The 288,358-nt window shown below is 45.3% G+C and overlaps 7 protein-coding genes, 3 long non-coding RNA genes, 1 other non-coding gene and 1 pseudogene across 16 annotated transcripts in view; 4 read left to right on the plus strand and 8 right to left on the minus strand.

The window, feature by feature from the left end:
* The first annotated feature begins 1,738 nt into the window (after positions 1-1,738).
* Positions 1,739-5,534, plus strand: LOC129382446 (uncharacterized). The gene is made up of 3 exons (XR_011894928.1): positions 1,739-1,872; positions 3,881-4,093; positions 5,318-5,534. It is a non-coding gene; the product is annotated as an uncharacterized lncRNA (long non-coding RNA).
* A 10,588-nt stretch (positions 5,535-16,122) lies between these two features.
* Positions 16,123-20,332, plus strand: LOC126522384 (uncharacterized). The gene is made up of 3 exons (XM_050171122.3): positions 16,123-16,423; positions 16,827-17,093; positions 17,203-20,332. Exons 1-3 carry the CDS (start codon positions 16,192-16,194, stop codon positions 18,234-18,236), a joined length of 1,533 nt encoding a protein of 510 aa, XP_050027079.1. The 5' UTR covers positions 16,123-16,191; the 3' UTR covers positions 18,237-20,332.
* Positions 20,333-20,433: 101 nt separating this feature from the next.
* On the minus strand, positions 20,434-23,431 carry LOC129386178 (uncharacterized). Its single transcript, XM_055073660.2, has 2 exons — positions 22,999-23,431; positions 20,434-22,503 (listed from the first exon to the last, which is right to left on the minus strand). Exons 1-2 carry the CDS (start codon positions 23,332-23,334, stop codon positions 21,040-21,042), a joined length of 1,800 nt encoding a protein of 599 aa, XP_054929635.2. The 5' UTR covers positions 23,335-23,431; the 3' UTR covers positions 20,434-21,039.
* A 254-nt stretch (positions 23,432-23,685) lies between these two features.
* On the plus strand, positions 23,686-67,609 carry LOC126522389 (uncharacterized). Its single transcript, XM_050171126.3, has 9 exons — positions 23,686-23,849; positions 28,612-28,704; positions 34,401-34,533; positions 40,982-41,024; positions 46,089-46,197; positions 48,113-48,149; positions 55,214-55,380; positions 64,659-64,779; positions 67,322-67,609. The coding sequence occupies exons 2-9, from the start codon at positions 28,628-28,630 to the stop codon at positions 67,406-67,408; spliced, it is 774 nt and encodes a 257-aa protein (XP_050027083.1). The 5' UTR covers positions 23,686-23,849; positions 28,612-28,627; the 3' UTR covers positions 67,409-67,609.
* A 24,513-nt stretch (positions 67,610-92,122) lies between these two features.
* On the minus strand, positions 92,123-93,907 carry LOC140219070 (uncharacterized metal-dependent hydrolase YcfH-like). Its single transcript, XM_072288940.1, has 3 exons — positions 93,813-93,907; positions 92,967-93,093; positions 92,123-92,257 (listed from the first exon to the last, which is right to left on the minus strand). Exons 1-3 carry the CDS (start codon positions 93,905-93,907, stop codon positions 92,123-92,125), a joined length of 357 nt encoding a protein of 118 aa, XP_072145041.1.
* An 11,889-nt stretch (positions 93,908-105,796) lies between these two features.
* On the plus strand, positions 105,797-122,182 carry LOC126522390 (uncharacterized). 5 transcript variants are annotated; one of them, XR_011895200.1, is made up of 6 exons: positions 105,802-106,340; positions 106,433-106,612; positions 106,933-107,059; positions 108,261-108,491; positions 109,851-110,189; positions 114,550-122,182. XR_011895200.1 is itself a non-coding variant. In XM_072288767.1 (5 exons), exons 1-5 carry the CDS (start codon positions 106,093-106,095, stop codon positions 109,860-109,862), a joined length of 798 nt encoding a protein of 265 aa, XP_072144868.1. In that variant the 5' UTR covers positions 105,802-106,092; the 3' UTR covers positions 109,863-112,918. The 5 variants fall into 5 exon arrangements, 2 of the variants coding, with proteins under 2 accessions (XP_054922364.1, XP_072144868.1); XR_011895201.1 differs by having other exon boundaries at positions 120,324-122,182; XR_011895202.1 differs by having other exon boundaries at positions 121,607-122,182.
* LOC126522391 (DCC-interacting protein 13-alpha-like) lies at positions 121,749-193,514 on the minus strand. 2 transcript variants are annotated; one of them, XM_050171130.1, is made up of 21 exons: positions 193,098-193,514; positions 190,800-190,898; positions 188,761-188,820; positions 187,868-187,942; positions 186,582-186,669; positions 184,034-184,075; positions 179,923-180,035; positions 173,625-173,803; positions 171,829-171,987; positions 168,592-168,676; positions 168,375-168,472; positions 159,243-159,372; positions 158,180-158,256; positions 155,655-155,789; positions 152,230-152,357; positions 144,085-144,193; positions 142,299-142,385; positions 138,584-138,671; positions 136,989-137,039; positions 131,395-131,448; positions 121,749-127,424 (listed from the first exon to the last, which is right to left on the minus strand). In XM_050171130.1, the coding sequence occupies exons 1-21, from the start codon at positions 193,149-193,151 to the stop codon at positions 127,278-127,280; spliced, it is 2,058 nt and encodes a 685-aa protein (XP_050027087.1). In that variant the 5' UTR covers positions 193,152-193,514; the 3' UTR covers positions 121,749-127,277. The 2 variants fall into 2 exon arrangements, with proteins under 2 accessions (XP_050027087.1, XP_050027086.1); XM_050171129.1 differs by having other exon boundaries at positions 121,749-127,427.
* Positions 193,515-205,494: 11,980 nt separating this feature from the next.
* LOC126522177 (uncharacterized) lies at positions 205,495-207,598 on the minus strand. Its single transcript, XR_011894929.1, has 2 exons — positions 207,400-207,598; positions 205,495-205,954 (listed from the first exon to the last, which is right to left on the minus strand). It is a non-coding gene; the product is annotated as an uncharacterized lncRNA (long non-coding RNA).
* A 1,576-nt stretch (positions 207,599-209,174) lies between these two features.
* On the minus strand, positions 209,175-219,644 carry LOC126522178 (uncharacterized). Its single transcript, XR_007597348.2, has 6 exons — positions 219,524-219,644; positions 219,277-219,449; positions 218,009-218,247; positions 213,206-213,306; positions 211,526-211,546; positions 209,175-209,228 (listed from the first exon to the last, which is right to left on the minus strand). It is a non-coding gene; the product is annotated as an uncharacterized lncRNA (long non-coding RNA).
* Positions 213,985-214,162, minus strand: LOC126523102 (U2 spliceosomal RNA; annotated as a pseudogene).
* Positions 219,645-235,761: 16,117 nt separating the features above from the next.
* Positions 235,762-235,834, minus strand: TRNAT-CGU (transfer RNA threonine (anticodon CGU)). The gene has a single exon. It is a non-coding gene; the product is annotated as a tRNA-Thr (tRNA).
* A 50,423-nt stretch (positions 235,835-286,257) lies between these two features.
* The window catches only part of LOC129382371 (uncharacterized), a 19,112-nt gene continuing 17,011 nt past the window's right edge, over positions 286,258-288,358 (minus strand). Inside the window, exon 5 of the mRNA XM_055066256.2 lies at positions 286,258-286,956. Within this exon, the coding sequence (XP_054922231.1) occupies positions 286,858-286,956 (99 nt within the window). The 3' untranslated portion in view covers positions 286,258-286,857. The remainder of the gene's footprint in view (positions 286,957-288,358) is intronic.

The raw sequence follows: 288,358 nt of genomic DNA on the forward strand, positions 1-288,358 counted from the left end.
CTTATACACAGATATATAAAACATGAAACACAGTTGACAGTGCTGTGCTGTGAATACACATGAGCGCCATCACTTCTTTTTTCATATTTCTCGGGGTTTTTTTTATTCCAAAAAGAAGCACCATGTGGAAGGTACAAACCTCAGATGTGTTAACAGGAATGCTTGAGCATGTGGCCGCAGATAAATCCGCACCTTCTACCATAGTGGTGCTATCGGAGAAATTACATGCCACATGAATAATTGCTCAGGGTGCGAGCAATTATTTTCATGGGGCACAGATGTATATGTGGCCATGCGCTCGAACATTGCTTTTAACAGAATTGAAGTTTGTGCTTTGCTACAAAGAACTGGGTTGCTTGCGCCTGCCCTGAACACCCTCTGCAGTATAACAAAATGCATTTCACCTTATAGCAATAATCGATTTTTTAAATATTTCATCTTGGTCAACTAATTAGGCGGAATATGATAAAGATTCCGAGGAGCATCACATGATGGCGAACAAAAAGGCTTTGGTATCACCGAGTCATGGCTTAGTGTTTTGTTTTTTTCTACCTTCTTCGCTCTAGCCCCGTGAAACTCCTGGGATGTGTGATGTGCAATCAGGCACACAAGCTCAATGGCTCAATTCCTGATTGCTACAGGTGCGTTTTGATAATAGCAAACTTTAAAAATACTTGCCTTCTGTGGTGCACCTTTAAGTGGCTCTGGTTGTCGAAATTAATGTGGAGCCCCCACTACAGTGCTTCATAGCCTTAAACGCCATAGGTTTGACCACTGGAGTTTTGAACATGTGCTGCAAACTGGTCGCGAGTTATGAAATTGGCTAGGTGGTACAAGTTGAAGTTCTCTACACTGAGTTATGCTATCATAGGGCTGTGCTACAACCAGTCTTCCTTGCTTTGCTTGAGTGTTCACGCTTCATTCCTTACTTTATTTATGTGTTCAGCTACAGGAAAGGCACCTGTTTTTGTGTGCACCTCTGTTTGTGTGCACCTGTGCATGTTTGTAGCCAGCAGTCTAGTAGCAGGCAGCATTAATACCTACCACAACCATTCATACCCGTCATGGCACTAGTGCTAGCAGCCTATTTATTGTTTTAGTACTTTGAATAATTAGTTACGTTAGTGTTCAGGAGCTGCAGGTGTGAGTTGATGTACATTCATCGAGTAGTGAAACATTGCAGCAGTCTGCTGTTGCAGTTTGACATCATGTGATCTGTGGTACATACATGGAAGCAGCAGCATCATGAAGCTGTGTCTGCAACATTCTCTGTGCTGCGTATGCATTCGGCACAGCACTGTGCTTTCTTCATGATGGAAGGCATGGTACAAAGTTTCCAGTGCATGATATTCTCCAGGATTCCCACCACAGTGGACCTTACATGAGCAGATACACCATGGCACTTTGCATTCACCGGCAGTGCCTTGCATTTTGTGCTAACCGAAACCAATAAACGTGGCATGGAGGGTGCTGTTGACCAGTGTTTCCATAGCATCAGCTGGGCAGTGCATCACGCTTATAAGCATGGACCGCACAAGGTGAAGTTGTTAATTGTGATATGTGTCATGCCTGCATATTTTCTCAAGAAAAGATTTTTAACTGCTCCTCACGTGAGGTGCATTGTGTTCTTATAGGTGTCAGACAGCACGATCAAATTTTGTGCCTAATTGTTAGGCGCTGTGGTGTGGAGAAATGTTGTTCTTTCTCTGCTGATGGAAGTCTGGAATTACAGGACTCGTGGCGTGAGGCCCTCAGATTTAAGGCCAAGTATGAACGAAGTAAGCTAAGGATGAATCTGAGGGAGTGCCAGAAAAAAAGCCGAGACAGGAGATGCAACCTACACTGCCTCATAGAATGTCAAGGCCCACTGCAGTATGTACAGATATCTTGTTTGTTTATTACTTGTCCTAAAATGTACAATTGTTTAGGAAAGGTTATTGGGAACCGTAGCTGTCATGACTAATAATGGGTCCTACAATAGAGTGCCCTGAAACTGCATACAGCTGCATGTCACTTTTCAATGCAAATCGGCTTTGGGAGTCAGTACTGTTCTAAATGCCCAGTGGATGTTAAATAAATTGACTCTCAAAGCAGGCTTTTCATTAACTAGTGTATCAATAATGTAATATATATATATATATATATATATATATATATATATATATATATATATATATATATATATATATATATATATATATATATAAAGGGTAACGTTATAAAAGGGTAAGGTGCCTAAGAAAGGCTGGACAACGTTTTGATAGGAGGACCTATCTTTGTCAAAGGTGGCCTCGTCATCCTCGGCATGTTAGTTTTAAAGGGTTAGTAGAGTAACGTCACGTGCGGTTGTTGTCGCTGGCGGCTGGATGTAAAGGGAGAGACTCCAAGAGAATGAGCGCTGTCGCCTGACCTCTCTAAGCATGGTTCCTAAGGCGAGGGGACAAGAGGGGGAGAATGGGAAGGTGGGGAGAAAAAGAGAGAGAGACCATGAGGGAAAAAAACAGAACAAGAAAAGAAAATTAAGGGCGTGGGAGAGTGCTGGGGGAGCAAGAGATTAGGGAGCATTCAGGGGTGTCGTCGGCAGCATGCTTTTGTGGCTTTAGAGGAGCCGGTCATCTGGTCAGTGCGTGAGTAACAAAAAAGATCCAAAAAGACATCAGTTGAAAAAATTACTTGAGTTGCGTAGCAGCAATGCGTCGGGTAATTTTGAAGTAGTTAAGATGGTGACAAGGCAACAAGGAGCCATCTTTACTTCAAGTGAAGTGTTTGTTTGCAAGTGATCTCTATACGTCACATAATTTGGGGGGTGGTAGTGTCACGTATCACTGATGTCTGGGTGAGTGCAGTAGTCAAAGCTGTATTATGATCGCCTTTTTGAGAGCCTTAAACAATGTGATAATAGGGGAAAGAAGATGAGAAGAATGAAAGGGACTGCACGTACGAACAGAAGCAACACCCAATACCCCCATAGGGAGTGTGAGCCACAATTTATGTGGACAATAAAAGCAGGAGATGAAGCTTATTATCTTGTGGAATGTGGAGAAGTGCAGAGAGAAAAGGGGAAGAATTGTGTATTCACCACGCATCTAGCTTTCAGCAGGACACTCTCATCGTATGGCTTATCAACCACCAGACTGGGTTGAACAGTGTAGGTGTGTCAGCAGTTTGTGACCACTACCATCAATTTTTGGGATGTACGTGAGATTACTTGCAAAGAAACCCTATTCCAAGAAGTTGTACTCTTTTTGGTATGCATTTTGTAATTGTCACCTCAAAGAGGAAATAATTTTGAAGTCAAGGAATTTGATGTGACATGTAGTGAGGGGGCCAAAAGTTATCTGATAAAGGAAAATAAGTAGGGTAGTCTGAGTGTGTATTGATGACGCCAAACTTTCTGGCTGTATTTTGCTGAGACGTTTATGCTACTTGAATTTATAAGCCAAATTTGTTGCTGTAGACTTATGTGCTCAATGCAATGAACGAAACTTTTTGTAAGAATGATATGACGCAAATGACATGAAAGTGTTCACAAGTGATTAAGTGCAATAAAAAAAATGCCCACTACTCCTTTCAGGATATTTGTGACACATGGGTGTGACAGTGGTCAAAATGGGGGCCTGAGTAACAATATGGTCTACTGCTGTTGTACAAAGGATGGTATTTTCGGCTGTATTTGCTATACTCAGTGAAGTAAACTTCATGAAGTCTAGTATTTTTCAGTACTCTCAGCACTACCTTAACCTGAACCATTCTTAGTAAACAAATGACTTCTCAATAAAGTATCACATGTTCTCAATACTTAGAAACATTGTTGTCTAGTTATGTCTCTCTGCACTACAGTACTGCTTTTGCAAAGGTAATTAGTTAACTTGTTTTCTAGCTTGCAAACATGGCAGATGGGGAAGATGAGGAATGCATTGCCGCCCACATAACTGGGATGTGTAAAGAACTGCGCAAACCAAGCCCAAGTCATGAATACTTGTGTGACTCCATGAGGCGAACATTTGCTGAGCGGAGAGGATGGATTGCTTTTCGAATTCCAAGTGTCAAAGATGTGCTGGAAAAATATCCTGCACTGTCCACAAGCGCTATTGTAAGTATTCATGATGGTTTCTTGCCCAGAAAAAACAGCTATTTGTTCTTGTATTGCATGACTCGCGCCTTTAAATGTAGCTGTACAAGAAATCAAGTATGGTTACAGTACCACCATTGTGAGCATCATGAAGAAATTGAACATTATTGCAAAAGAGCATGGTTGACACATGGTATTATTTCAGTTTTTTTGTATAGTCCCAAAGGTGTGCTGCTGAGAGGGCATTTCTTACTTTTAAAGAAATTATATATACAAAATGCATGAAATGCTTGGAACCCTAGAAAAAAAAATACTAGCAAGCCTCCAATTACCTAAATAATTTATTCATTGTTGTTTCCACTAACCATTTTTAGTTTAATTTCCCAGGAGATGTGTCATGATGTCATAATGCAGAAGATGGTTATGATGTTTTTTCATTCGATGCCTTCAGCTCATGGTTATATTGTGCTCAGTTTTACACAGACGATATAGCTCATTTGATCATTTGCCATGCTGCTACTCTGTGATCCATTGTAGCTGTAAAGAAGATGACTGAGCAAACTGGAGCAAGTGGCAAAACATTACACTGTTGTTACGTGACCACCTTCTGTGTTGTTGCATCATGACACATACATCTCTGGGGAAGTAAAATGGAAATTGGTTTATGTAAACCACTGTTATAGTAAAGTATACAGGGTGCCCCTAGGCCTGTTAGTATTTCTTCTAAGGTTTTGATGTCGACTTTTATGCAGTGAAAAAAAATGAGGTTAGAAAATGCCCATGTTAGTACTCCTTTAAAAACTTTCAAATAACCAAAGAAAATTTGTTATTATTCAGGTGCATTACATGCACTCACTAATGGAACGAAAAGCATGTTTTGATTTGTGAAATGATAATCTGTTACAGCTATTCTGTTAAATGTCTGTTCTTTCAGAAATTTGCTAGATCTTCCCATGGTTATTTGGATTCATTGAAATTCCTTGCAACATTAAGAAGTCATGCATGTAATATATTGGGAAGTGTTCTCAATGGCTTGGCAAAGGCACCTTCAAAATAAAAATCTGTGCGTAAGCGACAAGTTATTACGAAGAAAGATTGTAAGGCAGAGAAAAAATAAGGTTGGAAAGTTTATGCATACAAAACAGTGTGCATGATATCTGCAGTGCTACAGCCCTCTTGAATTGTTTTATGCGACACCCACAGGAATGCTTAGTTCTGCTCTTTGCCTTTATTTTGTTTTTTTAGGTTCACTTAGAGTTTCAGGTGGCGCGCAACGTGCAGTTGCTGGAGGCTCTCGAGAAAGTTTTCCAGAACTCCGCATCAAAAATAGTCGCTGCTGTCCGGAAGAAGCGACACTTAGACTCGCTCAACAAAGATATAGTGGGCCATGTGGACAGCGCCTCTGAGCCCTCACAGTCTGATGGTAATTCTTCATACGTTTTCTTCGGACACAGGTCACACCTGTAATTCAGGCAAATTAAGGAATAAGGGTGACAAGCATAAGCGTTCTGCAGGTTCACATGAGACTAAACAAAGGGGGACTGGCCAATTCTACTTTAGCAGAATCTGCTATCTAGTAGCAATGGTGATCTGACTAGTACGTGGGAATGAGGCTCGGAAAACACAGCCGCAGTGTAAAGTAAGTGTATGAAATGTATGTTTTAATTTATGGGTGCTGTCATCTGTTCTGGGGCTGCTCCACCCTTGCCAAGTATTGACAAATGGGCAAGTTGACATCCAATTCATTGTAGCATTGATTTCTAAAAAGAAAGTTTCACTGCGAAAAGTTTTGTTTCTCTACAAAGGATCGAGCCATGTTCTGCTGCCTGACTGGCTTCGCCAAACGCAGTAGCCTGTGGGCAGTTGGTTTGCAAAGTAATCAAAAACTTGTCTGAAGATCATAAACTAAGCATGTAATGCATAGAAATGGTGGTAATGAGGAGATGAGTTCACAAAAAGTGTTTTTGTGAATGTACATCCACTTTAGAAATGTGGCTTGCACAATGTTACAACACTGGGAGGCCTAACAAAAAAAATTTCCTATGCTTTCTTACAGTTTGTACCTACTTTGCACAACATTTTTACTCGTGAAATAAACTGCACAAGCTCAAAGCACAAACAAAAGATGCCAATCTTTATGCCATATGCCAAATGCTAAAATAGGATTTTTGCCGCAATATTTTGAAGTGTGTTACTTGCTAATTGCAGATGAAATTTTATTTAGTCCTTCATACCATTAGTTTTAATTTTTGCAGCAATATAAGAAAATTAGCGATATTTCAACAACTCGACAGTTTTCAGTGTTGAAAATGAAAGAACTGCCATAAAATTAGACTAAGAGAGCCTGCAATTCTTCTAGGCCATGAAAAAATAAAAGTGGGTCTTGCTTACATGTAAGTGGCTATCTTTTGGTGAATTTCTTGTGGCTTATGTGAAAATGGTGGTAATCCATTTGTTAACTACTTCAGACGTCATGCTCACGGCAGCAGTATGCGTGCTGCCAAGCCTTGTAAAGGAGCGGATGGAGGCCTTTATTTGCCCAGACATAAGTATTCTTCTGAAACAAAATTTTATTGGGAACAGCACTAATCCGTTGATCTGGAGCACAAGCAAGAATTTTGAGCCAGCTACCATTATGCATAATCGCATTGTCGGTGCTCCAGCCATGTGGTTAAAGTACCTACAAAACCTCTTAGTTCTTATATATTATTGCAATTAGCATTCTTAGGATATTTCATGCACCTTCCGCTGTCTTTGCAGTCCATACGGTCCTGCTCGCACATTTTTCTGGCTGTGGCCGTGCCATCCGTTGTTATATGAGAATTTTGGGCATGTTCACCCCAAGTGTTATCTAGGTCAAGTCAAGCATAGGCTTAAAGTTAAGGTGCATTTATGAATACCGAGGTTAGTAACCTATAATGGAGACTACCTGCTTTCACATAATGATAGTAATAAGAAAATACTGCAAGGTAAGAAGAAAAAGTTTCTATGTCTGAAAATGTCAAGCAAATGAACCCTGCATACAGTCCTAGGCACACAGGAAGATCCAGAGACAAAAGGAAGGACACATTGCACCACACCCTGTACTGAGTTGTGACCTATATATGATGCTATATATTTATTGTTATATGGCCATTTGTACAAGTCGTTCTTTGTTGAAGAAACATGTTTTCATTGTTTCATCGGTTTCTTTTGCATGCTTCATTGGTTGTGCTGTTTTATAAAGATCATGAAAGATGGTGGACACATTCCTTTTCAGGACCCTGGGGCCATGTACATGTTTCCAACAGTCACATACCCAGCAGGTGGAAGCATTTTTGATGCCACCGAGTTTGTCGTGCGACTCGAGGACGTGGCCATTCCTGAAACTTACTGGCGGCAGTGGCCACACTAATTGCCCTCTATTGGGCTTTTGACATTGTCTTTGACCTAAAGGCAAAGAAGTCGCTAGACTTGATTTGCCAGGTCATTAGTGTGGACAGTGGAGTGAGCCCTACACCCCTTGTTCAACTGGCTGCAGCACTATTTCAATGAGGAGGCTGAAAATTTTATGCTATCAGCCTCCTCACTGAAATAGTGCTGCAGTTAGCCTCAGGTCAGATGGGAAAATTCAGCGTAACTTAGAGTAAGTGTACTTTGCTGTTAGTGTCACATGCAGGCTGTCAGATGGAAAAGTTTAGTTACACATGCTGTGGAGTGCACTCGCTAGCAAGTGTGTTTGATGAACTCGCTGCCCTGCCCTGACGTGTGTAGCCTCAATACTAGCACTTAAGAGTAAATAAAAAAATAATGAGCGCAGAGTTAGCACAAATTCTAAGACCGTCTTTTTTTAAATTTAAAATGTTATGATGGTTTTTGTGTCATCAGTAAAATTAAAACTAGCTTGAAATGTTCATTCAAACAATGAAAGAAAAATTTTCAACGTTCAAAGTCCATCTTTTGGATGGTATGGGCTTTGAATATCTTCCTTGCTTGTATTACCTCAATATACATGTTAACAAGATTATAGCATTTCTATATTTTGTCGTAAAGGTTCTTGTAACTCAGAATTTTTTGCATGAGAAGAGTAATTATTTGTAAAGCACTACATGCTGAGAATCATATCAAGCCTTATGGCTTCATATACAGTGAAATCTCGTTACTATGAGCACCACATTAACAAGATTTTCAGAGATCCCCTGCCGACCGCCTATAGTTGCAATCTAAAAATATTTCAGTACTACAAACTTCAGAACACCGAAGTTTTCAGGACAACAATTATTATTCAATTTCTGTGTCAGGTTAACAATGCTTCAGTACTGTGAAGTCACATGAAGAAATCCAGGGACTCTTAGATTTCAGTTTATCCTTCACAGGAGCTGTCGTGTTAGGCTAGCAAATGAAACTGTGCATAAAGTAGCACAGTGTGGGCTCCAAAATACCTGAGACAGCATGGGAAGAAAAAAAAACATGCAGAGGCAATTTCTCTTTCTTTTCTTTTTTTCTTTTGTTCTTTCTGGAGGTGACTACATATTAGGTTTTGTGACCGCATGCGGCAATAAAAGTGACAAAAAAGAAAAGAAAAAGAAAAAAGAACATTGTGCTTTGGAGGCAACTGGGAGCTTGTCTATGGTTTTGTCGGCGGCGTCTCTTTCATGTGCGCCGCGGTGCTTTGGTGGTACATGGTGGCCGAGTCAATGGAAAATAGCAACAGCATAGGCAGAGGGCCAACTCTAAAGTTTTTGTGGATGGCCCACACAGTCAAAACTTACGCACTTATGGCTTGATGCACGGAATTGTTAATTCTGGGGCTTTTGCTATGATGACCTTTCATATTAACGAACAATTTATCATAGTCCCCTGAAGTTTATTATATCAAGATTTCACTGTAGCATCATTTTCAGTACTCCTGAATGGCACTTTGGTTTGCCACCAATTGACACCCAACGAAGTAAATTAAAAAGTGCCCTAAGTTTGCCCATCTGACCAGGATATTAAGAGACACTAAACTGCCAGTAAGTGTGTTCAATTATTTTGAACAAATTTTTTCTCGTTTCTCAGGAAGGTCATCGTCTTCTTTTTAAGACAGTTGCTTCTAGTGACTGACATTGCTTGCATTTATAGTTCTTTCTTTTTTGCTTGCATTTCTTTTTTTTTCTTTGTGAAGTTTATTGAATTGTATAATTTCTGCTTTGAAGTATGCTTTATTGTTTGCATTCAAATTTTTCTTACGTATAATATTTGCTTGTGGTGATCAGTGTTTGCACCTACTTCTGTCACTGTATAAAATTTTTGAAATCCACTTTTATATGTTTCATGGTCACCATTCCGCCTTATTTTTTCTGCTTTCGTTTTGTATTTTTCGTAACACATATTCAGTTGTACAACTATTGCACTCCCTTCTTTGAAGCTACATTAGTATTTTCATTATTGTCCCCCCTTGTGCAATACCCTTAGTTGAGAGCCTTTACGGGTGCGGTGAATAACACAATGAACACAAATCAATTTATGCTGATGAAGTGATCCGATAACTATTTTCGTTATTCTTGCAATATTAAGTTATTTGTTAGAAGAGAAAATGGGGGCCAAAGTTCCATTTCTTGAATATTGCGCCGAAACCTCAAGGCCAGTGCAACTACACAAATTTCAAAGTACTTTTCATATGTGGGCAACGTCAGCTCAGCGAAAGTTCTCAAAGCTTACCATGATCAATCAGTGGGTACTTAAAACACTATTTTAAACACAATTTAGCTTACTTTTATTAATAAGCACTTGACTAGGCCCTAACAGGTGCCATTAAAATCCTTGACATCATGGCAAGCTGATGCGGTAACTTCAAAGCGGCAGCCTCACTCATTTTGTTTGAACTGCTGTATATTTTCAGTCAATTTTTTTTATCTTCTGTATTTATACGTCATTACTGTATATCAGGACTTGACATTTGTATGCTAGTATTCCTTTCTTTGTTTTGTTTTGTTAATTGTCACTCAAGATGATGGTGGCAATATTTAATTAAATATAAACATGGGTATGGTATGGTATGGTGAAACTTTAAAGAAGTCCTGCAGATCGTGAGTCTTCACGAAGCGGGCCGCTCCCACGTGGGAACCGGAAGGCCGAGCCTTTCGGCTGCATCGTGGGCCTGCTGGACAGCCCAGAGTTGGTCAGCCAGAAGAGGGCTGCGGAGAACCGCCTCCCATCTGGCCGAGCTGTTAGCGATGATAGAGCGTGACCGGGCACACCGCCAGAGCATATGGTCTAATGTGGCTATATCTCCACAATCGTGGCAGGTAGCGTTGGTGTAAGTATTCGGATATATTTTATGTAAGAGTGACGGATTCGGATAGGTATTCGTTTGTAGTAGACGGAGCGTTAATGCTTGAGTTCTATTGAGGCGCGGATGAGGAACAAAGTAGGTTCTACGGCTGAGATAATAGTGTCTAGTAATCTCGTTGTAAGTGGAGGGCGTGTCCCTGTTCTCTGGGGAGTCGGCTTCCGATTGGTCGAGGCTAGCGCGGTGGGCAAGTTCACGCGCAGCCCCGTGAGCCGACTCGTTGAGGTTGGGAGGAGCACCTTTTATGTGACCCTGATGGGTTACTTGAGTTTTATCATTGTTCTTGCTTGAAAAGCTACGGCAGCCTGGAATCATTGAAAAAGTGATTTCGGTGCATGACTGAAAAGTATGATTTATTCCAAACATTGTTTCGGATTGAATGTTAATCATTCCTGTTTGAACGGTTAGCCTCTAAAGAGCAGTAAGGTGGGATAACCATTACCTTTATGGTGAGCAACATTTAATCTTGGGGGAACAACTGTTGGTCTAGTGGAAGTACTTGGAAGGAAGAACATTTCTCCCGAGAAGGGCAAACAGATAGTCTCTGTGGGCTAACTTAGCCAGCCCAACCATTGGCCCTCCCTGGCTTAAAAGTTGCTCGTGAAGTTAGTCCCTGTGGACTAACCTAAACAGACTAATCGTTGAACCTCTAGGGTCTAACTGGGAGGGACTAAAAGTTGTTCCTGCAGTCACTCTCTGTGGACTAACCTAAGGGGACTAACCGTTTATCCTCTAGGGACTAACTAGAATAGACTAAAAGTTGCTCCTGACGTTACTCCCTGTGGACTAACCGTTGGGCCTCTAGGGACTAACTGGGAGGGTCTAAAAGTTACTCCTGCTGTTACTTCCTGTGGACTAACCTTAACATACTAACTGTTGGTCCACTAGGGACTAACTGGGAGGGACTAAATGTTGCTCCTGCAGTTACTCCTGTAGACTAACATACTAACTGTTGATCCTCTAGGGACTAACTGGGAGGGACTAAAAGTTGCCCTCACTTTTAGTCTGCAGTAATTGCTCCCCTAGTTAGGCCGCTGCATTTGCTTCCGCAGTTAGTCCAAAATTGGCTCAAGATCTGTGGAAGGTCATTTAGTCCCCCAGAAGACCAACGGCCATACCCGTTTTAGTCCTTTTTGGCTTAAGAGTGAGTATTGTGGAATCTAGATAGCAATCTCAATAGCCATGTTATTTTGCCTTAGGAGAACATTTGCGTATTTTCAGTAAACCCCCGAGAAGAACAGTACTGTCATCAATTCGCACGAACCATGCAACGCCAGTAGCCCTGCACGACACCTTGTTCACCAGTCCACATATCTGGATATCTCGGCAACTGATTCCAGCCAGAGGCAATGCATACTGCATCTTTTCAATACCGCATATACGCTCTGCTTGTAGCAAAACATGAATGCATGCACCTATCGCAGGTATGGTAGGGGCCCGTGACCAATTGGGTCAATTCACTTGCTGTTGTGCAAATGGAAACAGATGACGTGACGACTGGACGTGGTTGCTGAGGGCTATACCATAGTTGAATTTCTTTCTCTATGGCTATACTGCAAACCTGCCAGCTACCTGTTACCGCAAATTTGCCTTCCTGTTGGCACAGTTTCTTTTTTACAGAAATATGACCACTCTAGCTTACCGAGAAATCAAGTTATCGCTAATTTCGTGTCCTGTAAGCTTTCATGGCCGACTGAACATAAAAGCGCAACACCCCAAAGGTTGTGGTGTTGGCAGCATAGCGCCATATTTGATTGGTAGTCATTACAGTTTGGTCTTTCAATTAGTGAAATTTTAGAGCGCAGCTGTTAATGACCCATTCCTGCAGCAAGAGTCGGCGGCGTGACAGAGTGAACAAACACAACAGTGAAACATGCGAACCACGAACGGCGGAGGCCAATGAGAGCAGCCCTTGCAGTGACGTGCGCGCGCATTAGTGTGTACTAGATTGGGAGAGTGTGTCCAATGAGGACTTAGCGCTGTGGCATTTTTTTATTGAAAATCCAGATGGCGCCACCGTCGCCTTCTGAACGCTACGCCCTGTGCGCACCGGAGGTGCCGGCTGGCAGCGCCAGAGGGTGCTGAACAGAGCGCGGGCGTTCTGTGCGCTCTCTGGCCACCCCGGCTGACGTGGTATAGCGGACTTGGCGCGTGAGAAGCATGGTCGCGGTCGAACGCAGCGTTGCAGTTGTGTTCGAGGATGACCATGCCTGGATTAGCCAGAGCCATGCCATCAGATGGATCGTGTTTGTAGTTTGCTTTCTTTTTTAGACCTTATGTGCGTGTTTCACTGTGTCATGAGATAACGAAATGCCGACCTAATGTTCTGAAGAAATGGGGTTCATGTACAGCAATGGGATGAGGTACAGGAATAAATGAACTCTGTGGCATAATTAGGGGTTAAATAAAAATGGGTAAGCCTTTGTTTTCTTCTTTCTCAAGGCGATATATTGAATGCTAACAAAATTTCCCTGATGCCCTAATAACTGCAGCAATTTGACATTTAGGGAGAATGTAGGCCACATTATTTGTTACATGCAGCACATTTTTTTTGTAGGTTAACTGTGTTTTGAAAGTATTTCGGAATAGCCGTTTTCTTCCCTATTTTTATGCGTTATAAGCCTGAGATGTTGGTTTTCCAGGTCCCCTGGGTGAATAAAGCAAAACACATTGTTTGTGTTTGCTTGAATTAGGAAGCATGTTATTGGTTGTCCATGTCCTTGAGCTCGCGCAGGTTTCCATTGTCACATGCCACCAATGTCAATGACGGTTCAACTGAGAGCGGGAGCATTCTCTTTGATGACGGGCCTGCATCTGTTGCATATGAGGCCGTTCTCTTTCGCGTGGGCTGCTCGTAGAGATACTTCGGAAATTACGGCAAAAGATTGTGGGTACTGCATCAGACCGAAGCGCAGGCTTTACATGCTGTGTAGATACTTCCTGGCCTTCAATGATATGCACATAATGCCTCAGTATGTACTTTGCATCAAAGTGCAGCTCACAAATGGAGTCAGTGGCTTCCAAAGCTAGGGCCGATCGGTGCGGTGAAAATTGAGCTCCTGCACGGGTTGCTTTTCTTCATCTTTAGGGACTGCGAAGAGCGAGAGCTTGGCCTTACCTTTCAATCTACACTGTAAAAGTTTACACCCTTTGAGTCGTATCTTGCCACACAACTATGATCGTCATCTGTCTTGTCCGCATTTCCTTTAACGCGGCGAGCCCAGTACTTTCCAGTAACGAACGGCATGCGCGTTATCAGCATGACATAGCATTTCCGACAGGAAAGTAGCGGGCGCGGCGTTTTTAAGAAAGGAAACGCAAGCAAGGCAGGTGACAATTATTGTTGTGTGGCAGAGGTACGCGTACCCCAAAGGGTACGTGTGTCTTCGCCGTGTATGGGGCTCTTGCACTGCCCAGGGGGCACTGCAGAAATGGTGCTAAAAAGCGCCCTCTGTCATGAACTAGGTAGTACCAAGCTCGGTCGTCTGCTTCGGAAAGCACGTTTACAGTATGGACCCACCACTTTCGTTTTTGTTGTACCATGGCTTGCAGCGAATATCGGGTGCCAAAGATTTTTTCAGGGGTTGCACGCTGCGTAAAGGCAATAAATTATCCAACGCCGAATACGTGTACGCCGTTCAAGAAATAAGCGGCGAAGTTTTAGCGCGGTGTCAATCGCAAGTGAAGCGAGTCGCATACGAAGTTGAACTTCAGGTAAAGTTTGCACGCTGCTAGATTCAGGCGCACAAACGCGAGGAAATTCTTGCTATAAATGAATTCACAACAATGATAAGCAGACATCATGCGTACGGAACTGCTCGAGCGCACGATGGTACACGCCGCGACGGCTGCGGTCTTTCGACATGCCGCGAAATGGCGGGCCTCCTGCAATCTTTGTTGATTGCATGCCGCTAGACAAGTAGTTATGCCTGCACTGTAGTAGCGGCCATCTGTCCCTTTAGTAACTGCTAACTGATGCAATGCATGAGCTCGCAGTAACGTACGTGCGAATCGCGCTGCAGTGCGAGCTCGTGTGCTGCTTGCTTGATGTAGCTTTTAATGACAGAGCTCCAACATCGATGTGCTGCAATCAATACTACCTTGCTGCGCTGCCTCAACATGCTCAACGGTCTCGAATCGTGAATCACCAGCCATGCCTTCTGCTTTGCAGTCTGCCGTCGGGATTGTCGGTGCAAAAGACCGAATTTTAGAACGAAAATAATCAAGCAAGCTTCAAGACAGGCAAAGCAGTCAGCATGGCGCGAAGTTTCGCTTAGCCAGCATGACAAACTGCAGCTATCCAGCGCGCCCGACGCTCCGCTTCGTGAGGCCTTGAAGGCAAACGGTAGAATCTGATGTTGGGATTCAGGCCTTCTTGTTCATGGCAGCCCACGACGCAGAAGTAACGATGGTGACGCTTTTTCGAGGCTGAGCTAGGTCTCTGCGGATCGGCGTCGCCGATTCCTTCTGCTTCCAGCATTACGTACATCTCACGGAGAGTCCGTTTTCGTTAAACTGTAGTCTGCGGCGAACTCGCAGCGTGGTCGCCGTGGCCTGCGAGTGACGAGCTTTTTCGCACTCGCAACAGGGCAGAAAAAAGCGCGAATCGACGCAAAACTCGGGCTAGAAACGTGCTTCGCTACAGCCAGGGCTCAATACTACCCAAGCTACCCAGATAACGTTCCGCGCGCCGCCCCTATACCTCAAACGCGCGTTATCAGCATAGAACAGTTTACACCCTTTGGAGTGCCCCTTCTGATAACGCGCGTGCCGTTCGTTACTGGAAAGTTCCGGGCTCGCAGCGTTAAAGAAAGGAAACGCAGCAAGGCAGATGACGATTATCGTTGTGTGGCAGAAGGGGCACGCCAAAGGGTGTAAACTGTTCTTAGAGTGTAAGAGCGTGTACACTCTTAAAACGGTTGCACCCTTTGGGGTGTATATTTGTCCCACAACAATAATCGTCATCTGCTTTGCTTGCGTTTCCTTTCTTGAAACTCGGCGCTCGCTACTTTCCTGTCGAGAATGCTGCGTCACACTAATAACGCGCATGCCGTTCGTGACTGGGAAGTACCGGGCTCACAGCGTTAAAGAAAGGAAACGCGGGCAAGACAGATGACGATTATTGTTGTGGGACAAGATACGCCCCAAAGGGTGTAAATTTTTCTAAGAGTGTAGACTTTAAAAACAGTTGCACCCTTTGGGGTGTATATTTGCCACACAAGGATAATCGTCTTGCCCGCATTTCCTTTCTTTAACGCTGCGAGCCCGGTACTTCCAAGTCACGAACGGCATGCGCGTTATCAGCATGACAGAGCAATCTCGACAGGAAAGTAACGCGCGCAACGTTTTCAAGAAAGGAAATGCGGGCAAGACAGATGACGATTATCGATGTGTGGCAAACATACACTCCAAAGGGTGTACACATTTTTTAGAGTGTACAGATACCGTTTTGCAACCCACTCTCCAAAAAGTCCAGGCGGACCCGCCCAGCCTGAGCCGGACCGCTCGTTTCGTACTATCGTCTGCTCGCGTCAGCTCTCGCTGGTGCTTGTTTGGTTTGGTCCGTTTGGTCTCGTTCGCAGTTGTTTCCGGTTATTTTGTGATCTAATCGTATGCATGGTACGAATTGTGTAGTACTTTCTGGAATCCAAGCGGGCGGCACTGGAACTTATATACATGGGTTGCACCAACGTCACATCCGCAAGCCAGGAAACCGGAAACCGCCATGTTTGAGAACACTTGCTGCGGAGATCGTGCTGGGTCGTGTACTCTGCAGTAGTAGAAGACCGACAACTCCAGATTCACGATGACAATTTGTGCCATTTTTGGCTGCAGAACGAGAAGCGATTCTTCTGCTATCAAGGACAAGGCACAGCCACACATCGGACTGTTTAGTTTGCCCGCGGTTATTAAGAACCAGTGTGAACGAACGAGGCTCTTGTCTGAGCAGCGCCGGAGCGTTTGGCTGGCAAGGATAAATAGAAAGGACTTGAAGAATGACAAGTATGTCCGTGTTTGCGGTCTTCACTTCGTCAAAGGTAAAGGAATTTTCAGATTACGCCTTTTATAACACTAACTCGCCTGGCCGCTTCTCTTTCCTGCTGCCGAAATTGTTTGTTTACCCGCGGCGTTCACACGAGCTTTTTCTGAAAGCGCTAGTCAAAGCTCTGTAGATTGCCAACTGTGCGCTTTAAATTGCAATTTATACACGGTACATGTGTAGTTAATGCATTTGCATGTGTGTCCTTTTAAAGGGAAGCCTGCCAATTTGATGGACGATGGAAACTGCTGCCGAAATTGTTTGTTTACCCGCGGCGTTCACACGAGCTTTTTCTGAAAGCGCTAGTCAAAGCTCTGTAGATTGCCAACTGTGCGCTTTAAATTGCAATTAATACACGGTACATGTGCAGTTAATGCATTTGCATGTGTGTTCTTTTAAAGGGAAGCCTGCCTGTTTGATGGACGATGGAAATCCGGACTGGGCACCGAGTCTGCGGCTGGGCCACGGCCGTTATGACCGCACTACTGTGGTTTCATCCGCGCGTTACATGCGGTGTAAACGGCGACAGCAGAACAAGCCACGTGCTGCTGCAGTGTGCAAGCAGCCCGTGAGGCCTGTAACGCCACCTGAGCACGCCATAGGCTCGGAACTAGAGCCTGATGAGCTCACTCCAATGGGCCCCATTCTGGAGTCTACTACAACGACAGGTTCGTGTGCATATGATTCCCAAGCATGTTAGTCTAAAGGTTTCTCAATTTTATTATGTCCTGAGTTTCACACTGACAGGCAATTCTGTTGATCTGTTTCTTTTTCCAGAGGCAGAAGTCCAAACTGAGCTCACGTGCAGAGACCTCCAATTGCTAGAAGAAGATTACCGCAAACTATCCGTTGAGCTGGCCACGTTGAAACAGCAAAAAGAGGAAATGGAAATGTCGGAGGCGTCCCTGCGTGAAGACCCCAACAAAGTGTCATTCTACACAGGCCTTCCAAATTTTGTAGTTTTAATGGCTGTGTTCAACCTGCTAGAGAAGTTTGTTAAACACACACCACAAAACTCATTGGTAAAGTTTCAAGAATTTTTAGTGTTCTTAATGAAGCTTAAGTTGAACCTGCCATACCAAGACCTTGCTTACCGCTTTAATATATCGGAATCGACAGTATGTCGGATATTTGACAAATGGCTACACGTTGCATTTTGCAGACTGAAGCCTCTGATGTCATGGCCCTCAAGGCAAGCAATAAGGAGGACAATGCCTCAAGCCTTTTTTGAATCATTCGGAGAAAAGGTAGCGGTCATAGTCGACTGCTTTGAGATCAAGCTTGAACGGCCGTCATCCCTGCAACCAAGATGTCAGACTTGGTCCCAGTACAAATCTAGCAATACAGCCAAGTACCTTATCGGAATATGTCCTCAGGGAGTGATCACCTTTATTTCCGATGGTTGGGGAGGCAGGACCCCTGACAAACATATTACTGAACACTGCGGCATTCTTGACCATTTATCTCATGGTGATGTGGTACTGGCTGACAGAGGCTTTGATATTGCCGACAGTGTAGGCTTGTACTGTGCAAAGCTCCACATACCTGCATTCACCAAAGGCAAAAGACAATTGTCAGCAGTGGATGTCGAGGCAACGAGAAATATTGCAAATGTCAGAATTCACGTTGAGAGGGTGATCGGCTTGGTTCGTAACAAGTATGTCATAATGAAATCCGTTCTGTCACTAGAGTATGCGACTCTCAAACAGGGACACCAGTTCACACCTCTAGATAAAATCGTCAACGTTTGCTGTGCACTGACAAATTTCTGTCAATCTGTTGTTCCTGCAAATCCAGAGCCATGTAGCTAAGCTTGCCGAGTATGCGTGGTATTTGGAAAAGGCTATTCTTGCACGATAATGTGAGAGAGAATAGTCTAGAGGAATTTGAACTCCCACAAGTAATGCCGGAAGAAGTAAAGAACGCCTTGGGAGCTATGCAAAGAGGGAAACCAGCTGGGGAGTATCAGGTAACAGCAGATTTGTTGAAGGATGGTGCGCACATTGTTCTAGAAAAACTGGCCACCCTGTATACACAATGCCTCATGACCTCGAGCGTACCGGAATCTTGGAAGAACACTAACATAATCCTAATCCATAAGAAAGGGGACACCAAAGACTTGAAAAATTATAGACCGATCAGCTTACTGTCCGTTACCAGGCAGGATTCCATAAAGGCTACTCAATAGACCATATTCACAATATCAATCAGGTGATAGAGAAATGTGCGGAAGATAACCAACCCTTATATATAGCTTTCATTGATTACGAGAAAGCGTTTGATTCAGTCGAAACCTCAGCAGTCATGCAGACATCATGGACTCGGGGCATAGACGAGCCGTATGTAAATATACTGAGATATATAGCGGCTCCACAGCCACCGTAGTCCTCCATAAAGAAAGCAACAAAATCCCAATAAAAAAAGGTATCAGGCAAGGAGATACGATCTCTCCAATGCTATTCACAGCGTGTTTACAGGAGGGATTGAGAGACCTGGATTGGGAAGAATTGGGGATAAGAGTTAATGGAGAATACCTCAGTAACTTTCGATTCGCTGATGATATTGCCTTGCTTAGTAACTCAGGGGACCAATTGCAATGTATGCTCACTGACCTGGAGAGGCAAAGCAGAAGAGTGGGTCAAAAAATTAATCTGCAGAAAACTAAAGGAATGTCTAACAGTCTCGGAAGAGAACTGCAATTTACAATAGGTAGCAAGGCACTGGAAGTGGTAAGGGAATACACCTACTTAGGGCAGGTAGTGACTGCTGATCCGGATCATGAGAATGAAATAATCAGAAGAATAAGAATGGGCTGGGGTGCGTTAGGCAGGCATTTGCAGATCATGAACAGCAGGTTGCCATTATCCCTCAAGAGAAAAGTATATAATTGCTGTGTCTTACCAGTACTCACGTACGGGGCAGAAACCTGGAGGCTTACGAAAAGGGTTCTACTTAAATTGAGGACGACGCAACGAGCTATGGAAAGAAGAATGATAGGAGTAACGTTAAGGGATAAGAAAAGAGCAGATTCCAAGGGATGGGAAGCGTAGCAGGGGGCGGCAGAAAGTTAGGTGGTTGAATGAGATTAAGAAGTTTGCAGGGATAAGATGGCCACAATTAGCACATGACCGGGGTAATTGGAGAAGTATGGGGGAGGCCTTTGCCCTGCAGTGGGCGTAACCAGGCTGACGATCATGATTGTTGCATACACTGTGCAATTTACCTGTAACAAATTTTTACCTGTAATTTTTTTACTGTACTCGGCATAGAGGCTGCCAGTTCTCTCTTAGCAGAACAAAACATCCCAAACATCGCACTGCTTGATTTTAGAGCAGACTATCAAAAATTTTTTTCTGGTTCGTACTATCAATGACTGAAATTATCAAAAGCGATTGTTCAGTGTTCCGACCTAGAAGTTTTGAAAACGCCCTTGCGTAATATTTTTGTCTGTTTTGAATTTGTATGTTTGTGACCCATATAATATGCAATTTTGTTCGAATCTATCTTGCAATTGTTTGTTTGCACCTGTCTGGGAGCACTATACTGTTTCTAGTTGCTTTGCTTGAAACATTATTTGTATTCCTGCTGATGCAATGATACGTTGATGTTTTGGATCTTACTTCTGGTTAAAGTATGGCTTGCTTTGTGAATGGTATCTAGGAAACCAATTTTGTTCAGATGTTTTGTTAAGTTGTACTTTTTTTAACCTAAATTCTGTGACCTGAATTATCAAATGTCTGATTTTACACTATTTGTTTGTTTATGGGGTTTTACGTCCCAAAATGACTCGGGGTATGAGAGACGCCGTAGTGGAGGGCTCAGGAAACTTCGTCCACCTGGGGTTTTTTAACGTGCACTGACAGCGTACAGTACACGAGCCTCTAACATTCCGCCTTGTATTTCTATTTTATATTGCTCTGTAATCGCAACTCCTGTCTTGGCAGTGCTGACAGTATGAATAAATAACATTCATTCAGCACTAAGGAACAAGGACACAAAAGAAACATACCACAGGACGGGTGCTAACTACCCAATCTCTTTATTGTTGGCAGTGTGATATACTGATTGAAGCTTTCTCTTCATACCGCACTGACAAAGCAGTCTTGCCTAGTGAGCTCTGAAATCTGCATCACATCAAAGACAAATGCAATTGAAACCACCGTTGCAACTTGAAGGGGAAAGTCCATGTACATTGAGAGTTGCAGTTGTCTTTCAACCCTTCTGTCGTTCGCCTAGCTTGTACTCTGGCATAGAATAGTTTGATTGGTCCCCACATGTGTGACGGATGAGTATGACCTTCTGTTTCGGTGTGTGTTCCAAGAGACATTGCACAGCAGATCACAAGACACCATCTCGGAATGCATAGCGCCACTCGAGTAGAGCATTGTAGCAGTGGCTGGTTATGTGGCCAAACTTCTTAAGGAGTTTCTTCCTTTTCCACATGTTATCTTTCCCATACCATTTGTATGTAGCTGATGAGAGCTTGTCGCCATGCTAAATCCATAAATCCTTCATTAGCTACCAGTCTGATTTGAAGTATCTTCTGCAATTGCTGACACAGAACTCATGGTAACATATTTGTGAAAGCTTGGGGCTTTTGTTCCAGGGACTCTGCTAAGATTTCTTCAGTTGAGCACAGTCTGCACAATACCAGTGCTTCTGCTTTGGTGCCCGCTTCATTCCAATGCACGAGTAGTGGAACCATTTGTATGGGCAGTGTTCCCCATCACATGCCACCATTCTTCCTGTTTCTGGGCCTCGACAGTAACAGTACACAGATCTTTTAGCACTAGTGCCAGCCTTTGGTGTATCTTTTCGGGTGAAGTATTGTGAAAACATTTCAGGTAGCACAACATGTGTGAAAAATCGTGTTGCCAATTCCAGAATTCCTTGAAAGAATGCACAATCTTCCACTATTCTTTCAATATGTACAGAAGTTGGCGTCCAAACGACAAAGTCGCAGTATTTCACCGCACACATTGCCAGCTGTGTTTGGACTTGGTAGAAATACTCGTGCGTCCTCTTTAAGCGAGGTCCTTCTGGACTAGCTTCCAGGCAGAAATCTTTGTTGCTCAATGCTGCTTCTAGTCCTTGTACTGCAAGTGAATAAGGGCATTTTACTTCAACAATGCCTTCACCGCAGCATAGACAGCTGACAATAGCATCTGGGGATGCTGCAAGGTGGGGATATTTGGCACTTAAACAAACGCCGGCCCTCCTTAGTGTCACATTGTTGTGGCATTGCACTGCATTTGCTTGGTACTTGGAGAGGGCAGCACTTTCATGCTTGAGTCCCCAGTCTGTGGCTTCAGATGAAAACTTGTTTTTCTCTGGGTAGCAGATTCTTCTCAACAAGCTTATTGACGGGTAGTCCACGTTTGTCCTACACACACTCTTCATAACTGAAGCTGTTACTCGTCCAGCTCTAAATGCAAACCACTTTGCACATTTTGACTGCTCTCTTGTTACGGCTTCGACATGCTGCACCATATCTTCTGTTATCACCATTTCTTTCAAAAACTCTTCGGCTCGGCTCACCAGAGCAGGCAAATCCTCAGAAGCGGCCTCTTCACACATTAGGGTTCGAAGAAGTAAAGGCTCTTTTGCTCGTGGTGGATGAAAAAGAGAGCTATATTTTTCATGCAGAGTAAACAACGCTGGCGTCACTCCTGCATCTGCTATTGCTGAAAAGCACTGCTCAAGCTCTGCATCTGTCGCAGCTGGGATTGGCAGTAGCCTATGTGATGAAGGGGTTACATGTGCAGTAATAGTACTGTTTATAATGTTGTCCATCTTTTTCTTCTTTGCTTTTGACGAAGAAAAGTCTATTTCCCTTAGCCTTCGGAATTCAACATTCCGGCTATGAGCTGGCAGCCATGTATTTTTCTTTTCAGTACAAGTAACGGAGTCCCTCAGCCTCACAGCTGTCTCTATGGCAAAAAGTGTAGCAGCAACATGCGAGCATGCTTCGCCTACACCTGCCATGCACGTGCAATGCGCTGTCCCGACAGTTCCATCTGCTTTGGCAAGAATCCACACTTTAAGGGGTACCTCCCGTAGGCGCTGAGAGTGGTTGACCTGAAATGTCAAACAACATGATTTCAGCAAATACAGTTTTTGAAATGTGAAATGTCAAATAAACTGATTTCCACCAATACTGTTTTCGAATAAAATGACCTCAGAAAATATTCTTTTTCATACGACCACTTTGCTGAGCACCAGCAACAGTTTGTTGTGTGGTTGTACGCCACTTTATCCACAAAATGTGGCAGGAGCACCATGGTTTCACTTGCGCTTTACAAGGTTCAGAAAAGCTCGCTCTATAGCAAGCAGTTGAGAAAGTAATTTTTCTAACAGTTGTGACAGTTGTGATGCTTTGCTTGGTCATATGTTAACAACTTGTGCACCATTTTCTAACCACTTGTTCTCAAGTTGCCGCTGTACGCGTGCTAGGCAACAAAATGGTTACGCTCAACAACAAAAAAGAAACAAATCAGACAGTCTACAGGAACACAAAGCGTAAATTTGGAGAAATAAAAAAATGCGGAGCTTAACGATCGATAATTTACTAACCTCGCTCAAAACGATGACGCGCTCTGATGCCAGCTGCTTTGCTGCGATGCTCTTGACCCATCCGCTCGTAAAATAATTGTGGCCTTCTAAGGATTTGTACGCCTTCATCTGTTGCAAAGTAACGTGACTTGTTGAAAGCACCAAGTAATTGACGATGTCGGCGTGCGTGACGGTGGGCAGCAAGTCGACGTTCGGCGTAGCGTCCTTGCCGATGCACAGTTCATAAGGGTCGATGCCGTCACACATTTCGATCTTCGCTCTGTAACGTGCCCGAGTCGGTCCTACGAGCTCTTCAGAGTATGATGGACAAAGCGCGTGCAAATTTTCTTTCGTCATGTCGCAAAGATAAACCGAACGACATCAAGCTCAGGCGCGGCGGTAGGCGGTATAAGCGTGCGTCCTGACGCGGTCGTTCTCAAAGATGGCGCACGCGCGATTTGCAAGCCGGAACTGACGTCACGTGCAACCCATGTATAAGATTTTCGACGATTGCCGACTATTCTACATCTCTCTTCCAAATTATTTGTCTCAATATAGCACGAAATTAAAACACGCATAGAGTTGTGCTTAGAGTTGTGCATTAGGGAGTATCGTAATCGTCAGTAATCGTCGGTCTCACATTTAGCGCCCTCACATAGGTCCAAAAGACTGCAAAAAGCGTGCCTGCTTCCGGTACCGGTCTACCTGATGATTTCCGCCGTTGCGTTCGCGCGCAGTTCGTAACGAATGGTAACGCGCTGGCAGAGTAGTCGCAGCTGAATCACCGAATTCTCAAGAGCTCTTCTTACACCGCGACTGCCTCGTACTCCAGCCAAGAACGACGGCAACTTGGGCGTGACTCTCGTGCATAGGTAGGCTAGAGTCAGCTTGGTTTGGTTTAGTTTTCCCCTACTGATAACGCATAATGACAATGTTTAAGAGTCGGGTGGAATATAGTTGAGCAGCAATTTTCTTTTTCCTTACGAATTATGCAAATTCAAAATTGTGTCAACTAATGGCCTAAGTAGGCCAGAGTCAGCTGTGCAGTTTTCTCTATTGTGTGCCTGCCATTCTGTAAACGAACGTTTTGTTTTCACAGCGAAGCCGTTACGTGCGTGTTTTCCCAGTGTCAGGTCAGCATACTCACTCACAAGTACAGACGCATACTCGCCCCATACTCATTTCACAGATGCGAAATAGAGCGTTCGTGAGTTACGAAGGGTGTGAGTGAACGCGAGTATGCGCTGGAGTGAGTGCCGGTTAACGTGAGTAGCAACGAAAGTCAAGGTGCGGTCATTGTATAACAAGGACCCTGGTATAACCACAATATATAATTGGTGAAGAGTCGGATGGAATAAGTTGCCCAGCAATTTTCTTTTTCTTTACGAATTATGCATGTTCACAATTATTCGGTAATTGTGTGAATTAATGGCCTAGGTAGGCCAGAGTCAGCTGTACAGTTTTCTCTATTGATGTATGCCCGCCATTGTGTGAACTAACGTTTTGTTTTCACAGGGAGGCCTTTAGTTTGGCTAAAAAACGTCACGTGCGTGTTTCCCTGTTTCGTAGGTCGGCATACTCACGAGTACGCTGACTTAATTCACAGGTGCGAAATAAAGCGTTAGTGAGTTACAAAGGGTGTTAGTATGCGCGGGAGTGAGTGCCGGTTTTGAAATGAGTAGCAACGAAAGTCAGCAGGGTGCATTGTAGGGGTGAGGTGAGGGCGAAGATTGCTAAACGCTCGTTTACTGCACGTTAAGAGGCATCATACGGAGCGTATACAAAATTTCCACGTTGCCCCGATTGGCTCCATGTTGGCAGGTGTTTATGTTTGGAGGAAATGGGGGCCATGTTTTGGGTGACGTGCAACAGAAGCATGAAGTGAGTTTAACTAGTTTTCGAAAATAATTTAAGTGCTCCTTCTCTTCCCCTTTATGCAAATCGCATACTTTGTTTGCCCGATGTCCTGTGAGAACTAAATGCAACACTGAAATTCAGTTTGTATTAGGATGAGAAGCATGTTGTGAGTGATGTGCTATTGTTTTAACTGTGTAGATTATTTATGCAAGTGTTCCAGAGCGTTGTAGGCTTCTGTACTCCAGTCACACTGGACACTTTTGGTAGCAATTGAGCCCAACCAGAATTGAATTTCTCAATCGCAATTGGCTTCTTTGCACAAGTTACAGAAGGGAGCCAATCGCAGTTCAAAAAATTGTATCACAATTGAAAGCACCTTGTGTTACCCAGGTATTATAAACCGCAAACAGAGCTTTGCCCAATGCCAAAGGATTGAATTTGCATCAGTTTACATTTAGAGTGGAGGGGCATATTGTGGGTTACATTTGGCCAAAGCTTCATGAGTGTCAGCTATAAGGTTTTAAAAAGTTTCTTACACAAGTGCTCACAACTGTTATTCAGCTATTTAGTAATATTTCCCAGTGTCCTGAAACAACTACATGTGACACCGCTTCACATTTGTTGGAAATGTGGGGTATGTTATAGGCAATGCATGGCGAAAGTTTAATTTCTGGGTTAAATTATGGATTAGCAGATAACTGAGTTTTATAAGTAGCATCCCCAAGTGGCTTTGCGCACCCAAATACACAAACTCCTGTACGCCTTTTGCATTCTTTTCTCTGTCTGGTTGATAGCACATCTTAACTTTGGGTCCCCTATTTCTAAAACTCTCTAATTGTGGAATAGTCCTTTTCTGCCTATTTTTATGTTATACCATGCGCAAAGTGTGTTTTCTGATGGTTCTTCGAAAACTGAGAGGGGCACTTGCTTCATTTTTGTTTGAAATAAGGGGTTCATCATGTCTAGTGTGGGCACAGTTTAAATTCTGTTGGTTAACTACAGCATTATTCTGCATTATTGTGAAAACAAAATGTGACCCCCATGTTTAACCTTGCGCAACGTTGGGTTCATGTCGTGAGTCATATGCAGGCGATGTTTTAAGGCGTGGCTCAACTACAGGCACTTCATATTGTCACGTAGTAGTGACTGTGAAGAAGGCAGCAAAACTGTGATTGACAAAACTAGCGTATTATTGGGCGAACCTATGCCCTCAAAAACAGGCTATGCTCAAAGAACGCTAGCGGCAAACACAGTCGGTGATAACTCAGTATCCGATTTGCTGGTCAAGCGCATCTGCTTTTGTACACAAGTCATCGAAGGCTCCAGAGTAATCGGGGGTGCCCGCGTGTCTTCCAGAAAGTTCTACACAATTTGTATCGCACATGCAATCAATTACAGAAGCTTCGATGACAACAGAACCATCGATAACATTCGAGAAACTTCAGATACATGCGGGCGCGTCCCGCATAGAGCAATAACATTCATTAGACAGTGAAAAGTGCTCACCCATAAACGATAACTGCACATGCCAATATTAATTATGCAACTGCTTGGAAGAACCACCTTTGCTGGAATTTAGCCTGTGATCAAATTTTTGTTCCCTTAATCGACCTTGCTGTGTGGTTTTCATCTCCTCCTGTGTGGTCTATCTCCCTGGTTGTAACGAGCCAGCATTTGAGGCAGTGACTGCTGTTAGAGCTCTGCAGAAGTTACATTGGTTTTTATTGTCAACTGTAATAGAAGATGGTCTATTTGTTCATTGCTGATCATGCTATATTTATCAGATGTTTTAGAACTGTTCACCCATTTCTCTCGAGACATAACTCATTTATCTGATACGAGTGCCAGGCCACAGAGATTTACACCTAAATGAAATTGCTGATTGCTTATAGTGGCGTTGCACGGTAGTTCTCCAATCCCAGTTTTACTATCATCAGCATGTGTCATTGTAGCATAGTCCAGAATATTTATTGCCAATAGCTTTGACAAATCTTTATTGTCTTCTTCTGATTTTGTCGATCTAAATTTTTCCTGAAACAATAGATGGTGCCCATACATAATCTTGCTTATGTGGCTTTAAGTTCCCAAAAAATTGTAATTTTACAGCGAAACTGTTGAAAGGATTTCCACGATCGTTTTCATGTGGCGGTGAAGGCTGGTGATGTGCTGGGTATGAAATGTCAATCAGAAATAGAGCCAGCAGCACAGCCTCCATCAGGCCCTCCTCAATTTCTGTTTGTCGCGATTCACCAGCTCTATATTGGAGGTTAGCTATCAGGGGCCCAAATTGAAAAAAACATATTGTGGGCTACACACAACTTCTGTGTATCTGTAGCCAGTGCATGTGTGCACTCATGATCAAAAGTATGTGAACCAGAGCTCTTGCAAGAAAAAAAAGGAATTCTTGGCAACTCGCTCACAACCTGAAACTTGCAAAGGCACTTCAATGTTTGGAATGCCAAGTCTGAACCGCAGTCTTCAGTTAGAGGTTACATGCCAGTGTATCGAATAAATTCATCGTTAGTTTTTTGTAGAATGCCTGATCCGCATACTTTTGATCGAGGGGTTGCCTCATCGCATCTCTGATGTCTGCAGAATGAGATATGTTTGCCTCATGACTCATTGTTCACTAGAAGAAAGTTGCTGTTTTGTCTTAGTCTTCACAACTCATTGACTGCATGGACCACAATGACCAGATGTCTGGGCCAACAACCTGACAACCCTGTTAAAGCAGTCAAATGAGCACGACGCCTTGCCTAAATATAGCCCAAGAAAAGTAGAATATTATTTCTGAACAGTGTGTTTAATAATACAGGTCATTTCAGCTAAAAAGTACTTTGTGTGCATTATTTCTGTACACATTCTAGGGTGCACTAGAATTCACTGTATTAATGAGGAAAAACTGCAAAGGCCTTGCCAGGATTGCTTACAATGCTTCCTTGCTCTTGAAAAGTGATTTTTCTAAGTTGCTCTTCTCTTATTCCCACAAGCACTGGTAATCTAAATGAATGTACCTGGAGAGAATCTGAGACGACGACTTTCGGCAATACTATCTCCTTCGCACGATGTAGTGCTCAATCAGCCATTCAGCTCATCTGATTTCACTCAACCAGCCAATCAGCATGCGCCTGATAGCCGAGGCGATAGTATTGCTGAAAATGATCGTCCCAGAATATATTCTCTGTTTTTTGCATTTTGGGTGTGTGGTAAAGTGTCTCAATCTGTTTGTGGGAAGGCAAACTGCATCAACAGGGCTGGCTGCAGCATCTGTCTCCCAATGGGCACATCACCACTACCTTTTTCCTGCACCACTCCAGACGACTCGCTGACAAGCACCTTTCTGGGTTGCTATGGGGCCTACGCTGCCATTATGTACTTAAGCTGTCATTAGTTGCCTTATTTCAGCCCGGTACCTCTGCTCGAGACAGAAGTGAAAAAGGTAATGATGTGTGCTCCCTGGCAGTCAGTGCGGCCACCTCTGTGGTGGCTTTTAGACATGAAATAGATGTTCTTATATCTGTCGTTCCTGTAGAAAGCTCTTGCATGGAGCGCACATTCTTTAAAGTTGACAAAACTTGTTGAACTTGCAATCCTCCATTTATTCCTCAGCTGTACGCTGTTGTGCTACAGCTGTAACATGCTTTTCATGATTCTGAAAGTGCAAGAAGTGAGATGAAACTAAGTTTTTAATCGACAGAATTTATGGCACCTGAAAGGGATATACGATACGTTGAGCATTATGGTCTTAATAAGCAGAACTGGTCTTCCTTGTTGCAGCTTCACAACTCTGAAGATGCCCCGAACCAAGAAACCAAAGCCCCGTCAGTCATCTCTGCTCCCTGGATGTGCCCTTGGCGCTGAACAAATCAGGTGGGCTGGGACAATAGGCTGGCAAATTCACTTGTGAGTCGGCTCACTCTGGCTTACACCAACTGGTGAGAGAGTCCGAGTGAGTTTGGCTGATTCTGCTTTCAGCGAGTTTGAGTATGTGCGAGTCTTGCCAGGTCCAACTCTCAGCAAGTTTGAGTCGGAATGAGTCTGGCTAACTCAGATTCTCATGAGCATATATATATATATATATTGTGAGCGAGGCTGAGTGAGTTCTGTTTATTTTGTTGACCTGTGGTTTGGGGTCTAACCTGCCAAATATGAACATGCAGGATTGAATGCCAGCTGCGTGCAGAGCTATGTTTTGGTGAGACGCAGACTGAAATATCACTAATAGTGGCACTGGTAAGAAAGAGCGATATTGGCTCTGCCAGAAGGTTAGCCACTCTAAGAAAGGTGTGCAGCTCACTGGTTTCAAAACAAACAACCCTGCTTTCACTGACACTTAGAAAGGACACTAAAGAAAAAAATGAGTTGAGCTGTATTATTAGTTAACTGTAGGGTGGGAAAATATTCAGTTTTGTGAAAGTTTTGAAAACGAATTCAGTATTACCACCTCCAGCTGTTCATATTTGTATTCAAAAAGGCACTGTTCGATACTTTCAAAGAATCAAAACGAATGAAATATTTCAGAACCTGACTCTCAGACAGCAATAAGAAACTTTGCCAACGACCGAATCTCCCCGAAGGCACTACGCATGCAGGAGGCCAAAATTACAAAAGAAAGATATACATCACCTGGACACCCGCTCACACCCTCGCGGAGGACGGCAATAACGAGGCGGCATACGACGCGGCTCGAGGGCTTACGGACAGAGCCGCAGTCGCAAGTGACGCCCCGACACCCTCCGGACGTGACGGTGCGGTAAATGAGTGGGAGTGGGAGGACAGAATGACAACATATAATGACATTACGAAACATTATAGGTTACAGAGGCGCATATTCCCGCGACCTCACGCAAAATTGACAAAAAAGCAGTCTGTCACATGGTGGCAGTTACAAACTAGGACGTATCCGAATCCTGCGCTCTCGCACATCATATATCCGGATGTATATCTTACGGACAAATGCAAAACATGTGAATCCAGAGCCACTCTGGAGCATATATTATGGGAATGCCGAGGGATAAATAACAATAAAGAAAACGCTGCCTCTAGCAGCAGCCTTCGCACGCGCTGGGAAGCCGCGCTGCTCAGCCCCGCCCTTGAGGATCAACTATGGGCCGTCCAGCGGGCCGAGGATGCTGCCAGGACCCACGAACTCCTGGCCGTCACCTAGGCGGGGTCTTTGGCCCTCCCCACCAACTCGCAGGGCACACAATAAAGTTTCCCTCCTCCTCCTGTTTTTAAAATGTGGCTACTGTTCTCCATCTGCCAAACTATCGCGAACTATTAGAAGGGAGACATTTTTTTAAAGTAGTGCAGAAACCAAATGAGCTGTACTAGCTTGGTTTACGGTTTCACGGCGAAAGCTTACGTGACGACCTACAGGTTTTGCTTGTGTGCCATTTAGTGTTCTTGGCAGTGCAGTCACGTTGCAGTTTTCTTTTATGCTACAATCAGTGGTTTTCCTTCCAACGGGCCCTTTTACATGTGTCTTTGGCCACAAGTCCTTCAGCTGCATTTTTTTCTCCACATCTGATCTTTTTTTTTCAGCAACCACTTTTTCAGTCACAGAGCAGCCATTCACGCATGAATACAGTTGAACCTCGATATAACAAAGTTGTACTTGCAGTGAAAAACTTTGTTAAATCGGGGATTTAGTTAATTCGAGGTTTGAAAGTTCCGTCATTCAAAACAACTTCACAAATTCCCGAGCATTCCTGGTGGATAGTATCTTGTTAGTAAGCACTTGTAAACAAATTGACGATTTGCCAAATAGTGAGCGCCATGTGGTGCACAACAGGCAGGCAAAGCTGCAACGCTGTTAATCGCTCCCGGAGAACCTTCCCTTGTCTTACTCCTATGGCGTGCGTTCATTGACCCAGCCGTTGTCCACACGTGGGTTTAAAAAGGCACGCTGCACCTTGTCCGCAGTCACATCCTAAAGAAGGAACCGAGCCTGTTTCAGAACATCGGTGTTTATCCAAAAAACTTGGTTTAAATATTTACTTTTATCATATCTTATGTGAAGTAGTAACCATACCACACACAAATATGAGCCCCCCGAAAGTACAGATACTAAAGAATGTCAGCCTGTTTGCCGAAAAACAGCCACTGCGAATGGCTCACACGGCCGTTTCGTGCCCCCTCCTCGACAGTTGCGCCACTAGCAGCATGCGCTGTCCCTATTGAAACTTTGGCCGGAGTTTTGCAACCAGAAAAAGCATTGAAAGACTCTAATATGACATTGCTGTTTGGACCAGCAGTACCATTGCCCCTTTGCAAGAAAGAGATGACTTGCCTTAATCGTGCATCACTTCCTGGGAGCAGTAGTGGTACATTTTTTTTTTGTCTGCTTTCCATAGCCAAAGCATCTGCTTTCACAAACATTTCGTGTTGCTTTCACTCGTATTTCAAAAGAAAGATTTTGAATTTGTTGCAGTTGGTTTTAAAGAGGCATGCTTGCCCCCCACTTTTTTCACCCCCTGTTGTAGTCTTCTCCACAGGATTGTACAAATTTTGAAGCCAGCAGGTATGTACAAATGCCATAAAATGCTACGCCAATGCATAGGGACTTGCACTGCAGGCACACTGCAACCTTTGCACTTTTGCAACAGGCTGCCCTTGTGATTGAGTAATAGTAGCACAAAGTTTTGTGCTACTATTTGTTTGCTACTATTTGCTATGTTTTGTGCACACTGTTGTTTATAAAGTAATTGCAAAGCAATGCTTTTTTCATTTTGTAGGATCTTCTGTGCATTTAATGATGTCTTGAGTTTAGCCTGCAATGTTATGGTGCGTTCTGTCAGTAGTGAGGGTAATATTTTAATTTACACCCATGAATATTTTTAGCTATATTTATCAGCTACGTACGTCTCCTCAAAACAAGGTTACTATTAAGAATCCGCTGGCTACAGCATGCCTAGTCGAGAGTAGCCGACCAAAGTTGCCGTTCGATGCAGAGTCGACAAAATGGATTGCAGTGGCTGTACGACATTTGGAATGCTTAGGAACCACTTCGACATTGAAAGTGAGGACACGAATTGCATGGGCAACACTCGCATAGCGGTAACTTGGTTCGTAGTAGCCATGTTCTTGAAAACATGGATTGCAGCATGCAGATCTAGAAATCGAAGGAGACACTGTATGGCATCCGAAATTTTAGTCGCCATTCTATGTTAGTTCTGGGGAGTTGGCTCTGGTGCCATTGGGGAATTTCAAATAAATGAGCGGGTCTAAAAATTTTGACCTCAACTTTCCTCTATGCAGTTTTTTTTACAGCGAAGCTGTTTTATTGCTACTCCCCAACAGCACAATCATGTGCTCGGACAGAAAGTGCAAGCAAAACAATCAGCAATGGCTCATACCCCCCTAAGCAAGCAACAAATGCATGCCGAAACCGGAGAACATGCCGAAAACTGATCATCATAATTAGCCGATTAACCTACCACCTCCCCTATCATAATCTGACTCAGACTGAGATGCACCAGATGGACACCCTCCTCCGTACGGCACTAAAGGCAGCGCTGGCACTACCTCAACATGAGTCTACACAGCTCCTACTACGACTGGGGGTGCACAACACCATCCGCGAACTAGTTGAAGGTCACCTTAACAGCCAATTGCAACGTCTGCAACGAACAATGCAAGGGTGCCACATTATATCCCAGCTAGGATACCAAACACCAAGAAAACCACAACAGGAAAACCGCACACTTCCGCTTAGCATTCGCAGCAAAATTCATGTGGCCCCAATTCCACGGAATATGCACCTTGACCGTCATAAAGGTCGAAGAAAGGCAAGAGCAGAAGCCCTGGCTCGACTCTTTGGTGATGACACATCAAACACACCAGTCCTATACACCGACGTGGCCCGCTACCCACAGAAACGTGCCCTATGTCTAGTCGTACTAGACGGTGCAAACATTCTGAGGGCTTCGGCCACGCTCAACACTGTGGACAGTGGCACGGCGGAAGAGGCTGCTATCGCCCTAGCCATCGTACATGCTTCAACCATGCTGACGCCGGATGGACCTATCACAGTGGTCATTGATTCTCAGACCGCCTGCAGGACTTTGGCACAAGGGAAGGTGACACCCTACACACACCGCATCCTTACATCATTACACCCCACAGCGTTACACAGGGTGCGTATCACCTGGACACCTGGACACTCCTCTCTCCATGGTAATCAACGCGCTAATGTGGTAGCCCGAGAGCTCGCTAACCGGGCGCCATTGGAAGAGCTGTCCAACCCAGACGATGCACCGACAGAACCACTGAACCACATTGAAACTCAACAATATTACAGAGATACCAGGAGACACTTCCCTCCACCACATAATTCCCTTAATCCAGAAGATGCTGTCGCGTGGTGACAGCTTCAAACTAATTCATTTCCCTGCCTCTTTTATCTTCACCTCTTCCACCCTACACAATATCCCTCATACTGTCCCTATTATGGAGCAAAGCCCACAGTATATCATTGCACCTGGGAGTGTCCACACCCTCCGGGCTACTCCCCTATTCCTTCACCTTCCTCCTGGAAGACTGCGCTGACCAGCTCAGACCCGCAAGAGCAGCGACGGCTGATCCAGTGGGCACGCGGAGTGGTGCGAGCCAATGGGGCCCTGAACTAAGGACTCCACCCTGCAAGGAAGTTGCCCAATCTCATGACAAATGTTTTCTCTCTCTCTCTCTCAATGGCTCATACACCCGTAAGCAAGGAAAAGATGCAATGGCTCATAGCCCTGTAATGATACAATGTATGTACATCTCCCCTAACACACCCAGATCGGACATTGAGTATTTTATGCGATTCTTGGTACTGGCAAGTGACCACACCACCCCGGTCATCGTTGTCGGTGATTTTAATGTGGACATTGCCAAGCCACAAAACAGGGTTTGTCCAGTTCTTCGCCGACGAGTCAGCCACCAACCACACGTGGAACATGTGTTGATCTTACATTGGCAATGAATGTTCCCGTAGTTAAAACTGAAAATTTGGTCATATATCCTAGTGACCACAAAGCAGTGGTGGCAATTGTTACAGAATAAAACGTTTGCCAAAGTTTACTGTTTGTCTCGTTCCCATATCGTAGGTGGTGGGTGGTCCCCTTACAGCTTCGCTGTCCAACCAGCTTCACAGGGTGGAATGAGTCTTGAATCTTTTTTTTTGTCTGCTTTATGTGGAGACTGCTGATTCTCACATTCAACTTTCGACGTCCCTAAATTTAAACAAATGCAAACATCCCAGTCGCATGCTTTGATTCTCAAATATGTGTGGCCATTTGGTCCACATGTATTGCACATGTGCAGCAATTGAAAAATGTTGTTTTGGTTTTAGTGCAGTATTGCTTATAGTGTGCATATTCGCACCTCTGGTGACTTAACGCTATAAGCAATCTATGCTGTACCCATCACTCCACTGTTCCGTGCTGCAGGGGGTGTATGGAGCAAAGCAATAGGTGTTCCATTAATGTATCTCTGCAGAACTACTAGAAAGCTGTCGCTCGACTTTTACGGTCATCCTCCAATAAATTTCGTCAGTCTTTCTTTTTTTTATGTGCATGCAGGTACTTGGAGTGTATGGTCAGCGAGCTGGAATGCACTGTGGAGAGCTGTCTTGAAGCCACGCAAGGCATCGCAGACCGCATCTGTCGCAATGTGGACATGTGGTACGATGGCATCATCCGCACAGTGCCGGAGGTGAGGAGTGTCACCTTTTCCATTTGTCCAAAGTAGCAGTCAAGGAACACGAGCAGCATTCAAGCACAGGGACTCGTCTGTTCGGCATGACCCAGACAATAGCGTTAGATTAAGATATTCAAGTGCTGGGGCCATCTGGTTCTTGTGTGTGTCTGCAGTCGCATACGCAAGCAGAAAGACATGTACCCTTTTCACGGGAGTCCCGAAGGTGCTGCGATATTTGATCACATGGTGACGCGTCCATTGCTTGCCTCGGCTACCTCCGTTATCACTGTGTTTACAATGGATGTACATGCCAGTGTGGCTTGGCTAACCTCTGTTTCGGTAGATATTGTAGGCAGAGGCTGGGTGGATGATACGTGAAGCCTTGGTTACAGCTTCAATGGTCATGTAAATGCTTTTGGAGCTCAATATGCTTTGTCTAAACAGCGCGAGCAGCATATACGGTGCCTGTAATAAAAGCGGGGCTAAAAATGTATTCCAAGCTATCCTAGCTTTCTGGTTACGAACTGAATCAGTATCAGTGTGTTTAGCTCTTCACTCTTTATTTGCAAACACTTTGAAGCAGCAGCTTGTCATGCTTCTGATTCAGTAAAGTTCCTCAGTGCGGTCACTATCCGATTGTTTATTTTCCGCTTATACGCTTGCGAGCGTGTTAAGATGCGACTGATTTGTTCTTGCTGGGCACGAGGCTTGTAATGTAGATGTTTGTATGGTGCAATAGCTTGTAGCGAATACGCATGATTGCTAGTCATTCGCTTACTGTGTGGACGATTATGAAATATTCAGCTTCGAACATCGGTGAGCTGTTAGTGTAGCTGCCGTCACCCATGCTTTGGCGCATTGACTCAAGTGTGTGCCCGTTCACTTATTCTTCATTTGTTAATGATAGAGTGGGCGTAAGTTTGCGTTTGAGCTGGGGTGGATGTTTGCAGACAAGGTGCGAGAAACTTGCTATATGCCAAGAAGCGGCACTACTTCCTTTGTCACCATATAATTTATTTATTTATTTACGCATACTGCAGTCTCGGGAGGCTATTGCAGGAGTGGGCAGTGAGGGAGTGAAGAAAAAAAAAGTGAGAAAACAAAATACAGGCACGTATCAAGTAAATGCAATGGTTTTTAAAAATTCTTGCATAGGTAAAGAGCGGATGCTTCCAGGTAGTGAATTCCAGAGTTGAATGGCCAATGGACAGAAGCGGTGTTTGAACATCTCCATTCGGCAAAAGAAAGGGGTGAGGTTGAGATTATGAGAGCTCCTAGTGATAGAAGGTGGACTAAAGTTCAAATAATTATTTAGTGTAACAAGGCGCTCAGAATGAACCAGCGTGTGTAAAAATTGCATGCATTCTAAGCGGCGGTGAGATGAAAGAACTGTAAGACCTGTAGCTGCATAATGGGAAGAAGGGAAGAAATCTCGGCTATACTAGTTGCGAAAAATGAAGCGCACTGATTTCCTTTGGACTGATTCTAATTTTTTAATATCGGATTTCTTATGAGGATTCCATATGATGCAGCCAAAATCAAGGATGGAGCAGATAAGTGTTTTATACGTCAGCAGCTTGGTATCCTTTGGAGCCTTACGCAATGAACGATGGTGGTAACAGAGACGTCTAAAAGCTTTGTTACATATGATATCAATGTGTTTTGACCATGACATGTCGTGAGAGAAATTATGACCAAGGTATTTAAATTCGGTTACTCTTTTTAAATCTTGACCGTGGAAAGTGAAGTGATGGAGATGGGCATCTGGAGAAGGACATGGAAACAGTTTTAGAGAAATTAATGTTCATTTGCCATTCCTTGCACCACCTACAAAATTTTGCAAAGGAGTCATTAAGTAAATCATGATCCATTGGTGTGTTAATATGATGATAGAGGACGCAATCATCAGCGTAAAGACGAATATTAACGGACACGAAATGCAGCAAGTCATTAATATATAATAAGAAAAGAAGGCCTAAAATGGAACCTTGTGGGACGCCAGATGAAACACTGACAGGAAAGGAAACAGAGCCATTAAAGTGCACATACTGAGAATGCTGGGTTAGGGAGCTATGTATCCAACCTACCAGAGAAGGTTTATTTAGAATGGAGTTAAGCTTGTAGAAGCTTAACTTGCTAGAAGCTTAACCCTTTAAGGGTAGATTTTTTTCGCCATATGCGACCGCCCAGGGTAGATTTTTTTTATTGCAGATTCCAATTCTTCTTAGGGACTTACTTCGAAGAAAATTTACCGCAATTTTTCTAGGGTCTTCAAGGAGAGTACGGTAGTGCAATTAAGACGGGACAAAAGAAGACGCATAGGGACACACACAGCGCTAGGGTGACTGTAAAGTGAGAAAAAAATATTTTGTATTGGTATATATATACATAGTCTTCATTCATGAATAACAACAATAAAAAAGAAATAAACTTATAAGAATTAAAAATTTTATGCATTTTTATGCACATAGTTCAAGGCTTTGAATGTGCGCACACGAGAATATTTCGCAAGACTCAAATTTTCCTGGTCTTGCACAAATATATAATATGTACATCCATAGCGTAATCTAACTGCATAGGTGTGGGCACTCAAGAAAACTGTGTGGTTATGTGCCCGTCAAAAAAGCATAATGTGCGACAGACTTCTGCTAATCTTCATCTTATCGCCAACCAGAGGCATTTAGTTTTCGCGAGTGTCAAAAAAAAAAAGCTACAGGAACACATGCATGGCGGTATCCATCTTATGCGCACCGCTGTGAGCACTAAACGAGCGAGAAAGAGGCGGTTACCCTTTGAGCGATTAGTAACGAGATAGCCATCAGTTTTGCAAGCGCAAGTAGCCGAAACCACCTGTGGAACAAAATCCGAATCGCCACCCACCCGCGCACCCGCCAATGCGCGAGCGGTAGTATATAGACGCGCAGGAGCAAACTAGCACTAAAACAAACCATGCAATGACAACTGAGAGAAGGAGGCGCGTGACAAAAATTTCCTGTATTCCCACATAGTGGCAGCACATGACAGAAAAGAAAAAGTTGGGAAATTGGCGCGCTTTTTGAACGTACAGACGGCGCCGTAAATATACGGCTTCGACCATTTTCGGACTTGTTCGCGGTGCCGTATATTTACGTCATTGACCCTAAAAAGGGTTAACTTAACGTAGAAGCTTGTAGAATGAGGGGTACTCACTCGTGCAGGCATTCCGGGGTTGATGTACTTTCTTTGGGGGTTAGCACTACAATGCCAGCGCATGATTTAATTTTTTTTTTGTCCTTGTGGGAAGCCATGCATCACAAAGAATCGGCAACACAGGCAGTCCTTATGCAGCAGCAGTCCGTGAACTTACTCAGATTCACTCCATTCCTTACTATGCCAATCACAATTTTTGCAGCCAACTACTGCACATGTCTTAACTGCACTGCTCCACATTTTGGAGCATGAAAGGAGCACAGTGCATTAACGAAAACCCAGTTGCATTTTCCCACAGCTGATTGCACAGAAGCAGGGCAGAAGAGGTAATGGTTTCGTATTCGTGTGCTTTCGCTGAGGCAACGTGTGGCACAGCACTGAAAGCGCCATCTCGTTTGTCTAGAGCAAACTGATTCATGAAAAAAGGTCACTAGCTTTGCATCCCCCAAGTGCAAGACTCGCATGCTTGAAGCGCAATCAATATATAGCCACACCTATATCCTCGATCTGTAAAAACAGCCATGAAGGGCCATATAATAGAAATGTGTTTTAACAAAAATACTTAATTTGCACTCCAAAAGTCTCGGTCGACGCGAAGCAAGAAAAATATACATGTACGGGAGTTGCGATTGAAGTCAAGTCGAAGCAATCTAATCGTTAGTTGCAAGTTAATAATTTGGTATGGCGCATTCGCTGCGACCATGTATTGTGAAATGGTATGTATCATGATCGATTGTTTATCGACCTCACTACGTTGAGGAGGAGGGTGTCTGTCCACTGTGAAATACTGCTACAAAATTGAAGGTCGTGATGATGTCACTTGGCTTGTCTCAGCTTAATTTTCAGACGTTTCCATTCATCGCATGAGTAACGAGACTTCTTAGGGGTAGTAATCTTCATTCCATGCCGGTTGCCGCCAGTGTAGTTGTCTAATAAAATTACTAGAGGAAACTCTGGCGCTACGATCATAGATACCATGGGAATGATTTTTAGTACATGGCTTTGTCTATACTTCATGCTTGTGACTTAAGACAGTCTTGCAGCTTTATTTACTATGCCATACCTGCATCTTTTGCCCCAAATTTTGTTATCTTGTCTAAATGTAGATGACATGCATACATGCATAGTCACAAAAGAATGTCATGTTCTTTAAAGTTTTGTATTCAAAATGATGTATTTTCAAAGTCATAAAGCTCCTCAAAGCCAGAAAGACAACGTTTAGGCAAATCCATGTCCTAACAGTCATTCCCGTGCTGGCTGAACCGCCACGTTTGTAGCTGCTGTAGGCATTAGTGACACAGTTTCCTCTAGTAATTTTTGTAGAAATCTCATGGCCCTCAGGATCCAAGCACACGAGGTCGGCATGTGTGTAGTGCTGCCACGCCTATTTCTTGCATACGCAAGTCACTTGCATCTCCTAAAGTCACATTCACGTAACATACAGGAGCAGGAATTTTCGCAGCAGATAGCTAATCATGACGTGGCGCATGTCACCTCAAATTGCTGCCTTTGCCGAGTCTGGCTTTCTCCACTCGCAGACCGGATGAAAGATCTTCGGCGATATTTCCATCCGTCCATCTGATGGTTGTCTTTCATCTATCTAGCCTGGTCAATGTAAACTTTATCAACAGAGGCTAGATAGGTCTGGCTCACTGGGCTAGCTATCTGGTGTGGAATTGCATTTGTGATTACATAGGTGAGTTTTTACTTCATTGTAACATTAGTAATAAACACTTGCTGTAATGGGATTGCAGAGCCTATATGAACCCACACGATCAGCGAGGTGCAGAGAGTAATGCTGTCCTCTCTGGTGTTCCGGCAAGGCACACAAGTGTTGGAGTCTAGAGTAAGCATGCAAACTCCATGAGCGTGCTACAGCCGTGTGATTCTGACCTCGCCCGGTGGTACCTGCTTAAAGCCATCGTGGTTGTGTGGTCCCTGTGTCATGCCAGACTTTGCCTCCATGTGTGAATCTAGCTTAATCTATAAAACGCTCTCTTCTTCCAAGTTCTCCAGGTTTGATGATTGGCACACTTTTGGAGTATGGGATAGGCCAGTGTTCATGTGAAAGAAGACTCAGTAAGCTTGAAATGCTGCAAAAGTATGATGCGCAGGTGGTCACGTGATATTGGAACTTCTGCATCAGTTTTTGCATACAATGGGGTGGACTTCACTCAAGGGTAGTTTATTGCTTGTTGATAAATAACTGCATTATGCAGTTGTGCAGAAACGCAACCTGTAATTTTTGAGAGACATTCTGTGTGAAAGACATTCTTCATACATGGAACTTGGAGTGAAATCTGCTCGTAGTTTACATTGGCATTACAGGAACATATACAGCTTAGGTGTTAGATTCAAGAAGGAAGCATGGTATTCATTCTATTCACTGATGATAAACCTTTTCCCACTGAAGAAGTGCAGAGAGCTTTGAAAGAATGCCCCATCAATGTAAACTGATTTAGCGTTTGTCTTTAAAGTAGTATTCGTATTTGAAAGTCAATTTTTACTGTTATTTGTGCTCAGTGTCTTGATATTTTCACAGCTCTAAACGCAACGCTTGTGTGTACATGTCTATTTTCTTGTGGTTATGTTTGTGCTGTTACCCATATGTTTATAAATGCAAAATTTGTTCAATTCAGTTACAAATGAAGTGCAGTGCTTGAAGATGTCCGCTAAATGACTAGGTCACGTACATCACATTGACATGGGAATTTTGTTCGGTCTTCGTGGAAAACCTGTGAAACTGGGAAATGTGGAAATGCTGATCTGTTAGATCTCCTGAAAGCATGTGATAAAGGGTGTTGTTCTTCCGCATCTGGTTCTCTGTGTCGAGAAACTTTCTGAACGGATCTCGGTCAGAGTTGTAGCTGCCAGAGTCGAGCTCGGTCCCCAGTCATGGTGCCGAGCCCATTTCTCAGTCCCTGGCCTGCATATCTTATGCAGGCCACCAGTAGTGACCGTAGTAGGGCATAGCTCTTGTGGTGGGGCAGTATGGCTGAACTGTTCTTCCAGGTGCAAGGAAGGAAGGAAGGGTGGGTGTTTGAGCAAGATAAAATGTGTGAAGAGAGTCCTGTGACGCATCCCCAGCAAGTACGAAGTGCGTTGAAGCATCCGCCACATGTTTGACATGTCGGTTGGCTGGGTATGCTCTGTGTGGTGCTGGATGACAGTTTTGGGTAGTGTAAGTGTTGATGCCTATTTCGTTGGTTTTTGTATTGCGCATCGAAGCAGTGGGGAGATAGTTACTGGTTGCTGCTGGCATTTTTCACTGCAGGAAATCCTCAATCGGCCCTACAGGGAAGTGTGGGACAGTGTCCGTAAGTAGGAGACCAGACATGGTCTTTTGTTGTTTAGTGCACATATTGTTGGGCACCCTCTGCACGTATTTCCAAATAAAATACAGTAGAATCTCGTTGCAACGAACTTCACGGGACCGCCGAATTTCATTCGTTAAATTGAATTATCGTAGTACTGAAAAACCAATATTTTCATGTCAGTAATGTAACACAATGAAAATTGCATACCTTTGCAGTAGATGCGCGTGTTCATACGTAAATAATAAACGACAACGCTGGGCACAGTTTAACTACAATTTATTGCTTGAAGAAGTCTGTAAACTTCTTCTGGCGAGTAGACAGCAAGCGCAGCAGGACGAATGCCTCCACATCCTCAACCTTCCGCTGAACGTCATCAGTCCCATCTTTACAGCGCCCGACAAGTGATTGTGTCTTTTGTAGAAAAACTAGAACATCCAAGCTGGAAACAGTCTCTTTCTCTTCGTGTGTTGATCAAGTGTCTGCATCGTCTTCGTCACTACTGCAATCTTATTGCTCACGCACTTTATTCATGATATCTTCGTTGGTGAGCTCCGCGGTGTCGACTGGGAGCTTCTCGGTAAGCTCATTCCACAGTTCTGGGTTGAGCTCCTCTGTGTCCTCAGTCTTGTGGTGTTGGTGAAGCCTTTAAAAGGCCTGCCTTTCGCCAGCAGTTGCTGATTGTGCTTGTCTTCACGTTCCACCACGACCCTGTAAGCATTTCTGCAGCCTGACAGATGCTTACCTGTGTGGGCAGCTTCAGACGAATATTGATCAGGATGCACTGCACAAGACTCTTCCGAAATTCGGCCTTCACACACCTGATGATGCCCTGGTCCAAAGGTTGGAGCAAAGAAGCACAATTCGGGGGCATAAATTCAAGTTGCACATTGCTCAATCCCACATTCATGATATGTGCTGAACAATTGTCAACGATGATAATTTTTCTGTCTTTCTTCTTCATTGTGTCGTCGAGCTGCAGCAGCCACTGAGTGAACAATCCTCGTTTCATCCACACTTTTTTGTTGGCTTGGTAGTCGCAAGGCAACAAGATGTTTTTCAAGCAGCGTGGCTTAGCAGACTTGCCAACAACAGCGGCTTGAGTTTTTCCATGCCTGTGGATTTGCAGCAGAACAGAACCAATATGTGGAGACGTGATTTCTTTCCGCCCTTGCACCTGTCACCTTTGAAGTTCATTGTTTTATCAGGCAACAACTGATAAAAGAACACCGTTTCATCGCCGCTGAAAACGTCGTCTGGTGAGAAAGACTCGATCTCTTGAAAGCACTCGTTCCGCCAGGCAACCACACTCTCGGCATCTGCTGCCTTTTCTTCGCCACAAGCAACCTGCCACGCAATGCCATTCCTTTGCCGGAAGCAGTAAAGCCGTCCGGCACTTGCATCGAAACTGGAGATGTCCAAGGCGGCCGCGAACTGTAGCGCCTTCTCTTGAATAATTGTTTTCTCTGGCATCCTTAAACCACGTGAGGACAGCGTCGTTGACGTTCTGGTAGTTGCCAAGCTGCAAGTGTTTTCTTGAGGGTGCCAGCTGTGACTCTCGATGCAATTTCATGATCTTTTCCCGATCCTTGAGCATCGTTGCCATTGTTGACGGGGGAATATCGCGCTCTGTGCACAGGTTGACTTGCTTTCTTCCAGATTTCAGCTGTGTCAAAATGTCCACTTTTGCTTTGAGCGAAAATTGGCGTCTTTTTTTTTTTTTTTTACGCGGGGGCCAGGAGAACTCAGTGTCCCGAAAGCAAACGCACAACACAATCACAGCACCGATAACTTCGCAGCTCCTGCCGATCGCTGTCAACGTGGTGACGCTAGGCCTACGACGTAGTAGGAGAGTCCCAACATGACCATATGCGACGCTCACATTGGTGCTGATGCTGCTATGGATGATGATGATAGATGTAAGCCTCAGGGATTCGGTACCGAAACTTCAACGGAAGCATTTTGGTGATTACGGGATTAAATTATGTACGTTATTCTGAAATATTCGGCAATCTGAAGTTCGTAGCACTGAAAGTTTTTTACATTGAAAATATAGGCATTTTGGCAGAGATTCTTTAAAAATTCGTATGTCTGAAAAGTTCGTTAAAGGGACACTAAAGGTTACTATTAAGTCAACGTGGACTGTTGAAATACCATCACAGAAACGTCGAAACGCTTGTTTCGTGCCAAGGAAAGACTTATTTTAAGAGAAAATGCGTTCTGAAGCGTCCGCGTACCGCTAGCGCAGTTCAAATCGCCCGCCCTCCGATCGAGGAGTACTGACATCATGCGCCAACGGTGAGTAGAACGGCGTACGCAGACGGCGCTACGGCTTTTCTGCGCAAAACGCAAACGCGCGGCCAGAAACAGAGCCAAGACAGAGCCGACAGCAGAGCGAAAGCGGGAGTATGGTGGCTAGCGGAAGGAGAAACGAATTACGTCCCACATTACGTCCCACGGCACACGGAGGGTCCGCTTTCGTTAAACTATAGGCTGCGGCGAGCTCGCAGCGTGGTCGGCGTGATCTGTGAGAAGTGACGAGACTTTTCGCACTCGCAACAGGGCATAAAAAAGTGCGAATCGACGCAAAACTCTGCCTAGAAACATGCTTCGCCACAGCCAGGGCTCAATACGACCCAAGCTGGCGCGACCCAGATGTCGTTTCCCGCACCGCCACCAGGCGCCGCTACTATACCTCAAACTCCAGCGCAAGACGCCCATAAGCTGGTACTTCATTCTATGGCGCAAACTTCGACGCTCGTCGCAATGGACCCTGACACCGACAGATTGGCTCGCGATGGTGGGCTCAACTTCAGCGATTTGAGCACCGACGAGCGCGACCTGCTGCTGAGGGCTCGCACTGCCGGCGTCGTTGCGTACTACGACGGCGACCTCGACACCGGCTCTCCGGAGCGGGAAAGCAACGAGGGCTTCCCACGACATCACATGGACGTGGCATTCTTGCTGCTTGTTCCAAATGAAAGTGTCGCGAGCCAGCAGAACCCTCACAGCACGACGCGATAACGAAAGTACTGAAACTCCAAAGCGTGCGCGGCGCAGAGTCGAGCGCGCAGAGTCGAGCGAAAACGAAACCTTTCGAACACCCATATTACTGAAGGGTAACGTCAAAATGTTACTTTTTCTTAGAGTCGAATAGACCTAGACAAGTAGCATTTTTTTCCGTCTTATAATCGAATGAAATGATATTTTTAATACGAGTAGTTGAGTATTAGTAACACAAATTATGAGGAGTCCTTTCGTCATCGGGCTAGTACCGGAATGTCGCTGGGGGGTCTCAAATCGTGTCATGCATTTACCTCAATTTCTCGGTTACTAAAGCTCTGTTCGCGATTAAATTGACGCCTTAGATGTTCTAGAACATTGCTCTACCACTTTAACTTGAGTTTCTGGTAACCTTTAGTGTCCCTTTAATGTGCTGTTCATAGTAACGAGATTTTGCAGTAGCAGTTTGGTTGGGGGTACGTGTTGTAGTGCTAGCCAGTGAACTTGTTCATCCGTACTACAGTAAAACCTCGTTAATTTAATGTTGTTAAGTTGGAAAATTGGGTAATTCAGTACTCGTCCTTCGTAATCGTGCACATGTCACTCAATAGAGCAAAAGCGGTGCTAAGTGGCCAAATGAAACAAAGCGGAGGAGTCTGTATTGCCAGTGTCATGAGCAGAAACCGTATAAGAATGGCAGAAACGCTGAACCCTTCATGTCTATTTGTGCGTTTATGCGTATACCACTGCACATGACGCCACCTTGGCCATACGTGCCTTCAGAACTGCGTAGTCTCCATCCCAGATCGCATTGATAACGATCGCGGTTTTGTCTGCAGCTGCTGCAGCAAACAGTAGTTTCATTTTGACTCTGTGCACGCATTGGTCGCATGCCTTCAGACATGGTTGCTAGAGGGGGCAGTCTGACAGGCAGGAGAGAGGAGCTGCACAAAATCGCAATGAAACATGGCGTCCATTGTAGCAGGCGCTGATTGCGCTGGGAGTGCATTCAGCTGACTCGCTGGTGCGGCCATATAGGCGCACCTATAGCTCGGTTAGGCAACCTTTTCGCCTTTTTCTTTGCAAGTTTCATACATTGAGCACACAAGGGCTTTTACCTGCTCACCAAGCTGTGCATGTGAAAAGTGCGAGCAGCGGCGCCATGACAGCTGCGGATAGAGTATTAAAGCTGAGTAGTGGACAAGAATAGTTATTCCTCTTTTAGTTTAAACTTGTACTGTAATCGCATTACCTGCAACTAAAAAAATTTTGTAACTTAAATCTCTCATTTGGCAATGCTCTGCCGCCACTTGGGCGCACTGCAGAATTTGTACAGATGACAATTGTTTTGCACTCAGGCCAACCGATAAGTGCTTGTGCCTGTCACTTTGTGTTTCAAGTTTTGTCCTAAAATACCGCACTATAAGTCGGGAAGTGCTATGGAATAACAACTAGCCTGAAGCAATACCTTGCTAGGCTAAAGAGGTTAAGCTTATCATACAAAAAAAAAGCAAGCTTGTTGGCCCTGTCAGCCCTGAATAGCTTCCAAGAGAAATAGAATTATCCTTTTATTGTGCGATTAAGTGATAGCTGCTTGGTGTACTATTTTCGATTTACTTCCTCACTGTGTTTTTTCTGTGTGTGTTAATTGATCTGCGTTCTCTCGTAGCGCCCAGTTCATTTCATTGCAGTATGATGTATAAAGCAAAACCTTTTGCAAAATGAATAGTGTCGGTGCATCCACTGTCGCTCACCTTTGCGTACCTGAACCGCATTCCCCCTCAGCTATGTATTACTGAGGTTTTACTGTAAGTACTTCAAAGCTCACTCTTATCAAAATGTGTGCAAAGTTTTGGCTGGATTTCGGGCAGAGTCAAACCAGGTTCCTACGGCTTTCAAAGAGTGTGAGAACTCCCTTGTACAGCTTCGCTCTTTTTGATGCACGAGTTGGCCATATTTCCATGCATCTGTGAAGTATTCTTCCTTGTTATTGCGAGATCTTATTCCAGCACATCTTCACACTTTTCTTTACTTATCTTCACTACCGGACTTTTTTCTAAATAGCTGTAGCAGCAGTGCCAGACTTCACCACAGCGCTGTCTGCTGCAAGTGCTTCTTCAGCCTCAACTGAGACATCGTCAGATGCAAGGCCATTGACTGCCACGCGACTGCGGTAAGTGAAAGTGCTTTTCATGCTGCTTCAGTGATCGGTAGCTTCAGGGGACACTTCTAAACAGAATGTTTATTAAAAGCCAGATTGGTCGATTACACTCGTGCATTACTATGCACAGTCAGCTTCCACTAATTCAATCCTGACACGACCAATGATACTAGTTGAATTATTCAGTGGGTAGCATTAAACAAAATGGAGCAAAAATGCCAAAACACGCCAATTAATTCATTTGGCAGTATTTGTATGCTTTGCCACATAACTTTCCTGTACTGTGAAAGGCAAAGTGGGGAAAGGGGCCACTGTTATAGGACATAGCACGTATTCTTTAACTTACACATGTGCAGCCTCCGGTCACAGTACGAGCACTGTGATGCCTAACAAGTTTACCAGCAGGCCTTCAGAGTTGCAAAAGGACCCCAGCTCTTTTGCTGGCTTGAAACATCCCCTTGACTTTTTTTTTCGTCTTACCACATTCCTTTTTGCTAGCTTTCACAAAACACAGATAGGTTTTCTCCACTTTTTCGGGCATGGCGCGTGTGTGCACATGTAATTAGGAATGCGTACTGGGCCCAGTTGCACCTTTATACGAGGCACGCATGGCGGGTGAGACGAAGGGTTCAAATTGCCATGGCAACATCAGAAACAGCTTTGAAGGGCTGCCTTGCCTTATTAGGCATCCGATAAGTCACTAGCCTAGATAACGCCTCAAGTCCCACTGAAAAATTATGTCAGTAATATTACAGCAAAGTGTAACTCAGTCAGCGTTTCTCTAATGATTTATTTCCTGCATGTTCATTTTCAGTGTTGTAATGCTAACGTCTTTTATGTCTTGTATCTTGTACAGTGCACTCTTAGGCAAAGGTATACCCTTTGAGGTGTATATCTGCCACACAACAATAATCATCTGCCATGTTGAGTTTCCTTTCTTGAATATGCTGCTACTTTCCTGCTGGGAATGCTATGTAATGCTGATAACGCACATACCATACGTTACTGGGAAGTACTGGGAAGTACCGGGGCTCACAGTGTTAAAGAAAGGAAATGCGGACAAGACAGATGACTATTATTGTTGTGTGGCAAAAGGGTGTAATTTTGCTTAAGAGTGTAGATCCTTCTTCACTTCACTTCTCATGTTGTCTTCTTGGCTCCAACTCCGAAGTGTCGGTCGTGTGTATCGTTTTCCCTTTGTTTTCCTCACCAGTTGTCACAACTGCAACAGTGCACCTTTGGCATGGTCTATCAAAAGTGCTTACATTGAATGTTGCATGTCGTGACTTTTGATGTCTTGCGCGGTTGTTTAAATATGCACAGCTGCATAGGCTAAAAAAGGAGCTTTGTGTCCTCGAACAGAGGTTGTTACTATCGTCAAACATTTGGCTCATGCACCAGATGCAAGGTTTGTTAAGTGCGATTCACAGCTACAATCACTCCAGAAAGTGTTTAACATTCAGTATTATCTAGCTCGCAAGCAGTGATAGCAAACTTTATCAGGTTTCAAATAGTTTGTTGCTTTCTATCAAACTTCAAATAAAATTGTCTGAGAGTAGTTTTCTGCCTCATCTGCATTTCTAACGCAATGGTTGTCATATCAAATAATGTTATCATTGTAAACATTTTTAACTCTCATGTATCTGTTTTCTCTTGCCATTTGTTCAACGATGCCCCCCTTACACAATGCTCCCCTTGGGGCCTGTAAGGTACTTTGAAATAAATAAATAAATATCATGTTTTCCAGTATCATGCATTCTTTTTTTCCATGGTCCCTTTAGAAACGAATCAATGGGGTTCTTATGTGTGCTGTCATTTCAGTGCCTGTGCATTGCATATTTGCATTGTGACACTGTTTATGTTATCTAGACTTATGAACAGAGCTTCTGACAGCTGTATGTTTGAATTTCGTTTCATTTCTTTGCAGGCAAAAGACACTTGTGGCCAGTGCAAAGGCAAAAAGGGTGAGTGCAGTATGCCTCAATCATTTCTAAGGTGTGCACTTGCATAAAAAGATGAACGATCAGCCCAACTCATCCACTGCTACCTTATTTTTCATGCAGCCCTGAAAACAGTTTCAGCTCATCCACTGCTCTGTACTTGTAAACTCCAGATGGCACAAAAAGCCTGTTGAATAGTGAAGTTGCGAGCATAAACTCTTTGTTGTGTTGCTAGCTGTCTATTTCAAAATGGCATTCTTCGTGGGATGAGTGGCGCATTTTTCATGGATGAGTGAGTCATGTTAAAAAGAAAACAAAATGCAGGGATTCGGAAAGCTCAGCATCTTCGAGTAAGAGCTATTTTGTGATACAGTGGGTAGTGGTGAAACTGATAAATAAGAAAAGCCAAAACATGCAGTGATACCCACCTATGTGCAATGAAGCCCACCTTTGTTATACTATTAAAACTTCTCAATGTGTTTTACCTTCCTGACCAACTTTGCATACTTTCGGTTTGGTCTTGTGTAGCTCTTTCACTCCTGAGGACGAGTCAGACTTGTTGCAATTTGTACCGCTCCTCCTGAGGTCATGCTGGGCCCATCCGCACTAAAACCTGGAAGCATAACTGTTTCAAGGATTTCGTTTGGAAAGGTGCAGGGAGAGAAATAATTTTATACAAAACAGAAACGTCATTGCAGGGAGCTGGGCCTCCTGCGCTCCTTCTCGGTAGGAGCGGTACAAATTCCAGTGACAAGATTGGCTCATCTTGGTAGTGAAAGGGTTAATATGATCAACAAAATTGTTTGCATTAAAATTCTGCTGCAAGTTTAGTTTTTTCTTATTTTGCCATTGTTAAAGGGTTATGCTGATAGGACACCGGCTGCAATGGCTCGGTAACCATGGCATACTGCTGCAGAGCACACGATCGCAGGTTTCATTCCAAGCTGCCATGGCTGGAGTAATTTCACTTTAGTGACATTTCACATGCCTAACACCAGATACATCAGCATCTATGGGCATCAATCAGCATTGCTGGCATCATTACAAGATGGCGTGCTTGCTACTGTGCCACGAATGGTGTCACCCATAGAAGTCGATGTGTCCAGTACTGGTCGGTCATGTGAACGCTCACGAAAGTGAAACTATACCTGAAAGTGATCGTCTAAAAATACCGCCACTGCATTTCTAAATGTGCACAACCCAACAACCCAAAGGCATTCACTTTGTTCAACTTGTGGTGTGTCAAATCAAAAGGGACACAAACGATATAGTCAACGTCCAATTATTCGGACTCCCGAGGGGCTGTGAAAACATCGGAAAAGGGGGGCAGTCCGAAAAAGTAAATGCATGCCTTTTGCAGCCCCAAAGAGTTCAAATCACCACAGGCACTTGCGAAATAGCTCTGAAGGCCTTCCAGTTTACGTATTAGGCCTATCAGTGCTCGTACTGCGACAGGCGATGGGTGCCCGCGTGTGAAATTAAGGAATGCACATTGTGTTTAGTGACGATTGCCCCTTCCCACTCTTGGTGTGCTTCACCGCAATACATCATGTATGCTTCTCCGCGTAACACCGCTGTGTTTTGGCGAAGCAGACTCTTGGGGCCCGGCATTATGCAACACATGATGCTTTCTGCGCTTTGGCTAGGATTACGAGGCGGAGTCGGCGCCATTGCTGACAACGGAGAATTCTTTCAATGAAAAATATGCTTGGTAGCGAACGTTAAAGCAGCTAGGTGTAGCATTGCCACTGTGGTGGCAACGACTGCCAGCGGATTGGTGTGCGAAAGCGCCAGTTCAAGGTTGTAAAATAATGAACATGGCAATGGTGATGGCTTTGATTAATGCCGTTTCAGACCTATGGTCGCAACAAAAAGTACAGAGATTAGGACGGAAAAGAGTTTTTGTGTCCGTAATTTGAGATGTTCTTGTACATTGGCTCTATGGAGTGTGGTAGTGTCACAAAGACGTCCGAAAAATCGGTCGTTGACTGTAGATGCTAAATCTGTCAAGTCTGAACGTATTCTTTCCAAAGCCTATTTTCATCAATTTTGCAGTAAGCAGTTTGTTGGAAGATAAAATGAACGCCACACTTCTGTTTATTGAACTTTCGGCAGAAGTCTAGCTCCGCATCGTCAACGTAGCATTTTGGATTTCAGTGCGTTTCCTTGTACAATGTAGACCGCTTATAACGTAAGTCGTGGGACTTGTAAAAATCCGTGCTATAAGCAGTACTGCGTTATAACCAAAGTATGCTGTTTTCGGCTTTTGCCTATGCCAAATGGACCACCCACCTTTCACACACAATTTATTACCTATTTCACTCACACACACACATGCAACACAATCTCAACACAGCACAGAAACCAAGTTCTCCTGACGAGTGCGGCATCAGCAGAAGAACGCTATTTTCTTCTGGAGATTTTTTTTAACAGTGCTTCGAACAATTTCATCCTCTACAAGACCTGAGCAAGCACTGAAGTGCTTTCTCACTCAAACTGTTCTTCGCGCAGTAAATCTTCACTTTGCTGAGGTATTCCAAAGCATCTTTGCACGGGACATCTGGGTCTGGCGTCAGGTCGACATCGTCGTCCCACTCGTCTTCGGTTGCAAGCTCCGCGCACCGCTGCGACAATCACATCATCCGTGCTCACTTCCTCGCAGACGAGAAGCTCCGACTCACCGGCATCGACATATTCTTGGAAGGTGCCTGTGGCGGAAACAAACTTGCTTTCAACGAGGCCGGACCACATGTCGTCGGTGTTGACCGTCTATCGGCAACATTGTTGCTCGGCTCATCAGCGTCAAGAGCCTCTACATTGCAATGAAGCCTGCTTTGTGCAAGCTTTGCTTATTGTAGTGGCTTTTACCTGCCGCCACGAAGCGGCAGCCATATCAGTCGCGCCCCTTAAGTTCACTTTAAGAGGCTGCTGCTGCTGCACGCTCAGCAAAACTTTCGCAGATGCGTTTTTTGTAAAGTGCTTTTACGGTTGTGATGACACCCTGGTCGAGCAGCTGACATCTTGCAGTCGTGTTGGCAGGCAGAAACTTTAACTTGACTGCAGTCAATTTTGCCTTGACGTTGTGTGCTGTGCAATTGTCGAGAATGAGCACGACCTGTCTCTTCTCTGCCACCATGTCTTCATCGAACTTGCAAAGCCAGTTTGTGAACATCTCTTACGTCACCCACGCCTTTTTGTTAGATTTGTATGCCACTGGCAGGCACTCGCTTTTTGAAGCAACGCGGCCTCGCCGATTTTCCAATGACAAACAGGCGGCACTTGTCGCTTCTTTCTATGTTAGCGCAGAACAACACAGTTATACGCTTTATTGAGGCCTTGCGGCCAGAGCAGGCTTCACCTCTCAGCGCAAGAGTGCGGTTGGGCAGAAGGTTATAAAATTCGCCAGCTTCGTTGGTATTGCATATGTCTCTGTCCGTATACTTGGACAGCATGGTTTCCAAATTTAAGCGAAGCCAGACTTCGATGGACTCGTCATTGACATCACCGCTTTCACTGCACACCACTTTGCAGCTGATGCCATGGCGATCCTTGAATCGCTGGATCCATCCATTAAGTCGGTTGAAGTCGTCGTGGCCTAAAAGAGCACCAAGGGACTTGGCTTTTTGTCGGAGCATGGGGCCACTCACTGGTATGCTCTGAACCCTAACTTCATGGAACCATCTGAAGAGCCCTGCGTCCACGTCTTCGTACTTCAACGTACGCATTCTCTTCCGTGACAGGGAAGATGAATCTTGCTGCAATTGCTGCCACAATTTGTTCTTGTTCTTGTATATGGTCGACACGGTTGTGTCGGAAATGCTGTATTTGGCCGCCATTGACGCCTTCTTCAGCCCACTTTCTATGTCCCTTATAACGCATTCCTTCGTCTCCAGCGATAAGGCATGCCTTTCTCACACCGCTTGAAGACGCCGCCGACCCCATGGTGACAAAAGCCCGACAAAAGTGCACGGAGGACAACTACGACACGACGAGATCATGACGTGCACACACCAAATGCAACAAAGAGACTGAAAAAAAAAAAAGTGTGCTATCGCTTCCACCTCGCGCAGCACGCACCCTGATTGGACGCTGCTGTAGTGATGAAAACACTCGCCCTTCTCCTTTTCGGTTCGCTTTTCGCTGCTGGTCTCCAAGCACGTGCCCATGCTCCCCCTTCTCACTTGCGCGCCCGGCAACCGTGTGGCCGTGCTCAACGCCTCCGAGAAAAGGCCGTGCTTTGTGCTCCGATTTCATGGTTGCGCACTTAAAGGAACCGCGCTATAACCGGTATTCTGCCTCGCGCGCCTACGCAATAAATGGCCCGCCTATACATTGAGTTCTATGGGAGATATATCGGTGGTAAAAAAACCACGCTAAAACCGGTCCCGCGCTTAAAGCGGTTACGTTATAAGTGGTCTGCACTGTATTAGGGCCATTGTGTCTTAGTAAAAGTTCTGGAAACTTGCCAAGTTCAGTCTTTGGCTCCTTAGAACATAACGTAGTCACTATTTATCGCTAAAAAAATTCTGCACATCCAACACACATGTTAGAATCTGTGAAGTGAAGCTTTCATGAAGTAGTTAAGGAAATACTGCAAGTTTGCCCATTTCGCCCCTTCGTCATTGGCTTAAAGGAAACGGGCTGCTCTCGCACACCTGTGCTATGCAATGGGAGAAATCTTATATTCACTTGTATTTCTTTATTTATTTTACATGTGCCAGCTGCTTGGCCAATCACCCATTTTGGTTATGTGCCATGGTCATACCTGCCAACCCTCCCGATTCGCCCGTGAGGCTCCAGATTTTTTACTGAACTTTCTGATTATACGATCACTGTCTTATATCTCCCGAAAAGTGGTCTCTGTTTGCGCAATAATGGTTTTTGCCGAACCGGCACCATGGAATCTACAGCCATGTCGTAATAGTCAGCATCGCCAACAACAGCCGCACTAGCACCATCGGTATCATAGACGAAGCAGCCGACTACGGTGCCTAGTAAGCAGACCAAAGCCAGAGCCAATGTAGCTCTTGCATTTCACGCATGCCTTCCTCCATGCTGCATCTTGTTGCTGCTGCTTGGTTCTTTATTCTATGCTGCTTGTGTATATGATTAGTGTTGGCTAGGCCATGTGTGTGCGGTGCTCCATGTAAAGTTACAGCCCTCGTGTGCTTGATGCCATAGCGCTATCAAAGCCCGAGAAAAGGTATTTGCAGAAGTCTTTGCGATATTATACTTCTGAATTTCCGTGCTTTTTGACATCAAGAAAAGGAGAACATTTTGCATGTTGTATAACGTGTGGATGCGAAGTCAGCGTGTGTCACGGTGGCAAAGGCGACTTGAAACTGCATGTTTCCATGGCGAAGCATTAAAGCTATGTTCGCACCGCTGAGCAGCAAGACAACATAGTGAACTTTCTCCAGGACAACTGCGACAACAGTGTCATACAAGTGGAGTGCCTGTTTACGGGATTCTTCGTCGAACACGACCTACCCCTTTGTGTCAGCGACCACATTTGGCCTCTTCTAGGGAAAATATTTCCAAAATGCAGCAAGGCGAAGCGTTATGGATGTGGGCGCAACTCTGAAACGCAACGCAACTCTGAAGAATGCAGAGGTAGCTAACCTGAAATTTATTTCACAGGCATCGCTCTCGAGTCTTCGTTTCTTTAGTCAGTTTCCCTGAGCTGCTGCCCCGAGATTCCAATGAATCTGTTGAAGACGCTTTAGATGCTCTCAAAGCTGAGTTTGCCACACTACAGGCGTACAGCCTTCAAGAGGACATTCTGAATGGAGAAAGGTGGGACATGCAGTGGCCTGTGGTTGTAAAAAATGAAAAACAGTGATGGAAAACATGTTTCACCGAGTTGCCAAGGTGATGCTCGATTTACTCGTGATACTGCATAGCAAGCCAGAGTGTGAGAGGATTTTTAGCACAGCGCGAGAAACTCTGGACAATTCCGCTCGTCAATGTGCAACACAACCCTCCAACACCGGCTGCTAGTGAAGAGCTGTCAGTCTCGACCATGTTTTGAGCAAAGCTACTCAGACAAATTTTTGAAGTGAGCAATGTCTGCTACTGCAAGGTCCCTGCAAATGGACACATCGAACACTGCCTGAAAGTTTGAACAAAACCTCCCTCCCCCCCCCCCCCCCCCCCCCTTGGCGCGAATAAGTCTCCCGATTTTCGATCTTGCCAGATTGGCAGGTATGCATGGTATGGAAATTACAATCTCCAATGCTCAGCGATCATCTCGGAGCTAGTTGATGGCACAATATGTACTACCCGCCTATTGGCCCATCCCCTGTTGTCGGTGTATGCTATTGTAGGGAAATCATCATAATCGACACGTGGTGACCACTTGAAAGACCTAGTTGCTGTTGACACTAGAGTACTATACATGAGTTCGTGGCCTAATGGTTAGGGCATCGGGCTGCTGCACTGAGGGGCCAAGGCTCTACTTGGCAAGGAATCTACTTGGCAAGAACCCAACCAACAGACAGACAGACAGACCGTACAACCCGGGTGAAAGTATGGGATGGTCGGTCTAAAAATTAACTAGAACCCAGTAGGCACCGTCAAAATTCATAGCATCATGACGAGCTTGTGCAGGAACTTCAAGGCAGCATCCTCACCGGCCTTTCAATTTCACATTTCACCTGGCTTATTAACCTTCCTAGTGTAGAAGTGTAATTTACGAATTGAGGTCAACTTCTCTCTTTTCAAAGAACCAGCAGTCTGTCTAGTTGGTTGTGATTCACCAAAAGAATTTTTCAGTGGAAAAGAGGCAGTAGCGCTTTCTGTTTGCTTCCCTGTTGTCTGTGCATTTTCCTGTGCTGAAAATATTTCTTGAAAATTTCGAAGGTTACTGGAGCCCTCCACTAGAGACAGCCCCCAGTGTTGCTTTTTTTCACCTGGGAACCTCTTGAATTGGTCAGTTTTAGTGCCGGTTGTGCAATTCTCTCTTCCAGTCCATTGTTTTGTGTCACGCTGCAATTACAAGATGATAGCTTACCAACCTGCCCAACTTTTTCTATATACTGTATACTGTTGTGCTCCAGCCACTACAACCTCAGTGTTCACTTTTGCAGGCAGGAAGCCAGCGTTGTTCTACAGGCCCGAAAAGAAAGGTGACGGACGAAGCTCCCGGTTCCACAAAGCCAGCTAAGAAGACGCGGAAAGTGAGCGTGCACACGCCAGTCTACCACACCCGCAAGGGCGCAGGACTGCCTGTTGTCACGCCGAAATTTGACATTCGGTAAGTTACAAATCAAAGGACATTAACACTTTCCATTCTGCGAGAAAATATGCAGTTCTTGGGTAGTCTAGTAAGCAATTTTTTTACTGCTGCAGCAAACGCTTGATATTAGAATGTATGGTATCAATTTGTATGAAGGATGTGCTTTCTAATGGTATTATTTTCAAGCAAATATTTATTAACAATTCTTGGGAAAAAAATGAATAAAAAATTCGAAACGAAAACAAGAAACTGCAGAGACGTTGGTGTTGGTTTGCACCAAGAGAACATAAAAAATTTCAAAATACAGTACAGTCAAACCCGGCCATATCGAACTCGCAAAAAAACGCCTATCAGTTCGATATAGAGCATAATTCGATATAAGCCTGCTAAATAATTGGATGTCATAAAAGCACATGTCATTTATAAAATCACTTTATTAACGAAACTAGCTTAGTTTGGCATAAATTAGTCCTGCATTTTCTTCTGCTTGGGCAATTTCGCTGCCTGCGACGCACGCACTTCCCCACGTTGTCTAAGGAGTCGGAGCAGCTGAGGCCGCAACCTTCCGCATTCGCGCAGAAGCGCCGGACTAATGCGAGTGCACCAATCACTTCGGAGGATGTGGGCAAAGGACCGTAGTTGCTTTCCTCAATGTGCCTACTTTCATTTGTGCTCGGTACGATGTCGGCGATGTAGTCATCGTTTCCGGGCTCTACCGTGGTCGCGACACCATCATCTGCACTCACAAACTCGTCCACCGTTGATTCGAATGTCCCGAAAATTTTGACAGCTCGCTCCAAACTTCGGCAACACCGGCAACGGCTTTGTCGCATTCATCAGAATTTACAGTCCTCACCGAGCACGCGGAAACCGGCACGTATGAAGAACCCCTCGTACACGGCCGTGCGTACGCGTCGGGCGCCATGGGCACCGGGTTGCGAGTCTGGCCACTTTAGCCCTAATCGTGCCGAGAGTGCTCCTCGGAATCTTGCACGCTGCGGGGACATCCAACTTCTCATCGCGTTCGACGCGATTTATGATTTCGAGCTTCACGACGAAAGGCGAATTCTGCCGCTTCATCACGGCAACACTGCGGGAGAAAGCCCACAAGGCACAAACACGATAAACCAGAGAAGCAGCCAGAGAACTCGCACTTCCACCATCTTGCACGAAGAGAGCACAAGAGCCTCTGATTGGCTGTCTGAGCAAGCGCTGTAGGCGGGCCAGGATCATTTTTTGCTGGGGAGTGTCGCTAGATAGTGATCTAAAGAAAGGAAGGACGCTTGATTCTGCAACCCGTGAGGGAGCACGGCGAAGCGTCGTCAGGGGAGAGGGGGTGGCAGGTGAAAGATGATAGAGAAAGAGGGAGGATGTGGCCTAATCACCTCCGTGGGCCTAATATACTCCACTATGCGCGACAGGGGGAGTGTCGACGGCTCGCCTGAACAGCCCGAGGCAGCGCGGTCACGGTAGGGAGAACGGTTGGATGGAGCCGCGCCGCCGGGTTTCCCCGCTACCGCGAGGGAAAGCCAACTTCTGGGGGCACTTTTCCGCCGCTTGACGTTCGATATATCGGGAGTCACTGCAATATTTGTTCGATGTAAGCGTAATTTTTGCTATATGTACTCGTTGTAACTATACCGTGACTAGAAATTGTTCGATATATAGAATAATTCGATGTAAACGGGTTCGATATAGTCGGGTTCGACTGTAAAACCTTGTTAAACCGTACCTACTTGAACAGTAGTTTCATTTTAAGGTAGTAAAGTCAAATTCCCAACTCAGCGGCCATTGAACATAATGTGTTTTGTATCCGCATAAACTGTACTAGTTTATTGCGTATGTATCGGTTGACATGTAGCGTTTCCACTTTTCGTCGCACAAACACGGCGGTACGTCGTCTCCATCGGACGGCCCGGTTGAACAAGCCTCAGAGATTGGAACAACGGCCTCCAAGTGCCCTTTGTGTTTGTGCATGAAGCCACATCAACATCATTTCGGCGCCGTGCCAGAGAGCGTTGTGGCATCGTGCAAGCAAGGACTCGCGTCATTGCCAATGCTTGGATAAAAAAGACACCGGGTGCTCAGCATAGAAGAAAAATTAGACATTGTTCGTGCTGTCGAACGGGACATGAAGTCAGCGCTGGCACGCGACATGGGTCTATTGACTACGGTGTGTGGCATATGGAATGCGAAGAAGTTGCTCGGCAGCGCTGCTGCGACTGCAGAGAGACGTCAGCTACGAGGTTCGACTTTTCGCCATTGATTCAGGCCTGGCAGTGGCAGAAGCTGCGCGTTACGCCAGCCTCATGAATGCAATCGTCACGACGAGAACAGCACCCCGCAATGGAAAAGGTGCCCCGCGACTTCTGCAGCGCTACTGCACGCATGCACGGAGAATACGTAACGCCAATGAGGAATCTGCCATGCGAGTGTTTGCCAAGAAGAGGGGCAGGCTAAAAAGCCGGCTCGCAGCTTCAGTACGTTTGAGGGAGCTGTCGTCACTGCTAAGCCGCCGCAGCATCAAACGAAAACACTTTTGTTGCGCGAAGTGAATAAATACTGCATGTTTTTTCCCCTTTCATCGCACTCTCTCTGAGTTCCGTTTTTGACAGGTAAGTGGGCAATTTCATTTCCTAAGCAGTACTGCCGTTTAGTACATACTTCTTCTGAGCTCCGGCCAACTATGGTTTAACGAGGTTTCACTGTATATATATATATATTTTGAACAAAAACACTAATACAACATTCCTGCAAATAACGCTGTAGAAGTTCTTTATATACAAAGGAAAATGTTAACCTTTGTGGCTATCGTGCTTGTGCGGCAGCTCTTACAGACCGCCGCGCAGCACTGCAGAGTGCAATATTAGTGCAATGCTGAAGTTAGTGCAATGCCGTGCAAAAGTTTACTCTTTGCACCGCCGCCGGCAAGTAGTCTTGCGCAAACAACATTGACACCCTGCAGGTAAGAACTGTGACCTCACACTGGAAAGCTTTAGGTCCGAGCGTGGCAGTGACGAAATGGTTCAGTGTAGAAAACGAAACCTACCAGCGGGTACCTGTTAACGTTCCGGGGCTATTTGACGCACTTTCGCCTTCCGTGCTGAAGTCTGATGAATCAAAATCATCATCCAAGTGCCACCATCAAAACATTCCGACGCTGACCCTTCAGAATCCGTGGAAATTCTCCATTTCCATAGGGCAGCTGCGCACGACGTTGATGCCATGTCGGAAGCTACGAGCACTCGTCCTGCCCGAATAAAAGGCGCTTTAAAAATCCCTCTGCGGTGAAGAAAACACGAAACCTAAAATGGAAAATAGTTCATCTTTCATGTGCTGGATGGTGCTAGCTGTCCGAAAGCACTCCAAGCACAGAAAAATGTAAAGTTAAAACCATTGATAGCATGCTATTGATGGATATAGGCATGGACAGGAAAGTATTAAGCAACAGTCATTGTTAAAGGAGCATCTACGTGTAATTTGGAAGCTGTATAAACTACCCCATATTCTCATCTGTGAAAAGGTGAAAAATCAAGTGTGGGGGTTGCAAAATGCTTACAAGATCTTGTAAATTGCTACTGAAGTTAGTCTCAAAATGCTAGCTAGGCCTGGTGTCATTGACGTCATCGTGCTGTCAAGAGAGTAAAATTTGCTGTCGTAGTGAAGGAGTAAGGCTAGGTATGATTTAGGTATGATGTTACGATGTTCATAAAGTGACAATGAACAAGCGCTGTACATGTTTACTCTGCTTCCTTCATTCATGTGTGGCGGCCACATTGATCACGTGAATAAAGTGAGCCAGTGTCAGGATGCATGCACCTCTTGGGTACCAAAACTGGTTCAGGGAAACACGTATTACATAACTTACTTGAACACTCTGACATTTACCACATTCTTTCAACGGTCTAGAGGTTTTGATTCTTGATTTCATGGAAAATTAATGACAAGTTGGAAATGTGATGTCGGCCATTGTTTAAAAAACGAGTGCATAGTGGATAAGAAAACTGCAATGAAATATTGAACCATGCAAAAATTCCAGTTTCATGTAGAGCGCTTACGGAGCAGCCCCCTACAATATTTTATGTTTACAGAACAAGTGGATGCGTCACAAAAGTCTAGCAAATCTCTAAACATTTTTGATACCAAAACTATGAAAACGTTGCCATCTCATCGTAGAGTGTGCAGAACCCGCAGTGTTGAAAATTGCCACGGTACCTGGCTGCAAGTTCCACAATTTCTGTGATAGGGTGACATCCACTACCATCTGAAAAATACAGAACCTTGTTTATGTGTTCCCATTACGTATGTTTGCTCGGTGCCAACGTTCGCAATCGAGAACACAAAAAATTACCCAATAGAGTTACGCTAATCTTTTACCGGTTCATACGTTCCTGAAATACATGATTCTTCGACACCAATATTCCGTATGTCGCCAAACTGTGATCATATGATGCATATTCCAGCCGCTAGATTACATGTAAACAAGAAAATAAGCATCAGCGCACGCAATCGAGAACAGTTTATAGCTGCCCGCTGCAGTAGCTTCACCTCAACACTCGCCCGCCCTTCTCGCATAAAAACGCCGGTCCGTACTCAGTTTCTCATTTCGATACCAGGCAATATTTTCCGGGGTCGTTGCTCGCGCCATTCACAGCTATCACCACCAATCCTATCGCAATAAGCATCTTCACCAATCTGTTTCACAGTGCGTAGTGCCGCCGGAAGCATAGCGCAGGCTTTTAATAGGCGATAACCGAAATGTGCCACCGTTTCATGCTGCAGACTGCAATCATAAACGTTTTTTGGCCGCTAGATCCCATGTAAACAAGAAAATGCAGCGAGGCGTGCCCGATCAAGACAGTATATAGCCATCCATCTCACATGAAAACAACAGCGCAAACAGTTTCTTATTTTGCAGTACCAGCAAATCTCCACCCCGGTTGTTGCACGCCGCATTCACGGCTATCACCACCAAACCTACTGCGATAAGCATCTTCACCTATTTGTTTCACCGTGTGTGGTGTGTAGTACCATTGGTAGCGTACTGCACGCTTTTAGTAGGCGATAATCCAAACACTGCAGTTCGCTGCTGCAGGCAACGCTGATGTGGGCATCATGTTTCGCTTCGGTGGCATCTGGGGTCACCCACCAGCTCAATTTCGTTTCGTTTTCCCGTCGCCCTCTTAGAACACCACACAGTAGGAAAACAACAAAGCACGTCTCGGGCCGCCAGAGCACGACCAGCTTGATGCACATCGGCATCTCGTGCCGCAACAATTCACGCAACACTTCACGCAACACTTCACGTTGTGCAGATGTCAGCAATAGTTGAGTCTGTCAAATTTTTTAGTTACTTCGGATCGTACACTTTACAGGTTAGTACGTTTTGTCTGTTTCTTCAAGACTTATGAACGAGGTTCTACTGTACTGTATAGGATGCCATGTTCACACATTTGTGTTGTATCTGCTAACCACCAGCTGTCTGTGTTGTCTGGTTAAGTGCTAAATACTGTTAATAAGGAAACCGAACAAGTACCAGCACTGCAGCTCTGCCAGTATTGCTTCAATAGTACAACATAGACCACTTATAGCTTAAGTCCCTGGAGTTGCACTATAAGTGGTACCACCCTATAACCAAAACTAGCGCTCAAAGGCTGCATGTGTGCAAAACATGCAGACCAAGCAGCCGCATGCATGCAATTATTGGAAGCATGCAAGTGGGATTTTTGCATCCGTTTAAATTTACAACAGCTGAAATGTTAATGTCCAAGTACCCACTGCCTTCGCACGAAGCAGACAAAATAATTTCTTAAAAACCAACGCTGACCGAAATTTCAGATGCAGTACAGTGTCTCGGCTGATTTCTTGGATTGATCGGCATATGCATGGTGTCAAAAACATGGTGAAAGTGGACAAAGTTACCGCCATTCAAGTGTTGCCCATGTCCCCTCTTTTGTTATCAAGGTGGTTTCTCTGCTTTCCATGTGCCATACAGCCATTGCAATGGGTTTTGTTTGCTCGGCACCAAATCACAACTTTGGTCGCTGACAAGGCGCACTGGTTAGGCCAGCCGGCGGGGCGTTGGGCGGCATGTCATTGTAGGAAGCTTATCCTTGATACGTTCATACCTGTAGACGGTTATACATAGTGATTACGCATGTGATTGCGTGCATGTTCTGAACTGACGGCAGTGCGTGCGAAGTGGAGTTTGGTTTCTCGGGCAATCAGCTGTGGCAACTACAGTGGAATCTCGATAAACAGAAATGGCTTAAACAGAACACTATCCTTGTGGTTAGTTGGTTTGGTATTCATGCAATTATATTAATTTTGTCTCTCGGTAAATTGAGCTCCTGATAAACGGAACGAATTTCCCAGGTCCCTTAAGGTTCCGTTTAGAGTCTACTGTACTTCGAATGCCTACCAAGTTTGTATGTGCCCACACTGGTAGGAACGGCGGAAGCTCACAAGTGCTCATAAAGCCTCGTAGCTCCAAACTTAATTTGCGGAACACTGCTTAACCTGGCAGCAGTCTAGGTCACATGCTCGATGTCTGCACGTGATAATGACGCACATCTCAACGACTGCAAAGAAACTGAAGCTGCGTTCAGTGTAGTACGCCACTGATAAGCAGCCTAACAAAAGGCTTCTCCATCGCCTAGGCAACCACTGCGTACCCGCATTGTGCTGCTGCCATTTTGTTTGTTTGTTTGTTTTCCACGATTCATTCGTTCCCTCCTCGTTTCATGCTTCTCCTCCTCTGCATCGCCCTCGTTGCTCTCCCTTACCATCGGCCGGCGTACCTCATTGAGAAGCATGCTCGCTACTGCGCTTGTTGGCGGGATTTTCCTGCAGAAGCCACATTATAACTGGTATTTTGTCTCGCACAGCTGCACTGTAAGGGGTATGTGTGTACGTGGAGTTCTATGTTAGGGTAAACAGTAGTCTGGAAAGGCCTCGTTGCCAGTTCTGCACTATAAATGGTTACATTATAAGTGGTCTAAACTGTATATGCCAACTAGTACTAATTTAGTATAGCCAATTTAGTCGGAGCGAAATTTCATCACAGTTGGCCTGCACAAGGTTGAATGCGAAAAAATTGATGCCGAAATAGACCCCTGTTCACCTGAAACCAATGTACGGTGACACAGGGTGCATGTAATTTGAGGAAAATTTGACTGCTGGCTAGTTGGTTAAATGTACTGAAATTTGTGCATAGATATTACGACAAAAAGAGGCAAACACGACACCAAGCGCTTGGTGTCTTAGGTCAGAACATGACTTAATGTTTCTTCTTTTTTTTTTCTTTTTCCAATATTCGCATCCAAATGTAATCAAGAGTGCATGTGTACATATATGGAAGACTGCCATGTGTCTGGTTTATTAAATTTGTGATTGATTCGATATACAATGCCTCTAAGCACAGATATGAAGGTAGGTGCTTATCTGTCCCAACTGCTCCAGCGGAATTCCCAGGCAATTTCGTGGCTAATGTCTACATAGGAGGCGTTCAAGCTTGTGTTGCTGTTGTTGATGTTGCTCTGGTGCTTCAGAGTCTGAGTTTCCCGTCTCACCAATTCATAGCACCGTAAATTGCAGCATGATCACTGTGTGACCACCCGTGAGTAAAAGTACAGAGCACAGGCTTGCCGAAAAAAAGTAATTTCATCGTAATTTAGATGCACAAGCTGAAATAAGTGCGGTGGAAAGCTTGCAATGCCAAGTTTGGACTACAGTTCTCAATTTCAAGTTGCATTCGTAGTGCATTTGTCCATTTTTGTTGGCCTCTGCCCAGGTCCAGTTAATTCTTTATTGGCAAAAATGGTCTGCATTGTTTTCTCGGACGATCCAAGGACTGAGCTTAGCAATTTTCAAGAAATATTGTGGTGCGACAACAGCCCAGATCCAAAAAAATTTGCAAGGAGATTCAACCTCCAGTTGAAATCGATGAGTCTTCCTGAGCGATACGGGTGGGATGGGGGCGGAGTCACTGCGCACCGCGTTTTATCACGTTGCTCCTCGTGTGAGGGTAGTGGGAGGAGCGTCACTCAAGTTGTTCTTTTACTGAACTACCAGGATTGGCCCACATTTTGATCTACGATGACATGTTAATTAATATTAAATATTTTCTGCTATTGAACATGTGAAAACTACAATTCGATTATGAGGCAGGCCGTTATGGGGGAACCTGTCAACGTTGTGATGGTTACAGTATGTGGCTTCTGTGGTGGAAGTCCTCTGTTCGAATCCGGCCGTTGGATAATTGTATTCACATATTTGTTTAAGAATTCACAATTTCGCCATATGGCTGGCTAAGTAAACATGCATAGTGTGACATGCGCAGACACTCGCGGACAGAAAGAACTCGATATCCACGAGCAGCATGGGCTAGAACTACAGGGCAGTGAAGATGCGATGTCAATTTTCTATCCTTTAAAACACACATAAGCATGATCTGTAATCAAACACCTATTCAGGCTTGTAGCCAAGCTTGAAAAAGGAAAAGCACCTGTAGTCTAATGGTTAGAGCATCAAGCTGCTGTGCTAAGTCTTCTGTTCGAATCTTGTTCTCACAATTTTATTTATTAGTATATATTACATATATAACATTTATTTATATATTCAGAACATCATGACAGCCAGTGGTCCAAGGGTCGCATATCGGCCCACGATAAGAGGCTAGAAACACCCGATACGGAAAAGTGGTGGTAACACGCTAAAAAAGTATTTTAGATACTTCCAAATCCTTGACGTTCATTGACATACCAAAGTGGGGCTGCAGCACAAAATTCAAATAATGGAACCTTGACTGTCATTTCCTCTTTATTAATCAAATGACCAGTACCACAAAATTAACGGAAATATAGTTTCGAAAGAATACATTACCAGTGTAAGCTAATTTAGTGTGTCTCTTTAGTTTCTGTTTGGTGCAAGTACTGTAGTATAATGTTTGTTTTGTGTTCTACAGCTTAAACAAATGTGGAATTATTTTCAGAAGTGTGTTCACTCCTGCATTTTACGTCTAGAATTCCCTTCCTTGCTCTAGAAAGTTGGCACAGCAACTCTAGAAAGTTGGCTACCAGGTAGACCAGGCTACTCACTTACAGGTAGACCAGGCTACCAGAAAAACGTTTTTCTGGTAGCCTGGTCAGACCTGTAAGTGAAGTTGCCAAAAAAAAGTTCTAATTACCAGCGGCACGTTATTTTTATTAATGCCGATGGTGTCTTTTGACACATCAGCTTGGCATTCTTTTTCACCTCCTGGACTGTAATAACGCATTACCTGCCTGCGTTCGCAGGAAGCGGCCAGCGGCAACACGACCAGTGCGGCGGGGCGAGACACTGCTGTCACTGTCGGGCAGTCCCGTTGAAGCAAAGACGTCGGCGGTCCCTATTCACATTCACATCAACAAGGGTCAGGTGAGCAGACTTTATTGTGAAAAATAGTGTTTGATGTGTGTTTAATCCGGAGGTGTAGCAGTGAGACCAGTGGGACGGAAATAAGTGCACGTGCCGAACATGGACTAACAGCCTGCTTTATCAACATCGGGAAGACCGAATACAGATGTGGTTGGCTTATGTTAATTCGACCCTGATGGGACCTATGAAATTGATCGAATTATCCGGTGAGTTGAATTAAACAAGATGCAGAAAAAAATATCAAAACACACCACTGATTAATTTGGCAGTACATACCTGATATTAAACTGCCCTCGAATCAAATGTGTGCCCAGTTTCTCTGTGTCCAAAGTAAGAAAACTAAGATAGAAATTACCTTAAAGCTTCTAAGTAGAAATGTAACGCACACCCAATTTTATAGCAAAAAAAAGTTTTTCTACAATGGGAGCCGATTTCTTAAAGTGAAATCTGCCACAGTCTTTTTTTTTCTTTTTTTTTCTAAGTCGGCTCCGCCCAAATACATCTGTTGTGCGGCAAAGCATGCAATTGTTGCGAAGACTGTTATGCTTTCGTGTCCAGTTGTGCCACACATGGAATTTCCAGCCCAATTTTTCTTAAAAGGGCCCTGAACCACTTTTTATCAAAGGGGAGAAAGGCATTTGAAGTGAAACTCGGCTATTTCAGAAGTACTTTGCCGTAAAAAGTACTTCAATGCGTTCAGCAGAAGCGCATTTAGTGGCAATCAAACACGACCTCCGCTGTGCTCCCCTTCCTTCTTCAATGCCTTGCACGGCGAAGGCTACGGCACAGTGAGGCGTGCCCACAACGCTCCTCCTGTCACCGTGGCACGCAGTTCATTTGGATGTTAACATAGGCACCACAACTTCCACCTTTGGTGCCTACGACGTGCTAAACATAAGCCAAACATGGTTTTCCTCAGCAAGCCGCAGTACGCTTAGCCAGTAAACTCGTGGTGGCAAAAAACATCCTTGTATTGTATTATAAGACAAAATAAAGCATTACTTCTTCAGTTCTATTTCTTCTTCAGAAAAAAGAACTCATAGAAATTTCTTTTGACGACGCGGGTGACCGAAAGGTTTTGCTTTCGCCCGACTTCGTGCCGCCCACGCTTTTCGCTTTTCAGCAGTTTCGTTATCGCTTGGTGCCGCGCAGGCTTTGCTGACTCGCAAAACTCGCACAAACTGCAAGTAGCAGAGAATTCAACTTCCATGTGAGGTTGCGGGACGCCCGAATGGTCTATGCCACTTGACCAAAAAGCAGCTGCAGCGGCGAATCCACAGCTGTCTTGGCCCGGTGCCGCCATCTGTCGGGCGCCGTTTTACTCACTAACGAAAGCAAAGGGTGGTGATGGCATGTGCAACATCACCACTCCCCCGATTGGGTGACAGGAGATTTGAATTTTGAGAAAGGTTACTCGGACCTTTGAGATGTAATTTTCTGCTAAACTAAGTCTTTTCTGGCACGACACAAGCGTTGCAAGGTTTCTAGAAAGGTGTTTTGACAGTCCAGGTTGGCTTAGTATTTGCCTTTAGTGTCCCTTTAATCTTTGGCAAGAACCACATTTTACTGGATTACAGTTCATTCCCATTACAACAGATATGAATACGACAGTTTTACATAGCAGACCATACACCCTGCTTGTATTGTTCCTGTAACAAGTTCTGCTTTTAATGTATCAGGCTTTCATAGACTATCGGCTACAGTGGACAAAACATTGGGAAAATTTTGTCTAAATGACGCGCTGTTGTGACAGAATGTCTCGCGCAACTATCTTCAGGTTTATCATTTTGTTGTTAAAGACTGCGCTGTTACATTTATTCGTGTTGTAATCTTTGTATGGCGTCCTAAATATTTACTTTATACCTTATTTACTCAAATCTAGGCCATCTCCGATTCTAAGCCGACCCCCGAAAGTCCGAAGCCAGGGGAAAAATAACTTGCCTTGAACATAGGCTGTACGGAAAAGTGACGACAGCATTCACAAAATGAAACAGCAGTTATTGAATATGAGCATGCTGAGCTCATTCTACATCGTCATCTTCCTTATCACTGTCATCTCCTCATTGTGGCTGGGGCACGCAAAAATCTCCAGTTGTCCCCTCCAAGGACGGACATGTTTCTTGGTGCCCTTGGCGAAAAAGGCTGACCCTCAAAGGGTTACTTCGTACTGTCGAAGTGAAGATGTTGACATGGCATGAAACCACATCTTTTGTTGTTGTATCTCACATTCAACAAAATAATTTTTTTTCTAGTTCAAGATTGGTCTTCTTGTTCATGCACCTGATAATTTAGAAAATTTGGCGGCCCCTTCTGTGTAAGGAAAATAAATTGGCAACTCTACGTATTTGCACAAAAGGTGAAATTTCAATATGACGATGCAAATTGCCAATTTTACCGATTTTCTATATCAAGGCTCAACTCTATATTCATTGTGGTGCCCTGCCTGATTAGACCAATTTAGTCTAGTACATAACAAAACAAAATAACGAATTAATTTTGAATCTTTGCACACCCCCAATTTAACACTTTCCTCTCTCTGCAGGTGGTGAAGGTTACAGCCAGCAACAACGGTGACACAGCAGTTCAAGAGCTGTACAAGGCCATAAAGAACCTGTGCGGAAAGATTTGACGATGCAGCACAGGGCCCCACATTGAACAAAGTCTCTGGAAACCCCCCTTTTACAATTTATTCCTATGAAAAAAAAAAATTGCAACATTTTACTCCACTTTGGAATTTTTGTGTTTTATCATCTTGACTGCTGCAGCTTTTGACATGACCTGTATCACAAATTTTAGTCATGCAAGAAAAATAAAGTTGCGCAATCTTTTAGTTGAGTTTGCTTGCATGATTCTTGAAGTAGAAGCTGGTTTGGGAACTGGGGGAAATTCATCCATCGCAGATGTACTTCTATATGCTTCGTGAGAACGGGCACCCATATCAGGCATCATGTTTCATTTGCAATGACTTGGGGGGAAAAAGAACTTCTAAATGCAGCAATTTCGCACTGTCAGAGAGGGAATAAACATACTGAGGTGTTTGTGGTTACCTTGATTAGTCTTGCTAAATAATTACAAGATTATCTTAAAGGCTTGGGCAGAATTTTCAATAAGGAAATTAGTGTCTCCGAAGCAGAAACTTGGAGTTACCATGATTATTAGTGCCAGACTTCTGTGTAAAACGGGAACTCTAATGACTCATTGGTATTTTGTAAATTTACGAGTTGCCCAGTTTGTATTGGCTTTCCGGTAGCATAGCTTGCATTGAAAGCAAGTTTCCTTTTTAAACTCATTTTCTTGCATTTCTTTCTGCTTTGAAGAGAAGCTGAAAATATTCTGTATATGAAGCTTACGTTGCTTAGAAGGCTAATTTAGATGTCGCCATTTTGACAAAGAATACAGCCTAGTCATGACATGATCATAGTAGATGAGGACAACATTGCATGCATTTAAAATTTGTTCTTTAAGAGATTGGTGTCAACTGTGAGAGAGTGGGAATTCAGCACAAGAGAAATCGCTCAAGTCCGCTGCTCTTATTCCTGAAAGTTTACTATTTATTCAATGTACTGTCAAACAGCATTATGATGAATTGAGGTGCAACAAAAGGATGCATATAGCAAAGTGAAATTCCTCTGGAAATCCCCCATAGATTCCTATTGCAGTGCATGTAGTAATGGCTATGCCAAATTGACTCCCCCTTGAACTTTATTATAACAAGGTACTACTGAATTTTGGAAACTGCTTTCAGCTCTTGCAAAGGCAGCTATATTAGTATTTGCTTTTCTGACATAGGTTCGTACTGCATATTTTATCTTTTTTGTCATGTGGAAGTAAAATTTCTCTAAACGTGAGGGCTAGTTCTGGCAACTATCGTGACCCGCCTTGGTTGCTTAGTGGTTTTGCCATTGCGCTGCTAAGCACTAGGTCGCAGGATCAAATCCCGGCAGGCATTTCGATGAAGCTGAAATACAAAGGTGCCCGTGTACCGTGCATTGGGTGCGCGTTGAACCCCAGGTGGTTGGAATTGCCCTCGCTGCTGCGTGCCTCATAATCAAATCTGCGTTTCGGCAGGTAAAACTGCAGAAATTATTTTTTTGTTATCATACCTTTTAATGGAGAAAGTTCCACGTAAAGGGAGATGAGGGTCAAAAAACAGTCACTTTTCCAGAAAAAGTCAATTTCCTCTTATGTATGTAAAAGTCAAAGCCGAGAATCAACTAGAAGTTAGTAAAAGATGCAAAAAGCACTTGCAGTAGCTTGTAGAAGTGCGAATTTACCAAAATTTCATGCGAGCGGCATTTTGCTCCGCGGCGTTTCCTGCTGTTGAATTTTCACGCGGATGTAGGCCTAACCTTCTTGGAGAGCCCAATTTGGCAGCGCCGCATTCTTGCTGAAAATACGAAACGAGAATTGTTTCCCTGCCAAAGTCTAGCTTTGCGACTTCTTCGTTTTTAAACGTTCAAACCTGTTTTTCTCAGTTATTTATTTTGGAGCATTTTTAGAGTTAGTGCACTAAAATTTGTGCGCCTTATGTAGTGTGTTCATAATGCAATTTAACATGCTTATGCTTTAACATGTCCTGAATTCAGAGGAACAACTTTCAGAGCTTTCCATAAACATACTCAGTAAGATAATTTCAAAAGTTTCTTCATTGAGAATAAATCTGAAACGCAGCATTGGAATTTTTTTCTAGACTAAAGGACAAATGTTGCTATATTTTTTTGCTTTATTAAATTCTACTATTCATTGGGAGAAATATGACCTATTTTTTAATGTTTCCTTGTGGTCACCGTTATTGCCCAAGCTTGTGCAAAAATGCATTTCTACAAATGCATGGTATGCAGAAAATGAAAGATCAAAGAACTAAACACAGATTTGAGAAGAGCTCAAGCTCTAACTGGTGAAAGTTTAATTGAGCTGTCACTAATATTTAAAGAAAAATCTTTCCAAGTAGCATCTCCCCTTAACCACTTTCATAATTGTATATATAATAAAGTATATGTTACAGTTGAGGAATTGAAGCCTGGAAATAAGTTTCGCCCACTGACTGACCAGAAATCCTTGAGGAATCTTGGAGTGATGGCATCTGTGCGCGCATGTTTTGGAGGCCACAACAGACAATACTGTTGAAGACAGTGCATGCATTGCAGTGAAGAAATTCTTGATGATGGTGTTGGTCTGCTGCCGTCACACTAAATGAGTCCAGTGCCAGACGAATCGCTGAAGTCTGCAGATTTTTTTTCTTTAATCTTGTATTCGAATGCCCCTTTGTATGATAGCTGACTTTGATCATTTCTTTTGAGTTGCCAATTAAACCAGATCTTTGAATTCATCTATATAGCATACACTGTGCCCTCTGTTACAGGGCACGTTCGTCACCGCACGCGAACTAGTATTTAAGAAGCACATGCTGTCTACCTATTCTACCACTAAAGATATGCTGGTTAACAGCTCTGATCACTATGGAATTATGCACTGAAAAAAGTCCTATCGAAATATCCTAACAAACATGCGCCTTCGGGCATGTCGTTCCTTCAATAAAGTAAATAGCTTTCTTTAAAAGTGTTTCGCTATTCACTTACGCCGCCAATTGTCAATGAATTCTGCACAGTTTCATTGCCTCTTATTGCGTTCAGAGATCTTAAGAGTAAAACAGGTGACGACCAGAGTAAACAGGTGACGAAGAGTAAAACAGGGAACTGTTTCTCGAGACTTTATTAAAAGAAATTCAGGGTTAGCAGCTTTTTGCATTGTGTAGAATGAATAAACATAGCAATTGAGGTAGAAGCAGAAGAAAAAGGTAGTCAGAAGGATGGCATCGGCAGAACAAAAGAACAGAGGAGAAAAAGATTGATGCAATGGCCTGGGCTTTAGTAACACTAGAGCTGCATAGACATGCTAACTGTGGTATGAAGTTTACAAACAGGATTATAAGCAGTATGTATAAACCTCAGATATGCTGGCTAACGTTTCGATAGGAGGACCTATCTTTGTCAAAGCCTTTGTCAAAGCCTTTGACGAAGATAGGTCCTCCTATCGAAATCTTGGCCAGTCCATTTGAGGTACCTTATTGCTGTTTATAACCTTCACACCACAGTGTGCTACTCCCATCTGTCAGCCCCCTTCTTGATTATAGACATGCTAATTATGTTCAAGCTGCAACTCAATTTTGACCCAACTATAGATCGGGGAAAAAAGGCTTTTTTTCTTCCTCCAACATGTAAAGTAATTGCATCTGTAGCTGTTTTTTTATTGCAAGTGAATGCAAGAGCAGTAGATCACAATTGAAATTCATCTCTACTGAAGCTACCATGCTAATGTAACTCAGTGCAAGCTAGTGGAGTGCGGTGATCATGTGTACTGTAATGAAATGAGGCATTTCATGTTTGTTTATGCTGCTGCCAAAAACCGCAAAGGTCAACAACCTTCGATTCAAGATTTGAAGTATAGAGAATGCTTAGGCTGCACGCTGCGTTGGAGCTTCAGAGCATAGTGATAACACTGGATTATCTGCAGTATGTGGACTGCACAATAAATTTACTGCCTCGTAGTTTGAGACGCAGGCACGAGAGAAATAAAATGGAGCACTTAATTTGAAATTGCAGCAGCTGCACCCTATGAAAAAGGACATACTCTTCCATAAATTGAAGGAGATAAAGTTCGTTTGGCAGTGAACACTAAGTATCAGTTATTCATAGCAAACACTGGTTGTTTTTACTGAACACTGTACATGAAACTGGGAAAGTGCAATAACTTTAACTTTAATGGGAACGGGTCTTAACGAAACCTTTTAAAAGGATAAAATATCATAATGAAAAATGTCCCAACAGCTGCATCTGCAGAAAGGTCTGCATATCGCCAGCCGTCCTAGACAATATAAAAGACAAATGGAAGTTGGCCGCTACATGTGCCCCTATTCCTGTGTAGTGTGTATCCACACACAAGAGAATGCACAAAAGTGCTCTATTTTGCCCAAAAAAAGGAAATATGTTGCATTCTAAAAGAGTAAAACTGATCAAAATGCCTTTCCCAGGAATAAAACGGCAGACGAAATGCTAGACTCTTAACCATGCTAGGATGATCTGCAACTCTACACAAACAAAAATAAGCAGTTCAGTTCTCACAGGGGCTGCGATGATGTTAGCAGGAACTGAAAATAGTCCACAATTCCCCTCTATCGCTTCCTGCAATGTTTTAGAAGAGCGAGTAGGAATTACGTGGCTGAGTGGGCCTGCACATGCTTCAACATGTGGTAGGCCCAGTTGCATGAAATTAGTTTCTCGGGAGCATGACATGCCATGTGAATAAGTAACGAGGGCCTATAAGAAGCTCTGTATGGGCACATAGTACACTGATATGATTTTTCTCTGCTGTGCGTGTTCACACGGTCTTTGAGTGTTTGCTTTTCTCCATACTTCTTTGTACAGACAGTAACAGCGAAAGACTTCTCTCTACCATGAGTCCTCTGCAAGTGTTTTTTGAAATAGTACACATCTTTTGATTGGTAGGGACAAAGGCAGACATTGGTTAGCTTTCATTACTGTGCTCGGATGTGAAGTTTTTAAAATGCAATAACTGCACTAACAATACTAAGTCTAGCCAAAAGTACTTCTATAAAGAGACTGACTATATCTATGTGAGCAAAGAAAATGCAATAACCAACAACTACAGAGTGCAACTTTACTAAAAACACCGCTCACCAACTGCGTCTAAGACAAGTGTAGCAGCATTTGCTGGAGCCATATTTTCCAGACAGAGAAAAACTTGCTTTAATTTAAATGTGCTGTAATCATTGCTTAATGAATAATTTCTCTGGCTTATGTTTACAGGACATGCAGCTCAGATTTTTTCACCTGTCGTGTGGTGTATGTTATCGACAGTTACTGGCTGGCGAACACCGATTTAGAAGGGAGTCGCACACTACGACATAATCTCTCCCCCAACTATATTTGTTGCATTACATTACCATACCATGGGTACAGAAATGGTAACAAACAAGCAAAGTGAGAGCCAATTGATGTTCTCCCATGTGAATGCATTAAAAGAACACTAAATGTGCCTACAATAAAATCATCACTACACCAAAAGAACTTCTTAATATAAAGGTTAAATCATAAAGCAAGGCTACTGGGAATGTTTGCACCATCTTTTCACTGTATGCCTTGCTTTACTTTCACATTTGCAGCCTGTCATCTTGCTGTTTCTTTCTTCTTTACTTGTTTGTAGAAGTGCATCCAAAAGAAATAGTTACATTAAGCTAACCAAAATTAAAACTGAATTCTTGCACTCAAATGTGATGACAACATTCATTGCAGGAATATACTGCAAAATATGCTTCACAATTGTGAAATATGATAAAGCGTGGTGCAACTACTGCTCAAGAGTAACCGGTTGTCTGCCAAAATGTGAAACATTCTTTCTAGTCAATAATATGTAGCTTTAAGTAGGTGCAAACAAATCAGTGGACTTATGGACAATGTTCCATGGTGTGCACTGCACTTTGTGGTATGCCACCAACGTGTGGCCAAATTTTTTTTCAAGAGGGAAAAAAGCATTTCTTCCTTTGACTCTGTTTCACTGATCCCTTGTGGATTCTAGGCAGCGTGCAAGAAAAAATTACCATTCCCTCCGTTTGGTTACTAAAGATTGCCTATGCAGCAATGTTGCTCCCAGGAGTCGGGTGATCTTTCCCAGGCCTGGAGGAAGACAACAGGGTGAAAACATTGGTTCAAAAAATGGGGGACAGCCACACTTGCCTCACCAGCCCTAGGGACAGGACCATCTTTTTGCGGGATGAAAGAAAAGGGCATTTTGTATGCTTTCTACTTTTTTAAAATCCTTTTCAGTCTAACTAAAGCTTACTTGAAATGTTCAACTATGCTCAACCCGCTATCTAGCTGATTAGCTGACGCTTTTATCCTGTTAAGTGCGATCTGCAAGGCCAGGAAAGGCAAACCAAGATTTGCGTTAAACTACACTACAGCGTAGCCATCATGCCATAATGCGATAGATCCCAGATTGTGCTTTGGTTACAAAGCTACGTTGAGCATAGTTTGCTTACTTGGCATGATGTTTTGCAACTGAGTCACGAAATCATGTGTCTGATCACGACAGCTGTACTTTTATGGAAGACACAAAAAAATATAGTGGTTGTTTTCCTCAATATACTGGCATTTATAAAATTAGCACTTTAATAAAATACGTAGTAGCTGAAGAACACTACGCTATGCAAAACGTAGTTAGAGTGGGAGCAAACATTTCCTTGTTTCCTTCTTTCTCTAGAGCAGAAGCGACCAAATGAAAACTCAGCTATTCTAGCTAGTGTATAGCAGATGACAAAGATGATTTCCCCAGCTGATTTTACCAGAGCACCTTTCGCAGCACTACATACTATCTGTTGCACATGAGACTGAAGGTCTCGCAGCTGAAACATCCTTCTGAGCTCTTTATGAAGCATTATATGTATTCAACTTGCTGTATTATGGCTTTGAGCCATCTCTCTCAGAAGCATTAGAACATGTATACATAGGTGTATTCATGGGTAACACATTTAACCCTATATACCCGATCACGAACTCAAGAAATGAGGTTGAGGATCTGAACTCAACCTCATGATTAAGTTGAGGTGAGGTGAGGTCGATGCGAGCCTTTGAAGCTTGAGGTATGATCTCCTCAATACTTCACCCTCGCTGGATGAGGTTGAGTGGGGTTTTCAAATCTGATTGGAACCTGCATTCAAGTCAAGCATTCTGAGGTCATTGGCCCATCTCTGTTTGGGTGAACTCCATGAACCATTCCTTGGCCGAAAATTCAAAGAGAACTTGTGCAGTTGCCGCAGCCTATTGCATTAGCTCAGTTTTATCATTTCACCACGTAGGTGAACTTTATTTAATATTGCTGCTTTTTTTCAATCTACGTTTACAGTGCGAAGGCACAGATGGTTGTTTCGTGGGTAAAGCTAGTACTGATTCTTTAGGCTGTCACCGAGGGTAGCAATGTGGCCTCTTGAAGCCACTTGCTTTACAATTCCAGCATCATCAAACATCTGCCTCATAGTAAAGAAATTGCGTTTGGCGGTCTGGTACAGCTTCCCCAGCAGCACAGAGGTGTGGTCAGCTCCTGGTTGGGCCAGTTCCCACATATGCTCCTTAGGGCCCTAATAACTCTGAGGTTTGCATGCACAGTGAACCACTGCCTATTACCCAATGATTGGACACTTGTTTCAAAGCGAAACATTCTTTGTCCAGCTCACCCTGGTTTTGCATTTGTCCATCAGTATCTCACCAGATATATTTGTGGATATATGCACAACAGAGGTTGTGCATAATCAAACAATAAATCATGACACAAAGATGTATGAGGGCGAATCTGAAAGTCTTTGCCCCTATTTTTTTATTAGCTAAAATAAGGTACGTACAGGTAATTACAGGTATACATACTATTTTACGTACCTTACACTATTTTTTCACATGGTCTCCACACCATTTCAGACATATGCTACTAAAGATGACAAAGCACAATTCTGCTTTTATACTTGCACTATTGTTTCAACAGTGTCTCGACACCGCCGAAATTCCAGACGAATGGAAACTGGCACATGTCATATCAATATATAAAACCGGCGACAAAAACAAGCTAACAAACTATAGGCCTATATCCCTTACGTCTGTTGTATGCAAACTATTTGAACACGTATTATCTTCTCAAATCATGCAGTACATGGCTAGCAACCACATTCTATTCGCAAACCAGCATGGTTTTCAACGAGGCCGGTCATGTGAATCCCAGCTTCTTGAACTAACTACAGACATTCACCTTAACCTTCACGAACTCACACAAACTGACGCCATATTTATAGATTTTGCTAAAGCCTTTGACCATGTGGCTCATAACCGCCTCATATATAAAATGAACCTGATTAATGTTGACGAAAAAGTAATAAACTGGGTTAAAGAATATTTAAGTAACAGACGACAAGCTGTCGTAATCAATAATGTCCGTTCGTCATTTCAACCTGTTCAGTCCGGTGTGCCTCAAGGTTCCGTTTTGGGACCCACTCTATTTTTAATTTATATAAATGATATTAATCAGGATATAGACTCAGAAATCCGGTTATATGCCGACGACTGCGTTCTGTATCGGCCATTAAAATGTAAGGGTGATTGTGATAAATTACGAAGTGGCTTGAACAGGATTGAAAGATGGTGCTCAGACTGGCAAATGAGCGTAAATACCTCGAAAACTAAACTTATGAGATTTACTACTTGCAGTGAAATTACGAAACACACATACTTTCTTAATGGTGAGGCTCTAGAAACTACAGAATCATTTAAATATCTAGGTGTTCATCTTTCTCCGACTTTGTCTTGGCATAATCACGTGGGTTGTATTGTTTCCGCTGCATGCAAATCTCTTGGCTTCATTCGTCGAACGCTTCGTCAGGCTAATAGTGATACTAAGCTTCTTGCATATACCACCATACTTCGTTCAAAGATTGAGTATGCCTCATTTATATGGAACCCGCACCAAACGCATCTTATAAACAAATTAGAATCTTTTCAGAACAAGGCAGCGCGATTTATTACAGGTAACTATTCACAACATTCAAGTATCACCAAAATAAAACAGGACCTAGGACTCATCCCATTGCAGACTAGAAGAAAGATATCTCGGCTAACTTTCTTCCATCAGCTTTTTCATAACCCAAATATATTCTCTCAGGCACACATCTTTTCAGCCAAAAGAAAATTCTCACGAATTGATCACGAATTTGAGGTTGAACAACCATTTGCACGTACTAAACTATTGCAGTTTTCATGTCTGCACTTAGCCATTTCGGAATGGAATCATCTCCCAAGTAATGTAGCCGAAATAACTGACCATATTCTATTCAAACAAGCACTTAATGAAACATTCGTGAATTAATAACATTAACATTTCTTCCTACCTTTCTTCAGATGTCATATTATTGTTTGTATAATGTAATAAATATTGGCGTATCATGTTGTCGAATTAGAAGTGATGTAAAGGTTGTATAGCATGTACTACTTCATATAAGGATATTCGACTTACAATGTATATCGTATATCATTGTATATTGTATATCAATTGTTCTCCTCCCCTATGTAATGCCCAAGCTGGGCCTTTAGGGTAAATAAATGAAAAAAAATATGTTCCATCGCAGCACTAAATTTGAGAAGGCATTGTCGCACAGACAGTGACGCATGTGGCCTTACCGAATGCTTATTGTGATGCAAGTCTTCACGGCCTTTCGTGAACTCGCAACACCACCACCTCACACTTCTCAAAAAGAGACACCTTTTCCCATACATGGGCTGCATTTCCCTGTGGATTTTGACGGGCATTCGTCCCTTGCTCCACAGAAAATGAATCACGCTTTCTTGCTCGTACACAGTGTACGTGAAAGCAAAACCTCCATCTTCAACAACTGACAGCAGCACTGCGCCATGGAGCTACTGGCAATAAGGCCGGGCCAGTCCAAGAAATGTCCACTACTGGGAATGGCTATGTTGACTTCACATTTACAGCCGTAATTTGACAAAAGAAAATTTTAAAATAGGGACAAAGACTTTCGTATTTGCCCTCGTATATATAATGTTGCCTCATGGCTATCTCTAATGCACACAGACCTCTTATGAAATAGTATGCAATATTCAATAGCTTGTTTGAAATCTTAAAGTGAAAGCTTTACTGGCTGCGAACTTGCGATTTCGCCGTGGCGACCGTGCTCCGAGGAGGCACATATGGCGTCACAATGCGCGCCTTGCAGCGGATATTTCTCTCTCTCTCTCGCTCCCTAGTCACTACTACGCATGCGCCACTAGTAGTACCGAGCCACAGGTGTTCCGCCGCTGCGCAGCGCCGCGCCTTTCCGCTTACGCCGTTTGGTATGACGTCACACCGCGTTCCTCGACGTTACTCTCGCCTCCACTCGCTTCGCCAGCTGCGTCGCATGCCTGATAACATGTCGGAGGATTGAAAAGGAGAGCTTGTGTGCGCCGAAACCACAGGTGAGGCGGCAGTATGGACGGGCAGCAGGAGGACGCCTGGAATTGACATTGGAATGAGAAGAAGAGGAAATGAATCGCCCGGGAAACAGACGAACAGCGCGCCGAACAACTGGCTAAACGCCGCAACATAGCTAGACAACCAGACTAACCTGGACTTGCAATCAAGATTAACCAATGCTAACCATGCTATGCCTTAGCTTTCGCTACATATATCCTGGCACAGCCGATCTAAGCCACTGCCATTGTTATATTTGGCATAGCCGTATTCCTGGTTCATTGTCATGTGTACGTTCCCATTCCTGGCCAATACCCCAGAACATCTTATTAATTAAGATTACATCTTATTAAGATTACAAGTCTACATCTTATGTGCCATAATATGTAGACTTGTAATCAAACAAGGAATGTCGCTGGAGCGAACGTTATGACAAGGGCGCTTGCCTTCGTCAGGGCAGCAACTGCTTTACTTAGCGGCATTTTTATGTATGTTTCATACATGAAAATGCTGCTAATGAAAGAATTTGCTGCCCAGATGCTGCACTACCCTTGCCGAAATGTTGGCTTCAGCAACGTTCCTTGTTCTACCACTTCAAACCTCTGTCTTCCTGTGAACTTCTATCTTGTTTGAATACTACATATGTGTCATAATTCTCTACGCATACATCTCTCCTCACCATTCTTCTACTGAAAGGATAGTACACCGCGTTTATCCTCACGACATCACTTAGTTAACATCTCATGGTGCACATCTGCCTAAATTGTTGTTGTCCTTTGGCATAGCTTATGAATGGTGTAGTGCGTAAACACTGCATGGCATTATGCACGTGGTCACGTTACATAAATGAAGGCAACTGCACCCATTGCATTTATAATAGTCATATTATTACTTAATAGTATACCAATAGTATTACCAATGACCATTGTATGTCATACTTTAGCACAAACAACGCTTCAATACTAGCCTAGCTGAAATCGAGAAAAAGCGCTGTCCATGGAACATAGTATCACAAAAACTTTTTAAAAGTTTTGTAATACTGGAGATCCTGGAAAGTGATCACGATGGCATAGGAAGTAATGACGTTGATGGATCGACGAAGGCAGTATGATGACATTCCTGAAATGATGGCGGTGGTACGACACGATGACGACAATGAAGTGACAACCATGGCATGATGAGCGTCGGGTGACGAAGCTGGAATGACGACGGTCAAACGAGCACGACGGCGTCACGACCACATACCTTGTGGCAATTTGGATCACTGGGTCAATGTAAAGGGCTAGGTGCTCCATAGATAAATAGATTCAAAGTCCCTGAGGTAGGCAAAAAAGAAAAAAAAGATTCTAAGCACATTAAAATGCTCAGTGTTTTTCCACTCTGTGAAGAAGGATGACCAGCGAAACTGTTTATGTGGGCCCCTTAATGGTGAATTGCACCTCCGCCGCGGGTCGGCCCGGCATCGCATTATCTTCGGGATCGGCCCACGTATGGGTAATGCTTAACGCCTGCTTCACGTCCGCCGCGGGTCGGCCCGGCATTGCACTATCTTCGGGATCTGCCCACGTATGGGCAGTGCTTAACGCCCGCTTCACGTCCGCCGCGGGTCGGCCCGGCATTGCACTATCTTCGGGTTCGGCCCACGTATCGGTATTGCTTAACGCCTGCTTCACGTCCGCCGCGGGTCGGCCCGGCATTGCACTATCTTCGGGATCGGTCCACGTATGGGCAGTGCTTAACGCCTGCTTCACGTCCGCCGCGGGTCGGCCCGGCATTGCACTATCTTCGGGTTCGGCCCACGTATCGGTATTGCTTAACGCCTGCTTCACGTCCGCCGCGGGTCGGCCCGGCACTGCACTATCTCCGGGATCGGCCCACGTATGGGCAGTGCTTAACGCCTGCTTCACTTCCGCCGCGGGTCGGCCCGGCATTGCACTATCTCCGGTATCGGTCCACGTATGGGCGGTGCTTAACGCCTGTTTCACGTCCGCCGCGGGTCGGCCCGGCATTGCACTATCTTCGGGTTCGGCCGACGTATCGGTATTGCTTAACGCCTGCTTCACGTCCGCCGCGGGTCGGCCCGGCATTGCACTATCTTCGGAATCGGCCCACGTATGAGCAGTGCTTAACGCCTGCTTCACTTCCGCCGCGGGCCGGCCCGGCATTGCACTATCTTCGGGATCTGCCCACGTATGGGCAGTGCTTAACGCCCGCTTCACGTCCGCCGCGGGTCGGCCCGGCATTGCACTATCTTCGGGTTCGGCCCACGTATCGGTATTGCTTAACGCCTGCTTCACGTCCGCCGCGGGTCGGCCCGGCATTGCACTATCTTCGGGATCGGTCCACGTATGGGCAGTGCTTAACGCCTGCTTCACGTCCGCCGCGGGTCGGCCCGGCATTGCACTATCTTCGGGTTCGGCCCACGTATCGGTATTGCTTAACGCCTGCTTCACGTCCGCCGCGGGTCGGCCCGGCATTGCACTATCTTCGGAATCGGCCCACGTATGAGCAGTGCTTAACGCCTGCTTCACTTCCGCCGCGGGCCGGCCCGGCATTGCACTATCTTCGGGATCGGCCCACGTATGGGCAGTGCTTAACGCCTGCTTCACGTCCGCCGCGGGTCGGCCCGGCATTGCACTGTCTTCGGGTTCGGCCCACGTATCGGTATTGCTTAACGCCTGCTTCACGTCCGCCGCGGGTCGGCCCGGCATTGCACTATCTTCGGGATCGGCCCACGTATGGGCAGTGCTTAACGCCTGCTTCACGTCCGCCGCGGGTCGGCCCGGCATTGCACTATCTTCGGGTTCGGCCCACGTATCGGTATTGCTTAACGCCTGCTTCACGTCCGCCGCGGGTCGGCCCGGCATTGCACTATCTTCGGGATCGGCCCACGTATGGGCAGTGCTTAACGCCTGCTTCACGTCCGCCGCGGGTCGGCCCGGCATTGCACTTTCTTCGGAATCGGCCCACGTATGAGCAGTGCTTAACGCCTGCTTCACTTCCGCCGCGGGCCGGCCCGGCATTGCACTATCTTCGGGATCGGTCCACGTATGGGCAGTGCTTAACGCCTGCTTCACGTCCGCCGCGGGTCGGCCCGGCATTGCACTATCTTCGGGTTCGGCCCACGTATCGGTATTGCTTAACGCCTGCTTCACGTCCGCCGCGGGTCGGCCCGGCATTGCACTATCTTCGGGATCGGCCCACGTATGGGCAGTGCTTAACGCCTGCTTCACGTCCGCCGCGGGTCGGCCCGGCATTGCACTATCTTCGGGTTCGGCCCACGTATCGGTATTGCTTAACGCCTGCTTCACGTCCGCCGCGGGTCGGCCCGGCATTGCACTATCTCCGGGATCGGCCCACGTATGGGCAGTGCTTAACGCCTGCTTCACTTCCGCCGCGGGTCAGCCCACGTATGGGGAGTGCTTAACGCCTGCATCACCTCCGCCACGGTTTGGCCCGGCATTATTTTCGGGATCGGCCCACGTATGGGGAGTGCTTAACGCCTGCATCACCTCCGCCGCGGGTCGGCCCGGCATTGCACTATCTCCGGTATCGGCCCACTTATGGGGAGTTTTTTTGCTTACAACGACACGAAAATTTCCTTGGACGGTAGAGGTATACAGCTTCGCTGTAAAACTTGCAACTTACCTAACAATTATTGTCGCGACGAGAATGAGGGTCTGAAGTTCTCTCGGTTTCCCAATCTTCTCATGAGCCTTGTGTTAAGTCAACAACGTCTCACATCACGTTTTCCGTGCGGTATGTTGAAGAGCGTCTTGCTTTTGCCGGATCAGTTCCAGCATCCGAAGGGGCTGTAGCTCATGACGAGTATCACCGCGAAACAGCGTCGTTCTCCAACACAGCATTTGAGATTACGACGCACGCAACCAATGACACAACCAGTGGCGTAGCTAGGTCGTCTGGCACCCGGGGCCCATTGGTCTTCTGTCCCCCCCCCCCCCGTGATGTAGTCGAGGAAAGCGAGGATATCGACAATTTCCGCTTTCAGCACCAGTACAGCCGCCTTGGATACCGCGCACGTTCCCCGGGTCCCCCTCTCCTTCACTTTCTTTCCCAGAGATCGCGAATGCAGCAAATATAGACGCTGTTTTTCCTGCGCCAAATAACGCAGGGTGCTGCAGTGCTAACGTGTGATAAGCCCATGTGTACATCTTCTGTCAGACTGTAAGGCTTGGCAGCCAATACAAATGCGGCATCGTGAAAAATATGGCTCACGTCACAAGTAACAAAAAAATATCTTTATAATAAAGTTTTAATTACCAATTTTAGCGGTAATATTGCATTTGCAAAATTGAAGCCCGACATTCATATCTCGCCCAACAACTTCACAAAAATCGTCGTAGGTACTAAGGCACGCAGTATTTTGTCTGTGGGCAGCCCTGAACGAAAACGAAAATTAAATTGTTTGTCAGTGACGCTGATCTCCCCACCCTATTAGACAATGCTACCTGCTTCCCCGCTGCGCGGGTGCCAATGCTATGCCAATTACGAGTTCTCTTCATTCTGATCAATAAAGCCTTGTTTTCATTTGCTGCTATATGGACAAACGTGATTATACCAGCTGCGGTACCACCGCAAGATTGGGAACAGAATAGAGCACGCTTCGCGTCGATTCTTGGCGTCACCATCAAAAAAAAGAAAGAAAAGGCCGCGATGAAGCACGCCCCAGCGAAAGCTTGCACTACTGTTGGTCTACACTCGCAATGGAGAGGACTAATGGACCAACGTCACTGGTCCACTATTTCATATTTCTTTCGCTGCTGCCATATACTGGGCGCCGCCCGCAGTGCCAAAGTACTGTAGGTTGTAGCACCCAAAACGATTTTGTTTAAGAAGTTTTTGTTGAATTAATAATATGACTTTGAGTCCTCAATTCTCGAATTGAAGTGCTTCCTCTATAAGTACTAATTACGGGATTATTGAGGATATAGTTATTACTTACTGCCATATTTTTCGTGCTACCGAGTTCCTAGTAATCACAAAAACTTCATAGAATCTCGATCGGGAAATATCCTTACAAAATTCACCTTTTTTTGTTATAAAATTCTGTGCAGCTGATACAGACACTGTACTTGTGACATGAAGACCCACAACAACAGCAGTTTTCTAAACTTCCGAGGGTAAGAAGGAAAGCGTGAAACATAACGGCAGGTTTTGCAGCGGCTTCTCGGAGCGAGCGGGAGAGGGGAAGTAAAAGCGAGCCGGACATCGCGGCGGGCCCGCGACTACAGCCTGTCGAGTCATACGCCACCAAACTCTTCGGCCGAACGGAGTCTGAAGACGATCCAGAGAATCCCATTCGCGACGTTTGACGACCCCACTTATGCAACGTCGCTCTCATCGAACGCTTCACCGCTGGTTGAACGCCCTCTTGCTGATGTCTTTGTTCGTCTTCGCTGCGCGTTCTGAATGGAAGTGGGACCCAAGAGCCCCAACGCCTTACAACGCCTCACTGTATGTTTAGCGACTGCTGCTCCCAGCATGAACTCATAGCACGAGCGCACCCCACATGAAACGTTCCGCTAAGGTGCCAAGTTTAGCGACCATTTCGCGAATTAAATATTTAGCCCGCACATTCGTGCAATTATTTCGTGGGCTGTTGCTAGAGTTGCAGCCGACAATTCTGCGGCGCAACGCATCGAGTGCATGAGCTCGGGCTACTGGATACCGGAGCATTCTTTGCAATTTGCGCCCAGTCAAGCCGGCGGAAAGAAGGGTGTCTTCAGGCGTATATGACACCCCCCCCCCCCCCCCCCCGCTGGCCCCTTGCACCCGGGGCCCACGGCCCCCCGGCCCCCCCTGTTGCTACGCCAGAGGACACAACTAAACCGCACGGAACAGCCACAGCTCGCCGCCAAACTATATGGCCAACCCGGCACAAAAGAAAACAGCGAACGTGACAGCAGTAGGCCAATCCGTGGCGAGTTAAGGGCAGGGATGAAATGCGGGGAGTCGTTCGCGGCATTTTTGAAAGTATGTCTCTTTATATTCTATGGTACGAAGTTTGAGACGTTGCAGCCGTCTCATTGCTGGAGATTATTTATTTTATTTTATGGCTGCTGCGGAGGACTAAATCTAAGAGCGCGAAACACGAGTGACGGAGCTGAACGCCACACGAGAGGTTTGTGGTCTGCGTTCAGCTCAGTCTCTCTGCATTTGGCGCTCTTTCATTTATCAGTGCATTACTAACACCCACAACTTCGGTGGCATAACCACTGATACCGAAAATGAAGATAACTAGAATAAAGGTAATGACAGACAGACAAAGAACTTTATTTACAAGGTCCTGAGATAAAGATAACTAGAATAAAGGTCTCTAACTCTAGAGGCGAAGTTGCACATAAGTAGCTGACAAACCTCATCCCTCCCGCACACCGATTATATATGGTGTGCGCACCGCCGTAAAAAGCAGCTCAGGTAAAATTTATACGTGTTGCAGCTTAACGATGTCTTTACGGCCAAATATAGCAACACGGACACACGTGTAATAACGAGGGCTCGTTCCATCCCCATTTTTCTGGCCATGTGCTTTATTGCGCTATATAGACTTTGCAGCGTTTATATATATATATATATATATATATATATATATATATATATATACACCGCGATATGTTATTTGTGCTGCCTTTTTCCCTGCTTGGTCATCTCGATCGCCGTGTGCTCTTAGCCTAACACGATCGAGATGAGTGCAATAAAGTTATTTTCTGTTTCACGCAGTGGTGGACTCCTCAGGTCACATACGCGCTAGTGGTTCAATCCGCACCAGAAGCACCGAAACAGCGGAAGAGGCGGCTATCGCTCTGGCAATAGCCTCCACACATTGTCATTGACATTATTAGCGATTCCAAAGCAGCAGTACGCAATTTTGCGAAAGGTCGGGTCTAGGCTCCCGTAAAACACATACTAGACACCAACCAACACCCACGACCAATCCAGATCATTTGGGCACCAGCACACTCCTCCCTACCCGGCAACGATGCCGCCCACACCGCCGCTCGAGGACTCGCCAACCGAACACCCGACGCTTTTGCAAGGCTCACTATGGCTTACGGGTATACATTCGTTTAGCTTCGAATGTACGCCTGCATGTAGTGATTTGTTTTGTGGTGATTAACGTTTTTGACGTCCCGAAGCGACTAAAGCTATGAGGGAGGTCGTAGTGGATGGCTCCGGATAACTTTATTTAGGTCTCCTGGGGATCTTTAACGTGCACTTTGATCCTATAGCTGTATACATACGTGGGCCGGTAAATTCCTTGGTGGAGTTTCGTAATTCTCGCGCGGGAGCGGTAGCGCTGCGCCAGAAGTTGGCGCTTCTGCGTGATTGTATTTCTCTATTAGATTTTATTTTTTAGTTGTAACAACGTGTCATTATTTCGTATTATTGACGGCACCTCCAGGGCACCAAAGCAGCAACGGGAACACTTGTAAAGTCACGTGCTCTTCAGAAGCCTTTGTTAGCCGTTACATGCGCCCTCCTAGAGCAGTACTTGTAAAAAAAAAAAAAAAAAGAGTATATCGTCGCGATTACCAAAGCGCCCCGCGACTGCTGCAACATACCGAGCCCGCGCTAGCCACCCTACCCGCGCGAGGAGAGTTACAGCACACCAACGAGGAATCTCTCATCCACGGGCCTATTGTATTTCGCCTCCATCCTGGCTGCTGCCAGACGCGCCCTCAATATTGGAGGCATGAGCAGCGGCTACTCGCACGTTTTGTGTGCAAGATTATAATGGTCGAGAAAGGCCGCAAAGGAGCGCAGGCCCGCTGATAAGGATTAACATTTTTACTGCTTAACGCTAACATTTTTATGCGTCCGATTAAGTAAATGGGTATCGCATGCGTCACATGCACTGTATGTGAACTTACGAAACCACGTATACACATACTTTCATGCTGTAAAAACCTGAAACTCTGGTAATTACGCGCGTTTTGAGCACACCGCGTCGTGTTTCAGCAACACGAACTCTCAACGTGCGCGTGCTTTACGTCCTAAATAATGGTCCTTTTCTCTATTTTTCCCGACTGACGAAGCAAGATCTCGATTTGCGGGGGACTTTTGCGGGAGCGATTTGCGGGAGCTTTTGCGGGGGACTCCACTTTACTCTGCTCTAGGGTGCCTGGGTGGCGGCGAGGGAGAGACCATTCGGCACCCTACTCCGCTCGACGGAACGAGGGATCCCTGAGCTAAATTTAGATTCTGCCTTTCGTGCGGCGCTGCGCTGCCGTCTCTGCTCGCCCGCTCATACCGCTGGCCCATAAACCTGAACTCTGTGCTATCGGCGACGTCTTTGAGTGTGTTTCGTGTCCTGAAAGAATTGCCGTCGTCTCACCGCCACCTCATAGAGAAAGAAATTTCAATATGGCCACCTTGTTAAGAGCTTCTATGCGATGCCCATTGTTATATCCGAATACTCCGGCGTAATGCGGCCGTTCGGCATAGCGCGGGTGCGCGAGCGCGATGCAATCTGTTGATAAGATCAGTGGTTGCACTGGGCGGCCGGTCCGCGCGCCTATCGGCGTGCCGGTGATGTTGCGCTTGTGCGCTGGCTATAAAAACCCAACAGTCCATCTCTGTGTGCCGTCTTTAGTTGCCCCTTGCACTGAGACGCCAGTCGATGCGTCAAATAAAGCAGTAAGCCCTTGCTGCCAAGATCGCCTTGCTTCCGTCCGTTCAAGTTCAACAATGGCGGCCGAGAATGGGATTGGTTCAACGCAGCGAATAGAGACGATGACAAGTGGAAAATCAACTACCGTGACGGGGTCTTGGTTCACCTGCCGCAATTTTCACCGGACAAGCATGGAGAACAGTGACTTCGAAGTCTACGTCCAACGCTTCGACTCATTCGCAACTGCTTAGACACGCCAACGAAGCAGCAGTTGCTCCTGACGCTTATTGGAGAGGCCTTGTTTATCCTGCTTCAAAACCTGCTTTTCCCGAAGACTCCTGTGGAAGCCAGCTTCGAAGATGTTGCAAAACCCTGCAAACTCACTCCGCACCCAGGCGCTCCGTTGTAGTGGAAAGGTACAAGTTCTACCGTATAGCGACCGACGCCAAGGTAAAGGCATCAGTGTCTTTGTCGCGGAACTGAAGAAGATATGGCAGCCACATGACACGTCGGTGCATTTCTTCAAGAGGCGATTCGGGACCGCCTCATTGTGGGACTACACAGCGACGACATCCGCTGCAAGCTCCTCGCGACGGAAGACGGGACCTCACCGTCGAAAAGGCTTACAGTTCAGCGTTGGGGATGGAAGCAGCCCAAGGACAGAGCAAGGAAGTGCGCAGGAACGACGCAGCATCAGGCAGCGCCGTTGCCACTGAACACGTCAACGGCTACGAAAGTCTGCAGTACCAGGTGAAAAGACCTTTCCCGCCGCCAAGGACGAATTTACGTGTGCTAGATGTGGTAGTGTACATGGCGGGAACAAGTGTCCGCGTTTATTTAGCAAGTGCTTCAAATGCTCGGAAACAGGACACTTGGCGAAAATGTGCAAAACCAAGAGTAGCTCCGTAACAAGCGTAGACGCTGCCAATGATGAAACTGTGTTGTTCGTAGTGGAAGCAACGCCGAAGGCGGGGGCGTATTTTGTGCGCGTATTGATTGACGGCAAACAGGTCGAGATGCCAGTCCACACGGGGCGGCAGTCTCGATAATGAGTGAACGCGAGCTTCGGAAAATGTTTCCGCACAAACATTGTGGAAAGGCAAACGTAAGGTTAACAGCCTACAATGGAAGCTCCATTCCAGTAATAGGGCGAGTTGAACTTCGGGTAATCTACGAAAGAAGGACGCTGCCCAGCCAATTTTTTTGCAAAGCGAAGCCGGTGCCTTAAGCACTTAACGGAAGCGTATAAACGGAGCTCACAATTTTGGAACGGGGCCGCGCTTCGGAATGGGCAACTTCCGTATAGTTAGTTATGAAAGACGACAAAAGTGTGACACTTTGCGGTTATTTTCGTGTGACTAAATCTGCATCTGAACATATATTACTATCCGGTCCCATTGCCTGAATATATTTTTTACGACTGTAGCAGGTGGTAGTTTTCACTGTTCTAGATTTGTCAAAAGCACATCTGCAACTCGAGCTTGCATGAAGAGCATTCGCAGGAAATTCTGACGGTGAACACGCACCTCTGCTTGTTTCGGTTCAGATGTGTTGCTTACGGCGTGGCAAGCCCATCTGTATTGTTTGTCATTCACGGACCGTATCGTAAAGGTGATTCGGAAACCCCTTGCTATCCTAGACGACGTTCTGATTGCGGGCAGAACGCGAAAGGAATACGCAGAAAACACTCGTGTCCTAGAGCAGCTCAGAAGCACAGTATTCGCACGAATGTCAATAAATGCAATTTTTTTTAAAAGCAGCATCAGATATCTCGGGCACGCGATAAGCGACAAAGGGCTGAGGCCGACAAAAGGAAAGTTTGAGGCCATACTGATAGCGCCAGAGCCACAGCACGAAAGAACTACGGGCTTTCTTGGGTCTTTTGAACTTTTACGCAAACTTCTTGCGTGTCTTGTGAGAACGCTGTAACACATGCAAAAATAGCCAAGAAAGGAAAATGAATGGAACTGGTCCCAAGAAAGCAAAAAAAAAAATCTTTCAATGTTGCAGAATTGCGTCTCTGCAGAGATGCTGTAATATAGAGCTGTAGGATTCAGCAAAGCCTCCGAGACTAATGTGATGCGTCAGCGCATAGCGTATATGGCGGCCGTTATCTCTCATGTTGTCAACGGTGAAGACGCTTCTTGAACGGCAAGTGCAGAAGAAACTATGCGCACATTGAAAGAGAAGCGCTTGCAATCGCGTTTGGCATGCAGAAATTTCTTAAATATTTGTACCGCCGACAGTTTACTATCTTGACGGACCATCGACCGCCCACCTACATTTTCTACCCAAAGAAACATGCAAGCTGCGTTGCAGCTGCCAGAATGAACCGCTGGTGACATTTTCTTGCCAGCTATCGGTATACGATTGAGTACCGGAAAGGTGGGTCGATTGGCAAATGCAGACGGTTTGTCAAGGATACCTTTGCCCCGGGAGCCGAGGAGGAAGCCGTGGACTTTTTAGTCCATTTTAGAGATGCCACTGACCTCTAAAGTAGGCAAAGAAACTGATAAAGACCAACTCAGAATGGTTCGCGAAATGACGGGCCAGCGTTGGCTGAAAGCAGTCGACAAAGCTCTGTTCTATCGGAAGGTTTGAGCTTTCCTTAGAAATGAAGTCTTCTGTCTAACAACCGCGTGGTAATTCGCAGTTCATTGCGGAATAGATCTCTACTGCACGAAGAACACCCTGGTTTTAACAATATGAAAATGCTGGCGCGCGGCATTGTATGGTAGCCTGACATTGACAAAGACCTTGAGGAGTGTGTCTCAAGAAATGCAAAATTTGTGACAGCGTCCGGGTTTCGGTTCCGGCCGCACTATTTACTAAATACCGCCTAATTAATACTGACACGTGTACTTATATTTCACGGGCGACCACATTCGCCGGCTAACACATGTTATCGCACAGCGCTGGACGCGTCTGCATGTATCCGAAGTTTCTGGAAAGTTATCGATGCTTCTATCCGCTGTTTGTTGTCGCCGAACCTTGTGTTATCTGATTTCATCGCGTGACTCGAATGTTGTAGAACTTTGTGGAAGGCATGCGGGTCCCAGCGATTAGTCTGGAACATTCGATGGCTGCTGTATAAAAACCGACGCACTTGACCCGCTGAGCAGATTTTCGACGATCGCCGACTGTGTTCGCCGCTATCGTTGTGCTTTAAGTGTAGCCTGTTTTGTGGGCACAGGTTCGCCCAATAAAAGCTAGTTTTGTCTTTCACAGTACTGCTACTGTGTTCTTTGGCGTCACTACCACGTGACAATACACTTTTACTCACTGGTGGGCTTCAGCGCTGCCACGACTGCACTTGAACATTCACCGGTGTACACACAACACTTGCACATCTACAAAATTTGTACAATTTCCTCGCTGCTGTACTTGTACTTGAATTTACTCGCTGCTGTACTTGAACACTCCCAGGAATATATACGGCACTTGCACATTTAAAAAATACCGCCTGAAGAATACACATATTTACTCGCTGGCCTGGTCCAGCGCTACCACGACTTCATTTAAACATTAACTCAACATTGAACTGCAGCGTCGATCCGCGCTGCAGATTTTCATTGCGACATTAAATTTTCAAAAAGAGAAAAGGACATCACGGCAACTTCCATGAGTTTCCAATTAAATGAAAGACGCGGGGACGTGGCCTACGGAAATTTCTAGTTGCCGTTGTAGCATGTTAATTGAATATGAAAGACGGGGCGTGAGGGTGAGGTGAATATGAAAGTGAGGGGGGTGAGTAGATTTGCTGTATCGCTGTCTGGTTAACCGCTATAAAGTTTTCGCTTTTTCTCGCACTGCATCGGGGATGTTTTTAACGGGGATCCTGCGCACGTTGTATATAGTCGGGTGCCCACGCGGTTGGCCATCCCTGGATGTGAATGTGCGAGACGGCGGGATACCTTCAAATGATTGTTGAATGAATACGCCAAATGTCACTCCATGCGTTTCCAGCTAGGTGACATATATCACAGATGAAGTACCGTTCTTCTCACAGTAGTAGTATTATATGCTTCATTAACAAACATGCATGTCTATATCCCTATCAGCAGAAAATCCCCTCCTGCATTATATACTACTGCTAACCCTTACTCGACTATTGTTTCCCAGTAGACTGCTAACGGGGCACAGGACACACTTTCGTAACAGTTCATAGCAGGGTAGACCATGACGAAACCCATCGCCGCCTTCTCGAGGTTGCGAGGTCGCGAAAAGGAGCCACAATAACTGCAATAACCGCTACACAGAAAACGTTAATGTTATGCAAGGCAGTTACTACAGTCGTGTTTTCAAATGGGAATGTGCTTTGCTAACACAGCTTTGGGGGCGCCCCTTGGTACGACTGTGTCTAACCATGGACTCACCTTGAAAAGTACGCTTGCAACGCGAATTTCGCATGCAGGTTTTTCATAATGAGCCATCCATATTTCTCTGTACCTCACGTTCGCCCATACCGCTACAAACGACGTCATTCCTTCTTTGAGGTATCAATATTTTTCGATTCTGAAGCGTAGGATATATTTAGAGCCATACATGAAAAATGCCATGTACTCGATTATAAATAACATGGCGATTCTCGTACTTGAATGCTGACTCTTCCGTCGTTAAATTATCAACGTGGTCGAGAAACGATTGTGAGAAGAAAATTCGTTTCATCCGAACTACGAGAGACTGGGGATCACTCGTTGCCGCTGGCCCAGTCTTACCAATTACGATGAACTGTGCCGGCTACGTTCGCTAAGTCTAACGAGCTTTTGGATTGGGCACGAACATGCGATGCCGCTCGCAGCTTCTACAACGGCAGCGACGCCTGAATTAGGCGTAAGCATTAACTAGTGCACTCCAATGTAACGCACATATAATAGACTTTTAGCGTGTCCGGTATTCGGGCAAGCGCGGGCAGTTTTCCGGTTTAGCGGGGGCGTCGACGTGAGCGGCCAGATTGGTGGCGCCAGCTGGTGGCGCAAAGCTCAACCACACACAGAGCTAATTACTATATTCTGCTTAGCTGCTGGCGTAAATTTTCGACAGTGGCGTAATCGTGTTCACAATTACGCCGCTGCCAAAAATTTGCTCGAGTGGCGAAGCAGGATATGGTGAGTTACTGCAGTTTTAGCTCTGCGTTTGTCTGGTTGAGCTCTACAACACCAGGCAGCTTCACCGCTCACGTTTACGCCCCGACCATCCGGTAATCCGCCCAAACCGCTCCCGTTTACCGGAATAGCGTACAAGCTAAAAGTCTCTAATATATTTAGCGCTTCCGGAAAGATCTGCGCATATTAACCGAATAAGTAAGGGACGCGTGGTCTATGCTGAACTTCTCCTATACTTATTATGATGCATCACCGTAAACGTACTGCTTGACGTGCTAATTGCTACTGCACAAGTGATATACTACAGCTATACGAATAAAAAAAGCTACACGTATATGCTCACTGCGGAGATCAGTAAATAACCCACGTACGTGAATAATTCCTAACACCGAAGTAACCACGACTGGAGTACGACGAACAGAAATAAAGAACATCTCGCGCGAGCAGAGTCTGCAAAATAAACAGCGCCTAGACTAAGCTCCTTTACTTGGCCGATAAGAATAGCCGTAGATGATAATGAAACTTCCGTTTCCTGGAAGGAATTCCGTGTCCATCAGCAGGCGGTCAAGGAGAATCCTGCTGGTTATACCTCGACAACAGGACCCGCGTTGGGAAATTCCACAATACGAGGTTGGGCAAAGGTGTCCAGCCACCGCTGTGCCTCCGTCCAGTCCCCCGTGAAGCAGTGGCGATAGTTGGGCCAATCACCTGGTACCACCTAATTGGATGAGAACACCGGAGCAAACGGTTAGCCCCAGCACGAACGATGTTCCAACAGAGTGGATGTCTTATGAATCTCTAAGGTGGTATTAAGGACAAAGGTGGTGAGGTGCTTCCCGCTACTGAAAACAGACCAGCAGGTAGGAGGCACGCGATAAAGGCCTGTGCTCCTCAAGCAGCGGTATGCTGTAGGCGCTGCATTTGTGACTCTCTCATCACACTACTTCAACAAAAGGACCATTTAAGCAGTACCGAAATAGCTGCTAAGGAGGTTAATGAGGTCCTGTAGATAAAATTTCGTACAACAATTTTATGCCTATTGCAGAATTATAATGGTTCTAGAAAGTAGAACGAAAAAGCGAGAAACTGGGGCAGAGCCATCTTGTACATCAGGCAGCTGCGAGTCACTAGTTGTGCATATTATTTTACCCCGGGTTGTTAATGGTTTCCCAGTAAATACAGAGCAAACTTTGAACATTTCTGGATAACAAAAATGACTTGGGAATATTTGACAATTCGTAGCTACAGGATAACAAAATACACAAAAACACGCGGCCCGTGATGCCATTGACGTCCACCATTGCCAGTAAAAAACAGTGCATACCACCATCGTACAAGTGTCGGGGTGGAAAAAATGTACCAGACTGTAGATAATTCCTATAATAAGGCTTAATTTGGCTAGCAGCTCTGCAGAGAAGCTACCTTACCTCCTTGAGGATTCGCAGGGTATCCTGTGAGGAGTCCCTTGAGTGAACAAGGGGCAGGCGCTCATTCCTTCCTAGCTGCAGCTGCCGCCGAAAGACGCGTTGCTGTAATAGGCGGTCGCATTTGTTCCTGTAACGTGCAAAAATTTAGGTAAGCAATGCGGTAATAAAATTCGCCTCACCGTGAGCCCATCTACTCAATGAAGGGCCTCGTAATTTGTTGATTGAAATAATTTTTTTTTTTGCCTCGCATGCACTTTGAAGCAATCCAAAGAGCTCGAGACCTCGGAGATGGCGTAGAGTACATCTCTTCAATAATCATTATCATGCATGATTAGCTAACAAAAGGACCCACGACGAGTACGAGTGCGATTTTGCATTCCGCACTCAACCACAATGCGCTCACAGTCGCACAATAATAAAGAAGGTGGCTTTCGGCTTCGGCCAGTGATTGAACAACGCTTCCTCAACTTCAAATAGCCATAATTATCTAAAATAATTTCGTCGAGTACTCAACTACAATGTGGTGGTACGATTCACATGCAGAGCCTCATCGCAATCATCTCCACCTATACTAAATTCACCCGCAGTGGTTGCTCAGTGGCTATGGTGTTAGGCTGCTGAGCACGAGGTCGCGGGATCGAATCCCGGCCACGGCGGCCGCATTTCGATGGGGGCGAAATGCGAAAACATCCGTGTGCTTAGATTTAGGTGCACGTTAAAGAACCCCAGGTGGTCGAAATTTCCGGAGTCCTCCTCTACGGCGTGCCTCATAATCAGAAAGTGGTTTTGGCACGTAAAACCCCATCATTTAATTTTTATACTAAATTCATAGAAGACAGCATTCACTTCGTGGAGTAGTCAAGGCCAATTTCTCCCAGGGCGACGACGCTTCGTTGTTCAAGCGCCGCGGTCAGGTCTTCCTCGTCGTAGTGTCGGGCCATGTGCGGATGGCGGAAAAAGGTTCCTCAAACTCCTTCCTCGGACAGGAGAGTCCCTGCCGCACGTGGCGCTGCGTAGATTAAACACAACAGTGTTGAACTGAAATCCCAGTTCGCGTGTACAAAACGCGGTTGCCGCCGAGTTGTGCGAATATATAGTAAAATCGATATGCCAATCTGCGATCATCTTGTTGTTCTATCCATATTGGAAAGATGGAGCAATATTTCGATCATATATATTGTAGGTTAGGTAAGATTCGTGCTCTAATGGCAGCAATTTGCACCTGTAGCTGATGCTGTTCGTCACCCGAGTTCAGAATACCGAATCGACAGGCCAGCAAAGTAACTGTCCACAACGAAACTTGAATGTTAAAGCGAATTTTGGCATTACAATGGGAAACAGGCCAATTTTCGAAAGACATTCCTGTGCTCATGTTAGGACTTAATTAGTGACGGCATGCCCTCACAATTTAAACGCGGACTTTCTCTTTCAAAGTACTATGCCTTTTAAACTCGTCTGAACGCATCAGGTTATCAAAAACAGTACCTTCTTGAACGTGGCTGGGTCGCAGAAGATGGCCACGCATCCCTTGTATCAGTTGGGGAACGTGTGCCGATTCTTCCTCCGGAACTGGGCGTAAGATACACGGTGTCCTCTTTTCGGGAAAAGGAAGTCCAGATGGCAGTGAGTGTAAATGAGACCCACTTCCCGAGGAGGGCCTGTAAGGCCACTGTTTGACCACCGGCGACGGCATGACATCCTCGACGGTGGGATAGGCTGGGAGTACTCCTCCCGTTTGCAGTACGACATTGCTGAGCACGGGAGTCGGTGTCCTGTACGCAGATGACAACATAACTTGTGTTTCACGTGCAAATAACAAAAGTCATCAAAGATGTGTGATAGCGTTATAGTAACTAATGAAGCACAAAAGTTTGAATGAAACTGTCTGAAGCTTCGAAAAGAGCACTGCCGCTAATGTCTTTATTTGTACATTTACGAATACCTGACAGGCCTTCAAGGAGGCATTGCGTAAGCGGTCGACTACGGTTACATCGACGTAAAGAAAGCGTTAAGAAAATGGATCCACGTAACAAACATTAATCACACAAAACAAGACCACGCAACATCAGAAATGTGAATGCAAAAAGTACAATTGAAATGAAAACGAAAAACAGGGAAGCTATACGCGTTTAAACATACTGTTAAATATTACACGCATTTGTCGCAATAGGGGAGCGTGCAGACTTGACAACAGCCATATCGATTGTTGCATCACAGCCATGGAAAGTGCAAAAAAAAAGAAATAAATATTAGAAAACAAAAACAAGGCACACAACACTTGCTCTTCAATCAATGACAAGCTGCCAGTTCAGATAACGAATTAATGTTGCCGAACATCATTATATTTGCCGCTTAGCGTTGGTATACCGATGCGCTAACCTCTTCGTAATGAACTTCAAAGCGCGCCAGTCTGAGATACCAAGTAAAATCTGAAATTAAAGGTATTGACGTATTGACGGTGCTGACGCAATGTGATTTCTGCCCAGTGCTCCAAATGTCAACGTAAAGAAATTCAAATAAGCGCGAGTAAATGGCGCGAGTAACTATGAAACTCTTGCATTGAACAAGCCAGGGCACCAAGGTCCCAGATCTCGTATTAAAGAGGGATGGACAGGCCCTGGTGGTTGATGCACAAGTGGTTGGCGGTTGGACCAGCCTGTCGAATGCCCATGTTGTGAAAACATCCAAATATATGAATGATCGAACAATTACATAAATTAATGTCTGGTTCAAGTAAGCTTATTGTTTCAACAGTCACGATCCGTATAGGGGTACGGGCTAGAGAGTGTCTCAACTCTCCGGGACTTGGGCTTTACGGCCAATGACTTTAAATTTTAACAGTCTACAGGGGGGCTGGCGTTGCTTCACCGTGCACCAACGGATGACCACCATTCACAGTGGGCGAGGAAGGGGGCGGCAAGCACACGTACCCACCAATTAACAGGGTCCTACTGTCCACAATCAGTAGTAAGCTCTCGTGGCCCAGACAACTTGACTGTGTTCCGAGGGAGAGGAAGTTTCCGTGGAACGGAACTCTCCCTGAGAACGTACCTCGGCCAGTCAAGCTATGGTGCCCGAGATATAAGACATTAGTAGCCAAATGCCTCATCTAATTAGTGACGCGCATGAATGGATTAACGAGATTCCCACTGTCCCTATCTACGATCTAGCGAAACCACAGCCAAGGGAACGGGCTTTGCAATATCAGCGGGGAAAGAAGACCCTGTTGAGCTTGACTCCTGCAGGGCGACCCCAACGCAGCACCTCTTCGCGGTGCCGTTCGAGAACGCCGGCCCGCAAGGGCTGCCACCAAAGCCGCCGACGATCAAGGTCCCGTTCCCGGGGCGGCCCGAACGGGGCCGACCAGACGCCAACGGCTGGCTCCAAGGACGGCCGCCGCTGGGAGACGATGGGGGAAGGAGGCAGTCGAAGGTTAAGCGTGGTTAACCAGTGGAATTGCAGGGGCATCCGCACCAAGGAGGCCGTGTTACAACTTCACGTAGATGGGCTCGACCAGAAACCGGATATGATCGCGTTGCAAGAGACGCACGGCAGACCTAGACTCCCGGGATACGTGACCTACACGGATCCCACGGAAGGCGGGACGGCGTTACCGGTGCGCACCAACATAGCAGCCACCGAGCACCTTACGGCGCAAAAGGGCTGCGAACACACGCTGGTCGAGGTTCACACAAGGGTGATTGGCAGTGCCGGGAACCTGTTTGCGATGAGAACATACTGCAGGCCGTCACAAAGGCAGTACGACTTTGAAGCAACAGTGAGCCAGGCGAAGAGGTTGGCGGGGAACAGGCCGCTCCTGGTCCTAGGCGACTTCAACGCCCCTCACATTACATGGTGTTACAAATACCAATTTAAACGAAGCAAGGCTCTAACAAAGGCAATGGAGGACCAAGAAATGGCGCTCCTTAATGAACCAGATGTCGTCACCCGAAAGGGAAACAGTCAACAGGGACACCACATCGGACCTGTCGTGGATGGCGGGCTCCTTGGAAGTGGCCTGGCGGAACGAAGACGTAGACCTGGGCTCCGACCACAACGTCATAAGTATAACGATCTATGGACCAAGGTTCCGGGCGGCCCTCGGCAAAGCCCGGATCACCGACTGGGACCGAATGCGCAAGCACACGGACGAAGAAAACGAGAGCTCTGGGGGAAACGCGGAGGATGGCAGAAATCAAACGTACGCAGAATGGGCGCGAGAACAAAAGATGCGCTCGACAGATTTACTCAAAGTAGTGACAACGATGCAGACGCCCTCGTCGACGCCAAGCTAGCACACTCGCTCACGCGAAGATGGAAGCGTCAACGTCGAAACTAGAAGCTCGTCAAACGCATCGCTATACTCAACAAACAGATCGCTGAATACGCAACCAAGCTGTGCCGAGAGAACTGGATGAGTACATGCGACGGGCTGCGGGGAAAGCTGTCGGCGCGCAAGACCTGGTGCCTGCTCAGACACCTGATCGACCCGTTGAGCAGCAAGACCGCAACCAACCGCAACCTCACCAAAGTGCTGAACGCTTAAGATGGCAACGGCCAAAGGGTCATTGAAGACCTGAAGGCGATCTACTTCAAGACGGAGAGGGCGATTTCCGATACCGGAGGAGTACTGGGGGCCGGAAAATCCGGCATTGGATCAACCGTTCATCGTCACGGAGTTATTAACAGCCATAGACGAAAGTAATAAGACGAGCGCACACGGAACGGACGCCATTACATATAAGCTGCTCAACATGAGTGATGCGGCGGCACGCGGGCTCCTGGGTCACATCAACAGAACCTGGGAAAGCTCAAAGTTGCCCGCAGAATGGAAAGAGGCCGAGGTACGGTTCATACCGAAGCCCGGCAAACCTCTGACGATCGAGAACATGCGCCCGATCTCGCTCACGTCCTGTGTGGGCAAGGTCATGGTACGCATGGTTCTCGGAAGACTTCAAGCCCACCTAGCTGGACGAGAAGTCAGATGCCGGCGACCATGTATGGATTCCGCCAGCACCTGAGCACCCAAGACGTCCTGATCCAGCTACACGAACTAGTTATTAGGAGAGCAACCAGGCACGCGCCCCGGGGTATACTGGCTTTGGACCTCAAGGGTGCCTTCGACAAAATACTGTGTAGCCATGTCTCTGTTTTTCTCTGTTTATGTTCCTAGATTATTAGCCGTGTATAAATTTTGTTGCATTGCTGGATTGCGCACTGTTGATCTTATATAATCATTATATTCCTATCCAGTTACTGTAATGTTCATACTTTCATGTGTATTTCAATATAGAATTATTCTTGCTCATTTCTGTGTAATGTTCAACTGCCATATGTTGGATTAATTACTTCAGATGTGATTTGCATTTCCCGCTGTTCTTACCTTCGTTACTGATTGTATATTCTACATATTTCTATATGTTATAACAGGAAGTCCCCCTGACAGTTCTTACTTTGGGACCTCGTTCTGTATTAATTTCCTTTGTAATTGTAATGTCTGTTACTGTCTATTAATAATAAATTGCTGGCTTGATCAGCCTGATGCTGACTGCATTTCCCAAATGTTTTGTTTGATATTATCCTGTCACGAAGGTGGAATAATACGATCATCCATGTTTGTTTTATTTACACGCACCCTTTATCTTTAACGGTGAACAATTCAATGTGACACGAACCACGTCCTAACAAGCTTTTTCTTCTTTTCTTGCACGTTCTAGCTAGTTACCGACTTGGGACTCTCACGCATCTCTACCTCAGTAAGCCCTCGCATTTTCTTCACTGTGAACGTGCCTTGCGGTTTCTTCTTCACACGTCACAGTGATCATTACCAGTTCTATAGGCAACCAAATGTTTTGAGAGGAGGAAGTAGGCTGCACAATACTTAGTTCACGTGCATCTCTGCCGTCCTGCGACACCAGAAGTATAGCGCATTCACCTAATCGGAAACTTCTGTTTACGCTTACCATTTCGACAAGCTGTCAACGGTCTGTCATGTTATTTCGCGTCCTTCAGTGTAGAATTGCGCAGTATGCTGCTGTCGTGACGAATGCGCGTGTACTAAAACAAGAAATTTTGGTTTCCATTGTTCCCCCTCTTGCTCAGCCCCGGAAGTGTTTGCCCCCTTTCGCAAATCCTCGGAGATCATGAAGGCTGGCATGACCTTTGACCAAACACATTCCTGTACTTCCTGCTTTACTCGGTACGTGTGTCGATAATTGTACAATAACAGAGGTATAGCAAGAAACATATGTGGCTCACTGGTACTCCCAGAAAGAAACTGCGGGCTTCACGTAAAAAACTAACGGGTACTAGCATGCCCTTCATATTCGTAAATTGTGCATCATAACATTTGTTTACGAACAAGTTTCCGTACCCAACGACCTGGATATATGTCGCGACGTCACACATCGCATGCTAATCCCGTTATAGTTATAATTGCATTTGTCAAACGTCATCGAAGTCAGAAACGGCTAGCGCAGCACTCTAGATTATACGCATCATAATACTTTTGTATGCCTCATTGGCACACGTTGTCGGCAAGTATTGTTTTGTGCTCTCGATGACTAGAGGTCCGACATTTTGAGCCAGCTTTAGCAACAAATTATAGCTTAAATGATTCCCATCCTACATACTTGATAATTTCTTATCCTTTCCCATTCTTTTTCAACTTGTTGTTTGTTTTATGTGCTCGCACTGTGTGCGTTATTTTGCGCGAGCGATGCGTCGCTTTTTGTTACCGTCAGCAGTGCTTTTCATTCCTTTCATGACAAGTCTTTTTATTGCTTTACCATATTTAGTTGTAAGACTGTTTTGCATGCACGTTATCATTGTAAGCATTTTTAGCTCTCAAGATCATTTCAGCTCTCACTTTTATCTGTCATGTTTCGGTTTTCTGTTGCCATTAGTTCACTGATCCCCTTGGGGCCTCTAAGGTACTTTGAAATAAAAATAAAAAAAACTGCATTGTCCACGTACGAGACGCCTTCGGTAGGGCTTCCGCTACTTCTATACATTGCGTCAGTACGAGTGACCCATACCCTCCGGGTTACTCCCCTATTCCTTCCCCTTGCTCCTGGGAGACTGCGCTGACCAGCTCAGACCCGCAAGAGCAGCGACGGCTGATCCGGCGGGCACCCGGAGTGGCGCGAGCCAACGGGGCCCTGAACTAAGGGCTCCACTCTGCGAGGAAGTCGCCCAATCTCATGACAAATGTTTGCTCTCCATCTCTTGCCTTTAACCGAAGCCATCTTTGTCTTGTGTCCTGTTTTTTTTTTCTTTTCTTTACAATCGCAGGAAAACAGTCAGAGAGGTAGAGGCCGCAGCTTTGCGTCGGCGAACGCAGACCTTGGCAATTTTTCTTTCGCGTATATGCCCGCAGAAAGAAAAAGAGAATAGCATACAAATGTGTTATGCATAAATGCTGCACGCGCTGGTAGCCCTACATGATCCACTAAGCAACAAAAATTTTCGGTATAAATTCATTTTGGCGCGCTGCCTATGAGGTTTCATCCGTGAAACATGCGTATAGAAAGCAATGGATGATGAGTGCGTAAGACATCTGTGGCAAATGCCAAATTACCGTTCACGAGAGCGCATAATTACGCCTGCTGACAGCTTACGCAATGGTTCTTCGTCAACTCTAAATTAATGAGCACCGGGACATTTGGGTAATGTTTTTTTTTTTATTTCCCTTTATCTTTAGTAGAAAGACGCTGATTGAATGTTCATGGTACCAGGTCACTCAATTCCTAGATAACGCAACGAATTGTATCACCAATAAGATGACTTTGAAACGCGCCCAATGAGTAATGCCACCCCGCTTCCTGTTGATCAAGAATTTAAAGTACTTTCGTAAATGAAGAGCAGTGGTCACGTGGTCCCAAAAGCCACTGACGTATAGGTCGTTCAGACCGGTGAAGATCGTCGTTCTCAGGAAAGCTGAGCGGAAGCGGCGATCTCGGTGAAAAAAACGTAAGAGTGGACCATGCTTATCTCTTGTGGAATGCGAAGAAGCGCAGATTCGAGAAGGAAATAATCACTGAGGAGGCGCGCACCATGCTTTTGATCACGTGGTCACTGTATGGCTTCCGACGACTAAAGCAGGCCATACCAGGCAACGCATCCTTGCTTTCTGTAGGTTTATTAAAAAGAGAGAGAGGGAGAGAGACAAAAAACTGTGTGTCACTATCAACGGGCCGATGAGATAATCAGATAACTAACGCTGGATAAGTTTGATAATGTCTAAATGGGGTCCTTCTGGAGAGGTTTGAAGATGAATGCTTGAAACTGCAATGTTGGGATTATCTTTAAATAGCAGTATACAACAATGAGGTGATTTTATTACCGGCAATCACTAACATAAAATGGGAGAGGGAGCTGATGACAACGATAATGAACAGGGTCCACTTGTGCAATAAGTGACGTCCCCTAATTTGAAAACATGATCCTACTCGTATTCGAGTAGGAGTCATTCAGTAACTAGTGGCCGTTATCTAAGCATCACCTTCAAAAAATTGTGTTCAGTGCTGCCGCTTTCGCAAAGCGTGGATTACGTCCTCGTAGTCAGATGTAGAAAGTTGAAACTATTATTTCTCTCCCCCAAACTTCGCAACAAAGGAAATCGACTTGAGGTGTACATAAGTTAGCAGCCACGGTTTTCCTAGAAGGTGTATGTGGACTACAGGTGGCGGTGTGGTGATGACGACGGGGTGCTATTGCAGCGCGTACCTCCTTTCTTTTCTCTTTATTTTGGTCACCGGCCAGTGTCAAGTTCATCCTACAGTTCCTGCTAAAGCAGAAATGTTTGAGGTTGGGCACTTTTCGAAGAAAACTGTGGGCTCTGCATCGTCTTTCATACCAGGCGCAGAAAATGTGACAAAGGGGTGTAATCATGGCCCCCTCTGTGTATACGTAGCGTACTATCGCGTCGGTTGAAGCAAAGTTCTTTTGGAAACGCGCGGTCGTCCATGTATTTGTGCTCTTAAAGTGCAGAAAATAAGTCCCGGGAATGCTTGGAGATCGGATGTTTTCGAGTTATGTACGGTATTGTTTGGAATGAGTCGGGTATTTTCTACGTCATGTATGTAAAAGCGAATTTGTTTTGTTTCTAATGCCGCCCATTCGCCACTTCTGCATGTTTCGCCTCTACACTCATTATTCCTACAAGGTGCTAATACCAAAATGGCACATGCAATTGTAATTCAATTTTTTTCAGCTGACGTCGTCCGGTGGAACTTCGTATATGGGAACTACAGCTGCTGCTTACCTAGGGTCACAACGTTGGATGAATGCACAAAAATCCCGGAACGAGCATTTACGAAGAGCAATATAAACATTCCCTCATTTCGCAAGGCGTCTTGCGTCTTCGTTATGAAATTGCACATGACACATATGCAATAGAGGCTTGTAAAAGTCGTTCGCAATCATCCTTACTTAATAATAAAACGATTGCGCGCGATGACCACACGCGGTTGAGCAGCAGAAACAAAACAAAACAAAAAAAAATTGCCGCGCCGATCAGCGCAACCGGCGTAACGCGTTCCAAATGGCGCTGAAAACGCACGCGCCCGAAAACGAAACCAGAAGTTTCGTTTCCGGAAACCGGAAACGAAACTCCATTCGGCCGGTGTGTCCGCTTGTTGAATTTTTCTCTATGGCATCGTTAAAACAGCGCGCTTTCTTGCGCTGTTTCTACTGCTCGTCATAGCTGCTGCGCCTACGGTTGACCTTTCTACGCTGCCGTCCTGCAGGCATGATGTGCAGCGAAGATATATATGCACCGGATAAGTCGCGCAAACTTCAACGGGCCGCCGTCCGCGCTCCTTTGTGAGGTAAACAGGAGGTTTCCAAATAGCAGTGCCATTCCCGAGCTTTCATACCGCACTATGTTACCGCGGATTAGAGTGTACTACTATTCTAGTCGGCGCCTGTGTTGCCCGTCCCACTCCGCCGTAGCCTTCGCAGTGCAAGGCACCCCACTTAATTAACGCATTGAAGTACCAATAGCCTATTTTCACTTCAAATGCCTTTCGCCACTTCGATAAAAAGTGGTTCAGGGCCTCTTTAAGGTCAACTTACTATAACACTGCACTTATTAAACATGCAGGCAGAATTTTACATTCCTCATTTTGACTAAGGCTGATCAAACAAGCAAGATATATTGCGGGCGGTAAATGCCGAACGTCCAAAAAAAAACAAAAAAACAGCGGAGTGCAAAACGAGGGTGCAGCGGGAAATTGTATCTGCTAGTATTTATTCTGTTTTGATCACATTGTTCAAGACCTGCATAGTCAGAACAATCGTACAAGCAACACAACGAATCGTTTATTTTTTGTTCCGCGTCTGTGTCGCGCTGCCCATATACGCCAAAAATCGTAGAAGTGAACAACCCCTCATGCCAGGCGTACTCATCTCATCATTAACTGAGGTGTTGCTCGAGATAAATGTTACTTTACGTGTAAAAAAGGCGAGCTCATCTCGCATATCCTGGTCCCTTTCAGCCGGCTGGTCTCAGTTTATATGCAATAGCCACACCCACTTAAATAAGAAGACTATATATATATATATATATATATATATATATATATATATATATATATATATATATATATATATATATATATATATTCAGCGGGCGTGCCATACCAGTCGCCGGCGCGCACGTATGTCGGTCCGCAATGCACTGCGTAAAAAGCTTTGCCACCTTCCGCAGTGGTTTCCGCAGTTTAGTGCGGAAACCACTGCGAGTTTAGTGATCGATGTGTTTCGTATCACTTGACCAAAGTTCTTGACTTAATATCGTCGAATACCGTACCTGCAACCCGCAGCCGATGAATGAAACGCGCGCTCTACGGTCGGCTGATTGCGTCGATGGCACTGACGGAAACAAGTCAGTGTCGCGCACGTAAAGTTGGCTTCGCAGCGGCGAAGTTAAACTTTTGACGTCATTTGGCGGAAAAAGTTGCGTGCAGCTAGAGGGTACAAGAATGGAGGAGTTGGTCCAACCACGGCCGGACTCGACTCTCTCCTTCGCGGAGGAGCGAGTGCGGCCGCGGTGGACTAAACACTCTAGCTGCACGCAACTTTTCCAGCGCTATTCGACGAGCGATATCACGTGGCGCCAAATGACGTCAAAAGTTGTACTCAGTGCCGCTGCGAAGACAACTTTACGTGCGCGACACTGACGCGACACTGACTGGGCGGAGGAGCGAGTGAGTCGAGTGCGGCCGTGGTCCAACGGAGGTCACATCAAGCGGCGAGAGTGAAGCAAAGAAACGTAGAGATATGCGGCGGCGCTGCAGTCGCTTTATTAAAGCCCCTCCTTCTCATGTTCCGGCCAATCCGGTGCCTCAGCGGCCCGGCTGAACCGCGCCTACCGACGGCGGTTACGGCGGCGTCGAGCTGTCGTCTGCTCGACGCTCCGTCGTATTTGTGTTTTTTTTCGTCAATTTTTGTTCCTAGTATATGCGAGAAAAAAAAAGAATACGACAAAATTGATGCTTTGCCATGAATTGAGGTTCTTCGCTTCCGCCAAACGATGCCGCTGCACGATGTTTACGCGCGCAGACGGCCCTCGAATAAGTCTATAGCTTGTCTCGTAACTCGGCAACTTGGCAGAGTCATTGAAGAATGAGAGGATGAGGGCACACCTCGATGAAAGAACTACTGTTGCGATAGTGGGTTGCGAGACCGTATACAGCAGATTGAAATGTCAGGCCAAGCTCTCGCTCTTCGCAGTCCCTAAAGATGAAGAAAAGCTACGCGTGCTGGAGCTCAATCTTCACCGCACCGATCGGCCCTTTGCAAACCACCGACTCCATTTGTGAGATGCACTTTGATGCAAAGTACATACTTAGGCATAATGTGCATATCATTGAAGGCCAGGCAGTATCTACACAGCGTGTAATGTCTGCGCTTCGGTCTGATGCGATACTCGCAATCCGTATTTTCCGGAGTATCTCTACGAGCAGCCCACACCCGAGCAGCCCACGCGAAAGATAACGGCCTCATATGCAACGGATGAAGGCCGGACATCAAAGAGAACGCTCTCGCTCTCAGTTGAACCGTGATTGACATTGGAGGAATGTGGCAATGGACACCTGCGCGAGCTCGAAGACATAGACAACCGATAACATGCTACATAATTCAAGCAAATATAAACAATCTGTTTTGCTTTATACAACCAGGAGACCTGGAAAACCAACATCTCACCCGTATGACGCATAAAAACAGGGAAGAAAACGGCTATTCCGAAATATTTTCAAAATACACAGTTAAACTAAAAAAAATGTGCTGCACATAACGAATAATATATTCTCCCTAAATGTCAAATTGCTGCCGTTATTAGGGCATCGGGGAAATTTTGTTAGCATTCAATATATCGCCTTGAGGAAGTAAGAAAAGAAAGGCTTACCAATTTTTATTTAACCCCTAATGATGCCACAGAGTTCATTTATTCCCGTACCTCATATTACTGTACATGATCCCCATTTCTTCAGAATATGAGCTCTGCATTTTATTATTTCATGACACAGTGAAACAGGCACATAAGGTTTAAAGGAAGGAAGGATAAGGTTTAAAAAGGAAAACAAGCTACAAACGCGATCTATCTGACTGCGTGGCTCCGGCTAATCCAGGCACGGTCATCCTCGACCGCAACGGCAACGCTGCGTTCGACCGCGGCAGTGCTTCTGTTCGACACGCTCTGTCGCTGCCGGCCGGCGCATCCGGCACGCGCGGGGCGTGGCCGTGGCATTCAGAAGGCGACGGTGGCGCCATCTGGATTTTCAATAAATATGGCTCAGCGCCGGAGCCCTCATAGTTACTTACTCTATGGGAGCCCTCCTTGGATCCTCTCTTCGCAGTGCAGCTCACGTGCATAGCATTTGCCGCCAGTGTTTCCCGGGAAGCGTGAGAAGCAGTCAGGGATCTTTGAATGCTATTACGTTCCACTCTGAAAGCAAAGCTTAGGCGTCCTCCAATATTATTTTTTTCAGGCGGTGACGGCCAACGTTACACTGGTAACGTTGGTGGCGGCTATAGGGGGCTCAATCGTGGGCTGCAGCTATAATGTTTCTAGCCTCTGTACTGCAGCTGCAGCAGCTTTGAGCTGTACAAGTGGCGCCACATGCGACGCAGAGCGCCACTAATCAGTCGTTGCCAAGCGCGTGCGGGCGACTGCATGATGGCACGAAAGAACGGTGCAGAATCGCGGTCAAGCAAGAGTGGAACTGTTTACTGTTGCGTGTACGGCTGCCACAACAGCTACCGAAACACCGCCGGTAAGCTCCCACGGATAAAATTTTATGGATTTCCTTGGAAGTCGTACGAGAAGGAACGACGGGAGCGCTGGGTCCTAGCCGTACGACGGGCGAGGTAAACAAAGACGCTCTTCATGTTTTTTAGTGCTTTTTTTTATTGTCACTGGAAATTTGCTCATCGCGATCATGAACTCTGCCTTTCTTTAGGCCCGAAGGAGGCCTTTGGCAACCTGTGAAGAATCGAACCCGTATATGCAGTGCCCACTTCGTCGGCAACGAGAGAAGCTCGATAGACCAACACCCTGCCTACGTTCCGACGATTTTTCCTGCGTGCTATGGGAAAGGCGATGACGTGGCACCAACAACGAAGCTTGAAAGATTTCAGCTGTGAGTAAGAATGTTCTGAGGCTACATTTATAATCCTGATTTTCATTACGGTATTCTTTGCTTTTTTGGGGGCTTTCTTCGTTACCTCGTCGCCGTCATCACGCTAAGCACGCGCACTGCGTCATTGGTCCTAAACTAGGGGGGAGAATTAAAGGACAAGCATGCGTGATAGCCGCATTCCGACGTAGTAAAAAAAAAAGGGGGGGGGGGGACCCTGCTTGAGCTATGCGGGGAAGCTCATTTTGTTTGCATAGTGAATGTGCCAGGCATGCTTACGCTGCAGTATCTCATTGCATACCATGTATCTTTGACCATGCTAGACTGGAGCTGCGTGGGTCAGCAGCTGTGGGAGGGCCACCCATACACACCGCAACATCCGGTGAAGCTTTGCCGCAGGAGGAGTTGCTTCCTGGTATTGCTCAGAAGCCGATTGCCTTTGCATCTGTGGTAAACTCCTTGTATTTCTTTAATATGGGCTTTAGGGGGAGGGGGGGGTACCTTGATTGCAGTTACTTTACGACTTATTAATGCAACACATAAAACCATACAGCCCTGAGACAAGGCTAATGGTGCGATTTTCTACCATGATAATTGAATGTACGGTATGTGCAAAATATATTATTCTAACATTTCACAGATACCAGTTATACCTTAAGCAGTCACACTTATAAAATATTAACTTGTCGAGCTAGATAGTAAAAGTTATGTTAGCAACGTGAGTGAAAAACTGTCATGTTTCCGATGAAAAGGTGACAAGCTTAGTGCAAGTAAAATTGTCTCTCGCCTTGAGTTCATGTCCTTATACCATTGTGCTATGTAAACCAGGCTAGTGCTATTATTTCACTTGCAGCAATTGTGCCAATGTAAGGAAATACGAGGTTCGCTATGCCAGTACACAGAAGTAACAGACCTGACTACCATAAGTGTGAGGGTTTAAGATAATTCTTAGTAATAAAAAGTGCGCCTGTACTTACAACTTCACATACAAAGTGCATTCCACTAGAAGCTAGTGAATGTGATGCGAGATGTTAATGAGTGGCATGAAAACAGTTCATAGTCCAAAAAAACTTGATTGCTTCAACTTCTCTTCAAGGATATACCAAACGAATGCTTATGCATGGTGAAAATATAAGACAGATGTTCCTGTTGAAAAAAAGTTCACTTTTCAATATTCCTAGATAGGCTTGCTTGAAGCACAATGTTTGTGCTCACTTCATATAAAAGTACATTCGTGGTAAGGTTATACTATATAACAATTCTTTTTCCTGAAAGCTTCCACTCAGCACAATATGTAGGGACCAAACAACTTCCTGCATGCTTTCTGTTTCTTTATTACTCAAATCACTGTACTGACTGCTTGAGTGCTTACTGCTTTGATTATTTCATCACATTTGGAGTGTAATTGAAGCCATCAAAAACCTTCGGGGCATGAATTGAGTAATGCAGCCATTATAGTGTTTGCACTTGTACTCGTGTGGTGAGTAGGGTTGTTTACAGTGGAAGCATGATTTCAGCTTTGTGTCTGCATATACGTTTTAACTGACTTGCTTTCTCTCTCATCTTTATTTTCAAAACTTTAAACCACAATTCTCTACATATTAATAAAGTAACAATTAAAACGTAATAATTACCTGTTTGATACTTCCAGATGACTCAAACAGAAGAAGATAAAAGCAGTGGTTGTTGCAGCCTGTTCCTTTCTGTGTCATCAGGAGGCTCGGCGTGTACGCAAGTGCGCCATTCAAACACCATTGATGCAGCTGTACAGGCAGTGCCAACCACTTTGATGACAAGCACTGGATCAGAAGAGTGCGGTTGCGTGTCCCTTGGTTACGACTCTCTCATTGAGCGCAGACATGCCTTCAGGGAACTTTGTGGTGTTAGTACTGATGTTTGCGTTGCTGATGTTCGTACTTTCGTCCATAAATGTTTGGCAGGTCGATGTACCAATTTCGCAGAAGCTCGTGATTTTCTTGATCAAACTGAAGCTTGGCATATCATTCACAAGCCTCGTAGTGCTTTTTGGTTTTCACCGCACAGCAGTAAGCCGCATATATATATATACATATATATATACATACATATATATATATATATTTGTTTTATTGGTCAACTTGCTAACTGTGATGAAGGAGTGGATACTTGATCCTTCTCTTTCTGTTGTTCAGGTGTCAATGAAAGCTAGTTTCAAGTTGCACTATCCTCGCTGCCGCTATATTATAGACTGCACGGAAATTCAAACTGAAGAGCTACCTACTGTAGAACTAAAAAGGGCACTGTTTTCACTCTATAAAGGTTGCTATACTTTGGAGTTCTTGATAGGAATTCCGCCAAATGGTGTTGTGACATTTGTATCAGATGCCTACGGTGGCCGCACATCCGTGGCTGCGCATTCAATAAAGGCAAAATGCAAAATTGCTTGTGTGCCATAGTTTGGCGGCACGTTAAAGAGCTCGAGTGGCACGTGGTAATGAGGAGCTCGCCACTACTGCATTCCTCGTAACCCATTGTGCAGTTTCGGGTAGTTATCGTTAATTTCAAATTCTTTCGTTCAGCACTTCAGTTGATGAGGTTTGTTACTTTTAAAAGAAGAGGTTAAAATTTGCCGACTACATGGAGCAAATCCCTTTTATTTCGCCCATCAAAACTTCAACAGATACAATTATTCAAAATGGAGTTTGTGCAGCGCAAGCATGCAGGAAATAAAGAATCACAGACGATGTAAGCGGGTGCTACATTGTTATGGCTACATGGTTTGTGCTGCCTTATGGCCTGTATGTTTACTGCACTAACTCATTTTTTCAAGAAAATGTACCTACTAGCCCATGAACGAATTATTTTAGATACAGAGCTTAAATAGTTGTTCATGGTGCAGAGTTGCGACTTCGTAAATTTTGTTCTTCAATTTATTTTATACCTTTTTCAACACTTCTTTAATAACTCTGAAGTACTAAACCAGATTCTGCTTCCAACAATTGGTACAGTCAGCTTTCTCTTTGAAATGCAACACATTTTATCTAAAAGGATCCAAGGTGGTAGCATTTCTGCGTGTCATAAGTTGTGGTGTGTGGTAGCACTGAACTTAGTCATAAGGAGCCAGCCTGGTGGGATTATATTTCTATCGTGTATCTGTAATGTTTTTTTTGGCCAGTTGTAACAGTACGTCATTATTTTGTGTTGTTAGGGTTGCTTTTCAGCGACCGAACTTAAGGGGGCATTTTCGATGCATTTTTTACAGAAGCATGCCTGACTCAGAGAAGGCGCAAGGACGACAACAGCAATTGCGCAACAGCAATAGCGAAAATAAGGGACCTCTGCCGTACATCTTCGAATAATTTTTTGGTGATGATACCTTAATATCAGAGGACAGGCTGCATAATGTTGGTACAGACAACTAAAATTATCCAAGCCAGTCTAAAGAGAGAGCATGGAGGAACTTGAGGCAGCCAATCGAGGACGGACGAAATTTCAAGAACAGATGCTAGGCGACAAGGAAGATCACGAAGAAGAGTATCGGAAAATTTACAATCCCCTCTGCTGTGGGCACTGCAGTTACAGCACATTCATAAACGGAACGGTAAGTGTGCAAAATGTGCTTCCCACGGGAGGCAACAGAGAGGCTAAGAACGTTTGTCGTGAAAGTAGATTTGAACTTGGATCCAAACAATACAGAGTTCCCGCAATCTCTCTTCACACTCGAGACACGAGCATCCCCTACGTCCATACCATCTGTGACTGCAGGTGGAGCAACGGAAGCTGCTGATGTGTTACATTCAGTGGCTTTTGTTTGAGGACTAAACTGCTTGTCTATTTGGTCTACAAATGCCACAGCATGGTATTTCTTCCATCTTATCAGCTATTTGTATGGCCAGCTCCAAATTCTGGAATACTTCAAAGTGGGAGCAGCAGACTGGCGTCGTGACTATTGAGCTGAAGTTGTAGGACAATACAGCGGTTCAGAACTATGTATTCAGCATGCCTACAAGAACATGACCAAGCAAAAGCCAGGAAATGTACAAAAAGACAAGTGGAAGAATCCTTCTGCAATTGGCTCTGGGAAAACCCAGTATCGCCGTTAACTAGCATTGTCTCCACTCCAAAATAGCTCATCGATCCCCACTTTAGATTTATCATGCTCTATGATAAATGCTTGCAGAGAGCTATTGAAGTTTTTAATGATCAGATGTGTATTTAAAAACACACAGCCACTCTTTGATGCTCCCCACAGCGCCTTGGCTGCCTACTACATGAGTGTGGAGTTGCTCACCTAATTCGTGCCATGCTTGAACTCTTAAACCTTGAATTTGATGAAAATCAAGTAGGAATTTGTGACTTTGTAAAACAATTTGTGTGGTCTCACTGAGAAACGTGCACAAGAAGAATTGCATGGAAGCTTTGTCAGCTGGCCCCTGAGTGTTGGAAATGACTTCTTTTTCGGGAGAGGGGGGGGGGGTCAGGGGCATGCTGGTTTTTCCTTTTGTATTAGTCAAGAAACTATCTGCAACTTTAACCACTTTTCAAACTTTCTGCTCAGAGATATGGTCGGCCGCCGCGTACTAGTGTGGAACGAACCCAACTGTGAGTTGTCTGCTTTCACATGGTCAAGAAGATCTTTGGGGGTGACGTGGACTCTACGGCTGTCAAGTACTCACGAAACCAGATCATCTCGAGAACGCCTGTCATTGATGTCTCTAACAATGAGGTTTTTTACGACGAAGCGTTCAATTGCTGCAGTATCGCTACGAGTAGAAGGATTGCCCCTTGCTCCAACATCGTGACAAGAAGGTGCACCCCATGGCCCTGGTGACGCTGTATTACACATTCGTACTCAATGCCAACTATACGGGGAGATCATATATAAGTTTTTTTAATTTTGGCATAAATTCTAGTCCTTGAGCTGGATTATTCAGAGGCGGATGTTATTTGCATGAGAAATTGAAACGCATATTAAACTAGCTCAAAAATCACTAACTCGCATATTAATTACTTTATGGTACATATCGCAATTTACTAATTGTAGCTGCTGAGTTTGCCAGACGAATCCACTTGGAATGAATTTCCAGAATGACATCAGTTCAGAGACGTGTGCCATCAAACTCGCCATAAAAATGCACTGTTGTTCCACCTACTTCTTTAACAAAATGCTCTATAAGTATTGAAGCACAAAAGTAACTGGAATGTCCATGTATTTTGTCCCACAGTTTGGGAAATAGCTTGAAACTGGGGTCATTCTGGAGATTCGGTTCAAGTGGCTACAGCTTGCAAACCCACCGGCTACAATTCGTGAATTGCAATATATGTCGTAAAGTAATAAGTTAATTAGCAATTTTTGTTAATTAGTTTAATCTGTGTTTCGATTTCTCATGCTAGCAATGTCTCCTTCTTTGAGTAATCCAGCTCAAGAATGATGCTATCTGCCAGAGGAAATTCCGCAAAACTTCAATATGACTACCCTATATAGGGGACATAAAAAAGGAGGACTTGCTTATGCCTACGTGGATGAATGCGAAAGCGTTGTCACCACCGCGCAATGCCTATGCTCATTTAGTTGTCGTAATTTAACTTCACCTTAATTAATATCCAAGGTCGTGAGTTCGATTCCCACTGAGGAAATTCCGTAAAACTTAAATATGACTACCTTATATAGGGACACCATAAAAAAGGGGCCTTTGCTTATGCCTACGTGGATGAATGCGAAAGCGTTGTCACCACCGTGCAATGCCTATGCTCATTCAGTCGTCGTAATTTAACTTCACCTTAATTAATATCCAAGGTCGTGAGTTCGATTCCCACTAAATGTTGAGGACTTGGCTCCCAACAATAGTCGTAGGTTAAATTTCTTTAACTAACTCAACCTTAACTCTGCCTTCATTACATTCACCTTATCACCAAAAGTCGTGGGTTCGAGTGCCTTAATTCTATCTCAATTAATTGTGCCTTAATTAACTTTGCCTTAATTGACGTCATCAACTGCCTCTATTGGCTCATGTGGACCATTTGGACTTTTTGGACCATCATTGGTCTTGACAATGCCAGATTTTCTACCTCGTGAGCCATATAATGCTTTCGCATTATAAATTAACTTTCATCCTGAGTACTTGGTCAATGCTCTGCATTTTCTGATGGTGACAACTGCAACACACACAAATTTAATTGAAATTAGGTAGCGTTGGGTTCCAGGTTAAATAGATGCGTCTGAAATTTGCGTAACAAGGAAATTCAATTAACATAATACACTGCTGTAGCTGCTGTACCTTTAAGGAAACCTTTGTAAATCTATGCAAATATGAGTTCTCACACCTTCTGGCTTACTGCCCAATGTCTACCCAAGGTGCATTGAAATGATTCATTACATTCAGTGCGCTTCGTCCATTTCCATCTGTCTGACCTCTCTTGCACTCTTATTCGATTTAACCCTTGTTGTACTCGAGGTCTTGTGCACACATTAAGGAATTACCCGAAACCAACCTCAAGACTGCAAGTGCTTTACTATATCCATTGTAGTTCCTTCATGGTGCAGTTCCTTCACTTTTCAAATTTTTAACACCTGAGCTTGGTGGTACTTCCACACTCTCTCCCATAATGGATGCTCATTCCTGTATGCTGCTCTGTACAGAGTAGAGTACGCTCTACTCTGTACAATTCGCCTGTTCCTCCTTCGTACTGACATTGTCGCTCCCCCACCAATACCATTGTGGAACTATTTTACAGTCTTGCATAAAAGTTGGTGCATCAGAGCCCAGAAATTGAATGCAATCCATTCACTCTATACTCATGCAGAATTACTCTTGCAATGCAGTTTTTCTGTTCTTCATTGGACAAAGGCTAGAAAACTGGCAAATATGTGCATGCCATTCGAGAGGTTGAACTGGTAAACACAAGCTAGAGAGACCCAGCTGCAGTGTTGGTTCATAAACTAGACAGTTGGCATGCCTGCAGCTACAGAATGTGGAGATGCAGGCAGGTCGCCTATTTGAGTCACCTTCTTGCACCAAGCGGAAACTGAAAGCATTCCCAGTAGGGTGATCTACCGTTCTAGCTCAACTCTGTGCTTCTCTGATCTTACTTTAGATGGTGGCCTGTGACACCTTTCGTTGCAACAGCTACTTTATTTGCTTTAACCCGCTGTTCCCATTTTTCACCCCACTAGTCATGCTTGATCACACCTAGAGTAGATGATGTAATGACCAGAGTGCGACTCACGAACTGTGTTGTCCTTTGGAGTGATAGGTTAAGTTTGTGCTCAGCCGTATGTGTAATTTAGAATATTTGTACTTTGTACTCATATTTGTTGTCTGTTTTGTTGATTGTACCCACTCCTGCATGGGCCTGAAGCAGGCCTGCAGTATCTGTAAATAAAACGAATGAGACAGTGTGAAGCACTGAGAGTGAAGCTTGCAACTAATGTAAGCGTACATAGCTGTATAATATACAAACTCTCAGGTTTTGATCTGCACATTTCTGTAGCAATGGCTTTCGTATTGTAATACTACATGTCTCGTAGAACTTTCATTACTTCGTGGACCTTCTGGCATAGCTAAAGATTTTCACTACCTGTTCTGCGCATGTCCAGCTTTTCAATCGACCAAGTTCCTGGCTGGCGTTTTCCGTATACATAACCGGTGCTGGAATTTCCAATGATGATAACCACCACAGCTTTGTGTCACAGTCATCATTGTCAATTGCATTGGAACTCCAAGTAAAGTGCTCATGCCAGCCATGAAGCAGAATAGTAGCTCAACAAGTGCTTCAAAACAGTTTTTGAGAGGCACATATTTAGATAAGGCTGTCCGAGCTTATGTGCAGTGCATAAGACTTGAGCAATTTTGTTTTCTCGCTCGCCAATCGACTAGTTGGAAAAGCAGCACTCTGCGGTGACAAGCGACTCTCTAGTGATGCCTTTCACATGATGAAACATATGCAGCATTGAATCGCAGGAGAACAAATTGCTACAGCATCCTTTCAAAAACATTCACGATCAAGTTGGTGTGCCACCACTGGCTTTATTTAAGTTGTACTGCGTGCATGCTGTCAGTGAATTGATGCTGCCCAATTAAAGTACAAAATTAGAGGATATCTCGAGTGTGTTCAGGAATTAGACATTGCCCTCCATGATGAACGTTGGGACTCCTATATTTCAAGAGGAAAGAATGCGAGCTGTAGTTTCAACTGCAGTTCCCTTGCGGAATCTGCAAAGTTCCAATGGTTGCTCGGCACTTGTGAAAGAGAACACAAAGGGGCTCATGGCTGTAATCATTCAGTTTTATTCCAAAGAAAGGCTCTTGTAGAAAGCCTCTAGGTACAAGAATGCACAACTAAGAGATTCGTATAAATACAGAAAAACACAGCTGAATACTACAAGCACCACAGAGTACACTTCCCTTCACTGAGGCACGTTCCAAACAGTGCAGGGCGAGGCCAGATGCATTTAAAGCACAGTGCATAGCTTACAGCACATCAATGACAGCTCGCATCCTGGCATGAAGCGACATCTGAAAGTACAAGACGCCAAACAACACATTGTTGCAAGCATTGCACATGGGGCGCAATTTTTCCTTGCGTGGGCGCGCAGATGCTTGCAGTCTAGTAAACCGTGGCAAAGTGGCCATAGGAGCTTAGCCATCAAATGAACTGTGTGCATTGACATGAGCACACTGGCTGTTCCAAAACAGTGTTTCACACTGTTTAGCGCCTTTTCACAATTGGTATTACTCGTATATATTGACTTATAATTCACTTCAATAGTGCATGTAGCGCTCTTACGCAATGACATACAAGTTCTGTGAATCGCATTCGAGGAAGGTCCAAACAGAATTCTAATGAAATCTAACAGACTCTGAATAACGATGAATATGAATGGTGAAGGAGACAATAAAAGAACATAACAGCATTTGTTTCTTTGGCAGTTAGAAAACAATACTGTCTGTATAGGCTCACGTAAGTGTCCTTGTCCGACAACTTTCTTGTTGAGGTGATAAGTTTCTGAGTAAGAGCAATGCAGGATCAGTAAACACATGGTGGTATGACAAGAGCCTTATAAAAATACAGTTAGTACATAATTGATTCCTAGCCTTCAGGCTGTTTGTTATTGTGTTAGTTGTGTGTTATTGAAGCAGGCATTATCTGTGTTTATCCGTTGTAGACAGTACAAAAATGGAAAGAGGGATAGAAGAAGGAAACGCCTTGACAAGACCTTACATTGGACTAAAGGAAGGGAGCAAAAAAAAATAGCTTGATTTACAATTTAAGCCACCAAACGGGGTGGCAACAGTCCCTCACGTGCAACTCGGAGTGGTAATTTAGCTTCCGAACATAGCCACAGAATAGAATTGGGAAAGGCAGCCAAACATGTGCAGGGCTGGGATTTGGTAGCGACGCCTTTACCGATGCTATTCCTTTTGCACTTTGTTAGTTGTCAGAGTGACGCTCAGCCCCCATTATCAATGGGAGCGGGTGGTTGTGAACGGTGCATAGTAAGTATTGTCATGGAATTAAGCAGAAGGAATACAATCATGGCTCTGCAGTCCAAAAAGGCAGCAGCATGAAGCAATAACAAACAGAAGTAATCATGTTGAAGGAAACCCGCCGTGATTGCTCGGTGGCTATGGTGTCGGGCTACTGAGCACGAGGTTGCGGGATCGAATCCCGGCCACGGCGGCCGTGTTTCGATGGGGGCGAAATGTGAAAACACCCGTGTACTTAGATTTAGGTGCACGTTAAAGAACCCCAGGTGGTCGAAATTTCCGGAGTCCTCCACTACGGCGTGCCCCATAATCAGAAAGTGGTTTTGGCATGTTAAACCCTATAATTTAATTTAATGTTGGAGGAATGTCATAAGAAATAGACCTTGCAATAGTACTTCAAGACTGAGAACACCACGGCGTGAGTGCGATGCCATTCAACGAATATACGCCTGCACAAATTTGTGAAAAGGACCTACCAATAATGGAGATATAAAGAGTGCAACATTTACCTTTCCCATTCCTCCTCAACATGTTACCCTTAGCTGGTTCACTGCCAAGAGCAATGCCCTGCTTATTGCTCTGTTCTCACATTTTCTTTTTTCCACAGTGCACTTAAGTTGGTTACCTTAAGTGCACTGTGGAAAAGGACCTTATGTGCACTGTGGAAAAGGCTGATTCAAGGTTGACACCTGACAAAGCTGCCAGAGAGTGACAAAGGAACGGTGACAGGCCGAAGGAGGGGTGGGGATGTACATGTCTACAGCCTCAGTTTCCCTGTTTGCAAGAAGACTGGAGGAGTGCGCATGCGTCCGCGATCTTTTGCTCAGTGCATGGTCACAAAGTATTGACTGATGACTGGCATTTGTGGGCTGTTGTCCGCTATTCAAGACATCATAGGTAAATGATAATAGAGGGGTCCTTGAAAGCCTCGGGCGAGAGTGAGCAATCTCTTACGCGATGCGAGATTGTGGGCCTCCTGCTGCATGCAGCAGAATATTGGGCTGGCATGTTCATGGATTCACTGTCTACAGGATGCGAAACTTATTGAACTTATTGTGTTCGAAATGTGTTGCAGGAACCACAGCTGTCAATGTGCGTTTTCTAAGAATCTTTACTGAAGACTTTTTACAACAGGATGTTCTACTTTTGCACATCTAAAGCAACAGCAGCGCATGCAATCGAAGCCAAAACAGGCGCTGTGCAGAGGTGCTTCGTGGATGATATAGTTGCACATAGGTCAAGCCTTTATTAATGTCCAGTTCCCCACAACTACTGCCCTCAAGAAGCATATTCTTTTTGGCCAGTCGGTGAAGCATATCTGATGACAATCAGGTGCAAAAGCACTAGACCAAAGGAAGACGTACATGACAAATGCTTCCTGTATGTCTTGTCCTCTAAATCTTCCTATGGTCCTGGGCTGTTGGGCTTCATTGGTGTGAAGCTACTGATGCTTTGGGTCACTACTATTGGTTGTGAGCAGAGGATCCTGGTTCTTGAAAAGTTAAGAAGGCTAGGATGTATGTGAAGAATGACTTCTAAAATAATTTTTATTGTCAGCATTGCATGAAAACATTACCTGAAAACTAATTATGCTGTGGGGTGTCCCATGATTGTTAAACCTTAGGCAAGTTGTTTTGCATAACTATTCATTGGTTTTAAGCACACAGTGGCCATGAAGGATGGCGCAGTAGACAGCCCTGGATCAACTTAGACTTCTTGGAGTTCACTAAACATGTGCAAAGGCTTAGGAACAAGACCTGCCAGCACAACCATTTAACCTAACAACGTAGGTTTCAGTTGAAACATTAGCGGACTTCAGCAGAACACAAATTTTATGTGGAATGTGCCTTCATCAACGTTAACTGTAACTTCCCACATTGATAATGGCAATGTGGGATACTGAGGACATTTTTACATGCTGCTAGAAACGATGCAAGACACTGCAGTTTCAGAGAAAGACAACATTCAGGAAAGAAAAAAAAAAATCTTGTGCACACCAATATTGAAAGATCTAACAAGTGCAAGAGTATACACAAACAAAACTATAGAATACCTTGAATCAAAATTTAGAAGCCTAAAACTGGATAAGGTGGCGAACAGCAAAACTTCCATATGCTCCAAGCCTGCAGTTGCAGTGATGTCAAAAGTAGGGTGTGTCACTGTGCTTACGTATGAAGAGTCGGGGGAACTTGGGATGGGGGGGGGTTGTTGTTTGGCTGGTAACAATCATATAGGGACAACAGACACCTAGCTCTTCTAGGCTTCGGTGACTGCTGGCCTTACAGTACATTGCAATTACTATTACTACTTGACGTGTGTGTGCAACCGTGCTTACAAACTGTTTAATACCAGTGTCAACTCAACACTTTTGATAATTGGTGGATTCCACTGCCACCATACGGCTGTGTTCAGTGGCCACTAAAGAAAGCCTGTTACACAAGCCTGTTGACAAACAACCTTTTCCCATCTACTTATACTAGCAAACACAACTTATACTAGCAAATAAAAGCATGCATCACTGCATAAGTATTTTCCTTCCACAATGGCCAAATTGCCACAGTATTTCATTTAAATTCCTAGGCATTACATGCCAAAACCACATTGTGGGATACGCCCCGTAGTGGAGGACCGTGAATTAATTTCGGCCACCCGAGGTTCTTTAACCTGCACCTAAATCTACGTACACAGGACTGACTGCTCGCAAGCTACAATTGTACTACTCTGTGAGCTTTGCTGTGAGTTCGGTGAGCACAAGAATGAAAGTGCTTTGAAAAGCTCCGAGAAAACTTCGGAAAACCCATAAAAAGAGAAATTGAAGCAACGTCATTTGCTGCCAGCAACATTAACTTGTATGCACTGCTTGCTGTCAAATCATAAACTAAACATCATGGAGCTACATCTTTGGAAGGAAGGTAGACTACCTGAGAACACCTTGAGCTGGCAACCGCTCTTCTGAGACAAAATAGGCCAACCCTTCAACCCCCCAAAATAATTAATGAAAAATGTACCAAATTTACTCCCCCCCCTTTTTTTTAAATGTAGCCATGGATATTTCTGTCATTCTGATTCTGCAAATATATTACTCGATTCTTTTTACTTGACTACATGTTTTTCCAGACTTCTACAGCCCTCCAATGCTGAAAGTTTAAGCCAAAGGCAATTATCGACCGTAACTCGTTTTTGGGGGTGGGAGCAGCACAACATTGGGCTGAATGAGTGAAACTCGTCATTGGCGATATTGGTACAAACTCCCATGACAGTACAGCTTGGGATTGGGGGTTAAAGCATTAAGGTATGTAAGTAGAGCGGTGCAGTTGCCCTGTCCACAGCAGGATATTACCGCCCCCCTTGATAACCACTTGTGCTCCTTCAGATGTTGCCAACATCTTTTGTCAACAGCTGGCCCTAATTAGACAACGAAAGTTATGTGTGGCAACCTAATTTTCTAGAAAGGACACAAACGGTGCCCTATTTAATGCTCATCTCCTATGCTGAAGAATTTATGGCTTTGTATCAGATAGCTCGTTTTTCTTTTTGGCAATAAAAAAAAACTGGAGTAGGCTTAAGCTTTGCCTTTAAGAGTGGTACGTGATAGCATTGAAAGATCCCTGATTTCTTTTTACGCTTCCTGCCAACTGCAGCGTATGTAACTGTGGAAACGCTCGCGGCAAATGCTAAGCACAAAGGCTTTTCTGGTAGAAATGCGGCCTCTTGCACGGGCAGCCATGCGGCGGAGGTGAGCACCATCTGGAGGTGTTGCAAGGAACCATGCATGCTGCTCCATGGCCTCCAAGATATTCGCACGCAAATGGCGCACGCCGTGGCCAGTCTATGAATGGTAGAAATGCTAGAAAAGGGGTTTGAGTGTTCACATAACAGAATTATGTTCTCTCGTACTATACTCAAACTGAAATCCGATGCTATCATGTCTGTAGGTTGTGTGCAAGTCGTACTTTACAATTTTTCGACATATTTTAGCGTGAGAAATTCAATTAGTTCAGTAACTTCCTTACGCCACATGAAGGGCCTGGGTATGTGTGGTTCTAAAATCTTTGTCAAAACGACGTGTCACCGTCAGATTTTCTGCGACACGAGGCCTTTAACACTACCGTGTTAAAGGAAAAAAAAAAAAAAAGCTGTCTCTTTTTGGATACCTCTGTGGTGTGTATTGTATGACTGTGCACACTGAACTGTTTGTTCACGTGAGCAACATGTCTTGTTCATATCAGATTGTTTTCATTTTTCAGGGCATTACCAGCTGGTTGCAACTGCCGATGCCATCATATCGTGCAACCTGTTGAAAACTTGCAACAATGCAGGAAATACCTGCTACCTCAACATTACACCACCATATGCTCTATCAATGGCTTTTCTTGGGAACTTATTCAGAATGTTTCATAACTGCAGCATCGAGGGGGGCCTAGAGGCAGATGCAGGACAGATGCAATCCTCGGACCTTTCTTGTATTGTTCAGTGGTACCAATGTGCAAAGTCGGGGTGACCACAAGTGCAAAGGAATATCCTAGGAGTGTCGAGGAGGGTTGAGTGGCACAAGCCAGGATGCATGATTTAGTTAAAAATGGGATTCAGCTTGTGGTCGTCTTCTTGGACTTCTTGAGCCAAATTAGTGGCTACAAGGTCGTTGTTGCCAGAATTTGAGCTGGCTCGGTGATTCAAGATGCATTGGTGCATGTGTGGGGGGGGGGGGGGGGTGATTATGAAGTCATCCTAACAGTGTCTGGCCCTGTGAACACTGTGGTGAAGATGGCTGCTGGTCCAGCCATGCACCGGGCGTGTTATAAGTGTGTACAAGGTCAGTTTCCATGTAAACATAACCACAACAGCAATGGTGCTACAAGGTCTACACTACTGCATGCAACAGTTGCGACTCATTAGATAGCCCAGTCATATATGATCATTGGCACTTAACATTGTCATAACTGTAGCAGCTGCAAGTTCACAAGGGCACTTTTACACACCTGATGTTTGCCGAGAAGTTCAGAACATGCACAGACAGGAGGTAGAGGATAGGTGGACTAGCTTGAGCATGTATATAGGGAAAACAGGAAGTGCAAAACAGCGGGATCACTCGGATTTTCTGTGGATTATTCAAGACTTTCAGAATACTGCAATTTTGTCTTGGCATATGCAGCAAGAAACCATAAAAATTCTTGACACCTACATCAGGCATGGTGGTGTTAAAACATACTGTGTTAAACAGCCACAAGTTGTGCTATCTGAAAAATGAAATTAGACACCTCCAGTACATGTGCTATACTTGAAGCACATGGCCTGACAATTCTGCTGAAGATGCTGCTGTCATTGTTAATATTTCTTATTTTCTGTTGATGCTCCTGGTTTTTCTTGCCTGTCCCGATTGTTTTACACCTCTTCAGTCAACTTTTGTGGAGAGTAAGGACATGTTCATTTTCTTGTCCATGTTGCTTTGCACTTCCCGTTTACCAATGTGATACAAAGCACTTCGGTAATATATTTGTGTGTGTACATGGGCGCACACTTTCGTTTTCAGGTATTTTGCAGTTTGAGAAACCTACCCCATACAGTGATCTGAAGCCTACTGCTATGTAAAGCGAGACTGTTTTTTTTTTTCCAAGCACCATGCTGGAATTGCTTAACAAGTACGTGAGCTATTGGAATAAAGATGGCGTATCTTATATAATATTTGTTTAATTCACTTTCTTACACACACAGTATTTCAGTGGTGCAGCATGGCACAACCAAGAAAGCATAGCAATGCCAATGCCCGACTTCTCTGGTTGCACTATTCACATGTGGTGAGGAGCAAGTGAGCAGAAGTAACAGGCAAAATAAATCAAGTTACAGCCAGATGGTATTTCAAGACGATTCGCGCACTCTTTGTCACTTTTCCAAGACAATGGCTGTGGTTGTCATGCACCTCATCAATATGTGTTATAATCGTAAACATTACATTTTACTTTGCTCCTTTCAAGATGTCCTAAAATCAGCCTGTCTTGTCGCATACATGTGAATACGGTATTTCGTGGCATTGAATTAAAAAAAACATTTACCAGGACATTTTTTGCAGGCTTGTTCGTGAATGCCCCACGCGGTAAGAGGACCTGCATGACATCTAAAACCTGATCTTCACCACAGTTTAATTTGGTCAGAGTAAGAAGGGGAGAAGCTGCAAATAAATGGTCACACTGTCTGAGCAAGAGAGCACCATCGTTATTAGCAGCAGCTTAATTGTGTTCACTGCAGAACAAAGGCTCCCCCACAGCCGTCTACTTATTCCCATCCTGTGCTTACTGCACGCCAACTATATTACACTGAACTGCATGAACTTGTCACTCCATCTGATCCTCTTTCATGTCTGCATTTGACAGACAATTGCATTCAAGGAGGACACCCTTCTCTTGGCATCCACTGCGCTGCCCTAACATGCTGTTAATTGCTAGCTCTATGCATTGCATGCCCTTGCTGACACCCATTTAATTCTCTTATCTTCAGCAAGAACAATGTGAACACGTGTTTCTCCTTCACAAGCGAGGTTTGATAAAGGTCACTCACTCAGCAGTTTATAATAAGGAATACAAACACAGATAGCCAGCAGTTAGCTTTTTTTTTTTTCCCAAGTATATATTTACATGCAAGCAGGCCTTGCCTTTCTGTAGATATAATGTCAAAGCTATGGCACCATAAACACGCCAGAAAGCAAATTTTAGGGCTAATACACAACTACTAAGGACTCTAGTGCATTTTCTATATGCATAACACAAATGACATCAAACTCTGTTAAGTTCAGCTGCCTGCGATTAAATTGAGGCTATGTAATGCCATCTTCTGACAAACCCTGTCAAAACCAGAGGCAGCTTAACTCGTTACGTGCCGTACATTTGTTTTGCACATTGCGTTAACATCACAGTGGTGTCAAAAAAAGAAAGAGCTCACAACATGAACAAAACCAAGCAAAAGCAAGAGCCTCTTGTGGAGCTTATTGGATCCTTTATGTCCGTTTGAAAAGTGATGCCAAGTAAAATAAATGTCAAAAAACCAGAGAGGATATAATGGCGGAAGAACACTACCTTTTTCTAATAGAATGGAGCAAAATGTAACTGCAATCATGCTAGAGATCTTTAGCACCTTCGTTTATATGGTATGCAAGAGTTATACAATCCTTAAAACATACACAGAGGAACATTCAGGCCCAGTTCAGAGAGCTAAAAAAGAACGGCTGACCCATACCATATAACGAAATAATTAATTAAACAGTGTACCATATGCACACGTTGCAGATAGGCAAACACAAATTGCAGCACTTCTTATGTGTGGTTACTCAAAAAAGTGAAAAGTGGCATCACTTGTACAGTCTTTGTCAAAACTTTACGGACCAAGGAATCTCGGACAACATTTGGTTTTCCTAGAAGTATGCGACTGTAGCCAGTAAAACTGCGCACAACTGTGTTGTTTATATATACAATAGCACAGGCTGGAAATTTAACTACCAGGCTGTGAGACCAAGGTATTGAGATATTCAGTATTTAAAATTTTTTTTCAGATCTGGCGGTCCGTAAACTATTGAAGCCGACTACACTTGACCACAGCACAACATCGGCAAGCACACAGAGAACTCCCACGAAAATGATGACAGAGTTTTAGCACCTTGTAAAGTGGCATGCAAAGTGCAAATAAACAGAGGGGACTTGCAGTACTTGCATAGAATGCAAAGCCAGCTTTGTGTATTGCGAACTCTTGCTATTCTAGAAATTTAACATGAGAAACCATGTGCCCAAATGATGCCTGGCATGGATACATGCTGGTGCCCTTCAAAGTGATGGCAACATGTGTAACACCAATCATCAACTTACTGTGTTGAACTGTTGGACTCGCTGATCGACAGTAGATTGTAGCAGTAGTAGTGGTAGTAGCAATGGCTTTCACTTCATGTCATTTTGATTTGGTGAGAAAGTGTCAGCAGGGACTTTGCCCCACATTTTTTGTAGCATTCTCAATTACTGGTACTTCTAAACCTAATGGAGGACGTGTTGCTAGAGTGATGCCACTGAAAGGATGCATGAACAGTTTGCAGCTTTTTGCTGCTTTATACTATCTGGATATTTTTGGAACCTCTTGGCACTCAATGGCTGCAATTTTTGCAATATTATTGGCACTTCCAAGTGATGACTAGTGTTTCTTGCTTGAGCACCTTAAGGTTTCCTTCTGTTTTCAGTGGCCAGTAGATGGTGCTGTAAACTTTAATGGGTCTCTTCGTGCAGCACTGTATACATGTCACCGATAGAATTTGGGTTATGGGTAGCAAAACTTTTGTATGCAAGTCATACTAAGTGCCTTGCTGCTTTGCTTTCGTAAAGAAACTCTTTGACATGGGTATCATAAGACTTCTCTGTGTTACTCCGTACTGCATTGTGGTGAAGTATGAATTATTACGAATTAGCTTGCTTTACTGTAACCCTTATGTGGCACCACTGTGCATCCAATGAATAAACAGACTTAAGCCACAAAGCTACATCTGGGAACGAAGCATCCCAACATTGCACACATTGCTTCAAGGGACACTAGAGAGAAACACTACCAGTCTAAACTGATATTTAAAACCATATTTACACTAATTTTGCAGTAAGAGGCTGATTACTACAAGATAAAGTGAAGGTTAAACTTAATTTTATTGAATGATGTGCTGAAACAACGCCAGTGCTGGTGCATCATGTGTGGCATCACAGATTCAAATGTATTTGTTTCGTATTTAGGCCATTTTCAGTGCCATAAATGTAATCGAAACTTGCCAAGTTCAGTCCTTGACTCTCTTAAGATACAATGTGGTCCGTTATTTCCAATAAAAGATTAAATAGGCCAGATCAGGTGCCACGAAAAATCCATGATGTCACTTCAAGCTGGTGTCAAAACTTCAAGGCTATGTCACCACCCATCTTCATTTCTGCATCTGTGGTAGCTTATCAAGCCACTCTTATCAAGCCACTCTTCACTATAACAGCGGCACTTCTGGCGTTGTAGAAGCGTAATTTACTAGTACAGCTAAACTTGTTTTTCTCGTAAGTGCCTATTTAGGGTGAAAATAAGAGCGAAAAAAAAAGCACTCTGGCTTGATGCAAACTTGTTTGCATTTCAATTCGTGCTAATAAAAGTTTGCGGGCTACTCGACAACGTAGAAGGTACACTGGTAAATCTCGGTGATCGACTCGAAGCTGCTTTTTATCCGGCTCTGCAGATCGGAACACACATTCGTCTGGATGACTCGGTGCAAGGTGATGCGTTCCTCTTGTTGGTAGATTCGAGGAGACTCGTTTAGAATGTGCCAGCTAAATGCACCACCCCTGCGCTGACCTGACTAGAAAAACATGCCTTTCTCATCTCAGTGCTGAGGAAAGCTGCTCCTACTCAACCACTGGAAGTTTGCACTATGGCAATGGTGCATATATATTTCTTTCCTTGGAGATCCCAATGAAGCACACTGTGATGGCTGGCATGTGCATTTTTTCACACCTGCTCCATGCTTATTTATGAAGACTCTGTTACAGCTTGTGTGTGTTTCTGTCAGGCGTGGCTGCGCACAAAGCTTTTTTTTTGGAATATGAAAACTGCAAGAGTGCTCGAATACTTTGCAACGTTGGTGTCCAGCCCGAAGAGAGGAGGTGTGTTCTGAAGGACATCTGTTCGTAAGTAACACAACCCTGAATGGCAAGATGCAAGCCACATGCGTGAACCATATTTTTGAGCTTTCTCTACAGGTTCTGCATTCCGAAAACTTTTGCGGCTAGCTGTACGTGCCAGCGCATGTACATTGCATGAGATGGCTGGAGAGGATTCTTCAGGCCACACGGAAGCGTCTCAGTGAGCTTATAGAACTTATCTTAAGCAGATGTAATTGGTGTTCACAAGTTCGTGGTGTCACAAAGACTCGCAAGTGACTCGATGATACATAATGTAGTGTACATGGCATAAAACACCTACTTGCAAATGTTGCAGTTACCTTTCTTCACACTGTGCAGCTTATTTTCAGCACAAGTAACAGTTGGCATTCATAGTTTACAGGGCATACATTTAGCGAAAATGCTGTATTCTTGCCAAGTTCTTGCTTGCGACCCAGTATTGTGTTGGTTGTGCATGCAACTGCCAATCTAAATTACAGGCTGCATGCCCAGGCTGAGGAGACTGTCAGATTCTTCAGATATTTTGCGTCTCCTTAACTTTTGATGCTGACTGCAAAAAGTCTTTGCCAAAGGTATAAAGCCACGGTGCATGTGATCAGGCCCGTCAAGACCAACTTCTGAAGCTCTCTAGCTATCACGAATATGACCACATTTGGCATAGCAGTACAACTCTTTTATGCCTGCTATGCATGTGACTGGGCACGAGGCGGCTGAATCCCTGTGGCGTTCACCCCCCACTGGTTACTACTCTCTTGGGGTTTGGTGTGCCCTTTGTGCTCAGAATCACTGAAGCAAGTCTTGTCAACAGTGCAGTGGCTTCAAAACTTTTGACAGTGACTGTGTATGCAAAATCAGTGAACATAAATAGACTTTTTAAACAGAGTCCTACAGTAATATTCTTGCCCCTGCACTTCCCAGCCAGCTTCCATGCCATTACAATTACAGGCAAAATATAGGATTGACAGCAGGAACATGCTATAATGGCACACTGACGAGACTTCCTTAAAATTATTACCATGTGTTTTAGGGCTTACATTCACTTTCAAAATTTAGTTTCGATCTCGTAAGATGAAATCTACATTTTGTTACCTTCTAACCATTGAGTCTGCCTAATACACACATGCTCACAAAAATGGTTCCACGGCACCTTTATCGAAACAGTTCATGAAACCATTCTGTGGTATCTTTAGTTAACACAATCACGAGGTAATCTAACAACAACAACAAAAAATGCACCAGACATTTAGCCATGTCACCACATCACATTGGAGGACAATTTCATGTCGACCTCCTCGGGAAACGTCCACTGTTGACAACTTTTACTGAGCTTGCGCAGCTGATCAACATAAGAGGTCGCTCTGCATGGCCAACAGAAATGAGTGTTTCCAGCTTGAAAGCTGTGCACACTGTCCAGTGTAGACGGGCAACCTAACAAAGACTGGCAAGGACGCCCAGTCACTCAAAGCTAATTTAAATTGGCAGTCCAAAGAAACCAACAAAACGAGAAACTGCTCAAGAATGCGCGTGTGGTCAGGTTGCCTTGACGTCACCCATCTCTAAAGGTACAGTTGTCGCGCCTTCTCCTGTAGTAGCACCCAACTCAACTTTCTTGGTGGTAGAAGGAAAAAGGGCGTTTTCATCTGCCGAGAGCTTCAGTTTCTGTAGGAGCTCCTCGTTCTGCTAAAGAATATAGTGAAAAAAAAAAGAAGATAAGGTGATGGAAGGCGTAAGGCTTTAGACACGCTCTGGCCTTCTTGTACACAGCAGATATCTTTTACAGCACTGCGCTGTGCAAGAAATCTCGAAATTACATGTGCAAACCACCTGCACTGTAAAGTGGCCTATGTGCAAGGAAGTTACAAAAATATATTCTGCAGTGGCAGCCCCTGCATCTTCTAAAAAGCAGAGGTGAAGCCAGCGCTTGCCTCTACTTCACGTTTGAATGACAGCCACACCAGCTGGAGCCTGCTCACAGGTTAAGTGCCTTTGTTCTGCTCATGCAAATGCTAAGCTAATTGGAAAATAGAAGACTGTTGTTTCTAAGTAAAGTATTACCTTTGGCTGAGTACTGATATCATAATGCCCATGAAATTTGCAAAGATATTCAAGTTTAATTCTAAAACCTGTGACACGAAAACATTGTGTAGGATCCGTAAAAGAGACACCCACTCACCTGCCCCCCTCCCCCTAGTGTGCACTTGATCCTGTCACTGTGTGCTCCCTTGCATCCCCCTCGTACGCACTTGATCATATGACCTCCAACACTTGGCACTTAGGAAGAGTGTGCACATCAATGCACCATACTTCTCTGACTTGCTCTCCTACACTTTCCATAACACCCACAAGCAGGCTATGATCTTATCGCACTTGGAGTTTATACAGAACATCACAATGACAGCAATGACAATGGTGAAAATTTGCCGGGAGCATGACAATAAAACTGTGGTTAAGTGGGATGAGGGGTTCAAGTCCAAGTAGTGGTGCGAGTGGAAGGGTATTTGGTATTTATAAATTAATGAGCCTTTGTCTGAATGTCGTGCTGAGGCAGAATTCATAGCACTGAATAGTGAAACTTTCAAATCAAACAGAATAATAATAATCTGTAAATACGGGTTTTCAGCATCGAGTGCCAAACATTTTTCATGCTTCTGAGGAAACAGAGAATAAAATTTGGAAAAAAGAAGAGGTTTGATATTTTTTCCTTAAATCCATGCAATGCTTATGAAAGTCTCTTTAACTGACTGAATTCAATTCTATTCACTACCTGCAACCTTTCAGCACTAGCATGGGAACACCATTCACTCCCATGTGAGCGAACATTTTCATGGGACTTGTTGAAATCCTGCTCTTTAAAACCCCACATCTCTCCTCGTTACATTGACAACATATTTATAATATGGGAACACGGCACAAGCACGTTAACCGACTTAATTAGCCATATCATTCACTTTTACCTGAGTATTAAATTTACTGCTCACCACTCTCTTAGTCAAACCAACTTCCTCGACACGACGGTCTACATAGAAAACGGAAAACTGAGAATGACACTTTACCGGAGGACTACGGATAGCGAGCAATATTTAGACTACAACAATCATCACCCGCGACATTGCAAGCAAGGAATTTTTGTCAGGAAAGCGAAATGAATAAGAAGAATCAGCAGTGAAGACGACGATTATATCCGCTACCTAAATTACCTTAAAACAACGCAGCAAAAAAAAGGTATCTACAAGTTGCTCTCGACAAAGCTTATGATGTCACGTCAAGATCGGAGAGACAGTCGAAATTAGCTAAGAAACAGCATACACCAGAATCTGGCAGACCGCCAGCCTTTAGAACAAAATATTCTAATGCACTCCCAAAGATAAACAACATCCTATGAAAATACCACCCAATATTAGCAAGTAATGAGCGTCTGAGAAAAGCGTTCCCAGATGTACCGAGGGTTACATATCGCTGCAACAGAAACATCAAAGACATGTTGGTGCACACAAAAGCCAGCCAACATCATTCCCTTGTTATAAAAGCATGTTGTCTCCCCAGGTGCAAAACCTGCAGGCAACTTCAAAGTGACATTAAAATTAAAAGCACCACAAACAGTTATACAAACGAAGTCAAGACTAGCTTTTCTTGTACAAACTCTGATGTGATTTATATGCTCGAATGTTCCTTCTGTAAGAAACAATATATCGGTGAAACAGGACAATCAATGAACGTCAGATTAAACGGACATCGCGCGGACACAGCTAAAAAGCTTCCCAAAGCCGTCGTCGAGCATTTCAACCAACCGGGTCATAACTTTGATGAACTTAAACTCTACATCTTACAGTCAAATTTCCGTTCTGAACGAGAAAGAAAATACAGAGATTCATACCTTATTCTTAAGTTCAAGACGTTGGAACCGATAGGCATAAATTTTTAAAAAGGAGCTTTAGAATCTATTCGCTATGTTAAATTTCAAGCTATAGGTAACAACACTTAGTTTGGTTGCTTATTGTTTTTTTTTGCTTTTACTTTCTTTCCTTTTATTTATCTATTTATTCAATTGAAGTATCTCTTTATATATATATTTTTTAATGAGCACCAGTTTCTGCCCCTCCTTCTGTTATCTGCTTTAGAGACATGATAGGCTGTGACCACCAGCGAAGCAGGTCATAGAGGGGTGCTGTGCACGCCGTTGACACGCCAGCTGACACACGGCAGTTGACATGTGGCTGACAGAGGGCCGGGTCACTGGCCTTGTGCACGGCACTCCTTTGTTCTCAATTCGACACCCTCACCGCTAACACACCTTCACTCGTTGCCGCACCCACCCGCCATACCCCCTTTCCCCTTTAGAGGAACCCTGCCTATATATACTGTGCCGAGAAAAGCATGTGTCGCCTTGAAAAAAGAAAAGTCCACTTATCGAAACGTTGGCTCCCGCTTTCACCCTGTTCACGTTTTGCTCATCGTCCTGAATTTCCATCTTCCGCCTTCCCCCCGTTTTCCCTGATCTGCATATGATATTATATGCAATGCTGATGCAAGAAAAAATATTTTGGTACTTGAAAAAGTCTAGAACTTAGCAAAGGCATTTTGCTTTCAACAAAGATACTACACGCACCAATTTCGGTTGGAGATAAGATGCAAAATTGGCACCGCATTGCACGTGAGAAAACTCATAGCCTCGTCCATGAAGTAAGACAGACAGCAGTAGCTGGCTTGCCTGACAAAGCAGTCCACCAAATCTCCTGCCGACTCAAGATTTGTGGAGCAACACATAGGAGGCAGAATGGTTGCATGCTGGGCTAGTTGGTTCACTACATCTTATGCAACAGCACGAAAAATAAAGGACAACGACAGAGACAGAGTGAAAAGAGCGTTGACTTGTTCGTGCAAGAGAGGGGTGTGAAAGCATGCCACCACTTACATTGATCAAGGAAGAGCTAAGGTATTTGCATGATTGGTGATTAGGACTATGGTGATAATCAACTTGTGCCATTCATGCTGATTGTTCTTTTTCTTTTTCCTGTCTTCCTCTTTTTCCCCTTTTCCTGCTGGTGCTTTGTATGAGTATATATGGCTAGCATTGTCAGTAAAATAAACAGGTGGGAGTCAGCGCCCTTTTCAATCCATCTCTATTGTCATCCTTTCATTACCTTTCACGCCATTACATTAGTTGCATAAGTGGCATTGAAATTTACAGCTACGCCTAACAAATGCCGCACAACATGGTGCCTATGTCCTTCCCCAACACCAACAATGGTGTGAGCTCTCTGCACAGCAATGTGTCTGTCACCATTTTTTCCAGCTGCAGATAAAGAGGTGACCCACTTAAATGCAATCGCAGCCAGGTTTCAAGAAGCTGGCTTGACCAGACTGGTCGATGGGCACTCTTTGTTCCTGAGTGCAATTTGTTTTTCTTGCTGCCCTATCTGCACGATGGCACACACATTTAACACTAAGAGCTAGCGGAGGAATACGGGGAAGAGAGCATGTTTCAAATGTGCAGAGAGGGGAGTGGTGAATGAGCGCATTGTATAAAGTTAGGAGCAGCCATTATGAAAGTTGGCCATGCCAAATGAACTGCGAGACAGGCAAGCCGATGCTCCTGTCTATCTTCCTTTGTGGTCTTGCCACACTGCTGTGAGACCTCGCCACTTACCTTTTCATCTTCTTTCTGTGCTTGCTTTTCTTGCTGTTGTTGCTGCTGCTGGCCCTGGAGAAAACAAAAAGTGTATAACAACCCATTTGAGCAAAGCTGCCATCATGAAGACATGCAAACAAATTAAATTAAACTCTGAAACCTTATGTGCCAAAACCATTATCCAACTATGAGGTGTGCAGTACTGGGGAATACCGGAATAATTTTGACTATCTGGGATTTCTTAAAGGGACACTAAAGAAAAAATATTAGGTTAGCTACATTGACGGATTATTCATCTATAAGTCTATCATCATTTTTTCTGTGCACATATTTTTCACTTTGTTGCATAGAAAATTGCTGCCAAGGGTCCTGTTGCTGATTCTCAATTTGAACCGCCTCTGTCAATATGGATGAGTTGATGTAATCTCCACATGACCGCCCTCTATGCCACTCTGAGAATCAGCCAGTGCTGATGTCACATGTGAGGTACAGTTAAACCTCGACATAACAAACTCCAATATAAGGAAATTTTCGTGATAATGAAGTACAGTATACGGCCGATTTTGTGGACTCCCTAGGGGCCACGAAAACGTCCGAAAAATCGGGCAGTCAGAAAAAAATAATGCATGCCGAGAACAGAGCGCTCTCTTCCCAAGGGCTCAAATCGCCGCAGGCACGTCCGAAATAGCTATGAAGACCCGCCAGTACACTTATTATTATACACTTATTATTAGGCGTATCGGTGGTCGTACTGTGAAAGGAGACTGAGAGTGCACGCGTGTACAATTAAGAAATACATACTGTGTCCCGTGACAATTGCCCCTTCTCACTCTTGGTATGCTTCACCGCGTTAACACCGCTGTATTGAGGCGAAGCTAACTTTCGGGACCCGGCATTACCGAACGCGTTGTGCTTTCCAAGCTTCGAAGCCACTGGTGTGGATTACAAAGGCGGAGTCGGCGCCATTATTAACTGCGGCGAATTGTTTTAATTTGCTCGTGTCGCAGAAAAGCCGGTGTCGGCGTCCGCGGTGTTGGCCGTGAGCGATAAATCCCGGCAGGCACTTCATGATTAAAAAAAGAACTTGCAAGATGGGCTGGGTGGGAATCGAACCAGGGTCTCCGGAGTGTGAGACGGAGACATTACCACTCAGCCACGAGTTTTTTTTTTTTCTTTATTGTACTCAGCCACGAGTTCGATGTATCACAGCGGTGCAAAAGCGCCTCTAGTGAATGCGGTGTTGCCTTAGAAACGAGCCGTAGAAAGTTATACTGCGGTGTATATCGGTAATTATGAATATGTAACTTACAGAAGTCGCAGTTACACGAGTAGCGAAGTGCGTTTCTGCTACATTTCTTCAGCGCTTTCCGCACACGCAGAGCCATCTTGCGGCAAACACAGAAGACCCCCTCCTCTCAATGTACGGCGCTGCCCCAACAGGTGGCAATATCACCAGGGCTTTGGTTCGTTCCGCTTGCTCAGGCGCACGTTTCGTTGCCGCGCCGAACGCTCCGTTGCTCGACGCTCACCGCGTCCGATGCGGGGCGCCTCGTAAGTGATCGCTGCGCCGTAGCCCATTGTCTTACACCCCTTGGCGGGTCGATGGGAACGCTGTCGCGTTCCACTCTTGAAGGCGAAGCTTAAGCGTCCTCCAATTTTTAAATTAAAAACACTGCAGCGAACAGCAAGAAGCTTGGTAGCAAACGTCAAAGTAGCTAGGCCTAGCGTTGCCGCGGTGGTGGCTACGGCTGCCAGCAGTTCTGCGAGCGAGAGCGGCTGTTCGAGGCGGCGATGGTGGCTTCGATAAATGCCGTTTCGGTCCTGCGGTCATGACAAAAGGTCCAGAAAATCGGACGGCGAAGGGTTTTTGCATCCGAAATTTCAGACGTTCTTATACATTGACTATATGAGTTTCTGTGGCGGTGTCGCGAAGGTGTCCGAATTATCGGGCATGTCCAAAAAATCGGGCGTCCGGAAAATCGGTCGTTGACTGTATTTAACTTTTCACAACTTCTTGTCCATAGAACACCAACATGCGCAGACGCATAGTTATATGGTTGAATGACATGCAGCTGCTTGCGAATGCACTTCCCAAATTGCGCAACCAAGAGTACCCGGCCAAGTGGAACAGCATCGTGTTCTGTATAAATTCCAAGGGCAATTAGATCCTATCGCACCCTGCGCACCATGTGCTTTAGGCACGAGTGAAAGCTTGTGAGGGTGGTCCGAGAAGCATGGTGGCTTGGGGGTGCTCTCTTTTAGTGCTAGCAAGAGGAAAGAGGGAAAGGAGAGCAAATTAAAATTAAATTATCGGGTTTTACGCGCCAAAACTACCATCTGATAACGAAGCACACTGTAGTGGGGGACTTCGGAAATCTGGAGCACCTGGAGTTCCTTAACCTGCATCTAAATGTAATACATAGGTGGTTTTGCATTTCACCATCAAAATAGGGCCACTGTGGCCTGGATTCGATCCCGTGACCCCATACTTTGCAGCCCAACACCACAGTGGGTGGGGAGCAAATTGCAGTAACGTGGTTAAGTGCACGTGAGGGCAGGGTGTGAAGGAAGCGGGGGGCAGGCTGGCGCGTCTCCTTTTTATAATGAAGCCGTGGCTGCGGATGGTTGTCAGAATGCCTGAGCACATATGCAGCCCAGCTTACAGGATGGTAAGAACTCGAATTAGCCTAGACTTGAGGAGGGAACGAAAGAAACTGGTACACAAGAAGCCAATCAATGAGTTAGCGGTAAGAGGGAAACTAGAGGAATTCCGGATCAAACTACAGAACAGGTATTCGGCTTTAACTCAGGAAGAGGACCTTAGTGTTGAAGCAATGAACGACAACCTCATGGGCATCATTAAGGAGTGCGCAATAGAAGTTGGTGGTAACGCCGTTAGACAGGAAACCAGTAAGCTATCGCAGGAGACGAAAGATCTGATCAAGAAACGCCAATGTATGAAAGCCTCTAATCCTACAGCTAGAATAGAACTGGCAGAACTTTCTAAGTTAATCAACAAGCGTAAGACAGCGGACATCAGGAACTATAATATGGATAGAATTGAACAGGCTCTCAGGAACGGAGGAAGCCTAAAAACAGTGAAGAAGAAACTTGGAATAGGCAAGAATCAGATGTGTGCGTTAAGAGACAAAGCCGGCAATATCGTTACTAATATGGATGAGATAGTTCAAGTGGCTGAGGAGTTCTATAGAGATTTATACAGTACCAGTGGCACCCACGACGATAGTGGAAGAGAGAATAGCCTAGAGGAATTCGATATCCCAGAAGTAACGCCGGAAGAAGTAAAGAAAGCATTGGGAGCTATACAAAGGGGGAAGGCAGCTGTGGAGGATCAGGTAACAGCAGATTTGCTGAAGGATGGTGGGCAGATTGTTCTAGAAAAACTGGCCAGCCTCTATACGCAATGCCTCAAGACCTCGAGCGTACCGGAATCTTGGAAGAACGCTAACATAATCCTAATCCATAAGAAAGGCGACGCCAAAGACTTGAAAAATTATAGACCGATCAGCTTACTGTCCGTTGCCTACAAAGTATTTACTAAGGTAATTGCAAATAGAATCCGGAACACCTTAGACTTCCGTCAACCAAAGGACCAGGCAGGATTCCGTAAAGGCTACTCAACAATAGATCATATTCACACTATCAATCAGGTGATAGAGAAATGTGCGGAATATAACCAACCATTATATATAGCTTTCATTGATTACGAGAAAGCGTTTGATTCAGTCGAAACCTCAGCAGTCATGGAGGCATTGCGGAATCAGGGTGTAGACGAGCCGTATGTAAAAATACTGAAAGATATCTATAGCGGCTCCACAGCCACTGTACTCCTCCATAAAGAAAGCAACAAAATCCCAATAAAGAAAGGCGTCAGGCAGGGAGATACGATCTCTCCAATGCTATTCACAGCGTGTTTACAGGAGGTATTCAGAGACCTGGATTGGGAAGAATTGGGGATAAGAGTAAATGGAGAATACCTTAGTAACTTGCGCTTCGCTGATGATATTGCCTTGCTTAGTAACTCAGGGGACCAACTGCAATGCATGCTCACTGATCTGGAGAGGCAGAGCAGAAGGGTGGGACTAAAAATGAATCTGCAGAAAACAAAAGTAATGTTTAACAGTCTCGGATGGGAACAGCAGTTTACGATAGGTAGCGAGGCACTGGAAGTGGTAAGAGAATACATCTACTTAGGACAGGTAGTGACTGCTGATCCAGATCATGAGAGTGAAATAATCAGAAGAATAAGAATGGGCTGGGGTGCGTTTGGCAGGCATTCGCAGATCATGAACAGCAGGTTGCCATTATCCCTCAAGAGAAAAGTGTATAACAGCTGTGTCTTACCAGTACTCACGTACGGGGCAGAAACCTGGAGGCTTACGAAAAGGGTTCTACTTAAATTGAGGACGACGCAACGAGCTATGGAAAGAAAAATGATAGGTGTAACGTTAAGGGATAAGAAAAGAGCAGATTGGGTGAGGGAACAAACGCGCGTTAATGACATCTTAGTTGAAATCAAGAAAAAGAAATGGGCATGGGCAGGACATGTAATGAGGAGGGAAGATAACCGATGGTCATTAAGGGTTACGGACTGGATTCCGAGGGAAGGGAAGCGTAGCAGGGGGCGACAGAAAGTTAGGTGGGCAGATGAGATTAGGAAGTTTGGAGGGTCAACATGGCCACAATTAGTACATGACCGGGGTAGTTGGAGAAGTATGGGAGAGGCCTTTGCCCTGCAGTGGGCGTAATCAGGCTGATGATGATGATGATGATGATATGCAGCCCGCATGTCCTGTTTTAGAGATAATTTGCTGTGTGTGCAAAGACTAGGTGATCCGAGATGGCGTGACATCATGCACTGTCTTCCTGCACATTTAGTGCTGGAGGTTACATAATCTAGAGCTTCGAAGACGCATTAATGCAAGATGCGGACGAAGCATTCGGTCCCTGCTGCAGGTGCTTTTCATGATAGCGTCATCTCACTGTGGGCAACACTTTCAGTCACGGGCGCGGAGAGGATCGCGTGGCTGGCTTCGCTTCATACCGCTGATCTTGAGATATTGTCGACACAGCATGAAACCGTATCTATCATCACTGGCTGTCAAATTCAACAAAAACATCCATTTCCTCTTTCAAATTTGCTTTTTCTGACTGCCCAATAATTTGGGAAATCTTGTTGGTAAAGGATTGAATTTCAATATAACGAAATTTCAATATAACGAAGCAAATGGCTGATTTTGCTAACTTCATTATCTGGAAGTTTAACTGTACTACAGCCCACAACAGGTTGTACCGCACCGATTTTTATTTTCATAATTTTCTCACTTACAAAATATCTGTTTTCATTTCGAATGAAGAATTCATTACTACAGAAGCCTAATGTTTCAATCTAGCTTGACTTACTATTTTCCTTACATATCTCTTTAATGTGCACTCAATACACTGTACAAAAACTTTTTTGAACAAAGCCTCCATCCTAATGTGGCTGCTGTGGCCGCGATTGAACTCATGACCTCGTGATCAAAAGCACAATGCCATAGCCACTGAGAAACCACGATGAGTGATGTGGGCATGCAGATATGTCTTCTTACCATGAGAGCCTTGAGGGCAATGTTGGCAGCCACCGAGAGGGCATTGCACACCTGGAGGTAGACAGAGAAAAAAGAAATTCTCAGGCAAGCTGTCGTGTACAACCTTAAAACTTAAAAACTTGAAAAATACTATACAATTTCTGGTTTTAGAAATACCAGAAAAACCCCACTTCTGCAGTCGTACTATCCAATTTCAGGACAAAACGTGATCACAAAAACTTAATGAAAATACACTGCTTCTATGACATGTTGACCAAGGAAAGGAAGAAAATGTATTATTCTGAAAGACGTATTATTCAGAATCGTATCAACAAGATTCCACTATATACTGCCATCTACCTGGCTCTTAATGCTCTCTCAGTGGTAACAACCAAATGGAAAGTCAAAGGACATGAGTGACACAGTGCTAACAAGCACACAGGAAAGCTGCTATAAATGTGAGAGGCTTTCTACAGTGCATTCCCACTGATATTAATCAATTTGCATGCCTTCTTTCAAAATTACATCAATAAAAGAAACCTTCTCATCAAAAAAAAATTAATAAAAAGCATACATTTTCCAGCTCGAAATCTCTCTTAAGGCAGTGAAAGATAATACCCAGGCTGGGAACATTATATGGAAAAATTCCAGGAGATACAACGAAAAGCTGTTAGCATTTCTTAACATTTTTCACATCATTTCTAGATTATGTATGCCTCATCCATCATGGCGCAGAGAGAGCTGTGACAAGTTACAGCTAACACTGCTCTTCCTATCTGCCATATTAGATGATTCTAACGTAACGCTTTCTTCAAAGAAAATGAGTTTGGAAATTCCCTGCACATTACAATCGCATACAAAACTAAAGCAGTGCTCATGGCATTGGCTACCATTAAAGCCAACGTCATCGCTGTTTGTCATCAGAAAATGACAACAGAACAAGTTTCGCAATGACAGCATGAAGCTTTCATTATGAAAGCTCATTAAAGAAAGTTATTAAGCTTAGCAGAGCCGTGTCACATGTTTTTGCAGTTTCAGAGACTTGCATATGTTGCAGGACAATTGACGGAATGGTTAGCTGAGGCGTAGGTGACCATTCTGTTCATGATTGCTGCAGAGTTGTTAAATGAAAAACTCAGTGGACCCCACGGAGAATGACGTGCGATCCAGAGGCATGAAGCTAAACATTTCGACAGAATTGCCTGTCTGGTTGGGAAATTTATTCGGACTTTCAGACTGACTCAGTTATTTGGTTGGAGTCAGTCTGAAAGTCCTGATCCAGAGGCAGCGATGAAGAGTTGTCTATAAATTGACACTCTACGAAGACAAATTCTTCAGGATTCTTCTTGTTTCGATTACGAAATGTGGAGGCATGCTACTTCTTTTGTGTTATAAAATCAGGTGTGCAGCAGATTCAGGTGCACATTATCTCTCTACATCGAATCCCTAAAAAGTGGGTCTGCATTAGTTTAGGGTAACCTGGTAAATACCACACTTTCTGTAAAGAAAGCGAGGCACAAGAGGTGTGGAGTTTTCAGAATGGGCAGGAAGTGAGACACTACTGGCAACAGCAAGGGCCACTGCACTCTAAAAAAAGTACTTGTGTCAGCACTCACCTCTTCTGCGCTTGTGTTTACTTCGAAGACGTGGCACCTGTACGTGGGTGGTCCTTCGCCTGAGTTTATCGTGATGAAGCCCAGCAGTCTGCACAAGGCCACAAAGTGGAACCACTGTTGAGTCATGGTTTCGCGACACACTGTACTCACTCGTGGACGAAAAAGGGAAGCTTTAGCCTGGAGCAAATGTATCGACATGTCCCCTTGTAGAAATGTTGGCTCCAGGCTGGAGCTTCTGTTCATATCAAACTCACAAACGATGCCCACGAATTCAATAAAAAAGGTGTGTTCAAACTCTGGCCAGCACTGAAGATAATGAAGATAGCACTAGACGTCTCTGTGACTGGACGCCAACTTGCTTCCACAATAAAAAACTACAAAAAGCACATATTATTAGGGGTGGGTGAATGCCAAATAGTAGATTTCCAATCGAATACTGAATCGAATCAAGAGAAAAAAAGAAAGCCGAATATTTGAACTGAATATCAAATATTAGAAAAATTTTCACAAAATCTTATGCTTATAAATTCGGGACAAGAAAAAATGGTGCTGTACATGCTCGGGAGTCTCCTAGCATTACATAACAAGCATTTAGCAAGCTCTCAGAAACTTATACATGTAGAAATCAAGATATACAGTAAGGCATACTCCTGTTAAAGGAAACACCAAATTAGTATTCTAGCACTGATTACAGCTCAGTTCTAGTATGTGAAGGTCTGAAAGATATTTTTCAATCAATAGTGATGAAAGTTCACCACTGGCCAATGTGGTTATGGGCCGCAAGCCATCACGGAATGCCTGTCGACAATATCTTCTTATGGGTGGCCCAGCAGTGATCAGTCCCAAGATCACGCGTGCGGTCTAGACTGACAGCTGTTGAAGCGGTGTGGAGCTCATTGCCGCATATCCAATACGATCTGTGTGCATATCGGCAGCTAATTGGCCAGATTTTCGCATTTTATGAAATACACGCTGCTTTTGTTGCCATTCTCTCTGTCCACATTGCGTTATCATTTTGATCAGACCTGTCGACCCGGGTGAACCTTGTACCGACAGAAGTGGCCCCAGCCGACGCGGCGCCATTCTGCGAATTGCAGCATTCGGGCATTGTGTGTTGGATCCCTGCGTCGGGCCAATGTCAGGAAGTGCTCACACTGACAAAGTCTGCTACCACGTCAGTAGGTGGCCCATATGCAGTGTGCTTGGCACTCCTTTTGCACTGAGAATGAAGTGAAACGCTTGCTTGGGTGGAATCAGGCATGCGCAAAGGAGGAAATGGGAGTGGGGAAGTGCGCCGTCTTTCGTTGCATGCACGGTACCGAGAAGGGGAGGGAGGGAAGTGTTGTGCTTCAGCCATGCCCGGTCGTGCAGGCTTTATATTGAAAGTGGTCTGCTTTGGGAGCACAGTCTAGGTGAGCCGATGGCTCGTAGATTTGCGTGCACTGTGTTCTCATCACTCAGTTTGCGTTGAAGTGACAGACAGCGCGAAGGTCCCTTCACTTGCTGCTGCTGCCGCAATTCCTCACGCCAGCATTTGGCAGCGAGCGTCCGCGGTCATTGCGGATGTGTTCAGTTAGCTCGTGTGTGCTGACACCATGCTTGCCAATTTAGTTAGTAAGTGAATGAAAGGGGCGTTCTACTCCTGGTTTTAATTTAATTTAATTATGGGGTTTTACGTGCCAAAACCACTTTCTGATTATGAGGCACGCCGTAGTGTGGGACTCCGCGGAAATTTCGACCACCTGGGGTTCTTTAACGTGCACCTAAATCTAAGTACACGGGTGTTTTCGCATTTCGCCCCCATCGAAATGCGGCCGCCGTGGCCGGGATTCGATCCCGCGACCTCGTGCTCAGCAGCCCAACACCATAGCCACTGAGCAACCACGGCGGGTTCTACTCCTGGTGGCTCTTGCATATGGTGCAGCCGTGCGAGCCCTCTTTTGTTCAGCACCACCACGCTGCGGAGTGTCCGTCTAACGGAGGGTGCCTCGAGACCTCCCTTGTTCACGAACCCGGGTGGATCGTGACAATCTTAATCATAGAGCACGTCCGAGGCAGTTCGCCTTAAGCAGGTTTTTTTTTTGCACCTAGTCTACGGAAAGCCAAAAAACATTCCCATGTTGTTCATTATATGCGAGAATTCGGCTTAACTGAGTTTGTCTTAACGAGAGTTCACTGTATTCGCGCACCCTTTATTTAAAAAAGATTGCACATGCAAACCTTAAAAAAAAAACACTGTAGCTTACATCAAGTGCAAAAGAAAGCACAACTACGTTTTCTTGAGCGCAGGCAACCTTCCCATTGAGTTTGCAAGCATTCTGCTGATCTGAATTTGTTTGGACAGCAAATAGCCTGCATCATTTCTGATGTCGATGCTGTCTTTGTGTGAAGCTGTTTAATTTACCAGCATGTTTACTGGCTTCTTCAAAACTTGAACAAGACTTATGATGGCTGCTTTCTGCTTAGCTGTCTATTGACAGTCTACAGTGACTACAAGTAGTGCATAAATCTGACATAAAGGTCTGATGAACGCCGACTATTGGAAACACACTTGCCTTCCAGAAATAACCTTTTTTCCTTTTTTTTTTCTTGAGAGGAGCTGTTGGTGAATCATATCATGTCTTAGTGGATGACTGTGGCACTAGAAATACGACACATGATGCACATTGTGGCAGAAGAAAACTATTAGTTGTTTTTTTTTTCTCCCTCATGGCGGGTGTAAGTACGTCCAGGATGCAAAACCAAGTTACGGAGCCGTTCGGCCCAGTGTGCAGTTCGATCTACCTGTTGTGGATACAATTTCCATTCGACACAGTCACACATTTTACTATGCATACTCACTGCAGCTTCGTGATTTTCAGAAATTGTTCCAGTACAGTTGACTGATGTTACAATGGACCCTGATAATCCGACAAAAAACGTCCGTTTTATCCGAAGTCCGTAATATTTGAAATGCCTCACTTCCAAAACTTTCATAGTGATGTCTAACAACTTTATTGTACAGAGTAAGTGATGAATGTCCAAAGTAAAAAACAAAGAAAAGTCGCAGTTAGCTCAAAAGGTGAAGCATCCATTGCGATGGCAAATTAAGACTGACAAGCGTGGCAGCAGCAGCGAGCGAATTGACCTTCGTGCTGTCTCTCGCTTCAACGCGAACTAGGCATCGAAGGTACAGCGTATACGAAGCTACCGGCATGGCACACTTTGCCCACCTCGCAGATCACTTTCAACATACCGCGACTGCGCTGTAAGCAGCAACCGTGGGAGTAGAACCCCTCTCCCACCTTGCCTCGTGTGTGAAAGAAGACGGTGCATTTACACCCCGCCTTCCTCCCTCGCGCATGCGATATTGAGCCGTGATCATCGGCTGACCCTCGCAAGACAGTTGTCAGCCAGTGTCAGCACGGCAAAAGTATGTTTTATACGGCCGATATTGAAAAAAAAAATTGACGCTAGGTAATTTCATCTGCTGTAGCCATTAGTCCGTTGTAGTGCGATCCGTTAAAAGCAAACTTCGTTGCATTAATAAAATCGGTAGAACAAACTAAGGCTGAAATATGGTCCGTTATATCCAAAAGTCTGTTGTAGCCAGGTCTGTTGTAATGAGCGTAGACTGTACATAAGGACTAATTCAATTTAACCAGGTGTGATATAACCATGCTTATCTGTACACAGCAAACTCTTTAAGTGCACTACAGTGAACTGGGCCACTTGCCTGTTGTTCTCCTTGTGGACTGTCCAAAAGGACACATCAGCCAACGGGAAGCAGGCACGCACAGCCTGATGGGAAGGATCTAAAACCCTGCAAAATGCAAAAAACAAAGAAAGGACTGCCTTGTTACAGTGGACAGTGCCAGGGAGTTATTTTCTTAAACTGATGGCAAAGAGAAACAAAGAATCAATTCAGGTTGTGAGGGTATTCTTCCACACTTCTATATACTCTCCTGTGATGGGAAAAGGCCGATTATGAAAAATACCTAAAGGACAAATGTTTTTTTTCCTCTTTACTGTAACAAAAGATTAAAGCTTCAAGCTGGAATTGTTGAGTTTGTCTGTTCATCCTTTTTTCTCGTTATGCTGACGATGACCACCATTGTTATCACTGTCAAGTTGTTAGGCTCCCTCATCTTTCGCCCATGCCATATGGTAAAGGAAAAAAATGACTTTGTCTACCACCATCAACATCATGGGACAACAACATCACAGTGTTGTTGTCCCAGTTGTTGTAGCCTCAAAAAACAAGTGTATCAAAATAAAGTTTTTGCCCCCAACACATGGTGAGAGTGGTGGTGTCCAACCATATGTTTCAGAGGCCACAACAAGCGATACTCCAGAAGGCAAGGCTGTCGTTGTCTGCATCATAAAGAAGTTGCTCTTCAGAAGAAGGCACCTGCTTTGAGGGCCTGCTGCTGTCACAGTAAATGAGTTCAGAGCCATAGAAATTCCCAACATCTGCAGATTTAGAAAATTTTGTGCTGAAACCTTGGCACAGACAACATCACAGATACCATGGCATTTTAGTACATCTTGGGCCATTCTATGCAGAAACGAAGTCCCCAAAAGCTCTAAGCTAAGCCACTGCTTACTCACGTGTTTATAATGTAATCACTTTTTATTAATAATCAAGTAACCAGTCCTCAGCATGCACTCAAAATTGATCTAGTCATGGAATTTCAAGGTAGCGCTGACACAAGTCTTTCTTTCTTATGTCTATTTTGGCTTACTAAGCTTCTGCTAAGACTGGTTTTCCAGACCTGTAGCCTACTAGTCTACGTACGTCAACTACACATGCCATTTTAACATCACATTAGCATGTACAGGATAGCTAAAAAAGTAATCAAACAAATCAATGTTGGCAACTCCAAGTGGGCAATTGACTTCTAAGTAAACATACCTGGCAGCCTGTGAACATTAAAACTCATGAGGAGCTTGCCCTCAGCACATAAATATTGAGGGATACCTATGAACTTCATCAACAATGATGTTGATGAGGCCCAGCACACAAGCAGCAGCAGCAGCAGCAGCAGCAGCAAACTTCGAAGGAACACCGAAGATTGACAAGCGGCACATTGTTTTTTTGATCACAGTGACTTTTTAAGCAGCATTGCTATTGTCAATTTCACCTTCTTCAGGAACTTGTCCGCAGAAACTTGCTTGAAGCAAGTATTCCACTTTCAACCTTTCACCATCAGGAGACTTCCAATGAAAGGTTCGCAGACTGACAAGCAAAACATTTTTGTGAACAGAACTTCCTTTTCGTAATAGTGACTGAACATTCCTAAAATTGCAAAACTAGCCCAAATTCGTAAACTTTACAAAAATTAGGGAGAGTTGGCAGGTATGCATCGTCTCCACCTTCCTGTGAACCTTTTTGCCACTTGTGGATTGCTCAGGCGTTGCCCCACAGGTAATGCAGATGTGCAGCTGTAACTCGCAGAAACCAGTCAACCAGCCTGCAAAATGCAGTGACGGCTGGTCGCAGCTGGCCAGCAGCAACTGACCTCAGTTCCTTCTGGCTGACCACCATGTGTGACTCGGCCATCTTGAAGACGTTGTGTGCCATGCGGGCAGCCAGGATCAGGCGCATGGTCTCGCAGACCAGCTGGTCTCCTGCAGGAAGATGGACCGCCCAAACATATCGGTTACGTTCTCAAAGAGGGGCCACGACAAAGGTGAAGTGCCAAACTTTGCAGCAAAAGCTTGCTGACAATTCTTTCCTTGTTATTTCACGAAAACGACAGTCACCACAAAAGCAGACAGGAAAATCATATGTGCAATCGAGCAACGTGGGTGCCCTTCTGATTTCCTGGGATCCGCTCACCCGCACCAAGCATGGGGCACTTCAATAGACGGGAAACAGTGAAGTGGCATTCACCATTCGAACTGAATGCACAAATAGACAACAATGCAGAGTTCAAGGAGGAAGAAAAGGCGCGGTTGATTGTACAGTCTGCCAAAAAAGTTTACAGGACTATAGACACAGCATTTGTTAGAAATCGGAACCTCCACCATGCCTGGGCACACAGACTTGAATTCAAAGTTTCTATGTGTACATCAAGCCTCTGTGACCTACACAGTGATCCATTAAATGAGAAGTGCTATGTCTTATTAATAGAGCAGAAATTCACATTTGTCATGGAACTCATGTCCTGTAAACTATTTTGGCTGACTGCACATACCACTCTGTGCCCTTGGTTCTCCATGAAGCTAACTTATAAATATGTATACAATATTAAATTGCCCAAATACTTGTAATTAATCAACCAGCACGCAGAGGAAATGTTCAGTCACTCAAGCTTTCCAGCGGCATGCTAAAAAGGCAATTTCTTTTACGCTTTCCCTGGTTTCATTGCATTGTTTGCTTCATATGTAGTAGGCAAAAAAAAATATTGACAGAAACCATCTCCTGATGAATGTTGGCACTAATGCGACTAGCACCGAACCAATGTAGCGACACACCGTACTGCCACTGCTGAAACATGTCATGTATGAGCACGTACGCAGCTGGGCTCTCTACTGTACAACTTGCTGGATATGTTGCGCCCTCTAGTATCACCATTGTAAAGTAATGTTTTGACGTGTGCCTGAATACATATACAGTTAACGACCGATTTTCCGGACAGCTGATTTGTTGGACATGCCCAATAATTCGAATGCCCTCGCGGCACCGCCATGTATCCCATATAGCCAATGTATCAGAATGGATGGATGGATACAACTTTATTGTACATCCGGCAATGTTTAATGGGACCTAGGCTCGGGTTTCCCACAGTGGAACGTCAAGGCCCTGCCTCAACGCTACCACAAGGGCTTGCTGGGCTGCCCACGTCTGGATGCCGAGGTCTGAGCTGCGCAGAACGGCGGCCCACTTCGACGACAGGGTCTTCGGAGCAACTGCCATCCTTTCTGTAACTACATTGCACTCCCACAGCATGTGTTTGAGTGTTGCTGATCCTTCCTGGAACAATTTGCACTTGTCGTCTTGAAGATTATCAGGGAAGATACGTTTCAGATGGAATGGGTTAGGGCAGGTGTTCGTCTGGAGCTGTCTCCAGGTGACGGTCTGCCTCCTGTTCAATTTGGGACTCAGCAGTGGGTATATCCTTCTGGCATTTGCACGAGGAGTGTTCGCTATCGTGCGAGAGGCGTTGCCCTGTTTGGTGCAGCAAGTCATGTCTCGCGCTGTCTGGTGCGTCGTCTCGTTTAGGTTCGGGAGCGCATCGCCTTTCGTGGTGACGTGCGCGGGGATCTGAATTTCCGGACTTTTTGCCATGACTGCAGGTCTGAAACAGTGTTATCAAAGCCAAAGCCACCGCCATTTTTATTATATCGCCGCCTCGAACAGGTGCCCTTGCATGCATATCCGCTGGAAGCCATAGCTACCACTGTGGCAATGCTAGGCCTAGCTGCTGCAACGTTCGCTATCAAACTTCCTGCTGTTCATTGCCGTGTTTTATTGCGATAGTAATTATATGGACACTCCAGATGCATTTCTGCCATCATCGTCGCCGTGAGGTTCCGTATGAAGACCAATGGCAATAAAATGGCTGCAGCTTAGCTCGGCTAGGCTCGGTTATGCAAGTGAAAGCTTGTTATACTTGGTTACGCTGCGTTGCCAAGCTGGGTTAGGTTCATATAGACAACCACATGTTTTGCATTGTTTGAATTGCTTATTCAAAGCTTGGTCTTGTCATTGTAGTCTTTCTGCATCCTTCTCCCGATGCTCAGCTCGCCGAAGTTCCCGTTCTTCACTCATTTCAGCCTGCCGCTTTGTGCGCTCGTAACTCATTAGCAAGCCGAGCGACATCTGCAGGATGGTCCGACATAGCTTGCCGCTTTCGCCACTGGGACCGTGCAGACAACTTTGGCACAGATGGACCAGCGTCCTCGCTCCCTCCTTCCATTACACAATGGCTGACTGAAGCACAGGCACGGTTATAGCGAGAAACTGCTAAGCGGCAGAGAGAGCGGCAAGCGATCTGTGAGTCACGTGGACACAGCCGGCGAGGTGGCGGTTGGTGCAGTGGCGGCGGTCGGTGTGCAGCTGCAGCTGAAGCAAGTCATGTGGTATCACTTCTTCACTTCAAAGTCAAACTGTCACGCACAGCGAAACTCGCTTGACTAGGCCAGTAAAGCTTTTGCTTTAAAATCGTTGCCGCACGCTGCATGCGAAATGAAAGTGTGCGAAGGCGAGTCGGCAATCGCGGCTCAATCTTGCGCAAGCAATATTCTGTATCATGAAAGCCATCTGCAAGGGCGGCAGAGACTGCCATGCGCTGTGATTTCGCGCCTGAGTTTGTGTTGATGCAAGACGCAACACAAAAGTCAATTTGCTCGCTGCTGCTGCCATGCTTCCTCGCTCCAGCCTTTTGACAGCGAGTTTCCGTGGTCATTGAGTCAGATATGTTCATGTTTGCCTGTGCACGCATGCCTACGTTTACTTAAAACTACCATCCTTACTTTGTACAGCTGTCCACTAATTTGCTATCACAATCGATGCTTCGCCTTTCAGGCAAAACTGCGACTTTTCTCATTAAAAAAATTCGCCACTGTTAGCAATGGCACCAACCCCGCCTTTGTAATCGTCGTCAATGGCTTCGAAGCTCGGAAAGCACGACTCGTTGCCCAATGGCGGTTCCCAAGTCAGGTTCGTCTCAGTACAGCAGTGTTACGCGGTGAAGCATACAAGTAGTGGGAAGGGGCGATTGTCGCGGGATGCAGTATGTATTCCTTAATTACACACGCGTGCACCCGCCGTCTCCTGTCAGAGTATGAGCACTGATACGTCTAATAAGTATACTGGCAGGCCTTCAGAGTCATTTCAGACGTGCCTGTGGCGATTTAAGCCCTTAAAGCCAGTAAAAGTTATGCATTCATTTTTTCAGACGTCTTCGCGGCCCCTAGGGAGTCCGAAAAATCGGACATCGATTCTATATATACACACACACACACACACACACACACACACACACACACACACACACACACACACACACACACACGCACGCATGCACGCACGCATACACAGAGAGAGAGAGAGATAGATAGATAGAGAGAGAGAGAGAGAGAGAGAGAGAGAGAGAGAGAGAGAGAGAGAGAGAGAGAGAGAGAGAAAGATTGAGTATATATGACATGGGCTCAATTCCACTCAGCATCAAGGAAATTTTACAGTATTTTTTTTTTTTACTGAACAGTGGCACACACCAAGTGACTAAAGGTGGCGACAAAGAGGTTAATTTAAATGCAGCGCATACGTAATGGCACATATCCAGTGACCCTAGTAGGTGTCAAAGGGGTTAATTGAAGAGCGGCGCCTACCCGATGCCTCACACTCAATGACCCAAGATGGGCGGGAAAAGGATTAGAGGCATACAAATAAAGACAGAAACATCCCAGAAAGTGCATGAAGTGTCCTAAATATGCTAATCAGATTAAAATCAAGCCTCTCAGTTTGCCTTATGCGTCTCACTCATTGTGTGGCGATAGCCTTCACTTTGGCAGCCTTGATGTCATGAACTAGCACACAAGAGAGAGGAAGGCTCTTTGCTGAATACTAGAGAGATGTGCCTGGCAGCATGCCTAGCACGCTACTCCATATGGGTATGATGAAAAACAAAATTATATGCAAAGATCACAACTGATACATAACATACACAAAACACAATACTTAGCCCTTGACTAAAATGTGTCATTGAGATCAGTGTCTCTAAATACACACAATGATGCCTTCATTGTGTGAGAAGACAGGCATCATTGTCACCACCATCGTCATCATCACTTAACTCTTAAAGGCCCCTTTCGAGGTATTACATAAGGAAGGGGGGTAAAAACAGAAATACAGAGTAGTCATGATAACAAAAGTGCTATGGATGTTAAAGGCCATAAAAATGAATAAATAAAATAAAATATATGAAAAAGTAAAAAGAAAATAAGCCTGGGCACAAGTGTTAGTAAGGTGATTAGGTTTGAAAATGGACTGCCAGTAATTGCCTAAATTTTGGGACATCGTGCTCATTAACGACTGCTTACAGCAGCTTGTTCCGGTGCTATACTGTGATGGGCAGGAAAGATTTATGAAATGCAGTGGTAGTTCCATGAAGACGCTGTATGCTTAAGCTGTTGAAAAGTCGACAGGAAGTGTGCTAAGGAGGAAAAAGAAGTGTATTATGCAAATGAGGAAAATTGTAGTAGAGACTGTGAAAAAGACAGTTTTGCAGTGGTGTGGCGAGTAGACAAGGCCGGGAGGTTAGATTTAATGCTACTGATACTTGTGTGCCAATTGTATTTCGAAGTTATAAATCGCGCACCCCAATTCTGTATAGGTTCTAATGTGTTAATCAAGTAAGTCTGATGGGGGCTCCAAATTGATGATGCATATTCGAGTTTAGTGCAGATGAAAGTTTCATAGGCAAGCTTGCGAATAGGAGTGGGTGACACTGACCGGGACCTTTTGACTAAACCGAGCGATTTTGAGCAGTCAGCCACTAGCTGTAAGATGTGGCCAGACCAGGTGAGTTAGTTTGATATTGTAACGCCTAGGTAGCGGTAGGTATCTGTAGATGAGAGGACCAGTGAATTTAGGGAATACGGGTAAATGCTGCTGTTTCGCTTCTAAGAGATATGGATAAATTAACATTTTGAAGTGTTAAGTACCATAAGGCAATGTGAGAACCAGTTAGTTATTTAGTTGAGGTCGTTTTGCACCAATTAATGACCAGTTTCCAAAGTTATGCACAGGTGCAGGATGCAGTCATCTGCAAATTAACTGAGGATGATATGTCGTTAGGGAGGTTATTAATAAAGAACTAAAAACAACAGGGGACCAAGGACCGAACCTTGAGGAACGCTGGATTGCATGGTTTTAATAGCCAAGCTGTGGTTGTCAGTGACTGTGTACTGTGACCAATGATAAAGAATGCAATGGATCCATGATAAGATAAAGGGTCAAGACTGAGGCAAGAAAGGTTGCTTAATAGTAGACAATGGGATACACAATCAAATGCTTTTGAGAAGTCAAGATAGATAATGTCTGTTTGGAAGCCAGAATCAAGATTTAGGTGAATGTCTGTGGTGAACTCAAAATGTTGTGTTTTACCTGAAAGACCTCGCTGGATATCATGTTGGTTAGGAAAAAAGAATGAGTGGTCACCTAGCTCGGAAGCTACATGGCAATATACAGTAGAACCTCGTTGATACAATCCCATTACGTATGTTTTCCCGGCGCCAACATTCGTAATCGAGAACAAAAAAAATGACCCAATAGGGTTGCGCTCATTTTTTACCGGTTCACATGTTACCGGAAAACAACAACTTTTTGCCCCGACGTTCACAGTATGTCGCCAAACTGCGATCACAAGACTTGCCTGCACCATCTCATGTAAAAGTGCCGGTGCGGATTCAGTTTCTCATTTTGGTACCAGAAAATCTTTTCCGAGGTCGTCGCAAGCCGCATTCACAGCTATCGCTGCCAAATCTATTGCGATAAGCGCCTTCACCCATCTGTTTTAAAGCGTGTGTGTGGTGCGTAGAGCGTTAATCCAAATGCGCCGCTGTTCCCTGCTACAGGCGGCGTGCAATGTGGGCATCATGTTTTGCTTGGACGGCATCCGGCGTCGCCCACCAGCTCGATTTCGTTTCAGTTTCGCGTCACCCTCGAAAACAACACGCAATAGGAAAACAACAAAATACGTCTAGGGCAACTCGATGCACCACCAGCTCGACGCGCGTCAGCATCTCGTGCCGTAATGATCCGCACGATGCTTAGTATTACACAGATGCCAACAATAGTTGAGTCTGTCAAAATTTTTTAGTTACTTTGGATCGTGTGTTTTCTTGGTTAAGACGTTTTTTTCTCACATTTTATTCCAAAACGTATGAATGAGGTTCTACTGTATAATATGAATATGTTCTAAGAGTTTACAAGCTATGCATGTCAGAGAAATGGGGTGATAATTTGATGGATCGGAACGGCTGCCAGATTTGTATATTAGAACGACATGGCTGATCTTCCAGTCTTTGGGAATCGAGCTGGTGGTGATGGATTGATCTAAATTAATTTGCAATATGGCATTGGAAGTTGATTTGGTTCCTTTTCGGAGTTTAACAGGTATGTTATTGGGGCCTGGTGTACTTGAAGCCTTCAGGTCACCGATAAGCTTGGCTATACCCTCTACTATAGCTTTTATGGGTGGCATGTGCGTGATTTGCCACCTGTCGAAGAATCTAAAATCTGGGAGGTCATGGCAAATTCGTGCGACGCTCACACGCTTCCACATCGGCCAGCAGCAAATTTTCATCACAACCTTATTCATCCGCTGTCTACACAAATGCGTGCAACCTGCACATGACACTTTCACACCCGCTGTATAAATCCAAAGCTAGTCTTGTGACAGGTTGCTTGAAGCTACAAAAAGAGACCAATGTGAGTCTACGAATGGCGTTGGGAACGAGAGGCTGTCATACAATGTCTTGCAAAAATGGCGACTGTCAACAACTTTGTTGCCATGCCCTGCGCTTGCTTTCGTTTACAAGGTGGTTTATCGACCTTCAGAGTGTCATGTGGCTGCTGTGAATAGATTTGCATCAATTCGGCACCAAATTATTACTTTATTTGCTGACGCCTCATGTGGCAGCGCCGATGAGGCTACTTGCCTAGGCAGCGTGGTCGTGACGAAAATTCATCGCTGGCCAATGTGGTAATGGGCCGCACGCCATCACTAAATGCTTGCCGCTAATTTGCTCATATGGGTGTCTCATCAGTGATCAGTCCCAAAATCACGCATGACGTTTAGACTGATGGCTGTTGAAATGGGAGGAACTTTGTCACCGCGTATACAAAACAATCTGCGCGCCTATCAAGGCCTAATCGGCCAGATCTTTGCACATGCTTTTGCACTTAAAATATGCGCTGCCTATGTTGCCATTCCCTCTTTGCACATCGCATTATCATTTTGAGTGGTGCTGACGACCCGGGTGAACTTTGTACCGACTGAGGTGGGCATCGTGTCAACTTGGGAGAGTGCTCACAGCGGCTTATCCGCGGCACTTTCGGCAATCCTTTTGAGCCGAAAACGAAGTAATACGCTTGCTTGGGTGGCATCGAGCAAGAAGGGCTCCGCAGTGCTCAAGCGACGTGTGGTGCTGCACGAATTTAATATACTGAATATTTGCAAAATTTAACAGTAGATATTTCATCAGCGATTCCAATTATTTGAACGCTCGCTATTCAATTTGATTTGGTGATATTCGGGTACTCGCACACCCGTAGTATTAAATGGTTTGTACCACTTAGCTACAGGTGCTGTTGTAGTTGTCAAACAAGATGTACTGTGATACGCCACACCTGTACATGAGATTTCAGCTCAAGATACCTGGAAAATAATGCAAAGAAATATCAGCCAGTTCTTGAGAAGCCATGCAAGGCTTTCAAGGCTCCCAAGGGCCAGGAAGCCACTTGGAAGGTGAGGGCACTTGGACTCGGCCACGGTTTCTCCCGACTGACACTGAGACCACAGAGAGCGGAGGTTCAATCTTCTGATAAAGCTAGGCCAGCTCCCACGAGCTGGGTGTTCTGAGCACAGCTTGAGACATAAAATGACACAGCTTTGCTTTCTGCAGCAGCCTGCGAGATGCCCCGCCACACCCACCTCTGTCACAGGGCACTTGCATGGAGCCGAGGAATCGCACGGTGAAGGCCTCCCAGAAGGAGCACGACGCATCCTTGGCCGACTCCATTGTGATAGAAGAACCGCACTGGTCAAAAGGGTTGATTCGCCTGCACCAGATGAAGAAGAGAAAGCGTTGAGAAGAAATGGTGGGCTAGTTAGCATCCTATTTGCATGAAAATGACTAAGGGTATATGAACAGTACAGTATTTACTCAATTCTAAGCACCCCCTTTTTTCCCTATCGCGATGCCCAAAGTGAAGGGGAGTGCTAAGATTAGAAAAATCTAGAATGACGCCCCCTCCCTCTTTTCGCTGCGACATCACGACGAGACGGATGCGAGAAATAAGATTTTATTTTGCAAACATTCAAAAGACAAATCGGTGCAGAGTCTGAACCCACTGCTTGTGTCGGATGCTCAGTCACTATCACTGCCACTCGAGTTCATCGCACCGCTTGAACCACCGCTCTCGGTATCGCACAGAAGGTCGTCTTCTGTTCTGTCGAAGTGGTTTGTGATCGAGCACTTCTTAAATGATTTGACCACAACGTCCACTTGGACCCACTTCCAAGCATCCGAAATCCACTTTGCGATGGTTGATGGGTACGGTTTCTGCAGCTTTCGCCGTACAGCCGTATAGTACCGCTGTACGGCGTACTCACGCCGCGGACGCCGTGCCACCTCGGGACTCCGACGGCTCTGGCTCGATGACAGAGTGAGCAAGCCCGCTTGGCGGCCTTGGCTACGCGCTCAGCGCTTCCTAACAAATAGGGGGTGCTTAGATTCACATGCAAACTTTTTTCCCAATTTTCTCGCGAAAATAGAGGGGGGGAAGGGTGCTTAGAATTGGGGGTGCCTTAGAATCGCGAAAATACGGTAATTTTAGAGACTGAATCAAATATGAATTCAATAGTGTCAGAGCCAAATCAAAATGAAGAAGTATCAAATACATTCTGAATAGTTTTTGAATAATGAGAAGTCGTTTTCACCATTAGGAAAAAGAAATCTACACATCCTAGTATTTTCAGTGTTAGCAAGTTTCTGTCATTACATAGCAAAATTAGCAAGTAATGAAGTGTTGATTTTTGAATGCCCAAACGGAGCATTTGGAGCGAATAAGTTTATTCGTATACTCAGGACTCATTAGTGAGTGCAAATGAGGGCAGTCTAGCTGAAAAGGCCTGATTCCCTGAGCAACAGAGTGTGCTTCGTGTTGTTTTGTGACTAAAGTGGAATCTCATTGATTAGCTCCTCGCTTTGTGTTTTCACAGCTGTTATGTTGCATTTCTGCATTCTTTCGTTGCGTCTGCACTTCGCGACAACGCGCATTGCAATGAGCAAATGCGAAGTGCACTTGTGGTGTTAATTGATTTTTTCTTGGTGCTGGAATTGTAAAAGAAGCAAGCTTTACCGGTGAAAATAGTTTTTCTGGCCTACCCGATAATTCAGATATCTTTTTAAACCCTGTCTATGTCCAAAAATATTGGTCGCCAACCATATTTGCTTTCCGCACACAAAGTGAAGAGCCAAAGAACAACAATGCGCACACGTTCGGTGCGGAACGCTTGCCGCTGACAAGCGGTCGGACTTCTCCTTCTCCATCGCCTAGGTAACTCCAGTGTGCGTGCCGGGTCAGCATACTGCCGCCTCATATTTTTTTATTGCGATACCAATTATATGGACACTCCAAGCGTATTCTTGACGTCGCCGTGAGGTTCCGTATATAGTCAGGCAAATGTATGACATACAGTATATGCGGGTTATACTGCCACACCATTCTATCACTAAAGTTGCTTATGCCAGGTCTTACATTCTTGACAAAATTATACCTCAGTGGCAGCCTACAAACTAATACCATGAAACAAAACACCGGCAGCGCATGCCTTTTGTCTTAAATCTTCTCAGATTTAATTACTAGAAGTGTTCAACAATATCTGAGCTCTGACCTGAAAATCATGTAATTTTATTGGCGCGGCTGTACACTACCTCCAGGATCCGCCTAGGAAAGAGGTTTGAAACATACCGGATACGGAAATGTGGTGGTAAGTCGCTAAAAAAGACGCTGGCTTTAATTAATAAACATAAATGAAACTGTCCAATGGCAGGATTCGAACAGAGGACCCCTAGCACAACAGCTTGTTTTTACTTAGCTTACTTTTACTTCAAATCATACTGTCACTACAGCTCCGAGTTTTCTTGCACTTAGTGTATTATTTCTAACACGCTGCTATCGCATACATTGCTTTGCCCTTATGACGAAACTGTGACATTTTCTTCTCTCCATTCCTTGTTTGTTTGCTTATGCTGCATCTCCTCCTCCTCTTCCTCCTCCTCCTCCTCTGCATCCCGCTCGTCGCTGTCGCCTTGGCCGGCACACCTCATTGAGAAGTGTACTCCTGCATCGCTTGTCTGCGGGATTTTCCGGTAACAACATTATAACCAATATTTCATCTCGTGTGGTTTCACTACAAGCGGTATGCTTATACATTGAGTTCTATGGGAAGATAAACGGGAGTCAGAAGAGACCGCATTATATCTGGTCCTGCACTCTAAGCGCTTACATTATAAGTGGTCTGAGCTGTATTTGATTTTTTATTCGAATGTTTCGAATATTCGCACAGCGGCGGTATTTTTTTCAGTGTTGGTATCAAGAATGGCTATTTCTTGCAAGCTTCTTGCGACACTTCGACTTCAAATGTAAAAGTTTGCACGGAGGCTTCTCTACATGCACTTAAACTAGGCTTTTCACACAGTCCGAAATTTTGTTGCAGTTGGCCTTTAACAACAACCATATGAAGTCAACATAAAATGAAGCCAAAGAAAGGTTAGGGAGAATTAAGAAAAGAGAACAGAAAGGAGAATTGTTTTGTCCCACGCCTATGTATGGAAAAAATACTGACTCCTCCAGCCCGCACATCCTGTCGCCATTTGAACTCTTGTGCCGTCCATCACCTACATAGTTCCAACTTAGAAGTGCGGAATGGGGGCGAGCTGCTGTATTTCATACTGACGAAGAACATTGTGACTCACAAGGAACAAGTCAGGCACGAGCGCAGATGTGCTCGTGTCTGCGCTCCTGTCGAGATTCTTTCTTGCCCTTGCGTGTTGCGCTATTTTTCGTCATTATGGTTCAACTAACACATTCAATCAATTATTTTTACCTACTGCCATAGGAAAGCAGGACAAACTGCAAGATATAATTGCCAGTGAATGTAAACCACCAATACAGGAGAGTTTCAGCTTGTCCAGTACTCCAGTTAATGCAGGCGGACTGGGCATTTTCCCTGAGCGGCGTAGACATAAATGTGGGACGACACGCCACCGGCACATTTCTTGCCACAAATGGCCAACATTCAACACACAGCATTTCAACAAGTAGCAGAACGAAGATTTTTCTCGTACGCACACAGCAGGTCCATCTTTTGGCGAGTGCCCAGACGAAACCTTGTCCTCGGATGGGGAGAACATGTCGAACTGAATGGGCGTGTTTGCCAGTTCCTTCATGTCCTGTTGCGTCACTGGCCTGGGCCGTGCCGTTTTCCTGCATGGACAACAGCAAAAACATCAAACAAAATCAAATTACGAGTTTTTACATCCCAAACCAACACATAGGCCATGAGGAATGCCATGACGACAAGGCGAAGGGGGGGGGGGGGGGGGGCATCTACAGGTTAACTTCAATGACACAGGGTTTTTTTTTCAAGTGCACTTAAGCATGTATAAGTGCAATAGCATTTTCACAGTCTGCCCTAGCCGGAATGTGGCCATTGCAGCTAGGAATCGGTCCCGCGATTACACGCTTAACAACAGAAAGTCATAGCCACTAGGCCATCCACAGCAGGTCACAACGAAACGAAACTAAACCGTATGCTGTTAAGTTTGATGGATCCTCGCAAAGAGGCATTGAGGTGTCCAAAGCCTAGCAAAGTGAATTTATCGTGAAAGTGGCTCAGTTGGGTTACAGTGACATTCCGCCTTAATTAAAGTGTTTTAGTAGAGCTTGCAGCATATGCTAGCAATCTCCGCACAACATCCTTGCGGGAATGCTGGTGTGCTTGTGCACAACGCTCATGCCGGCAGTGTAGAAGAGTGGCGTAAAGTAGATAAGAGTGGCACAGAATCATGTGGAATTGGCTACAAACTTTGCAGCCCTGTCACTTTTTGGCGATATCGCAGTGGCACACAAAGCATGGAAACCTTTGCGTAGTGACCTTCTTTCTGACATTTTCACACTCAAGATTTCTAGATATGCTTCAGCAGTGCAAAATAATTTCGAGATGAGACGTGAAATATACATGGTCACTGAGCCCGGAAAAAGTTTTCAGTTAACCGATATTTCGATATATCATAGTTCGAATAAATGAGGGTTTACTGTATTTGACATGCTTGGGTTGTGTAACATGCACTGAAATTTAAGCCCACGGGTTCACCGTATTTACTCGCATAATGATCGCACTTTTTTGTCAAGAAAAATTGATGCAAATTCAGGGGTGTGATCATTACGCTGGTTAAATTTCCCGAAAAAGAAAAAAAATTTCTTTTTCATCTCGCATTTGCTGCGGGATGACAACAGGTCAACAAATAAGCGGTTGCCCCTGTATGTAGTGCGGGACACCAAAACAAAGATGGCGGCCGGCTGAGCAAGCCGAATGCGCCGAATGCAATTTTTTTTCTTCTCGTGAGCACATTACGTGCATTGAAACGTTTCTTCCGTATCAGTAATGAATAATATCGTTAATATCAGCAAGTTTGCGGCAATAATGTAGCCATGTCCACTTTGAGGGGACAGAAGCAGGTGGGCGCGCTTAGCTGCCAGTGACATAGGAACACATGGCAGGCATGCTGAGGAAACTGCAGCATTTGTCTTCCCTACTATCCTAATACGGCATGTTTCCGCTTAGGGTGGGCGAATATCTTAGCTGTGTTACAAGCATCGGCATATGAATAGGGTACACTTCTAACGTATCAGTGTAAACGTGGCTGCTATCATTGCCGCTCGCAATTTGTTGCGTGCCCACGAGTGCAGACGCGAAGAATCGAAAGGCACTTTTTTTGTTGTTGTTGTTGATCACAGCCATTATAAAGCCTACAAATAATAAAGGCGAGTTTGGCTTTAGCCTGCTTTTTTTTTGTCATGGAAGTGCGGAAAGTGATGAAAGGAATGAAATGGGGCATCTGCTTGAGAATGGTTGGTGCGTGCAGACCGCTTGGTTTGTCTTGAAGAGTCGTTCGCGTAGCATTCGACAGATATCGTGATCATTATTAGCTAGACTTGGCACATGACATGTCGCTGCGGCAAGTTTGGGGTGCGACCATTACACGGGAAATAAAAAAGAGCGCATTTTGACGACAAAATTCAGGGGTGCGATCATTACGCGAGTGCGATCATTATGCGAGTAAATACAGTATTTCCACATTTTTTTAAAGCAAGGCTTTTTTTGTGGAGTGGGGTGTGTTTCGATGCTGCAGTGGTGGGACTGTGAAGGGGCAATGTGGAGAGTGGTGTGTGGTGGAGAGAAGGTCTGCGGAGGGAGCGGAGCATTGAGACATTCTGGCGCTTGCTCCGGCTTGCTTGGTCATCTGGCATGCTGCTACATTGAGCCATGCAACGAGTAGCAGCATACCAGACAAATGAGCTAGCCAAAGCAAGTGCCAAGACGTCGTGATGTTCTGCTCTCATGAGACCACATTCTGAGTCGTGACATCCCAACACACATTTCCTGGGAAGTTAAACTGAAACTGTTTGTAAAAGAGCAATTGTAGTAAATTATTCAGGACACTTTCAAGCTTGCTAATATTATTCTCTAGGGTTTCGAGGACTGTCATTTAAAGCAAGATATGAAAAGTAAAAGAAATGTCATGCTGTACTTCTCAAAATTAAGTTCAGGGCATTACACTGACCACTCTGCAATTATGCAACTTAACCCTTACCGTTCTTGACTCTGAGCAGCAGCAGCAGGCATAGAACCGGGTGCTGCTGCATTGGGTAGCGACGGGGTTCTCTCCGTCTGCGTCGTAGGTACGAGACAGGTTGGCAAGGGTAAATGTAGGAACGCTGAAAAATAGTCCAACAACACATTGATCTTTTTCTGTCCCAGTAAGTACGTATAATTTCTTCAGTTGTCTTTCAGCAGAAACCTAGTGTCCTTCATCTATTGCTCTAGTTCAGTGGTGCTCAAACAACCTAGCTGTTGCAAGCCCCTTGACCTGCTCACTCCATATGCAAGTGCATTTGGGGGGGCAGGTCATCTACCGTAAACCCAGAAGTCAAGGTTCATATTTGACACAACACAGCACAAAAATTGGCTATATATTCGCAAAAATAAAGTAATGGCCAGCTAACAATTTGTTTAAAGTTCGTTTCTTTGCACGTAGGTTCCACGCTATAAAAAAGGCTTTTAAGGTGCACGATAGGTGCATTACAATGCCAAAAGGAAATGCAAACGTTAAAATGAAAGTGCAGTGCTTTGTGTATGTAACTGCTTGAAATTATGTGATGTGATCATGGCATAACCAGGAGCTAGGTATGGTCCAGCCTCAAAAGCAAGGCATCTGTGAATGAATGGCACCAGCGTCCCATACACAAACAAAAAGGGAAAGGGTCATCTAGTTTGTGCTCTAGTAATTGTACTTCATTTTGCTGTGATAGCGCATACAACTTCTCCTAACAACAAACACTCCTGCCACTGCATAAGTGCTACAAGAGTTGTAGAGTGAAAAAATAAAAAATAAAGAATCGCCCCTTGCAAGAAATTATAAAGGAACTATGTTCAGGCGCCCACATGGAAGCACTGTTCCTAATGAAGGGGGAACTGGAACGGTGTGAGGTCATCTATGATTACCTTATCTTGATCAGCAACTGTTATGTTTTCTAAGCGATTCATTTCATTTAGATGAGATTCTGCCAGTCCCCCAACTTTCAGAGCTGTAGAATCTTTTTCCACTATAATATCATCGCGCAGGGCAAAGAATTCACGACTGCGGCCCTCCATACCTTGGCTGTGGGTGCCTCCTTGGGAACGGAGTGTGATCTGCCACCCGGGTAGCATTCGGCAGCAACATTCATCACTGTGGTGATCCACTCATCCCGTTCTGGCTCACTCAATGCCTGAAGCACCACCGACCTACGGAACAAAAAATCAAATAAAGCTTGCTGTCGGGCTAGTTGGTTCGTAATGCTTAGGAAAAAGGTACCGTGAGAAACAGACAAGAACAAGAGGGCGGAGACATGGACTAGCACAACCTTTCAGGTAATTTTATTTCAGCCAGAGTCGTCAATATAAACACGTTACTAAACTTGCACAGCGAGGCAGCACACATTTGCTATGAGAAAAAAAACAACAATAAAACTGTGAAATACGTACAAAATGAATGCATCACTACAACATGCTACAATATATCAGGAAAGCTGGATGCTATGTCAATGATCGTACAAGAGAGCATGAACTTTCAATAAAAATATTACCAGAGTCCTTCCATGTTTTTATGGTCACGAAACTCTGCCGTCACGCAATGGGAGAGGTTCATATGCTACCCAAAGGTGCCGCGACGCGCCGCCACTGTGCCACAAAGGGCATCGTTCGCGTATAGAAACGTGTGCGCAGTGCGAGGCGAGCTGACTGATCGGGTGCGTTCTGTGCATGTGCTGTGCTATTTTTCGAGTGTTGGGCTGTTTGGTTGAAGTGGCGGGGTGGGACAACGATGCCGAACACGTGTTGCGTGCCGGGGTGCTGTTCCGGCTACAAGGGCACGACCGAAAAGGTGTCGTTGTTCTGTTTACCTAATAACAAGGAGCAGCGCGAGAAATGGAAGCGGGCCATACCGCGGCAGGAAAGTGGCGGTTTTAATTTCGAATCGAAGTATACGCGTGTGTGCGCGAAACACTTTGACGCCTCGGACATCGTCACTGCGTACAATTTCAACATCAACGGCGACGACGTGTCCCTGGAGCGTGAGAAGCCGACGCTGAAGACTAATGCCGTTCCAAGGATTTTTGAAGGCCTTCCCGCGTACCTCACGAAGCCCAAACCTCGGTCCCGCTCATTGACAGTTCGACCCTCACGCAAACGACCTCGTGAGTTGTCGGGTACGGTTGAAGAGCGCCGATCATCGCCGACGCCCTGTTCAGAATGGACCAATGCTGCATCAGGGAATGACAGTATGTTAGTCCTGTTTACGTCTGCGCCAACAGGTGTGGCTTACTATTTTGCTTTATGATTGCACCCATAAATTGCTGACTTCTTGCCGCCAGTTTGAAGGGCGTCGGCAGAGCCTGCAAAATGTCAAACTACATAACTTCGTTCTTCTCTTTTTTTTACAGACTTGGCGCTCAGTGACCCGGTGGAAAACCACCACACGGACTCGGCTTCTCAAAAAGACCGCGTGATTGGCCGTGCCAGCTGTGCTGAAGTGCAGACGTTGAGGCGCCAGCTTCGAGCGGCGAAACAGCAGCTTCAACAATGCCAAGGAAAACTTGCCAAATTCCGATTGCAGTCTGCCAAGTACAAACGGCAACAGCAGAACCTTCAAAGCCTTTCAGATCGCGAGAAATTGATTATTGATCAGTGTGTGATGAAGGCGAGCGCAAAGTCTGCTCGAGCTGTCCGGTAAGTTCGAAGCACTGCATCACACATATAGTATACGTGAAGGCGATGGAGTCTTCGTGTGCTAGTTTTAGGTACATAGAGGAATGTCCATGTCTATCATAGGACAGTGGAAGCTACGTATTTGATGCGTTTTGAACAAATGTTGGTCGCCTTCAAATGCAAATCAATGCACAAGACCACTCAGAAATGACACTAATTTTTGTGCTTGATTCCACCCATTCTGCATTGATTCCAGAGTATCGAACGATGTAGCAACAATTTTTGTCTATGGTAAATGTAGAATTCTCGACTGCTGGGAGCGGCTTGTTCACACCATCATAGCACTGTGATCTTGCTGTTTCCATCTTTCTCAGCGCCTTAATGTTATTCTCTGGAGCATGTTTATTAACAGATGCTGAATGATTGTTGTTATGCACTGGGGACTACTACACATTTTAGTTAGAACTTGGGAATGCATGCACACATATTTGCTTGATTATTCGGTGTTCCATATTGACAATGCACCACAGCTCTGTGTTATTTGTAGTGGTCTGCTCTCTTTTAGAGAATGTTTGCTTGCACATTGACATGGTTTGCATGATATGCACAGTGCATTATGCATGTTCACATCACCTCTTGGCATACAGATAGCCTTGGTTCACAGCAGTGTGTTTATGCTTGGTAGCATCAGGAATGACTCTGGTAGCATGCTTGAGCATGTGAATGAAATTTGCACCCTTTCCTCGCCAGGTATAAGAAAGACTGGCTGTATGACTGCCTTCTCTTGAAGATTAAGTTGACGTCTGTATACACACATCTTCAAGAAAATAACTTTCTGCCCCTGCCAAACCCACGCACACTGTACAGCTACATGAAGAACTTGAAAGCTGATTTTGGGTTTGATGCACACATATTTACTATACTGAAGGAAAAGCTGCTGACTTCCCCTGAAAGAGAAAGACAAGGTTGGAAAGTGCATCTCTTAAACTGCATGTTGTGCTTGTGCCTTTCTGAAATGATTCAAATGACAATTTTTTTTTCTCAGGTGTGCTCATGTTCGATGAAATGACTGTCAGGAAAAGCCTGCACGTCAGAGAGTCTGACATGAAAGTCCTTGGAAAAGCTGACTTTGGTGAAGACACCAGGCCAGGAGACCATGAAAAAAATGGTGATCACGTGTTGGTCTTCCTGTTTCGACCCTTCTTGCATGGATGGTCACAAACTGTGGGAACTTTCTGCTCATCGAGTGCCACCCCTGGATCAGTACTTGCGAAGCTTTTACTGCAGTGTATTGTACACTTGTTGAATTCTGGAGCGGTTATTGAAGGTGTACCAGTTAAATGGACGCAGTAGGTATCATGATTATCGTGTAAAGGTGACCACTTACAAAAAATTGCAATGCTGATGATGAAGGAGAACAAGGGTGTTGCGAGATCTGATCAGGGCATTGATGGCAAAAACACATTTGCTTTATGCTTTGTTGCAACCTCAATTTGTGTTATACCAGGATAGAGTAGTTAGCAGCAATAGTGCCCTTACCCAGACCATCTATGAAAAGTATAGCATTAGAATTTCGTTAAATGCGTGTTAAAACAGAATAATATGCATTGTTTTATTTTCCATTGTCCTTTAGTCTTGGCTATTGATGGGCTACAATTCTTCAATTGCATGTACTTTTAAGTCTATAAGCTGCTATACGTAAGAAGGTTATTAGCACACTGTTAGCTACATTTGCATTATTATTTGCTGAGCAAGTTGTGTGTGCATGTTTAAGTAACAGCTGAAAAAGCAGAAAGGTGGTATCTCTAACAAGCCATTTAAAAAAAATTTCTGTATTTGTGATGTGGCTACCTGTGTTCGTTTGAGAGTTGTTAAGACGTGTGTTATAAAATGCTTATGCTTTACACTTTCTTGTTTATAGAAACAATCGATTATGCATTCTGTATTTATTGCCATTCGTTTGCTGGTGTTTGTTTTCTGCCCCCCAATGCATACCTCTCACGTTTGATCTTATTTCTTTATGCTTATTATATCAGTGTCATGCTTTTAACAAACTTCTTGCATTGTGAATGGTGGACCATTTATGACCGGACGCCTCTGTGCTATCTGTATTTCGCTCCGCTTATTTTACATGATAAATAAATGATCGTGCTTGTATGTTGTTTTTGCACCAACACGTTTTATTTCTTTTCTTAATCGAATTATAAAGTTTCTTTTCATTTTTCGACCATAATAAGAATATCAGGACCGGTGATTGCAACATTTTAACATATTGTAAATAGTTGCGCATTAAGAACCAAAATACCTAGTCTCGTCGTTTCTGCGTCGAAACCACGAGCAGCGTGAATAAGTGCTGGGCTTACTGACGCTTCTAAATGACTGCTTGCTAAGGCAATTGCCTAATTACAATACAGCTAGTTTCATCTGTGCAGGTCCTAACACTTCATGTTCACCTTAATCCATTGCTAAAAGCCGCACCGAAGACATTTAGTAGCGAAGTTTGTCTTGCATTAATCCTACCAAAATCTCATTCAGAAATGGCATCGCTTTGCAGAGAAATCGTAAGCGCACGGAGCAGCTCAATTCCCTTTTCTTTGTCATTAAGTATTCTACGGTAGCAGCCCTTTGCAATAACAATTTCATTCTTTTGATCTCCTTATAAGATACTGCCCACAGTCAGAGTCCTTCTCTGCCACAGTTTAACAGAAAGTGAACAGCTGTGCTCGGCGAACAATCTGGTGCTATGCGCAACGGAGAGTTGGTGCTTATTCATCTGGTGATAAGTGGGACCACTGGCGCTTTGTTGCGAATGCACGGTGTTTAATTTAAGGCAAATATTAAAAAGCGGAGCCCACCCAAGCGTTGAGGCGAACGGCGATGATGATGAAATCTGGACCGATACCGCCCGGCCGTGTACAGCGGACGCATTTCGACGGGGGCGAAATGCAAAACACCCATTTATATAAATTTAGGTGCATTTTAAAGGATCCCAGGTGGTCAAAATTAATCCCAAGTCCCCACTACGGCGTGCCTCATAATCGTATCGCGGTTCTGGCTCTTAAAATTCCAGATCTTTCTTTTTTTTTGGTCTGAGACCGCCGCAAGCTCCATGTTATGAGTGGCTTTTTTTTCGTCCCGGGCGCTCATATCATGGCAGAAGACGCGTTCAGGCAGTAATTTAATTATATTCAATGTTAAAAATAGTTACGTGAAACTAAAGCGATGGTTGAGGAAGTTGAGAAAGCTAGAATACCGAGGCTGCCCCACACACAACCACAGCGGTAGCGGCGTTCGCATGCCCTCTCATGCACGGTTGCGCCTCTAGCGGCGGGCGCTGGCGCTATATGAAACTGAGGCGGCAGTTTCGTGACCAGAAAAAAAATGAAAGGACTCTGGTATTACCCACTTGCTTGCATACTGTCGAACTGCTACTTCAAGCGATCAATTTTCTGGGAAGGAGCAAGGATTCCACTGGCAGATGGATACATTTTATATCACCTCCAAACTTAAAACATGTGTGAAAAGGTAAGTGTGGAGAGGTTCCTGCGTGGCATGTTGCAGTAGCACATTCATTTTGTACACACAGTTCACTTCGGTTAGTTCGACCCTGACAGGAGTAACGAACTTGATCAAATTATACGACGGGTCGAATTGAATAAGATGCTTGCAACGCATTCAATGTCCCTTAAGCTTCTCTGAGACAGATGCTGCTACTAAAGAGGTTGCTGTCGGGGTCACCACAGAGGTCAGGCACATGCATGCTGACTGGTCAAGTTCAAGTTATTCAATTAACATGCACAATAATTTGGGCAAATCCTTATCTTTTATTGCCTTGGACTGCTATTTAATTCTAGAGTTTAATGTCTCAAAGCTACATGTTGGCTATGAGATATCATAGTGGGGGGCTCCGAATTAATTTTAGAGATCTGAAACCTCCCCGCTTGTTAACCATTCATGCTTTCACTGATGGCTTTGGCAAAGAATGTGCGAAAACTGAAGCAAAGGTCAGTTATGTCCTGTCTTGCAGCACTCTGGTAACATTAGCAACCACCGATGCTTCAAAAAAGAAAGAAAGAAGAGGATAATGACACCTTAAGAGGAAGCTTTAGCTCGGGCCCAACTCCGACGCGGCCTATTCAAATACATGTAAAAACGCAAAAACGTTTTTCTGAGATAACCCCTGGACCGATTTTAATGAAATTTGTTGCATTTGAGAGAGAAAGTTAAATTCTAATGACTGTTGGAAGCGGAATTTTGATTTAGGGCTTGAATTTTGTTAAAAGGATTTTCAAAAATACAGACGTTTGAAAAAAATAGAAGCACGAAGTTTACAAGCTAATAGCTCTGCATCAAGAACAGATATCGCGATTCTGTAAACGGCATCCATTAGATCATTCAAAACGGACAAATTTGATATGTCAGTTTACATCTTACGTGAATTTGTTACGTTGTTTACGAAGGTTCTGCAAAAGTTGTAATTACACATTACTCCATTTTTGAGGTTCATTTGTAACACATCAATTTTGTCTGCTTTAGATGTGCTATCAGGTACAATTCACAGAATTGCGATATTATTTTTTCTTGGTGAGTTACGGAGTTGTAAACTTCATAGTTTCGTTTTCTGAAAATTTGCGATTTTTGGCAAATTTTGATACAAATTTGACGACCTAAATCGAAAATTCGAAACCAACAGTCACTAGATTTTAAGTTTTTCTTTTAAATGCAACAAACCTCGTCAAATTTGGTGCAGTGGTTGCCGAGAAAAACGAATTCTCCTTTAACATGTATTTAGATAGGAGCACCCGAGCTAAAGCTTCCTCTTAAGACTCCTGTGTTCTACTTAATGATGAATAGACCACTTTCCTTTCACGATGGTTCCAAATAAGCAGAGTTCAGTGTATTGCATGTGGCTCTACAAAATACTAGTTTCTGAAAAGGACTTTTCAAAAGCTAGGATAGACCAAGTAAGCCCTTTGAGTACACTATAGACTAATGAAGTCAAGTTTTTACCCAATTCTGTAAATAGTGGCTACTTTTTCCCAAAATAATGCTACCTGTTTTCACTGCACAGTTAGAAAGTTGTGAACTTGATGCAGCAATTTTTTGCAACTCATCTATGACTACGTTTTTGCACAAAGAAGAAAAGAAAAAAGGAACAAAGAGAGTTTCTCAGTCAAATATATCTGTTCTTGACCGTGACTAGGGGCAGTATTCTGAGGTGATCACTCTCGGAGATACTTTCACTTGCATGAGATTTCACGAGACTAGCACCACACGCGTCCGTAGGAGCGACAGCATTCCCATTCCATTGTTGCATTAAGACAGAATGTAGACAGTTCTTGCATTTTAATAACATGGGTAAAGGATAAATTATGTTCTTAATTCACAGTACAAAATGTGCACAGCATGGCTTGAGTGCTCTCTAGTTCCTGGACATTTCTGAACGTAAGAACAAGTAGTATGAACAAATTACACTAACACCCCTTTTTATGTTAAGATATGGAAGGTGAAACAATACAGATGATGCAAGTGATGAACTAGGAAGAGAGGTTGTGAATTAAAAAAAAAATATATATGCAGAACTAATGCGGAGCAGAACATCTTGATCTGTACCAATATGGGAGCCCTCATGCAGGAAAAGATCTGTAGAAACTGACAGTATTGCAAGTTAAATATCTGTTTCGGTTACGACACCGGTTTTAACAATATATCGGGTATAACAATGAGCAGCTGCTGCAGCGTCGACTTTGATATGTTTTCCACGGTGAAATAACCAGCTTACTGCAGTGTCCCGATGCTGCATTATCGGTTAAAACGATGAAGTCTGGCTGCTGGGTGTCCGAGCTGAAAGCTAGTGAAATGCAAAATCCCTGAAAAAAAGAAACGAATAATACCAGAAATTTGAGCCACTGCACGATGGGCCGCTGCTCCAACAGCCGCCGCGCACTCATTTTCCAGCCGTCTCCGTGTGGCTCTCTCCCGTTGCCCTTCCACCCCTCCGAACACGAATGGGCTGTGCCCATAGCTCTACGCCGCCTCACCGTCCAAAACATGAATGGACCGCGCGAACTGTGCTGCAAGCAGATTGCTCGCATGTTGTTCGCTGGCTCATGCTGGCTCCTCATTCAGTGCAGTTCTATGAACACCTTAATCACTCATGTTTATCATTGTTGGTTGTGTCGAAGTCGTTCCTGGCCACGCAGTTTCTCAGCTTCGCTTGACTCGCCGCCGAAACGGAAGATGGCTGATCCTCGCCAATGCATGACGTTGGCGGTGAAAAGAAAGTGCACGGCTATAGATTTGGAAACTAAGTTCCCCTAACCGATGAGACAATCGTCATGAATGTGCTTGCATGAGATAGCGACGGCGACGACGGCAGCGGTGAAGTGGTAGGGCAGGCTGCTTCAACGGTGTTCTCACAGGAGGCCCGGGAAATGATTCAGTCCCTCCGGGGCTTCATTCTCGTGAGGAACCTTCCGCTGCACTATGCAAAGCACTTGGATGCCTTGGAGAAGGAAGTCAGCAAACTTCACGTAAAGCATGCATGGCTGACAGAAATAGGCTTTTCTCATGCAAGCCAGTGAGAAGTACGTGACGAGATGCTTGTGGCGATCTCTCCTCAGCATTTCTTCTGGATTTCTCAAGCTGATTTCTCTCGCAATATTTAAAAGGCCCCTTGTGGGGCCACCAAAGCGATGCCTCGGTGGTACTCGCACGCATATTGCTTGCCACTCGTGACATCTCTTTGCAGTCGTTATAGCAGTGCCATTGTTTAACGCTGACAGCTGCGGCTTGTTACATGTGATCCAAGTGCCCAGGAAGCAGTTAAGTGAGTGAACACAATCAGCAGCCGGGCAGAGGAAGGTGGTGGGGAGGGGCACTGGCTTCCCCACCAATATAGTTTTTCACACCAGCTCTGCCATCCCTCTATTTTGATTTTTTTCATGCCACCCGGTTATAACAATTATCGGTTATAACAATGGAATTTTCGTGGTACTTGAATATTGTTATTGGTGGGTTCGACTGTACTACGCTCACAATGTAGTTACACTACTGTAGACAGTATTCAAATAGATCGGCATTGCATGCCTGCACATACTTCAGATACAGGATGCGATTGCAGACTTGTTAGTCGGAGGGTCTCCTATTAATTTGCATCATTGCCTTCAAGCCATATAGTGCATTTGTGGCCATTACGTAAACCCCCAACCAGCATTCAAATTATCTTGAAAAACGGTTTCAGCATCTACCGCTTTGCTGATTCAGTTGTGAAAAATACTAGGCATGTATAAAAAGCTCTAGTGTGTTGGATTAAGTGAACTTTGAGCAAAAGGGATCAAATTTGTTTGCATATTTCTCATTAAGACCTCCAGATTTTTCAAATAAGTTCTCCATGAATCTATCTATCTGAGCTGCTAGCAACACTGATTTGCACTGCATACTGTAAGACGACGAAAATAAAATTGAAACTGAAGTGAATTGAATTTGAGAGGTCACAAGAGAGAGTTGCAAAGGGAAGAGTGGCAGGGACGTGGACCTACTTTTTGCCGTTGCTGATCTGGAAGACGTTGCGGCGGTCTTCGTCCAGGGCGTGCGCCACGCTACCCCGGTCGATCTCCATCACGGCACTGCCAACGCTCTAGGCACAGAGAGAAGAGATACCACGCATGCACGACGTGTAGCAGTTTACGTGTGTGTGCATGTACGTGTGCACGTAACGTATGTGTGCATCAAAAGTGTTGCTCAGGGGAAACTCACCTCCCCCCGTGGAATGTGCATAAGGTGGCATCCAAGGGTGTAGAAGTATGCTCGGTCCCAGCGGCTTACCATGCCCGCAATCTTCCTGCACAGATAGTATACAGCAAACTTAAAGGGGGCCCGTGAGGTTACACTGGATAGATTACACTTTTTGAACCAAGTTTAGTGATTTCTAGTGAAAGTGAAGAACGTAATTCACCACATAACCTGCTTGCAGTGTGACAGATTGCAGCAATCTATTGCGGTAATCTGTGGCCAAGACTAGTTAAATTACACTTTGTAAAAGGCAGTCCACAAGTCTTGCAGTGACTTAACCAGCTACATCTTTGTTTCCCCTTCCTTGTTAGCCCCACAGTTTAAGTGCTACAAGTGCAGTACTGTTTGCAAGCACCTGTGTAACTGTTATCATTTCTGGAATCAGCCATCCTGATCAACAGATGATAAAAGAAAGAGCAGAACCAGAGGAAAAGAATTGCGCCATTTATGAACAGAAATCTTAAGCAAAAAAAAAAAATGATAAGCTCTCCATCCATATTTTTGGAATCAAACCCAATATTTGTGCTCAGGAGAATGATATATAAAAAAATTGATGGAAACCAACTCACAATGACTGTCAATGGTAATGCATTAGCATTGAATCAATCTATTGACACAACGTACTGCCACCGTCAAAGTGAGTTGTCTGTGAGGCGTGTCCTGCAGCGGGACTCCACATTCACGCTTCCCTAATAACACTCGGTACCATCTAGCACCGCAGCCCCGAAGCCTGCATGCGGCCTCTGAAATGCATGTTGTACTGGCGTGTGCAAACGGTGAGAAACGCGTTATGCGGCAACCAGGCTCTTTTCTTGCCCTTCTTTACGAACACGCTGTGTCATGTGATGGCACTTCCACGAAGTGTGCACATGGCCTTCAAGATGAGAAGTGCGGCGCACTGGTGCATGTGAACGGTGAGAATTGCTCCCTTGTTTGCCGTGCACTCAGTGGCCCATACTCGGTGATCCAAGTTGGCGACAGGTTCATTGAAGAGCAGCACATACCGAGTGCACTCATGGCACAGCTTGCTAAAGCGTTGGCGTGAAAAGCATTAATTGAAAGTGGCATATACCAGGCACATTTGTGGCGCAGCCTGCTAATGTGTCGGGTTGCTGCCCTTGAGGAACCCTTGCAATGTGGGTGCGATTCCGCTCAGCATCGGAGAAATTTAAGGGATCTTTTTCATCATTGTAGAGCGGTACATTACCGGTGCCACATACAATAAAACCTAGCTAGTACATGGTGGGGGAATGTGGATCAGCTATGCACTAAGCGATGTAAAACCTTGATATAACGAAGTAGGTAAAATCGGCAATTTGCTTTGTTATATCGAAATTTTGTTGTACTGAAATTCAACCTTTTATGCAAACAAGTAAAGTCAGCGATTGATCTTTTTTTACATGGAAAGGGGCTGCAGAATTTTCCTTTTTATCGGGCAAATGAAAATAGCAAATTTGAATGAGAAAATAATTCATTTTGATGAATTTAGGAGTTGGGCAACGAATGATACGGTTTTATGCCATGTCTGTCTTCACACTGGCAGCACAAATTAAGCGAAGTCAGCCATGCTTTCATGTGCATTCCACCCCTGCGGCTGATAGCGCAGCCCACACTGGGACAATGCTATCATAAAAAGCGGCCACAGCAGGGAGCGAATGCGATGCTTCGTCTGCCTCTTGCTCCAACCTTGATCGTGTTACAGCGAGCTCACTCCCCTGCTCCCCTCTTGAGGCGGCACTCGTGAAGCCACAATTTTTCTTTCTCGCCCTCGTCCACTTTCACTCGCACCTAAAGCAAAAAGTGTGCTGGGCGCGATAGGATCTCGTCACACTTGGACTTTATACAAAACATGATGCGACTCCACTTCGGTGGTTGCTCTTGTTGCACGGTGGGCGATCTGAGAGGTGCATTTGCAAGCAGCCACTTGTAATTCAATCATCTGACCATCTGCGTCCACAGAAGTTTTCATTATGGTCCGGCATTCCTTTGCTGCGGAAGCGAAATTTCGTTAGATTGAAATTGCATGCACACTTTGTTATAATGAGGTTCTAAATACTTGGTGTTCTGTTTACAAGAGGTTATGAAAATTTACATACTTTGTTATATTGAGAATTTTGTTATGTTGACGTTAGTTATATAGAAGGTTGACTGTACTAATTAACTGACAATGGCAGATGAGTGGCTATAGACTTCCCAGCCAAAGAAATGTGTTGATTTTATCTAAAACAGACATACAGACAAGTTTTATTTGTGAGCAGGCAGCAAAAAAAAAATCTGTGACTTGCACTTGACGCCATGGCAGCCTTGCAGTGGCAACGGCAGCCTCAAGCTCAGGAAGGCTGCGAGCCAGTTTCTCCATCAAGCTCCACTTCTCTGCGATCGCCCTCATGACGGTCAGCACACTAGCTGTGTTGGACGGTGGGATAGGGATGGGCAATCACCCACGTCATTATCCATGACGACGATGTAGAAGCATTAGGAGCTATGGGAGCAGGAAACACTTCATGGCTACCACGGTTTGACGTCACTATCGGCGACGAATGCAATCCGGGAAAGGTCCGTGTGCCGCAATTTTACTATCTATGGTCTGCATGCACGACATTTTGCCAATTCTACGCTTGCATGCACAGAAAAATGAAGTAATTTCTATGCCCTAACAGTTTGGCATGCGTTAAGCAATTACGACTTAAGTGATTAGCTAATACATCAGGTTTAATGGCAACAGGATGGGAGATTCATTGCGACTATATATAAACCAAAATTACTTATTAAGCGGGTATATATCAATGGAATTTTATTGTACATAGTTACTCAAGCTGGCATGAAGAATGCTCACTGAAGAGCGAGCGGCACACATCTAGTGGCACGTACCCAGTGACTCAAGTTAGTATCCAGATGTTCAAGTTGGGGTCAAAGAGTTTCGAACAGTGGTACCTACCCAGTCTCACACCTTACAGCGAACGGCGTGAAAGAGATTCATTAAAGAGCGGCATGCATGTACACATTGCCACATACTCGGTGACAAATGCTAACGCTAATGAATGCCAAAGAATGCCAAAGAATGCTAACGCATTAAATGTTGTGGCCAACACACTAGTTCATACAATCTACTTCCTGGGAGTTTGGGTCCTCATCACAGTTTTGTTCACAGTTGTACATGGACAAAGTAAGCCAGTGCAAGTCACCGTAGGGCACACTCACGTCCGATGGAACAGGTAGCCCGACTTATGGGACATGCTTGTCTGGGCAGGCGCAGAGGCACCCTCAGCGAGATAGGCGGCATTCTCCTCCCCTTGCCGCGCCAATGTGCCCGCCTGCAGTGCTGCCTTTTCTGTCTGGGCCTGCAGCTCTCGTTGCACCCTGCAATGTCAGTGGCTGTTTAGCAAACCTTTAAACTTATAGCACACAGGCCTCCTCCTATGCACATTTCTGTGATAAGCCATATACAGTGACAGTTGTTTTGGCTTTCTACACTGTACATATTTTTGCGGTGTCTTTCACAGGCACGTACCATGCTTACTTGTGTAAGATCCGCACTTTTCTTTCTGAATCTTAGCAGTGTGTGGCTTTTACATGAGCTGGGCGTGAGGCTTCTGTCTGCTAAAATCCTGAACGATAAGACGAATGATGTGCAGAATAATGCCCCAAACGCTGGCTACACACATTTATTCGGATTGAGAACCATCGATCAGGTTCCATTACACTCATGATCACTCTCGATGTTGCCCCAGTCGCCACCGGCGCTTAACAGCCCCGTCGAACCACACAAAAAAAAGTGGTTGCCCTTGGTTCAGTCCATGCTGTGAGATATGCCTGCAGCTATAAAGCTTTTAGCAATGGTATCAACTGATACCGAATGCCACGCATTCAAGATCCAGTCTTTGGTGCAACTTTTTTTTCAGAAATTGGAACATTAAAGAATGGGGTGTGAGTCTTACAGGAGCAAATACAGTACCTGCCAACCTGAGAAGATTCAAATTTGTAAAGGTTCTGTGGACATGATACCGAAGGGGGAAGGGGGGGGTCATGCAAACTTGCCTTGAGCGCACGCCTTTTGAAGGATAACTGCGCACCTTTACAATGGTGATTTACCTTTGCATGTATCATAAATGCAGCATACAAGCAGCAGCAAGCTTGAAACAGCTAAGACTGACAAGTAAAGCATTCTTTTTACAATGCAGCGACCATTTCAGCGACTTTGCTTTGACGATTTTGCCTCCTCCTGAAGAATGTCTGGATAAACTTGCTTAAAGCAAGTACCCCTTTTATCATGAGAGCACTTCCAACGAAAGATTCAGAGACTGACTTTTTACAAAGATGATTTTTCCTCAATCTTGACACAATCTTTGTAAGATAACTTGACTACGATCTGGCGGTGTACCTTTGACTTTTATCTCACATGTCATTTCTTGTATTTCACCCATGCTTTTTTCCGACTTTCTTCTATAACGTGGTTTTTCGTGTTTGATTGTAAATGACACGTCTAATGACGTATTTGATCTGTAGTTGTTGTTTCTAATACGCTAATTTGCTGACTATTGACATCACCATCAATGTTGTTATTATTAACCGAGGGTCCCACTACAGTTCTTTCACTTTGGGACCCTCGTCTGTATATTTGTCATGTAATTACTTCTGTTTTTGGAACTAATAAATCTGAATCTGAAAAAAAAAAAAATAATGTAAAATGAGCCCAAATTCATAAACTTTACAGAAAATTCGGAAGTGCTTACAGCTACGCTGTTGCGCTGTTGTATAACCATCATGCTTGTGTTCACCATTTCTTAGTGGTCATAACCATAAAAAACAGGCATTCGTCTATTGCCTTTCTTGCTCTGGTTGGTCGATCAGTCAGACAGTTGGCGTGTGTGTGTGTGTGTGAAGTTTAATGGTGCAATGGCACCTTGACGAAACCCTTCAAAACTGTAGAATGAATCTGAATTCGTAAACATTGCAGGAAATACGGCAGAGTTGGTCGTTACGATGGTGGCACTCACTCTCCCAGGCTGGTGGCTATGTTGGCAAGGAACTCATCCTGCTCGGCTGTGTGCATTGTCTCGTGGGCGACGCCAAACAGGGACTTCATGGAGTGCACATAGCCCAAGAGTGGCTCGATCAGCGCCACCTTGCGGCGGTACTGCAACGCGTTCAGCTGGGCATAGAACTGCAGTGCCACCTGCATGGTCCGAACGGGAAACGGCAACTTTGTTTTTATTCAGCGCATCAGGCACCTTGGGTTGAAAACCTCGTTCGATGCATAGCTTAACATATTAGTTGGTTAGCTGAGCTGGAAGATGTTAGCCGAAGCATGCACAATGCACTGCTGGTTTAGGAACATACATGAGAAAGGAAATGAATGACGCAAAATGTATACCGCGCAGCTGTTCTACTAGTACAGAAATTATTGATACCTTGCAAGCAGTGAACTTGGGTGATGAGTGCGTTAGTGTGACACAGAAGCACATTGCAGGTTAATTGTATTTGGAAAAGAGATAAGAGGGAGAATCAACATCAAATCAGCATCAGTTAGCATCAGCTCACAAAGAACAAACATTATTCCATACCAAATAAAATTAAAACAGTTTGTTCACCTTTATTTCTGGCCACGGGAGTACATCATATAAAAAAAAAAGATGTCTATTTACATTGAATATTAGTTACGGCAGTAATTCGTTATAACTGATTTGCTGAGCTATCCAAAACTGAAGCACCACTTTAGAGTGTAAAAAATGTTATTATGGGTTTTGCATTAGGTTTCACATGCTTAAATCAGCATTTTGAGGTATCAAACTCGCCATATCAAAATATAGTATGTTGGGCATTCTCAGATTAACCTTCTGAAGGGAAATTTTTTCACCAAATGCAGCCCCCAGGGTCGATGTTCTTATTGCAGATCTTAAATCCTCAGAGTGACCTATGTTTGGAAAAAAAAATTTATTGCAATTTTTTACGTTGACAATAAAGTCAAAAAAAAATATTTTTATGAGTAAACACGCATTGTTTATTCATGGATTCAGATGGGCTTGCATAAATACTTATAAGAATAATAAAATGTTGACAGTCGCTTCAGTATACGCTAAAGAGGATGAACATGAAAACCTGCATGCTCACAAGACATTAATTAAATTACTTGACATTATCATTTGAACGTGTTGTTACTTCCTATTACTTGTTTTCTACCACCAAAAGCCATGTGTTTGAGTGTCTTAATTAACCCTATCTTAATTAATTGTGCCTTAATTAACACCAAAGGTCATGGGTTCAACTCCCACCAATGGTGGCATCATCAATTTTGGACCCACTGAATTTCGGCCCCACCAGAGGTTGAGGGTTCAACTCCCCCAAAGGTCGAACATTTGAGTGTCTTAATTAACTCTTAACTGTGCCTTAATTAATACCAGTAGTCACGGGTTTGACTCCCACTAAAGGTCGAGTGTTTGACTTTCACCAAAGGTTGTGGGTTCGAGTACCTTAATTGACTGCATCATAATTACCTTTGTCTTAATTAACAACAAAGATTGTGGATTCAACCATCAATGGTGGCACCATCAATTCTGGTGCCACTGAATTTTGGTCCCACCAAAGGTTGAGGGTTCAAGTACTTTGACTCTGCCTTAATTACTATCAAAAGTCATGGGTTCAACTCCCACCAAAGGTTGTGGGTTCGAGTCGCACCAATGGTCGTGGGTGGCACCATCAATTTTAGTGCCATAATCCCAGACAGTCAATTTTTCGATAACGCTGGACAACAGATTTATTGACACATGAGCTACTTAAAGCTTTCGTCTTAAAAGGTTGCAGCTTCACAGGAAAGACGATGCATTGATTGCAATAGTAAATTAGTAGACAGCTTTACGAAGTAAGGATGGCAGTTTTATCGGCTGTAAAAAATTGTAAACATTTGTTGACTAACTAAATTGACAAGCATGGTGTCACGAGTGCACAAGCAAATATGAACATATCTCATTCGATGACCGTGCACACTCACTGTCAAAATGCTGAAGTGAGGAAGCATGGCAGCAGCAGCGAGCGAACTGCCTTTCGTGCTTCAACACTTCAACGCGAACTTAGCGGCGAGAACACAGCATAAACGAAGCTATCAGCACTCGGCGCACTCTGTCCCCATCACTGATTGCGTTCAAGAGTGGGTCCACGCGCGGCAGCACCGTACGCAGCAGCCGGAGTAGAACACCTCCCCGCCCACAACACTGTCGCACACCCTCGCACGCTTTCACTTCCATGTACAGCATACAGCGTGCAATGACATTGACGGTGGAAATGTGCCTGGAGGGTCCGTATAATTGCTATTGCAATAAAAAATAGGCACAGTGGAATGGACACATTCCGATTCGGCACTTGGGCAGTAGTTTGCATCAAAGGAATCATCGCTCAACTCACTGGAACAAGAACTACTTTCCCTGCACATCCATAGCATAATCAAACTGCGTATATAAGTGCTCGCAAGAAAACTCGATGGTTGTGCGCCTGTCACGAAAAAAACCAAATGAGCCAGAAACTTTTCATTCCATCGTCAATGAGGGGCAACCAGTTTTCGAGAGTCTCATGAAAAGAAATGCATGCATGGCAGCATCGTCTGCCATACGGCGGAATTATTTGTATACACCAGCTTGCCTGCGAACAGATGTAATCCCACCCCTGTGAGCAACAAGCGAACAAGCCTCACATGGTGATTCTTTGAGAGATTAGAAATAAGATAGACATCAGTTATTGCGAGCGTGACAAACGGAGCAGCCCGCGAGATGAAACCAAAACTAACCACTGCGCACTTACAGCTGTGCTGGCATAAAGAAGCCATGGAATTAAAACTAAGAGACTATGGAGCAAAAAAAGAAATATTCTTGTCTCCACACGGGGTGGCAGCACTTTTTGGGTAACAGAAAGTTGAAAAATTGGTGTTTTTCAAACATACAGACAGTGTCGTAAATATACAGCATCGACCATTTGGGACCTAATCATGACACCATATAGAGTAGAAACTCGTTCACATGTCTTGGAAAAAACAGCAAGAGAAAATGTACTAACCGGAAAAACGTATGATCTGAAGTAACTAAAAAAATTTGAGAGTCAACTATTGTTGACATCTATGTAATGCAAAGCGTCGCGCGGATCGTTGTGGCAGGTGACGCCGACAGACGTCAAGCTGGTGGTGCTCCAGTGGTCCAAGATGCATTTTGTTGTTTTCCTACTGCGTGGTGTTTGAAGAGGGCAATGGGAAACCGAGACGAAATCGAGCTGGTGGGTGACGCCGGATGCTGCCAAAGTGAAACGTGATGCCCACGTCGCGCCTTTAGATTATCACCTACTAAACGCGTGCAGTACGCTACCAATGGCACTATGTATATGCACCCTGCACTGTAAAACAGATGGGTGAAGATGCTTATCGCAATGGGTTTGGCGACGATAGCTGCGAATGTGGCTTGTGACGACCGGGGCGGAGATTTGCTGGTACCGAAATAAGAAACTGTGCATGCCGTCGTTTTCATGTGAGATGAGAGGCTATATACTGCTCTTGATCGCGTGCACCTTGTGCCGTTTCTTGTTCACATGGGGTCTTTCGGCTGGAAAACATATATGATCACAGTTTGTAGCAAGGAATGACGGCGCATTTCGGCTATCGCCTATCACAAGCGTGCGCTACGCTTCTGACAGTACTACCCGCTATGAAACAGACAGGCGAAGATGCTTATCGCAATGGGATTGGCGGCGATTTTGTTTGTGCATGTTTCCATCTAACAGCCCTTTCTTTTATGTGGGCGAGATGGCAATGCGCTTCATGTGTTTCATACGTGTCCAACAGTGTGCAGAATGTCCACAATGGTTGTTTGATGTCCTTGCTGGCTGGACAGTAATTAAATGTGTGCATATATATACAGTCGAACCCGACTATATCGAACCCGTTTACATCGAATTATTCTATATATCGAACAATTTCTGGTCACGGTATAGTTACAACGAGTATATATAGCAAAAATTACGCTTACATCGAACAAATATTGCAGTGACTCCCGATATATCGAACGTCAAGCGGCGGAAAAGTGCCCCCAGAAGTTGGCTTTCCCTCGCGGTAGCGGGGAAACCCGGCGGCGCAGCTCCATCAACCGCTCTCCCTACCGTGACCGCACTGCCTAGGGCTGTTCGGGCGAGCCGTCGACACTCCCCCCTGTCGCGCATAGTGAAGTCTATTATCCTTCCTCTTTCTCTATCATCTTTCACTTCCCACTCCCTCTCCCGACGACGCTTCGCCGTGCTCCCTCACGGGTTGCAGAATCAAGCGTCCTTCCTTTCTTTAGATCGCTATCTATCGACACTCCCTAGCAAAAAAATGATCCTGGCCCCCCTACAGCGCTTGCTCAGACAGCCAATCAGAGGCTCTTGTGCACTCTTCGTGCAAGATGGCGAAAGTGCGAGTTGTCTGTCTGCTTCTCTGGTTTATCGTGTTTGCGCCTTGTGGGCCTTCTCCAGCAGTGTTGCCGTGATGAAGCAGCAGAATTCGCCTTTCGTCGTGAAGATCGAAATCACAAATCGCATCGAACGCGATGTCCCAGCAGCGTGCAAGATTCAGAGGAGCACTCTCGGCACGATTAGGGCTAAAGTGGCCAGACTCGCAACCCGGTGCCCATGGCGCCCGACGCGTACGCACGGCCGTGTACGAGGCGTTCTTCCTACGTGCCGGTTTCCGCGTGCTCGGTGATGACTGCAAATTCTGATGAATGCGATGAAGCCGTTGCCGGTGGTGCCGAAGTTTGGAGCGAGCTGTCAAAATTTCAGGGACATTCGAATCAACGGTGGACGAGTTTGTGAGTGCAGATGATGGTGTCGCGACGACGGTAGATCCCGAAATGAAGACTACATCGCCGACATCGTACCGAGCACAAATGAAAGTAGGCACGTTGAGGAAAGCAACTACGGTCCTTTGCCCACATCCTCCGAAGTGATTGGTGCACTCGCATTAGTCCGGTGCTTCAGCGCGAATGCGGAAGGTTGCGGCCTCAGCTGCTCGGACTCTAGACAACGTGGGGAAGTGCGTGCGTTGCAGGCAGCGAAGCAGAAGAAAATGCAGGACTAATTTATGCGAAACTAAGCTAGTTTCGCCAATAAAGTGATTTTATAAATGGTATGTGCTTTTATGACATCCAATTATTTAGCAGCCTTATATCGAATTATGCTCTACATCGAACTGATAGGCGTTTTTTTGCGAGTTCGATATAGCCGGGTTTGACTGTAATAGTAGAACTACGTTCTTTTGCTTGCACTCGCCACATTATAGGCATGATAACAATATTATTGGCATTAGTAGGCATTTTATTCTATCAACAAAAAGTAACCAGATATAGGAGTAAAGAAATCAAAATGCTGTCCCCGTCTTCTTTAGAATGAATTCTTCCTGTCTTCTTTCATGCGAGTGCTCACATCATTTATTGTCATAGCTGCGTAATTACAACATTGATTTCGGCTAGCACATGTCATGTGGAGAAGCCAAACCTCAGGAGAAACGTGAGCTGTGCAGAGAACACGTGTCAGAATATGCGAGTCCATCGTCACCATAGACTTTGTCTGCCAGAGGATGTAAAACAGGCTGAAGATGATGACATATGCCCCCATGTATAGTTGCATGCCAGAATTGTGCACTGGGCCAAGCATATAAAGTGCTGAGGGACACAATGATCCACAGACCACATTGCTATAATCAAGTTGCAAGAGAGTGACTCCTTCAGTCAGAATTGCAGTGCTTCTGGGATCAGGGTGACTATGTTTAGTGACTGTAGACATCTGCATACTTACTTTAGGTTAAGTATTAATGTATGTTTCTGATCAAGAACTATAATGAAAAAAAAAGACATCTTAGACTTTTTCTTCGGAAAGCTGCCAACGAGGATACATGGTTCAACAAGCCAAATACTTATGTCAAGCTCTGTATCCAAGGAAAAAAAGTTAGCTTTCCATAAATGTTTTTGGGCACTCATTGAAGCATCAAAAATTATGTCTGTTACTTTAGACAGCATCAAACACAATGTACTTTAAACCTCAGAATGTTTATGGCACACCTAGATGATTCCTTTAACTCTGCTACTAGAAGCAGTGACCAGTAACACTGTGGAAGATGAATCTGTGGAAAATGAATCTGTGGCCATCAATAAAAGAATGTAGTATCCACAGGCCAATTCTGTTAAAATACCAATTTTTTGACACACTGTCATTAGCACATTGAAGCTCTTCACAGACTAGCAGGCTTGAGTCAGAAAATGATTGTGGTCAGAATGACAATGAACTGACTGTGTGGAATCGGCGGTTTGCCAGGTACAGCTCCTCGCTCAGGTCTAGTCGCTGCCGATCGGTGTCTTTTCGCCGTGACTGCTTGCAGTAGCGTCCCATTGCTTGCTCCCGCTCTGCATTTTTAGAACAGCAGCACATAGTATGTCATTCACGGTAAGCTATGAACATTATCAAGTTTCCAGTATGGGTGCCTCCCTTGTTCATATTGGCCTCAATTAGTATGGCGTGTGATCTGCATAACCATGCGCTTGCTGCTTGCTGTTTTCCTTTCCATGTCAAAAACTTCAAGGCATGAATTTTATGCATAAAGTCATAGTAGTGATGCAACGATATCAGTAAATTGACTATTGATAGTGTAAAAAAGACTATTGATAGTATTGTAATCAATAGTAGTGTGACAGGCCACTTACTTGTTAACAGAGTATGTACTGCTTTTTCAAGATTTACAAAGTTTGGCAAGCCGATTTCACCAAAAGTTTTTTTGATAACTAACTTAACATTCAGTTTGCTTTTTTGGAACTTCTATTTTTCTTTGCAAATGATTTGCATTGTTCTCCTGAACTGTCAAAATCCCAAATATGGCTATTACTAATGTAATACTGAAAACGAGCTACTGTTACACCAGTGAAGCAAAATTAAACAAAACTGTTATTATTTTCAAATCTATTAATGGGATACAAATTGCTTGCAGTACAGTTGAAAACATACAACTGTTTATCCTACACATTTATAACTGCTTTCTTTATGCTCTAGCTGAACCGTGACACATGCAACGTAATCATGCTTTAAGTGCTGACCTCAGATGTTGCAGCTGCTATTAAAGAGGAAGTGAGAAAAACTGGCTGCTAAGGTCTTCAACGATGTTTACTGCAAACTGGAGGTTCCTGGTGGGCCCTAGTATGCACAAGCTCTGCAGTCATAGTGTGGAGAGTACTATTATGAGCAATATAAAAGGGAACACAGGAACGCGTAGAAAACACCCTCAGACCCAGCTATGTGGGTGATACGCAGCGGCCGCCGTCGGAAACAAAGTGGAAAGGGGGACGCTGTTCTAATAACTGTTCGCACTCCAACTATTCGCACTCCCGCCGCGCGTCTGCAAAGTGCGGAACTTCGCATCGCCAGCAGGCGGCGATAACACTGTTAGATATTGTGTCACTGATAACTTATTGCGCCGAATCGTTACAAAAGGTAGCACTGTTCCTGACTTCGATATTGATTTATGGTAGATCTTGTAAATCAGGAAAAAAATGGTCTTTAAGGGTGAGTTCAAAATAAGTTTATTGGCGCTTGCCGAATATTAAAAAGATACTGAAGCAAATGAAATAAGGCAATAGCGTCATCGCAGCTTACGCTCGTCCTTTGTTTTGCTCGTTGGTGGCCTAATAACGCATCATGCCACTGTCGACTTGAACGACGGCCTCCATTCTTTGGGGCAGAGACGCGTAGAGAACCTCGATGGGTGCGGTATCACGCTGAAGGCGCTCCCACTCATGTTCTATTGCTTCCCATAGTTGGTCGGAGTTCGCCAATTCTAGTGACCTCTTCGAAAGGTTCACTTTCATACGGCCCCAAACATGCTCTATAATGTTCATGTCGGCACCCTTCACGCACCACTGAAATTGCATTACCCCTCGCTCTTCCAAAAGGCGCGCCACGCCCTTCGATGTGTGAACAGGAGACAAGTCCTGCTGGAAAAAATAACACCCATCCGGGTGCGGCCCATTCAACACATAGGGGATCATCTGGTGCTCGAGCAGAGTGCAATACGCAGCACTGGTGAACCTCCCATCAATTCTCACCAGTGGGCCTAGGCTTTCGTGGGAGATCGCCCCCCAGACGTTCACAGACATGCGTCTGCTGGCGGCCACCTCCTGGATATTCTGCGGACTAAAGCGTGTGTTTGCGGTCCGCCACACTCTCTTTCGTTGGTCCCAGTGGCTCGAGAACGTGGACTCATCAGAGAAAACTACATACTCCCACTCGCTCTTGCTGCAGCTGCGGTGTTCAGTAGCGAACCTCAGGCGAGCTGCTTTGTTGGCTGCGATGAGCAGAAGTTTCTGTGTGGCGATGCGACTTCGCAGTCCTGCTTCTCTAAGCCTTCGTTGTACCGTGCTGTCGCTCAAGTTGTCCAAGCCAAGAGCACCTCGAACGTCCTTTGCACTTAGAAATGGTTTGTCAATGACGGCAGCCAGCATGCAAAGGTCTTGGTTGTTCATTGTTGATCGGGGTCGTCTGCAGTGTGGCGCATCGTTTATGCATCCTTCGTCTCGGTAAGCCTGGATAATCCGGTTGACTGTTTTCAATGGGCGGCCTGTTACGAGGGCAATATTGCGCTGCGTATAACCTCTTTTGGACATTTCTATTATATCTTCCCGCTGTCTGTTTAAGAGGCACTCGAGGCATCTTGAGGCTGCAAAATCAGAGTTGACTGCTCTGCGTGGGCCACTACAGTGTGCTACATGAATTTTTCTGAACGAACTTCGTGCAACGAAGTCGCATGAGAGACGGTTTATCAATGTTCTTTTTAAAATTTTTTCTTTATTTTATTCCTCCGTCGTCATTGGTTCGAGCGCCGCCGCTGTTCGAGGTGCCACTGACAACGGGGTGCGTCGATTCAAATAAAGAATCGGTTTGAAATACAGGGCAAACTTGGTCTAAGAGTACTATCAAGCGGCTGCGCGAAGAAAAAAAAAAGAATGAAAGAAAAGAAAATGAATCGGTATAAGTCACTGGTGACGATTACCGTCTTATCGGTTGTAGGACGATCGATGACGTAAGCTGCTCCTTTGTAGAAATGCCAGCGTGGTGGGAGTGCCAACAGTTAGTGGCAGAGCGCCCTCCTTTCCCTCTTTGTTTTTCACAGCGCCATCGGCGTATCGCTCCGTGTTTGTTTCGAGGCTGTTTGCCACGCGTTCCTGTGTTCCCTTTCATATTGCTCATGATAGTACATCTGCAGCACTCGGTGACAAGTGCACAGATTGCTATGATCATCACCATCGTTTGCATAGTAATGACCTAGGACTTTGCAGGCCAACATCACCAAGCACGTGTTGAAATGGCCATGTGCAGTATGTTGCATGCGATCTTACACCATTGATAATGCTATAGATAGCTTACTATCGGAAGTTTTTCTTAGCATTCATAGTTCAATAGTGACTCAACTCAGTGACTATTGAATAGTGACTATTTCTCAACTATATATAGTACTACTGCTAATATTCCATCACTAAAGCTTAAGTTACATGGAGTGAACTTTCAGGACGAACTTCGCACAACAAAAAAAGAAGCAGAAGCATGACACAGAATGTTCGCTGGCTCGCGCTACGTGAAAGGAAAAAGAGGTGTAAGCCACCACTAGTTCGCCTACTCACTGTCAGTGTAACCTATGCCTGCTTTGAGACATAGATGCATTTTGTGACTGCCTGTTGAGAAATGTTCAAGCTGCATATGTAACATGGCTGCGGCTCTTTTTTTGCATGTGCGAGAAAGCATGATGCCTGACACTATTTTGCTTCAAGCTCTAGCTGTTGTGGCATGCTGCCCATCGGCACATTCCTTCTTCTTTATTCCCAATACTGAATTCAAATATACCTTCTTTTGCTGCATATAACCTGCCACCATGTATAACTGCACCCCCAATTAGAAAAGCCTAGAAAGAACAAAATAATAATCTGTGCATATAACCTGCGGAAATAACTGCATACAATAATGCTCGCATCTTAGCAAAAACAATTTCCATTTGCAGATGCACAACTCGTCTAAGTCGTATCTCCGGCCAGCGGCTTATCGCTATCGCCACGTGCACTTCGAAACTACTTAACGCAAAATGGTGACTTGTAAAGAGGAGGAGAATGGGCGACCATGAAGGTGGGAAAAGGGAGAGGGTAGGATTACCTAGGAGATAATGAAACTTTGAATGGAAGAGAACCTTGAATTGAAGTGTAGCTTCACGGCAGTGCACACCGCACTGCCTTAAGATGTGGCCTCATGGCAGCACTGCCGTGAAGTTTTGTCGCATTGAAAGTAAGAATCAGCCTATTTTGTGAATGCTAGTGGCAGGAACTGGTCACGATATTTGCCTGCTTTGCATGAGAGTGCATCAACTTACCTGCAGTGGCCTTGTTGTACTGTTCTTCAAGGGTGAAAATTTCTAAAAGCAAGAACGAAAATATAAAATATGATTAAATAATACAAATACCAGTTACCAAACGGCCAAAAGCAACGTGTAGCTATTTGTGGAAGATAATGTAATGGGACAACATTGCTAGACTAGAAACACAGCCTGTGCTGGCTCACAGCTCATGAAAAGCTAGCTAGGGGACCCTCCCAAAAAGACATTGTGTGTGAGGCCATAAGATGAAAGAAGCGAATACTACAGCTTGCCAACCTTTCCATTCTGATTGAAGCATTGATGGAGAAAAGCACACATATGCTGGTGGAACATTTCCCTCTAGTGAAAGTAATAATACAGTCAAACCTCAATAGAACAAATTATCAGATATAATGATGTAAATATAAAATGTGTCTTGCCAATACCATTATAAATAAATAAATATATGTTATAATAAATACAATAGAGCCTCGTCAATACGATTCCATTACACGCAACTTCTCAGTGCCAACATTCACAATTGAGAAAACAAACAGTGACCCCCCAATACAGTTAAGTTCCTTTTTTACTGGTTCCTGGAGGATTACTGGAAAAAATGATATTTCTACACCAACATTCCATACATCACCAAACTGTGATCGTTTACATTTTCGGCCACTAGATCCCAAGTAAACAAGAAAAGGTGTGAGGCATACTTGCCTGTCCATCTCGGGTAAAAAATGCTGGTGCGCACTCAGTTCCCCATTCCGGTACCAGCATATCTCCTCCTAGGTCATTCAAGCTGCATTCACAGCTATTGTTGCCAACCCTTACTGCAATAAGCACTTTCACCTATCGGTTTCAGAGTGCGTGGGGTGTATTCCTGTAGGAAGCGTAGTGCACACTTCAAATAGGCATTAAAACAAGCCTGCCGGCATTCCCTGCTGCAGGTTGCATAGTAAGCGTCATGTTTCGCTCTGGCGGTATAGAGGCATCATATTCCAGCACCGACCACCAGCCCAATTTTGTTTCAGTTTCCTGACACCGCTTCAAATTTAAAACACTACGCAATAGGAAAACAACACAGCATATCTTGCGTAATAATTTAAGTCCCACCAGCTCGAAGCATCTCCGCATCTCATGCCGCAGTGATCTGCTCCGACTGGGCCCATCAAAACTTCCCGCCAAAATTCCTCGCTTGAACAAGTTGCTTACCCAGGCTGAATTTGAGGAGCGCAAACGTAAGCTTGCCGAAGCTACAAAAACGGCACAGCATATCTCCAGTCTCTTGGGCCCAACCAGCTAGGTGTGCATCGGCATCTCGTGCTACAACAAATCCAGCAACATTTCGCATCGCCTATACGTCAACCACAGTTGAACGTGTCAAATTTTTTAGTGTCTTTCGAATGTATGCTTCCCCAGTTAGTATGCCTTTGGGTAGGGTAATTTGGTAATTAGGGTAGCTGGAGATCACTGGGAGAGGCCTTTGTTTTGTAGTGGACATAAAAAAAAGGCCGCTGCTGTTGCTGGTATTTTTCCTTGTGTTTTGTTCCCCAAGACGTATGAATGAGGTTCTACTGTATTGTAATGAAGGTATTTTCGTGTCAGATGCAGCTTTGCTACAAGGACATTTGACTATATACTACTAACAGGTGAATCTTTTATATCACAAAGTCACGGTCTGACTGTGCGCTATAGGGAACATCCTCCAGATTACTTTTGACTTCTTGGTGTTGGTGTGCAAATAGCAGTTTTTCAGATCGAATCAAATATTGGATTCTTTTCAGATAGCTTTTGAATTACAAAATCTGTTCTCGCCATAAACATAAAACAATGTAATGTTCATTTCCCAGTTGTACTGCTCACAATGTTACTAATTTTCTGTAATTACATTGCACATAATAAAGCATTGTTTAACAAAAGCACAACTGGAGCATAGAGATAAATAATAAGCTTAGTATTTGCATACTCAGAACTCACTGGTGTGTGCAAATGATAGCAGTTTAGCCAGAAAACTCAGTCTTCCTGAGCATTGTAGCATACTCCACTATGCAACTTCTCATATTTTATGTCTAATATGGCCACCTGGATGAGAATTATTGCACCATTGCTCAGTTTATGAATACAGTTGTCAAATTAAAACATTCAAGAACTATTAAAGAAATATTGGTAGTTACAAATAGTGCATATTCAATTCAAAGACCCAATCAAATAGGGCAATATTCAAAAGTTTCGAGTGTTCACACACCCCAACTACCTGGCATCTTATTTATTTATTTATTTATTTATTTAGTGCATCTCAAAATCTCACAAAGAAACCTCTCAATTATGGTTGAACAATGGTTGAACAAGGGAAAGTTCAATGTAATGCTAACATTTCAAAGGGTCTTCATTGATGCAAGTCCCCATGTTGCAATGTTAGCTCCAGGCTAAGGCTTCTCCTGTTCACCCACCATTTATTAAATTGAGTCTCCGTTTTCAAGCGACATCTACGTCATTTGGGCCTATTATTATTGTTTTTGAAACCTCGAGTGGAATACATGCATTCCCGTAACACAAGACTTGCCTCTGAGGTCGGACTCCAGAAACCTGGAGAGAGGGTAGACCATGCCGTCCCCTATGTGGGCACTGCACATTTGATGCCACGAGCTTATCTGCAAAAGGACAGCAGGGGGATGCATCGATCAGGCGGTATCACTGGCGCACGTCTGTCTTAATGCACATACAAGTTGGCTGAATACGAAATAACTAGTATTTATAGTATTGTATTGGCTCCCTTTCAATTAATCGGGTATTGGTTCAACCGAGCAAGAAAACTGAATAAGAAATTTCACCAACTGTTTCTGAGTGACCGTTTTCTAATCTAAGTGAACTGTCATTTTCCAGTGCTTACTACACTGCTACCAGCACAAATGTTGCCCAATGTGTTACTAAACTATCACATGCTAAACTCTTCACACTCATTAGGACAATATGCTTGTTTGTAGGCAATTGTAAGTGAAAAAGGAATTGTGCAGGAAGAACACTAGACTAACACGTTGACTATTTTCTGCTTCGCTATCAGCAATTTTAAACAATCATGTTTGCCAAGCGACATTTTAAAACGTGGGTGCACTTACAAATTTTGCCTCCAACATTTTCTTTTCTTCCTGGACCGAATGTGATGCAGTAGCGCCATATTTTCATGATGTCATATTTTGCAGCTCGTCCATAAGTGTGCTCTTTTTTTTAATGATAACATGCTTTCTAAGCAAAGTGTGCCACAATGTAAGTCACATGCAAATGTTTTTTTTGAAGAGTTCCAACCTTTAAAGATAATGAAAATTGTTTTGTATAACAAATACAAATAACAAAACCCCACATCAAGAATTATTTTGTACAACTATTTTGCTTAGTAGATTACTGCTGCAGCTCATGCCACCAACGACATGAGAAATTGCTCCCTGTTTATTTCTACATAATGTTAAGCTAATTTCTGACACACAATATGTACTTCTACAGTGTGTACATTTATTTGCTCTGCAGCTTTACACTTCTGTTGACGACCATAAGCTTTTTATAGAATAGATGTTCTTCACAGACCCCCCCTTCCTTTTTTTAAGCTTTGCTGACAATTTACTTTTCTGAGCCTCCTTCTGTACTATGTTACCTTTGCATTCCATGTAACATTCCACATAAACTTAAAACGTTCCAGACAACACTGTAGACTTTCGAAATTCGGAGATGTACTGTGCTGGGTACCCACAAACTAGTGAAAATGTTTCATTCATAAAATGTAAGAAAGACTAAGCATAGAGGAAAAAATCTACGGTTTTACAGCATAACTAGAAAAGGGGTAGTAGTGCCTCCTACCTCTTCTAGGCTGCAGGAAAGTTGCCTGAGTGTTGACCGGAGGATGCTATCCGGATCTGTGTCCAGAGGAAAGTCCTGCACATTGACGTCCCAGTCCACTCTCAATCATGGTTTACTGGACACAACCAAGCACTGTGGCCACTCTAGCAGATTTTCTGCTACATCTTTTAAGCTTCTTCGGTGGCATAAATGTCTATTTAGCCAAAAGAGTATTTCGAGTGAAATTGCTGTCAACAAATGCTTACCAGTTTCACAAAAACAATTAATGCATAATGAACATTCTGTTATTTTTGGTGGCCTGTTTACAAGAAAACAACAACGTTGACAACTGTTGCAGTAAAATGTCTGTTGGTAAATTTTTATTCTACAAGACAAAGAGTGTTTCGTGAAAGGTGTCCAACTGGCATTTCACATTTGGCACAAGTAAATTATGCAGCATAACAAAGTTGAGAGGTCTTAGATGTGTCTTTTCAGAATTTGTGGGTCTGCCAGCTAAACTATTCAAAAATTACTTAATAGAGCTTGCCTACTTCATCTGATCTTAATTCTTGTCAAAGTCTTTCTTAGTGAACTTTTGGTGAATCTGCGATAATGTTTATTAGGTATTGAATTTGGTTTTAGTAGAATTACTGGGAGAAAGAGAAGGCAAGAGTGGCATTGCACGCATGTAATCACATATGCACAATGTCTCACCTCCTGAGCTAGTGTAAAGTGCCACACTATCGTTTCATGGCTGCACAGGTTGGCATACCCACTTATACTCGTTTCAAAGGCATAAGTATGAGTGAGTAACGAAGTGTGCGAGTAGTCGTGAGTATGAATGTGTCTGTGCTTGGCTGCTAAGCAAAGCTGCTATGTGCCTACTACAGAAAAGATGCATGTTGTGCCCTTACCTGAGAGTCATACTGCCTCATATGGAACGCCAAGCTTGCTGTGGCATCCGCCAGTTCCTTCTGCAAGTTATGAAGCAGTTGCCAAAAGAATCAAGACATGCACAAGAGCACGTAAGCCACCATATAAGTAGATGAAAAAATTGCACACGTTATTAGCATGGCAGGAACAGCAGTGGATAATGAAAATGAGTGACACAAGGGTGTCCTTGAAACACAAGTAAAACAAAAAACAATATAAGAAATGCAATACCACACACACATGTACAAACACACACACGTACACATACACAAAAGACAGCTGATGACTAGTAACTACATTCATGAAGAAACTTTTTAATTATTCATTTTTGCCTATTCTAAGCAAAAAATTATGTTCTGGCAAGAAAATTTTAATAGATCAGTATGAGTGATTTATAAGAAGTGCTGTGCACAAAGTGCAAAAATGACATTACTTCTGAAGAAAACTTGCACATTTGCTTCCTAATGAGCACATGCACATTATGTGATGTTCATAGCACTTCAATAGTAGGCTTGTTGACAGAACCAAATATGCTGAACACATGCTTGAGGACAAGATCCAGTAATGACATTTTAAGCTTTCATACTAAACTTCCATTTTAAGGAACACTGCAACATTGAGTGCTTCATGTAAAAAAGATTAATAAATAACTTTTACAATTTTGAGTTTGTTGCTTGTACATTTTCATTATCAACATATAGAAGACTTAGCACTGGTGCAAAACTCTAAAATCTAACTCTGTCATTGTTGTCTTGTCGATCGTGGAGTTCTCCACATAAAGTGTCGAATTATTTTACTGTGTGAAACTGTGTGTGCTGTTTGTACAGCTTGTAATTGGTGGGTGATAGCCTTGCCAGCTGAAGAAGTGCAACATTTCCCCCCTCCCCCCATACTTCAAGAACTTCAAAAAGTCATAATTGAAAGCGCATGCAACTTATCTGAATGTTAATACATACAGACAGTCTGCATATGCCTGGTTTTTTAACCTGAATTTTAACAATACATCTTCTCTAATTGAAGGATTTGTCAATAAGGCAGCAGCTAAGCAGGATCTGTTACTGCTACGTTCAATTTGTCCTTCAGACCTTATGCCATAAAATCTGCTTAAAATGAAACACCAAGAGGTAAAGTGCAAGCCACACATAATGCTTTCACAACGGTTGTCACTGTGATATGATGCACAGTTAAAACAGCAGCTGAAGAATAGTTGTAGGCTACTTGAGAGTAATGTTCTTTTCTATCACTTTCATCACTAAGCATAAGAAGAGCATGATTTTTGATTATGCTAGAGCCTAACCATCTATGTAGAGCTATATTTCAGTGTTTAATCTACATTGCAGAAATTGTATTCCAACAGTAAAACCTTCAACACAATGTAAAAACAGCACATCAGATATGAAGTTCATTGACACTAACTTGAATGATGGGCACTACAATTTTTGGAGAAAGGTAAACTAATGGACAGTGATCATCACACACATAAATATAGGTTGGTGAAAGAGACTCAATGCTCTAGTTTCTCATCTTCAGTGCAGTTCCACTCTACATTCAACGTGAACACAGCCCATATGAGTTATGGAAAAAAAAAAATAAAGAAAATTTCTGGCAGAAACCAGCTACAATAATTGTCTAAGGCTAAGTTATGCAAGAGCCCTATTCACACAACACACAAACTTTATTCAACTACGATTACAACCGATTGAGCAGATCAAGGTAGTACGCCCATTTGGCTTTGTTGCTTTTGCAGCCAAACGCATTGTGCGTCGATATTGTGATGGCACAATGGCGGCAGTGTTATTCCGCTCTACGGTTGCATGTATTGTGCATGCCTTCTCAACTGTTGACGCAACACCAAGGATACGCACTCGCTTACCATGCTGCAGGCCCAAAGTCGATTTTTTGTAGGGAGCAGATTTTATTCATTATTTTTATGTGGTCATCGTATCAAGGCCAGATAGATCAAAACAAGGTAGGGTGGCTAAAGAAATATTCTCTAATTTAAAATGCAACAGACGCTCACCTCGGCGTTCCATATGCGGTTGGCATGCTCGTACATCACTCTGACATATTTGTCAAGGTGGTGAGCATCTTGCTCGAAGAGATGGACCAGAGACCGCGTCTGCACAAGCCATCAATGCAAAAATAACCACCATGAAAGCATGCAAAAAGTTCTGTGGCCTATAGGTAGAGCATCGGGCAGTATGACAGTTCTGTCAACATATGCTTGCTGATGCTGATGAAACTTAAATCTTGTAGCGGCTGTTCTGTGACAAGTTTGCTATTTAACCTGATGTGTAAAATGTTGTGCATTTAACATCATTTTTTCTGATACAAATTGTTAAATTACCTGTCTTATTTATCTAATTAACTTTGTGCATTATTTCTTTTGTACTTGCAGCAATATGGTAATTCATTTATTTTTACCCTCTGTGAAATTCTGGATTGTAGGCTTCTGTGTATCACTATGCATTTTGTTACAACTGACATAATATGAACTGGCTTAATTTGTTCATATTTCTTTATGTATACATGCAGTGGCGGAGCTAGGTCGTCTGGCACCCGGGGCCCATAGGTCTTCTGTCAACCCCCCCCCCCGGGTGTAGCCGGCGGAAAGAGGGGTGTCTTCAGAAGTATATGACACCCCCCCCCCCCTCCACTGGCCCCTTGCACCCGGGGCCCACGGCCCCCCCTGTTGCTACGCCACTGTATACATGTACTTCCAGGCTGGTAGATTTTACAGCAAAGCCTACTCCAGCAATACTTTGATTTGTACATCATTGATGTACAAGGACATGAAATTAAATATAAACAGGAAGAGCGTATTCCATGTAGATGTTTCTAACCTTCTATTGTAACCACTTTTGGTTGTGTTCATATCTCTTCAACACAGCTGTTATATACAGTGGTGTACTTGCTTGCACATAGCTTTTTTTTTTTCTTCTTTTTTTCAGAGCAACAACGTGCACATATGTACTGAGTCAAGCCATATGCAGCTCATTCAAGTGCTCGGTGCAGAACATCTACAACTCATCGGAAGCTGTCGCCTCAGGCAAGACAAAGGAGCTTCCCATGAACATGGATAGCAGAGAGCTGTTATGTACTTTTTTCTGTGGAACAAAGCATTTACAGCTTAACTGTCTCGAAGCCAGTAATGGATACTTGTGGCTTCAGTTCCTCCATGTTTAAATTTTCTGCATTAAATGTTAGTCAGCCCTTGTGTCGTGTGGTCTTTAATTCTGTTGTCTACTTTTCTGACTGCAATTTCAACACGAATTTCTGGTCCAGATATTGCTGTGAAAATTGTAGCAAAATAAACTGCTTCAAATGTAACTCATGCGAATTCTGGATGGTAGCCTGTCGGTTCACTCATGAATGCTAACCATTAGGCACCATGTGCAATATATATTTTTGTGTGCAAGTACAAGAAAAACATTGCTATCATTTTTCAAGCTCCATAATCTGGGCAAAGTGCAGTTTGAAATGTCAACTGTTGATAACCTCAGCACCAGATCTATGACCCTGCCCTCTCAGAAGTCACTTCTTAAGTACAATTGCAAAGCAAAGATCGTTAATTATGAAAGGACTTGTTTACTGCCTAAGCATGATAAAGTGGTGCATTTAGGTGTTTTCCTAAACCTGCAAATGCCGGGTCTTAGAGCTACAAACTTAAACGAATGTTAGCAATGGTGTAACCATCTGAATGTCATTGCGTTCCTTCACAGCAAAAGCATTATTTACTGTTAGTTTACTTAGTTGACGGACAGCTCTTCCTCCCTCTCTGCTGCAACCGTTACTAGATATTATCGCAAGTAATTGCAACGTTCCCTATTGTAGCGGAGATCTACACAGGAACCGTACCGCTGACAAGCAGAGTGCGAAGTGCGGCACTTCCTGCCACGCCTGAACAATGCAAATACGATAACATATTTTTGTCTTTTTTTTTTATTCTACAATCACGCGTTTATTGTCGACTACCCTGCCTATTCCTTGCACGAAGAAAAGTCTTTGCGAGAGCTACTGTAGATGTGATGCCGAGGCCAATCACGTCGTCCTCTTCGGCGCCAAAGCGAAGGACACGGCGCGTAAATAAAGGCGAGTGGGCTTGGCACGAACTAGAAATGCGTGCGCGCCAGGCAGAAGCGAAAGTACAGGGTGACCGAGCTGGCCAGCTGTTATGAGCTCGCGAGAAAATATGCGGGAATCACACTGAGACAGAAAAGGCGAGGGATTAACATAAAAACGATGCTACTGGCGGGCACGCCCACGAGATATTAGAATCGCAAAGGCCTGGGAACATTGCTGATTGGCAATCACCAACCTGCGGATTATCCTCCAGCGCGTCTTCCAGATGAAGAGCTTCTGGTCCCTGCATCTTGGGGGTAAATGAAAGCAAACACTAGCGGCAGCGTGGTGGGCGCCAGCGACGATATGGATCTTTCTCACAGGGCACCGTGATGTTGCCGGGCTATCGCGAATGTTGGCACACGCGCGCACACCTGCTTGTCGACCAGGGACTCGATCACCGCGCAGGGTCGCCACCCATTGGTGACAGAGCGAATCCCCGTACAGCTGCTGTCGAAGCGGCGCGCGGCTCCGAGTGACGGCTGGTTGGCAGCAATCGCCCCCTTTACCCTGGCTTTGCACAGCGAAACTTGTCTACGGAATTACGCGCACAGATTTCACTGCTTCGCCCCTGCAGACAAGCAGCATCCTCGCAGAGCAGCCACTGACAACAGCTGGCTCATCGAACGGATTGGATTGAACGAACATTCATATTAACTTTCGGCAACGCGCTAGTTTCGGTTTTGCTTTGGAAAGGTGCTCGCCGAGCGGTTTGCGACGTTTTTTCACGTGCTGCTGTGCTTGTTGCAGTAAAATTGAACCGGAAGAGGTAGAACCGTTAGGCTTTGATTATGGACGGCCAACTAATGTTGTCGAAAATGACTAATCCCTCAGTCGTTTACCTAATTTTCTATCTACGGAAGCTCCGCTTACGGACGTTGCGGCACTAGAATTAAAAGCAACGACACGCCGTACAAAGGGAGGAGTCCCAAAGTGGTCGTAAACGAGTGTGGCTTTAGAATCAGTGGATCAGTAGAAAACTATGTGTGAAGGCTATGTGATTGCGACTTTATAAATCGAATATATTAAAGGGACTGACAACCAATTTTCATGGTGCCTATATCTTTTTAAGGCAATGGAATGCTTACGGGTCAGAGTGCCTAATCATTAAGTGGTAACGCGGAAAAAGCTGTCGAACATTTTTTTATCACAATTTTTCGACCTGCAGTGAGGATGTAGTCGTTCACTGGAAGCATGCTGCAAACAGTGATAGGTGTTATGAGCGCCATAGCGATTATACGCCGGCATTAGTGAGAGGCAGACGACAAGTGTAGCCGTATCTGTGATAAAGTATTATTTTGTTTATCAAGCCGATGTTCCTGTGATTAATGTTTTGCCAAGTGATAAAATATTTCTGCAATAATATCTACGTGTTTTCGTGGTTTCCTATAATACTGCTTTGTTATTTAACCAGTAAAAACGAAACCAATCGGATCAAAAACGAAACGACGCTTTTACACATGATACGCAGTTCAGCGCCAACGTTTTGCTGCAGCCATGCGTGCGCTTTTGATTTCCGAAGCAAAGGATAAAGCACAAGTGTATAATAATATAGCAACGGCAATTTTAAGCAACAATTATGTTGTACTTAATAACAGCCGACTTACGTAATCTCATAGACTACATTCGAAGTACCAAGATTTCACCGCCAGGCCTCGCAACTTACGGTTTTCGAGATTTTCTTTGCCAATGTAAAATTATAATTCCTACTTAAATCGCGAACAGGGTGCTGGATTCTATCACTATAAATCATGGTCATTTAATTTCCATCAACGTCTCACAACACATTCTGGCCAGTTGTCAGTCCCTTTAAGTTCTAATGCGTACCAATACACCAGTGAAAACACACTGTCCGCAAGGCATTCACATCGTGTCCCAATTTCTCCACTGCGCTGTTTTGGAGACAAATAGGAAATCCGCAGGACATGCAACTTCGAATATCCTATCGAGGACGTACGTCCGAAGTATATTGTATCTGGACCTTTCTTTCGGACCGCACATGGATTGGTAATGCCAGAGGGTACTTTCAGTTTTCTCGTGACAGAATCACGTTTTTCGCATTGCAATTAAGCCGACCATGTAATACGTCTGCCGCTCAAGCGTACATCTTGCAGCTGCCTAACGTTTTCTTTATCTTTTTTTGGGGCGCAATTTAACTGGAGGACTTCACATGGTTCAACCACTTGCGCATGGCGGAAAGCCTAGAAGGAAGCGTACACTGCATGCCAGGCATGTCGCTATCAAGAACAACTCAAAGTTTCGTTCGGCCATATATGACATCATCACTCCCGGATGCAAATAGCTAATCAATTTTGCTGCAATAGCTAAACACCTTTTGCTGCCTTTGTTATTTACGTATGTATATGTTTCTTACCCACTCCCCTCTGTAATACTTCGGTCTTGAGGGTACAATAAAATTAAAATAAATAAATAACAATGGACTGCTGTTGCAGTATTATCGCCGAGCCGTTCAAGCGATCACTCATCGGGTCGAGGGAAAGGCCACTGAATTGAGTGCGTGAAACAGCTTGATATTCTCGCGGCTAAAAGATGGCGGAATGTTTTCGCCTTTCTCATTATTTCATTGTTTATTTCGATATCTCAAAGTGCTGCCGCTGGAAAGACCCCACAGATATATTTTCAACGATCTACGTTTCACAGCCATCCCCCAAAATATCCATAATTTCAATCAAACCCAGCAATAACCGTTGAAACCATAAGCAATATGAATGTCACCCGTTACCTCTTCTTGTTTCCCCCCTTAATTACACAGCGCTTTCCATGCAAAATTGGCAACGGGAAAAAAGAGCCGCAAGAACTTGAAAAGTTTAGCGATCTACTAATGGAGAGAGCCGGATGCAACAGCCAAACAGGAAGGAAAAGCAAAAATTAACGAATTTACCCGTTGTTTGTGAAAATACTTATGCACGAAAATCATTTTAAAACGCCACCGGAAGTGGAGAATGGTTCCCTGTATTTTGAATGACGCTTCTACAGTTATCATTCGAGCCGCCTGACGTAGTCACTTCTCCGCTGGGCTTATGTGGGTGTTTTTCTAACCTTCCGCGGTGGGCGCAGTACGTATAGAACCGCAGCGTCCTGCGCTGTACGCGGTTCTCCGGGACTGGCGGCCACGCTTCATTACGCAAGTTCCCAAATAACAATACGAGTCGGTTTTGGCACCTAACTTGGTAGAGCAGTAAACGATGGATACAAAAGGACTGTGATTGTTCCGCAAATATATCTTTGTCAATAATTCTTCCAGAGCTAATTAGAAAGAAAAACACTACTAGAAATCTTCATTTTATGCTTTCGTTTGTTTACTTGTTCTTGGTTGGGTCCTTCCTGCGTTTCTTTCCTGCGCGAGTCAATTTGATGCGATTCCTGGTTTACCAAGTAAAGGATGCGTGTATATCACAGGCGTACTTGTGAGATACACCTTATTTCCTTTCTGTTTTGCGGGTTCACGCGGTTTTATAGCGAACGGTGGGAATTATTAACGTTTGTACTAGTAAAAGTACACCCACCCCTCCCCCTCATGTGCACAGAAAGTTACCTTGGGGGGAAAGTTACCAACGCGGCAACAGCAGGTAGGGCTCAGCCAGCGAGCGAACAGGGTACGAGCCACGCGATGGCAATGGGGCTTTTCAGCCTGCCGATCTTCTTCGTCACAATCACCCCCGGAATTGAAGAGTAGCCATCCTGGCGACCTAGGAAGAGGTGGGCGGATCGTAGTACTGCTTCAGCCGGTCAATGTGTACAGTCTCGCGCCCTCGTCGACGGAGATCGGGAGATGGCGATACGGGTTCGACCACGTAGTTCACTGGTGATGTTTGTGCAACCACGCGGTAGGGCCCGTGGTACTTCGGGAGGAGCTTGGACGAAAGGCCAGGAGCAGCAACAGGCGGGACCCAAAGCCACACGAGTGAGTCGACGGGGAAAGGGTGAGGGGGAGGATTGAGGTCGTGGCGCTCTTTTTGGCGGCACTGTTGAGCAGACGTCAAAGAACGGGCCAGTTGTCGGCATTTCTCGGCGTGCTGAGCAATCGCAGAAACAGGTGAGCATTCAGCAGGGTCCGGCCGGTACGGGAGAACAGTATCAATGGTGCTGGAGGGATGGCGGCCGTAAAGCAGGAAGAATGGCGAGAATCCGGTAGTGGCTTGAGAGGCAGTGTTATATGCGTAAGTGACGAACGGAAGTACAAGATCCCAGTTGGAGTGGTCAGATGCAACATACATTGATAGCATGTCACCAAGAGTTCTGTTGAATCGTTCTGTTAAGCCATTGGTCTGTGGATGATAAGCAGTAGTAGTGCGGTGAATAATTTGGCATTCAGATAGGAGTGACTGCAGGACGTCTGAGAGGAATACGCGGCCCCGATCGCTCAACAGTTCGCGAGGGGCGCCATGGCGGAGAACGAAGTTGTTTAGTATGAACGAGGCGATGTCTTTTGCTGATGCAGCAGGCAAGGCGGCGGTTTCGGCATACCGTGTCAGATGATCTACGGCCACAACAATCCATCGGTTGCCAGCGCGAGTAGATGGAAGAGGCCCGTATATATCAATGCCGACGCGGTCGAATGGTTGAGCTGGGCAGGGAAGTGGTTGGAGAGGTGCGGTGGAGAGATGCGGGACACATTTGCGTCGCTGGCAGGCAATGCAGGAGCGCACGTATTTGTGGACGAAGGTGTACATCCCTCGCCAATAATATCGTAGGCGAAGCCGTGTGTAAGTTTTTGACACTCCGCCGTGACCACACTGCGGGTCAGAATGAAAAGCGGAGCATAAATCTTGTCGTAGGTGGCGAGGCACTACTAAGAGCCACTTGCGGCCGTCATGTTGGTAGTTGCGGCGGTATAAAAGTCCGTCGCGGATTGTGAAATGCTGCGCCTGTCGGCGTAACGCTCGAGGTGCCGAAGTTGCCGGAGGATTTGATAAAAAGTCGAATATCATGACGATCCATGGGTCTTTTCGTTGCTCCGATGCCATGTCCAGGATGTCAAGTGGTGAGATGTCATGTCTATAAGTAGAAGTGCTGCTGTCTGAAGTAACTGGGTAGCGCGAGAGGGCATCGGCGTCAGAGTGTTTGCGTCCAGAACGATAGACGACACGGATATCGTATTCCTGGATTCGGAGGGCCCACCGAGCGAGGCGGCCCGACGGGTCTTTTAGGTTGGACAACCAGCAAAGAGCGTGATGATCCGTCACCACGTCAAAGCGTCGACCGTAGAGATATGGACGAAATTTTTGAAGAGCCCATACGATAGCTAGGCACTCTTTTTCTGTGACTGAGTAATTGGTCTCAGGTTTCGTGAGGGCACGACTAGCATAAGCGACGACGTATTCGGCATTAGTGTTCTTGCGTTGTGCGAGCACGGCACCAAGGCCGACACCACTGGCGTCAGTATGAAGTTCTGTAGGTGCGCTTGGATCAAAATGGCGCAAGACTGGCGGAGACGTGAGGAGGTGACGAAGAGTCGTAAAGGCATCATCAGAGGCTTCCGACCAACCAGAAAGTTCATTGTCGCCTTGAAGAAGTTGGTTAAGTGGTGCGATCACTGTAGCGAAATTGTGAACGAAACGTCGAAAATAGGAGCATAGGCCAATGAAGCTGTGCAGTGCTTTCAAATTAGTGGGCTTCGGAAATTCGGATACGGCGCGAAGTTTATCAGGATCAGGAAGAATGCCTTCTTTGGAGACAACGTGGCCTAATATAGTCAGTTTTCGAGCTGCAAATCGGCACTTTCTTAAGTTAAGCTGGAGACCAGCATTCCGGAGACAGGTCAAAACTTGATGTAAACGCCGAAGATGGGTCGGAAAATCAGGGGAAAAGACGACAACGTCGTCGAGGTAGCAGAGGCAAGTATGCCACTTTAGGCCGCGTAGGATGCCGTCCATCATGCGTTCGAAGGTGGCGGGTGCATTGCACAGACCGAACGGCATCACAGTGAATTCATACAAGCCATCTGGTGTTACAAATGCGGTTTTAGAACAGTCAGCGTCCGCCATGGGCACCTGCCAGTAGCCAGAGCGGAGATCTAAGGAGGAAAAGAACTCCGCTCCTTGCAAACAGTCAAGTGCGTCGTCAATACGTGGCAACGGGTATACATCCTTTCGGGTAATCTTGTTAAGCCTTCGATAGTCGACGCAAAATCGTATGGAGCCGTCTTTCTTTTTAACTAGGACGACTAGGGATGCCCAAGGACTACTAGAAGGCTGGATGACACCGCGATTGAGCATATCGTTCACCTGGTCATTGATAACGCGTCTTTCAGTCGCCGATACTCGGTAGGGACGCTGTCGAATTGGTGCGTGGCTCCCAGTGTCGATAGTGTGCGAAACAGTCGTTGTGCGGCCGAGTGATGTTGCTTGGCAATCAAAGGAGGAAGAGAAGCCTTGGAGCAAGCGAAGAAGTTCGTCGCGCTGCGTCGTCGTAAGGTCACTGGCAATAGCTGGCGTAAAAGAACCCGGTAGGGACTGTGGACGCGATTCCTCGAGAGCAGCAATATAAGTGGAGTCGTCCATCGTGTCAAATATTGAAGATGAAGTCAGTGGCTCTGCTCTGCCAAGGCTTTCACGGCGGCGTAAAGTAATTGGTTCAGCCGATGGGTTGGAGACGCACATGAGAGAGGCGCCAGCTTTGAACTCGAGGACGGCGAACGGCAGTGGTAGTGAACGGCGGCGAACTAAGAGTTCAGACGGAGCGAAGAGTACTGTGCCGTCATCTACATAGTCACAAGAGATACTGACAAGGGTGGAAGACCAGGCAGGTATAATGGTGTCTTCTGAAACAGAGATTTTGCGGCAATGGTCCTTATGGTCAGTGATAATATCAGTCGAAAACTGAAACAGCTCGATTTCGGCGCGGGCGCAGTCAATGATCACATGATGTGTGGAGAGAAAGTCCCAACCTAATATGACGTCGTGTGAACATGATGGCAGCACGACGAATTCTATGATATAGAGGACGTCCTGAATGACGACACGAGCAGTGCAGGCGCCGGATGGCTCGACGTGCTGCGCGTTGGCAGTTCGAAGAGACAGTCCAGAAAGCGGTGTCGTCACTTTTCCGATCTTGCGGCAAATACGGGCATCTATCGCTGAAAGTGCAGCGCCGGTGTCGACAAGTGCTAGCGTCAATGTTCCTTCTATTGCGAATTCAATAACGTTCTTCGGGGAAGTGTGAGGCCTTATACATTTCGCTGGCACCGCAGTTCTCGCCTCCTGAACTGCGATATTTAGTTTTCCTGGCGCAAAGGGCTCCGACGCCGGTGCATGGGTGAAAGCGAGCGGCGGCGAGGAGAAGGTGAACGGCGAGCAGCGGAGAATGCGGTGTCGACAACAGGAGGAGAGTCAAAGGTGTCCGAATAGTTGCGGCGTTGGTGGAAACGTGGCGCATATGGACGCACATTGTTGGGGATGTTGGGGGTAAGGAGGCGACAGTGACGTGCTACGTGTCCAGCACGGCCACAATAAAAACAAATCGGCCGATTATCTTCCGTGCGCCAATGGTCTTGAGGTCGTGCATACTGCACCAGTGGCCGGACCGGAGCGGATACGGGCGGGCGCAAAGGCGGGCGAAGGGGACCGTAGGTCTGTGGTGCAGGCCTCGAAGCGACTTCGGCGTACGTCAGGGGAGCGGCAACCGGAGCCTGCTGGAGAGAAGGTGGAATGTGGTCGGCTACCTGCGCCTTGATGACAGATTGGAGAGCGGGCGCCAACGGAGAATTCGACTGGCCGTGTGTGAGGGCAATCAGAGAAAGCTGACGAGCCACCTCTTCACGGACGAACTCCTTGATCTGTAGCAGTAGCGACGTATTATCCGGGGAAACCGCCAAGCTCGACATTGAAGTCGCCTGAGGAGGAGATTGGCGGGTGGCTAGGCGTTGTTTGCGGAGTTCGTCGAAGCTTTGGCAGAGACTGACGAGTTCAGAGACTGTCGCCGGATTTTTCGCCAACAGCATCTGGAAGGCGTCGTCTTCAATGCCTTTTGATATGGCGGATCTTCTCGGCATCAGCCATTGTGACGTCAACGCGGTTGCACAGGTCGACAACATCTTCTATATAACTTGTAAATGTCTCCCCGCACTGTTGCGCACGACTGCGCAAACGTTGCTCGGCGCGAAGCTTGCGAACGGCGGGGCGCCCGAATACCTCCGTCACGTTAGTTTTGAAGGCTGGCCACGTCGTGAGATCACGTTCATGGTTGCGGTGCCACACGCTGGCGACACCGCTCAAACAAAACGATACGTAATTCAGTTTTTTGGTGTCGTCCCAGTGGTTGTGGATGCTCATCCGGTCGTAATCAGCGAGCCAGTCTTCTACGTCATGGTCTTCGGTACCGCTGAAGATGGGTGGGTCGCGTTGACGCAGCGGGCCGGGGCAGACCACGCTAGTCACCGGGGCAGCGGGTTGTGGTTGCGGTGATCCTTCTTCCGGCATAATGAAGACAGGCTGCAGTGTCCGGTTGCGAAGTTCCAGAATTCCGGTTGTACCCCGCACCTCCACCAATTGTAAAGGGGGTTTATTCGGGTCGTAGAGAAGCAGCGACCAACAGCAGGTAGGGCGCAGCCAGCGAGCGAACAGGGTACGAGCCACGCGATGGCAATGGGGCTTTTCAGCCTGCCGATCTTCTTCGTCACAATATATATATATATATATATACATATATATATATATATATATATATATATATATATATATATATATATAAGTAATGGGGGAGGGGGGCAAATGCCCTGTGTGATCCGGACTATACCAACGCTTCTGAAGTATATTGCTGACGTGGATAACACTATCTGATACAAGCCGCGGTAGCTCAATGCATTGAGCTACCGCGGCTTGTATCAGATAGTGTTATCCACGTCAGCAATATACTTCAGAAGCGTTGGTATAGTTCGTTTCCATTGGATTTCTGCGGTCCTACCATGCAGCCATTCGCGTTCATTGACAATAATAATCTTCGATGGTTTCTGCAACAACTTTTGTCCGTGGAAATCTAATAAATTTTTTGCCTTTACAAACAAAGCGGTCCTTTTCGTAAAAGAAAAGAAATGAACAAGAAAAGAAATTGGGTAGGCTGTACCAGGGACGCCGCCGCAGTGGGGTTACGCGAAGCGTCTTGCGTGCGCTGAAAGGGTGCATGGGCAATATGGTACAGAAATGGACGTAACAAAATACACAGGTTATGCACATATATCCACGCATTAGAAATTAGCTTACATGCTTAACTTGTGTTACAGCTAGCTAGTGGCGGTTCTACGATCTACTTTTACACTAACATTTTGTGTGCACGCCGTTTGGCATCATCCTGTAATGCCGTTCGCAACAAGATGTTCGGTCGTCTGAGGAGGTACTAAATGAGCAGACTGCTTTCATTTATATATCTGGCACACTATGACAGCGACAGCAATGAAACAAAAGGGAACAGCGCCTCCCCAGACGCACGTAAAGCGCTGTTGTGTTCGTACTGACCGTTTTATAAGAGAGATTTAGTTTAGGGGACGCTCTCTATTGGCGAGGAGGAATGTAGCCTCGAACCAGCCAACACCACGTAGACAAGAGGGGTTGAACCAGCGCGCCGCGCCGCTCTCCTCCTCGCGAACATTCAGGAAAAATGTATGCTGCTACCGCTTTTTACAGAGAAAACGGGCAAGCACACGGCGTGAGCCACAGCGGCTATGCTTCCTGGACAGCCACCGATCTTGACCTACTGGCCATCGAAGAAGCCATTCAACTCTGTGAGGCGCGCACCGAAGACACGGTTCACATCTACACCGACAGTCAAGAGGCCGTCAAGCAACTATGAACTCCCGATCCTACACGACTACCACGGCGCACCGCATAAAACAAGCCTGCCGCCACCTGCGGGACAATAGACATGCACGCATTTTCGTACACTGGACACCTGGTCACAACATGAGGGGAGCGGGGAACAGGGCGGCCCATGAAGCTGCAGGCGAGAAAATTAGAGAAGACCGCCATCGCAGCCGTGAAGTGAGCCCGTCCCCGCTGGACCATACCTATAGCTCCCCGTCATCCGTCGTTGTACCAGATCAACAGATTGCCCGGCTGAAACGCGAGAGGAAGGCTCTACTACGGGAGTCCATTCCTAGCATCCTTCCTCCCATTCCCACTCGCCTTCCTAGAACAGCCCAGGTTCTCATCCACAAAGCAAGAGCTAAGGCATCTATTACACCGGATGTCCTGAGCAAGTGGAGAAGAACAGAAGTGGAATGCCCCAACTGCCCTGCGATCAACGTCGATCTTAAACATATGATCTGGTCCTGTCCTGCCACAGCCACTCTTAGGGACAAGCACACCCGACCTCTAAAGGTGGCATCGTACGAAGACTGGGTCGCACCTCAAGCAGATGCCACCAGAAAAATCAACGCTTTGCTCTCCTTTGCGAAGGAGGCTGGCATCCTTCCTTTCACCTGACTCCCACCCCTATCTTAGGCCACGGGCCATCCCTTCATGGCGGCGCAGATGGAAAGTCGATTTTGGAAGAAGTCATGCTATTAAAAAAAAAAATTGAGTGGTAGTGTGCTGTGTTGGCTCCTCACCTACCCGAGGTCCGCGAAGCACGAAAGCGCTTACGGCTCGGAGCCAGCCGTGGACTGCCTCTCTCTCGAAAGACTCGCCCATCTTACAATTAAGCCCACAACCGCACCGGCAGTGTACTCATTCTCGACACGAAAGTGCACGTGACCCCGTCCAACAGGGGCCACACTTTGACCTGCCAGAGTTAGACCCACCACCTACCAGAAGCCAGGCCGCGAGCATTCGCCGCACGACGAGTCTTGTGGTGATTGCAAGAGGTGTGACGAGAGGATAAGTATGTTTGGATACTCTGAGGCAAGGAATGAATTGCGACAGAACGCTTTCTCACGTCGACTGTTTACCGTACTGCATTTAGCATTGAATCAATATAGCGACACAACGTATTGCCACCGTCGAAACGAGTTGTGTACGAGGCGTGTACTGCGACGGGATTCCCTTTTCGCGCTTTCCCTGTCCAGCCATGTGTGTATATATGTTTTTAAATCAAATAATCATTACAATCCCTAAGAAAACTCATTGCGAAGTCTACGCCTGGCCTTTGAAATGCATGTCGCACCGGTGAATGCAAACCCTTACAATGGCTCCCTCGTTTTCCGCACATTCCGTGGCACATACTCAGCGAGCCAACTTGGCGACAAGTTCATTGAAAAAGTGGCGCACACCCAGTACATTTGTAGCGCAGTCTGCTGATGCGTCGGGCTGCGGTCCTTGAGGAACCATTGTGACGCGGGTTCGATTCCGGTCAGCATCAAAGGAATCTAAGGTACTTTTTTCGTTCTTGTAGCGCGGCATATTCCCAATGGCGCATACCTATAGCTACCGAAGTTGGCGTCAAGCCCATTCACTGTAGTGGGGCACACATCTACAGGCACATAACCGTAGTGACGTTAACTGACGACCAGCGCAGACCGAATGGGACATATCCAGCGCTCAAAGTCGGCGTCAAAGAGTTTGAGCAGCAGTGCCTACCCTGTCCCAGATCTTCAGTGACCCATGTCGGCGTGAAAGAGCTCCTTTGAGTAGAGGCACGTATGTACGCGTTAGCACATACTCGGTGACTCAAACTGGTCCGATAGCTGGTCTCAAACTCTCTTACCTCAGCGCACCAACCCGATGCGCTATCCACTCGACCCCTACCCCTGACTACCCAGTGACAAAGGTAGGCGGAAAAAATGGTTAGAAACAACTGTAGAGGTATTGTAGGTAGGTAGGTAGCCTCGGAGAGTGTGTAAAGTACCCTTAGAATGCTAACGCTATAAAATGCCGCCTTGTGCAGCATAACCGCATATTAAAGGGACCCTGAACCACTTTTTATGGAAGTGAAGAAAGGAATTTGAAGTGAAATCAAGCCATTTCTGAAATATTTTGCGACAAGAAATACTTCAGCGCGTTCAGCAGAAGCGCAGGTATTGGCAATAAAACACAACCTCTGCTGTGTCGCCGCTCCTTCAATGCCTTGCACTGCGAAGGCTACGGCGGAGTGGGGCGTACCCACAAAGCTCCGCCTTCTAAACATTACCGTGGCAAGCAGTTAAAATTTACCTTTCTATGTCAATGCGGACGCCACGAGTTCTGATTTAGATGCCTACCACGTACTAAACGTAAGCCAAAGGTTTAGTTTTCGCATTACAGAATTGTGTTTTCTCGTATATTAAAAATATGCAGTCAGATGCTGTCATGTTTGTAGGTTGTATGTAAGTCGTACTTTACGATTTTTCTACGTATCCTACATTGAGAAATTCGATTAGTTCAGTCACTTCATTGCGCCACACGGAAGGCCTGTGTGGTTGGGAATGCGTGGTGCAATTTTTTTTATTTTTTTTTTTGCCGAGACGGCGTCCGACGATGGATACGGGACTCAGACGCCGGATTTCCTGCGACACGGGGGGGCCCTTAACACTATCGCGGTAATATGCCAACAACAATCACGGTAACATGCAAGGGAAATGCACAAGTCCGCTGGTTGCTTTTGCAGCTATTGTTGTCGTTCGTGATTCAAGCACTTTACCGCTGTAGAAGAAAAGCCCGAGATTTCGACAGAATTAATCTTTATTCCGAGACCTGCGACAGAAACTGAATCAAGACCTGCGACAGAAACAGATCTTTGATCCAGTTACAAAAAAAAAAAAAGAAAGACTTGCGAATATGCTACACAACTGAAATTCTACAACGCTTTGGCGGTCACAAATTCGCGCGCGTTAAAAGTTGCCGAATCTAACTGTCCCGGGCAAATGTCTATTCCGCTCGGGCTTCACGCTTCTGCACCGCCTTCTCCTCCTCCCCTTGGGCAGTGACATTCGGCGCCATGGTGCCACGCGAGTCCTCCCCATTTCGGGCACTCCCGTCCGGCTCCGAGGTGTTCAGTCCGACGCCGTCTTCTGTGATCACGGACGCAGCCACAGCCTTGGTATTAGTCGGAGTGGTGCCTAGACGTACGGTACGCAGGAGCGAGAACCGCACCGTCGATGGGAGAGTCTTCGCGCTTGAACCCCTGCAAGACCAAGTGACAGGAAATTATTATCGCTATTAGGAATCCATTAAGAATTTGTTTGGGAACTTACTTCAGCTTGCCTTATATCTCTATTTGTCTATGCATGAACGCCCGCGTCTAAACTGTTTCCCTACGACTTGAGTCACTGGGTAGCCCACAGTCAAATAGCTAGAGCGTCGGGCTGCGGTGCTGAGGCAATCAACTTCAAAAACCATCTGTCCAATCAATTTGAGTACCTGTGTATAAAATGCCGGGCAATGTGGTGCTCTTCGATAAGCAAATCTGATGCCAACTTGGATCGCAGTGTATGTGTCAACGGGTATGCGACGCCTTTATAACCGTTTCTTAAAACATGCCATCTACAATAATGCATCAACCACAACATAGATCGCTAATCGCAATAAAGTCGCCAGTCATCTTTAGAGGATGGATCAACCAGCAGGTTTTATCATTGCGCTGAAACCTCCCTGTTTAACCTCAAGTTGGAGCTTGGAGTTGGGCTTTATGGTGAGTTTCTTTGGCTGAAGTGAAAATAACGGTATATTGAGTTAGCGCGTGTATACTCGAGATAAAGGTGACAGTGCGGGTTGTAGCGATGATTTTGTTGCGACTATACTCAGGACTTCTTGTGCAATGAAAGAAAAGTATGCAGGAAAAGCACGCACAAGAGCGCTCCTGAAAAAAATAAAAGTCTCATATTCTCCTTTGCGAAACTATAGGCTGGGGACGAGAAAATACAAGTATTTTATTCATAACAGCAAACAAAGACGGACTATGGCACTGATTTGTAAATTTGACTTATTTTTGGGCAAATGCGAAACCGTCGCGTGTGGAAGCTGCGCTGATTCAGCATGTGGTCTAAGAAATTGAAACCGCCATCAGTCTCTGCCGAACTACAGAGCGTATACACGCGTAGCTCGTATACGCTCATACCCTGTAGCTTTCCGTTCGTTGCTACAGAAAGCTATGAGCGCACAGACGAGGTCATAAGCGCCGCGTGAAGCCGGCACTGTTTTCTTTATTGAAAACATCGGCACGATGCTCATCTTACACAAGCTAGTCCTAACCGCTGCACAGTATGCGCGTCATGCCACGACTGCCATAGGTGTAAAATGAAACGCGAACAGCGGAGCCCGTAGCCGAAGCATAACTGAAGCGGGGGATGCCGTTCAGACATCGCCCTGTTATTCCCATTTTCCTATTTTGGGCAACTACTATATATATAACAGAGTGAAGACCTAAGCGAAAAAGAAAGAGAAAAATATGCAGGTAGCAGATGGCATAGTTCTCATCTGCTCATTCTTTTGATGTCAAGAAATTGCACCAAACTCCGTCCGGTGAATGCCCAACGAAATGATTCCTGTATTTGCAGCTGACGAGGTAAGGCTTGTATACCTTAGATGTTTCTGCACTCTCAATATATATCAAAGATGCACAATATTCACCTGGAAGATGGTGAGCTCCTCGATGACCGTGGCGTCTTCGTCGCCGGCGTGGTGGAATAGACGCAGACGCCGTTCACTGCGCGCCACCCAGTGCCATGGCAGCGGCAGACGCCCTCCACGCAGCCGGCCTCGCCCAGGCAAGGAGTGGAGTCGTTGCAGGGGGAGCCCACGTGACCTACTATGGGCCTGGAAGGTCCGGGAGGAACTGAAAACACAAGGAAAGGGGGAGGGGGCAGCAGTGTTAACGCTGCCGGTCTAGAACAATTCACTAAGGAAAAATCGTAGAAATAATGACGCGGTATTTAAGTGTACAACTGCAGAAAGTTGAGCTAGTTGGTAGGTATTCATCGTGAAATAAGGTAAGGCGTCTAATGGTGGAAGCCTGGCATATCAATAGAAGTGGAAGCGCATGCGTGAGCCAGCATTCGATCAACTCGCATAAAGAATAAATGAAATGCCTACAGAGTTCTCTTTCGCTTAGGGGCATACGTGTGCCGGATGTGCAAATGGCGTTACCATACATGAGCATGCGCATATATGGTTTGTGTCTACTTTCGTTTCTACCACGGTGCGCCCTTCAGTTGATAGTCGGCGTTTCTGTCGTTTGGTTCTCTTTTCTTGTGTCCGTGTCCCAGCGCCTTACCTTCTTTCACGATGATATTTGATATTTTGCTTCATGTGTGTGGGGTTCTCACCCGTGCTCTTGGGACAAAGGAACGACAAGACAGTAGTGCAAACAATCACAAGGGCATTTATTGCCCATTTCATAGACCAATGCCTGCTAGCCGAGTTGCTATGCACAAGGCGCGCGACAAATTATGGAAGTCCGACTCACCGCGACAGGATAGCGAGCGAATATGTTCGCCCCGTGCTGGACACCAATGCCTGCTCGTTCGCGCGTACGGTCACGCGAACGGTGGCGCATTCGAACGATCGTGTTCGTCTATTCCGGGGTAGGCCTCGCGAGATGGTCTCGCAGGAGCATGCATCGGCGCACGCGCGGAACGTCCGCGCCGCTAACCGAACCCGAGACAAAGAAAAAGAGCCTTCTCCCTGTCACGCCCGACGAACCCCGCCGTTAGGTGGCGCTAGCAGCGCAACGTTCGTGTTATATCTCGTACTACCCTGCAAGCATACCGACTGAAGCCATAAAGCCACGCGGCGAAGCCGGATTAAAGGAGACGGGAGCTATGTGGGAAAACAACATATCAGGGAACGCATGAGATTTGCAGATCCCCACATATATACAGTAGCGAGCCCGCAGCTTGGGTTAGTTGAATAGGAATGATCGTTAAGCACACGTAGCAGCGTTAGTTACGCCTAACGTGGGCCGCCGAATTGATTTCGACATCCGGGCGGCTTTCTTGCGTAGACCTCCCGCACTTCCTGATTTTACATTTTTTTAAAGTGGATAACTTATATTATGTGCATATTTAAATGGCAAAATCCGGAAGAGAATAAAGGGTGCAAATTCCATTGTAGTTGGTGGCAACGTATTTAAGGTTTTCGCATGAACTGCCAGAGGTGTGTTTGTTGTTTGTATTTCTCGATGTCAGATATTTCCTACAGAACATTACGCTTCCTGGAGAAGTCATCGGTCCGAAAAACGTAAACGACTGTTCTTTTCATCAGATCTCCATCGCAATTCAACCGCTGCGGCCTCTAATCGCGCTCGGCAGAATGTTCTAGACACTGAGCAGCAGCAGCAGCGCTTCCAACGCGGAAGTTATCTTCGTGAGCAAAGCAAGCTCTCTTCCAAAAGCAAGGCGACTTACGATTCGGCTTCTGAGTGCGCTCGGAATCGTCAGTAGGTCGAGGAGTTTCAGCGTCTGCAAATAAAGCCGGGACGTAAGCGATAGACAGAATATTAGCAAGTATCGAATCTAGCTGCATTGATATAGCTTATGTGCCGGGAAACATCCGAGCGCTTCATATGCGCCAGAGACGGCTTGCTCGCGAAGTATGCTGCCAGCGAAGGGAAGCATTTATCGGCCCTTTCGTGGGCCAAATGAGTTTCAAAAATGGTACAGGATCCATGGCTTATCCTTAAGCCTGCGCGTATGACTACAGCGGTACGCCGACGATCTCAAAAGGTGACGTTAGGCCTGGTGTAATCACCATTGGCGACGTAAAGGCCGTGACGCAGATGGCGGCAATGCGTTTTCGATCACACCGACAAAGCGGCGCCACTGGAGTGAATAGCTGTTAAACTGACAGCTCCATATTGTCGAGATACCCTCACGAAGTTAACAGTGAAGCCATCGGAAGCATGAGTATTTGTGCATGTTTACTATAGGTCTATACTTGCAAGCGTTGGTCACCACCGCTCACGGCCGTTCATACTGTTGAACGCTTCTGTAAGACTGGAGTGCAATATTATTATACTTTAGATAGTATGCGTCACGCATAATACATCAACTTAAGGAAAGTAAAATGGTCAATAAATAGTCGAATTGCATGGAGGCTGCCAAAGTCGAGAACCTTGTTATGCAGAGAGCGGTTTTCGTTACTCTTCTATATCGTTACCTTCGTGTCATTCTATTAGGGAGTAATGACTTTATCAATATAACCGTATCAGTGTTTTAAGACTTATATTTTGTTATTCTGATAACAAATTATTACGAAGTGATACGAAGTATAAAATTTTTAAATACAATTATGTGGTTTTTACGTGCCGAACCCACAATCTGATTATGAGGCATGTCCTAGGACTTCGGATTAATTTTGTGGTTATTTAACGTGCACCTATATCTGTATGGGTGTTTTTGCATTTCAATCCTATCGAAATGCGGGCGCCGTGGCCGGGATTTGATCCCGTCCTGTTGTGCTTAGCAGCGCAACACCAAAGCCACTAAGCAACCGCGGTGGGTCATACGAATTATATAGAACGTTACTCTTTACTAGACAAGCTGTGACCTTCAAGTGAGAGCCATCATAATAAACCTTATTAGTGTAACATTACCCTATTACCGTTTTCGTTAATGCTATCATTTCCAGACAATTTCGTTTGCACGGTAAACTTCACGGATGTACAATAAGCGGCAGAACGTATCAGTAACGTTAATTCTGTGCCGAAACACTTAAAGGAAGCATAAAGGAAATATGGTGCCCAGCTAGATAAATAATTTAGAAGTGTATGATAGTTTTCTGTGTGCGATTAAATTACTTTCTCGTGTAGAAAATTACAACTTCCTGCTGTTGCTCATCAATATGATTCCCCGCCATCTAAACGGATTAGTTGACAGTAATGCTCACGGGACCTCTTTCTCTGCGATTCTCTGTGAATTTGCAAATGCTGATGTTAGGTGAGAGGTGCTGTAGCCAAAAATCGGTGTCCCCTTTCGTTATTTTTTTCATGCTTGTCTTTTTCTTGCTTGCAAAGGCTGTGTTATCACAGTTAATAATGACTTTATTATTACGGAAGCCTATATATTTCAATATAGCTTCACCTAATAGTTACCGTCAGCGTCCCTTTATAGATCCGTATCTTTGTTATTAAAACTTGTTCTCATCTCGCATCCCTTTGTCTTACGTCAAGACCATAGGTCTAATGTCAAACTTCCCATTTAACAATAATGACTGACATTCAAGTGGGCATCCCAACACTTTTTTGTTGTATGGATCAGAAAGTCAGCAGAAACGCCACGAACTATAAATGATTTTCGCGAGTATTTGGCATGAGCATGACATGGTATTTATGCTATTTGAGAATCGCTTCCAATGAGTAAATTACAGAGCGCCTTTATTACGGCCATTCATAAAGCATTGCTTGATCACACTAAAGCAATTTCGCTTCTTTATGCAATGGGCCCGACCATAATTCTCAAGATGGCGACTGCTGCGTTAAGGAGGCCCTTTTAACAATTAAAAAAATTGGGGATAATATTCGAAATAACGTTACCGTCCGGAAACGCCTTGGAAGAATCGCAACCCAGCACAGCAATACGGCTGCGCTTGGTGCTGTTTCACGATGTGGCAGTCATAATTACAGTCATTGAGGCATCTTACATTTATAGAAGACGGCCCTTGTAAATCTAGATGTTAAGGATTAGACTGAACAAGGTGACCCTTCATTGGGGCATAAAGTCTGCAAAACTTAACCATTTTCATGCAGCGTCATACTTACAGACGTGAAGTAGGGTAGGATCTTGAGGGAGACACGAGGCAAAGCACAGTATAATTAGTGGCAGATCAGGTAAAAAATTACAGCAAGGCAATGCATATTTTAAGCTTTCGTTTATAATTTTCCTTTGCGATTCTTGCGCGTTGCGTTCGAGCGAAAACAAGCAATTTTTATATCTTTGTGCCAGGATCCTAATCTTGCCACATAACATCTGACATAAGTAAACATTTTCATTGAGCCAGTGTTTATTGCAGGTCAATATGAAACAACTATTGGGATAGTTTCTAGTTCGTAAATTTATGGTGCCAATGCATGCCTGACACGTTTTTAAGTGTGGGCATTCGTTTATTGGATTCATTCATCCAATGAAATGTACACTGTAATAACGAAGAGCCAATAATAATAGAGAAACTAGTTGCCTCAAGAATGGGAATTGATCAGGCAGGGCATGGCAGCCGCAATGACTAGCAATTAAAAGTTGCACCTTGCTATAATTATCAGTGAGAAAAAGTAGTACGAAAAGGCTCCCATATAATAACTGTTGTGCGACATCAGAGATAAAGCTTAAAAAAAGACAAGATACGAAATGTTTCCCGTAAGTGGCACTGCTTGAAATAAAAGCGCTAAGAGTGACGTAAACAGGTAAAAATTAAACAACCCTTTTCCTTAGCGTCACTCAAACTGATCGCGATATTGCCGGATGCTTATCAGTGTCGGAAATTGAAATCATCTTAGCGCTCACCGATCAATCGTAATTTATTATTAGTCGTACAGTGTACGCTAAAATAAAGAAATGCAGCAAAAGCATACATAACAATGTTTTCTTAGCTCAGTTGAAAAGAAATATCTTAGCCTGACCATAACGTAATGACAGCCGAAAGACTGCTGATTCATTCAAGAGCACTGAGCGACAGGCTTTTCCCCAATTATGCGACTTTTGTCTTTCAAGGAGGTCCCATGTTTAATCCGAATTTTCAGCACAATTACTCCACTAGACCTCCTCTCAGGGTGAATGACAGCTCTGATAATCGGCTGAAGTAGTCACTATAGCTCAATGACACCAAACGATGAGCCTTCCGGGAAGTACTTATTACCCTTGCATTCTGATGACATTTTAATTGCACTGGAGTGAGGGCTTGCTTCAGAAACTTCTCGGTCGTGCAGAAATCAAGGAGGTGGTTCGTTACACCATCGCGTTTTATTCAAGGAAAAGCGACGCTGTTTTAACAAGAAATGAGGGGCGCTTGATCTATATAATAACACGAAGGGCAGCGACTTGCTCTTCCAGGCCCGAGCTGACTGTCTGAGGACAGAATCCATGCCAAATGAATATTCGCGACGTGGTTAAGGTATGTGTCTGCTGAATCAAAATTTCTAAAGTGACTTTGCGCATTGTAATGCCAAGATCTTACCCCACCCAGAACTTCTGCGAAAATAAGCCTACATAATTTTTATTCTTTTCTCGTCTGAGATATTGCTTGAGCGCGGGTTTCACTTAGCAGGAAACTGACTTTTTGTCAAACACGAAGTCACACTAAGTGCCACCACTTATATGTGGCGTTTACAGCTATTTGTCCGTAAGATGGCAGTACGGTGAGCTAAAGTTGGTTTCGGCATCGCGGCGAAGCTCACTATTCGCTCATTAAGCAGCGGAAGTAATGAGCAGGAACATTTGATGCTTACAAGCAGCCGTCAGTATGAGCAAGAGAAGGATGAGCAAAACCAGGGGTACCAGGATGCACCCGCAGAATGGCAACAGCGTTAGCGTTCCTTCCCTTCCTTTTCTGTAGAGAGAGAGAGAGAGAGAGAAATGGCAAGTCAGTGAGATGACAGAGTCGCTTTCATTATTTCACTTTGCACATTCACAACTTTTTCCCGTGAACCATATTGATTGATGGTCAACTCTTTCCTAGATTCACCCGCCGTGGTGGCTTAGCGGCTATGGTGTTGCGCTGCCAAGCACGAAGTCGCCGTAACATACCCCGGCCGCGGCGGCCGCATTTCGATAGGGGCGAAATGCAAAAAAAAAAGAAAAAAGAAAGAACGAAATCACCATTTTCTCGTGTATTGGGTGTACGTTAAAGATCCCCTGACAGTCAAAATTTATTCAAACTCCGCCACTACGGCCTGCTTCATAATCAAATCGTGGTTTTGCTTCGTAAAATCCCACTATTCATTTATTTATTCATTTAATAGATTTCCTAGTTACCGTAAGCAATTGACGTATCCGCAAACTCCCGAGACTAAGAAAGATTTTTGTATGCTAACCTTGAACTTAAATTCTGCGGGTTTACTTGCCAAAACCACTGCATTATCATTAAGTGGGCCAGAATGAGGAACTCCGGATTTATTTCTACCAAATGGTTTCTCTAAAGAGCATCTAAGTGTAAGTACACGAGCGTTTTCACAGCGAAGCTGCATATGTCTATATAGTTTCCAGCGGATCTATGTCCGTAGACCAAAAACCGTGGGCCGATCCCGGAGATAGTGCAATACCGGGCCTACCCGTGGCGGTGGTGAAGCAGGCTTCAAATACTCAAGCAACTTGTAAAAATAAGTAATATCGTGGGTCTAAACAGAACGAGTATCAGATATTAAGCTGATAAGAACAGATACTACACTTTGACCCGCGTCGGCCATGTCTACGTTCGCACATACCTCTCTTTGACGGCGTTCCAAGCGCTTGCCTATCTCCTTTCCTTTCCTTCCGCTCTCTCGCGGTGGCGATCCCGTCGCCCACGCGAATGAATGCAAACATCACGATAAATGAGTTCGTACCTTTGTTCAAAATTCTGTGTCACCTCTGCGTCGTACGGCGAACAGCTTCCCTGGTCATCCACCTTCACAAAGTGGAATAGCTTATTTTTTTTTCATTTCTGCAAGCATGGAAATGCGGCCGCCGCGGCCGGGATCGCACCCACGACCTTAAACTTAGAAGCGCAGTGTCACAGCCCGTAAGCTAACGTGGCGGGTGAAGACGTATGTGCGAACATTGGTTGCGTGATAATTTCATATGGATGCCAATTTTTCGTGTGATGACTCTGCCTCCACCTTGCTGACTTTCACAGAAGTCAGTGCGTACTCCATTCGTTTTCTCTCAGCCATACGGCCTACAATCTTCTGACCACCTGTAACAGAGTTGGTATAGCGACTACTCCAGTAGAGCTGTAGTGTCGCATTTGATACCTCGGCTAGCAGGTCGGACTTCTTTAACTGCGGCGTCTTCCTTCTGAACAGCACGCATAACATACTTGGCTGAAAAAAAAACGTGGCGCCTGTTAAAAACAAATGTGGGGGGGGGGGGGGGGCAACTAAGCACTGCCGCAGTCTAAGACATTATTTGGAAAGAAAGGACTCGTGGCTTGGAGCAGGAGTGATAAACGACCCGGAAACCACCACGACGGCCATCCTTGTAACACCGCGTTGCTGGCGATAATTGAGAGATGCCACACTTGTACATGTCGAAATCAACAGAAAGAGTGAAAGCCTGCCGCTGCAAACCAAAATTGAAGCAATTAAGTGCACTTTTTTTTGTGTTCAGCGCCTATGCAATTCTCCATCATTGAAGATAAGTGTATGCCGCCGTCGAGGTGAAATGCGTGACAGCGCTATCGTGACTCTCATAGCTGATCCTCACCGTTCTACAGACACTCCTGCCGGTTCTCTCAAGTCGGTGGGGCAACAGAACTTCTTGCGTCCCCGTCCGGCCTAGAGCGCCGAGCTCTATCATGTATACCGAACACATGTGGGGATTATGCAGCGCTGTGTCGGCCGCCACGAACTTGTCGTACAACACATACCAGAAAGAGTAATGTTTGTGGCTGACTGCCACAAACATTATTTGGATTTCGCTAAGGCATTCGACAAGGTGTGTCATGCTCTTCTCTTACACAAACTAAGTATTTTAAACATGGACCCTACACTACTTAATTGGATCTGTAGCTTTCTTACATCGCGCGTTCAGTTTGTTTCTGCTAATGAATCTAATTCCTCTTTAGCCCCTGTCGGCTCAGGCGTCCCTCAAGGATCTGTGCTGGGCGCACTTTTGTTTCTTATATACATTAATGACTTATCTACTAATATTTCATCAAATATATGTTTATTCGCAGACGATTGTGTGATATACCGCAAAATTTCCAATGACTGTGATGTAACGGCTCTGCAAACTGACTTAAATAATATAACTGATTGGTGCAGCACGTGCAAGATGCAACTTAACATTAAGAAGTGCAAAACTATGAGGGTTTCTCGTACTAACTCTAGTTCACCTAATTACTCTCTCACTAATATATCACTCGATTGTGTGATCTCGTATCGTTATTTAGAAGTGACCATAACTAACAATTTGTCTTGGAAATCGCATATAGATATTATAATGTCCAGAGCTAATCGCACTTTAGGGTACCTGCGCCGAAACTTTTCTCATGCACCATCATCATTAAAACAATTACTGTATACCACTTACGTTCGCTCGCAAGTTGAGTATGCTTCATCAATATGGGACCCCTGGCATTCAACACTAATACATACGCTGGAAGCTATACAAAACCGCTCAGCCCGTTTCATTTTAGATAACTTCAATCGGACAGCAAGCGTAACACTCATGAAATGTTTATTAAACCTGCCTCTCTTATCCGACCGCCGAAAACACTCACGCTTTTCTCTTTTCACAAAATCTATTATCATAACACCTTTTTACACACTCTTTGGATCAGGCCAGCACCTTTCATTTCTTCTCGTCGTGATCATAATCAGAAAGTTAGCATATCGCATTTCAATACTATGCGATATGCGCGATATATGGGCGCGAATTCATTCTTACCAATGACTAGCAAAGACTGGAACAACTTATCGCCTTCATTAAAAGGTATAATTAATCCACTTCTGTTTAGAAACGCACTTGAAAACGAACTTTTCTAATATACTTACAATTTGTCTTGCCTATGTGTATGTGCCTTTTTCTATTGCAGCGTTTTCATCAGCATCATGATCAAAAAGTTAAGAATGCATTTTGTAAATCTACTGTACATATGTTTTTCGAACCTCTTTACCATTGTATACATCACATTTGTATTTGCATTTTTTGTACCTCTGTTTGTTATCATCGGATGTCAACTCAAATTTGGAATTATTACTGCTGTTACTTATTTCGTTTGAGTTACTTTTACCGATGTTTACTTTGTATTCTCTTGGCCCCTCCCCTCTATAATGTACTATGTACCTTGAGGGCAAAATAAATGAAATGAAATGAAAGTACCTCATAGCATATGCTGTAGAGCTTTTTACAATTTACGAGAGATATTTGGCACTAGTGTCCATGGCAACCACAAGCGTCGTTGTTCAGCTGCAGCTAGGGAATAATCCTTAATAGTTGGAATTGAATAAACGTGGTCCTCGTGGCTTCAAATGACTTTCTCACTGTGCTGACCGATCAATTTCAACAAGACGTGCTATAAATAGAACTGAAATCCCGTCAGATCAAGTCGAATTTAATTTACGTCATAAAAAATAAATGCGTCGCATGTGTATTCAAAAGATTCACGTAGCTGAAACGGTACTTCCTAATTCGGGTGCATGTGCGCCGAAAAAGAATTGTCATCATACGTTTACTTTTGCTTGCTCAATTAAAAAGATAAAGCGTGATAGGCAAAGTCACGATAACGTTTGGAGCCGCAGGCACCAAGATTAGGCAACTCTATCTACTACTGAATGCTCTCATGTTAGCTCAAAGGTCTGAACGACAGGCTTCTTTTTAGCAAATTTAGTGGGATACTGTATAGTCTTTTGGGCCTCCAATAAGCTCGTGAGGACCCACCATCCCCTAGACGCTGCGAATGGCGCTGTACGTTTCAAATGAGCAGAGTTACCTCCAAAACAACGCTACCGCCATAGAAGGCCGCCAAAGATTGTTAGCCTGGTGTTACCACAGCGACCCATTTCGCCTCCATACAAGCAAGGTGCCTGCGCAGCACCTTTATCTGCCGTCTTAGTTGCATCCGCCGTTGTTTCATCGCTGACAAGGATTCTGGTTGTCCCTGAGCGGCCATATTCTGTCTAAATTGTGAAAAACGTTTCAAGTTGCTCTGATGTGCAGGCAAGCCAATGAGCGGATGACGTCACAACATGAAGTTTCTTTCCCCCTTTTTCAACCGCGGTTATAGGAGGCTCATAACGACGGGGTACACACCTCCGCTATCCACTGCTGCGGAGTACCACTGTCGATACATTTCGAAGGCTTGGTGCTTTTTTTTTTATCCACACACGTGCGTTGTACTGGTAGCTTACCGTACCAGTGCAACGTCAAGGAGAACTGGACCACTGTGGCTATGACAATGATGATTAGTTTCCTTGTGCCACTGACCCATTTCATGCACCTAATATATATCACACTGCCTGCGTGTATGGAGGCAGTGTGTTGCAGAATTTGCAGAAGTACGCAGACTTTCTATTTCGCGTGCTAAAAGTTTGCTGTCAAGTTGAACTCACGGCTCGAAGCGCTCTTTCAAATCCGAGGTCTTTGGTTTGTTCGTGACGGGCAAGGACTGAGACTTTGGCGCGGTGCCCGAAAACATGAGAGCGCTGGGCGGAAGTCCAGGCGTGATGCCGGACGGTACACCAGACGAAACGGCAGAAGCGCTGCTGGTCGCGGTGCCGGACCTCGTTTCCGTTCGACTTTGGTCCCGCCGTAGGACTTCCGACACTCAATCTTCGGAGCGTGTGCTTGACTGCGAACGAGGATACATTGAGAAGGATAGAAAAAGCTTTCTTCTGTGTAATTGAAGGGCCACTATAGGCGCATAATAGGCTTGACATCTGTTTGTTATTTTGGCTTCTACAATGCCAAGGAATGGCCGCTTTTACTGTAACAACAGTTTCGCTAGAAGTAGAACTTCGTGCTTTGACGCACAATAAAGAACATGAAGACTGAGAGAAAGAAAGCTGCTTTTAGACAGCTTGGCGAAGCTCTCACCCCGTGTATCTCGGACAGGTATCAGCTTCAGGGAACGCAGATGTTGAAGGATACCTGACGTTGCAAACTACATACAATTCACTCATTTTGACAAATGCGCAAAGTGTAATCATACCGAAAATAGGACCACAAAACAAAAATGACAAGGAATATTTGATAAATATGTTCGCATGAGTAATGCCACCGTGAAAAATAAAAACAGCAAGAAATTTACACTGGTATGTAATTTTCTTAATATTTGCCAATCTGAGAAGACTGAAAAGGTATGCGCGTAGAATGCTGTTTTTCGTTACTATTGTTTGCGGACTGCCATTATCAAAATCAAAGTCAAGAACGTAAGGCCTGGTATGAGCATGGTATGGTATGAGTATTAGTAACATTAGTGATTGAATAGTGCATCAATATAACTCTCAGATACGGCATGAACAGCTTAAATATATACGGTGCTCCACGGCGACGCCAACGCCGACGGCGAAAAATTTGCTCGATATGTCCATATAATTGCTATCGCTGTAATTGCGATTCATCGACCCCTTTCGAGCGAGCCACGTACGTTTACGTAGCAGGGCGTTGTTAAAGTAGTTCGACGTTTTTTTTTTATATTGCCTCGGAAGACACTCGCCGGTACGTACCACATCAAATTCAAACCTATCACTATGCGTGACGCATTGTACACTAAGTATCACCAGGAAGTAAACGTCCACTCAAATAATAGCGATGGCTTAAAAAGCACGATCCTCAAAAATGCCCATGACTGTCGCAACGCGCCTGGATGCGTACTCACCGTGGTAGAAGTCCCTGGTTCTACATTGACTGACACGACTCCCGTGAGCAAGGCTCCCGCGTGGGCGCCCAAACGTCAGTTAATATCGCTTCGGTCGGCGGCCGCTTCCTGTTGTCGCCTTGGAACGACTCATTCGAGTGGAGCTGGATCAGCGGCTCGTCTGGCTGCTTCCCCTGCGTTCAAAAAAATGAGGCGAATATCGTTGGAGGCCGCGGCACGTTGCCGTAAACGGGCGCCGTCTGCTCACCGACGGAACTCGACTCTCTTCTCTCCACGACTGGCAATTGAAAGAAAACGCTGTTCCCTGGTTTCAGAAGCCGTCCCGAAAGGAAAGAACGCCACCGAACGCACTTCTTTGTCGTCCTCTCTGCTCGACCGTAGCAGTTGCTCGAGCTCGTCGGTTTGGCAACGTAAGCGCGCGCTCTCGTGAGCGCGTAGGTGGGCTCGTGTCCCCGTGTGGTTTAGCTCTAAGTATACTCAGTACAGTGACGAATCCCACGGGGCATGGACCTCTATTGCAGGGGGCATGGTACAGATCAGTGGGATGGACAGAACTAGGTTAGTAGCCGACGATTTCTCTGCAAGTGTGTGGAGGTAGACGAGGAAGTTGCAGGGTAGCTTATTAATGAGGTATTGTAGGCATTAAACCAGAAGCCACATTCATCAAAGCAATAACGCTTATATCAACAAAGGAATAACATTCCCACTTGTCCTTCTTTAATGGTTTTATGAATGCGTAAATTATAACGCTTGGTTATTCTCTTGCTCGGGGCATGCGTCATAATCTTCTGAGAAGAGCAAAAGAAGAAGAAGGTAAAGCGATCGAAATGTAGATACATGCCATTTAAATCTGTATTAGTAGTACTAAAATTATAGACATTGCTGGGTAATTCGCAATCAATTTCGATTACATACGCTTGCAGTGAATCAAACATTGTCGAGGCCCATGCCGATGAGACCTTCTTTCAAAATTACAGGGCACCTTATTGCGGCAAGCAGCGCAAAACAGGGAAAGGAAGAGGCGAGGACTCGACGGATGGGACTGTCTGCTTGAAATGTTAGTCATCAGTAAACGAGGGCTCGCATCGCAGCGTAACTTTTTGTTTGGCTCATTGCACGTCATGAGTTGAGAGCAACGCAGAGCAGGTTTCAGGAGTGAGAGCGACAGATCGTTAATGGCAGAAAACTGGAGTTGTCGCCGGAGTGAATTACCTCTAGGCTGCTACTACACTCTAGGGAAGGGCTTTCGGGGAAGAAGGGAGGCAAATGTGAAGAGGGAGGAGGGGGCTATGAAGAAGTTTATGATGATGCGGGCTGCACGGTAGACTGCTTAAGCCTCCGGTACAGCAGCTCAAGAAGAATGCGGTCGATTACCGGTGGTTTAGATTGCAAGTCGAGTCTCGTGAATGCTCTTTCAGTTACTTTCGTGTTAATATTCGTTGATGATTTTCTCTAGTTATTTTGCCTTCCTTTCGTATTGATAGGTTCGTTTTGTTTGTATCGAAGCTGCCCTCCGATTTCTCACGAACCCCCCCCCGTGCAGATGCTCCCCAGTCAACCTCTTTAGTTACCTTGAATGAAGTCCTCATTGGGGTGCCACTCTCCCAAAAGCGAGATTCGAACAACATTCGAGTGCCTGCCAGCTGTAGCGTAAACGCACATGCCCACGCCGAAAAAGAAAGAAAACAGACGCCGTCGAAGGTGACAAGATGAACTAAAACCTGACGTTTCGATCCCAACATGGCAGCCCTGTTCACAATCAGTCACAATCTTCTTATCGCGTTGCCTTGTTCAGAACCTTCATTGGGAGCAAGGCTTCTCTGTGCGGGCCGGAACATCAAGTTCTCGAGTGTTATTTTCACCTTGGTCGGCGTCTGTTTTCTTTCTCGCCACGATTCTTCCCGAACAGAGTAGATATTGTGAGGCTCTCGACTTTATCAGACAGGTGTTCAGTTCTACGCAAGGTAGCGGAGGTGTCTTCAGCGACCAAGCGACAATTGCGAACTTATCTATACACACGAAAGCGGTTTGGCGTTTCACAAAGCCGCTACCTGTATCAGTCCGCGTTTCACGGAAACATACAACTCGTTCTTTTTATATCGTTTTTCAATGTGTGATTTTGATAATGCAATCGTTATAAGGGCAGTTGGTCAGTAAGTTATGCTTTGGAAACATCATTTTTACTTGTAACTAAAAATAAGTGTGGTAATTGCATCCTAAATACAGCATGACCTACATCTATGCGGAATAGAACTAATGTATAGGTTGTAAGCTAAAAGCAAAAAAATATTGTTGCGTGCAGATTTGTAGCAGCTTGTCTAGTTTCGCAAAAATTTTAATAGCGCTTTCAATTTCTTGATTAGTGTGGAAGTGACGACCTACATTGATGTGGAAAACAAATAAGATAAAATTTGTTGGCGAGAACTAGAACGAAAGTAAAAAAAGAAAACGAATTGTGGTGTTTTATGAGCCCGAACCACGATATAATTATGAGACATGCCGTAGTGGGGGGACTCGGGGGTTAATTTTGACCACCTGGGGTTCTTCAACGTGTACCAACTTCACGGTACAGGGCGCTTTTTGCGTCCCGCCCCCATCGATATGAGGCCGCCGCGGCCTGGATTTGATGCTGCGCCCTCGGGCTTCCCAGAACAATGCTGAGGCAAGTACGCCACCACAGCGGGTGAAAGAAACTCTTCTCAGCGGAATTGTAGAAACTTATCTAATTTCGAAAAAATTTACAATTTTCAGATAATGGTTTCTGCTTCTTTGGGTTTCTTTAGCCCACTAGCGGGTAACTGTCATGTGTTAACAAACCAACACACATCTTAATAGAAAAAAAAAAAAGAATCGAAACATCCGTTGAGCAACGGTTAGTGTTAATTTTCCAGGAGGTATTGTGTATACTGGTGTCCTACATACTGTAATTACGTCCTGCAGATAAGAAATAATTTTTTTGTCGAAGACTAACTCTCACCATACTTCGCGGGTGTAGAATACCGATTTGAGTGGCAAACGTTTGTGGGGTTGAGCCGCGGAAAATAAGTTATTACGCATAAACGCACGAACACCCACACTTATCGAAGTACGTCACTTTCCGCAATAGATTTCACCTTCGCTAGTACTAATTTATCTATCTCCACTTGGTCTGCTATCCCCGCAGGGGCGTCTGCGTCAGCAGGCGTTTGGTGTGTTGCGACACCACGGACCCGAGCACACGAGGGTCGGACCCTCCCGCGTGTAGCTGTGCGCGGCTTAGCCGTGTCTGGGGAAAAGGGGATCCTGGGGGTTGAGCCGATGCTGGGTGTTGGACCTTTAAGGCTCCCTGGCGGAGGCAACACACCTCTTCGGCCTCGGCTTCACATAGACGGCACCTCCAGACTGACCCACCTGGAGGACATCGGCAGTCGCCTTTTCCTGTCTCTCCCTCCTCGAATCTTCGTCTTTATCTCTCACTTTTTGACCTTTCCTGTCTCCTTCTCTCTTCTTTTTTTACTTCCTTTCTCTTGGCGGCAAGGGTTAACCCTGTGTGGCTATCCAACCTTGGGTACACCATATTCGGTTATAGTGACGGCGTACGACTGGCGTCGTGCAGGCTTGCACACAAGCTGTGCCGCGTCCCCTCGTTGGGCTCCGTGGTGGGCGGTCGGCGCTGTTGCCGAATGTATACATTTTTCATGGAAACTTCTTTCCCCTCCCTTGCTGATCGCCCTCAGAAACGAGGGCGCACCGAAGATGTCTTCAAGTTTTTTGGACGCCAAACACAGAATTTTCCCCGCTTCCACGTTATTCATTCCGAAAAGCCAAACAAAGCAGTGCGAAACATTTCACCATTCCTTGTTTCAAAGTCCCTGACTGATGTTTTTGGTCCAGGATACAAGGTGTCGAGGATGGCAAGCGGCGACCTCCTCTTGGAGCTCCGCGATGTAAAACAATATGAAAAACTACCGCAACTAGTGTCATTTGGAGAGACCCCCATAACAGTAACCCCGCACCGTACAATGAACACCACCCGTGGTGTTGTGTCAGACGATGATTTGCTTGAGCTGACGGAAGCGGAACTCCTGGAGGGCTTCAGCGAACAAAATGTGACCAATGTCAGAAGAATTAAGATGAGGCGGGACGGTAAAGAGATTCAGACAAAGCACCTAATAATTACTTTTGGATCAAGTATCTTGCCCGAATCAATCGAGGCCGGGTACATCAAGCTCCGTGTGAGGCCGTACGTGCCAAATCTGCTCCGATGCTTCAAATGCCAGCGCTTCGGCCACAGTTCGCAGAGCTGCCGGGGCCGCCAAACATGTGCGAAATGTAGTGCCCACGAACACACCACTGAAGCTTGTGCAAACGCTCTCCACTGTTTAAACTGTGATGGGGATCACGCCGCGTACTCGCGGTCGTGCCCCTCCTGGAAGAAGGAAAAAGAAATTGTAACCATAAAAGTAAAAGAGAATATATCGTTCAAAGAGGCACAAAGGCGGGTAGCATACCTGCCAAAGAAAAGCTTTGCCGAAGTGGCGCGTCAGGGGGCAGCGTCACAACGGCCTCCGGCGGCTGTCCGACCCACAAGCAGTGAGTCGGCAGTCACGCCATCTGCCCCCGCGGCGGTTGCAGCTAGCGCTGCTCCGTCAACCGAGGAGAAGGGACCATCCACCCCAAAGGTGGGTGCAGCCGAGGCTGCCCCAACCTCCGAGGCCCCTTCCAGCGCTGGCAACGGCCAGCGCAGCCAAATCCCTCAGGGAGCCCCATCGACCTCCGGGCTGGTGGGCGCAGGGGTCTTGCCCTCCAAGGCGGGACTCCCTCTGAAAACCTCTCGCTCGCAAGAGCTCTTGTCCGGCGTCTCACACGAGGCAATGGACACTACACCTGTCCCCAAGGCGCACCAAACGCCTAAGGAGCGTCGAGAATCACTTGAACGCTTCAAAAAGAACAAAACACCTATTACAGGTCCTCGAAAGGGCTCTGTAATCTAAGGCATCTTTCCGTTTCCGTATACGCAGCACTAATTTACATTAAATATGGATACACAAATCATACAATGGAACGTCAGAGGTCTCCTTAGAAACCTTGATGATTTGCAAGAACTCATCCACAAACATAATCCAAAAGTGCTGTGTTTACAGGAAACACACTTAAAATCAAAATACACAAACTTTCTTCGACAATATGTTACTTTTCGGAAAGATCGCGATGATGCTGTCGCATCATCGGGCGGTGTCGCAATTATAATTCAAAAAAGCGTAGCGTGCCAACGTTTACAGCTACGAACGGCCCTTGAGGCAGTGGCGGTTCGAGCTGTTTTCCTTAATAAACTCGTCACGATTTGCTCACTTTACGTACCCCCACACTACAAATTAAACAAACGTGAATTTCAGTCATTTATAGACGAATTGCCAGAACCTTATGTTGTTCTTGGCGATTTCAATGCGCACAGCTGCCTGTGGGGCGACTCTCGTACAGATGCGCGAGGTCGTCTTGTTGAACAGTTCCTTTTTTCTTCCGGAGCGTGCCTTCTCAATAAGAAAGAATCCACATATTACTCTCTTGCAAACCGATGCTTTTCGTCAATAGATCTTACTAGAGTCTCCCCGTCTGTACTGCCTGAACTTGAATGGGAAGTTACCGACAACCCTTACGGTAGCGACCACTTCCCTATACTGCTAAGATCACATAAAGAAAACGAATATCCACCACACGCTCCTAGGTGGAAGATTGAGACAGCTGATTGGGAGAAATTTCGATCTCTAACTAGTATCCCATGGGCTGACCTGTCTTCGTTAGGAATTGACGCTGCAGTCGAGTTTTTTACAGCATTCATAATAGATGTCGCATTTAAATGCATATCAGAAGTAAAAGGCTTGGCCTGCAAACGGCGTGTCCCATGGTGGAACGACGATTGTAGGATCGCTCGTAAAAAACAGAACAGGGCGTGGGGGTTGCTACGCGCTTCTCCCACTGCAGAGAATCTAGTCAACTTTAAAAAAGTAAAATCCGAAGGTAGGCGAACCCGCCGACAGGCCAGACGAGAAAGTTGGCAGAAGTTTCTATCGAGTATTAACTCGTTCAGAGATGAGGCGAAAGCCTGGAACAGGGTCAATAGGATAAGAGGGCGACAAGCACATGCACTCCCTTTGGTAAACACAGAAGGCGATACCCTACAAGATCAGGCGGACTCACTTGGGGAGCACTTTGAGAGCGTGTCAAGTGCCAACCATTACTCGCAATCCTTTCTGAAATATAAACAAATAGAAGAAAGTAAGCCACTCATGAGAAAATGTCAACAGAATGAACCATACAACTGTCCTTTTAGCATTGCCGAGTTGAGAGCTGCCTTGAGCGCATGCAAGAGCTCTGCACCGGGATCTGACAGAATCATGTATGAAATGATCAAAAACTTACACAATGACACGCAGGTTACACTACTCACACTTTTCAACACCATTTGGGATGCAGGGTACCTTCCAACCGCGTGGAAGGAAGCCATTGTGATCCCGGTTTTGAAACAAGGCAAAGATCCTTCCTCAGTGGCAAGTTACCGCCCGATAGCCCTGACAAGTTGCCTTTGTAAGGTATTCGAAAAAATGATTAATCGGCGACTCGTTCATTTCCTTGAACAGAGCAAAATGCTTGATCCTTATCAGTGTGGCTTCCGAGAAGGGCGCTCCACAACTGACCATCTCGTACGTGTAGAAGCAAATATCCGAGACGCATTTGTTCACAAACAGTTTTTCTTATCCATATTCCTTGATATGGAGAAGGCGTACGACACGACGTGGCGTTACGGAATCCTAAGAGACTTGTCAGAAATGGGCATCCATGGTAATATGCTAAACTTAATAGAAAGCTATCTGTCCAGTCGTACCTTCCGGGTAAAAGTCGGTAATGTACTTTCGCGTCCTTTTACGCAAGAAACGGGTGTACCCCAAGGAGGCGTGCTCAGCTGCACACTCTTCATCGTGAAGATGAGCACGCTTCGCGCTTCATTACCACCGGCAATCTTTTATTCTGTTTACGTGGACGCCATACAAATAGCTTTCAAATCCTGTAACCTCGCTGTATGCGAGAGACAGGTACAGCATGGCCTGAACAAAGTGTCAATGTGGGCAGACAGGAATGGATTTAAGATCAATCCTAACAAAAGCTCTTGTGTCCTGTTTACAAGAAAGAGAGGAATGACCCCAGACCCTTGCTTAGAACTGGGTGGACAACAAATACCTGTAAACAAAGAGCACAAGTTTCTAGGTGTTATACTTGACTGCAGACTCACTTTCGTCCCCCACATTAAACATCTTAAAGAAAAATGTCTGAAAACAATGAACATAATGAAACTTCTATCCCAGAATACATGGGGTAGTGACAGGAAGTGTTTAATGAATCTCTATAAAAGCCTCATTCGATCGCGACTTGACTATGGTGCCGTGATTTATCACTCTGCCGCCCCGAGCGCACTAAAGATGCTAGACCCAGTGCACCATCTAGGAATCCGACTGGCCACTGGCGCTTTCAGAACGAGTCCCATACAAAGCTTATATGTAGAATCGAATGAGTGGTCACTTCATCTGCAGAGAACATACATCAGCCAAGCATATTTTCTGAAAGTCCACTCAAATCCTCAACATCCGTGTTTTAATACCGTTAATGACACGACATATGCTACACTTTTTCGCAATCGTCCCTCAATAAGACAGCCTTTCTCGCTGCGTGTGAGGGAGCTTAGTGATGAAATGCATGTCCCACTCCTCGAGCTCCGCCTAATGCCTCCAGCTAAGCTGCTACCTCCTTGGGAGTGGCAGACGATAAAATGCGATATATCTTTCATGCAGGTTACAAAACACGCTCCAGAGATTGAAATCCAGATGCATTTCCGGGAACTGCAATACAAACACTCCTGCACGGAGTTTTACACAGACGCATCGAAGTCACGCGAGGGGGTGTCATATGCAGCCATCGGTCCATCCTTCTCGAAATCCGATTTACTGCATCCCGAAACTAGTATCTTCACGGCTGAGGCCTACGCAATATTGTCGACCGTGAAGCATATAAGGAAATCAAAACTCAGAAAATCAGTTATATATACGGACTCCCTTACTGTTGTGAAGTCTTTGATGTCGTTCTGTAAGCACAAAAATCCTATAATAATCGAACTCTATTCCGTCTTATGTAAAGCATATGTATCTAACCAGCATGTGATTATATGCTGGGTGCCTGGCCATAGCGGCATCCAGGGTAACGTTCTAGTGGACCAGATGGCCACATCAACTGCATCACACACTGTTAATTCTACCGCTGCAGTCCCTGTCACAGACCTGAAACCTTTCTTAAGAAGGAAACTGCGAAACTACTGGCAACGCTTGTGGGACCTGGAAACAAATAATAAGCTGCATGTAATAAAGCCACAATTAGGTTTCTGGCCTCCTGTAACAAAATCACGCCGGACAGATGTCCTATTCTGTCGTCTAAGAATAGGACACACATTTGGCACGCATAACTTTTTACTCACTGGAAATGAGCCTCCAACCTGCGCTAGATGCGGGGAGAGGCTGACCGTCCTCCACGTCCTCCTGGAGTGTCAGGAAGCCGAATATGACAGAAAGAAACATTTTCCCTTAGCATACCGGCAGCAGATCCCCCTTCATCCTGCAATGCTACTCGGCCCAGAACCGCTATTTGACACCAATGCAGTCCTAAGTTTCCTGAAAGATGTTGTGTTGCATGTTGTTAGCCCCACATGTTCGTAGCGTCTCCTCTCTTCGGAGGATGGCGCTGTGATAGCTCTTTTGTATAGCACGTGCCTCTAGGCCCTTGTGTTTCAAGGGCTCCGGTGAGGCAACAGTGCTCCAGGTATTTTTATTATCTCATATATTTTCTATTCTGTGTCATTCTTTTACGATGGATTTTATTGTTCATAGTATACGTCATTAGTCATCGCCATAATTTTATAGCAAGTAGATTTTACGCACTTTACAGCGATTATTTTTAGGCCACTTTACAGCCAAATCACATCTTCCATAATACATCGTCAACTTTACCACTTGTCATGGCGCTCTTTGGCCAAACCTGGCCCTTGCGCCACAAAACACTACACATCATCATTGGTCTGCTATAAACTGGGACACTAGCAGTGACCATCTTCCTGTTCTATTTGAGATTGTATGCCCATTGACTCAAATTACTATGCATTCAAATATTTTTGTTAATTTCAGCCCATTCACTTACGCATGCCGTTATCGAATCAGCAATTGGATAATGAAGAAGAAAAGGCCATAGCTTTATTGTCTGTTTTAAAAGATTCCGTAAAAAAATCACAATTCATTGTGCGCTCCACTAAAAGCGGGTCTTCTAACCCTTGGTGGTACGCAGAGTGCTCCCGCGTTTACAGGATAAGAAAAGCAGCGTTGCAAGACCAACTTCATAATCAGTGTTTTAGCAATTGCAGAGTTCGCGGCAGCAACATTTAAAAGAACGGTTGCAAATGCGAAAGATACCTTTGATTGTGAGCCCTTCGAATTTCTTTGAAAGGTCACCAACAAAAAAGCACTCTTTCGATGTCCCAAAAATAAAACGGTCCTTCCAGCACAAATAAGCGTCGACTCTGTCGTTCCAACACCCTGAGAATCGGCCATATTACTGGAAGATACTGCTGAAGGTCTAGAATGTCGCTTTAAGTTGATTTTGCCTAATCATGCTACGTCGCCTACTCATGATGAAGACTTCTAGCAAGTTACGATTTCGGAGCTGGAAAATGTACTAAGCCAGCTGCCTAACTGAGCGCCAGGCCCCGGTGGCATTAGCACGGCAATAATAAAAGCTTTATTTAAGATATCATCGCAAGCATTACTTACCAGGGTAAACCATTCTGTCAAACATTCGTGGATTCCCCCGGAATGGAGAGTTGCTAAAGTTACCCCATTATTAAAAAAAGCAAGGTGCCGGTTACGAATTAGATAACATTTGGCCAATATCTCTTACATCTAACCTAGTAAAATTCGTCGAAAGAATCTTACACGACCGCATAGATAGTTGGATAATAAAGAACATGATTTTGAGCCCATGCCAAATTGGCTTCAGATGTGGGTGCTCGATTTGGTGTGCCAATGTCGACCTAGAAAGTCGTATTCAACTAGCTCGATGTCAGAAAAAATATGCAGCCTTAGTCACTTTGGATATCACTAAGGCGTATGACAGCGTAGATGAATGGATGAAAAACTTTATTAGGGTCCTTTGCGTCTCGCTTGGCAGTGGAGCTCACCTCCTTAAATTATGGGTTCGCGGCACTGAAGTATTTCTATCTCGGCTACTAATGCGCCGATTTGAAAAAAAAATTGTTGCAGAGCACTTCCTAGAGGACACGTAACAACTTCTAGCGTATAACCAAAATTTATATTGAAGCCTCGTGAGCGGCTTTTTATATAAGAGTAAGTCGCCTTTCGTCACCGCTGTGACAGTTCAGATTTAGCTGATATTTAGTAGCACAACCGAAGACACAATGTAACATGCTACTCAGCTTCCGAAAATATGTAAAACATGAATATTTTCTTCCTGACTAACTCGCAAGCAGTTCGAGGATGGAGCTCAACAGTGCCCTGAAATTCCTTTTAGTATCGGCAAAATTTTATTTCAAATATTCTCTTCGCTTGAATATACTGCGTTGAAAAGGCTCTAAAGCATAGCCAACTTAATGAAGTAATTATATTCGCATACTGTTTCCAGAGCATGGAACAGGAGTGATTGCCAATTGGAGTATATAACCGCGAAAAAACACTTTTGAAGTGTTTAGAGAACTTTTAGGTTAGCCACTGGAAATCTGATGAATAGGTTTCATAACGACCGACACACCCCAGTCCCCAAAGGCCTGCTCGGCACACGCAGCACAGCCACCGCGTAAGCTACGGCTGTGGCACAGCTTAGGCTGGATGTTTGTCACAGTCAGCTTACCGAGTGTGTTTGGCGGCAAAAAAAAAAAAAAAAACACACGAACCGAAGCAGGCGGTTAACGCTACGCTCAATCTTATCGGTGGCATCGGTAGCGGACCAGTTGAGGAAAGCCTTTCGCCTTGCGCTGCAGGCATGACCGTTGTACGCACGCGCAGTATATATAAGCGCATTAGATTTCCTGTTGAACCGCGGCGTGTATACCCTCTGGTGTGAGCGGTAAAGTTAAAGTTATGTGACATTTCACTGGGTGCTCGACTAAGGCCGCTGGTTTCCGTCGGTGTTATCTCGTGCGCCTCCGAGATGCGACGCCTGCAATGGCCCTTGGAGCGCTCATCATGCCAACATCGTGAGACGCCTAGTATGTGCCAGGGTGCTGTTCGTTCTGCACAGCAGGAGTTGCGCGCAATGCCGAGTCACGCCAACGTGTTGCGCCCACGTGTCGTTAGAACGCCGTCCTATTATTCCAAGCCCAACGCTAAAACAGTTCGCTAAACGCTCCTTTCGGACGAAACCGCCAAACTTTTTATGGGTGTACAAAGCAGGGAAAGAGAAGATAATGCCGTAAGATAATACCTCAGCTATGTTCTAAATATGCATCCTTACAATTTGCGTTACAGGTTCCGTCAAGTTTGGCTAACCAAGGTGTTTGTGTGTCGTTGAGACAGTCGAATATGTTGTACTTCACGTGCAAATCACGCAAGACTGTAAGCTACACGGTACGTAGCCAAGAAAATCGTTATCGGTAGCACAGTAGACACTCGTCCATAAAGTTCTTTACCTCACACAAAAGTTCGCTGGTTGTAATCATAAGGGTCTTCCTCTGTATACCTATTCATCGTTTGGAATAATGTAAGAAGTTAACAGAACTGACAGCCTGGCTAGTTGGTCCTTTTCGGATGACCGAGAAGCACACCCTGCCCGTGTGTGCTTCTCTGTCGCACGTATTATTTCTTGCGCTGGGGAAATCAATTCAAGGGTGAATGTAAGAAGGGAACAAAAGCGTGTATTAAAGCGTAACTCAGTTTGCACACGGCAGAAACTAATAATTGTCTTCGAATATTAGTTTGATAGTACTACCTAATTCATTTGCTATATATTGTATATTAAAGCAATAGAAGTTGCTGAAGCCCCTATTACATTTACTGAACACATACTCTGCCTGCTTAGAACAACCGTTTATTTTGCCTGAATAAAGTTGTCTTCCGATCAACTAGCTCACTTCTTTTCTTCGCAAAGTCGCATTCCAAAAATGAATGTCATATCAGTCGTATCTCATCGGCAAGGGGCTGAGGTGGAGTTGTGCAGATCAGATGTCGCTATGCGGTGTCAACGAGAATATCACAGGTAACTTTTGTGGAAGAAAATATTAGGGCCGAACTGCACGCTTGCGATCTCATCAATAGGCATCGTGACAAGCAGACGAGAATAGTAATGCGCCAGTACCCAGTTACCATGTCATTCCCTTACAAGTGATAATGCGATTAGCATTTTTGGGAACTTCACGCACTTTTCCGTACTATATCCGTTTCTGACCTCAGAGATGCGGCGGCTGATCGAAGGATATCAAGGAGAGCTGGCATGCAACTCCCTCCCGAACGAACACTTTCATTTCAGCAGGCAACGCTGACTGGTCGGAGATGGTAGTCAAACCAGCAATGAGGTCGCCGCGCGAGGAAGGGCGACGTATCAACGAGCGCTGCCTGCGTAGCTCCTCGTAGCTTTGGCACAGAGTGATGATGTCTCGCACGTACTGAGGATTCTTGGTCAGTAGCATGTCGAAAGCATCGCACTCTATCCCTTTTAAGGCATTTATGATTTTCTCGGACTCCGACATCGTCGCGTTGACTCTTTTACACAAAACAAGTGCATCTATGTAGCTGGTAAATGATTCACCCGGCTGCTGTGCACGTTCTCGCAAACGCGATTACTTTCGCAGCTTACGCACAGCAGGGCGACCAAAAACAGCCACAAAAGAGCTCTTGAAGAATGACCACGTCAAAAGGTCGGTCTCGTGGTTATTGTACCACAGACTGGCAACACCCGCGAGATAGAAGAGCACGTTGCTCAGTTTGGCGGGATCGTGCCATTTGTTGTGGGCGCTTACCCTTTGATAGGTCGTCAGCCAGTCCTCGACTTCGCTGTCATCCGCGCGGCTGAAAACGGCAGGGCCCCTGTGGCGAGGCACACCAGAGCGCAGGACCGACTGAGGAGGCGTTTGCTGGGATGCGTCTTCAGGCATGGTTTAGCGTTGAGTACGGGATCGAAGTTCCAGGGTTGACATTGTGGGCCGAAGCAACCTCCAACACTTACAAAGGCGTTTATTAGTCACCGGCGTTTGGGACCGACCGTTAGCGCTGGGCACAGACCTTTGCATATATATATATATATATATATATATATATATATATATATATATATATATATAGATTGTAACGAAGAAGAGTAGCCTGCCTGCGCCACAGCACCATCGCTACCGGCATGAGCTCGTGGTTGCTGTCTTTCGCCGAACGCTTGTGACGGCTACCCGTTCGCGCCCGTTGCTAATAAATCTCTTAGCAATATATATATTATCAGCCCATTGTTTATGTTCACTGCAGGACGAAGGCTTCTCTTCTCCTAGCCATTTTCTTTGATCCGATCTAGTCAGGGATATCAGAATAAAACAGAAATGCGTTAGACCGCGTGCCTCCTCCCTTGGAACAAAATGGTGACTGCACCGGAAAATGTTGCATTTCGTGCACATCACTACTTCCAGGCAGACTCCGAAAACCGTTCAAGCATCTTCACGCGAATTCAGTGTGGCTGCGAGCTTTCAATATGCAGGGGACTAGAGTGACCTAGCTCTTCATGGCCAAAGCGCATGAGAATGCCGCATAATTATGTAAAGCTCTCTCAAATGGGAAATGTATCAGGCGGAACAAAGGCAGGTGTCTGACCTTGGAAAACAGCGTCAGTAATAAAGTTTAGATATGACAGACAGCCTGCGCAAATGGTTTTTAGAGCGCAGTCCTTAGTCGTCCGTTCCTGCGTCGAGCATCGGCGTTCTCGACGTAACCGAGCGAACGAGCGCAGCGGATGAAAGAGCAAACGCGGAGCGCAGCGGGGGGGGGGGGGGGGGGGGAAAGCGGTCAGAGCGAAAAAAGCGCGAGAAGGAAAGCGGAGGAGGAGGGGCAAGCGGAAGCATGAAGCAAAAAGGGGAGGAAGAGGGACGGTGAAAATGCAAAAAAAAAAAAAAACGTCGCCGCAGCGCGCGCAAGACGCGCACTGCGGTGACGATGACTATGAGGTGGCGCCAGAGTAGCGCGAGTCGTATTGGCGGCGAGGAGTTACGGAGTCGCCATCTGTCGGAAGCGCCCCCCTTACGTAGTATGAGGGATCACGTGGCGCGCTCCTCATAGGTTTCGCTTACGGCGCTCAATAAAAAAACACCACGCGGCAGCCCTCCTGGAGATTTATGTAGGTACTCTCAAAACGAAGAAAGTTTTTGACTGTCGATATAATAATCTTGGGCAAACTGAAAGCACGGAATCGTTTACAGACGCTATCTCTTTACCGAATACGTACAGTGAACGCCACTGCGCGGAGACGCCGCGACGGAGTCTCCCGAACCGACTTCTTGCGTGAAAGGTAGCCAAACGCTGAGAGTAAGCTATGTGAAATATGTTCTTACAGTGGGCTGTCTGTATAACCAAATGGGGCATAACAGAATGAAGCCTCAATCCAGCGATCGCACGGGCTCGCAGCGACCGAATGCGCGTCTGCATGCATGTCCGCGCACAATGTTTTGCTTTCGCTGTGAGCGCGTTTTCGCACCATGCCGTGAGCTGTAGGCCGCAGCATATGAGCATTTGACAGTACACCAGCAACCATTGTTGCGTGGACGCTATCATAACTGTTCAAAAATAATTCCGTTATAGAGACTTCGACGCCTAGCTACAGCGACTGTGATGTGCCGTCGCGACGATTCAATCTTTTTTTCCTTCAAAATCCTTAGACATTTCAACATTATTTCTCAAGTTGCGTCGCACTGTATGTTTATCGGTCTTCTCAGCGTGCGATTTCCCTCTGCTTCTTTTTCGTAATCCAGTGCAATAATTAACACAAACATGACCATATGCCGTGCCTTTTTTTAATGTGCGTCTTACCGCTTCCTTTCCGTTTCAGTGAACTTGCCAGTATCTAGCATCAACAAGTTTATAGACCAAACCGTCATGACATTAGCCGGGCAGCGGGCGCGGGCGAGCGTCTCAGTGCGCGTTTTCTGCTACTCAGCGAACATCGCGCCGTCCCGGCACCGTAGCAGAAATATTCCTCGCGTCTGTGCTTGCTGCATACCCGAGTTGTAGTCGATGGCTGTCTGCCGGTCCTAAGTTTCGCCAGCCGAGCTTCACGCAGCTCCTTGCCCTGCGGCTACGTGTGAATAAGGCTGAGACCGGGCTCCGTTGCGTACGTCCTGCACTGCTGCACCGAGCAGTAGCCTATCATGCTGCACGCCTCCAAAGGCAGCCAATACCTATTATAGTACTTTCAAATGTTGTCAAGCAGACACCCAAGGCGGTAAAGCCTCATCACTTAATCAGAACCGCGGCGCAGGTGGGACATTAAACTCGTTTTCAGCTCGCTTCGGCGCTTCCGAAGCAGCCAAGGCGGCCGCTGTGTCCACGTGGTCCTTCATTTCACGTCACGGAAACGGTGGCGCTAGCTTTTCCAGTGGTAGAGCTCGCCTCCAATACAGGAGGTTTTTCTGCAGCGGCTACTGTGAATCGCTACCACACATCACCTACGCGCTGCTTCTCGCTATCGCCCGATCAGCGAGGCAGTCGTGCCACACTTCGCTCTGTTTGCAACATGCCCCAAGAGACCGATTGTCCGCGCCAACCACTATTTTGCGAAATGAAAGCACTCAAATTTCGCATTAAGGTGTACCGCAATCATTGGTGATTTTTTTATTCCAATTCCACTTGACACATACCATGTATATTATTCATTTGGCTTTCATTCATTAGAGACCAGGTGACTCTTGCAGGACTAAAAAAAGAAAAGTGGCAGTTTCGCCCGAAAGGCGAAGTACTGATTGCGATAGCAGGTTAGTAGACAGCTATACGAAGGAAGGATAGTAGTTTTATCGGCCGTATAAGCTTGTAAACATTCGCTTACTATCTAAATTAACAAGCATGGTGTCAGATCGCACAGGCAAACATGAACACATCACACTCGATAACCTGGACACTCGCTGTGAAAACGCTGGCGAGAAGAAGCGCGGCAGCAGCGGCGAGCGAAGTGACCGCCGTGATGCGCATCGCTTCAACGCAAACTTAACAGCGAGTATGAGCGAGAACGCAGCGCGCAAAGGCGTGAGCCGCAGTCGCACCTAGACACAGGCCCCGACGCAGGTCGCTTTCAAGGCGCACGCGGCCAATGTGCAGTTGCTGCCGCAGTACAAGCTTCTACCGTAGTACCAAGGACAACATAGGGTAAATTACTTGTGCTTAATAAATGAAATAAAGAAACGATAAATTCATGGAAATGAAAGTGGATGAAAGAACAACGTGCCGCAGGTGGGGAACGATCCCACAACCTTCGCATAACGCGTGCGATGCTCTACCAATTGAGCTACCGCGGCGCCGTTTTTCCATCCACTTTCTTGGGTAGTTATGTTTCCTAGTTGAACCCGGGAGTGTTAGCCAGCGCCAACACTAACAAACCTTGGCGGCGGATGTGGAACATCGTTTCTGCCGCAGAAATTATGAGTATGACTATATATATATATATATATATATATATATATATATATATATATATATATACTGTGTAGCCATGTTTCATTTTCTAGGTTTATGTTCTTAGAGTATTAGTTGGTTATAAATTCATTCTGTTACTGCATTCAATTGCGCACTGTCGATGTTATATTATCATTGTATTCCTATTCAATTACTGTTATGTTTGTACTTAAACATGTGTGTATTTCGATATAAACTTATTCTTCCTCATTTCTGTGTAACCATTAACCACCAGTTGTTTGATTAATTACTTTTAATACAGTCATTTGTATTCTTCCCTAATCGCAAGTCTTAGGTGATGTATTATTTATTTACTTCGGTTATGTTTATTTGTATTTTCCCGCTTTTCTTAATTTACTGGTTTATCGTATGTTCTACATTTTTGTACATATACTAACAGGAGGTTCCCGCAACAATTTTTCTTTGGGACCTCCTCCTGTATTACATCTGCTTGGTGATCGTACTAGTGCATAATAAAATGATTGATTGATTGATTGAAAAAAATCATAAGCCATTCCACTCTGCGAAGGTGGTTGACTAGCGAAGCTGTTTAGCACACGACACGGAGGGGACAGATAATTTTGAACAAGGGTACGAACTCATTTGTCTTGATGAGTGGTCATCTTGACGAAAGTAAGCACACTCATTTATTGTCTTCATGGGTGATCGTTATTTCACTCGCTACTACGATCACGTTCTTTGATAATGTGAAATCGATGGTGGTGGTGGTGATAAACTTTATTTCTGCTATTTACAGGAGAGTTGTGAGCTGAGCCTTAAGGGCCCAGCCCTTACAAAGTTTAGGGGGGGGGGGGGGTACCTAGCCTGGGACCCCCGTGGCTTCTGCAGCGGCTTTGGCTCGGGCCACCAGGGCACGTTGATCCTGGAGGGTTGAGCAGCCGAGCACGGCGACCTCCCAGTCCTCTCGGGTAGGGTGGGGGTTTAGGGGGGAAAGCAGTGTTGGAGGGGCATGCCCACACCATGTGGTGTGTGTCCGCAAACATCTCCCCACAAGTCGATGCACGTACGCCGCTGGGTACGCGGTTGGGCCGAATCGGTGTGGCATCGCAATGGATGTGTCTGCAACACGGACTGCGTAAATCGCTCCCTTTTCGGTACCGACACCTCCACATTGAAATCACCGACGACAACAGGGGTAGTGTAATCGCAGCCAATTCATACAAAGCGAGCAGCCATGAACCTTACGGGACTATAAGTCATTGCATTTTTGCTTGCTTACGGGGTTATGAGCCATTGCTCACGGGGGTATGAGCCATTGATGATGACTGTTTTGGCACGCTGTTCTGTATGTTGTATGCGTGATTAGAAACAATTTAAACACTGTTCGCTTCCCTTTGCTGAGTGCTTGTAGCCTCTGCCTTGCGGGATTATGAGACATTGCATTTTGTGCTTGCTTACGGGAGTATGAATACTTACGGGGGTATGAGCCATTCATGGTGATAGTTTTTGTTCACGGAGAACAAAGTGTACGTAACCCTAGCCATATACAGCTTCACTGTAAGAAGGCAACGAGCTGAGCCACCCCGTCCGCTTCACCAGTGCAGTACGCTATGTCACAACTTTCATGAAAGCGAACGAGGCCTTCAACAAGCTCATGCAGAAATGCGAAGCGGCACTGCTATGTTTACTGAAATGCCAACTTGCGTCCCTTATGGTGAAGAGTTGCATCCAAACTTTGCGCTCTGACAACACGCCCGAAAAAAGGCACGACCTTGTCATGCAAAACAGGTGGCCTCGCGTTCAGTGGCAATAAGAGTAAACGGTCGGGCTATTGCGCCGCACGGCAGGCCATCAAAGCAGTGGCGCTCACTATAGCAGTATAATTTTGCTATCGGACAAAAGAGTCGGCAGCATGACAATAGCGAGGTTCCAACGTTTCATAAACAGGGCGCCAAACATTGGACTGGCCGCCCATGGAAGCTGGCTCGCGGCGGTCATCTGTGGACCGCCCCGAGTTTCTCGGCTTTTCCGCCGTTGGCGTGAGTGGCCCTTTTTGCGGCATCGTGGTAACCTTCGGCGCCGCCAGGCAGGAATGATCCTGGCCCGTCACTCTGAGCTACGTTCGGCTCCTTGTGGCAGGCAGCACTCATCGTGCAGTGGATTGGTGGCTGTGGCGTTTGTTTTCTCATTGGGCGATGAAACTTAAGGCTTCAAATCAAGACAGATAGAGAGAAAGCGAGAGAGAAACAGGAGAGCGGCTTCGAGAGAAACCGCAGGCGAAGGGTTCCGGATTAATTTCGACCGCCTCCGGTTATATAACCGCACACGCAAAACTCGTCGCAATGAGGTCTTCGCTTTCAGCCCGAGGTTGCAGACATGTACTTGGGCCACTTGGGCCATGCTCATGCACCAACTTAATTACATAATCCATGAATGCCATAACCTAGAATATGATCTATGAATGCCATGTAGAGAGGTTGATTGTTCTCCGCAGACTTCTCAATTACTTGATCGATGACATAGTCACCATCCATTTGTGTGCTTTTGAGTGAATTCCAATATGCACTCCCAGTAATTTAAGAAAGCGCCCCCCCCCCCCACACGAACGCAAGCACGCACGCAGACAAATGCGGTCTCTAGAATCAACAAAACAGTAAAGGATTCACAAGAACACGTTAATGCACTCTCAGTGAGCTGGTATTGTGATCAGATAAAGCACTAAACCGAGTTTTATTCGCTTACCAGAGAGCTCACTTTCCTGTTATCGATCGCGCAAAGCTAATGCAAGCCCACGCTCTTAACTTGCGCTGGCGTTTCTACACAGCGTCTTTCGTTTCTTGAATTGGCACACACTTTAAATGATTTCGTGTCCACCTTTCTGTCTTATCGATCGCGAAAAGCCCACTAGCTCCCAGTGGAAAGTCTGGCATTAAACGAGTAGTCTCATACCTTGGCTGAGATAAGTACAGACAAAGCTGCAAGCAGATGCACTTAAGTTTCACTTTCCGTTGATGACTCTTATTTCACTCTCTTTCTTAATTTTGCCCATTTTCTTTTTGTTCCTGCATGATTGCGCTCTCAGTATATTTGAGTCGTGCGCTCATAAAGTTTCAGCTCATTGTTAGTTTTCGTGGTCGTCGTTTCGGGACGTCTTTGACGCACCCGCTCTAGAAGTATGAGGTATAGACTAAAGCGTAGCTCAAATGCAAGCTTTTTGAGTCAGGATTACATTTTAGCGCTAATCACATTGATCAGTAAAAACACTGCAGCATTTCTGTCGCGTTTTTTTAATGGACATTTTGTCAAACAGGAAAGAGTTGTTTACTCGAAGACGCACGCACGTGATGGTCTCCATAGCAAAAAGCATTCAATCTACAGCAGGTGTCCTGCAAGGACCTCAGTACAACAATAATCAGTCCGGCGGCTTATTATATACCGAGCGGTCACGATGATCCTGTCTCTCCTCATCTTCTACTTTTGCGCATATCTTTTTGGAAACTGTCGTTGCCGCTTATATCCACTGATGTACGAGACAATGGAACTATTCAACGAGACAAAGCCCCAATACGTAGCTATATACATAAACGCCAAGGAATTGGACGAAATCGGGCCTCACGTCCCCCACCTGCCGGTGCCGACAGGATTGTGGACGACGCTGATAAAATCCCTATATGTGAGGGCCACTAACCACAACTGGATACCAGAACGAAAGGTCATAGTATTTTTCCCGTCCCTGCACACCAAACCAGAGCCGGTGCTGTCATGGTTCGACAAAGATTGGGTTCACCGTCGCAACGCTCTCTGGGTCATTTCAACGAAAGAACACCGTACTCTACTGGGCAGAGTTCCTCAACAGGCTTTGTGCAACGTTGCTACAGTCACGTCGACCGACATCAGCGCTCCTTTTGACCGATACTACTCGTGCAAAAATCGAAGAAGCACGACGCCGAAGGGCCTTGTTGAGCTTGAGTTCAGTTCCTACCGCGGTCTGTATCCCAAGGACAGCCTCGTAACTTTCTATCAGTCCTTCGCGCGCGATGAGTTCGTATTCCCGCTGCTGTATCCGGAGATTGCGGGTCTCATCGAGGCCTACGAGCTGCTAAACAACACTCTCAAGCAGTTCAAGAGGAGGCACTCGCAGACGGTTCAAATGCTTGCCGACCGATTTTACGACCTCATACTGCTTCCGCCAAACCGCGATTTTGCTTCTGTTAATACGTTCTATTATATATACGCACAGTTCTCACCATGCCACATGTGTTTTATCAGTCGACCAGAAGGGCTCGCGCCTGCGTCCTTCCTGGACTCATGGCTGTCGCTCTGGGTTCTTATGTTAGGACTTGCCCTCCTCGGAGGAGCAGTACTTGCTACGGCAGCCGTCCACCGGCGTCTGTGTCGGTGCTCGGTGCGGTGCATGGCACCCTCTGGTCTTGCCGTGCACCTATTGTCTACACTGCTAGGCCGGTCGTCAGGCGAAATGCGCTTACGTGCTTTCTCGGTGCGCCTGGCCACTTTCTTCTGGATGAGCGGAGCTCTGTTCTTGGGCGTCTTTCTGCAGACAAGCATCACCGCGTCCAAGAATGTACCCGCCCATATGCCGAACGTGGATACCGAGGCGAAGCTGCTGAGTTCCTTGCGAAGCGACAGGTTGCGACCGTGCTCACAGGACTACATGAGGCGATACATGAAGAACACCAAAACGGAAACGTTCCAGTTGCTCTACGCGAAATCTCTGCAGTGCGGGCCGGCTTGTTTCCAAAATCATGGAGAGGACAACTGTTCCAGGAAAGCGTCAGAAGGAACGCAGGTGTACATAACGAAGTGCTGCGAACACGACATACTGGTCGCTTCATCTCACGGACTTTCGCAGGGGAAAGAATCTCTCGGCCTCGTCTTGCAGTTGTGCGTCACTAGCTTCAACTGGCCCCTCAGGTGAGTCGCGACCTTGCAAGCAGTCAAAGCAGAGTACAATCTTTGAATGTGTTCTGAGCGACGTTTGAGGTTTTAAGCTGTGGAATGTTGCTGTGATGGTGGCATCATCCAAATGCTACTGGACAGCATAGTAGCTGAGATTTAGGAAGGCACAGAGGTTGCCAGGTCATACAGTGCGGAGAAATTACTCCTTGGCCGTAGGCTTATTTACCAAAGGGCTAGGGATGGGGGACTCGCACGCTACTGTCGAATTTGGGAGATCGGGGGTGGGGGGCAAAGTACGCCATTTGGCCCCACACTTTTGAAAGCAGGCACTGTTGGCTACACGGTGGAAAATCCAACAAAACGACAGCTGCGGTTTAATATTCTTTCTGAATAAAGTGGACACGTAAGTAATGCGTTTCCTTACTAGGTATGCCCTACTTGGGCAGTTAAGATTGTTTTTCGTGACTTGTCGCGACGCGCTGGCGAGCTTCACACGAGTGATGTGCAATAGACGCTCGCATTATTGAGAAGGCTGGTGCTGGGCAGTTCGCGTAAGAACAAATGAAAGCTTGCGGTGCTTGCATCACGCCCAGTTGGTTGGAAACGTCCTAACCACATTACGAAAGGAGATCAACTGGCTACTTGGAAACTAAAGGCGAGGGGAGTATATAAAGTATCAGTCTCACCCAACGATTACGTGCCTTACGGCATGAAATCATTCGATTATCAAATATCAGAACTACTGAATCTCTGTCCAGAGGTAGTCTACATAGCTCTGCAGTCTCAGTCTTTTCTCACCCCGCAAAAAGCTAATAAAACAGCGTAAAAGCCTCATAGTCTAATTTCAATGTGTAATCGCAACTTATCCTAGGCATGTTGGGGGAAAAGACCTTGTAAAACATGAAGAGTCACTGCAATACCAATATAACATTTTTTGAACATTTTCCAATGGCGCGTGTCACTCCTGACGTTCATTTAAATTTTGGGCTGTTTCTACACAAGAGATACAGTAGGATTTGTTTCCTCGCAGGAGCACAGACACCGGAGACAACATTTCGAGCAAATGGGACCACTTTTTGGGGGCCAAGCATGGTGTTTATATTTCGTTCAACTAGGAAGCATTTTCTGAGTGACTAACGATAAATGTTTAATCTCTGTATATTGACTACAGTCTTCGCAGAAAGCTACTCCTTCAACCGCTCAAGGGTGTCATAATTACATTAATCAAAATATTTCCCAGACTCTTAAAAAGAACTACGAATTGCGAATTCTGGCAATATAGGTAGAATTTTCAACGCAAGGCATTGTGAAATTTTTACGTGCCTCTTTTAAATGGAAGTGTTGCAGTTATTACTAAACCATAGTTTTTCTCTACATCTTCATGCGTCATACCATGTTTGTAGTTTGTTTCTCCGGTGTCCTCGCCGAACCAAAAAATGCATGTTGTGTATATTTGGGAAAACCTAGACGCACGGTATTGGTAATGTGCAGGCAAAATTCCGTATGGGCGGCTTAAGAGAGCCTTTTACAAGATAATGCGAATGGAAGTGGTCCAGAGTTCTAGTGGTGTATTTAACGAGTGGCTCAAAACTGAGCTTGCTGCCCTGATGTAATTGCAATGACTACTAAGGCCAAATCTTGTCAACAGGCGGAACGCTACATTTGTTGGCGATGTCCTTGCGTGTTGATCAAACACAGCTTGAAAAAAATTCTTAAGGAAGTGTTCGCAGGCGACCACGCTGCGGTTATTAGCTATCTTTCCCGCTGTCCCATGCGAACTCTCAGAAATTTTATACCTAGAAGGAATAGGTTGTATTTTAGGTGCAGTGTGTTGAAAAGTTCTAACTTTTTTTAGTCATTTAGAAACGTGACTAATATGTATTGAATATTTGTTCTTGCTTTAATTTTTTTCGTGCATGATATAATAGGTTCGCCTCGTGTCCTCATTAATCATAACGAGGCATCTTAATGCTCGGTGACAGTAAGGAGCACTTCTTGGCTGGTGTGTAGGCACAGTTCAAGATGCAGGGCCAACTGGTGCATTGGCAACAAATTACGAACTGAAGTGCTCTTGAGCGTTATGAGCGTGTCCAAGAAAGTGGACAAAATTGAACCCGCTGCCCTGGCCGAACTACATGTGCGACAGACACCAAATTTATCGAAAATGGTGGCAACGCCGTGGGAGATCTCGGTGCGAAATCAAATGCGATTTGATGAAGCAGCGCTTTTGGAAAAAAATTCCTAATTGTTACACCGTGTGTTACGGCGGTTATCAGCTATACATTCGAGTGTCCCGATATAGATCTACAACGAGCTTATATTTCATGGAAATGGGAGGGGGAGATAGGTCGTGGTAAGTTCAAAGCCTGATACCTTTATGGTCCAGGTTGAGTTCGAAGCGTTGCAAGTAATTAGCGTTGCAAGTAATTGCTGAGCCCTTCTTTTTTTTCATATTTTTACGCGTCAAAACACATTCGTAGTTGGTTTCTGTGATGTCCTCGGTGAACTAAACCACGCAATTTATTTATACTTGGAGAAAATAAATAGCGTGTTATAGGCAATTTGTAGGTAAAGCTCAAAGTGACGAGGCTAAATACATTTGTAGTAAATTGCGCATGAAACCGATCAGAAATTTTATGGAAGTGATTTAAGAAGAAAACTTAGCTTGTCGCGCTGCCTTGGCAGGACCGCGAACGCAACCGAGATCAAATCTATCAGAAATGAGGTCGAAGGGGGGAAGGACACCATGGTTATTGTTCTGTCGATGTAACGCCCGTGTTGATGATTTATTGACCTTTAAAAAAATTCCCAACAAGAAGCTCAATTAATAAACGGAACTTGAGACACCCACCCAAACGTAGCTAAGTGCTACAAAGGAAGCCCATCCGGCTGCCGTCTGCTAGCCGCCTGGTTAGCTCAGATGGTAGAGCGGCTGGCTCGGAAAGGCGGTGGTCCCGGGTTCGACTCCGGGACCAAGATGATTTTTTCTTCAACTGCGAAGCTTTTCTTTCGAGGAACCCCTATGGGTTTCCTTTGTAGCACTTAGCTACGGTTTAGTGGATGTCTCATTTTCCCTTTATTAAGTACTTCTCTGCACCTTGCGGGTTCTCGCGGAACTATTACGTCCAAAAAGTGCTCAAAAGCGTAGCAGTTTGGGCGAGTTGGTATGTCATGACTTTTTTTAGGCTTGTAGCGCAGCTCAGAACGAGCAAAAAAGGAACGTGGCAGGGGTAATGAAAAGGAACGGAGAACAGGGTGATCGCTAATTTCCAGCTGATGGTTTATTTCGTGACTCAGAAGTCTACTTATACACTCAGCGATCCATGTAACATGCAACCTAACCAAGAGTAACCATGTGAAGAAACATCTTCAGACAGCCTGTGGCGGCAGTCCGAGATACGCCAATTCATTGCTTGAGAACGATAATGAAGGAGAGCTTACACATGCATGACCAAGACCTATGATAGCTTTTGCTTCAATGATTTCAATGACCTGCGATAGCTTTTGCTTCAAAGCTTTACATTCGGGCACTGTTTCAAACGGAACAGTCATATACGGGCAACTTTTTAAAGTACGTGATATAAGTGCAGGGAACTGAAGCTCCTATTGCAACTGCTCGAAAGAAACAGCCTTGCTGGAAATCGCGATGGAATTCTGCAAGGTCGCACATCTGCAGTATAATTTTCTTGTGAATATTTCGTCATTTATGTTGACAACATTATGTTATGTACAATACAACCCCGGCGATACTATTGCTTTAACTAGCGATAGACGTGTGCTACAGACTTACACTTCAAGTACTACTCATTATTTATATCGTTGTAGCAAACGCGCATTTTTTTATATGCGTTGTACTGTTGCTACTGTGCCGGGTCAGGAGCCTCTGTAAGGCGCTGATTGCCTTTGGTACTGGCTTCTTCTTTAGATTTATTTTAACTGTAAGGAATAAATTCCTCTTCAAGTCATTTTTCGATTCCCCGTAGTTCACACACACACACACACACACACACACACACACACACACACACACACACACACACACACACACACACACACACACACACACACACACACACGCACACGCACACGCACACACACGCGACTCCAGACTCAAGTGAAAAGATATATACCCGGTATTTATTTTTATGTGGAACAGATTTTTAAAGAAATCTCATAACTAGGCTTCTGCCGCTTCCGCAGGTGGGCTACGTGGCTAGGCGAATATTAGCACCAAGCCATCTTCCAATGTACTGCAACTTGCTGTTAGGGACCTGCAAAACGCCAATGATCTAAACGTGACAGCTTCTCTTAAGAATAAGCGTTCTGCACAAAAAGAAATACTTGGTATATGTTCTTTATAGGATAACATTCATTCATTGCCTGATTGGTATCATTTTACGTGTTCATTTGCCTCTGTGCAGGTTCGCTCACAAGCGACTTCTCCAGAGGGTGCTGGAGACCAAGATCGGCTACCGGAACCACTCACACTTTCGTTGGCTTCCGAAACCCCCGCTGACGACTTCCGTGGAGACACCTTTCTTCAGTTACTTGAAGTTATACCTAGCTGGCTGCGCCATTGCGATTCTAGTTTTCATAGCAGAACTGATGTCCAAGGTTCGATGTATTATCGTCCAATAGCAAGGGATGCCATGCCACTCGCGAGAATTCGTCGTCTGGTGCAAGACGAATTATTGCGCAGCGAACTAATGTACTGGTATTGCGTACCGCTTGCGTTTGTTGATTTTCGGCTCTCTTTATCTTACGTCAGCTTCTGCGAGAGCATCATGTCGGTCTGCTTAGTGCGTCTTCGGCTTCGTAGTGTTGTTGAGCAAATTAACACGACGCAGACACATGCACAGCTGGTTTGACGCCATCGTCTTTTCTCCACATGTTTGCAGTTATCTTTTGTAGATTTTCTTGGAATCAAGTGGTCCGCGTGGAATAGCGTAGTGCCTAATCCCTGTACGAATTGGTCAAACCTCGCTTCATTCTTTTATTCACGCAAGAGCGTAACAATATTGAGTCTAGCGTTAAGCAGTCATCGCCTACACTACAAATATCACAATTATCCGCTCGCCCATTCGATCGATCGATCGGTCGGTCGATCGATCGATCGATCGATCGATCAATCAATCAATCAATCAATCAATCAATCAATCAATCAATCAATCAATCAATCAATCAATCAATCAATCAATCAATCAATCAATCAATTTTGCCACAGGTTTTTGTAGGTGGGATTTGGAATTCACGGCGGTGGTTAAGGCAAGAACCATGCAACGTACGATATAAATGTGATCTATGCGGTCCTCACGACACGTGGGAGGCCTGCGTAGGCGCACACGAAGTAATACGTATATAGCCACGTACGATAACATGAGCGGAACATCAATAATACTAGCACGGCTAATTTTGCAGATCCTTTGCATCGCGTGCAAGTGCAGGACATGCTTCGGGAAGTTTTGTTCCAGGTAAAATACATAACAGTATACCTCCTCTTACGCGCTTCATGCTGGAACGTGCCGCCGTTGATCTTTCGGCTTCTTCGACTATCGCTTGGACTTGACAGTGTGCGGGGTCTGACTACTCGTTGCTGTGCTCTTGCCGCTGATTTCGTGTTGAAGAGGGACGCGCGGGCCCCAATCTTGATAGGGATCTGCGATGGGGGCTCAGTGCGGCGAGTGCTGACAGCTTCGTGTGCTCTGTGTTCACGCCGCGCAGCTCGCGTTGAAGCGAGGAGCAGCACGACGGTGAATTCTCTCGCTTGTGCGGGCGCTATCTTGAAAGCGATCGTCTTACGGGACGGACGGACAGTTTTCTCGTTGGATAAACGTAGAAATAGTTACGCATTTAAAATGAACGAGCACGCGAATTGATGCAAGTTTTGGTGCATAAAACAGCTGCGGTCTGCGACTGCACTTTGGTTCCACCGTTGACGTGTGTTGTTTCACGGCACATAATTCACAGGATGTAGTATGAAATATCACACGCAGTTGTCTAAAGCTTCTTCTGCTCATCTGATTTAGGTGGCAGCCGCGTTGTGAGCATTTGACGTGTGCTGCTGAACTGTGAACTGTTTCTTCTCCTTTGTACACCGATTGTTTGGTGAACAAATAAAAGAAAAGAAATGTACTGCTCATTAGTCTAAGGCTTCCGTCGTGGCACACTATAGACGGGCTCGCACGCCTTAGAGACGATAAATTCAATACGTCTTTTAGTTATATCATTGTCATTCATCCAAACCTCGTTCCTTGAGGATGTCACCACCACTTGTGCCACAGAGCTCTTTGGGAACGGAATGTGAATCGCAATCAGCCTCACATTCCTTCAGCCATTGATGTTCAGCGAAGAAGACTGTTGGTAAGAATTTGAGCATCAGTAGACGAACGCCTCTTCCATCCGTCCTGCTGCTAGGCTGTATGAGGTAACGGCGTACTTGGTGTCATATGACGCAAAACGTATAATTAAAGAATAAATTGACAAGCGTGCCATTTTGACGTGGAAACAAATACGCAAAAATGAAAACCTACTTGTCCTATATATATAGAAAACATATATTGTCCTGGGCAGCACACCAGCCTTGGGCCACCCGCCGTGGTTGCTTAGTGGCTATGGTGTTGGGCTACTGAGCACGAGGTCGCGGTTTCGAATCCCGGCCACGGCGGCCGCATTTCGATGGAGGCGAAATGCGAAAACACCCGTGTACTTAGATTTAGGTGCACGTTAAAGAACCCCAGGTGGTCCAAATTTGCGGAGTCCCCCACTACGGCGTGCCTCATAATCAGAAAGTGGTTTTGGCACGTAAAACCCCATAATTTAATTTTTTAATTAGCCTTGGGTCACATATGGCCAAATATTGGTAGAATCTGACAGATATTAGTACTATATCGTAATTCTGGGAAATCGTTACAACAACACAACAGTGGTCTACTGATGACAGCTACACCTGTATTCCCGAGTTAATTACGCACCTCCATTTGCAGGAACAATGAATGTTGTCAAGTGGCTACACACTTGTGTACCATTATAATTTCTCGCATGCGTTGGCAAATAGCCAGATACAGTGGCATTTCCATTCCAACATTATTTAGTGGCAGTGTCACTGAGTAACACATGGCGTTTCAATATACATGCGTAAATATGCATTGTGCCGAGACTTCGCTGTCTGATGGTCGTCGCCTAGTAGAGCAAATAAAATTATAGAATGGCAACGGCGGGCAATTGTTGGAGCAATCACAGGAAGGTGCTATCGATGTTACAATATTGGTTTCATTGGGCCCCTAATATTATATCGTCCGCCAATTTATTAAGAATTTTGACGTGAAGTTACATGCTGTCTAGGATAGTTCACTGAATTAGACAGTGGTGACGATATTTCTCAGTGGCGCTGGTAATTCTTAAAAACAATTAGTTAAGACTCACTCAATGAAGAAGCCCTACGCTCTACCTCCCTTCTAAGTGGTCTTGTACCAGCGTTTGATCAGAATCACGTTCAGTGATCCTTCAAGGCTGTGAAGTGCTGAAGGGCCACGCAGTCCAAAATTCTGTTAACAGAAGATATCCCACGCAGTGGTCCCATCATTGATTCCTATGTCAACTAATTTGCGCGTTCCATATGTAATATTTTCGCTCTCAGTACAGTTGCAACGCTTAAATACTCTCGCTATCAATTCCTGGCCACCAATAAACTTCATCGCTAATGATGATTTAGCTGTTCAAACTCTTCATTAAGCTAAGGAATACAGTTAATAATGCATTGCAAGATCCCCTGTTCTATTTCATAAACGCCATCATTAATACTGCTCTGACCACTGTGAATAGCGGATTAAGCGTCTACATCCTCTGCAGCTTTATGTGTAGCATCCCTGTGATAATTCAAGTGCATGAAACGACTCACACTCTAACAAAGACAGGCCTTCGAAATCTCTGGCGGGTATGGACGTGCCCCATCAGGGTTCCCGGGGGCACGCCTGCTGGCACGTAAGTCGCGCCGTCCGCGCTGGCCATTTCACTTGGGGCGAAATTTTGAGAACTGCACCTTCAACACAAGGGACTTCGAGTTTCGCGGTTTCTCAGGGCTACACGATAAAATATTCGTTTCCCATGCGGAGGGCCGACGGAAGTTGCATTCCTTGTGGGAGTAAATTCGATTTCTTGCCGAAACAACTTCCACTCCTTGCCAGACTTACTTCGTAAAATAAGTTACCACGCTCATAGTTACCACATATTGTGCGCGTGGCCATGTTTCCACGTCCCCCCAAACCGGTATTACAACGTAGTAGATGACCGAAAGAGACTGGCCCTCGACGTATGGAGTCTATTGAGAGGCCAGGCCATGAAGACGTGCACCTTTCCAAAACTGAGCAATTTATTTTCATCTTGAAGGCAAGAAACAATATTACCGAGGAAACGGTGGGGGCCGCATATTATATACCTTTCGAGGCCCCCGAGACGTCCTCAGGTTCCTAGACAGTGAAATCGCATTGTTCTCGGAATGCTTTGACTTTTGATGCGATTAGAGTTCTTTGCGAACTTCACGAAGTTTGCGGTATATGTGTATCTAATGTCTTTCACGCCAGCCTTTTCACTGGGTACGGGCCACTACGTATACGCCGCTCTTCAGTAAACATATTTTACGCCAACTTGGGCCACTGGGAACGTGCTCATAATGTGTCGTTCTCTTCAATGGACATATTGTAATATAGGTTGAAGACGAAGGATGACAAAATGCACACTGTCTCTATAATGTCGGACAAGAAGAAGAGCGTGCAGCCAACGCGCTTCATCGTCTATTATGTCGCCTACATTTGTGGGCGCCTTCCTGTGGTGTGGAATCCCCACGTCATCGTGTGGATTGCCCCCATGCGAAACGCGACTATCGCGGTCCCGCCAAAAAGTTATTTCAGCGGAGTTGAGGGCAACAAATGGAGCTCCTGAGCTGAAATGATGATGTTTGCGCACCTGTATAGTATGATTTCACGCGCACTACACGAACGACTCCAGCTCGAGAACGAATGCGGATTGAACAGTGGTCAGAACTGTAGGGGGCGACTTCTTAGGTTACGGCACTGACGGATTGCTTAACCTGGTAGGAACCAAAAAAATTGCGCAGCAACCTTTCCGTGAGTTCACGGTGACGGATGGGAGTCCGAATCCACGCGCAGTCTCCGGGATTGTAATGAATGTCGCGTTGACCTTGGTTGTATCGAAGGATGTCGGTACAATGTTGGCTCCGGATACGATGCCGAACAAGCTGGCGTGCTTCTTCGGCTCTTTGTAAGATTGGATTGGAGCCAACTTTATTTGTGCCTGCAGTTGGGCGCTCGCGCGCCCTGACGAGGGTCTACGTCATCTACGAAGTCGCCGTTACTCGGCGTGGGTCTCCGCTCACCGTTGCCGGCTCGCTGGGTCCCTGCCTTTCGAGCGCCCCGAGGATCTGCTGGACGGCCCAGAGCTGTTCATCTTGGTCGTAGCTCTTCGCGGCTGCCTCGAGCCGCGGTGGGATCATTCTTGATTTTGCTTCTTCTGGAGTTTTAACGCAGTCCCACAAGATGTGCGTGTAATCTGCCGTCTCCATCCGGCAGACTCTGCATATGTCTTGGGGTACATGCGATGCAGCAGTCCCGGGCTCGGTAGCGATCCGGTCTGGAGCGGTCTCAGTAGTACCAACTCCGCTCGACTCCGCCTCGGGTGCGGGGGTGGGAGAGTCCTGCAAGCCAGGCGGTAGGCCTTCGTGATTTCGTTGTAGTCCGTCATGAAGTCCTTGGTTGCGTACCACGTAGGACGGTCTGTCGCTGGGGCGTGGTTGGTTAGCGCTCGCGCCGCTACGTGTGCCGTCTCATTGTGGTTCTCATTGCGTTCCGACGCATCGCCCGCGTGCGCCGGGAACCACTTGAGTCTTACTTTTCTGCCTTGTAGTTTGACCGCTCGCAGTACGTGTTCGGCCTTCCTGCAGAATTGGCCTTTGGCGAAGTTTCGCACCACCTGTCTCGAGTCACTCAGCACCGTGTGGCAGTCTGCGTCGGCGATGGCCAGGGCGATGGCTACCTCCTCCGCTTGTTCCGCTCCGGCGCTTCTCACGCTCGCTGCCGTCCTCGTGGCGCCGGTTGACGCCTCTATGACGACCGCTGCGAAGGCGTTCCATTGGTATTCGGCCGCGTCCACGTACCGCGCGTGTTCGTCGTTGGCATGCTGGTCGATGAGAGCCTTGGCCCTCGCCGCTCTTCTTCCATTGTTAAACTCGGGATTCATGCTCTTCGGTATGGGGTCGATTCTGGTCTGGCGTCGGATCTCTTCGGGGACGGGGAGCTTCATCTCCACCTCGTTCGAGCGTCTAATTCCCAGATCGTCCAGTATCTTCCTCCCGGCTTTGGTCATGGACAGCCGCTCCAGTTGAGAGGTCCGTTGCGCTGGGGCGAAATGCATCCTGGAGTGCAATCTGGATCCAAATGCATCCCGATCTGCTGAAACAGTCGCAAATGAGGCTCGATTGGCTGTGGTAAACACGCTGGCCTTGTCGGTGGTGTCTTGCGTCCCTGGCAGTCACGGCATGTTTTGACGTAGCAGGTGACGGTGAGGCACGGCCAGTTCTACTTTTCTTGTATTCTTGGGAGCCCACGGGAAAACCCAAGGTGCCCAGCTGTCTGATCGTTGTGCAAGGGGTGCAAGACTTCTGGCCGGAGTGCTGCTGGCACAACGAGAAGGTAGCTTGCGCGGACTGGGGAGAACATATTTAATAAGAGGGCGTCATTGCGCAAACAAAATGAAGACAGTCAACGCCGAAATACGCCAGCCACGACGTCAGTCTTGCCTTCTAGTACTCCAAAAGTCTTCATAACTCTGCGTCTGCTCGTTGCAGTTAGGCGAAGTCTTCTGCAGTTATCGTTCCTGGGAAGGCGTCGTCGTCCAGTTTGCCATGCGGTGGCGACTTGGATTGATGGCGACATTTATAAGTGCTTAGCCTCTTTTGACAAAAAGAGCACCAGTTAGTAATACGGTCAAGATCTCGTTGAAGAGCCAGATCATGACAGCAGATCTCGATCGGAGACCGAGTTCTTCACCACGGAACGTGCTAAACGTTGCTGAAGTTTGTTATCAGAACAGGTGAACGTTTCTTTCTCAGCTGAAGACGCTCTCTGGCTACTCAAATGTTGCGTTCAAGAAGCAGCCGAACGTTTGCCTCTGCAATGCCCTCTGCGTCGTCCTCCATATCGCATCCGCTTACGTCAGCATGCTGCTCTTAGGTGGCAGCGTGATATGATTGTCGGACACGCGAAGCGCGATGTCACAGTCGTTGTCGTTACTCTTCGCTATGGCTTCCGAAGTAGCGAAGATGTTGCTAGACTCGTGCCGGTCGATGATGGCACCGTTCGCCTGACGGAAAGTCATGCCGTGTATACGATCCTTTGAATGTTCAGAAAGAGTGACAAAGTCAACAATATACGTGAAGCCCCGAATGCTGACTCGTGCCGTGCACCGGCCCTTTAGAGTTATGAGGTGCCCTGCTGCAGAACAAGTCCGAGTTCCTGCCCATTGTGCCCAAATTTTCTTCAGCATACACACGAGATTCTGTCTCATAACAGGCGTATCGGCACCTGTGTCGATTAACGCGGTGGCGATGTGGTCATCTGTCGTTACCGGTACGTCGGGAGATATTTACACCGAACAACCATACTCCCCCTGCGTCTGAACTTAGTTATGTCGCGGTCGTCGTAGTGGAGGATCTTCGGCGTTCGCAAAAGTCAGCGACCTCACCTCCGCAGGTGACTAGGCTCAGTTTTCGGTGTGGCAGGGCTGGAAAACTCTCCGCGCGTCGGAAAAGTTGGCACATAACTTCTGCGAACATTGTGACGCTTTCGTTCGTCCACTGTACCCTCGTCTGGATTGGAGATTCAGCCCGCTGCTTGGGATCGAGGCTTGCAGATTTGCTATTTAGGTGCCGTCGGAATTCGTGCCATGACGATAGGGCAGCCTCATGGTTCTCATACCATGTCCTCGCATAGTGTTCAACGGCGAAGTAGGCGTTACAGAATCGCTTTCGCATTCCGATGAGCTCCCATCTGAATGCGGCCTCTTCAACCGGAAACCAAACCCAGCACCTCGTGCTTAGCAGCAAAGCGGCAAGGCCACGAGCGGAGCCACCCCGGCAGGTTCGCCAGGGCAATAAGCAATTTCACGACGTTTATGAAAGTAAACAACGGCTTCACCAAGCTTACGCAACAGTGCGAAAGGGCGGCACTGTTATGTTTACTGCACTGCAAGCTTGCGTCCTGTAGCGCGAATGGCTGCATTCACACATTCTGCGTTGAAAACGCGCGCGGATAAAGGTGGGTCCTTGTCAGAAACAGCAGGTGACTTCGCGTTCTATGTCACGAATGGGCACGCGTGCTACTGCGCTCTACGGCAGGCCGCGAACGCAGCGGTGTTCGCAGGGAGAGGAGCTTCCTCTCGGGCCGAAGGCAGCATGCCAGTAATGAGGGTCCGACTTTCGGTGAACAGGATGGCCAGGTTTGGGCTGGACTCCCCTGAAAGCTGGCTGCTGGCGGTCCTCTGCGGACTCCTCCTCTTTCTCTTCTTTTCCAGGGATGGCGTGAGTGGCATGTTATTCTACGGCATCGTGGAAGCCTTCGGGGCCACAAGGAAAGGAATCATCCTAGCCGGTCAGTCTGGGCTCCGCTCGGCTTCTTCTGGCAGGTAGCGCCCTTCGTATGGTGGATAAGTGGCTGTGGTGTTTGTTTATTAATAGGATCATGGAACTTGATGCTTAAAAGCAACGTAGGTAGAGAGAATGAGAGAAAGAAAGAGGAGGAGAGGCTTTGAGTGAACCTGTAGGCGAAGGGCTCCGGATTAATTTAGACCGCCTCGGGTTGTTTAAAGGGCTCTCACCAGGTCTGGCCATTGTCAGATGACAAGCGGAGTGCATACATTGAGCGATAACCATCGTGTCTGCAAAGTGTTACATTGCTATGCGCCGCGGAAAGATCTGAAATTTCAAATCGAACGCCGTTTTTCCTTCTTCTCGCGGACGCCAGGTTCCAAGCCGGTGGATGACGTACTCGTGTGCCTGCGCCTACGTACTGGTGTGCGCAGTGTGACGTCGCTCGAGATGACACGTGACGTCGAAAATTATTCAAGACAACATCTGTTATCTGTGCGACCTTTTGATTGAATTGACGAACTGAAGCTTAGAGAAATAATAAAACACGCAATCGGAATGTCTGCGTGTCTTTTTGTTTTACTTCGCACCGAAGCAAGAGAGATGTACTTCCGCTTCGTCTGCTTGTTCGCACGGTCGTGTGGTCACGTGCGTAGGTACCGAAACTATGCCGTTTACCACCGTGCTGGAACGCCGTGATCACGCTCTGCGATCCACTTGTTCTGCCTCAGTATTCGCGTAGCACAGAATTATACCCCTAGTCATGTTTCCTTGTGCACAGCGCGCAAAATCGTGCGCTAGCTGCGCTAACGAGACAACAGCTGGCGCGCGACGGCGTCAGCAAAAATGTGCAGCACCGGAAAAAAAAAAGCGAGCACAAATAAAAATGAAGGCGGGGCCTGTTACGTGTGCGTCACGCGATCCTCGAGGTCTAGTATGGGAGGACGCAGGGAAAGAATTTCGCTTGCGAAGGCTAGAGGGGGCGAGTGGAGCCTTGCTTGGCAGTGAAGCCCGCCTGCTGAAATCATGGGTTCGCGGCACGGAAATATTTCTATCTCGGTTATTAACGAGCTGATTAAAAAAAAAGTTGCCGCAGAACGCTCCCTAGAAAATACCTAACAACTTCCGGCGTATAACCAAAATTTGCTATGGGGCCTGGTGAGGGGTCCTTTAAAAGTGCGTCCAAAACTCGTCACAGGGTTGTCTTCGCATTAATCTCTTGGCCGGAATTGGCGTGTACGTAGGGTGAAATCGAAAGCACGACTTCGTACTCGGCGGCTAAGGCCTTGTGATGCTGACAAGACGCCGACGGTTCTGTTCTACGCTATTAAAAAACGAATATTCAGCTAATAAATTCTACTCTATTAAAAAAAAAAAACGAATATACAGGGTGTGTCACTTAACTTGGACCAAACTTTAAGAATATGCGAATGCTACGTAGCTGGACAGAACCAAGGTAATGCGGCTTCCCGTTACTTAAAGATACTCAGACAATTTTTGCATTCCGTCTAATTATATAATTCGCGTTAAATAATCAACTTCTCAAGTGTTATAGTTAGATGAAAAGCGTCAATGAGAAAATTGTAGAGCAACATAAGAAACCTCCGATGAAGTTTTCTGTTGATCAATACGTGCTACATAGAGATGTTTTTCCGAGCGTGAAAGATGCCCCAGAATACACACAAGCACACGCACGCGCACACGCGCGCACACGCACACGCGCACACACACACACACACACACACACACACACACACACACACACACACACACACACACACACACACACACACACACACACACACACACACACACACGCACACGCACACGCACACGCACACGCACACGCACACGCGCACGCGCACACACGCACACGCGCACGCGCACACACGCACACGCACACGCGCACGCGCACACGCACACGCACACGCACACGCACACGCACACACACACACACACACACGCACACGCACACGCGCACACGCGCACACACGCGCACGCGCACGCGCACGCGCACACGCACACGCACACGCACATGCGCACACACATGCACGCCAACAAATGCGGGCTCTCGCATCCACAAAACAGCAAAAAAGTAACTAAAACATATTAATGCACTTTGAGTGTTCTAGTATTCTTATCCAATAAAAATCTGTCGTGGTTAAGCGCGATGAAACCAACTTTGTACGAGCGATAGCACGGTTTTGCTTGCTTTGGGAAAGGACACAGACGCTGCTTGGTGCCGTCAGGAACTACCGCATCTACAATTGCACCAAAAGGCAACACACAGATGCTGCTCGGCGTGGCAGCAGCGGCCAGCGAATTGACCTTCATGCTGCGTCTCGCTTCAACGCGAACTAAATGTCGAAAGCACAGCGCATACGAAGCTACCAGCACTCGGAGCACTTTGTACATATCGGAGATCGCTTTGCATTTAGGCCAAGTCCCAGTGTGACCTTGGCTGAGCTTGAAGGCCTGATATGAAAGCGCGACTGGCCAGACGGCTAGTGGCGCAAAACTAATGCAAGCGCACTCTCCTAACTTACACTAGCGTTTCTAAAACGAAGAACTTGTTTGGGTTTCTTGAATCGGCACTCAATTTAAATGATGTGGTGTCCGCATCTCTGTCATATTGATCGCGAGAAGCCTACTAGCCCACCGAGGAAAGGAATGAAAGTCTGGCATTAAGCGAGTAATCTTACTTTGGCTGAATTAAATGCAGACAACACTGCAGCAGATCCACATAAGTATTTCGGTTGATGACTCTTGTTTTACTCTCTGCTTCTTAATTTTGCACATTTTTTTCTTGTTCATATGTGAATGTGCTCCCAATATATTTGAGTCATGTGCTCATAAGGAGCCAGTTCAAAGTTAGTGCTTGTGGTCGTCGTTTCATAACGTCTTTGGCTTTTCCGCTCTGTAAGTATGAGTTAGGGAATAGGAAATCGCCAGCATGAGTGCTTTTTTAGTCAGCAGAACCTTTTAGCGGCAATCACATCGATCCGTAAAAGCGATGCAGCATTTCGGTCGCGTGTTGTTTTATTGACGCTTTGTCAAATAGGAACTCTTTCTACTCGAAGAGGCACACACGGGATGGTTTCCATAGCAATCAGCATTGAACCCACATCAAATGTCGTACAAGAAGCTCGATACAACAATAATCAGTCCGGTGGTTTATTATAAACCGTGCGGTCACCATGATCGTGTGTCTCCTCGTCTTCATATTTTGCGCATATCTTTTTGGAAACTGTCACTGTCCCTTAGATCCACTGATGCACGAGACAATGGAACTACTTAACCAGACGAAGCCCCTGTATGTAGCTATATACATAAAAGCTAAGGAACTGGGCCAAATTGCGCCTCACGTCCCCCAAGTGCCGGTGCTGATAGGATTGTGGACAACTCTGATAAAAAAGCTATATTTGCGCGCTGCCATCGACAAATGGTTAACAGAACGAAAGCTCGTAGTTTTTTTGCCGTCCTCACATACCGAACCAGGGCCGATGCTGTCATTCTTGAATAAAAATTGGGCTCACCGCCGCAATGCCCTCTGGATGATTTCAACGAAGGAACACCATGATCTACTGCGCAGAGTTCCTCATAAGGCTTTGTGCAACGTTGCCACAGTCACGTCGACCGACATCAGCGCTCCTCTTGACCGATATTACTCGTGCGAAGATCGAAGAAGCACAACGCCGAAGGGCCTTGTCAAACACGAGTTCAGTTCCTACTATGGCTTGTATCCCAAACACAGCCTCGTAACTTTCCATCAATCTTTCGCACGCGATGAGTTCGTGTTTCCGCTGTTGTACCCGGAGATTGCGGGTCTGATCGAGGCCTACGAATTGCTAAACAACACTCTCGTGGAGTTCAAGACGAATAATGTGCACACGGCGCAAATGCTTATGGACAAGCTGTACGATCTAATTTTGCTTCCGCCGAACCGCGATTTCGCAATTGCTAATAAGTTCTATTATGTAAACGCGCAGTACTCACCGTGTCACGTTTGTTTTATTAGCCGACCAAACGGGCTCGCGCATCCGTCGTTCCTGGATTCTTGGGTGTCGCTCTGGGTTCTCCTCTTAGGACTTGCCCTCCTCGGAGCAACGGTGCTTGCTACGGCAGCCGTCCACCGGCGTCTGTGTCGGTGCTCGGTGCAGTGCATGGCACCCGCTGGTCTCGCCGTGCACCTATTGTCTACACTGCTCGGCCGGTCGTCAGGCGAAATGCGCTTACGTGCTTTCTCGGTGCGCCTGGCCACTTTCTTCTGGATGAGCGGAGCTCTGATCTTGGGCGTCTTTCTGCAGACGAGCATCACGGCGTCCAGGAATGTGCCCGCTCATATGCCGAACGTGGATACCGAGGCGAAGCTGCTGAGTTCCCTGCGAAGCGACAGGTTGCGACCGTGCTCACAAGACTACATGAGGCGATACATGAAGAACACCAGAACGGAAACGTTCCAATTGCTCCACGCGAAGTCTCTGCAGTGCGGGCCACCTTGTTTCCAAAATCATGGCGAGCACAAATGTTACGAGAAAGCCGCAGAAGGAACGCAGGTGTACATAACGAACTGCTGCGAACATGACATACTGGTCGCTTCATCTTACGGACTTTCGCAGGGGAAGGAATCTCTCGGCCTCGTCTTGCAGATGTGCGTCACTAGCTTCAACTGGCCTCTCAGGTGAGTCGCGACCTTGCCACCAGTCAAGGACAGCACAATCTTTGACTGTGCTCTGAGCGTCGTTTGAGGCTTGAAATTGTGGAATATTGCTGTGACCGCGGGATCATCAAATTGTTACTGGGTAACAGAGTAGTTGTAATTGAAGAAGACGCAGAACTTTCCAGGTTGTGCCAGGTTGGTGGGAGAAAGCAGGTTGTTGTGTTCGACGAAGATGCGGAGTCTATTAAGAACAACATGCTCGATTAACTTTCCTAAGCAGGGGGTAAGCGAGATGGGGCGGAAGTTCTGTAAACATAAGGTTTTTTCGGGTTGGGGTTTGAGGTTTGAGGTTTATTTATTGATTTCTTTCTGTACATCAACAGAAATCGAAGCAAAAGCAAAAGGCTATACAGCCTGACATGAGGAGAATCCACGAATGTTTTCATTTTTGTGAAAGCACGCCCTTCTCCCAACATGTGTTCATGTTTTCCGTTATAGCCTTATTGGAGGTATCGCTAAATTTTGAAGAGCATCATTGGTGATTTCGCAGCAGCATCCTGCTGCGAGCCTGCCATAAGTAGAGAAGATGGGTATCCACCGCCGCCAATCCGACAGACTCGAGGCCCTCCTCTGTGACAGCGGAGATGTGTCCAATTATTGTAGAGGTTTATTCTTCTAGATTATCTATATGAGAAGCCCCGCAGGGGCGTCTGCGTCAGCAGGCGTCTGGTGCGTTGCGACACCACGTACCCGAGCACATGAGGGTTGGATCCTCCCGCGTGTAGCCGTGCGCGGCTTAGCCGTGTGCGGGGAAAAGGGGATCCTGGGGGTTGAGCCAATGCCGGGTGTTTGGACCTTTACGGCCCGTCGGAGGAGGCAACACACCTCATTGCCCTCGGCTTCACGTAGACGGCACTCCCGGACTGACCCACCCGGGGGAAATCGGCAGTCGCCTTTTCCTGTCTCTCTCTCCTCAAATCTTCGTCTTTCTCTGTCACTTTTTGACCTTTCCTGTCTTCTTCTCACTTGAGTTTACTTCCTTTCTCCATGGTGGCAAGGGTTAATCTTGTGTGGCTGTCCTACCTTGGGTACACCATATTTGGTTATAGTGACGGCGTACGACTGGCGTCGTGTAGACTTGCACGCAAGCTCTCCCGCGTCCCCTCGTTGTGCTCTGTGGGGGGCGGTCGGCGCGGTTGCCGAGCAAAAACATTTTACTATGGCAGCGCAAACTTCTGTCTATGATCGGCGTCTGAAAAGATGCCGCACCGAAGCACCGTTACAGTTCTCCTTTTGCAGCGACCCCCCAACATTTCCGAAGTATTATGTAGTGCACAGTGAAAACAACATACCGGTAAGGAAGCCCTCTCCATTCCTGGTAGCCAAGTGTCTGAAAGAAAAAATCGAACCGGCATACAAAGCATCAAAAATGTCATCAAACTTTTATCACCACCAACCTTAGTCACTAGGCCACACCAGTGGAAATTGCAGCTCGCTGACTGGCCGGTTTTTACGGAGAACGCGAAAGTGGAAGTTGTCTTTTCACAAGAACTAAGCATTGACGAACTTAAGAAAAAATCACTGAGGTCATAACCTCTGCAGCAGAAACGGCAATACCCCAGTCATCGGGTATTGTGCGCAACAGGCTAAATCCCTGGTGGACGAACGAATGTACCGAAGCCAAAAAGAAACAAAATAAGGCCTGGGGAATCCTACGGACGTACCCCACCTATAACAATCCTCTAAATTTCAAACAGGCCAAAGCCAAAGCACGATTTATATGAAGACAGGCAGAGAAATGGTCATGGCAAAAATGCATATCTTCAATTATTAATACGGTTACGTCAAAACGAATGTGGGACCAAGTGAGGAAATTTAAAGGAGTGTACACATCATACACAACACCACTACTCGCATGTCCAGGCACACAAACAACACTACAGGACCAGGCCAACTTATTAGGCGAACATTTTTGCAAGGTCTTCAGCTCAGCAAACTACTCAAGTGCTTTCTTAAAATATAATAAGTCGGCGGAGAAACAGAGACTGCCCACTACTGGGGCTTCAAATTAACCTTATAATAACGTTCTCACAATGCAAGAATTGAACAGGGTTCTCCCTGCCAGTAAAAAAACGGTAACAGGTCTTGACCGTGTCCACTACACAATGCTGGCACACCTATCTCAAGCATCAGCAGAAACATGTTCTTAAATTTTTCAACAAAATCTGGGAATATGGAGTAATGCCTACAGACTGGAAAAATGCAGTAGTAGTGCCTTTTTTGAAATCCGGTAAACCCGCAACGTTCCCAAGCAGCTACAGGCCCATTGCCTTAACAAGCTGTCTAGCCAAATTCTGCGAGAGTATCATAAACATAAGGCTCACATTCATCCTTCAATCAAGGAGCCTAATAGACATGCACCAGTGTGGATACAGAAAAGGCTGTTCGACAACTGACCACCTTGTACGACTAGAACATGAAATACATAACGCGTTTCTACACAAACAACATTGTCTCGCGGTTTTCTTCGATCTAGAAAGTATGCAACAATGTGGAAAACCTCTGTGAGAAGCCAAATGTGATTTGATCAAACCCAGCCTTTGTAGCAAATGTTCTTAAATATTAGAACGTGTGATGCGGCCGTTAATAGCTATACGTGCAAGTGTCCCGACATAGCTTTACAGCAGGCTTATACTTCATGGAGAGGGAAAAGGGGCCATGATAAGTGCAATGTGTGACAAAAGATTTATGGTCTTGGTCTACTTAGAAGCGTTGTAAATTATTACTGAACCCTTGCTTCTTTCCCTATTTTCACGCGTCATAAGACATTCGTAGTTGGTTTCTCTGATGTCCTCGGTGAACTAAACAACGCACTTTTTTTATATTTGGAGAAATGTCGTGTTGTAGGTATCTTGTAGGTAAAGTTCCAGGTGAGGAGGCTAACTTTGACATTTGCACTAAATTACGCATGAAAGCGATCGGGAGTTTCATGAAAGTGTTTTAAAAACAATGCACACATTATCCCGCTGCCTTTGGAGAGCGACCGCGATGAAATCTAGCAAGAATGGGGGGGGGGGGGGGGGGGGGGCAGACCATAGTTATTGTTCTGTCGAAGTGATACGCGTGTTGATGGATCACTGACTTTTTCAAAATACTCAACAAAGAGTACTCAAAGGCATTACGTACCGGCAAAGTTTCATCCGAAGAAGTTAAATACAAGAAACATCTTAAAATATGAGCTATAATTGCAGGAAACTGAAACTCTTGCTGCAACTGCTCGAAAGAAACAGCCTTGCTGTGCATTGGGTTGCAATTATGCAAAGTCGCACATATCTGCAGTATCTTTTCGTGTGAATATTGCAAGCCCTTTATGTTGATTGTATTGCGTTGTGTATAACCTTAACAATACAATGATTGAACTAACGGTAAAGTTATGCAGTAAACTTCAACCCAAAGTACTGTTTTATATTTATAAAGATTGTTTGTAGCAATTGTGCATGTTTATATCCGTTGTACTGCTGCTACTGTGCTTGGTCAGGAATTTCTGTAAGGCACTGATTGCATTTTCTCCTTGAATCATCATGGGAGTTTATATAACTTCAAGAAATAAATTCAAATTCGACTAATTTTCAGTCCCCCATGGTTTACACTCGCGCACACACGCCCACACAGGAAACGAGACGAAAATGAAAAGATATGCGAAGTATTTTATGATGAAACACCTTCCTTAAAGAAATCTCATAAATAGGCTATCCGCAAATAGGCTACGTGGCTAGGCAGATATTAGCACCAAGAAAAGTATCGGCCAGTCTCCTGCAAGTTGTTGCTAACGACGTGCAAAACATCAATAATTTAAACGTGACAGTTTCTTTTAAAAGTAAGTGTTCTTCATAAGAAAAAAACACGTGGTATATATCTTCATATGCACAGGCTTATTGATTGGCTGATTGTGATCAACGTGCATTTTCATTTGTATCTGTGCAGGTTCGCTCACGAGCGACTTCTCCAGAGGGTGCTGGAGACCAAGATCGGCTACCGGAACCACTCACACTTTCGTTGGCTTCCGAAACCCCCGATGACGACTTCCGTGGAGATACCTTTCTTCAGTTACTTAAAGTTATACCTAGCTGGCTGCGCCATTGCGATTCTAGTTTTCGTAGCAGAACTGATGTGCAGGTGTCGATCCGTTCCCCGTCCTCTAGTGAGGGATGCTAGGCCAACCGAGAGAATTCGTCGTCTGGTGCGAAGACGAAGGATTGCGCCGCGAACTAATGTACTGGTATTGCGTACCGTTTACATTTGTTGATTTACTGCTCTCTTTATCTTACGTGAGCTTTTGCGAGAGCGCCTTGTCGGTTTAGTTTCTGCGTATTTGGCACGGATGTGTTGCTGTGCAAATGAACGCGGGTCACACACATGTACCCAGGCCATGTTATCACAAGGAATTTTCGATGCTTACTTTCCATTTTTGCGGCTTCTTATGCGAATGACTGCTACCGTTTCGTATCATCGCGTATTGCTTAAGCACACCAAAAATTCTCTTCAGCTCGCATCATTAGTTTATTCATACAACAGCTTAACGTTGTGGGGAGACCGGCGGTGTAGTCGTTGCCGACATTTCACATATCACAATCAATAACTCACCCAAGGATTGGACCACGAACTAATGTTTGCGCAGAGTTTCCATTTGTTGATGTACTGGTCTTACGTCTGTTTTTGCGACAGCGTCTTGTCGGTATACTGGCTGCGTGTTCGGTATGCTGGTGTTGCTGCGCAAATTAACACGACTTACAGACACGTACACAGCTGGTGCAATGGGCCATGGTCTTTTCTCCAATTATATGCACTGTTTCTGCAGATTTTCTTGGAAAGAAGTGCTCCGCGTTGGATAGCGTACTGCCTATTCCCTGTAAGAATTGATCTATCTATGTATCTATCAATCAGTCAATTTTTGCCACATAAACTCTTGTAGTTGTGATGCATAATTGCTCGCGATAATGATTACGGCGGTGGTTACAGCAAGAACCATGCGAAGCCGTACATACGATATAGACGTTGCCTATGGGGTCCTGACGACACGTGGGAGCCCTACCTAGGTGCACACGAAGTAATACGTATATAGCCGCGTAATATAACATGACTTGAACATCAATAATACAAGCACGGCTATAGCTTGGCAAATCACTTGCACCGCTTGCAAATGCAGACCATGTTCCAGGAAGTTTTGTCCCGGGTAAAATAAGAATAAACGAGCACGCAAACTGATGGAAGCTTTGCTGCAGAAAACACTCGCGGTCTGCGAATGCAATTTGGTTCCACCGTTGATGTGTGTTGCTTCACGGCACATAAATCACAGGATGTCGTGTGAAGTGTCACACGCAGTTGTTTAGATCTTCTCCTCGTCTGATTTAGGTGGCACCAACGTTGTGTGCTTTGAAGTGTGCAGCTGACCAGCATTGTTTCTTCTCATTTGTACACGGATTGTTTGGTGAACAAATTAAAGGAAAAAAAAACTGTTGTTCCTTAGTCTGAGGCTTGCGTCGTGGCACACTATAGACGTGCTCGGTCGTGGTAGGTACGATATATTTAATACTTCTTTTAGATAGATCATTGGCGTTCATCCAAAGCCCTTAAGCATTTCAACAGCGCTTGTGCCGCAGAGGTCTTCGGGAATGGAATGTGAATTTCAATCACCCTCACATTCCTTGAGCTTTTTAAGTTCAGCGAAGACGGTTGTTGGTAAGGTTTTGAGTGTCGATGGAAGAGCACCTTTTTCATCCATCCTGTTTTTAGGCCCTATGAGGCTCATCACAGGATACGCGTAATGAAACAAGGAATTCACAAGCGCGCCATTTTCTCGTGAAAATCACTGTGAAAAAAAATTAAAACCTACTTTGTGGCCTCCAGGGGCATATTATCCTAGGCAGCACAACAGCCTTTAATTTTATTTATTTACAGGTACATTTCACTCAGGTTTGAGACATTGCAGGAGTGGTTACATAAATAAAGGAGACATCAAAATACAGAATTAGACACTTGCTTTACAAACTGTGCATGTGGAAGTTGTCGCAAAGAACTATCAAGTTTGTTCCAGATGTCAATTGTGTAGGGAAAAAGAATATTTATGACAATCAAGAAAAGACCGGAATGGCACAATGTTCAGAGGATTGTACAGGCGGGTCACAGGTGTAGAATGACCAATGAAAGAAATAGCGGCAGCTGTACGAACGGATTTATGCGCAATATTATGTAATATTATAAGCCGATTGCGCGTTCGTCGATGTTCTAAGCAATTCAGTGATAAGACGTGGTAATGCTCTGGAGGGGAAATGATGTGGTCGTAATTCTGATAGCTTTCCGCTGGACATACTCGAGTTTATCTTTGTCATGTACACGATGAGATGACCACACAACTGACGCATATTGAAGAAAAGGCTTCACCAACGATTTATAGGCTGTTAGCTTGCATTGTTTAATCAAAAGTGAAAAAGGGGTGAGTTGGTATGGAAGCACGGGTAAATTCAGAGCGCGAACTGCTGCGACGCAAGATAAGGACAAAAAAAGACAGGACATGGCGCTACTTGCAACGGAAGGTTTATTTGGACGGTTAGAGATTATATAAACCCGACATGTCCTATGTCATCACGCGTCATCAAACGTCATAAAAAAAAACAAAAATATAACAAAGATGACTATTTATCGACGTTAGCCAGCCAAAAAAATTTCCACGTGTTAGGTCGTATCTAGAAAAGATATTTCAGTGTCTTTAAGCGCTATAAAATCATGACGGACACACCCTGCCCCCTTTTTCTTATTATTAACAAGGCCCTATGGTTACCCTATAGAGCCCTATAGAACGACAACCTTATGGGCATCATTAAAGAGTGTGCAGTAAAAGTCGGTGGTAACTCAGTTAGACAGGATACCAGTAGGCTATCACAGGAGACGAAAGATCTGATCAAGAAACGCCAATGTATGGAAGCCTCTAACCCTACAGCTAGAATAGAACTGGCAGAACTTTCGAAGTTAATCAACAAGCGTAAGACAGCAGACATAAGGAAGTATAATATGGATAGAATTGAACATGCTCTCAGAAACGCAGGAAGCCTAAAAGCAGTGAAGAAGAGACTAGGAATTGGCAAGAATCAGATGTATGCGTTAAGAGAGAAAGCCGGCAATATCATTACTAATGTGGATGAGATAGCTCAAGTGGCTGAGGAGTTCTATATAGATTTATACAGTACCAGTGGCACCCACGACGATACTGGAAGGGAGAATAGTCTAGAGAAATTTGAAATTCCGCAAGTAACACTGGAAGAAGTAAAGAAAGGATTGGGAGCTATGCAAAGGGGGAAGGTAGCTGGGGAGGATCAGGTAACAGCAGATTTGTTGAAGGATGGTGGGCAGATTGTTCTACAAAAACTGGCCTCCCTGTATACGCTATGCCTCATGACCTCGAGCGTACCGGAACCTTGGAAGAACGCTAACATAATCCTAATCCATAAGAAAGGGGACGCCAAAGACTTGAAAAATTATAGACCGATCAGCTTACTGTCCGTTGTCTACAAAGTATTTACTAAGGTAATCGCAAATAGTATCAGGAACTCCTTAGACTTCTGTCAAGCAAAGGACCAGGCAGGATTCCGTAAAGCCTACTCAACAATAGACCATATTCACACTATTATTCAGGTGATAGAGAAATGTGGAGAATATAACCAATCCTTATATATAGCCTTCATTGATTACGAAAAAGCGTTTGATTCAGTCGAAACCTCAGCAGTCATGAAGGCATTACGGAATCAGAGTGTAGATGAGCCATATGTAAAGATACTGGAAGATATCTATAGCGGCTCCACAGCCACCACAGTCCTCCACAAAGAAAGCAACAAGATTCCAATAAAGAAAGGCTTCAGGCAGGGAGGTACGATCTCTCCAATGCTATTCATAGCGTGTTTACAGGAGGTATTCAGTGACCTGGATTGGGAAGAATTGGGGATAAGAGTTAGTGGAGAATACCTTAGTACCTTCCCATTCGCTGATGATATTGCCTAGCGTAGTAACTCAGGGGACCAATTGAAATGCATGATTACTGACCTGGAGAGGCAAAGCAGAAAGGTGGGTCTAAAGATTAATCTGCAGAAAACTAAAGCAATGTTTTACAGTCTCGGAAGAGAACAGCAGTTTACGATAGGTAGCGAGGCACTGGAAGTGGTAAGGGAATACATCTACTTAGGACAGGTAGTGACCGCGGATCCGGATCATGAGACTGAAATAATCAGTAGAATAAGAATGGGCTGGGGTGCGTTTGGCAGGCATTCTCAGATCATGAGCAGTAGGTTGCCATTATCACTCAAGAGAAAAGTGTATAACAGCTGTGTCTTACCAGTACTCACGTACGGGGCAGAAACCTGGAGGCTTACGAAAAGAGTTCTACTCAAATTGAGGACGACGCAATGAGCTATGTAAAGAAGAATGATGGGTGTAACGTTAAGGGATGAGAAAAGAGCAGATTGCGTAAGGGAACAAACGCGCGGTAATGACATCTTAGTTGAAATCAAGAAAAAGAAATGGGCATGGGCAGCACATGTAATGAGGAGGGAAGATAACTGATGGTCATTGCGGGTTACGGACTGGATTCCAAGGGAGGGGAAGCGTAGCAGGGGGCGGCAGAAAGTTAGGTGGGCGGATGAGATTAAGAAGTTTGCAGGAAGGACATGGCCACAATTAGTACATGACCGGGGTAGTTGAAGAAGTATGGGAGGGGCCTTTGCCCTGCAGTGGGCGTAACCAGACTGATGATGATGATGATTGTTCCGAATACTCCTGAGTTCTCTGGGTACTGTACAGGTCAGTATAGAATTCTTCCACTGCTTTTACTATATCTTCGAGATTGCTGATGATATTACCCTGCTTACCTTTCAGTACAAACATCTTGGTTTGTCCTATGCCAAGTTTCTTTTTCACTGATTTTAGGCTGCGTCCATTTTTTACGGCTTCTTCAGTCTTTTTCACGTTATAGTTTCGAACATCACTAATTTTCGCCTTGTTGATCAGTTTTGACAGTTCCGTGAATTCTATCCTATCTCTTGAGTTGGACACTTTCCTTACTTGCCCTTTCTTTATTAGGTCCTTCGTTATTAGGGAAAACTTGCCTACTGGTTGCCTTGGTGCCTTGCCTCCCACTTCAATTGCTGCCTCTGAAGCCAGCCTAGTTACGGTTTCATTCATTAGCTCTATGTCATCATCATCTCTCTGTTCTAAGGCTGCATATTTGTTTGCAAATACCAGCCTGAATTTGTCTGCTGTTACCCTTACTGCCTCTTGGTTGACCTGTTTCTTCTTGACCAATTTTGCTCTTTCTCTCTTGAAACTGAGGTGAACCCTAGGCCTCACTAACCTATGATCACTGACTTACCCTACGTATCACTTCTACATCCTGCACTGTCCTGGGATCACCAGAAAGTATGAAGTCAATTTCGTTTCTTGTTTCACCATTAGGGCTTTTCCAGGTCCACTTCTGTTGCTACGCTTCCTGAAAATGGTGTTCATTATTCGAAGCTTATTCCTTTCTGCGAATTCTACCAGCATCTCTCATATAGCGTTCCTAGAATCAACGCCGTAGTTGCCAATTGCTTGTTCACCAGCCTGCTTTTTCCCCACTTCTGCATTGAAGTCGCCGATTACTACAGTAAACTGATGTTGCACTTTTCTCATCGCTAATTCAACATCTTCATAAAGCTTCTCTACTTCCTCATCGTCGTGACTGGATGTTGAAGCGTAGGTTAGTACTACCTTTAATCTATACCTCTTATTAAGTTTGATTACGACTACTCCTACCCTCTCGTTAATGCTGTAGAACTCGTCAATGTTGCCCGCTGTGTCCTTATATATTAGGAATCCTACCCCGTATTGCTTTTTATCAGGGAGATCTCTATAGCAGAGGGCATGGCCGTTACTTAGCAATGTGTAAGCCTCACCAGTTATTCTTATCTCAATAAGGCCGATAATATCCCAAACAATGTCTGATAGTTCCTCGAAGAGTCCTCCTAAGCTAGCCTCACTCGAGAGGGTTCGGGTGTTAAACGTTGCAAGGGTAACTTTTCATTGGCGCCCTGTCAGGACCCAGAGATTCTTAGCACCCCCTGCTGCGTTACAAGTCTGACCACCGCCTTGGTCAGCTGCTCGACAGCTGCTGAGGAGTAAGGGCCATTGGTTAGTTGAAGATATGATCAGGAAGGTTGTGGCCGAATACTGCACCAGAGAGGCCAATTCCTGTTCTAATGAGGGAGTGTTATTGTTCAAGCTTAGTGGGCCTTCTTAATTTGGTTGTACCTGGATTAGTATAGCCTCACTCGCTCTCGGCATCTTTCGCGGTGTCCGGCATCACTCCAAGCCTGCAGATGTAGAGCACTGGAGAACGTCAAAGAAGAAGAAGAAGAAGAAGAAACGTTATTAAAGAATGGTAAAAGAACGGGGGGGAGGGGGGGGAGATTTGAACTTTCGACTACTGCAACCGCGCATTCGACATAGCTCTGTAAGATAATCCCGCAGGCGGCTAGGTTACCTTGTAGCCGAAAAGTACGGCTCAGAGGGCCCTACATGCCTTAGAGATCCGCTGACTTGTCCTCAATTTGCGTGATCGTCATAGGTTGCACGATATAGTGTCAATGCTCCGTGGTCCTAACCTCTTGTTTCCCGAATCACACGCATGCACACGGTCTTCAACGCGCCTAGGTACACGATATATTTTCGCTGAATTTAAACAGCACTTAACGCTTGTGCGTAAAAATAAAAACAGGAAAGCTTTTCAGCACTTACCGAGAGGCCCCGAGTTGCGTATCATCCGCTCGTCGCATATGCTTGTCCCTTGGCGTCCGAAAATTAGCACATCCGGGTAGCTATTCAGTATGGTCAGTCGCGCTGCCGTATCAATACCGCTCTGAGACTAGCACAAAGCAGGTGACCTTGACAGCTCCCAGTGCTGTCTTCAGCCTTTTCCCAGCTTTGGACAGCGGCTATACTAGAGCTAATGAGAAGGAGGAAATGGGGGGGGGGGGGGGGTATAACTGAACCCGTAGTTTTCCTGGGAACGCTGCGGGCCTAAGCGCTAGGGATTTGGGAATTGTATGTCTCATTTAACCTACAGTGGTGCTTTCTTCGATCATTCACGTATACCGTAAATAACGCTGTTTTAGGCAAGGCCAGGGAATATAAATACCTAGGAGTTTATTTAACGAGTGATTTGAGGTGGACTAGGCACGTTCACTACATAAAAGTTAAGAGTGCACGTGTTTTTTTGTTTTCTAAGACGAAATTTCAGCGATTTCCATCTAACTTAAAAGAACAACTGCATTTCACTCATGTGCGCTCATTGTTAGAGTACGCATGTGTTTGATGGTATCCGTATACCAAAGAGCTGGCCGATACGCTTGAAAAAATACAGAATAGGGCAGTGCGATTCGTTTTAGGTAGTTGGGATCGTCCACTTAGTATTAGAGAAAGCAAAAGTAAACGTAAATGGGAAGACTTGACAGATCGCAGACGAAATCTCAGGTTGAAATTTTTTCATAATATCTACCATTCTAAAAGTAGAACGATAAGGAGAAGTACATCCAAGCGCCGTCTTACATAACCAAAGAAGGGAACGCAGTCTCAAAGTAAATGAATTTTCTTTTAAACGTGACGTCTTGCGCTATTCATCTTTTGTTAGATCTATACGAGAGTGCGATGTTACGCCTATGATTGATATCCATTGTCTCTAATGATGATTTTTACCATGCTTTGTGTAATTAGTTTCATTGTTATTGGTCTCAAATATGATGCTTATTTTGTGTATCCCCCTGCTGTAATTCCTGCAAAGGCGAAGCAAGTATCAAATAAATAAATAAACACATATATAGCGCAAGGCGCGCGTGGACGATGTTATCATGTTTGGATTTTATACGGAACATAATGGCGACGGCGACGGCAAAAATCCGCTTGGAGTGTCCACATAATTGCTATCGCAGTAAAATAAAATGATATTCGCAAGAATGATAGCCGGCAGAAGGAGCAGCAAGAACAGCCACAGGCACTTGGAGATAATCAACAGCAAGAAGAGGAAATGAGGAGTTCGCAAGCGGATCGGAAATGCCGTTATAAGGCGACACTTGATAAAAAGAAAACTGGCCATGTTGCCATGAATGAAGGAGGGAAGTTTATTTCGCCACTTCACAAAGACGTGGTCTTCAGCACACGGATACGTATCTCAGGCGCTAATCGAGAAGAGAAAGAAAGCAGATGACCGAGATGAAGAACAAGCAGCTATGGTGATGCTGGAACATCGAGTAATTCATATCGAAGGAGAAGCAAGTTCCCAGCCTCCAAAGAAGAAAGGCAGGTTGTTAGACTCACAGAAATAAAATTGTACAGAACGCAGCAAAAGGGCCCCGTGATTTGATGATTGGAATTGTGATTGGAGCGTTATGGTATATGGTAAGCAGGATAGACACGATCAGCAACAAAATATACTACAGAAATTCTGCGAATTGCCTACTAATGCGTAAGCATTCTTTGGCTGCGGAAAAAGCGAAGCGTAGACATACATAAGCTAGGAACATAAGCAAGCAAAAGCGAAGTAAGACCCGAGCCACTGGATGCTTAAGCCTTAGCAGGCAATTTTCAGAATTTGTGTAGCATCTTTCGACATCAGCTTTAGACATCACATATCTTTTCCCCATCAAACTTTGATAATAAGGCTCAAATGCGTGCTATATCATTCAACGTCATCAGTGACTTTCACTTTATACCTTATTTCTGTTATTTCTTTGGAAAGCGCATGTTTCTTCTCGTCGCTTATTGCTCGCTTGGTAGGCGCCTCTCCCATTCATATACTCTCGGCCCTTGCCCTTAATACCGTATCTCCGTACTTTTCTTCATCCATGACTTCAAGGCAAGACTTTGATTTCTTTCGAAAATAATGCAGGCGAAGAGCTTTCTGCGCAGAGCATGTATACTTTAACCTAAGATACAATTCCTTTTCCCGATCTTTTTTCTTTATGCTAGACTGCGCATGCTCTTTCAAGTGCGGTGAATTTAATGTCTCTTTTGAAGAGTTCCCTTTCTGCAAGGAAGAACTCTGACGTAGTTGTGCTGAGCAAATTTTCGAGCGTTTCTTGCACTGCTTTTTAGAAACCATCTTGCAAAAGCTTATCATTTAGCTTCCATAAGTCCCAGCTAAATTTTGATGTTTTTTCTTTCCTCTGGTTCACATAACCAAGCAATGATCGCGAAAACTAACATGTAACACATTATAATTTGAAAATAAGGGTACAAAGGTACTAACAGAGCATAAATTCTGTCTAGCCTACTTAACACTCACCTTGGTAGTGCGTATACATGGCATGATTTTCGCTTGACAACACATAACAAAAGTCTTCAAGGTCTTGTTCCCTTACAATCGAACTTAAAAGCGCGGAACATTTATCACAAACACTGGTCAAATCAGATTTATCTTCTGGAAAGCAAACACAATTAAAATCACACAGTAAGATGACCATGCCTTTCACAATTAAAGTACTGCTTAACATCACCCAAAAAGATTTCCTGCTCCCGTGCAACGTTCGCAGCATACACACATATTATTCTCCAAGGCATCTTTGAAAAAATAAAATCACAGAGGACTATTCTACCATCCTCGTATGACGTGACCGCTTCAACTACAGCCAGGCCACGAGACATACACAAGCGGTATATCTGGGGCTAAAAACGTTAACCGTTTCCTCCGTGTATTCATCAGTCGCCATTTTTTGTTTCCCGCTTAATCCTCGCACGTTCAACGTCGCGACACAAAGACCACTCGAAAGGTTAGCTGCCAGTTAAAGAAAAGAGAATCATAGTGACAGAAAGGTGGTTGACCTTTTGTCAACACATTCTCGCACCTGCCACTTGTCCCTGGTGATGTCAGTCACCTTCCTAAAAAGCGACAAAACAGTGCGAACGTAGTCGTCAGGTAGATCGTGAAGAAGTCGGAAGAGCTTGATACAGGCGCCTCGGTCACAAGGGCCGACGACCACACAGCGGCGGTCCATGACATTAAAGGCATCTGCAGCGAGAATCTTCTTTTTGCCTTCCTCGTCCTTGAAAGTCACCGCCCACAGATGGTTCATTAGATATGCACCCAGTGCAACCACTTCCGGCATGACAGACGGTCGTACAAGAGCGTCTCGAACACGTTTCACTCTGTGATGCCTCGCCTTAACGTCACCATGTCATAAAACTGTGTGCAAAACGGACGCACCTGTTGGCAGTGATGGCAAAGTCAGTTGGTAGTACTGGCCTGGTTTTTCTGTTGACCTGATAGCGCGGCCCTGTCGGGCCGCTAAATCCGCTCCTTGCGAGCACGTGCATGCTACGCACGACCGTTCACCGCGGATGCATGAAAGCAACTGCGCTACTGTTGGTTCATCATACGCTCTCTTTAAAGCGGGATTTTAAAGACGCATCATGAACGCGTCCCCTCCATCCGGAGGAAGTAAAGGGTACGATCGCATGTTCGCTCACCTCGCGCCCGCCGTTTTCCGACACTTCAGGCCCAGCAGTGAGATGGGGAGGCCGCGTTTGTTTCGTTCTGCCGAAGAGCAGGCAGCGTTGAAGCAACGGCCGGGGGAGCGGGCCGCGCGTCGTGCGTTCGGTCGCCCCTTCCTCTCTTCGAGGAGCATCTGTAAGGCGGCTCTCGTGAAGCAGGCTCTCCAAGGTGGCCTGACGCTACAAGGCATTGTTTGCGTAGGGGTAGCTTTTAATACGACAGCGTTAAGGAGCTCGTGTCGCAGAAAAGCCGGCGTCAGCGGCGTTGGCCGTGAGTTTCCGTGAGCGAAAAACCCCGGAAGGCAATTCATAAATAAAAAGAACTTGCAAGATGGGCTGGGTGGGAGTCGAACCAGGGTCTCCGGAGTGGGAGACGGAGACGCTACCACTCAACCATGAGTTCGATGGTTGAAAGCGGGACAAGCGCCTCTAGTGAATGCGGTGTTGCCTTAGAAACGTGCCATAGAAAGTTATAATGCGGTGTATATCGGTAATTATGAGCATGTAAATTACAGAAGTCGCAGTTAAACGAATAGCGAAGTACGTTTCCGCTACATTTCTTCTGCGCTTGGCGCACACGCAGAGCCATCTTGCGGCAAACACAGAAGACCCCCTCCTCGCAATGTACGGCGCTGCCCCGACAGTTTGCGCGCCACTCGCCCGCTTCTCCCCTTCGTCTCGTCAAGAGCATGCCGAGCGAATGAGTGGGCGGTGTTAACGGGGTGCGATAACGCTGTCGCGTTCCACTCTTTTACTGACACCCTCGTCACGAGCGGTCTTCGGGCTGCTGCTATTCGCTCTGCTCTTACTCAGTCCGTCCGGGCGCTAGGCGGCTAGAAATTGCCGCTTGACGATCGCGTGACGAGTGCCAGTTTCCCGTGTGTCCTTTGCGTATATCACTTTATTGCGATAGCAGTTATATGGACACTCCAGTCTCATTTCTGCTGTCGCCGTGAGGTTTCGTATGAAGTCCAAGAGTGACAAAATCGTCGCCGCGCGCCGTATGCTGTGTGTACGAGTGAAAACTTGCGAGGGTGACCCGGCGAATGCGGCCCCATCTCGCGAGCGTGAGCTAGGAAAGCGGGCCGGAAGCGCACCCGCTGCTGTCCCGCGCGAGGCACGGGGGTGAGGCGAAGGGGGCTGAGCGTTCTTCTCTGGCGGCTGCTGCTTACGGCGCGGTCATGCGGGCGCCGTATATTGAAAGTGATCTGCGACGTAGCCAATGTTCGCGCCTGCGCGGGCTTCATCGTCAAAGCGATATGCGATGTTTGCAGAGTGCGCGTAGTGCCGGTAGCTTCGTATGCACTGTGCTTTCGACGCTTCATTCCTGCTGAAGCCAGAAATGCACGAAGGTCAATTCACTCGCTGCTGCTGCCGCGATTCCTCGCTACAACGTTTCGACCACGAGTTTCCGTGGTCATGGAGCGAGATGTGTTGATGTTCACCTGCTCGTGCGTGACACCCTGCTTGTTAATCTAGTTAGTAAGCGAATGTTTACAAGTTTATACAGCCTGTAAAACTACTATCTTTACTTCATTTAGCTATCTACTAGTTTGCTATCGCAATCGGTGCTTCGCCTTTTGAGCGAAACTGACTTTTTTTACTGTACATCAAAATTGTTGTTTCACCCTTCCTCTTAGAGTTTTTCCTTTCATGGTATTGCCAATTGTCGAATTTCGCTATCGCGAGCACGCAGCCGATGCCGTCCCTGTCACCACCATCCTTCGTTGTGGCATCCGTGTTGCATATCTTGGTGAAGCAGCACAAACGATAAGTGTGACTTTGTGCTTTGCGCATACTACATGTTTGCGCTGCCCCACCAAGATGATTGGCCAATACTAACTTGCCCAAATGTGGAGGCTTCGGAATCCCTGTTGTAGCTATGCCTTTACGCACCCATTAGAACGCAACTAGCCGGTGCCGTTTACCAACAATGTTTTTTTTTTTTTTTTTTTAAATGCGAGGATAAATGCCTCAGGGCATACAAGGGTATGTGATGGGGGTGAATAAGGATGATTAAAAGGCATCTACAAAGCGTACAGTAGTACCCAGCTCCTTAGACGAGATTCTAACACTCCGACGAGGGGCTGTGGGTAGATAGCAAGCGCGGGTCTAGCTATCGGTCGGATACTGGGGGCCCAAGTTTGCCTCGTCCTCCAATAGAAAAGGCTGGACGTAGGTCAGGGTTCGTATGAAACGCAACAGGGTCTGTTCCCGAATGGCAGTGGAGGCAGAGGGGGTCCAGAGCCTGTGGTTCCGGTAGGAATTGGTGGCACGGCAGAGGTTAGGCAGAGGAGCCGTCATGACCACAACGGGGCCAGGGCACACAAATTCCGACATGGAAGGTTCTCAGGTGCTAGGTACACCACGACGGTGTAACAGCTTGTCTCTATATGGGAGCGCGTCGTATCCACTGCGATTCTTTACAGAGCAGCGGACAATTTGAATATCAACTGAACTTTATCGACTCATAATGGAGTCATATCACGCGTTGGGCCGCTCCACTTACTAGTGAGACGTACCCCGTTACCGAGAGCCCATTCCCACCCGCCACCATGTTAATTAGCGGGAAGGTGCCTTTTTCTTCGGGGCAAATAATCACGAATATATATTATTCGTGATTATTTTAATAATTTATCTTCGGGTGTCTTATGCATTAAAACTAAATATAAATAAAAGAAGGCTCTGAGGCACATTGAGAAATAGGCGACTAATAATTACTCCCTCTTTTACAGCGCTTTACGTCTGGCTAGAGACATCTTTCTTTTTTTTTTGTCTCCTGCATGCACTTCGCAAATTGGAAAAGTGCGTCAATTACAATTAATGTGGTTCTGCAGCCTGCCAGGCACTGCCGCTCAAGCGCTTTGCGGCATTGGCTGGCCTGATTTGTTCACTGTTTTCTTGTAGCTCCGTTCGATAAAATATTGTTATAATGAAGGAAGCGGCAGAGTTCTGATACGTGCAAGTGCAGAGTTTAACGCTATTAGCATTGGGAACTTCACCCAGTTTGCGGTATGTCTCCATGCTGCCTCCACTTGGCACAGCGGAGGCAGCACGGACAATCGACGTAGTCGCTGCGCCTGCTATCTTTGCAGGTTGGCATTTTTCGTACAGTATCTCTTTCAACCCAAAATATTTCTGTTACGCTGCCTTGACTGCTGCCCAGTTCTTAGCATTTTTTTCTCCTTTTCTCTTAACCATTTACCGGTGTTGTACCATGGCTGATGCTGCTCGGTCCCAGGAGGAGCTAAGAAAAGAAATGAATGACTTTAAGGCAACGTTGGAGCGTGAATTACGCAAAGAAATCCGCGAACTTAAGTCAAGCTTCGAATTCTTCAACTTGGAATTTGAGAAAGTAAAGAAGGAACATGACGGGAGCTTGTGCAAGAAAACAAATCTCTCAAAAAAACGAATGATAAGTTTGCTTTGGACTGCGAAGCCCTTCAAAAGCAAGCGTTTCAGCTCGAGCAACGTATCACTGCCTTCGAGCAGCACTCCAGAATATGTAACCTCGAGCTGAACGGTTTGCCTTTCACTCAGGGTGAAAGCATTCCTGACACCCTGAGTCGGATTGGTAGACTCGTTGGGGAGCCCATTTCGGAGTCAGATATTGACGTCTGCCACCGTGTCCCAACGAAAAACTCGAACGTTGTTCCTAGCATTGTTGTCCAGTTCAAATGTCGACCTAAACGTGACACTGTGCTCGAGAAGGCAAGAAAGCTGAAACTTTCGACGCGTGACTTTGGCCGTAAGTCTAGTGAACCTGTGTTCATCAACGAGCACCTTTGCCCTGCTACGAAACAGTTGCTCGGAATGGCAATCTTGCAAAAAAAGGCGAAGAACTGGCGCTTTGCTTGGACACGTGGTGGCAAAGTCTATGCACGAAAAGAGGAAAAATCTCCTGTCTTGCACGTCCGTAGCGCGCATGTCGTAGAAAAGATTGTGTAAACTGTTCCGGTCTTCGCGAGCCTGAGCAGCCTATTTTGAATGATGAACGTGTCACCGCGAGATGTCAGCAACATAATTCAAATAAACTCCGATGTATGCTTTTCTTGCCTACACCTTAACATTCGTTCGGCTAGACACAAAGAAGATGAGTTATCAGTATTTCTAGACGAGTTTAGTTTCCAGTTCGACGCTATCATGTTGACTGAAACATGGTATTCATGTGGCGAAGAAGTTTACAAGCAGGACGGATATCAAATCTTCTTTCTAAATCGATCCCTTAGGAAATGGGGTGGGCTTGCTATCTTTGTTAAAAATACGTTCGACTGTGAAGTTCTTTCGGGATTTTCGTTTATATGCAACGAAGTTGAATGTTTAACTTTATTATCACACAATTATATTTATTCTGTAGCGTACCGACCCCCTAATGCCGACATAAATACCTTTAATGAATTTCTAGACCGCCTCTTCAGCTACGTAAGCGACAACAAGTTCTATTTAATTCTTGGGGGCGACATTAGCATTGATCTCCTGAAAAGATCTCCTGCGCAGAAAGCTGTTTTACTAACTGTGGAATCGAGTGGTAATTGCATACTGACTCAGACGGCTACACGCGTTACGATGCAGACAGCCACACTTATTGATGTATTTATCTCTAACGTAAATACTAGTAGCTTACCTTCAGGTGTATTACACAGTTCTATCAGCGATCATTATACCATTTATGGGCTCCTGAAATGTGCCACAAATAAACAACACAACTTATCAGCGCAGAATACTGCGCAGAATATTATTCCGGACACCCTCGCGTCCTTTTTTTCTACTCTTTCAAATCAAAACTGGGATGACGTCTTTTCATCTGAGACTGTAGATGTGGCGTATCAGGCATTCATCACCTGTTTTAAACGCGTATACCGTGATCATTTCCCTGAGAAAACTGCAAAAATGTCCACTAAATGTCGTAAGCCATGGATAAATCGAGATTGCCTTAGAATGATTAAAAAGAAAGACCAGTTATACAAGAAATTTATGAGAACCAAGTCCCTTGCTGATCTAGCCAAGTTTAAACAATATCGTAATAAAGTAACGTCTTTTCTCAAAAAAAGAAAAAAAAACGAACTTTCTGCACAATGAGTTTGAGAAGGAGTTCTGTGATGGTTGCATACAAATTTGGAAAAAAAAGTTAATAAATTATCAAACCGAGCACAGTCTACGTCAGGAGTTACAGAGCTTTGGTTTGAAGGTGACCGTATTGAGGGTGTGGCACTTGCAGAGAAATTTAATACGTTTTTCAAAGATACTATAAATACCGGCCTGAGTTCAGATTTTGCTTGCAACACTATACAACGGAATAGCAATAGTACATTTTTGGAATCTACGGATGACACTGAAGTGCGCAGAATTTTTTCTTCCTTTAAGGACAGGTCTTGTGATATAGATTGCTTTCAAATCGCACCTGTAAAACTTGTCCTCAGTCTAATAGCACCAGTATTAACTTATATTTATAACCTTGCCTTATGAGGCGGGTCCTTTCCAAAGCAGATGCAGCAATCTAAGGTAATAGTATTATATAAAAGCGGTGATAAAAATAGCATCTCAAGTTACCGACCGATTTCTATTTTACCGCTTTTTTCGACAGGTTTGGAGAAAATTATTCAAAAACGGTTAATGAAATTTTACAATAGATATAAATTGTTATCAACAGCACAACATGGCTTTTTGCGAGGTAAATCTACCGAATCAGCTTTATTTTCTCGAAAAGAAATTATTCGTAACGCTTATGAAAATAAAGAATTGTGCATCGATATCTTCATAGATTTCTCGAAGGATTTCGATCACCTTAATCATAATACCTTACATAAAAAATTAGACCTTTATAGCATACGTGGCACTCCTCTTGAGCTATTGGAATCGTACCTACGTCATCGTGTACAATGCGCTAAAATAGGGCAACATATATCTCTATTTGAAACTACTACTGCTGGTGTCCCACAGGGTAGTATTTTAGGACCTCTACTTTTCATTTTATATATAAATCACCTTGTTTTGACTGATAGCCAGCCGAAATTTGTTATTTATGCTGACGATGCAAGGTTATTTTTCACAGGTAGTTCCATACAATCTCTGGTTTCTGTTATTAACAATGGTCTTGATAAACTTAAGGATTGGACTGAAGCAACCTTATTACTCATAAACACAAAAGAACTAAAGCGGTTCTACTGAGCACAAAACAGTTTCCCACTCAAACCGATATACATATATACATAGGCAATTCACAGGTACAGCTTGTAGATACTGTCAAGATTTTAGGAGTAATTTTTAGCGAGACCATGAGCTGGGACACTGATGTTCAGTTCATTCTGAGTAAAATGGCAAAGCGCGCCGGAATTCTCGCAAAATTTCGGCATTTTCTGCCCGAACATATAAAATTAATGATTTACAATGCGAGTTTCGCATTTCACATAAATTATTTTTTCTTGGTTTGGGGTACGGCCACTAAAACAAACATTAATGAAATATACATGCTTCAAAAGAAAGCTGTACGCTACATTGCAAACGTAGTCTACCTTGCTCACACTCAGGAACTGTTTGCTCGTTACCAAATTTTGCCGAATAGTACCGTGTACGAATATTATTTAGCATTAAACTATAAGCGATGTACCCAAAATAACCAGCTTAGTTTTCTTGAATTACCCTGCCTCAGACAAAACCTTTCAGAACACTCCTTTCGCAAGAAAGAAATTTAGCACATTCCCTTCTCCTGTACAATGTACGGGCAACAGATGCTCCGACACGCCCTGCCCACTGTTTTGAATAAATTATTGTCATGGGGTATAATTCCGCAAACATGTTCACCAATTGACATGAGAAGTGCATTAATTCACCAATATCTTGTTTTTGAAAGCCGCATTTATGTTTTTTTTTCTTATGTTGCTGCGATGTATCCTGTGTAATTTTATCTTGCTGCGATGAGTTTCTGTGTTTCCTTTTTTGACTATTATGCTGTGTTTCTTCTGTTCTTATGCTTTGTTCACAAACTCGTGTATATACGAGATGTTTTGGCGCTTGTTAAATAGCCAGAACAATACCCCGTCATTTACATTTTGCGTTTTCGCTGTATGCCTTGTACAGGGGGTCTCGGGCGTCCCTCAATTTAATTTTTGGCGATGTAAATAAACTCCACTTTGACTTTTAGCTGTCTGTGTACGTATGCCGGCCTAACCTTTTGCCCGCCAACTTGGATCACTGGGCAGTACACGGTCAAATGTGTAGAGCTTAGGGCTGCTGTGCTAAGGGAACGCTGTCCGAAACCAATCGTTGGACTGACTCGGGTCACTGCATATGGGACACCTGGCAAGCCCCGGTCTTCGACAAACCACTTTCACGACAACCTGCGTCATTTGGGCGGCGTGTAGAGGAACTTCAACGTTTCTTGCCTAACTTTGAACACTGCGAAAAATGACAGAATATTCGATGTTTCATCCTTCGTCCATGCGTTCTACGAAATACATAGCAGTTTTCTCTGGTGTCTATGAGCGAAATGAGCGAGTCACCTTATTTGCTGAAATAAAGGGGGCGGTTATGGGTGATGGGCAGCCAAACACAGAAGGGGGCAGATTAATTACGGTCTGTTCAGTAAATTACGCATGCACGTGCTCCGGAGTGTTACAGAGGTGTTTAACGATTGACACAGAATTTAGCCCGCTGTCTTGAGAGAACTCTTACTGCAACCGCGATGAAATTAAGTAAATATAGAAGGAACACTTCTGAGCATTTCTTCGAAGCATTTTTAAGGGTAGTTATGTCACCACCACGTAGAGGCCTAAACGGGTAATGCTTTTTTAGATTTTACGGTATTTCTTTGCAGTTCCGATGCAATTGAACCACAATAGCTTTTGTAATTGAAAGAAATCAATTGGATGTTTCTCAATACGCTCTACAGCTGCTGCATTTCAGTTCTCGCATTTAAATGAGCACTTTAAGAGTCGTTTATGCATGCTTTGTAAGTACGAGTTTATACGCGTAGTAAAAATACTTTGAATTATTCAAGAGGGCACTGTTACGGTTGGCGTCTAGCACACCTTGCAAAAAGGATTCTCGCCCACCATGCCTCGTCGAAACGAAGTGTGACTTCCTAATTCGTTATGGTTGTCTCGAGTGTATGCCGGTCTGGCGGACGCCCCGCAGTGTTTACAGGCCCCTTTTGTGTGTGTGCGACTTTAGAGGGACTGTCAGCTCTAACTGTCAGCTCTAACTCGAACTGTCAAGCTCTACAGGAGAACTTCAGCGAGCTAGCAAAGACACAGTACTCAACAATACTAAGTTTCCTGAAGACTTCAAACCACAAAGCTTGAACAAAGATTACCAGAAATAATTCTCACGCTGCCATGGCACAGAAACGATGGAAATTATGGTTATTACATGAAATTGGCTCGTCTTCGTGCTAGCGCCTTCAAACGTTCTAAACACAGCACGTCAATCCGTCTCTGCGCACGCAACCAATCATTGTGAATTGTTGCCTTTATAACGCACCTTTTTATTTTACAGCGAAGCTGTATATGGCTCGGATTTCGTGCATTCTTGGGGTGCGATCTTGTACGCGTTCCAAAATAGAACGGAGGCGGTTCGTTCTTTACATCACGAAATAGGCGGTATGTTCCGTTCCGTTCGTCCGATAGCAGACGACACGGAATGATTGACAGCAGATATCACGTCACAATTGACGTCATGGCGTTCGGCACGGTTCAAATTGACGAATCGTATTTGGCTCGGTGGAACGAACCGCCTCCGTTCTATTTTGGAACGCGTACAAGATCGCACCCTTGTTGTCCGTGAACAGAAACTATCACCATCAATGGCTCATACCCCCGTAAGCACTCATGCTCAGTTAAGCAAGCAAAAAATGCAATGGCTCATGCCCCGTAAGGCAGAGGCTACAAGCACTCTGCAAAGCGAAGCGAACAGTGCTTAAATTCTTTCTAATCCCGCAAACACTATGTAGAACCGCATGACGAAAACTGTAATCATCAACGGCTCATCCCCCGTAAGCCAGCAAAACTGCAGTGACTCATAGTCCCGTATGGTTCATGGCCGCACGGAACTTTGCGTGCAGCCATGAACCGTACGGGACTATTCATGCAAAGCCAATTCACTTTGCGTGAATTGGCTGCGATGACACTACCCATGTTTCGTCCGTGATTTCAATGTGGATGTGTCGGTACCGAAAAGAGAGCGGTTTACGCGTTCCGTGTTGCAGACATATGCCTTGCGATACCAGATCGACCCGGCCCAAGCGATCACCCAGCGGCATACGTGCACAGATTTGACATTGTCAAAGAATGTGATTGCAGTTGCGAGTTAAATAGTGGCCGCCCGATCAAGACAATAAATGAGTGTACGTACCTTTCTTCGTACCTTTGTTCAAAATTATTTGTCACCTCCGTGTCGCGTGCTTAACAGCTTCGCTGATCAGCCTCCTTCACAGAGCGGAATCGCTCATAATTTTTTCAACGTAATCAATCTGTGTAGCCGCCGTTTCCAGCCAGAAGGGCGAATGCTAGGCAAATCCATCGGCTTCCCATCGTTTCTATGCTCGTTGAACTTCCGCACTAGCAGCGGCCATAGACGCTAGCGCCAGAGTTCCCTCGAGTTATTTTTTGTAGGAAGCTTGGCATAAGCACGCTGAGATACCCTGGGTATTCCGTTTTTACTTTACAATGCATTCCCTCCTTTCCGTCGTGCTATACGGAGCGCCACATCGCTCAACCAGGCTTCACAAGTTAGCCTGATGTGACCCCGTTCTACCCGCTTTTTTTCTGCTTGTCTGTGCTAAACTGCGCATAAGCCGGCACATCACGTGACACATGACGCGGCAGCACTAGGGTGACTTCGCCCGGATTGTTTGGTTCTCAGTAGGTTTGAATTTACAGTGCTGGAGCGTTTCTTCCGAAATGATGATGAGGATAAGGATAATGATCTACGCTACGCTCCGGCCAGTTTTTGATCCTTTCTTGAGACGTATACTTCTTTTACATTCCTCGCTTCAATGTGCGGCTGTGGTACTCGTACGGTGTTATCACATCCAATTTCTTTACCTGAAAACAGCGTGTAGGGCGCGGAATGGGAGAGGCTTCCGAGTGACCAAGCACTCACATTGCATAATCACGTTCTAGACCAGCCGATAGCATTGAAATTTGTCGTGTAACGCCCCCAGCTAGTCTGTTTCTTTGGCCTCTTTTACCTCGACCTCTATTGAGTTAGTTGGTTCCACCGTGTCATCCCATGGGTCTTTCAAGCCGTCCGATGACTTGTCTTCATTAACAGTCGTTGCCTTCTTCAGGGGCGTTAACACCGAGAGCTGGGTCTCTTTCCCTTCGCCTGCGGCTTCCACTGCGTCGACCACGTCCATCAAGTGATCTGTGACATCTTCCTTCAATGCCGGGCCTGTCACTGTGGCATAGGTTCGGACGCACTGGGTCTCGTCGCGGCCGAAACGACGACAAAGCCCACAGCGTGGTACACGGCACTCTCGTCGTATGCGCCCGATGCCGCGGCATCGGAGGCAGAGGGGAGCACTGCCAGGGACGTGCACGAGCGTAACATCTTCCGCCACTCGCAGCTGGTGGGGCAAGTCTTCAGCGGTGACGCCCACCTTCAGCTTAATAGTGACAGTAAGGGTGGTTGACCCTTTGTCAGCGCATCCTTGTACCCGCCACCTGTCCCTGGTGATCTCAGTCACCTTTCCAAAAGGCGACAAGGCAGTGAGAACGTCGTCGTCAGGTACGCCGTGAAGGAGCCAGTAGAGCTTGATACGGACGCCTCTGTCACGCGGGTCGACGACCACACAGCGGTGGTCCTTGACATCAAACGCGTCTGCAGCGATAATCCTCTTTTTCCCTTCGTCGTCCTTGAAAGTCACCGCCCACAGATGGTTCATTTGATATGCACCCAGCGCAACCACTTCCGGCATGAGAGACAGCCATGTAAGAGCATCTCGAAAATGTTCCACTCTGTAAGGCCTCGCCTTAACGTCACCATGTAAAAAAACTGTATGCAGAACGGACGCACCTGTTGGCAGCGTTGGTAAAATCATTTGGTAGTCCTGACCTGGTTTTTCAGTTGACCTGATATCGCGGCCCAAAAGGGTCGCTGAAGCCGCTCGTGAAGAGCCCGACATTCCGCGTCCGCTCATCTCGGTGGCTGAAGAGGAAGTGACTCAGCCATGAGTTCGATGGTTCAAAGCGGGACAAAAGTGTCTCTAGTGAATGCTGTGTTGCCTTAGAAACGCGCCGTAGAAAGTTATACTGCGGTGTATATCGGTAATTGTGAGCATGTAAATTACAGAAGTCGCAGTTAAACGAGTAGCGAAGTAGGTTTCTGCTACACTTCTCCTGCGCTTGGCGCACACGCAGAGCCGTCTTGCGGCAAACACAGAAGGCCCCTCTTCGCAATGTACGGCGCGGCCCCTACAGGCGGCACTCCACTCGCCCGCTTCTCCCCTTCGTCTCGTTTGAGCGCATTGGGGCCGTGCGGGGACCGGTGCGAGGATGCCCCAATACCCTTGCGTTTAATACGTTTTCTCGCTCTCTACCCTTCCAACTTCCAGCGTGCGTCACTCGAACCCTCGTGTTTAGGCGACGCGGCTCCTCCTTCCGCTCACACCGCGATTCCTAGGTGCAGCGTCTCATGTGGGACGCCTCTGACGTGATCGCTGCGCCGTAGCGCGTCTGGTGGGAGAGCGTCCCCTGCGATGTGGGTCATGCTGCTGACGAGGAGTCATACGTCTGCGTGGTGCTCCCAAGCGATATAGAGGACGATCACATCGAGGCGTCAGCCCCGTGATCGCGTCCGCCTTCGTGGCGCGTCGCGGCCCGGCTGTCCGTGCCGATCATGACGTTTTTCTCGCGTTGATCGTTTCTCCGTCCGAGACACCGAGTTCTTTGGTTCGTTCCGCTCGCTCAGGCGCACGTTTCGTCTTTGTGTGACTCAAGAGCATGCCGAGCGAATAAGTGGGCGGTATGAGTGGGCGGAGTGGGCGCTTCAAGAGTGGAGCGCTATCGCGTTCCACTCTTGAAGGCGAAGCTTAAGCGTCCTCCAAGTTTTTACTGCACGCATCGGCCAGTGCTCATCTTCCGCGAAGCAGTGGCATCATCCAAACGCACCATCAATAAGATGTTGTTGTTCGCCTGCGTGGCTGTGGCGCATACCCGCCGTGGGTGATTGGCAACATTATATAACATATAACATGAGTGAACATTACTATTCGCCTGCTCTTCTTCGTCGTCTCATGGCGGTCTCAGTTAACATTTCTGTGTCACAACCGTGCTTCTCCGCTTGACAATTCTTTCGTTTTTTTTTTTTTTGCAATTATACCAAACACAGCAGCATAAGTCGGCGATACAGCAGATGATTAGTAGCAAATGCTTACGCATCATTTAGAGAACTCCCATAGGAAATTCTGCGTGTATTTTTTTCACGAAGCTGGGCCATGCTTCACACTCGATATTGCCAGTATCTACGCGCTTTATCCAGTAAAGGCGCAATTTCAATATGCTGAGTCCACAGTGCGCCAGTGTCTTGTGCACGCTATCTCCTTGCGAGATGTTTGGCCTTACTAAAGGTATCTTCTAGGCGCTAACGGCACGCATATACCGTACTAATCAGCTCAAGCCGTTGTTCTTGCTGACAAGTTCATTTCCATCCTACATAGCACACCAATGACTACCCGCTATACGTGAACCATCCGCTTCTTTCACATCTTGCGCGCCCACGGCTTGGTGACCCACTCCCGCTCCCACCTATCTGGATTTGTCAGAAGTGCATTGCGAAAGGACGCAAACGACTTTGGACAGAAGTCTTTAACTATATTTTAAAGCAAAGCTTTCTTCACTTCTTTTAGTGGTATCGTCTTGTGCATAAAACGTCTGATTCATTCAATAAACACAATTCCTTCTGTAAGAGTATTCATTCGTTACCAACAAAATATAATCTGTCTGCATGTATTGTATGTTTGTTTGCTTGCTTCTTTCGAAATGTTCATTAGTCTTAACTATATACTCTTGCTTTGCTCTCTGCTTCATTAAAGTGTTGGCGCGATGACGTCGCCGAGTGCTCGTTGGACCACTGCCCAGAGCGCTCGATACTGCTCGTCACAGACTAATTAAGCTATCTTCGTGTTATGACGGTCATGTCAAGCATGACTGTCACTTGATTGCATTAGCGGGGTTCTCCCAGTAATCGCATGTCGGAATGCCCGTAGTTTAAAGGTGCGTCGGACCTAGACCGGTCCCGTCAGCTGACGTGGCCATTTACCTGCCCGAAAACACACCTGAACGCCCGGTCATTTATCGGTTCAGGCCTCTGGTAGTTCGTTCAGGCTGCGGACCTTCAAAGCAGGTGATGAGCTCTCTTCCCCCGTAGACGGGGGAAGAGAGCTCATCACCTGTGCCAGCCCTTTAGCTAAGTATATTCTCTGACTCACGTGACCGGAACGACGTGCTGGAGAATCTTCGTGCGATGCCTCGTTCTCAGGTTTGAGCCAATCATACACAGTCCCACATTATACAGTTTATTTAACTATTCATCAAAAAATACAAGCTTCTATATGGAGCATTGGGCAACGGACAATCATAACATGAAAACAGAGCGCAAACTGTGACAAAAATAGAACACCGAAAATATCTGTGGAGCAGCATTACAGAATTGAAAAAAAGAATTGTAACATTACGCTATAACCAATTTCCAACAGCCACTTAAGGGTAGAATGAGAAGGAATGTGTGATATATACACAAAAGCAAGCAAGCTTATGCGAGCATTCCTCTATGAGTTTGCTTGCAAGGTTTTAGCGCACTCTTGAAAATCACTGGCAATACCATGCTATGGCCACATCCTCACGATATAATGGTGCTTAGTAAAGTGCAGTAGAGAAGATCGTTTGTAGTGCTTCCTTGAACCAAATTATAGATAAATATCTATGCGCTTGCGGGTAGCCCTCTGCTCTGGCTTGTTACACGGCAACGCTTAAGTGGTGACTAATCATCATTACGCACCACTTTCTTTTTAACAGTAAGCTCTATATTGAGCACACTTAGACGTGGTGAGTTCAGTAACGTATGGCCCCCGCCGAATTCTACTGAGGACTTATAAGTGGCTGCCATTTATGTTACGATGCCGTAGACGCAGCTTTATCACGCAAGCGATGAGTTAGTTCGTCGCCCGTCTGCACCAGGATTATTGTGAATGTTATCAGCGCACCCACAATCTGAAAAAAGAAAAATTGAAAAAGAGTTAATTGTGCATTTCGGTCCACGTTGTCGTCATCATCGTTGTCACCACCACCGCCACAACATCATCATCACACTGCTGGATAAAGCGACCTCCTAGTAATGGTCCCAGATCGCTGTTCAGTATTTCCACAATCCTTACTAAAAGCTCCAACGCTCCACGCATTACATTTGCATCATCATTCTCATCATCATCATCATCATCGGTATCCCACTTCTGGAGAAAGGCCTGTTCATATTAATGGTCCCCTGTCACTGTACACTATGCGCATAATTCTTGCTTACAACTGGAATGTCTCACGGAAAACGTTTGCATCATCGGCGCCATCCCATGCTGCACGAAGTCCTGTCCGTAGTAATGGTACGGCCGCTCGACAAAAGCTGATCACTGTGCAGTATTTGCATCGTTCCGACTAACTGGAAAGCTTCACGGGGGACTTTTGCATCATCTCACTCTACGCTTTGTGTTGCCACACGAACACTGGTCCGTCTAATCTGTGCCTACATTGCAAAGAATGTAAGTGCAAACAGCTGCTAAAAGAAACCAAGGTGCTGTCAAGACACGAAGATAGAATAGCGAGGGAGATTGCTGAAGCATTATTTATTCGTAAGTCCGGTGACATCTGCGTGTCTGGCCATCGGTGAGTCTGCACGAACTAGAAATTCATTATTTAACCAATAATCCTTAACCTGCTACACGTGTTTACGCCAGGGTATATATTTTGCATGTAAATAAACCAATGTTGCAAGTCTGCACCTGTCCGTGTGTTTTCTATCTCGTCCCTGTTCATTTGCGCGATTCTTCCTTGAGCACGATCACTGATGCGTGCTCCCAACAGGTTGTGCCACTTACAAGGGGAAAGGAGCTTTGAGACTCAAATTCAATGTTTACTTTCTGCAAGTCACCCACGCTGCATCTGGTGGCCGTCACTGACAAGCTTTTATTGGAGCTACGCACGCGCGTGATGCCTCAGTACAGAGAAATTCAAGCAATCCGAGGATCACCACCGTCATCCTGTATGTACGCAAGGTCAGCCATTGCCTGAAGACAAAGACAGTAGTTGGAGGCATTCACGCTGCAAGCGTTCACATTGTTTTAGAGCGCAGCTCTTAATAGCCCGTTCCTGCGGCGAGCGTCGGCGGCGTTGGCGAAACCAAGCGAACGAGCGCCGCGAAGAATGAAAGTGAACGGAGAGCGCTGCGGTGAATGAAATACCATAGCGAAGAGAGGAGGAGGAAAGCGCAAGATGAGGGTGCAACGGAACCACGAGGCGGAAAGCGGAGGGGAGACAGCTTGTGCATGCGCTGAGTTGCCGGCGGCCACAGGATCTGCAGCCGCGTGGGCGACTTCATCTGCGCTTCCGAGGGGGGCGGGGAAGC

The sequence above is a fragment of the Dermacentor andersoni genome, chromosome 6, assembly GCF_023375885.2.
Source record: "Dermacentor andersoni chromosome 6, qqDerAnde1_hic_scaffold, whole genome shotgun sequence".
NCBI lineage: Eukaryota > Metazoa > Arthropoda > Arachnida > Ixodida > Ixodidae > Dermacentor > Dermacentor andersoni.

Excerpts from the sequence above, each read along its gene's own strand:
- LOC126522391 (XM_050171129.1), bottom strand. The coding sequence starts at position 193,151 with ATGCAGGGACCAGAAGCTCTTCATCTGGAAGACGCGCTGGAGGATAAT. Across the intron at positions 184,076-186,581 it reads TCTGGAGTCCGACCTCAGAG|AAATTTTCACCCTTGAAGAA; the intron begins GCAAGTCTTGTG and ends TCTTGCTTTTAG. Across the intron at positions 127,428-131,394 it reads CACAGAAAGAAGATGAAAAG|CAGAACGAGGAGCTCCTACA; the intron begins GTAAGTGGCGAG and ends TATATTCTTTAG.
- LOC126522390 (XM_055066389.2), top strand. The coding sequence starts at position 106,093 with ATGCGACGCAGAGCGCCACTAATCAGTCGTTGCCAAGCGCGTGCGGGC. Across the intron at positions 106,613-106,932 it reads AAGCTTGAAAGATTTCAGCT|ACTGGAGCTGCGTGGGTCAG; the intron begins GTGAGTAAGAAT and ends TGACCATGCTAG. Across the intron at positions 107,060-108,260 it reads CGATTGCCTTTGCATCTGTG|ATGACTCAAACAGAAGAAGA; the intron begins GTAAACTCCTTG and ends TGATACTTCCAG.
- LOC126522384 (XM_050171122.3), top strand. The coding sequence starts at position 16,192 with ATGACAATTTGTGCCATTTTTGGCTGCAGAACGAGAAGCGATTCTTCT. Across the intron at positions 16,424-16,826 it reads CGGTCTTCACTTCGTCAAAG|GGAAGCCTGCCTGTTTGATG; the intron begins GTAAAGGAATTT and ends GTTCTTTTAAAG. Across the intron at positions 17,094-17,202 it reads GGAGTCTACTACAACGACAG|AGGCAGAAGTCCAAACTGAG; the intron begins GTTCGTGTGCAT and ends TTCTTTTTCCAG.
- LOC140219070 (XM_072288940.1), bottom strand. The coding sequence starts at position 93,907 with ATGGCCCGACACTACGACGAGGAAGACCTGACCGCGGCGCTTGAACAA. Across the intron at positions 93,094-93,812 it reads GGCCTTGACTACTCCACGAA|GAACAAATGCGACCGCCTAT; the intron begins GTGAATGCTGTC and ends TGCACGTTACAG. Across the intron at positions 92,258-92,966 it reads CCCTGCGAATCCTCAAGGAG|GTGGTACCAGGTGATTGGCC; the intron begins GTAAGGTAGCTT and ends TCATCCAATTAG.
- LOC129386178 (XM_055073660.2), bottom strand. The coding sequence starts at position 23,334 with ATGACGAAAGAAAATTTGCACGCGCTTTGTCCATCATACTCTGAAGAG. Across the intron at positions 22,504-22,998 it reads GCGTCATCGTTTTGAGCGAG|GTCAACCACTCTCAGCGCCT; the intron begins GTTAGTAAATTA and ends TTGACATTTCAG.
- LOC126522389 (XM_050171126.3), top strand. The coding sequence starts at position 28,628 with ATGCCCCGAACCAAGAAACCAAAGCCCCGTCAGTCATCTCTGCTCCCT. Across the intron at positions 28,705-34,400 it reads CTTGGCGCTGAACAAATCAG|GTACTTGGAGTGTATGGTCA; the intron begins GTGGGCTGGGAC and ends ATGTGCATGCAG. Across the intron at positions 46,198-48,112 it reads TTGACTGCCACGCGACTGCG|GCAAAAGACACTTGTGGCCA; the intron begins GTAAGTGAAAGT and ends ATTTCTTTGCAG.